The sequence below is a fragment of the Lepidochelys kempii genome, chromosome 2 (assembly GCF_965140285.1).
Source record: "Lepidochelys kempii isolate rLepKem1 chromosome 2, rLepKem1.hap1, whole genome shotgun sequence".
Lineage (NCBI taxonomy): Eukaryota > Metazoa > Chordata > Testudines > Cheloniidae > Lepidochelys > Lepidochelys kempii.
The window spans coordinates 271,881,306-272,162,979 of NC_136381.1; the positions used below are offsets into that span (position 1 = coordinate 271,881,306).

A 281,674-nucleotide genomic window follows, 5' to 3' on the forward strand; every position below is an offset into this window, starting at 1 on the left:
GGACACACGCAAATCTGTGATGGTTCCGTTCCCCACCCCCTTGCCCTTTCGGTTTCCCAAGCAGTTGTGTCTCTTTTCAATAAATTAATTTTCTTTTCAATAAATGGATTTTTTGTCTTTGAAAACATCCTTTACTACTGCATAAAGTAAAGGATACCTTAGCCCAGGAAAGAAACAGGCACTGCAAGTCAGCGTATCATACGTAGCAAACACAGATTCCTACTAACATTGGAACCGCTGCACTTCACTCCCGTGCAGGGCACCAGACATTACTGGTAGCTTTCAGCCTCAGATTGCTCCCTCAAGGCATCCCTAATCCTTGCAGCCCTGCGCTGGGCCCCTCTAAGAGCCCTGTCCTCTGGCTGTTCAAATTCAGCCTCCAGATGTTGAACCTCCGAGTTCCATGCCTGAATGAATCGTTCACCCTTCCCTTCACAAATGTTATGGAGGGTACAGCACGCGGCTATAACCACGGGGATGCTGTCATCGACCAGGTCCAGCGTCCCATACAGAGAGCACCAGCAGCCCTTTAAACAGCCAAAAGCACACTCCACAGTCGTTCTGCACCGGCTCAGCCTGTTGTTGAACCGCTCCTTGCTGCTGTCAAGGCTCCCTTGTAGGGTTTCATGAGCCACGGCATCAAAGGGTAAGCAGGGTCTCCAAGGATCACAATGGGCATTTTGACTTCCCCTACGGTGATCTTCTTGTCTGAGAAAAAAGTCCTGGCTTGCAGCTTTCTGAACAGGCCAGCGTTCCGAAAGATGCGTGTGTCATGCACCTTTCCAGGCCAGCCTGCGTTAATGTCAATGAAACGCCCACGGTGATCCACAAGCGCCTGGCGAACCATAGAGAAATACCCCTTGCGATTAACGTACTCTGAGGCTAGGTGGGCTGGTGCCAGAATTGGAATATGTGTGCCATCTATTGCCCCTCTGCAGTTAGGGAAACCCATTTGTGCAAAACCAGCCACAATTTCATGCACGTTACCCAGAGTCATGGTTCTTCTGAGCAGGATACGATTAATGGCCCTGCAAACTTGCATCAACACGATTCCAACGGTCGACTTCCCCACTCCAAACTGGTTAGCGACCGATCGGTAGCTGTCTGGAGTTGCCAGCTTCCACACTGTAATAGCCACCCGCTTCTCCATCATCAGGGTAGCTCTCAATCTCGTGTCCTTGCATTGCAGGCTGGGGGCGAGCTCCTCACACAGTCCCATGAAAGTGGCTTTTCTCGTTCGAAAGTTCTGCAGCCACTGCGCGTCATCCCAGACTTGCATGACGATGTGATCCCACCACTCGGTGCTTGCTTCCTGAGCCCAAAAGCAGCGTTCCACGGTGGTGAGCATGTCCGCGAATGCCAAAAGCAAACTTGTGTTATATGCGTTACTCAAGCTGATATCATCGTCCGAGCCCTCACTGTCACTTTGGATCATAAGGAATAACTCGACTGCCAAATGTGACATGCTGGCGAGACCCATCAGCATACTCTTCAGCAGTTCGGGCTCCATTCCCGCAGACCGAAAAGGAAGACAGAGCACGCAGTACAAAAACCACTGAAAGATGGCGCCAAATGTGGACGGAAGCTCAGGGATTGCTGGGATGCGAACGGATGCATCATGGGGCGTTGGGACAGGACCCAGAATGCCTCACACCCCCTTCCCACAAGCCACAGCGCCAGAATGGGAAGAGGTAGGGACAGCTCAGTGGTTTGAGCATTGGCCTACTAAACCCAGGGTTGTGAGTTCAATCCTTGAGGGGGCCATTTAGGGATCTGGGGCAAAAATTGGGGATTGGTCCTGCTTTGAGCAGGGGGATGGACTAGATGACCTCCTGAGGTCCCTTCCAACCCTGATATTCTAGGATTCTAGGTGCCCTGTGGGATAGCTGCCCATAATGTACCGCTCCCAATGCCGCTGCAAGTGCCGCAAATGTGGCCACAACAGTGTTCTTGCAGCTGTCAGTGTGGACAGACTGCAGCGCTTTCCCGACTGCGCTCTCCGAAGACAGGTTTAATTCAAAGTGCTCTACATCTGCAAGTGTAGCCATGCCCTAAGCAACAATTCATCCCTCACAGAAATTCTGCTCTTACCCTCTTCACCGAGGGCTTGCTCTAGAGGAACACTTTCCTGAGCAACAACAGACTCTTGCTGGGTCTCACTTACATCCAGGATCACCTTTGGCCCATCCGGCGGATTCCTCCACAATCCCCTTTCAGGCAAACTCACAGACTTCCTAGATAAAAGGTCAGAAGCATTCTCCTTCCCTTTGCCACACACAAGTTCAGGAATCTTTTCCTTCTTGCTACAGGTTTCCACACCCTCAGTAGGTAACAGGATCAAATCACCTTCATGCTCTCCTTGTGCCCTGGCTAGGATCTCACCCTGATTAGACAGAGTTGCAACACCCTTTCCCAACAACACACTAGCAACAGGCAAAATACAAGCACCAGAATTGTCTGGGCTCTGGGATTTTACATAGACACTAACTGGATGCGACCTAGTTACAGGGCCATTCTCCCTGTAGACACAGACTTAGGACCCTTCCCTTCCTGGGCTTTAGCTGAATCCAGAACCAACTCTGAGACAACTGCACGACCCTCAACCATCACAGGCTGAAAGGCCTCTTCTGTCTGCTCCACAGACAAAGAACTGGAGACACCTTCTCCTTTACCAGACACACAGCTTGGGATCTCATTTGCCTTGTCCCAGCACACAAGGCTGTTCACAGACAACTGCTTGGAGACCAAGGTAGGTTCCTCCATAGGCAAGTCAATACCCCTGACAGACACAGGCACATTTCCTTCACTGTCACAATTTTCCACACAGGTAACAGGTAAGGTATAGGGACAGTCATCTTCCACTATCCTCGCCTTCCCACACTGCTGGTTTGGTGTGCCTTAAAAGTGGAGAAACCCCAGCCTTGGGCTGTAACTGCCCTGCTCTAAGCAATTTGCCCTAAACTGATACTCTCAGAAGTGTCCCACCAAGGTCAATATACAAGTTAGCTCTTACCCACAAATCACGCTGTTGCCAATCCTTTAGAATCTAAAATCTAAAGGTTTATTCATAAAAGGAAAAAGATAGAGATGAGAGCTAAAACTGGTTAATGGAATCAATGACATACAGTAATGGCAAAGTTCTTGGTTCAGGCTTGTAGCAGTGATGGAATAAACTGCAGGTTCAAATCAAGTCTCTGGAGAACATCCACAGCTGGGATGGGTCTTTCAGTCCTTGGTTCAAAGCTTCAGTTTGTAGCAAAGTCCCTCCAGAGGTCAGAAGCAGGATTGAAGACAAGATTGAAGGGTTTTCAGGACCTTTTATATTCTCTGCCCGTGGAAGATCACAGCAGCAAGATGGAGTTTGGAGTCACATGGGCAAATCACATGTCCATGCACGACTCAGTTCTTTTCAGGCCGACGCCAGTGTTTACATGTTAGTTCGAAAGTTCCCAGGAAAGCTCAGATGTGGATTGGCGTCTCCCAAAGTCCATTGTGCGTTAAGTGTTTCTTGATTGGGCACTTACTGAGAAGAGTCCCTTCTCAAGAAGCTGACCAGATGCTTCACTGAGGCTACTTAGAATCAAAACACATTGAGATACAAGTACAGAGCCAATATTCATAACTTCAACTATAAAAATGATACACACATACAGACAGTATAATCATAACCAGCAAATCACAACCTCTTTATAGACACCTCACACGACAACCTTTGTACAATATTTGCTGCAAATATATAACAGTGGTTGCACAATGATCTGTACAGTCACAGGTTATGTCAGTAATGTCAGAACATTCCCATGTTAGAGATCGGTACAAGCCGCCCTTTGGAGCTCCTGAAACCTTCCTCCTTAGACCTGAAATCTAGATCAGATGCACCGTTTGGCACAGCAGTACTGCACTCCTTCTTTGACTTGGTCTCCTCTTCCCACTGTCCCCAAGGGGAGTACTACTTCCCAGATTCCCAGCAGTGGGAATATGCAGAGGAAACGCAGGTCACTCACCTGAAACCAGAGTTCTGTGACGGGGACTTCTTGCCCACATTCCCCTCTTCCTCCAAGTCCGGATGTTAACTTTGCACTGAAGGAAGTGGGGGAAGGAATGGAGGTGTCTCGCACACCACACCCCTCTATGGACCTGCCGGCTGAATGTTTGAGCCGCCAGGGGCAGAGTGGGACTACTACTAAAAGCCTCTACTGGTCCAAGCTGCACCATCAACACCTCCAAAGGACGTGAATGTGCAGAGCCCATCTCAAATACTCCAATTCCAGGGGAGTAACCATCATATGCTTCATAATGTGGGGCTCCAGGATATTCTCTAGATATTGACATTGTTCCAGGCTATTTTATAGCCATACTTGTCTGTCCGATCCAACGGTAAGGCCCCAATTCTGCAACTGGATCTGTGCTGCCTTTGCACTGGCTTGGAGTCTCAGTATCATCAGTGAGGGACTCTGCGGGCACAGGACTCTGCCAATGGGCGTTTCTTGCAGGACTGGGACCTCATTTATCTCCAAACATAGAAGCTGGAATAAGGGTGCGGGGGGGGGGTTGCTGCACCCCCTGGCTTGAAGTGGTTTTCATCATATACAGGGTTTACAGCTTGGTTCAATGGCTCTCAGAACCCCCGGTATACACATGGTTCCAGCCCCCCGTCTCCAAAGCTGTTTCAAAGACAAATGCGCTTACAGAGATAGTTTGACTGGCCGCGTAGCAGTGTAACTACTCTGGTTTGTTCCCTTGACATTCATGCTGCTGTGATGGGGTGTACAAATCCCACAATACGCTAAAAAGAGTTAAAGGCCAGTACTGGACCCAGGTAGACTCCGCCAGCCCTACTGAGCATGCTCCAACTAGAGAAAAGCGAGCAACCCGGATCAGAGGTGGGGAGGGGGACAGACGTGCGTGGAGAGCTCCTTAGAAGGGCACCGGAGAAGCCTGCCCAAGGGAATAAGACTCCATTCAGTGCGGAGCCCCACTGCAGCTAACAGTTTGGTGCCTTTTCTTTTTCTTTTCACCTTATATTGGACCGGAAGCCAAGGGAGAAAAGCAAACAGTAGGAAGTGACCCATGGAGGATAACTTGGAGGGCACCTTCAGTGGCCAGACACTGTTGACCCTCTTAGGGCCCTGGGTCACAGCCCAGTGCGGTGCGTCAGCCCAAACACTCCTCCCACTGCCCCTACAACTGGAGGGACCCAACTTGCCTGCCCACCTCGCTGCACCTCTGATTAAAAGTAGGCCTGGATCGCAAGACCTGCTCGCTGGGAGGTGGTCCTAAATGCGCTAACCACTAGCCCACCAAGGACTCGGTTACAATCACATTTTCAGAGTCACGGGTGGACTTTCTTTAAAACGTGGTACCTGTTTCTTTAGTGTGTGATACCGAGTGTGCATCTGTTGCTGGACGAGACACAAAGCATTTCATTGCATTAGTTACTCAAATGTATTATACTGGGCTGGTAGCTCCATTGTAGCTACGGTTGAAACTTCGGTTTCGCAGCTGATTCGTCGAGTCTGAGGTTTGTCGACACCAGGACTTTGCATTTCAGTAATGTGAGTTTGTTGCTGTTACAGCGCCCCTGTAAGGTGTCTACACACCCCCCCTTTTTTTAAAGCGAATTGTTGAGCATCTTAAGCCACAGTAAGTGATCCCCCCTGAGCGGGGAATAGCCCCACTTTGCAGTGAGTTTGTTTGCTGTAAGGTTCATGTGGACACACTCCTAACTCCTGTTCTTCTGGCAATCCTCCCCCCAGTATCCCACACTGCAGAGCTTCGAGCCTGGCCTGCCTGCCTGCATGCCTGCTCTTCTTTTTGTGCACAAGCTTTTGGTAGCCTAGGACTCTCACTTAATATCGAGAAGACTAAAGTGCTCATCAGCCTGCTTCAGGCCTTGCACGTGACCCACCACGAACCACCACCGAGGGACAGACTTTGGAGACAGTTGAGCACTTCTGCTACCTTCGTAGCCAACTCTCTCAAAACGCAAAGACTGACAGGCCGATCGAGCACAGGAACCAGCGTGCAAGTGCTTCCTTTGGGAAACTGCTTTGACGCCGCGTTTTCACAGACTGTGACCTGCCACAGGACACCAGGATCCAGGTCTATGAGGCGGTTCTCACCCCTACATTCCTCGATGGATGCGAAACCTGGGTGACCTGTCAACAGCCCCTCAAGAGTCTGGAGAGGTACCACCGCACCCAAGAAGCAGCTGGTGGACAGTTTTCCAGAAAGCATCCAAACCCCCATGGCAGCATCCTTGACCCCACATGTCCCCTGGGGGCTCACTGGGAGGAGATTTCTCCGGACGGATGGTGACTTTTCCACACTGAGGGGAACTCCCATGCTGGTGGTCTGTCACTGCAGCCGCAGGGCAAGCTCTGCACACGTCTCTAGGGAAGTCTTTCACACCCTGAAGGTCTGCAGCTACTGTTGGTCATCCTGCATCACTGCAGTGCTGTCTCACCAGACAGTGTGACCTGAGAGTCCAGGAATGGTGCTTCCTCAAGTGAAGCTGCTCCAGATACATGCCCTGCAAAAGCAATCGCTCAGTTTTAATCTCTTGCTCCTCCTCCACTGGTAGGCATATCACAACAGCATCCGAAGCTGCCGCGCCAAATCCATCTGACTCCAGATGCCTGTGCATCGTCCTGTTTGTACTGACGAGTGCCATGATCATGGTGCTCGGCAGTGTGCCTTCCATACCGCCTCACACCAGTTCAAAAATGGTGTTGCCAAAATATGGCTGAATTATGGGATGCCAGGAGAGCAATGATGGTCATTTGTTGGTTTGCCCCAGAATTCCTTAATATCGGAATTTTGGACTTGGGCTCTTCCAATGTCACACTGTGAGACAGATCTCAGCGCAGGGTGGAGTGGTGGCGTTGCACCCTAAGACATCTGGCCAGAATGCCACGCACTGAATTGGAACAAGCGCAGAGCTGTGTGAACGCAATGATTAATAAGGGAAGTCCACTAAACTGCCGTACCAAAGTGGTGTGGCTGCACTTCAGTGTAATAGAGCCAAGGTGCTGCACTCAGAGCAAGCGGCCTAATCCGCTGTAACATCCCTGTGTAGAGAGACCCTGAGGCATCGGGTGTGGTGTTTGGAGTGTGCCGATGACACCCTGCTATATGCTTCTCTCTCTCGCTCTCTTATCTGACTCTGAGGTTCAGTACCTTGCCTTGCAAACTGAACTCTGCTGGCTTTTGAGCGAGGCCCCAGCCTGCCCCTGACAGACACTGGATAGCATGCTGTCTTTCCAAGCAACATGGAGAACTGCAGGGATGCATCCCGTAGAGGTTGGACTGTGTCCTCATTAAGGCAGTCACATTTAGGGCAGGGCAACTAATTACTGGCTGGCTACTCCAGGCCTATGCTCAGCCCCCTCACTTGCTCTGTGGAAATCAATACAGAGCAAAGGTACGGGTGATGCTGGGCTGTATTGTAGGTAGGTTTGGGCTCTAAAGAGACACAAGAAGTGACTGGGGGGAAATGTGCCATTTTGTATACGGTGTGGTGTGTCCCAGAGTCCCAGCCTCTCTGGTGTCGTCTGCCTGTGCTCCAACTTCCCTGCACTGTGCTGGGGGATCAATCAACAGAGCGGGTCAGTGCAGTTCTCTCTGCCAAGTACCGGGAGACCTGCCGGTGCACCCACGGAGCTCTTGGACCCCCCTTTCCGTGCTGAGCCATGTCAGCCCTGCAAGTGGGGAAGTATGAGCTGCTCCGCTCACCAGGATGGGCAGGGCTGGGTCAGGGCCAGTGATGTTCCCGAGGGAACCCCAAGGACAAGCCTGGAGGGGGCGGAACATCTGGCACCTCAGGTCGTGGCTGCCGGAGGCGGAGGGATGAGAGGCTGGGGGGAGCCCGAGCTCTGCATTAACAAAATGTTTGGGGGGTGAATCGATGACCCCCCCGGCCCCGGCGCCCTGGCAGAGCGAAGACTGCCAACAACGCACCAGTCAGAAGCCGCCCGGCCCCGGGTGTCGGCGGCCGGGCACAGCCCCGCGGGGGCGGCGCGGGGGGCGCTCCAGCCGCAGCGCCGGCAGCGGGCGAGGCCGGCCCGCGGGCCGAGCTCCGGGGCGGGGCCGGCGGGGGGCCGAGGCTGCCGGAGGCAGGCCCCGGCCCCTTCCCCTCCCCTGCGGGGGCCGGTCCCCGGAGCCGGCGCTGACGCGGGGCGAGGCGGGGGCGGTGCGTGACGCGGGTCCTGCTGCGGCGGCTGGCGGGCCGGGCTCGGGGAGCGGCGGAGCCAGCAGCGGAGACCGGACCGCGCCGGGCCGAGCCGAGCCGGACCGCGCCGAGCCGCGCCGCGCCGGACCGCGCCGGGCCATGCAGCGGCTGCCGCCGGCCTGGGCACCCGCCGCCCCGCGCCGCTGAGCCCCGCGCCCGCCGCAGCCATGAACTTCCAGGCGGGGCCCGGGCAGAGCCCGCAGCCGCAGAGCCTGGCGGCGCCGGGCGGGCCGGGGCCGGGCTCCTCGGGGCCGCCGCAGGCCGGGCCGCCCCCGCCCCAGTTCGGCCTCTCCAACTCGGCGGCCATCCGCGCCGAGATCGGGCGCTTCGAGTCGGTGCATCCCAACATCTACGCGGTCTACGACCTGCTGGAGCGGGTGGAGGACCTGGGGCTGCAGAGCCAGATCCGGGAGCACGTCATCTCCATCGAGGGTGAGCGCGGGCCGGGCCGGGCCGGGACCGGGACCGGGACCGGGGGGGAGCGCGGGCCGAACCGGGACCGGGACCGGGACCGGGACCGGGGGGGGAGCGCGGGCCGGGCCGGGCCGGACCGGGACCGGGGGGGGAGCGCGGGCCGGGCCGGGCCGAACCGGGACCGGGGGGGGAGCGCGGGCCGGGCCGGGCCGAACCGGGACCGGGACCGGGACCGGGGGGGAGCGCGGGCCGGGCCGGGCCGAACCGGGACCGGGACCGGGACCGGGGGGGAGCGCGGGCTGGGCCGGGCCGAACCGGGACCGGGGGGGGAGCGCGGGCCGGGCCGGGCCGAACCGGGACCGGGGGGGGAGCGCGGGCCGGGCCGGGCCGGACCGGACCGGACCGGGACCGGGGGGGGAGCGCGGGCCGGGCCGGACCGGACCGGACCGGGACCGGGGGGGGAGCGCGGGCCGGGCCGGGCCGAACCGGGCCCGGGACCGGGGGGGGGGAGCGCGGGCTGGGCCGGGCCGAACCGGGACCGGGGGGGGAGCGCGGGCCGGGCCGAGCGGAGCCGAACCGAATCCGGGGGGGGGAGTGCGGGGTCGGGCCGAACCGCACCGGGGAGGAACTGCGGGCCGAACCGCGCCGGGCCGGGGGGACGTGCAAGCCGAGCTTTGTCCGAGGGGGAGCGCAGGCCGAGCCGAACCGGGCCCAGGGGGGAGGAGTGTGGGCTGAACCGGGCCAGGCCGAACCGGGCCCAGAGGGGAGGAGTGTGGGCTGAGCTTTGTCCGAGGGGGAGCGCGGGCCGGGCCATGCGGGGAGTGCTGGCCGAACGGGACCCTGCCGGAGGGGAGCGCGGGCCGGGCTGAACCGAACCGGGTCCGGGAGCCGAACTGGACTGGTCCCTCCTTTCTGCGCAGGGAGCCAGAGCCGGGCGGGGAGCGTGGGCCAAACCAGGCCGGGGTTGGGGGGCACAGCATCAGAGTAGCCCTCTTGCCCGAGGGGAGCGTGGGCCAAACCAGGCCGGGGTTGGGGGGCACAGCATCAGAGTAGCCCTCTTGCCCGAGGGGAGCGTGGGCCAAACCAGGCCGGGGTTGGGGGACACAGCATCAGAGTAGCCCTCTTGCCCGAGGGGAGCGTGGGCCAAACCAGGCCGGGGTTGGGGGACACAGCATCAGAGTAGCCCTCTTGCCCGAGGGGAGCGTGGGCCAAACCAGGCCGGGGTTGGGGGGCACAGCATCAGAGTAGCCCTCTTGCCCGAGGGGAGCGTGGGCCAAACCAGGCCGGGGTTGGGGGGCACAGCATCAGAGTAGCCCTCTTGCCCGAGGGGAGCGTGGGCCAAACCAGGCCGGGGTTGGGGGACACAGCATCAGAGTAGCCCTCTTGCCCGAGGGGAGCGTGGGCCAAACCAGGCCGGGGTTGGGGGGCACAGCATCAGAGTAGCCCTCTTGCCCGAGGGGAGCGTGGGCCAAACCAGGCCGGGGTTGGGGGACACAGCATCAGAGTAGCCCTCTTGCCCGAGGGGAGCGTGGGCCAAACCAGGCCGGGGTTGGGGGGCACAGCATCAGAGTAGCCCTCTTGCCCGAGGGGAGCGTGGGCCAAACCAGGCCGGGGTTGGGGGACACAGCATCAGAGTAGCCCTCTTGCCCGAGGGGAGCGTGGGCCAAACCAGGCCGGTGGGCACAGAGCTGGGGCAACTCTCTCGCCTGAGGGAGCGCTGGCCGACCTGGCACTTGAGGTAGGGAGAGGCCAGTCAGGTCTGAGATCTTCCTCTCCCAGAAGGCCCAAGGAGGAGACTGAAGTAGATGAGGAGGGACGGTGCTGGCCCTGGGGGACAAGCCCAAACCCCGGTCCGAGAACCAGGTCTCTAAGGGTTTGAGTTGGAAACAAACGCGCTGGCACTGGAATTGGAGAGACTGGGCCATAGACAGGGCCTCCCCGACTGCGCTGGCCTCGCTGGGGCTGAGCTGAAAGCAGAGATGGTGGGGGTCAGGGAAGGGACTCCCGGATTGGGAATGGGGTGCCTTGGGAACAGGGTCCAGTCTCTGCCGAGGAGGAGCTCAAATGGGACTGGGAGCGTGTGGGGAGCCCCTCTGGGTCTGGGGACTGGACCCTGTTGTGTTGGGGCTCCTCAGGAAGGATGGGCCCCAGGTGCAGTGTGGCTCCCGCATCACAACGGGTGACAGCTGGTCCCCAGGGAGGAGTCATGGAGCATGACTTGTTTCCGACCAGGGCCGAGGGAGTGGGATGCTGGGGTCCTTTGGCCTTTGCACTGTCTCGGCTTCGCTCTCCAGAGACGTTGGGACTGATTCTGGAGGCAACACTGGTTAATCCCCTGTTAATCCTCAACTGATTGATCTGCCATGGCATGGGTGAGAGGGGATCGGACCCACTGGTGGTTTCTGCCGTGGGCTGGCTGCCGCTTGGCTCTGAGTCCTGAGGATGGATGTGGGTGGCGCGCTTTGGCCTCTCTGTGGGGATGCTTGTCAGGTCCTTTCCTGGCCGGCTCTGTGCTCAGCGGGTTGGGACTCACTAGTTCCACTGAACTCGCCACTGGGGCCAGTGCACGGGACGCGCAGGGAATGTTCGGGTGTCTTGCTCATTCTTGCTGCCTTCATTTTGTGCCTGTCAGAATTGCTGCCTGTTTGTGTTTTGTCTCCTTCTGAAGGAGGCTCTTTAGCTTCATCCTCGGCTCCTTGTTCCGCTGTGTTGGCAGCGTCTGATTAGACAGGATAAAAGTACCTTATAAAAGTGCGATCAGATCTTTCCTCTAAAGAGCTGCCCCCGCCTGCCCACTCAGCTTCCCCTGGGCAGGAGCGAGCTGCCAGGCTGCTGCAGAAAATGGAGCCCCGGCTGCCTGCCGGTGTGTTTTCTCCATGGCTCTGCAGATAGGCTGTGATTAATCAATGACTGAACATCACATAGCCCCCCTGTGCTTCAGCCCCTGGTGTTTATTAATGAGGAGATGATCTGATGTAAGAATTGTCTCCGGAGACCCAGGCTTTGCTTAGGGCACGTGCATACTTGTGTGGGACTGGTGCCCTCTCTGCCGCTGCCCCAGCCAGGGGGCTGAGGGCCAGTAGAAGGGCTCGCTGCCAGAATGGGGTGCTTGTGCTCTTACAAGCCAGAGGTTGGGGGAAGCCACGGTAGCAGTGTGTCTTTCCTCAGAACAGAGCCTGCTGTAGATTTGCTGTTGGCTCCAGCCAGAGCAGCCCCCCCCAGTGAATGTGCCTCAGTGGCCCTGACCCCCCCGCATGCAGATGGGATTAATTCCCCTGCCTGGGTGGCCAAAGTGGGTCAGATGGATACAGAATTCTGTAATTGTGGGAAGACTGTTTGTTTGTGGACTTGGGCCCTTCTCACCGTCAGAGTCCCTGTGTCTCTTCTCTGGCCACCACTCAGTTTATATTCAAGTCCTTGCAGTCCACTTGCGAAGACTTCAGTCTAAACTGGCTGGGAAATGCGAGTAAGTCACTTCTCCCTCCCAAGGCCGCCCAGACAGAAGGCTGAGAAAGGGGCACCTCTTGCCTGCGTGAAGTAGTGTGGTTGTGTGGCATGAGGTGGAGGGGAGAAGTTGGGGCTCTGGAGACCTGAGTGGTGCCGTGGTGTGGCTGGTGGATCCCTCCAATTTGGTGCTGATCAGACAGGTGTGGTGTTCAACAGCATGTGCCTCTCGCTAGTTAATCAGGTAACGGGGCCCAGGAAGCTCAGATCCCCTGCAGGTTAGCGGGGGAGGCAGCTCATTAGCAACAATTGCCCTGGGTGTTTGGATCTGTGTTAATGAAAAGCTCCTTTGAGCTAGCAGCTTTTGCCAGGGTTACTGCACGAGGCAGGTCAGAGAGCAGTGCATGCTCAAGTCTTTGCCCGGTTGGCACAGGCTCCAGTGGGTGCGTGTGTGTGTGTCTGGTAGGGGGCAGAGGTAGGGGCTGCTTGTCTGCGTGCTCACAGGGGAAAGCAGGTGGCAAGGGCTGGTTCCCAGGGGCGATTGCAAGAAGCCTGTGTATCGGCCAGAAGCTGCTTTGGACAGGCCTGCATTTGCTGGACAGGTGCACTCAGCTAGCTGGTGCCCAGTGTGTTCCAGGCTTGTTTATCGCTCCAGTGTTTGCAGCATGAGCTATCACAGCTGGTCTCGAGGAGGCTTGTTATTACCAGCTGTGGGAGCTGGGGAGCTTGGTCATAGAAACGGCATCAGAGCGCGGCAAAGCTGACTGCAGGAATGGGGCGTGGGAGTGGCAGGGAGCCTGCGCATTGGGAGCTTGGCCATTGAATTGTGTCTAGCAGGTGGGGGAGGCTGAGCGTGGGGGGTGAGGGGGAGGCTGGGCAATGAGGCCATGCTCTGGCTGATTTTGACCGTGGGGATTCAGACCTCTGCCCACTAAGAAGCCCGTTATTCTGCCTGAGGAATCTGCTGGAGTGTCTCCTGTACCGCTTGGTAGCACCGCGGTGAACTGGTCCCCCCAGAGGCCTCCGGTCTTCCTTGATTCTGCCCAGTGCCCCCCCCCCCCTTCATTGAAATAAAGAAACCATCCTGAGTATTGTCTTGAGTCCTCCAAGGTGGCAGTTCCTTGCGTCCTCGGTCCATCCTGAGCTCTGTCAGTGTGAGTTCCCCGCGTAGGGGCTGGGAGCCTGGGCCTTGTAGGGGACTTGTGCAGTCCTCTAGCAGGGGACAGGGCTGCTCATCCTTCTGGCCTGAGGAGCCCTGCTTTCAAATCTATATCTGGTTCTGAGTGAGAAGAATGTGTCCACTTGGCTAACATTATTGTTTCCAATAGTACCCACAGTGAACTGGGTTCTTCCCAGTGTAAGGGAGAAGCCACTGTCCCCTGCCTCTAGGAACTGACGGTTGAAAGGGAGAGAAATAGGCAAATAAACCAAGGGTAGTGGGAAGGGGAGCAATGCAGAGCTAGGCTGACAGAAGCCCCTCTCATCAACCTGCCTAAGGAGTGACTTCCTGAGAACTGGCACACTTCCCTCGGTGGCAGCAGATCTTTGGCTATTCCCAGCAGAGGAGTAGTGGCCGGAGATGGGTCCTTGGGCTGTAAACAAGAAACTTGCCATTTCCCTGCTGTGGTGTGCATTGTCACGGCTTCGTCCTGGCAGGTGTCCAGCCCGTGAAGTTCCAAGGCTGGGCTGCCGCCACCGGCGCTCGCTGTTCTGGAAACCCAAATGTAGCCCAGCTGTAGCCAGAGCTGCTGGGGGGGAGAGAGCTGGGCTGGGCTCCCACCCAATCACCCCAGACTCAGCCCATAGTCTCGTGGGGAGCGGGAGGACATTGGCCGTACCTCTGCTTCTCCAGGATGGAGGAGAGCTGGGCCAGGCTCCCCTTGTTTGACCCCCTTTACGCACAACAGAGGCCAAAACCCCCTGGAGCAAAGACACATCGCAGTTGGGACTCGCTGCTTCTCCCAGCTAAAGTCAAGTGTGTCCCCTTCGCTACTGCAAAGCCACCCCGCACCGAGGGGCTACGTGACCTGGGGCTGGAATGCCGGTCTCACTGGGGCGGCCGCTGCTGCAGTACAGTGTCGGATGTGTACAGCTCAAGAAGGAGGTTGATAAATGCACCGGGTTCAGAGAAGAGCCAGGAGAATGATTTAAGGATTAGAAAACCTGCCTTAGAGTGATAGAAAAACATCCCATCTTGAGTCTAAAAGTTCTGCTCTAGCCCAAAGAAGAACTAACTGGGACATCCTACGGTCTGTGTTGTGCAGGAGGTCAGACTAGATGATCACATGGAACATGAGAATGGTCAGAGCAGTGGTCTGTCTAGCCCCGTATCTTGTTTTCTGACAATGGTCAGTACCAGGTGCTTCAGAGGGAATGAACAGGTCAGGTCAATTGTCGAGTGATCCATCCCCTGTTGTCCAGTCCCAGCGTTTGTAGTCAGAGGCTAGAGACTCCCAGAGCATAGGGTTTTGTCTCTGACCATTTTGGCTAATAGCCATGGTTGAACCTATCCTCCAGGAACTTATCTCATTCTTTTTTGAACCCATTTGCACTTTTGGTCTTCACAGCATCCCCTGGCAATGAGTTCCACAAGTTGACTGTGCATTGGGTGAAGTAATACTTCCTTGTGTTTGTTTTAAACCTGCTGCCTGTTGGTGTCTTCTGGCCTTTGAATCAGGTAGACCCAGATCCCATGTGTGTAATCATGCTGCCCATCTGACCGAACCTGCTGTCCTTTGCTATACTGGAGCTGGTCATGTACAGGGAGCTCACCGTTTCAGTGTATTCGGCATCCTCCTTTACTGGCCGGTTCACTTGGGTAACAGAACTGCTGTTGCCAGGAGATAGTTCTGTAGCTCAAGCAGCAGAAGTCAGGAATGAAGGAATTGCTAGCCTGGCTTAGGCCCAAGGTCCAGTATCCCATCTCTGATGCTGGCAACACAGCGGCAAATGAAATTCAGTGTTGACAAGTGCCAGGTAATGCACCCTGACGGGAAACGTTTAAACAAGTCCGAAACTGTACAGGTTTCTCAGTGAACTGAGTCAGCTCATGAAAGTGACGCTGTGGTCACAAAAAGCAAATGATGTTAGGAGGCTAAGGAGTGGGATGAGGACCAATGCAAAGCAGATTTTATTGATAATATCTGTGGATTTATGTAGATCAGCGGTGCAGCTTCAGTGGGATACTGTGTCACCCCATCTCAGAAAGGGTTCTGAGACCTAGATGGATTCACAGAACAGCAACGAGAACGATCAAGGGCATTGAAAACTTCTCTATGAAGAGTGATTGAAAAGCTTGGGATTGTTACCTTAGAGAGGAGATAAATAAGAGGGGATATGATAAAAGTCTATAAAATACTGACTGGTATAGATATGGGAGATCAGGAGTGTCCAATTCCCTGTTTTCTAATACAGGAGCTAGGGGACATTCTGTGAAATTAAATGGTGGGAAATTCAAAACTGAGCATGTGATTAAACTGTGGAACTCATGGCTACAGGAAGTCATTGAGGCCAAAAACGTAAGATTCAAGAAGGGATTGGACATTTACAAGGATACCAAGAATATTCAGGGTTGTAATAATTAACGACCACGGATATTGGAATGGATATTAAACCTTTTACTTCAGGGTTTGTCAGTTTCAAACTAAGAGAGATCATGCTGAGACCTATGCAGGGGGCACATCATCCCCCCCCCACCAATTTTCTCTGCAGAATCTGGTGCTGACCACTGTCAGAGAGGACACTGGGTTAGATGGACCTCCGGTCTGATCCAGTCTGGCAGTTTCACTGTTAGAAGATAGGGAAGATTGCTCCCAAACTGCATTCCCTAGGTCGTTCATTCACATACATTCATATATATTAAGGTCCGAAGGGACCATTATGATCATATAGTCAAACCTCCTGCAAAATGCAGGCCACAGAATCTCACCCACCCACTCTTGCAATAAACCTCTCACCTATGTCTGAGCTATTGAAGTCCTCAAATCGTGGTTTAAAGACTTCAAGGTGCAGAGAATCCTCCAGCAAGTGACCCGTGCCCCATGCTACAGAGGAAGGGGAAAACCCCCCAGGGCCTCTTCCAATCTGCCCTGGAGGAAAATTCCTTCCTGACCCCAAATATGGCGATCAGCTGAACCCTGAGCATATGGGCAAGATTCACCAGCCAGACACCCAGGAAATAATTCTCTGTAGTAACTCAGATCCCACCCATCTAACATCCCATCACAGGCCATTGGGCCTATTTACCATGAATATTTAAAGATCAATTAATTGCCAAAATCATGTAATCCCATCTCCTCCATAAATTTATCAAGTTTAATCTTGAAGCCAGATAGGTCTTTTGCTCCCACTGCTTCCCTTGGAAGGCTGTTCCAGAACTTCACTCCTCTGATGGTTAGAAACCTTCGTCTAATTTCAAGTCTAAACTTCCCGATGGCCAGTTTATATCCATTTGTTCTTGTGTCCACATTGGAACTGAGCTTAAATAATTCCCTCTCCCTCTCCGGTATTTATCGCTCTGATATATTTATAGAGAGCAATCCTATCTCCTCTCAGCCTTCTTTTGGTCAGGCTAAACAAGCCAAGCTCCTTGAGTCTCCTTTCATAAAGTTTTCCATTCCGCGGATCATCCTCGTAGCCCTTCTCTGTACCTGTTCCGGTTTGAATTCCTCCTCCTTAAACATGGGAGCCCGGAACTGCACGCAGCATTCCAGGGGAGGTCTCACCAGCGCCTCATGCGGGCTGTGCTGTGCTGCTAAAGCGTCCACATTCAGAGCCTGCTGGGGACGCCTGGTGGGCAGGGGAGGTGGCAGCTGCCCCTGGTATCTGTTGGTTTTACCTTTTTTCTTTCGTTACAAAGAACGAAGACATTCTATCCAAAAATCTGTTCAAAGAAAGCTGGTGGCTGGCTGCACACTTTCTTCCCGTTTCGGTCCAGCACATTGTGCACACTGAAGTCTCCTTGGCCTTTGTCCATTCCCCCAGCAAGCTCCTGTGTGCCCCCTCTGAGCCCCCTCTACTTCAGGGACTCTGCCCCCCCCAAGCCCTGCTATTTCCCCATGCCAGGGGCTCTGTGTCCCCCAGACCTCCTGTTCCCTAATGCCAGGGGCTCTGTGCTCCCCATTCTTTCCCTTTCCCTCTGTGCCCTCCCACGTGCTCTCCCCTTCCACCTTCTGATTTCTTTCCTTTCTCTCTGGGTGAAAAATCGTGTAGAATGTCAACATTTTAAAACTGCATTGGGAGCTGAGATGGGGGCATTGTTCTGCGGGAAAGTGTTAATGGCTGCCATCAAGTGGTTCTTCGCTCTGCAGACAAGATGTAGACAGAGATGGTTGAAATTGCCAGGTGTGCTGACTGGATGCCAGGTGTTTCCTCATGTCCCTTTTCTGATTTGCATCAGAATAAACAGAGTTCTTCCCAGAGCTGCTTAGAACATTCCCTGACATTTGCAGTTGCTCAGAAGCAGATCAGTTACATCAAACAGAAGTGCTGGCAAGTTGATGTATAACTTTGCAAATGTGGCCAATTTAAAGTTGCAAATTCACATGCTTGAAAATTAGCTGCCCATACACAAGGGAGCAGTGATGAGGTTGCCTCTGTCTCCTGGCTTTCAGCTTTGCATGTTACAACTTTGGTTATGTCTACACTGCAATAAAATGCCTGCAGCCGGCCTGTGTCAGCTGAGCTCTGGGACCCTCCCCCTTTGTGGGGTCCCTGAGCCCGGGCATCTACACTGCGCTTTTATAACCCTGCAGCCCAAGCCCTGTGAGCCCAAGGGAGCTGATACGAGCCAGTCACGGTGTTTGATTGCGGTGTAGACAGACCCTGTAATAATTTTATTTTAACAAAAAATGCATCGGGTGAAGTGAGCTGTAGCTCACGAAAGCTTATGCTCAAATAAATTGGTTAGTCTCTAAGGTGCCACAAGTACTTCTCGTTCTTTTTGCTGATACAGACTAACATGGTTGCTACTCTGAAACCTTTCTTTTAACAGAATGTTTTGGATATAATTTCTTTGGAAAGAGGAAAAATGTAAAACTGAAATCTGTCAGGTGAAACTGACTCCAGTGTCAGCTCTAACTGCTCTGCCCTTCTGGAAGTCCGGTCCCAGAGTTCTCATATTGGGCATCTGGAAAATGAGGAATTCACAGGAAGTGGCTGTCTGCTAAACTTTTGGCTAAGTGACTTGTCCAACGTCACATAGGAACTCTGTGGCAGAGACAAGGTTAGAATCTAGTTCTCCTTGGAGGAATTCAACTGCCTTAGCCACCAGGCCACCCATTCTCTTCCAGCAGCCCCTGCCTTATTCTCTACGGGTCTTCCAACTTCGAAGCTGAATAAGGGAGGGATCCTACAGATTCTTGTGTTAGTCTCCTTGATTTATTCCCTTGGGGAAAAGTAGTAATTAAAGGGTTTGTCTACACCCAAAAAAAGACCCTGTGGTAGCGAGTCTCTGAGGCTGGATCAACAGACTCAGGCCTGCACTATGAGGATATAAACAGCAGGTTAGACCTTCCCGCTTGGGCTGGAGCCCGGGCTCTGAAACCCAGCAGGGAAGGAGGGTTCCGAATCCTGAGTCAGTTGACCTGGGCACTAAGACTCGCTGCCGTAGGTTTTGGTTTTTTGCAGGGCAGACCGACTCAAAAGCTGTACCATAAGGTATATTCAGAACAGGGCAGAATTAACAGGGAGGGGAATTCAGCATTGGAGCAGTTCCATAGCGATGTGGGGGATTCTCCCATCACGTGAGGGCTTTGCATTCAGATGGGACATCTTTCTAAAAGACGTGTCCTGGCTCAAGCCGAAGTTCTGGGCTTGATATAGAAATCACTGGGTTCCGTTCCCTGGATGCAGGAGGCCAGACAGGATGATTGAATGGTGCCTGCTGGCCTTAAACTCTTTGAGTGAAGGTTGCACAGGCCAGCACCCCCCTCATGCTTCCCCATCAGCGCTTGAACCCTGAAAGTTCAGCCCTTCAGCACAGACTTTGGCCTCTGAGCGCGAGGGCGACATTAGCTGGCAGCAGCAGAAAGAGGGTGCAGAACACACTGAAATTGTGGGTTCCTTGTGTATGAGTATGCAGTGCTATGGAATGGTTAGGGTGTTGGGTGTGTTGCCAGCAGCCGTGGCATGATGTGACCCACGGGCAGGAAATGGTAAGTTGCAATAGCTCTGTCAAACCTGCATAGCTTTTTAGCAGGCTTGCAAAAGGTGCTTCCCTGACCTCAGGGCTGTCTTGCAGTGAGATTTCAGAGTCCTGCTGCAACCTGTGGAGACACTAGAGCTCCTGGGGAAAAAACAAACTAAGAATTTTTATACTGCAGGATCTTAGTGTCTTCATTGTAAAGGGCTCTGCCCCCCAATATGTGCAGTAGGTATACATGGTACGCAGGGGTGACCTGGTCAGTTAAGAAGTGCCTTGACAAAAAGGAATATTCAGGAGGGACTGGAATGCTCGGTCCCAGCAGAGGGTGGGTGGAAGACGTTTGTCTGAGACCCTGACAGACGGGTGCGTAAAGCTGGGATTGTGAGTGGGGTTGGAGGAACGGGGCCGATACGAAACAAAGGCTTCTAGCTAGCGAGGGACAGTCCTGCAGGGGCTAGAATATTGCTTGGGCATGCAGAAGTGAAATCAGGAAGGCCAAATCACACCTGGAGTTGCACCTCGCAAGAGATGTTAAGAGTAACAAGAAGGGTTTCTTCAGGTATGTTGGCAACAAGAAGAAAGTCAAGGAAAGTGTGGGCCCCTTATTGAATGAGGGAGGCAACCTCGTGACAAAGGATGTGGAGAAAGCTAATGTACTCAATGCTTTGGATATTAGGAAAAACTTTTTCACTCAGAGGGTGGTGAAGCACTTTAATGCGTTACCTAGGAGGTGATGGAATCTCCTTCCTTAGAGGATTTTAAGGTCAGGCTTGACAAAGCCCTGGCTGGGATGATTTAGTTGGGGCTGGTCCTGCTTTGAGCAGGGGGTTGGACTAGGTGACCTCCTGAGGTCCCTTCCAACCCTGATATTCTATGATTCTATGGGGACAGCAAAGGGATTAACTGGGGGATAGTGTGGTCAGAATGAAGAGCCCAAAAACTGATCTTGGCAGCAGTGTTTTGTGTGCACGAGGCAGGGGAGGGGAGGAGACTGCAGTCTCAGGACATGAGGGCCTGGAGAAGAGCCTTTGTGCTGAGGCTAGAGAGAGAGAGACGTTCTTACTGGCCCTGGCCCATGTGATGGGACTGAGCTGCTCTGCACAAACCCAGCACTGGAACGGGTTGAGCAGGATGGGCAGAGGCTCAGGGCTGGGAAGGCTGAAATAGTAGCAGGACGTAGCAAGGGGCATTGCCACAGCGTGCGGGGACGTGGGAGTGGACTAGCGTGAAACCCCTTAGAGGTGAGAAAGGAGCTTGCAGAGCTCCTGTTCGCACTGCTCTGACGCCTTCCATCACAAGCCGCTCTGCAGTGGTTTGCTGGTGTCTCCATGTTCTCCCCTTTCCCACAGACCCCACGAATCTGATTCACCTGCCCCGTTGGTTAGGGCTTTGTTGTCAAGGTGTTGGTTTGGAAACCTCTGTCCTGCTGCATGCGGGTGCACAGGCTGCCTCTGGAGGGAGCGCTGGGCTGAGTGTGCATGGTGCTGCACAGCCCTTTTGCTTCTCTTGGGCAGGTGAGCTCTGAACTGTGCTATAGGGCTTGGCCTCATTCCCAGTCAAGTCATGGAGTTTAAGGCCAGAAGGAACCTTTAGACCGTCTAGCCTGACCTATCACAGGCTGTTACATCTCACCCAATTCCCCCGGTACTGAGTCCAGTCATTTCTGTTTGCGTTTGGCGAGCCCTTCTTCCAGAAGGACCCCAGTCACACCGAGAGCTGGAGAAACCATCCCTTTCTTGGGAGCTTGTTCCAGTAGCTAATCACCATCCCTAGCACACATTTGTGCCTTATTTCTCAGTCTGGCTTCAGCTCCCAGGCACTGGTTCTCTGCCTGGCTCCACTAGATTACAGAGCCCTGGAGAACCTGGTCTTGTCTCCCCGGAGAGGTACTTATATGCTGTAATCATGTCACCTCCATCGTCTTTTTGAGTAGCTCAGCAGATTCAGCACTTTCCGTCTCACCATAAGTCATTTTTTCCAGCCCTCGCATCATTTTTGTGGCTCTTTTCTGTACCCTCTCCAATTTTCCAACAGCCTTTGTAAAATGGGATGTGCACTTCTGGGGCTCAGGCTTGCAAAGAAAATATGGAAAGGGGCTGCCACCAGGTGAAAGCACGTGTAAAGGAAAAGAAATCTGAAGTTGACTGGGATTCCTCCCATGTTTCTGTCCCTGGCTCTGGTGGAACCTAGTCCAGCCAGGCGGTGTGATGTGCTCCCTGGCTCAGCTGAATTGGCCTGGAGTAAATTACACCCTAGGGGAAGGAGAGAGTTCTGCTTAGCCAGCTTCTTTTCTGCTAATTCCATGACCTTGGCAGAACTGTCCCGTTGGAGCCTTTACATTCCCAGGGCTTTAGAAACCACAAGGAATGGCTGGGAGGACGTGAGCAAGGCAGGCGTCACTCAGGGTCTCAGAAAACAGTCAATGTTAGAGTCCTGGCTGGATCCCCTTTGGGAGAGTGGGCCTGGGAATCCTGGCATGTCTGTCACTCCTTGGGCACATCAGGTCGCCAGCCATGTGTCACTGTGGCAGGTGCTGAGCTCCTGGCCGTATATGCTAGGACAGGGCAGGGACCCTGGAAAGGGGGAACCAAAGGCAGTGGCATGACCAGCTGTTCGTTCTGACCCACCCTTCTGTGCAGATGGGGCATACTGGAGTCTTTAGAGCAAAGGAATGAGCACAAGCAGCAGCTCTGGGGTCACTTCTCTCTGGACATCTTATGTCTTAGCAAAGAAGGATCCTTGGCCTTGCAGGGTGCCGAGTGCCCCTGACTGGCATTGAAATCTGTGGGAGGTGAGGCTGCCCAGGACCTTGCAGAATTGACCCCTGCCTTGAGAGGCATGAACAGAAAGCGCTGGGTGAGGAGAGTGGTGGGCGTCGGGGAGGGGTCTGGTGTAAGGGGCTGGTGGCAGCTTGGGGATGGGCAGGAGAGATGTGTGTACGTGGGGCGCTGTGTGCTAGGGCAGGCACATGCTTGGGCAACTCGGTTCTCCTCAGTGACACCAGCCTAGCCCCCCGTGTAGACAGCCGGTGGGAAGGCTTCTCCCGTCAGCATGGCCCCTCTGCCGATGGGGGGAGCCCTCCCTTCGGTGTGGGAAGCACTCCGGTGACTCCGCTGCAGCGGTTGGGGGTAGCCCTGCCCTCAGTCCTGGCAGGCCCAGCTCCCCTGCGTGCCCGAAGCCGGGTGCCGTTGGGTTCGAGTGGCTTCCCAAGAAGTGTGTGTGGCGACCAAGGGAGCGACAGAAATGCTGCGGTGAGGAGAGGGCCGGGGCGCTGCAGTCTCAGGCCGCCTTGGTGTGTTGCCGCGGATTGTCGAGGACGTTTGTGTCTGACGTCGGTGGGACCCACCCGCCGGTTCACGCCTCAGAGCTGGAACTTCAGGCCCGTGCCACGGTGCCCCAGACCCCCCGCCCTGGTTCAGTGCACTTTGCTGTCTGACGTCCCCCGCCCCACAGGCACCGACTCTGGGGGGGCTCCAGGGCTGGGGGGTGTGCAGCACCCTCCTGCTGATCAGCTGTTCGGTGGTGGGTGGGAGGTGCTGCGGGGAGGGGGCTGAGCGGAGGTGGGAAGGGGCGGAGCGAGGGCGGGGCGCTGGGGGCGGGGGCAGAGTGGGGTGGGGCGAGGCGACGTGAGGGTGGGGCTTTGGGGGAAGGGGCGGAGTGAGGGTGGGGCGCTGGGGGCGGGGGCAGAGTGGGGTGGGGCGAGGCGACGTGAGGGTGGGGCTTTGGGGGAAGGGGTGGAGCGGGGTGCCGGGGGAGGGGGCAGAGTGGGGTGGGGCAAGGCGACGTGAGGGTGGGGCTTTGGGGGAAGGGGTGGAGTGAGGGCGGGGCGCTGGGGGCGGGGGCAGAGTGGGGTGGGGCAAGGCGAGTTTTCAAAGATAATGGCCAATGGCTCTGCAATCACATCTGCCAATTCCTTTAGCATTCTCGGATGCAGCGCATCCGGCCCCATGGACTTGTGCACGTCCAGTTTTTCTAAATAGTCCCGAACCACTTCTTCCTTCACAGAGGGCTGGTCACCTCCTCCCCATGCTGTGCTGCCCAGTGCAGCAGTCTGGGAGCTGACCTTGTTCGTGAAGACAGAGGCAAAAAAAGCATTGAGTACATTAGCTTTTTCCACATCCTGTCACTAGGTTGCCTCCCTCCTTCAGTAAGGGGCCCACACTTTCCTTGACTTCCTTCTTGTTGCCAACATACCTGAAGAAACCCTTCTTGTTACTCTAGTAAAGATCTAGTAGCTTCTGCGAGTTGCCGGAAGAAAGCCTCGTCCACCTCATCCCCCTGGTCCGGTGGTCTATAGTAGGCTCCCACCATGACATCACCCTTGTTGCTCAGGCTTCTAAACTTAATCCAGGTTTCAGAGTAACAGCCGTGTTAGTCTGTATTCGCAAAAAGAAAAGGAGGATTTGTGGCACCTTAGAGACTAACCAATTTATTTGAGCATGAGCTTTCATGAGCTACAGCTCACTTCATCGCTTATGAAAGCTTATGCTCAAATAAATTGGTTAGTCTCTAAGGTGCCACAAGTACTCCTTTTCTTTAAACTTAATCCAGAGACTCTCAGGTTTTTCTGCAGTTTCGTACCGGAGCTCTGAGCAGTCATACTGCTCCCTTACATACAGGGCTACTCCCCCACCTTTTCTGCCCTGCCTGTCCTTCCTGAACAGTTTATAACCATCCATGACCGTACTCCAGTCCTGCGAGTTATCCCACCAAGTCTCTGTTAAGCCAATCACATCATAATTCCCTGACTTTGCCAGGACCTCCAGTTCTCCCTGCTTGTTTCCTAGGCTTTGTGTATTTGTATATAGACACTTGAGATAACCCGCTGATCGCCCCTGGTTCTCAGTATGAGGCAGGACCCCTCCCCTTTCACACACTCCTGCTCGTGCTTCCTCCCAGTATCCCGCTTCCCCACTTACCTCAGGGCTTTGGTCTCCTTCCCCTGGTGAACCTAGTTTAAAGCCCTCCTCACTAGGTTAGCCGGTTCTTCGGAGCCCTGCTCCTGGCCAGTGGCGGGATGTCCACGGGTGACGTTCCACGCACCATGCCCCCCGCTCTTTGGCTGGGCCTCTGCCTCTGACTTTTCGGGCTTGGGGCCAGCCCCTGCAGCAGTGAGGCTGAGCTGGCTCCATTTCGTGGTGTCTGGGCTCCTGTCTCGGACGGATGTTTCCCGGGCATTTGTTCAATCTTCTCTTCCCTGGATGTGAGGTTTGGAGACCTGATCTGGGCCAGCTGATTCCAAGGATGGCAGTTGATGGTGCCTGGCCGCTGGGTACTAAAGCCACGAGCACAGTTGATAGACAAAGGCAGCTAGAAAAGACTCTGCGTATTGCCCACTGCCCCCTTGCCTGGGTCCCTTCCCCCGGCCGACCGGCCGGCTGAGCCGAGCCAGGCCTCTGGAAATGCAAAGCTGTTGCTCCTTTTAGGCCCTGGGAGTCTCCTCTGCTCTTTAGGTCAGCAGGGCAGGGAGCCTCCTGGTTCTGTGTCTGGAGTGACCATTCCGGGCCCCGTATCTTTAAAAGGCTGTTGAAAAATTGAAGCGGGTGTGAAAAAGAGCCACAAAACTGATTTGAAGTCCGGAGAAAATGTGTGACAGCGAGAGTCTCAATCTGCTCGTCCAAAAGACAACTGAGAGGTGACTTGAGTACAGTGTGTCAGGACCTTCCTGGGGAGACAGGACTGGGCCGTAAAGAGCTCTCTACTCTAGCAGGGACCGGCAGAGCAAGAGCCGATGGCTGAAGTCTGACACATTCACACTGGGCGGTAAAAGTTCACGGTTTTCACAGCCAGGGGCTGGGAATGCTGGAGCTGCCAGGGGAAGCGGTGGGTTCTCTGTCCCTTGGTGTCTGGTGGGGGCCTTTGTGAAATATGTGCTTTGCGCGGACACACGTTGTACTTCAGTCACAAGTTCTTGGGCTCAGCATGGGGGTGGCCTGTGCTATGCGGGAGGTCGGACTGGGTGGTCTAATAGTCCCTGCTGGCCTTGATCTCTGTGAACCAGGACCCTGTTGGAGCCCATCCGAGCCTGGGAGGGGCTCAGCCCAAGAACCCTAGCTGTGGGTGGAAGGGAGGGTATCCTGAGCCCCGCGGGAGAGGAGCAGCCGGTGGAGGCTGGGGTGGACCATGATCGCGCTCAGCTGAGAACAGGATCTCTCTTGAGAAGGCAGGCAGCGCTGCTGAGCTCCTGCAGCGTCTAGGTAGCCTGGGTCTGAACCTTCGTTTCCCCAGCGTGATGACGGGGGAGTTTGTAGCTAGCTTCTGTAGCTCAGCTCCCTGGGCCTTGGCTGCTTCACTCTTCTCCGGGGAGTCCTGATTGTGGGCCTGCGCTTCGGGCTCTCCTTCTCCCAGGCAGCCTCTGGACTCATGCTGCAGCTTCCCAGCGCCGTGCTGCTGGTCCCAAGGAGCCAGGTGGGGGCCATGCCCTGCAAGTCAATAACCCCGCCTTGTGGGAGAAGCTGAAAAGTAAGAGGCAGCTGCAGGCAGGTCCTGGCAGGGAAGGGAAACAGAAGTCCGGGCCTGGCCCTTAGTGGCAGCAAAATGGCAGATTTCATAGCAAACATGCTAAATTGCATGGCAGGGTGGGGAACAATGCCAGATCCTGTGGCTGTGGAATAGACTGCATGAGCGTGCCGGGGGTGGGGAGCTGGTTGACTAAGGTCACTGGGGAAGGTCACACCTCAGCGCTGTGGGTTTGAGCTGCCTGAAGATGCAGGAAGATGTGGCATCATCATTTACACTTGGTTCCATTTTCATGATTGGCTCCACAACTTCAGGGGCTGTGTAAATGGAAGCTCAGTTTCTGCTGGTCCCATTCTGCAGGCAGATGGTCCCTCCGGTGGTTCATAGCTCTACAGCTTCAGGTAGCGAGCATGTGGCTACCCGCAGCCTCTCCCTCTTCTGCAGGGTCTGATGCGTTTCCAAGACACGGCAGGCCTGATCACAAGGCAGGGATGGGATTTTCTTTCTCTCTCACAGTACTGTAGAGCTGAGGCAGCTGCTCTAAATACTTTGGAGACTGACTCTTCCTGTGAAGGGGAAAGGGGAGTTTTCCTGCCAAACAACGGTATCCAAGTGGGTTCCAAGATGCTCTCTCTCTCTCTCTAGGCTCTTGTACCTCACCTGCACCAGGACATCTGGCTCCCCACTGGAGTAAAGCTGCCAGTAGTTGCTTGTCCATTATGACCCCTAAATCCTTGTCAGAGTTACTGCTTTCCGGGATACAATCCCCATTCTGTAGCCGTGGCCTGCAGTCCTCATTTCTAGCTGTAGAACTGCATTTGCCTGTAGTCAGATGCATTTAGATTGAGTGGGTCCAGCTTGCCATGTGATCCCGATCTCTGTGTATGACTGCTCTCCCCTCATCGTTAGGTATCACTTTGCCAGTCTTTGTGTTATCCGCAGATTTTATCAGCAGTGATTTTATATTTACTTTCAGATCATTGATGAAAATGTAGAGTATTTTCGGGCCTAGTACTGATCCCTGTATAAAATTAAAAAGGTCGAAGAGCAGTTTTTAAACTAAGGTCTGGGGGAAAGCCAACAGGTGCAGAGGAGCATGTGGTTCGGACAGACACATCCCACAGGGGGGATCTATTAGCGGGAATTCTCTGTAACATAATAAAGAGGTGAGGATGAACGTTGATAAAGTACAGGTAGAAACTGAAGAGAAACAGTCAAATGAACAAGAATCCCATTCAGTTACATCACACGAAGGCAGACAGCTAGAAAGTGACAGATGTTGTATACAAGTGCTAGAAGTCTTAACTACTAAGATGGGTGAATTCGAGTGCCTGGTATTAAATGAGGATATTGATATAATAGGCATGACAGAAACTGGTTGGAATGATGACAATCAATACGACATGGTAATACCCGGGTACAAAATATATAGGAATGAAAGAGTAGGTCATGCTGGTAGGGGAGTGGCACTATGTGTGAAAGAAATCATAGAGTCAAATATAGCAGAAATCTTAAATGAATCAAACTGTGCCATAAAATCTCTCTGGATAGAAATCCCATGCTTGAATAATAAGAATATAGCAGCAGGGATGTACTACCGACCACCTGACCAGGATGGTGATGGTTACTGTGAAATGCTCAGGGAGATTAGAGAGACTATAAAAATAGACAACTCAATAATAATGGGGGATTTCAACTATCCCCTTATTGACTGGGTACATGTCACCGAAGGACAGGATGCAGAGGAAAAGTTTCTAGACACCATTAATGACTGCTTCTTGGAGCAGCTAGTCCAGGAACCCACAAAGGGAGAGGTAATTCTTCATTTATTCCCTAAGTGGTGCACAGTACATGGTCCAAGAGGTGAATATAGCTGAACTGTTCTGTTATAAGAAAAGGAGTCCTTGTGGCACCTTAGAGACTAACAAATTTATTTGAGCATAAGCTTTTCTTTTTGCGAATACAGACTAACACGGCTGCTACTCTGTTCTGTTATAGTGACCATAATGTAATTAATTTTAACATCCTTGTGGGAGGGATGCCAAAGAAGCCTACCACGGTCGCATTTAACTCAGAAAGGGGACATACACAAAAACGAGGAAGCTAGTTAAACAGAAATTAAAAGGAACAGTCACAAAAGTGAAATGCCTGCAAGCTGCATGGAAACTTTAAAAAAAACCACCTTAACAGAAGCTCAATTTAAGTGTATACCCCCAAATAAAAACAAACAAACAGAGGACCAAAAAAATGACTCCATGGCTAAACAATAGAGTAAAAGGGGCCATTAGAGGCAAAAAGGCATCCTTTAAAAATTGGAAGTCAGATCCTACTGAGGAAAATAGGAAAGAGCATAAACTCTGGCAAGTGAAGTGTGAAAGTATAATCAGGCAGGCAAAAAAAAAAAAAAGAATTTGAAGAGCAACTAACAAAAGACTCAAAAACCAACAGCAATTTTTAAAAGAAGTACATTAGAAGCAAGAAGCCTGCCAAGCAATCAGTGGGGCCACTGGACCATTGAGGTGCTAAAGGACAACTTGAGGAAGACACAGCCATTGCGGGGAAGGTAAATTAATTCTTGATTCCCAAACTTGAGCCATTCTTTTTAGGTGACAGATCTGAGGGACTGTCCCAGATTGAGGTGTCACCAGAGGAGGTTTTGAAACAAATTCATAAATGAAACAACACAGTAGAACCTCAGTGCCATGAACACCTGAGATACAAACTGACTGGTCAGCTACGCACTTCATTTGGAACTGGAAAGATGCAATCAGGCAGCAGCAGAGACACCCCCCCCCCCCCCAAAAAAAAAAAAAGGCCAATACAGTACCGCACTGTGTTAAACGTAAACTACTAAAAAAATAAAGGGAACGTTTTAAAAAAAAGTATTTGGCGAGGTAAGGAACCTGTTTCTCTGCTTGTTTCGTTTAACTTAAGATGGTTAACAGCAGCATTTTTCTCCTGCATAGTAAAGTTTCAAAGCTGTATTAAGTCCACATTACAGTTTTAAAATTTTGAAAGAACAAACACAATGTTTTGTTCGGCGTTAGGAACATTTCAGAATTACAAACAACCTCAGTTCCCGAGATGGTCATAACTCTGAGGTTCTACTGTAATAGGTCACCAGAATCAGGTGATACTCCCCCAAGACTTCTGAAGGAACTCAAATATGAAATTGCAGAACTACTAACTGTGGTATAAAGAAAAGGAGTACTTGTGACACCTTAGAGACTAACAAATTTATTTGAGCGTAAACTTTCGTGAGAGTGAGCTGTAGCTCACGAAAGCTTAGGCTCAAATAAATCGGTTAGTCTCTAAGGTGCCTCAAGTACTCCTTTTCTTTTTGCGGATACAGACTAACACGGCTGCTACTCTGAAATCTGTAACTGTGGTATGTAACCTATTGCTTAAATCAGCCTCTGTACCAGATGACTGGAGGATAGCTAATCATAGAATCATAGAATATCAGGGTTGGAAGGGACCTTAGGAGGTCATCTAGTCCAACCCCCTGCTCAAAGCAGGACCAACACCAACTAAATCATCCCAGCCAGGGCTTTGTCAAGCCTGACCTTAAAAACCTCTAAGGAAGGAGATTCCACCACCTGCCTAGGTAACCCATTCCAGTGTTTCACCACCCTCCTAGTGAAAAAGTTTTTCCTAATATCCAACCTAAACCTCCCCCACTGCAACTTGAGACCATTACTCCTCGTTCTGTCATCTGCTACCACTGAGAACAGTCTAGATCCATCCCCTTTGGAACCACCTATCAGGTAGTTGAAAGCAGCTATCATATCCCCCCTCATTCTTCTCTTCTGCAGGCTAAACAATCCCAGCTCCCTCAGCCTCTCCTCATAACTCATGTGTTCCAGTCCCCTAATCATTTTTGTTGCCCTCTGCTGGACTCTTTCCAATTTTTTCACATCCTTCTTATAGGACACAGTACTCCAGATGAGGCCTCACCAATGTTGAATAGAGGGGAACTATCACATCCCTTGATCCGCTGGCAGTGCCCCTACTTATACAGCCCAAAATGCCATTGGCCTTCTTGGCAACAAGGGCACACTGTTGACTCATATCCAGCTTCTCGTCCACTGTCACCGCTAGGTCCTTTTCCGCAGAACTGCTGCCTAGCCATTCGGTCCCTAGTCTGTAGCGGTGCATGGGATTCTTCCTTTCTAAGTGCAGGACTCTGCACTTGTCCTTGTTGAACCTCATCAGATTTCTTTTGGCCCAATCCTCCAATTTGTCTATGGCCCTCTGTATCCTATCCCTCCCCTCCAGCGTATCTACCGCTCCTCCCAGTTTAGTGTCATCTGCAAACTTGCTGAGGGCGCAATCCACACCATCCTCCAGATCATTTATGAAGATATTGAACAAAACCGGCCCCAGGACCGACCCTTGGGGCACTCTGCTAGATAACAGCTGCCAACTAGACATGTAGCCATTGATCACTACCTGTTGAGCCCGACAATCTAGCCAACTTTCTATCCACCTTATCGTCCATTCATCCAGCCCATACTTCTTTAACTTGCTGGCAAGAATACTGTGGGAGACCGTGTCAAAAGCTTTGCTAAAGTCAAGAAACAACACGTCCACTTTTAAAAAAGGCTCCAGGGGCGATCCTGGTGATTGCTAACTTCAGTACCAGGCTGATTGGTTGAAACTGTAGTAAAGAGCAAAATTATCAGACAAATAGATGAACATGATTTGTTGGGGAAGAATCCACATGGATTTTGTGAAAGGAAATCATGTCTCACCAATCTTTTAGAATTCTTTGAGGGGGTCAACAAGCTTGTGGGGAAGAGGGATCAGTGTGTATAGTATACAATGTTCCTCACCAAAGGCTCTTCAGCAAAGTAAGGAGCCATGGGTTAAGAGGGAAGGTCCTCTCATGGATCAGTAACTGGTTAAAAGACAGGAAACAAAGGGTAGGAATATGTGGTTAGTTTTCAGAATGGAGAAAGGTAAATAGCTGTGTCCCCCACAGATCTGTACTAGGACCAGTGATGTTCGACATATTCATAAATGTTCTGGAAAAGGGGATAATCAGTGAGTAAGCAAAGTTTGTAGATGATCAAAATAATTAAGTCCAAAGCAAATTGCAAAGAGCTACAAAGGGATGTCACAAAACTGGGTGACTGGGCAACAAAATGGCAGATGAAATTCAATGTTGATAAATGCAAAGTAATGCACATTGGAAAACATAATCCCAGTCTGTACGTATAAAATGATGGGATCTCAATTAGCTGTTACCAGTCAAGAAAGAGATCTTGGAGGCAGTGTGGATAGTTCTCTGAAAACATCCACTCAGTGTGCCGCGGCAGTCAAAAAAGCAAACACAATGTTGGGAATCATTAGGAAAGGGATAGAAAATAAGACCGTAAATATCATAACGCCACTGTAAATCCATGGTACGCCCACATCTTGAATACTGCGTGCAGTTCTGGTCACTCCACCCCAAAAAGATATCTTAGAAATGGAAAAGGTTCAGCGAAGGGCAACAAAAATGATGAGGGGTGTGGAAGAGCTTCCATTCAAGGAGAGATTAAAAAACCCGGGACTCTTCAGTTTAGAAGAGAGACGACTGACGGGGGAGAGGACAGAGGGGTGTAAAATCACAGCTGGTGGGGAGACAGTGACTAAGGACGTGTTGTTTACCCTTTCACATAACACAGAACCAGGGGTTATCCATTGAAATGAATAGGCAGCAGGTTTAAAACAACTAAAGGAAGTATTTCACCCAACGCTCAGTCAACCTGTGGAACTCGTTGCCAGGGGATGTTGTAAAGGCCAAAAGTATAACAAGGTACAAAAAAAAATTAGATAAGTTGTTGGCAGATAGGTCCATCAGTGGCAATTAGCCAGGATGAGCAGGGATGCAACCCCATGCTCTGAGTGCCCTAGTCTCTGTTTGCTAGAAGCTGGCAATGGGCGACGGGATGGATCACTGGATGATTCCCTGTTCTGTTCATTCCCTCTGGGGCACCTGTAACTAGCCACAGTCAGGAGACAGGATACAGGGCTAGATGGACCTTTGGTCTGACCAGCCTGGCTGTTCTTATGTATCCCCACTGTTAATTCTCCCAATTTGATGACCATTCCCTTTTGAAAGCTACTTCTTGAGATCTGTCAGGTAGCCGGTTCTTGATTCACTTAATGAATGAACTACTGATATCATGTAGTGCTAATTTTTTAATCAGACTGTCACATGGTACTAAGTCAAAGGCCTGGAAAAGTAAAGGTTATTACATATATGCAGGATTCAGAGTAGCAGCCGTGTTAGTCTGTATTCGCAAAAAGAACAGGAGGACTTGTGGCACCTTAGAGACTAACCAATTTATTTGAGCACAAGCTTTCGTGAGCTACAGCTCACTTCATTGGATGCATTCAGTGGATGAAGTGAGCTGTAGCTCACGAAAGCTTATGCTCAGATAAATGTGTTAGTCTCTAAGGTGCCACAAGTCCTCCTTTTCTTTTTACATATATGCAGTTACCTTTTGTGAGGCAGCAGGGATGAGGGAGTGTTGACCTGGGAATGTGGCAGGGGAGTTTCTTTGGGGATGGGATACCTGAGAGTCTGTAACCTGAGCCAGGTGGGGGGGGGGATGGGGGAGGTAACACCTCTGCTGGGGAAACTGGACAAAGGCTGCTGGGGAGGAGGGAACGGGGGTTTGGTTTCAGTTTGGTGCTGGGTGCTGGAACGCAGGGAACCCCAACGCTGCGGTCTAAGCTCCCTGCTCCCCCAGAAGGACTTGACTGAGGGCCCTGGTTGTACCCACAAGCTCTGTTTGAGACTGTGTTCCTGTTGTCCAATAAACCTTCTGTTTTACTGGCTGAGAGTCACAGTGAATCCCGGACTCCCCCCACACTCCATGACACCTTTATCAACCAAACTTGTTATCTCCTCAAAGAATGAAATCAGGTTTGTTTGACGGATCTAGTTTTTGTAAAACTATGTTGATTGACATTAATTATATTCCTATTGTTGAATTTTTTATTGATTGAATCCTATTATCAGCGTTTCCATTTTTTTGCCCAGGATTGATGCCAGGCAAACCCGTGCCCTTTTTGAATATTGGTTCAATGTTAGCACTCTTCTTGTCTTCTGAAATGTTTTTGGTATTCCAAGATTTAATAAAAATTAACATCAGTGGGCCAGAGATCTCCTGAGCCAACTTTTTAGGACACTTGGGCGCAAGTTATCTGGGCCTGCACATTTAAAAAAAAATGTTTATCTTAGACGTTTAAATCCTCCTTAATTACTAATAGACTGGAAGGTACTTCAGCATCACCATGTCATATGAGTACATAAACGTACTTCTTTCCAGATGTAGAACAGAAATATATTGAACACTTCCGCCATTTCTGCATCATTAACAATCATTATTACCATCTCTTTTCAGTAATGGGCCTATACCATTGTTGAGATTTCTTTTGTTCCTATTATAAATTAAAAAAACCCATTATTATCCTTAGCCCTGCCAGCCATGCATTTTCCCCTGATAGGATGGTGTCCTTAGCCTGTGTTTGCCAGAAGCTGCGAATAGGCGGCAGGGGATAGATGGCTTGATGATTACTTGTTCTGTTCATTCCCTCTGAAGCACCTGGGCATTGGCTACTGTTGAAAGACAGGATACTGGGCTAGGTAGACCTTTGGTTTGACCCAGTATGGCCATTCTTGTGTTCTTTAGCTTCCCTTATCAATTTTCTATACTTCATAACTTCTAATTTATATTGAATGCTATTCCCCATTTTTATATTTGCTATATATTGCTTTTTTATTTCTTATTGCTGCCTTCACTTTGCCTCTGAACCAGGGTGAGCTTTTAGCCAAAGCTGTTCTCTTTCTCAGTTGTGGAATTGTCATTTTTTCACCATCTAATAAACTCTTCTTAAAGAATTCCCAGCTTTCATTCACACTCTTCTGTTTAAATTTTTCCTCTCAATAAGTTTAGCTCATAATTTTTCTTAACTTTGGGAAATTAGCCCTTTTAAAGCACTATGTCTATGTATGTGTATATTTATAACATAAAATACACAACCGGTGGGGACTGTCCTCTGTTTGCCCTATTGAATGCAATCCGGTCATGATCGCTGGTTTCTAGGCAACAACCAACTTCCTGTGCAGTGATTAATTTTTTATTCAACATAATAACGTCTGAAATAATTATCTTGTGTTGGCTGCAATACCTCTGTGTTGGAAAATGTTCTATAGTTTTTGAAGCACCGGTGATGTTTTACTGCTGGCTGCATAAAACCTGCAGCATACACCTCCCGCATTGAAGTCCCCCATAAAATACAAGTTTTCTTTCTGCAGATTAAAGGTGGGTGTTTAAGGAGTAACTCATCCTGTTCTCTGATTTGACTTGATGGTCTGTAACAGACCCCCACACGTATCCCCACTTTGTTTGTTAGCACATTGATCCATGTGCATTCCAGACTCTGGACTGCTGAGTTACCGAGAACCCTGGAACAGGTAGTGGTGTCTTGAATGGTAGTGTGGAACCCCCTCCACCTCTTTTACCTTCTCTGCCCCTCCTTAACAGATGGTAGCCGGTGGTTTAACATTGCAGTCTTGTGAATTTTCCAGCAGGTCTCAGTAATACCAATTATATCACCTTTCTTCACATAAGTAATTGGGTTCAGTGTTGGTCTGGGTTTGAGACGGCCCCCTCCAGCTCTGTTCTTTCCGTCTAGCTTGTTGGCTCCAGGGGTCAGATTAGAAAGTGCTAACTGGTGTTCTCCCGTGTCTGCTTGCAACCTGTGCTCCATTCAGTTGACACCATACTGAGCAGTCATTCATGGCAGATTTTCTAGATCTGCATGACATGCGTGTCCCTCTTCTGTGCATGCTTTGATCAGCAGTGAGAGAGTTAACAACGCCACTATTGAAATTATGACTGGGAATCGGAGTTAACATCCCCCTGAGATGAGTGGGGCAGTTTGCTCCTCTCTGAATTACCGTTTCAGGCTGTGTGCAGACTCCGGCAGACCCCGCGGCATGGGTGGCATTTCCAAAGTCTGGACAGCTGGTCCAGATGACGCCCCCACCTTAGAGCACAGCAGAGTCAGGAACATGTTATAACACACCTCTTTCTACCCCTCCCTCCCCACCCCCCAGCCCAGAGTGCTGCTGGGGCAGGTGCCTTTATGCTGCTCCTTCTCCCCAGTCTTCCGCTCTCTTGTTTGGGCTGGCTGTGGAACCCACCCCTGTGAAGCCTTGGAAGGGGAGTGGAGAAACGGGCCCTGGAGGAGTGGGTAGCAGGTGCAGCCGCAGGCAGCTCCGGTGAGTCAGGCTCAGGCAGCGTGGCAGGTGGGAGTTGGCAGTCTGACTCACTGAGCGCTGAGTCACTCTGGGACGATCGCGCCGCTGGGGATGGGACCAGTTGGACAGCAGAAGGCTGAACAGTTCCAAGTGCTAATGGCTGTTAGCCGGTTTCCTCTACACTCAGCTGGATTGTGGTGTTATCCGCGATCCCTCTGGATTCCTGTATCTCAGCCTTTCAGATACCAGGGATGGGCTTGCTGCCTTCCTGCATGTGTCAGGGAGATCTCGGAGCCCGGCGCCTGTCCGCGGGCCAGTCGTAGAGAAACACTGCTCCAGAAGACCTGGCATCAGAACTCTGATCCAGATGTGGTTCAGGCGGTACCAGTGGCCTTGGTTCTGACACTGCAGGGGTACAGAACGCAGCTGGGCTGTGGGGCCACGTGTCCCCAGCTGGGGAAAGGAGACAGGACTTCGTGCCCTGCCCACCGTGTGGTGCTCAGACAAGAAGTGGTTCTACCATAATATGAGCAGCCAAGTGGCCACATTCAAGTTTCAGTGACTTTGTTGGCCTGAGCAGGTAGCTGGGTGGCTGGGCATCCTGATGGGCCTGGGTTCAGTGTAGTATCCCTTTCCACTTTGGAGGCAGCATGCAGCCAGAGAGCACACAGCTGGATTTCTCCACGGTGTGGGGTCAGACAGAGAAGAGCTGAAGACTGAAGTCCAGCAGCAGCTGCCCTCTTCGGGCTGAAGGAATCTGAGTCCTGTGCCATTTAATACGGTAGGAGAAAATCTCATTAACAGGAAATCTAATTTAATATGTCCCCCTAAACCTGGTGCCTCCCGTTGCAGTTTGGGCCTAACAGAACTAGCTCGAGGAGAGGGACAGAGGCCTTAGCAAATGAGTCTCAGGGTATGGCTACACTTGCAGATGTAGAGCGCTTTGAGTTAAACCAGCCTTCGGAGAGCGCAGTCGGGAAAGCGCTGCAGTCTGTCCACACTGACAGCCACAAACGCACTGGCATGGCCACATTGGCGACACTTGCAGTGGCATTGGGAGCGGTGCATTATGGGCAGCTATCCCAGCATGCCAGTGACTGCAGTGTGCTTTTCAAATGGGGGGTGGGTGGAGTGGAGTGTGACAGGAGTGTGTTGTGTGTATGTGGGGGGAGAGAGAGAGTGGGTTTTTGGGGAGCTGAGAGCATGACAGTGTGCTGTCTTGTAAGTTCAGACAGCAGCAGCAGACCCCCCCCCCGCCTCTCTCTCTCTCTCTCTCTCACACAGCATTCCACAGTAACGACTTGCGTTGTCTCGACTTGCTTTGTCTCGGGGCCCGCTGTCAGAAACTGAACTTTCAAAGGGCATATCCGCATTCCTAGGCGAATTCGAAGCACTGAGAACAGAGGCCACTTGATTTAAGGGGATTATGGGATGTTTCCGGAGGCTGATCAGGGTGCAGTAATGCAACACCTCGTTCACACTGACGTCCGGGCTTTTCAGCCACTGCGCAACAAGCGTTAATCTTCTCGCCGAGGTGGAGACCAGCAGCGCTGTAGCCGTGGAGTCAGAGCGCTCCACTGCCTTGCCCGTGTGGACGGGGAGTGAGCTAGGGCGCCTGCGGCTGCTTTATTGCGCTGTAACTCGCAAGTGTAGCCAAGCCTCAGTTTCCACTTGAGTGAGGTATTAGGGTCTGCGCTTTGCCTGCTGCACAAAAGCCTTGGATTCAGACTTGGGATCCTGTTGTCCTTTTGCTGGCGAGACAGACTCAGACAGGGCAGAGAGACCGTGCCGGGAGTCCCTGGTCAGGGGAGGTGCAGTGCACTCAGGGTTTCATGGTGATCCTGTCTGTCTTCCGGGAGGCTCATTGCTAGGGCCCCTGGGCTGGGTCGGGTGCCTCACTCCCTGAGGCTAGCAGGCTGGGAGTGTGTGCTGGGGTCAGGAGCCCAGGGTTGGCTTTAAACCTGCCTGGGTAGCTGCAGGGCGGCGCGCCTGGGCCTCCTAGGGGAGGTGCTGCCAAGCAGAGACCCATGCAGCTGGCTGAGAGCTTCATGGGATGAATGGGAAATACTCTCCAGGAGAGTCCATACACTCTAGGTTCGCTAGGGGGCAGGAGGCTGTGCCCCCCACCTACTCCTCTTCAGCTGGGGGTGAGCGGGAGGGTGTGTGTGACTCCCCTCTCCCCCTCTCTGCAGGCTCCTTTGCGTCCCTGCAGATAGGGCCCTGCTCGAGTCTCTCTCGGGTTTCGTCACAGGTGAGCCATAGCTGTGGTTTCAGCTGTGCTTGCTCTTGGTCGTGTGAGGCTCTGACCATAGTCAGCGGGGGTGGATTCCTTCGAATACCCTGCCGGGGCTGGGGGGATATCGGGGGGGGTGGAGGCCATGCAGTGCCCTGCTGGGGCTGGGTGGGTGTCAGGGGGGTGGAGGTCATGTAATGCCCTGCTGGGGCTGGGCAGGGGGCAGAGGCCATGCGATGCCCCACAGGGGTTGGATGGGTAGGGGCGGTGGCCATGTGACACCCCGACGGAGCTGGGCAGGTGCGGGGGCGGTGGGGAGGGCTGGCCATGTGATGCCCTGGTGGGGGTGGGCAGAGGCGGTGAGATACCTTGCCGGGGAGAGGGCAGGGCAGTGGTAGCAGAGAATTCTTCTCCAGTGTCTCAAAACACTTGCTGTCATCATGGAGCGGACTTTGGGGGAAGCTTTGTCCCCCGAGATGTGGGGGTTGCTGTCCCCACTAGGTTGCGAGGGGGTTAAGGAAAGTGCCCCAGTCATGGCAAGCCTGTGGCTCCTGGCCAGGTTGCTGTTGCCTGCCTGGCGTGGGGCAGGGTGCTGTTTAGCAGATGGGTTGCCTCCATGGAAAGCAGTGGCTGTCAGTCCCGGTCAGTGGGGCGAGCAGGACCCCTGCGGAGCAGCACAGCACACCTGCCTGGGTCCTGCCAGGATATGAGTTTCCTAGGCCTTGACCGTTTGCGCCCCGCCCCCAGAGCTGGCAGACGCCCTGTCCCATGGCACCCTGGAAAGGCAAGCAGAGAGCGGCACAAGTGAGCGGTGGTACTCTCCATCTCGGGCCATGTGCCCAGCTAGCTGTACGGCTCGTCACGGCCAGATCCAGCATGCGGGCGGCTGGGGGCATGGCAGCCCGGGGCTGCGGGTTGTGTTATCTTGCACTGGGCTGCCTCGTGCTTAGCATGCAGCAAAGCAAAGGCTGAGCGGGATCTGGTTGCTCTATAAATACATGGGGTGGGGGGTGGATTAACACCGAGAGGGGAAGAGCTACTTAAACTGAAGGACAGTGTTAGCACCAGAGCAAGGGGGATAAACGGGCCAGGCATAAATCCAGGCTGGAAATGAGAGGACGGTTTCTGACCGTCAGAGGAGGGAGGCTCGGGAACAGTGGGGGCAAGTAACCGACCTTTTTTTAATCATTGTCTGAGCGGGCTGGTACACCGGGGTGGCCTGCAGCAGCATGGAGCAGCAGCATGAGCCGGGGCCCCTTCTAGCCCTGTGTCCCTACGATGTAGCCTAGGTTGATCTGCCAATGTGTTAAAACTATGCATGGACTTGTCTTTGCTGGGGCATTAGTTATCCCTTTTAATAAGGCACCTGTTCTTCATGATGATGATCATGGTAATCTGCGCACCTGTGAATGGTGATTTCAAGGCTTGTGGCCCTGCCAAATCTGGGAGTATTTTCATGGGCGGCAGAAAGCACCTCCCTGGAGTGAGAGTGATTTCCACCAAATGGTAAGTTCCTGCTCCAAACCATGGAGCTGTTCCAGCTCTTAAAATCGAGACGCGTGAGCTGGAAACAATGATGAACCTTGGCAAAGCCACCTGGATTTCCCTGCCCTCACTTTTGGAAATGGCTGGACTATTTTGGCTGAAACTTTCCAAAAATGTTCTGTCTGAAGCAGAGAGCGAGCATGGAAAATTTCAGCCTGAATCGTTTGACAGAGTTACAACAAGCAGCTGAAAACAGGGGCCTCTAATGAGAGGTGTTGGGCAACCTTAACTCTGCGCATGGCCAGCAGGTCCACCGACAGTAATAATGGATCGTGAAGCCTCAACCCTCTGTGGGAGGGAATGAGAACCATGTTCCCGCGCTCCCTAGGCAGGGTGGCACTAGCATCCCTGGGACACTAGCGACGGGCTTTGTCGGCTCCATGGAGTTCAGTTTGGCGTCTTATGGAGCTCTCATGTGGCACTTGCCCTAGCGCTCCCCTCTTCTCCCTCCCCAAAGCTTTGGCTAGAAGTTCTGGTTATTTCCAATGCAGATATCATATAGCAATCCAGATGTGCCCCTGTCCCAGGGACTGTTCTAACCCAGGCCTCTCTCCCTTCTGGGGTCACTCATCTGAGCCCCATTGAATTTCCTCTGTGGTACCAGCCAACAGGGTGTGTATTTTGAATTTTAGGAGGGCCAGTTTTCCAAAGCTACATGTAATTGTTGGCATAACTGACTGGAAATATAAATTTAAACTGAGAAGTGTTAATGAAAACTGGGACTTGTCCAAGAACATTCTTCTGGATGCCCCAAAAGCCATGACATCACAGAGCCACACAAAAAAGTTCTGCTGGGCCAGAAGCCACCCTGATTAAAAGGAGATGTGGAAGTAGTGATAAAACATACACACAAATGTAAAGGAGGAAAAAAAGGGGAAGTAAATGGAAATGAATACAAGTTACAAGTTAAGAAGTAGGTGACTGATCAGGGAAGCCAAAGGAACCAATGAAATATCAGTGACCAACAGGGTTAAAGATAAGGAGGCATTTTTAAATGTATTAGGAACCAGAAAAACGCTAGGTCAAAAATAGGTCCGTTGCTAGATGCAGATGGTAAAATTGTAAATAGTGATGTAGAAAAGATAGAAATGATCCATGGGTATTTCTGTTCTGTTTCTGGAATGAAGCAGGAGTCTGTGTCTATCTCATGTGATGTGGATGGAATAGAAAGTTTACCATCTGTAATAATGGAGGATGTAAGGCAGTAAAATTAAACATTTTCAAATCAACAGTCCTGGAGAATTTACACCCAGAGTCACAAAGGAACCAGCTGAAGAGCTCTCTAAGCCACAGATGTTAATTTTTAATCTATCTTGGAAAACTAGGAAAATTCTAGAGCAGTTCCAGTATTTAAAAGGGAACTGTGGACTTGCTGTCCTGATGTCTATTCCAGGTAAAGTAATGGAACGGTCAGTTCGCAACTCAGCAAAGAATTAGCAATTCCAAATATCATTAATATCAGTCTGAATGACTCATGGAAGGCAGGTCTTGTCAAAGAAACCTGTTGTCTTTTTTCTTACGGGATTACAGGTCTGCTTGATAAAGGTAACTGTATTGTGGCTGTATATTTGGGTTTCTCAAAGGCGTTTGATATAGAACCGAGTAACATTTTGAATAAATAGAATTAGCAGGGCATATGTTCGATGGATTAAAAACTGGCTCACTGGCAGATCTCAAAATATAGTTCTGTGTGGGTGATATAAATGATTGGGGCTGTTTCTAGTCGGGTACTGCAGAGATCGGTTCTTAATCCAGTGCTATTCAGTATTTTAACCATGATCTAGATGATGATATAAAATCTTTGCTGTTCAGTTTTGCAGATGACAAAGGTTGGTGGAGTAATAAATGTTGAGGAGAACAGGTTGGTATTACAGTGATCTAAAGAGCCTTGTTAAATCGTCAAAATTAAACAAAACGCACTTACATTCGGCTGTATTAAAGGTAATACATCTGGGAACCCAGAAGGCAGGTGATACCTCCGGGGTGGGAGACCTCTCTTGGAAAGCAGTGCCTCCGAGCAGGGTCTTTGTAGGTAATCACCTCCACTTGGGCTCTCAGTACAGTGCTGTGGGAAGAGGAGGACTTGTGGCACCTTAGAGACTAACCAGTTTATTTGAGCATAAGCTTTCGTGAGCTACAGCTCACTGCATCGGATGCATCCAGTGGAAAATACAGTGGGGAGATTGTATATAAACAGAGAACATGAAACAATGGGTGTGACCATACAAACTGTAACGAGAGTGATCAGGTAAGGTGAGCTATTACCAGCAGGAGAGTGGGGGGGGGGGGGAGGGGGAACCTTTTGTAGTGATAATCAAGGTGGGCCATTTCCAGCAGTTGACAAGAATGTCTGAGGAACAGTGGGGGGTTGGGGGGGGGAATAAACATGGGGAAATAGTTTTACTTTGTGTAATGACCCATCCACTCCCAGTCTCTATTCAAGCCTAAGTTAATTGTATCCAGTTTGCAAGTTAATTCCAATTCAGCAGTCTCTCCTTGGAGTCTGTTTTTGAAGTTTTTTGTTGAAGAATTGCCACTTTTAGGTCTGTAATGGAGTGACCAGAGAGATGAAGTGTTCTCCGGCTGGTTTTTGAATGTTGTAATTGTTGACGTCTGATTTGTGTCCATTTATTCTTTTACGTAGAGACTGTGCAGTTTGATCAATGTACATGGCAGAGGGGCTTTGCTGGCGCATGATGGCATATATCACATTGGTAGATTTGCAGGTGAACGAGCCTCTGACAGTGTGGCTGATGTGATTAGGCCCTGTGATGGTGTCCCCTGAATAGATATGTGGACACAGTTGGCAACGGGCTTTGTTGTAAGGATAGGTTCCTGGGTTAGTGGTTGTGTTGTGTGGTGTGGTGTGTGGTTGCTGGTGAGTATTTGCTTCAGGTTGGGGGGCTGTCTGTAAGGAAGGACTGGCCTGTCTCCCAAGATTTGTGAGAGTGAGGGGTCGTCCTTCAGGATAGGTTGTAGATCTTTGATGATGCGTTGGAGAGGATTTAGTTGGGGGCTGAAGGTGACGGCTAGTGGCGTTCTGTTATTTTCTTTGTTGGGCCTGTCCTGTAGTAGGTGACTTCTGGGTACTCTTCTGGCTCTGTCAGTCTGTTTCTTCACTTCACCAGGTGGGTATTGTAGTTGTAAGAATGCCTGATAGAGATCCTGTAGGTGTTTGTCTCTGTCTGAGGGGTTGGAGCAAATGCGGTTGTATCGTAGAGCGTGGCTGTAGACGATGGATCATGTGGTGTGGTCAGGGTGAAAGCCGGAGGCATGTAGGTTTCCGGTATAGGGTGGTGTTTATGTGACCATCGCTTATTAGCACCGCAGTGTCCAGGAAGTGGATGTCTTGTGTGGACTGGTCCAGGCTGAGGTTGATGGTGGGATGGAAATAGTTGAAATCCAGGTGGAATTCCTCAAGGGCTTCTTTTCCATGGGTCCAGATGATGAAGATGTCATCAATATAGCGCAAGTAGAGTAGGGGCGTTAGGGGACGAGAGCTGAGGAAGCGTTGTTCTAAGTCAGCCATAAAAATGTTGGCATACTGTGGGGCCATGCAGGTACCCATAGCAGTGCCGCTGATTTGAAGGTATACATTGTCCCCAAATGTGAACTAGTTATGGATAAGGACAAAATTCAGCCAGCAGGTGCCGTGGGAGAAAGGGCTAAGGCGATCCTTGGGTGTATGAAAAGGGAGGTATCAAGTAGAAGTAGGGAAGTGATTTCTCCCCTGTACAAGGTATTGGAAAGACCATTAGTAGAATACTGTGTCCAGTTCTGGTGTCTGTGTTTCGAGAAGGAGGTAGAAATACTAGAGATAGTTCAAAGGAGGCCACAGAAATGATCCAGGGGCTGGAAACCAGTGTTACGACCATAGAAATGTAGGTCTGGAAGGCACAGTGAGAAGTCAAGTCGAGCCCCCTGTACTGAGGCAGGACCAAGTAACCCTAGACCATCCCTGACAGGTGTTTGTCCAGCCTGTTCTTAAACACCTCCAGTGATGGGGATTTGATGATCTCTTGGAAGCCTGCTCCAGTGTTTAACTACCCTTAAGTTAGAAAGTTTTTCTTAATGTCTAATCTAAATCTCCCTTGCTGCAGATGAAGCCCATTACTTCTTGCCCTGCCTTCAGTGGACATGGAGAACAATTGATCCCCCTCCTCTTTAGAACAGCCCTTAACAGATTTGAAGGCTGTGATCAGCTCCCCCTCACTCTTCTTTTCGCAAGACTAAACATGCCCAGGTTTTCTAACCTTTCCTCCCAGGTCAGGTTTTTTAGACCTTCTATAGGTTTTGTTGCTCTTCTTTGGACTCTCTCCAGTTTTTCCACATCTTTCCTGAAGGGCGGCACCCAGAACTGGACACAGTGCTCCAGTTGAGGCCTCGCCAGTGTTGAGGTGAGCGGGTCAGTTCCCTCCCATGCCTGGCATCTCACACTCCTCTTCATACACCCCAGAATATTAGCCTTTTTTTGCAACTGCATCACCTAGCGGATCACAAACTTAATATGAATCAACCCCGGACCCTCTCCGGCAGTGCTGCCGCCTGTTTTGTAGTTGTGCATTGGACTTTTCCTTCCTAGGTGAGGTACTTTGCACTTGTCTTTACTGAATTTCATCTTGTTGAATTCAGAGCAGTTCTCCAACTTCTTGAGATTTGTTTTGAATTCTAATCCTGTCCTCCAAAGTGCTTGCAACTCCTCCCAGTTTGGTATCAGCTGCATGTTTTATAAGCATACTTTCTCTCCATTATCCAATATGATGTGATGTTTATGGAGCTCAATCTATTCAGCTTCTGGAAGAGAAAGCTGAGAGGTGATTTGATCACTGTGTCTAGGCACTGACGCATGGGCAAGATCTGATAGTGAGGGTTTTGCAATCCTCCTGAGAAAGGCACAAGATCCAGTTGCTGGAAGCTGAAGTGAGACAAATTCAACCTTGGAATGGGACACAATTCCTAGCAGCGAGGGTAACTGAACATTGGAACAGGTTCCTAGGGGACATGGTGGACTCACCATTGCTTGGAATCTATACAACAAAATTGGACCACTTCCTTAAGAATAGGGTTTAATTCAGCTACTCAGAGGAATTCTGCAGCCTGCGTGTGTGTGTGCACATGGCAGGGGTGGGCTGGAAGCTCACAGTGGTTCCTTCAGGCCTTCAGATCTGTGGGTCCCCCACTCATCCCCTTTGTTCATGAGCCCTGTTCTCATCCCCTTTGTTCATGAGCCCTGTTCTCTGCCAGGGGCACACAGTTTAGTTTCCTGAGGACTGACATTTCTTGGTGGTGGTGTAGCCGGTTTGGCAGGCATCTTTTATTCCACCAATTTCTGTTTGTGGAAGGTACGAAGCTTTTGAACTCCAGGAGTCTGAGGAGCTCTCTGGAATTCGGGAGCTTGTGCCTTCCACCAGCAGAAGTTGGCCCTGTACAAGATATTCCCTCACCCAAAGTGATTCAGTTTGGTGCTGTTGGGCTCAGCGTGGGCCACAGGGTGGGTCTGTGGGGGTGGGAGGTTGGACTAGCAGAGCTGGGGTCCTGTCTGGCCTTAGGCTCAGGGAGTCGACAAGCTCATTTTAACCTGACGATAGGTTTCCCTTGATGGAACCAAGGTTCCCCCTTTCCTGGTCTGGCTGCCTTGCTCTCAGGTGCACAGTTCTGTGGGATTTGTTGCTGACTTGTGCTACAGGGACGCCCCAGGGTCTCCAAGGGCCTTTGGTTTCCTCTCTGGACCAGAGATGGAGAGGCCCATCATGTGGCAGATCTGCGTGGAGGGGAGGCCCAGTGGTCCAGGGCAGATGCCCAGTGGGAGATGACTGTGTCATGAGCGGCACAAAGTTGCCTGCTGCAGTTTCCACGATATGCATCTGAGGAAGTGAGCTGTAGCTCACGAAAGCTTATGCTCTAATAAATTGGTTAGTCTCTAAGGTGCCACAAGTCCTCCTTTTCTTTTTACAAAGTTGAGAGTAGCTGAACGGTTGCAGCGTTCAGCCTCCACCACAGAATAACTCCTGCTTCATGGACCATTTCCTAGAACGGATCATTGCGTGGGCTGAAATCCCACTGGCTGCTGGAGGAGTCTGTGGTGGGGCCCAGGGAATTTTGGAGGCAGAAGCACATAGCGATGGGGTTATTCCCGAGTTGCTGATTTGCCCTAACTGCCCTGTTGCAGGGGTAGGGGCAGGGGAGGGGGTCAGTCCTGCCCCTCCCCACGGCGGGCACAATGCTGCTCTTTTGTGCTGGGTACTTTCCAGACGGAACGGGCCCAGTCCCTGCTCCAGGGCACTCACTCCAAGCGAGTAGACAAGGGTGGGCTGGCAGGCAGGCGGGCAATGGGCAGAGCCTAACATCTGAGGGGAGCAGGGCCAGGTGGGTCTTGGCAACAGCCCTCGAAGGTTTGATTGTGCTGCTTACAAAACTCCATTGTACTGACAGTCCCTACTGATTCCGCCTCCTCCCTTGGGAACCCATTCCAGTGCTTCACCACCCTCCTAGTGAAATAGTGTTTCCGAATATCCAACCTAGACCTCCCCCACTGCAACTTGACACCATTCCTCCTTGTTCTGTCATCTGCCACCACTGAGGACAGCTGAGCTCCATCCTCTTTGGAACCCCCCTTCGGATAATTGAAGGCTGCTATCAAATCCCTCCTCACTCTTCTCTTCTGCAGGCTAAATAACCCCAGTTCCCTCAGCCTCTCCTCGTAAATCATGTGCCCCAGCCCCCTAATCATTTTCGTTGCCCTCCGCTGGACTGTCTCCAATTTGTCCACATCCTTTCTGTAGTGGGGCCCAAAACTGGACACAGTACTCCAGATGTGGCCTCACCAATAAGCGAATAGAGGGGAATAATCACTTCCCTTGATCTGCTGGCAAGGTTCCTACTAATACAGCCCAATATACCGTTGGCCTTCTTGGCAACAAGGGCACACTGCTGATTCGTATCCAGCTTCTCATCCACTGTCACCCCTAGGTCCTTTTCTGCCGAACTGCTGCCGAGCCACTCGGTCCCTAGTCTGTAGCGGTGCATTGGATTCTTCCGTCCTAAGTGCAGGACCCTGCACTTATCCTTATTGAACCTCATCAGATTTCTTTTGGCCCAATCTTCCAATTGGTCTAGGTCCCTCTGTGTCCTATCCCTCCCCTCCAGCGTATCTACCTCTCCTCCCAGTTTAGTGTCATCTGCAAACTGGGGGTGGAGGAGAAGATGGTACAAGCAGCAGGCACTGAATGGAGAATGGTTTCAGAGGAACAGCCGTGTTAGTCTGTATTCGCAAAAAGAACAGGAGGACTTGTGGCACCTTAGAGACGAACCAATTTATTTGAGCATCAGCTTTCGTGAGCTACAGCTCACTTCATCGGATGCATGCAGTGGAATACGAAAGCTCATGCTCAGATAAATTGGTTCGTCTCTAAGGTGCCACAAGTCCTCCTGTTCTTTTTGTGAATGGAGAATGTTCACTGCCCAGTGGGTGACAAGTGGTGTTGGGAGGTGGGGGCTGGGATGGGGACCTGGCATCAGGACCCTGCCCTTCACACTGCCTCCCTGTCAAGGAGCGTGGGGGAGTCAGGGCCCTACACCCCCTACTGCCTGTGATTCACCATGACTCTCAGCCAGCCAGGAACACAGAAGGTTTATTAGACGACAGGAACATGGTCCAACACAGAGCTTGTAGGTACAGAGAACAGGATCCCTCAGCCGGGTCCGTTTTGGGGGGTAGGGAGCTCAGACCCCGGTCTGGGCCTCTTTCCGTTTCCCCAGCCAGCTCCAAATGGGAACCCCCTCCAGCCCCTCCTCTGGCCTTTGTCTCATTCCCAGGCCAGGAGGCCACCTGGTCTCTCTGTTCTCCAACCCCTTCAGTTGGCACCTTTACAGTGCGGGGCCCAGGCCATCAGTTGCCAGGAGACAGGGTGTCGGCCATTCTCTGTGCAGACACCATCACACTGGCCCCCTAGGGCTCTGCCCCAATCACACACCCTTATCCCGCCACCTAGATACTTAAGATCTGCATAGGGGAAACTGAGGCATCCACACAGTATTCAGAGAAAACATTAAGAACAGTCCCACTTGGTCACACTCCCCCAAGCTTGCTTGGTGGGACTGGGAAGTTTGGGTGAGCACCTACTGTACGCCAGGCAGCCAAGATGCCCTAGGAGCTCCTGCGGACGGACAGACGACAGAGCTTAGGGAAGGAGAACAACAAAGGGGATTTCTATGCAAAGCGAGAGGATTCGCTCCAGAGTGGGGCTCAGCGGAGAGGGAAGGGCTCTGGGGGCAGGACCCTCGAAGTGGATCCATGCATAGGGGCAGGCAAGTGTTGGGGGGCCTGACAGCAAGGCAGACAAGCTGGGTGGAGGGGGAGTGCCAAACTCGCCCCCAGACCCAGCCCTGTAATCTGGCCAAGGTGGGGCCCCGAGCTGCCCGTCTGAGCTGGCTGTAAAAGGAGGAGCTGTGGAAACATCTGGTGCAGCTGGACTTTGTGTGGGGCTGCAAGAGGCAACTCAGGACAGATGCTCTGGGAAGCTAAGTCTCTCCATGAATAGCTTAACGCTGCGAGCCCCTGTGGGGGTGAGGGGGGGAGGGGATGGGATGGGATGGGGACTGGCCATCTGCTGCCTGCTCCTGAGCCAGGGGTCATGGATTCCAGGAAACAGAGCAGATCTCTTCCTGCCTCTGTCCCCAGCAACCCTGTGTTGGTCCAGCATGAATCCACTCTGCCAGACAGGGTGTCCCCTGACAGGCCCTGGCAGCAGCCCCCTCCCCTTGGGGCGGAGGGAGCTGGAGAGGAAATGGCCTGGCTGTTCTCCAGCTGGTGGTTTTCTCCCGGTTGTCTCCCCCGCACCCAAGCCCAGAGGTGCCGGGCTCACCCCTGCCAGGCCATGTGGCTTGTGAAGGGTGGCTGCCTGCCTCTCCTGAGCTTGGAGCGCGTGGGGGCTTGGAGCACCTGGGGGCCTGGAGCACCTGGGGGCCCGGGCTGATGCGAGGCAGGCCTGGGGTCAGGCTGTGAACCGCAGCCAGGTTGGGGAGGAGATGGAACGGGTTCCCCTGCCTGTGGCCAGGCCATTGTGCGCAGCCACTGCATCAGTGTGGGGAGCCTTCCTTTTGGAGGTCTGCCGGGGCCGGGGCTGGCTGGAATAGCCTTTTATTTTATTTAATATTAGTTATACTTCAGCGGGTTTAGCTTTGGCGGCTGCAGTCTTAAGTTCAACAGAGTCACCTCTGTCTGTTCTGGATTTAGAGCCCCCAGGAACACCTGAAGCCATTGGCGTGTAACACGCACACCATTACCAGAGCTCTGGTTTTTTCGCAATTTTATTAAAGTTACCAACAAAGTTATAAATGTCACAGCATGTACAATTCCTAAAGCTAGGTACCATGTGCCAGGCATACCTACTGACCTCCTCACATCCTCCTAGATGGCGTTAGTCTTTTGGCCCTTTTGTGGATTAAATATTAATACAGGAGTGGTTTCTGCTGGAGTTTCCCATAGGAAGCTCAGTTTTTCTGCTCTGGGCACCCCTTCTTATACTCTGAGTCTGTCTATACCTACGACATTCTGCACATGTACACGAAAGCAGTCACCCTCTGTTTTTATTGGCCTGTGTCCCCTGGAAACAGGGACCCCAAATGTTATAGCTGTGTCGGTTTTTATTAACAGTGACTTACCGGGTTTATTTTGCGGCTAAGGCACGTGCTGGAGGCAACAGGTGTTGTTACAGCATTTTACAATTTAAATTTAATCTTCCCAGCTACACTGTCGCCACATTACCAGTTGGCTCTTCTCTCTCCCCATAATTGTTTGGGTTGTTTCCCGGTTATTGACCTGTGCCATCGTTTCTTGTCTCCAAGGCCTAACATAGCTGCGCTAAAGTCTTGCAGGCCTCAGCCCACAGTTTCTTGCATTTAACTTATGTCGAGGAGGGTGTGTGTGGGGGGAAGGGGGGGTTACAGCTGGCACCCTGTGATCTCTCTGCTGGGCGGGGGCACTGTCTTCTGCTGAAGTGGTGGTGGGGGTTGAGTCTTCCTTTCTGCTGGATGGAACCAGGCTCACCTGAGGACAGGGAGCAGCCATGTCCTGCTAACCTGGGAGGGGCATGTGGTTAGGGAGCCCCCGCACATCCCTGCTAATTGGGGGGCAGTGGTTGGGGAGACCCCCCTACACTCCCACTAATCTTGGAGGGGCCAGTGGTCAGGAAGCCCCCTTTACATCTCTGTTAACTGGGGGGGCTGGGTGGTCAGGAAGCCCCCTTTACACCCCTGCTAACTGGTGGGGCTGGGCAGTCGGGGAGGCACCCCCCACATCCCACTAACCGGGGTGGGGGTTCCAAGGCAGTCGAAGGCGCCGGTGGCTCTTCTGTTCTCTCTCAGCCCAGCCTTAAGGGAAGTTCATCTCCATGCTTGATGTGGCAGGGAACCCCCCTGCCCCCCTTGCGGGCTGCAGGACTTCCCCTTGTAGTGGGGAGGGGGTGGGAGAGGTGTGTGTGGGGCTGGTCCCCTGGGGAGCGGGTAAGAGGGTATGGGGGGACTGGGCTCTCCCCTTTCGGGGGTTGGAGTGGCAGGCAACCCACCTGCCCTCCTGGTCCTTCTCTGGGGAATGGTGGGATCTTGGGGGGGGGGGGGGGGAAGAGCGGGACCTCCTGGGTGGGTTGTTTTTTTTTTAAATTCCTTGGGCAGGGTTTGAGCTGGGGAGAGGGGGGAGCCTAGAATGGGCGTGTGGCGGGGGGTTGAGGAGCCTGGGGCCTGGAGTGTGTTTGCAGGGAGAGCAGAAGCGGGGCCTGGAGCATGTGTGTGCATGGGGGGGGAGGGGGGGTCAGGAGTGTGTGCGCGCGTGGGGGGGCGCTGAGGGGCGGGTGGGGGGTCTGGAGTGTGTGCTTGTATGTGGGAGCCCCGGCTAACCAGAGGGGTGGGCAGTTGGGGAGACCCTCCCACATCCCCACTAACCGGGGGTGGGGGTGGGTCAGTGGTTGGGGAGCCTGCCCCCACCCCCTGCTAATTGGGGCAGGGGGCTGTGGTCGGGGAACCAGGGAGCGGGTTCCAGGGCAGTAGAAGGTGTTGGTGGCTCAGCTCTGTGTTTGATGTGGCAGGGGCGCCCCCGCACCCCACCAGGCTGCGGGACTTCCCCTTGCCAGCAGCAGGAAGTGGTAGGGAACGCAGGGCTGCCCTGCCTGGGGGCGGGGGTGAGGTCAGAGGTGGGTGCTGGGCTGGTCCCTTGGGGAGGGGCACAGCGGGGATGGGGACTGGGCTCCCCCTTCATGGGCTGGGGGTGGCAGGCAGGAGCCCCCCCTGCCCTCCTGGCCCTTTCTGGGGGACAGTGGGATCTCGGGGGCGGGGGAGCAGGGACCTTCTGTGGTATGGGTTTTTTTAATTCATTGGGCAGGGTCTGAGCTCTGGATTGCGGTATTGGGGAGGAGCCTAGAATGTGGGGGGTGCAGGACTCTGCACTTGTCCTTGTTGAACCTCATCAGATTTCTTTTGGCCCAATCCTCTAATTTGTCTAGGGCCCTCTGTATCCTATCCCTGCCCTCCAGCGTATCTACCTCTCCTCCCAGTTTAATGTCATCTGCAAACTTGCTGAGGGTGCAATCCACACCATCCTCCAGATCATTTATGAAGATATTGAACAAAACCGGCCCCGGGACCGACCCTTGTGCACTCCACTTGATACCGGCTGCCAGCTAGACATGGAGCCATTGATGACTACCGTTGAGCCCGACAATCATATCCATATCATCTGTCACTCGGTGGCCTCCCCCATTCATTAAGGGTCCCACACTTTCACTGACCATCTTCTTGTTGCTAACATGCCTGTAGAAGCCCTTCTTGTTCCCCTTCACATCCCTTGCTAGCTGCAACTCCAGGTGTGATTTGGCCTTCCTGATTACAGCCCTGCATTCTTGAGCAATATTTTTATACTCCTCCCTGGTCATCTGTCCTAGTTTCCATTTGTTGTAAGCTTCCTTTTTGTGTTTAAGCTTACTGAAGATTTCTCTGTTTGAGGGGCAGAAACTGAGGACTCCTTTCGGTAGGGAGGATTATGCTGAGTGACCTGGGGGGCGGGGGGTGAGGACTCTGGTACCGGAGTTTCTGGGTGGCGCTGAGGGACTGGGGGCTGAGGATTTTGTTTGGTGGGGGGGGGCGGGGCGGGGGTCTGGCAGGCTAATCAGTGAGCTGGTAGCATGCCCTAGTCGGGCCATTGACACTCCGCTCTGCGCTCTGGCTGGCCGGGCATGTCCTTGCAGTGGCCCGTCACTCCATTTGCCGGCCCCAAACCCAGGGATCTCTCCTGTTTGCACTGGGGAGCGCGGGAAGGAGAGGGAGGCATTCATGAGGGGAGGGCTCCTGCCTCATACTGAGAATGAGGGGCGATCAGCAGGTTATCTCAAGTGCTTATATACAAATGCACAAAGCCTTGGAAACAAGCAGGGAGAACTGGAGGTCTTGGTGATGTCAAGGAACTGTGACGTGATCGGAATAACAGAGACTTGGTGGGATAACTCACATGACTGGAGTACTGTCATGGATGGTTATAAACTGTTCAGGAAGGACAGGCAGGGCAGAAAAGGTGGGGGAGTAGCCCTGTATGTAAGGGAGCAGTATGACTGCTCAGAGCTCCGGTACGAAACTGCAGAAAAACCTGAGTGTCTCTGGATTAAGTTTAGAAGTGTGAGCAACAAGAGTGATGTAGTGGTGGGAGTCTGCTATAGACCACCGGACCAGGGGGATGAGTTGGATGAGGCTTTCTTCCGGCAGCTCGCAGAAGCTACTAGATCGTATGCCCTGGTTCTCATGGGTGACTTTAATTTTCCTGATATCTGCTGGGAGAGCAATACAGCGGTGCATAGACAATCCAGGAAGTTTTTGGAAAGCGTAGGGGACAATTTCCTGGCGCAAGTGCTAGAGGAGCCAACTAGGGGGGGCGCTTTTCTTGACCTGCTGCTCACAAACCGGGTAGAATTAGTGGGGGAAGCAAAAGTGGATGGGAATCTGGGAGGCAGTGACCATGAGTTGGTTGAGTTCAGGATCCTGACACAGGGAAGAAAGATAAGCAGCAGGATACGGACCCTGGACTTCAGGAAAGCAGACTTCAACTCCCTCAGGGAACGGATGGCCAGGATCCCCTGGGGGACTAACTTGAAGGGGAAAGGAGTCCAGGAGAGCTGGCTGTATTTCAAGGAATCCCTGTTGAGGTTACAGGGACAAACCATCCCAATGAGTCGAAAGAATAGTAAATATGGCAGGCGACCAGCTTGGCTTAATGGTGAAATCCTAGCGGATCTGAAACATAAAAAAGAAGCTTACAAGAAGTGGAAGGTTGGACATATGACCAGGGAAGAGTATAAAAATATTGCTCGGGCATGTAGGAATGTTATCAGGAGGGCCAAATCGCACCTGGAGCTGCAGCTAGCCAGAGATGTTAAGAGTAACAAGAAGGGTTTCTTCAGGTATGTTGGCAACAAGAAGAAAGCCAAGGAATGTGTGGGCCCCTTACTGAATGAGGGAGGCAACCTAGTGACAGAGGATGTGGAAAAAGCTAATGTACTCAATGCTTTTTTTGCCTCTGTTTTCACTAACAAGGTCAGCTCCCAGACTGCTGCGCTGGGCATCACAAAATGCGGAAGAGATGGCCAGCCCTCTGTGGAGATAGAGGTGGTTAGGGACTATTTAGAAAAGCTGGACGTGCACAAGTCCATGGGGCCGGACGAGTTGCATCGAGAGTGCTGAAGGAATTGGCGGCTGTGATTGCAGAGCCATTGGCCATTATCTTTGAAAACTCGTGGCGAACCGGGGAAGTCCCGGATGACTGGAAAAAGGCTAATGTAGTGCCAATCTTTAAAAAAGGGAAGAAGGAGGATCCTGGGAACTACAGGCCAGTCAGCCTCACCTCAGTCCCTGGAAAAATCATGGAGCAGGTCCTCAAAGAATCAATCCTGAAGCACTTGCATGAGAGGAAAGTGATCAGGAACAGCCAGCATGGATTCACCAAGGGAAGGTCATGCCTGACTAATCTAATCGCCTTTTATGATGAGATTACTGGTTCTGTGGATGAAGGGAAAACAGTGGATGTATTGTTTCTTGACTTTAGCAAAGCTTTTGACAGTGTCTCCCACAGTATTCTTGTCAGCAAGTTAAGGAAGTATGGGCTGGATGAATGCACTGCAAGGTGGGTAGAAAGCTGGCTAGATTGTCGGCTCAACGGGTAGTGATCAATGGCTCCATATCTAGTTGGCAGCCGGTATCAAGTGGAGTACCCCAAGGGTCGGTCCTGGGGCCGGTTTTGTTCAATATCTTCATAAATGATCTGGAGGATGGTGTGGATTGCACTCTCAGCAAATTTGCGGATGATACTAAACTGGGAGGAGTGGAAGATACGCTGGAGGGGAGGGATAGGATACAGAAGGACCTAGACAAATTGGAGGATTGGGCCAAAAGAAATCTGATGAGGTTCAATAAGGATAAGTGCAGGGTCCTGCACTTAGGACGGAAGAACCCAATGCACCGCTACAGACTAGGGACCGAATGGCTAGGCAGCAGTTCTGCGGAAAAGGACCTAGGGGTGACAGTGGACGAGAAGCTGGATATGAGTCAGCAGTGTGCCCTTGTTGCCAAGAAGGCCAATGGCATTTTGGGATGTATAAGAAGGGGCATAGCGAGCAGATCGAGGGATGTGATCGTTCCCCTCTATTCGACATTGGTGAGGCCTCATCTGGAGTCCTGTGTCCAGTTTTGGGCCCCACACTTCAAGAAGGATGTGGATAAATTGGAGAGAGTCCAGCGAAGGGCAACAAAAATGATTAGGGGACTGGAACACATGAGTTATGAGGAGAGGCTGAGGGAGCTGGGATTGTTTAGCCTGCAGAAGAGAAGAATGAGGGGGGATTTGATAGCTGCTTTCAACTACCTGAAAGGGGGTTCCAAAGAGGATGGCTCTAGACTGTTCTCAATGGTAGCAGACGACAGAACGAGGAGTAATGGTCTCAAGTTGCAGTGGGGGAGGTTTAGATTGGATATTAGGAAAAACTTTTTCACTAGGAGGGTGGTGAAACACTGGAATGCGTTACCTAGGGAGGTGGTAGAATCTCCTTCCTTAGAGGTTTTTAAGGTCAGGCTTGACAAAGCCCTGGCTGGGATGATTTAACTGGGAATTGGTCCTGCTTTGAGCAGGGGGTTGGACTAGATGACCTTCTGGGGTCCCTTCCAACCCTGATATTCTATGATTCTATGATTCTATGCCTGAACATGAGAGTGGCGCGCCGCTGGGGAATGCTTTGGGCGGAGGGGTGAGTTGTGTCTATAGCTCCCCGGTTACCTGTCTCCCCCTCGGGGCACGTCCCGCTGGCCCTGTAACCTGTGTGATTGAATCTACCCAGCTCCATGGCCTCAGGAAGGAGGGGCCCACTGCTTTGGGTGCTGGGGGTGAGTGGTGGCTCCTTGCCTCCCCAGAACAGTCCCAAGCCTGGCAGTGGGGGGCAGAGAGGTTCTCTGGAGACCCTGATCTGAGCAGCCCACTCTAGACAGTAGGCGCTGTTGGCCCCTTCTGGGCGGCAGGAGCCCTGGTTCCCATCATCTCGTTCGTTGCTGGGTTTCCCGTCTGGGAGCCAGACGCCTGTTTGTGGTGAGAGGGAGACCCTGGCGCATGCATTTTGCCAGTGCGCCTGGCTGCGTTTCTCCCCGCACCGCTTTATTTATGTTCTCCCCGTCGCAGCCCCACAGTGTCACGGGGGCTCCTCCGCAGCCTCCTCCTGGTGGGTCCAAGTGGCCACCCACTGATCTTGGGGTGGGACAGTCCCTGTGACCACGCCTGCGGGGCTGGATTCTGGGCACTTGGGGCAGAGTTCCTCTGGGCAGCGTCAGCTTCTGGGATTTGGGCACTGGGTGGGTCTCTGTTCAGTGTCCCCTTCTGGGGCCTTCTGACTGTCACCCCCTCTCCTGCTTTTCATTTCTTGTCCCCTGGAATCAGTTGCTCCCTGTGTTTTCCCCTCTGGATGGGGGCAGGACCTGTTCATGTGCTGGCTGGGTCCCTTGGGGATCCATCTCGTTCCCAGGGACCGAGTAGTGAGCTCGCTGTCTTTTGGGTGGACACGGTCTGTCCCCCTAGCTCACGCGTGCTGCAGAGCCTGGCGCAGGGCGTGCTGCTCTGTGCTTTGCAGGTGGTGGGGAATGGGTCGGGGGCGCTGCTTTGGCGCAGGGGCCCGGGAGTTGTGTTGTGTGATTGTCTCTGGATTAGCAGGGGATGGGCCCAGCGCTGCGTGGCAGCCATCTGTGTTGCCCCTCCAGCCTGCGTGGCGAATCTCAGCACCTGTCTGGTGCGGCCAGCTGTCTGTGCTGGACCCTGGTCTCTGCCCGGTGTGGGAGAGTGGGTTGGCTGGGCTGTGGAGTCGCTGGACCAGTAGCTCTATGGGAGGACTGTGTCCATCTGGTGAGGTTGTTCCAGCGTGGAGCCCTGCCCAGCTTTTCCTTTTCATGCTCCCTCTCCAGTTGTGCACTGATTGATCGTGAGGAGCAGGTTCGTGTCATTTCGGGGCTGCTCAATTTCTGTATCATAGTCACAAATGTTTTTCCCTGGTCGGCTGTTCCTGGGCCTGTGCAGAAACACCCGGAGTTGTCATTCCCAGGGTGATCTCAGGCCCATGCGCCGTGGTAGGTTTGCGGCAGAGGCAGCGGGGCTGGGTTAAGGCATAAGTAGTGTGGGCCTGTCTGGGGCTCCAGGAATCCTGTGATGTCAGTTACGTTTTTAAAATTTTTTTCTAGCCCTCCTGTTTGCACAGGAAGGGTTGGAAATATGACCTGAGCATGCCCAGTGCTGTGATGCCAGCCTGAGTCTGCAGGCAGCCCAGATGAGAGAGCTGGGGGTTTGTTCAGAGTCCGCTGTGGTCCTGTTTTTATTCAAATTACTTGCTCATCAAGGTAACAAGCTAGATACTCTGCAAACACTTGTGGCTCACCCAGTGGCTCAGCCTGGAGTAGGCTGCAAACGTGGCCACCTGGCTCAAACTTTCGCAGAGTGTCTAGTCTGGCATTGAGAGTCGTGTTAGCTAACACAGATTAATTGGCAGGCTGTTAACATGAGTGAAACAGGAGCAGAACCACTGGTGTAGCCAAGCCTGGAGACGGAGCTGCCCCATTTCATGCCAGTCGGTGTTAGTGTGAAACCCGCCAGTTTGGGGGCCTCAGCAGAGGGCATTGTGAGAGTCCCATGCTGACGCTGCTGGAGTGGGGTCAGCTGGTGCCCCTCAGACATCTGCTTGGGTGGGTGGGTGCTGAGCCCTCCCTGCTCCAGCACCTCTGAGGGGGGAGAGCAGTGGTGCTGGGAAGAGGGGGCTCCCCCTGCCAGGGAGGAGCGATGGTGCAACTCCTAGCAGTTTAGCAGACAGCTCTTGTGTGGGTCACCCAAGGATGGGCAGGGCTACAGTCTGCGAGAGGGGCCCCAGGAGGAGGGGAGTGCCATGATCTGCCCTGCACACATGGGTCGGGGGTCCTGGGAGCAGCAGATTGTCAGCATGCGGCTGGCAGGTAGCTCTGGAGGCCTGGGCTAGGGATCGGGAGGGCTGGGAGATGGCTGCTGCAGGCAGTGAGGTTGGACTGAGGTTACTCCCTTTGCTGGAAGGGCTCTGGTGCATGTTGTGTATTGTTATTGTGCAGTCGATAGGTGGTGCATGGAGTCGATGCGGGCATGCGGTTCCCCATCAGTTCCATTCTGTAGCAGTCTTGGGGGCCAGACTGAGTCAGATGCTCCCTGAAGTCCTGTGAAGCAGCAAAGGTTTGCTAATGAACATATGCAGAGTGAAGATGCGCTGGGGCGTGTTTTTCAGGGAGGAAGCGAGCTGGCTTTTGTGGTTCTCCTGTAGCTGTGTTATTTGTCACTGGGGATGCCCCAGAAGTTTGCTGACGTTGCTGTTCTCACAAATGTCCTCTAGTTATTCGAGAGGAAAGTATTTGTGCTTTTGTGCACTGGGGTTGTCTGTCCGTCTGACCATGGCGTAGGAGAGGGGCCAGACTGGAGGGTTAGGTGAAACCATTTTAGAAGGGCTCTGTGCTGTTGAAACCTCTCCTTCGGTCCGTTCCCTGGGCTGCCTGGCCTCCCAGGTTTGCATTTTTGGAGGTTTCCCTGTGTTGTGATAGGGACTGGGGAGAGGAGGCTCCTGGATTTCCATGGTCTCTCACCATGTCCTTGCTTTTCTAATGATGCTGTCTGGCTCGCATCCATTGTCTGGAATAGTCTTGGGAAGGTCTGTCCGGAGTTTCCCATTCTGCATTGCTGGCATTTGCTTCTTTTTATTGGGTTTTAAACTGTTTCAGCTTTGCCAGGAGCTGCTGTCAGTAGCATCCTTAACGTGTGCCCATTTCTCCTTCCCACACTCTGAGTTTTCCTGCTGAAGCGCTGGTTTGTGTGGTGGGGAACCTGCAGTAGATGTAAGGTCATGGGGTCTCTGATGGAGAGGATAGGCCAGTGGGTAGGGTGCTGGTGCGGGGGAGACAGGTTCAATTCCTTGCTCTGATACAGGCTTCCTGAATCCCTTGATCTCTCTGCCCCGTCTGCCCCCTCCTTGCCTCTCAGGGGCTGGTGAGAATCAACACGTAAATATTGGGAGACAGGTAGAGTCTATGCTGATGGGCCCAGGCCCGAGGGGTGTCTTTGCCATTTGTCAGTGACATTTTCTGTGCATTCTGCTGCTCAGATTCCCTGGCAGGTCCTCTGCTTTCCCTAGCATCCCTGTGCTGAGCAGGGTGTGTGTGTGTGGGGGGGGAGTTTCCGCACTGGGCTGGCTGCTTTGCTGAGGACATGCCAGAGGGCTGCCACCTTGCGCAGCATCCTCCCTGTCTCCAGGCCTTTGACCTTGGGCAGAGCCCCTCTAGCCTTTCTGCACGGGGCTCACTGGCAGGCCGGGCAGATGGGAAAGGCCAGTCGGGTCCTTTCTGCTCCTTCCTTCTCCTGCAGGCTGTTCTCCAGGGCTTGTTCTAGGAACCCTGCCCTTCCCTGAGGGAGGATCTTGCATCCTTTTCCCTGTCCCTCCTGCCTCATCTCCACCCGCAGATCTAGTATCAGCCTTGCCTACCCCACATCCCCTCCTTGGGACACCCCCTGCTGATATTGCCACTTGTCCTCCCCAAGCTGACTAGGGTTAGTGATTTTACATGGTCTCTTAAGCCTCTGTTGTTTGCAGATTTGCTAAGCCTCACAGCACTATTCTTATAAAACACTCATCACCACAGCATGGCCTGTTAGGTAGGTAAGGAATATAATGCGATCACGGAAATGCAGCCAGATCTGGGGTGGAAGGCGCAGCAGCTAACAGTACGTGGTGGGTCTGCCTGGCAATGGAGAACACAGTGTGGAATCTGACCGAAACTGGGGAAGGAGACATTGGGTTTTGCCTGGCAGGCCGCTGGCATGAAAAGTGCTGGGGATGTGACCTAGGTCTGGGCCTTTGCCTTGCCCCCATCGGTACTGGCTCGGCGGGGAAGTGCCCCTTTCGGAGCCCTGGCATTGCACACTCAGCACTATGGGCGCAGGCTGAGGGAGGGCCAGCTGCAGGGCCTGCCCCATGCAAAGGGCTTAGGCTTGGATTTGCTGCTTCTGGATTTTCCCGTGCCCGGTGCCTGTGTCGGGGTGGTGGCAGGAGCGGGACCTTGTGGCGTGTGGGAAGAAGGCAGCTTGCTCTGTACCGGGCCTGCCGGGGAGGAGAGGGCGGCACGGGGTGCTGACTGCCGGCAGGGGCCGAGTTGTGGCGTGTGGGAAGAAGGCAGCTTGCTCTGTACCGGGCCTGCCGGGGAGGAGAGGGCGGCACGGGGTGCTGACTGCCGGCAGGGGCCGAGTTGTGGCGTGTGGGAAGAAGGCAGCTTGCTCTGTACCAGGCCTGCCGGGGAGGAGAGGGCGGCACGGGGTGCTGACTGCCGGCAGGGGCCGAGTTGTGGCGTGTGGGAAGAAGGCAGCTTGCTCTGTACCGGGCCTGCCGGGGAGGAGAGGGCGGCACGGGGTGCTGACTGCCGGCAGGGGCCGAGTTGTGGCGTGTGGGAAGAAGGCAGCTTGCTCTGTACCGGGCCTGCCGGGGAGGAGAGGGCGGCACGGGGTGCTGACTGCTGGCAGGGGCCGAGTTGTGGCGTGTGGGAAGAAGGCAGCTTGCTCTGTACCAGGCCTGCCGGGGAGGAGAGGGCGGCACGGGCGGCACGGGGTGCTGACTGCCGGCAGGGGCCGAGTTGGACGTGGGAGGCGGAAAGGAGCTTCTGCTGGAGGCAGCGCTGTTTGCATCTTCTGTTTGCTTCCTGGCTTTCGTTAACCGCTTGGTGACTGGAGCGCAGCGTCTGCTGCGGGCTCTTCCCTGCCCAAGGAGACTTGTGCTGGGCACACGCTCAGCTCAGTGCAGCCGTCAGGGCGATGCTCCTTGGAAGGGGCCATTGGAGCCCATCTCCGTCCCTGGGGTTGTGAATGGGAGGTGGACATGGCTTGGCCGAGCTGCGGCACTTGGGTTGGCTAACAGGGCTAGAAGTGAGACTGGAGCCTAGGGCCAAGGACTCCTGAGCGAGGCATGGGGTGAGTCAGGTCTATTCCCAGCTCTTCCACCTGCTCCCTGTGTGACCTTGTCTCACTGGGCCTCAGTTTTCTCCCAGGACAGTGCTCAGATGGAGGAAGCAAAGGAGCATTTCTCAAGAGACTATCAAAGGTTCTGGGGCTCAGTACGGGGGGCTGGGTGACCCGTGAATACAGGAGCTCAGGCTGGATGGGCCCTTCTGGCCTTGCCCTCTGGATCGGTGGGCAGCTGTGGGAATGGGGCAGGCTGTCAGGGTGCTCCCAAGCCGTGGGAAGAGGCGGCTGGGTTATGACAGCTGAGTTGGAGTGGGCGGCCCTCTCCTCTCCCACTGGCTGCTCACCCTGGCTGGGCTGAGCCTGGGGGCTCTGTGGGGGGCACTGCTGCTCCCCTGAGGGCCCCTCCTCACCTGAGCCTGGGGTGTATGAATCTCTCGTTCCTCTTTACCGAGACCCTCTCCCCCAAGGCCCTCCCGTGGGTCTCTGAGTGGGGATGGGGAGGGGAGCTGCCGAGCCTCCCTGCCCCCCCCCCGGTTGTCAGTCCCCGTGACGAGCGAGCGCGGAGCCGGTTGCCTGCTGCTGACGCGCTGGCGGGTTTGCTGTGATTTCTGTGCAGTGCGAACAGGCTGTGACGTGGGATTGTGCGGGCTGTAGCTCCATCTCCCCTCATTGGTATTCCTGGTGCACCACGGAGCCGGCTCGCGCTGGTCTCCGTGCGCACGGAGGGGGTGGCAGCTCCCCCCGCGGGCCCCTGGCACAGGCTCTTGGGCTCCTGCCTCAGCCGTTGGGGGGCTAGCAGCTGCCGCTTGCCCGCGGCTCCGCATGCGGCTCTTCCGCCAGCAAGAGTGGCCCGGCACTTCTCCCGGGCTGGGCAGTGCTGGCCAAGGAGAGACATCGCGCCCCACCCCTGGCAGCCCTGGCTGTGAGGAGACCTAGCTCCCTGGCTCCCCGCCCCCTGGCAGCGTGGGCTGTGGGGTGATGTGCCCTGGCCCCCCACCCCTGGCAGCGCTGGCCGTGGGGTGACATTGCACCCTGGCCCATCCCCGCCCCCTGGCAGTGCTGGCCGTCGGGCGGCGTCACACCTGGCCCCCTGGCAGCGCTGGCCGTCGGGTGGCATTGCACCTCGCCCCCCACCCTCCTGCCCCCTGGCAGCGCTGGCCGTCGGGCGGCATTGCACCTCGCCCCCCACCCTCCTGCCCCCTGGCAGCGCTGGCCGTCGGGTGGCATTGCACCTCGCCCCCCACCCTCCTGCCCCCTGGCAGCGCTGGCCGTCGGGCGGCATTGCACCTCGCCCCCCACCCTCCTGCCCCCTGGCAGCGCTGGCCGTCGGGCGGCATTGCACCTCGCCCCCTGGCAGCGCTGGCCGTTGGGCGGCATTGCACCTCGCCCCCCACCCTCCTGCCCCCTGGTAGCGCTGGCCGTGTGGAGCCCCTTTGGGTGGTCCGTGAAACAGAAGGGTGAAGCTGCCCTGGGGAACGGCCTGTGTCAGCGGCCGCTGCAGCCTCAGCCCTGCGGGGAACCAGGGCTCAGTGCAGCCTTTGACCGCCGGGATCCCTGCGTGCTCCTGGCCCTGCCCCCAGCTGGCTGGGGTCTGGCACAGGCTGAGATAAGTGCTGTGCAGGAGCCAAGGACCCAGCTCTGCCACCCCTTGGTGCTGCTGCCCCTTGGGGCGCTGCCCAGCGCCCAGCCTCTTGCAGCGCTCCGGCCCTGCGCTGCCCACACAGATGCGGCAGGGTTGAAAGACTGGCCCGGTTCTGAATTCTACAGGCCTGTCTCCCAATGGCGCCGTAGCCTCCGTCCCCCACAGCTCTGGGTAGAATCTGGCCCCTCAGTGTAACTGCAGGAGGAGTAGAAAGGACTCCCTCTTTTGTTCCACCAGCCACGTTTCAGCCCTTTCCTCCTGTCCCAGGCTTGGCCCCCGACCGGTGTCCTGGGGACCTGGAAAGGTCCCAGTGGTGGAAAGGCCCCAGTGCCTCTGCAGATTGTTTGCCAGCGTCGCCTTTGTGTGGTTCTGCGTGTCTGTGAATTCAAGCCAGGGGTTTGTAACGGGGGGTGGGAAGAGGACACAGGAGTGCTGGTAAGAGACTGGCCTGCAGGTCATGCCCTGTCATGGGGCAGGGGTCATAGCCCCGGATTCCAGGGGATTGGTGTAACAGCAGGACCCCGCTTGTTTGGTGCTGTCCATGCGGATAACGTCGGCCCCACCAGCTACCACAGCTAGTTAATCAAACGGGCTTGAGACCTGTCGGGGTGGAGAGCAGCCTGCTGCGTCTCTGCCAGCGACGACCATCTTCGAACCGCTCTGGCGGCTACTCTTCGTTCTCTGAACGCTTCCTTCTGGTGCTTTGCACTGTCGGGGCCTGGGGAGACTTGGGCTCCTCGCACAGGCGTGTCCAGGGGCCTACAGAAACAGCCCTTGTCCTCTTGGGTTCTGTTTTGGTGTCTCCCGTTTCTCTGGGCAGGCTGGCGCTCAGGCGTGGCCAATTCAGAGGAGTTAATTCATGGAATTCGTTGCCCCCAGAGATCGTTAATGCCAAGAACCCAGCTGGGTTCCAGAGAGGATCGGACAGACTCAGATCCAGAGTTGTTACAACACACAGAAAACAAGCCCCAATGCTCCTGCTTCCTGAGCCGGCCTCTAAGTAATGGCAGTGAGGGAAAACTAACCATCCTAGGGGCCTTCTGCAGCGCTCCTGTCGCCTTGCTGTGAAGCAGCAGGCCCTGGCCACCGCAGGACAGGATGCCAGGCCAGATGGGCCGGGGTCTGAGCCAGGCTGGCAGTGGCCTTGGGGCAGAAGGTACAACTGCTTCCGTGGCGTGTCGCCAGCCACTTCTTGACATGGGCCTGGCGATGGGGCTTCCGGGTGTTTGAACTTGGGCGGTGAGGGGCAGAGGTTACTGACATGGTGATGGGGGTCTAGGTGTTTGTACTGGGGTGGTGAGGGACAGAGATTACTGACGTGGTGATGGGGGTCTGGGTGTTTGAACTGGGGCAGTGAGGGGCACAGGTTACTGACGTGGTGATGGGGGTCTAGGTGTTTGTACTGGGGCGGTGAGGGGCAGAGGCTAGTTTCGCAATGATGGGGGTCCAGGTGTTTGAACTGGGGCGGTGAGGGGCACAGGTTACCGACACGGTGATGGGGGTCTGGGTGTTTGATCTTGGGTGGGTGGAGTGAAGGAATAGCAGGAATGGGGAGTTAGTGGAAGTGAAGGGACAGGGAAAGGCAGGCAGATCAGGGAGGATAGTCTTAGCTCGTCGGCTGCCCCCCTGCCCCGTGGAGGTAGAATGTCCAAGCTGAGTTTCATGGAGAACAAGGGAGTGAGTGGCTGCTCAGATTTTACCAGGGAGCTCCCGATGGGTAGAGGGGATCTTGCAGGCAGCATCTGAGTAGGGAGTGGTGCGGGCTGGGAACATGGTGAAGTGAAGGCCCAGGTTGTTGTTTTGAAGTATCTAGTTGGGCCAGGGCTAAATGTTGTGACGACTCTTCAAGGAAAGGACAAGCTTCTGTTTGATCTATGGGGGAGCTTCATCTTAGAGAGGAACAAGCAGGTTAACTCATTGAGATGACAGGTAGGCCCTACAGTTCGTCTCATAGAACCCAGCGTGGAGTGGCCAGCCTCTCTCGTGATGAGCTTTATAGATGTCCAGACAGCTTTGGGCAGCCTACACAGAGATGGACTTTGGAAAATTGACAGGCAATGGGATACCAGTAAAAGTAATTAGAATAATCCAGAATCAGTTATTTTTCTAATCCAGGGCATGTGATGTGGAGTGATGGCAGCACCATGCTAGACGTTGAGCAACGAATATCAAAAGCAGCAAACAACTTTCATAAACCTGAAAAGATTTGGAAGAGTAACTTAATTGACACTGGCTGAAAAACTCCCTAAGTGTCAGGGTGGTTAAGCAGTGGAATAAATTGCCTAGGGAGGTGGTGGAATCTCCCTCATTGGAGATTTTTGAGAGCAGGTTAGACAAACACCTGTCAGGGATGGTCTAGATAATACTTAATCCTGCCATGAGTGCAGGGGACTGGTCTCGTCCATCCTCCCCATGGAAGGAAAAGGTCCGGGTAGAGATCGTGGAAGTCAATGAATGGCTACGCAGGTGGTGTCGGAGAGAAGGCTTCGTATTCTTTGACCATGGAATGGTGTTCCAAGAAGGAGGAGTGCTGGGCAGAGACGGGCTCCACCTAACGAAGAGAGGGAAGAGCATCTTTGCGAGCAGGCTGGCTAACCTAGTGAGGAGGGCTTTAAACTAGGTTCACTGGGGGAAAGAGACTAAAGCCCTGAGGTAAGTGGGGACGTGGGATACCAGGAGGAAGCAGGAGCGTGTGAGAGGGCAGGGTTCCTGCCTCATACTGAGAAAGCAGGACAAACAGCAAGTTATCTCAAGTGCCTATACACAAATGCAAGAAGCCTGGGAAACAAGCAGGGAGAACTGGAAGTCCTGGCAAAGTCAAGGAATTATGATGTGATTGGAATAACAGAGACTTTGTGGGATAACTCACATGCCTGGAGTACTGTCATGGATGGGTATAAACTGTTCAGGAAGGACAGGCAGGGCAGAAAAGGTGGGGGAGTTGCACTGTATGTAAGGGAGCAGTATGACTGCTCAGAGCTCAAGTATGAAACTGCATAAAAACCTGCGAGTCTCTGGATTAAGTTTAGAAGCATGAGCAACAAGGGTGATGTCGTGGTGGGAGTCTGCTATAGACCAACGGACCAGGGGGACGAGGTGGACGAGGCTTTCTTCGGGCAACCAGCGGAAGTTACTAGATCGCAGGCCCTGGTTCTCATGGGAGACTTCAATCACCCTGATATCTGCTGGGAGAGCAATACAGCGGTGCACAGACAATCCAGGAAGTTTTTGGAAACCGTAGGGGACAATTTCCTGGTGCAGGTGCTGGAGGAACCAACTAGGGGCAGAGCTCTTCTTGACCTGCTGCTCACAAACCGGGAAGAATTAGTAGGGGAAGCAAAAGTGGATGGGAACCTGGGAGGCAGTGACCATGATATGGTAGAGTTCAGGATCCTGACACAGGGAAGAAAGGAGAGCAGCAGAATACGGCCCCTGGACTTCAGAAAAGCAGACTTTGACTGCCTCAGGGAACTGATGGGCAAGATTCCTTGGGAGAATAACATGAGGGGGAAAGGAGTCCAGGAGAGCTGGCTGTATTTTAAAGAATCCTTCTTGAGGTTACAGGGACAAACCATAGGGATGTGTAGAAAGAATAGTAAATATGGCAGGCGACTGGCTTGGCTTAACAGTGAAATCCTTGCTGATCTTGAACACAAAAAAGAAGCCTACAAGAAGTGGCAGATTGGACAAATGAGCAGGGAAGAGTATAAAAATATTGCTCGGGCATGCAGGAGTGAAATCAGGAAGGCCAAATCACACCTGGAGTTGCAGCTCGCAAGAGATGTGAAGAGTAACAAGAAGGGTTTCTTCAGGTATGTTAGCAACAAGAAAAAGGTCAGGGCAATTGTGGGCCCCTTACTGAATGAGGGAGGCAACCTAGTGACAGAGGATGTGGAAAAAGCTAATGTACTCAGTGCTTTTTTTGCCTCTGTCTTAACGAACAAGGTCAGCTCCCAGACTACTGCACTGGGCAGCACAGCATGGGGAGGAGATGACCAGCCCTCTGTGAAGAAAGAAAGAAGGACTATTTAGAAAAGGTGGACGACTGGAAAAAGGCTAATGTAGTGCCCATATTTAAAAAAGGGAAGAAGGATTTGCAAGAACCTCTTTCCAATGGACACTAAAAACCCCCTGCAGGCATTTACTTTAGGACGTACTGATCTTCATTTCTGTTGTCCATTTCCAAGACTCTGCTCCATAAAGGAGGACAGACATGAGGCCAATATGAAAAATTTACATTTTTGTGTCATAGAATTGTAGGACTGGAAGGGACCTCGAGAGGTTACCTAGTCATAGAATCATAGAATATCAGGGTTGGAAGGGACCTTAGGAGGTCATCTAGTCCAACCCCCTGCTCAAAGCAGGACCAACACCAACTAAATCATCCCAGCCAGGGCTTTGTCAAGCCTGACCTTAAAAACCTCTAAGGAAGGAGATTCCACCACCTGCCTAGGTAACCCATTCCAGTGTTTCACCACCCTCCTAGTGAAAAAGTTTTTCCTAATATCCAATCTAAACCTCCCCCACTGCAACTTGAGACCATTACTCCTTGTTCTGTCATCTGATACCACTGAGAACAGCCTAGATCCATCCTCTTTGGAACCCCCTTTCAGGTAGTTGAAAGCAGCTATCAAATCCCCCCTCATTCTTCTCTTCTGCAGACTAAACAATCCCAGCTCCCTCAGCCTCTCCTCATAACTCATGTGTTCCAGTCCCCTCATCATTTTTGTTGCCCTTCACTGGACTCTTTCCAATTTTTCCACATCCTTCTTATAGTGTGGGGCCCAAAACTGGACACAGTACTCCAGATGAGGCCTCACTGATGTCGAATAGAGGGGAACGATCACGTCCCTCGATCTGCTGGCAATGCCCCTACTTATGCATCTCAAAATGCCATTGTTCTTCTTGTCAACAAGGGCACACTGTTGACTCATATCCAGCTTCTCGTCCACTGTCACCCCTAGGTCCTTTTCTGTAGAACTGCTGCCTAGCCATTCGTTCCCTAGTCTGTAGCGGTGCATGGGATTCTTCCATCCTAAGTGCAGGACTCTGCACTTGTCCTTGTTGAACCTCATCAGATTTCTTTTGGCCCAATCCTCTAATTTGTCTAGGTCCCTCTGTATCCTATCCCTACCCTCCAGCGTATCTACCACTCTTCCCAGTTTAGTGTCATCTGCAAACTTGCTGAGGGTGCAATCCAAGCCATCCTCCAGATCATTAATAAAGATATTGAACAAAACCGGCCCCAGGACCGACCCCTGGGGCACTCCACTTGATACCGGCTGTCAACTAGACATGGAGCCATTGATCACTACCCGTTGAGCCCGACAATCTAGCCAGTTTTCTATCCACCTTATAGTCCATTCGGCCAGCCCATACTTCTTTAACTTGCTGGCAAGAATACTATGGGAGACTGTGCACTCGAATGACCTCACACAGGAAAATGATAAAAGACAAAAACATCCTATCACCGGTGGTGAACGTCTCACAATGCAATCGCTCGATATCTGTCTTATCAGCCCTCGTCTTCAAAGGAAACCAGCACAACTCTTTCAACAGACAAGCCTGGGAGCGTCAATTCATTGCTCTGCTAGACAGCAAAAATCGCGGACTGAACAGACACTGGATTTATGGCTCACTACAACAATCTGTAACCCACTAGCCCCCTTTTTTTTGGATGACTGCAGAGGTGTTAATGGGTCACCTCACCTAGCTAGAACATGTGCTAACTGTTCCCCTTGTTTCAGAGTAGCAGCCGTGTTAGTCTGTATCCACAAAAAGAAAAGGAGGACTTGTGGCACTTTAGAGACTAACCAATTTATTTGAGCATGAGCTTTTGTGAGCTACAGCTCACTTCATCCACTGAATGCATCCGATGAAGTGAGCTGTAGCTCACGAAAGATTATGCTCAAATAAATTGGTTAGTCTCTAGGGTGCCACAAGTCCTCCTTTTCTTTTTGCGAATACTAACAGACTAACACGGCTGCTACTCTGAAAGCTGTGTAGCTTAGAAGCTTGTCTCTTGCAGCAGCAGAAGCTGGCCCAGGAAAAGCTGTCTCTCTACAAGGGCTAATGTGGCTCCTGGCTGTATAAGCTGGGGATTATCCAGCAGGACTAGGGAGGGGGTATGGCTGCCTTGTATACAGCGTTTGTGAGACCATTGGAGGATGCTGTGTCCAGTTCTGGGGTTCATACTTCACAAAAGAAACTGACCAATTGGAAAGGGTTCAGGAAAGAGCTGTGGGAGCGATGCCTTTTCGAGAGAGCCTGCAGGAGCCCGGTCTGTTTAGTTTAACTAAGTGAAGTCTCAGGCATGTCTCGATCCCAGTCTACACATACATACGTGGGGAAGAGACTTGTGATAGTTGCTGGCTCTTTAATCTAGGAGGAAAAGGCCGAGCGAGATCCCGTGGCTGGATGCTGAAGCTGCCCGAAGTCCGGCTATAAGTAAGGTGCAGATTGCTGCGTTGGAACAGCTGATGTGGATTCTTCCTTGCTCAGAGTCTGGAAATCCAGCCTGGGAGTCTCTCTGGAGCAGACCCACCACAGAGCTCAGCCAGATGTGTGGGGCTGGGTGTGGAATCCCTTGGGTGGGGTCTCTGACCTCTTGCACACAGGTCAAACTAGAGGATCGTTGTGGTCCCTTGTGGCCTTATCTAGGAACTGCACCCACATCTGCCGACATCTGGTCTGTGCAGCATGGTGCAGTCAAGTGCTGATGCAGGGGAAAGGCCCTTGAACAGATACCAGCAGGGTGGGGGAAAGGCCGGGGTTTTCTCGTTCTGTGTTCAGACCTGCCAAGTCCTTGGTCTGTATGAGACTGGAGCTGGCCTCCCTGGGCAGTGCTGGCTCTTGCTCGTGACGGTCAGGTTTCTGGGCTCCGTATCATCATGACCTCACTCAGCTGTCTGACGGTGCTGCTCTCCTGCTGCCAGCACCTGGAGTCGGGACTTCCTCCTGTGCCACACAGACACAGTCCACTTCTACTCCTTCTTTGAGCATCACTACCACTTGTAGGGTTTGGGGTGTTGGTGACACCCTGGGATCTGCCTTACCCTTTATTATTGGTACTGGGTGCTCCAATCATGGGCCATGCGGTAGGCACTGGAGTGTGGATAAGTGCCAGGGCACAAGCAGGCTGCCTTGTGTGGGGGCGGGGGCAGATGATTGGGGCAGGTGCTGGAGTGTGGGGGCAGTCATCTGCACATGCGCGGGTCATAGTGACAAGGAGGCTTGTGGAAAGACAACTTCACTCTGCAGTCATCCCTACCCTGGTCTCATAACATTGCCTCTCAGGCAGGGATCCTGGTCCAATAGGTGGGGTGGGGGTAGCCCCATTACATAAGAACATAAGAACGGCCCTACTGGCCAAAGGTCAGACCAAAGGTCCATCTAGCCCAGTCTCCTGTCTTCCGACATCAGCCAGTGCCAGGTGCCCCAGAGGGAATGAACAGAACAGGGAATCATCCAGTGATCCATCCCGTCGCCCATTGCCAGCTTCTGGCAAACTGAGGCTAGGGACACCCAGAGCATGGGGTTGCATCCCTAACCACCCTGGCTAATAGCTAGTGATGGACCTATCCTCCAGGACCTTATCTAGTTCTTTTTTGAACCCTGCTGTAGTCTAGGTCTTCACAACATCCTCTGGCAAGGAGTTCCACAGGCTGACTGTGCATTGCGTGAAAAAATACTTCCTTGTGTTTGTTTTAAACCTGCTGCCTGTTAATTTCATTGGGTGACCCCTCGTTTTTGAGTTACGTGACAGGATAAATAACACTTTTTCTCCACACCAGCTGTGATTTTCTAGACCTCTGTCCTATCCCCCCGAGTCGTCCCTTTTCCAGGCTGAGCAGCCCCGATCCATTCACTTTCTCTGGAGAGGGAAGCTGTTCCATCCCCCACCCGTGGTGGTTGCCCTTCTCTGCCCCATGTGCAGTTCTGAAACACACGTGCCCTGCTCCCAGGAGCGAGGCCCAGGGGCGAGGGGCCGGGAGTGGGCTCCATGGTCTCCGTGCGGCTGTGCCGGCTCGCCGTCGTGTGGCTCTGCTGCCATCTGGTGGCTGCTGCAGGCATGTCACTGTAACCACCCTGGGGGAGAGCAGGGGCGTGCACAGGAATACAAATTTGGCTGCTTTTGGAGGGGCACTTTCCTGAAAGTGGGGGCCAGGGCCCCCATCCCTTCTGCCCAAGGCCCTGCCCCTGCCCAAGCCAGAAGCTGGAGCAGGCCTGGCGCTGGGGACCCTCCACCTGCCTGTGGTGGAGGGACCGAGAGCAGCCCATGTACCTGTATCCTGGACCCCCAACCCAGGGAAGGTGGGGGGACCCAGGATCCCCACAGCTGTTACCCCGACCTGGCTCTGGCCAGGGGATGGGGCCTGGGAACCGCAGCCTGGCCGTGGTAAGAGCCTTGCGGCCAGGCAGCTGTAAGGCACCGTGGACCCTTCACCTGCCCTGGGCAGGGGGCCCAGGGGCGGGGACCTGGGCCGGGGGCTGCTCTCAGCCCTCCCATCCTGGACAGGTGGAGAGTCCGCTGCACGGCTCCCCGGCCAGGCTCCAGCCCCTGGCTTGGCTGGGGGTGCGGGGGAAGAGGACGGGTGGGGGCCTGGTAATTATCCCATTGTACTCTGCACTGATGGAGTCCTGTCCCCAGTTCTGGGCATCACACTTCAGGAAAGATGTGGACAAACTGTGTGGACATACACACACAAACTGACTCCGGAGAGTTTGGGGGTTGGGGGGATGTGAGAAAACCTGGATTTGTGCAGGAAATAGCCCAACTTGATTGTCATGCACATTGTGTAAAGTGTTGTCACTTTGGATGGGCTATCACCAGCAGGAGAGTGAATTTGTGTGGGGGGGTGGAGGGTGAGAAAACCTGGATTTGTGCTGGAAATGGCCCAACCTGATGATCACTTTAGATAAGCTATTACCAGCAGGACAGTGGGGTGGGAGGAGGTATTGTTTCATATTCTCTGTGTATATATAAAGTCTGCTGCAGTTTCCACGGTATCTTTCAAAAAGTGGAGGGCCATGGCCCCCCGTTCCGATGACGATGGGCACTTTCTGTGGCCCCCGTGGCTGGAGGAGCTGCGTCTGCCTCCCCCGCACCCTGGTGGCTGGAGGAGCTGCCTCTCTCCACTGTGGCTGTGGACCGAGTGCTGGCGGAGCTGGCATTCCCCGTCCCGGCCCCAGAGGACTTGTGTGCCCCCTGCTTGCCCCCCCTTGCGCGTGCCGGGGGGTGAGAGAGCTTGGCCCCCTTCACTGAGCAAAGTTCTTTCACCTCCCCACCTCGGGGAGCCCCCTGGAGAAGGCTGGACCTCAACTCCGTGTCCTCAGCCTGTTCTCAGCTGCTCTCCGGAGACTCCCTTCCTCTCCCCGTCCCATGGCCCCTGCAGCAACGTCCGTCCGGCGTGTGTGTTGTGACACCGGCGGGCCAGGGGCCAGCATATGCCCAGCCCCGTGCCTCACGTGGCTACTGACACACAGCTGGCAGGGGGCTAGGTCAGTGCGTGTTCACACGGCTGAAAGCAGGATTAGAGCTGTAGCCATGTGCTAGGTGTTTGGCTGCAGTGTGGCTGGAGCCTTGTCACTCCCAGGGTCGTGGAGAGAGCGGGGGGGTGGGGGGGAGGTGGTCTCTTGCCGCCTGCATTAATCTCACTGATAACGCAGCGTTTGCATTGTGAGCCTCCCTACTGGTATCAATGCCCGGACAGGCAAGGACATGAGTTAGTGTGAAATGCTGGGTCCGGTCCTGCCTACAGGGATCGCCCATCGACACCAGACCGATGATTGTGGACAGCAGAGGGCAAGAGACATTTTTGCCCTCTCAAAGAGGAGACATGCCTGTGAATTCCTCCCACCTGCTGAGTGTGCAGCTCATAGTGCAAGGGGGAAGGGAATAAGAACTGTATCACTATGCAGCTTGGACTCTCAAGGGCACGGTTTTCTAGGCATAAGCAAGAGACCCCCAGTGTTTTGCCTGAGTTAGCCCTAAGGGGGGACACAGAGCTTGCTTGTTATAGATGCTCTTATTGCCTTTTGAAACCTAAGGTTGTAACTCATTTGTGTGTTTGTGTTTCCCTGCTTTAACCTTGTAAATAACTAGTTTCCTTTTCCTAGTTAATAAATCCTAATTAATTCTGGTTAATTAATCCTAATTATAAATCCTAGTTAGTTAACCCTAGTTAATAAATCTTCAGATCGTTTTACAAGCGCTGTCTGTTGGGGAGATCGAAGGTGCAGCTGACCTGGGGAGGTGAGTGGCCCTTTGGGCCGGGGAGTGACCTGAATGTTGCTGTATTTTTTGGTGTAAGAGGCACCTCTCACAAAGGCAGGCTTGCGTAGGCGGCGAGGGAGGTGGGGTGCCCCGGGGACTGTCTGTGACTCCATGATCAGGCTGTTACAGAGCCTGAGGAATTCACACCGTTGGGGAATCTACGTACTGTACAGAACTCACAGCCCGTGTGTGCTCTGTGCCCTGCCCTGAGGGTGGCACCGTGCTCTGGCCCCTGCGGGGCAGCTTGGCATGTTCACTGCTGTATGTTACCGCAGAGCCGGCCTTGCGCGAGCAGCCAGTGCTCTGTGCAGCAGCTTGGGCACGAGGGCCCTGCGAGGTGCTCAGGCAATCTGAACGAAGGGGCAGGTGTGCCCCTTGGGGTGCTGCCATCATCCCTGCCCTCCATGCCCTCTCACCTTGCTGCATGTAGCTCTGAGTGTCGTGCCTGATCCTGCCCTGGCAGCCAGCCCTGTGCTGCCGGCACCGCTCGGGCAGCCATCACAGCGCCCCAGGAGCCCCCATGGTGAAGCCAACAGTTCATCAGTGCCCCCAGGGCTCCCAAGGAGGGGGTGCCCTGGTGGTGAGCACAGGGCGGCACTCCAGGGCACGTGGTGAGCTGGCCCATTCAGACAACGGGACAGCGGCCAGGGCAGAGTTCGGAGCCAGGAGTGCAGGCCACCGACGAGTGCGTGGGGCAGGGCCTGGGAAGGACGGAGGGGTCAGAGTGGGCAGTGAGCTGAAGAGGAGCTCCCCGGGCCGCGCTGAGGCCATGAGGCCAGTACGATCCAGGAACGTGTGTGCAGGAGCAGGTTAGGATTGGTACCTCTGCGCATGCAGGCAGCCAGCACAAACGGGAACAGCTGGCTCGGCGGTAGCCTGGTGGAAAAGGAATCGGAGAGTCTAGTGGATCACAAATGGAATATGACCCGGCGTGATGCAGCTGTAAAAATGGGTCCTGTTGTTCTGGGGCGTATTAACAGGCATGTCATATGTACGAGATGGGAGGTCACTGTCCCGCTCTGCTCAGCCCTGGTGAGGCCCCAGCTGGACACTGTGTCCAGTTCTGGGTGCCACACTTCAGGAAAGATGTGGACAAACTGGAGAGAGTCCGGAGGAGAGTGACCAAACGATCGAAGGTTGTGACGGAGCGGGGCGTGGGGCGGATTGACCTGGGGGTGTCGCAGGGGAGTTTTACTGGGACTGTCTGCATTGGGGATGGGATGGCAGGGGGTAGCTTCACTGAGGGACGATACCTGAGCATGTAACCTGAGCCAGGAGGGGGGAGGCTGGGTGAGTTGGCTGGAGGGGGTTTTGAGTTGGGAGTGGACTGGGGAAACGGAGGGAACCCCAAGGTTGGGGTCTAAGCTCCCTGCCCTCCAGAAGGACCTGTCTGAGGGGTCCTGGCTGCACCCACAAGCTCTGTTTGGGACTGTGTTTCTGTCATCTAATAAACCTTCCATTTTGCTGGCTGGCTGGCTGTCTAACTCCAAGGGTAGAGCAGGAGAGGGAGGACAGTGCAGTGGTCAGGGCCTGGCCTCGGCTTGGGAGACCAGGGCTCGATTCCTTGCTCTGCCAGACTCCCTATGTCACCTGGGACAAGTCACTCGGTCCCTCCCTGCCTCAGTTCCTCATTGGTGCCATGGGGATACTGACCCTGCCCGGCCACATGTGGCAGGGTTGGGGCCGAGCTGATGTGCGGGTGTAGCCAGGGCGGCACAGGGGTGTAGCTGGGCCAGTGTGAGGCTGTAGTCAGTGGTGGTGCGGGGTCAGAGACGTGGAAAGCTCGGAGATCTGCTGGTGAAAAGCGCTGGGTGGGAAAGGGGAGTTGTTACTGATAAGCACCTGGATGGGGCTGGGGGAGCTGTGGAACCCCCGTGGCTGGGGGTTTCTGAGAATGGATTGGACAAGCCCCTGTAAGGGGGGGTGTCGGTAACAGTCGGCCCTGCCTCAGCACAGGGGGCTGGACTTGGTGAGCTCTTGAGGTCCTTTCCAGCCTGACTGCGTGTGATCCTGTGGCTTGGGAGAGCTGTGCCGGAGCGCTGTGTCGGGGCTGGGCTCACATTTCAAAGAAGGTGCTGAATAAGGGGAGAGGGTGCAGAACAGAGCCCCAGAAATGATCTGAGGGCTGGAGCCCAGCGGGAAGAGCCACTCAGCCCCTGGAGGGGTGACTCGGTTTGCGTGCATGGGTACCGTCCTGTGGACACCAGTCGGGGAGCAGGTGGCTGAGAGAGGCCGGAGAGAACCGACAGCAGGACATTAAAACCCAGCTAGCTCAGGAGGAGTTGGGCCCAAACTTCCAAATGAGGGATCAACCCGTGGGAGGAGCAAACCTCAGGGCAGCAATGGGGTCTCTGTACTTGGCTGTCTCCAGATGCTTGGAAGATGCTTGGCCAAACACCAGTTATTGGCTCAGTCCAGGCTGAGTGGGTGAGATTCCCTCCCCTGTGCGGAGCAGGAGCTCAGACGAGATGATTGAAGGGCCCCTTCGGGTCCTGGACTCTGGGCGTCTGTGGGAGAGGGTGGCCAAGGCAGCCAGCACCCCTGCCCCTGATTTCTCCAGGCTGCAGTCACTGACTCATGCCCACCCCGGCTCGCCTGCCCTCACGTCTCCAACACCCACGGCTCCTCACAGTACCGCCGAGCCCGGCCGAGGGTGCTGGGGTGTTACCTGGCTGGGCAGGAGACGGGGATCCTAGTCATGGGTACTTGGGGGGCGGGATTGCACCCTATTGTTTAAATGGAGGTTCATGCCCCCCCCACTTGTGAGAACCCCCCTTGGCCTCTGACTGGAGCTGGGGGGTAACAGCAGAGCACTTCCCTTGGCCAGCTGGATGGGCATGGCCCCCCGCCACGTTTGCAGTCCCTGGTGTGCCCCTGGGTCCAAGCAGCCGGAGGGGAAGTGTAAAGGAGGAGCAGCGTGCGGGGGGCAGGGGGGAGGAAACCCAGCTGTTCAGATTGCAGGTCCCCGTGCTGGCAGCTCTGCCGGGGGCCCCCGTGGGCAGGAGTGCCGGCTCTGTGCCCTGCTCCTCCCTGGGTTCAGGGCAGGCTGGCCTGTGGCTCTGGGGAGGAACCGCTGAGGCAGCCGGGGAGCTGTGCTGGTGCTGAGGGGAGGGAAGGGGGTGGTGGCGGTCGCCGGGCCAGCGCTCTCTGGCCTCCTGCCCTCTGCTCCCTTGGCAGCGGCTGGGCTGGGTGCAGGGCCAGGGCCCCTGGCCAGGGGAGGTCTGCGTGCGCAGCGCCTGGGGCCCGTCCCAAGGGCCTGGCTCCCGTTCCGGGGCAGGCTCCACCGCCGGAGTTTGTGGCATGCCGGCCGGGGGCCAGGTCTGGGCATGCAGGCGCAGAGGGAGCGGAGGAGCGGAGAGCGAAGGTGCACGGAGCCGGTGCACGGAGCCGCCGGGGTGCCGGGGCGGCTGGCAGTCTGCACTGCCCGGGCCGGGCCGGGGCGCTCTGGGGCATGGGGCGGGCGGAGCCCAGCAGCTGACCATGGCTGAGGGCTGGCCGTGGAGCTCCCGGCCCCGGGCTGCATGCCCCCGCAGGGCCGTGAGCATGTGCGAGTCGCTGGACCTGCAGGGCGACCCGGCGGTGCAGGCTGCCCTCACGGCTGCCCAGCAGCAGAAGAGACGGCCCAAGAGCCTGTGCTCGGTGGGCAATGGTCTCGGCCCCGCGGCCCTGCTGCCCCCCGCGCCCCCCGCCAGAGCCCGCAGCGGCTTGCTGGACTTCTTCAGGCTGCGGCCTCCCCGCCGGCGGGAGGAGCGGGGCCTGCCTCTCCTGCTGCCCCCGGGGGGGGCCCACGGGGCAGATGGGGCGCAGCGCCTACGCCCAGCCAGCATGACCTGCCTGCCCTCGGGGCGGCAGCCGCCCCCGCCCGGGGCCTCGGGCTTCCTGCGGGGCAGCTCCCTGTGGGGCAGCGGCCGCAGCAGCCCCGGCCCCAGGAGGAACTTCAGCTCCCTGCGCAAGAGCTTCAGCTTCCGCCTGCGGCGGGGCCAGGAGCTGCGGCGCTCGGCGTCGGGGGGGCTGCTGCGCCCCCCACGCCTCCGCACCAAGAGCGAGGGCGACGCCAGCTCCCTGCACGCCTGCCCCAGCCAGCGGGACCTGCTGTACCCGGAGCTGGGGCGAGCGGGCGCGAAGCCGAGCTCCGGCCCCGGCCAGGCTGGCAGCCTCTGGAAACTCCTCACCAGCCGCTTCCGCAGGCGGGACCGGGGCAGAGCCGCGCCCCAGGAGCCCCCCCAAGGCGCCAGGCCGCCCCGTGTGGCTGTGGGGGGCAGCCCGCTGCGAGCATTGGGTAAGTGCCGCCCAGCTCCGGTGCCGCGAGGAGGAGCCTGGGCTGCTGGGGAAGGGCCGGTGGGCTGGGCAGCCGGAGAGAGCTGCCCCAGTGGGAGTGTGGGGCTGGGGGAGAGGAGGCAGTGAAAGCCCCGGGCCGTGGGGCAGCGGAGGGGAGAACTTGCCCCAGTGAGAGCTGTGGGGCTCGGGGGTGGTGAGGGCCTGCCCCAGTGAGGTTGGTATGGGGGGACAGTGGAAACCTGTCCCAGGCCCTGGGCTGGGGGCAGGCAGTGAGAGCCTGCCCCAGAGAGAGCCCTGGCCCGTGGGGCTGGGGGAGGGGCGGTGAGCGCCTGCCCCAGAGAGAGCCCCGGGCTGTGGGGTTGGTATGGGGGGGGTGTGTGGCTGTGAGAGCCTGCCCCAGTGAGGGCGCCCCAGGCCATGGTCACGGTTGCTGGGGGGTGACCCATTTGGGCCCTTTTCTGCACTGGGGCTGAAGTGCTGGTTCCTGTAGCCCTGGGTGAGAGCGGGGGAGGGGTGTTGTATGGGGGGGACCCGGATCCCACCTCCCAAGGGGAGTCTGGGGCGCTGTCGTGCCAGGTGCTGCACGAACAGCGGCTCACCGGTCCCCTGGGCGCTCTCCAGGGAGAGGTGCCCCACCACCCCGAGTGGCTCAGCAGCAGCGGGCAGGGCCAGGTAGCTGTGGTGAGAGCGGGGGGCAGGGGCTGGGAGCAGGGGGCGAAGGGCAAGGAGCACAGGGCCGGAGGGTGGCCCCCGGCGGGGGTCTCTGGCTCGTGCGCCAGTTGGAGGGCTCTGCCAGGTCTGGCCACGCACGGTGAACGAGGTTCCTGGGCAGGGCCCGGCCTGGGCCTGGGGCTGACGCAGCCGGCCTGTCTCAGAGCTTCCTTCCCTGTGCGCTTGAGCAGAGCGGGAGCCGCCCTGGGCATCTCCCTGACCGGGTCTGCTCTGGCGCCCTCCCTGGTGGCGGCTGGCTCAGCCCCAGGCCCCCGCTGGGCACAGCTGTGGCAGGGCAGTGCCGTGGGCATGGGTGGACGAGGCCGTTCTCGTGGCCTGCTTTTCCCTGGCCTGTTCTACGTGAGTCAGACTGGACGGCCCCGGGTCCCTTCTGGCCGGGCAATCCTGACTCCCACTTGTCGCTAGTGGGGCCCTGGCAATGTACGGCCACAAGGTCTGCCTGGACAGAAGCAGGTGCTGCCGCTCGCCGGCTGTCCCACAGCTCGCGCTGCCTTGGGCCTGCCCCTTCCTCAGAGCCTAGGGCTCCTCTGGCCTGCTGGAGCCATGGCACGGAGCAGCCCCAGTGCTGAACCTGCCCAAGGTGGCTCTGACCCGGGTTTGGGCGAGAGGGTGGCAGTGGCCTGCAGCCTCGCGTGTGCCCAGCCCGGAGCGGTGGGTGGGAGGGGTGCCCTGGCTGGGGTGGCGCTGGGCTAGGCAGAGAACAGTGGCTGCAGGGTGGTGCATGCTGGCAGGTGAGCAGAGTCAGGGGGTCGGGCTGCTCTCACAGATGGGTCCCCAGTGGGTCAGGGCACCACGCTCGCCAGGTGCCTGCTCAGACCCAGGGCTCCTCTGGTTTCCATCCTGCTCTTGGCTCAGAGCGATTGTGAAAGCATAGCTGCTCTCTCCTGGAGGTGGTTGACGGGGACTAGCAGGAGGGCCTTGGGCCATTTCTATTCCCTACGGCCTGGGCTCCCCAGAGGAGCCAGCTCTAGGTCTGGGAAGCTTCACAAGAGGGAGTGGGCTAGAGATGCCGAGCTGGGTGAGCAGTGAAGGGACGGCAGAAGGGCCCTAGACAAATTAGAGGATTGGGCCAAAAGAAATCTGATGAGGTTCAACAAGGACAAGTGCAGAGCCCTGCACTTAGGATGGAAGAATCCCATGCACCGCTACAGACTAGGGACCGAATGGCTCTGCAACAGTTCTGCAGAAAAGGACCTAGCGGTTACAGTGGACGAGAAGCTGGATATGAGTCAACAGTGTGCCCTTGTTGCCAAGAAGGCCAATGGCATTTTGGGCTGTATAAGTAGGGGGATTGCCAGCAGATCGAGGGACGTGATCGTTCCCCTCTATTCCTCATTGGTGAGGCCTCATCTGGAGTACTGTGTCCAGTTTTGGGCCCCACACTACAAGAAGGATGTGGAAAAATTGGAGAGAGTCCAGCGAAGGGCAACAAAAATGATGAGGGGACTGGGACACATGACTTATGAGGAGAGGCTGAGGGAGCTGGGATTGTTTAGCCTGCGGAAGAGAAGAATGAGGGGGGATTTGATAGCTGCTTTCAACTACCTGAAAGGGGGTTCCAAAGAGGATGGCTCTAGACTATTCTCAGTGGTAGAAGAGGACAGGACAAGGAGTAATGGTCTCAAGTTGCAGTGGGGGAGGTTTAGGTTGGATGTTAGAAAAAATCTTTTCACTAGGAGGGTGGTGAAACACTGGAATGCGTTACCTAGGGAGGTGGTGGAATCTCCTTCCTTAGAAGTTTTTAAGGTCAGGCTTGACAAAGCCCTGGCTGGGATGATGATTTAATTGGGGATCGGTCCTGCTTTGAGCAGGGGGTTGGACTAGATGATCTCCTGGGGTCCCTCCCAACCCTGATATTCTGTGATTCTGTGATTCTAAGGGCTGGGCCAGGCAGTGCACTGGGGCTCTTATCCAGGGGGTGCCCCTGGTATTACTGCAGGATGGATGCAAAGGGCTGCGCCTGGTGCATACGCCATCAGCCTCTGTGCTTCTCTCACCTTCCAGGGGAGGGGCTGACTGTGCTTTATCGGCACAGACGAGCCCCAGTTCCCTGATGGTGCAGAAAGGATGGAACTTGATCAAGTCTCCGGGCTCCCTGAGCCTGCATGCTGCCTCCTGGCATGTCCCCTGGCTGGAGCTGGTGGGTGCAGAGCTCAGTGCTGCTGGACTCTGAAGCAGGAGGTTCCCAGGCTGCAGGGAGGCAGCGTTCATGACTTAGGAATGTGGGTGCGTCCCAAACAGAGGAGGGTTTGGCCCCTTACCTTGCAGCGGGGGACCTGTTCCTACTTGCCAGCCGCCCCATGCAGGAGCTGCCTCCCAAGCACGGCTGCGGCTTGGGCCAGAGAGTGTGACTAGGGAGCCGTCTGCAGCACCGAGGAACAGAGGATGAAGGAGGGCGATAGAATTAAGGCCAGTCAGTGTGGGTTTGTGGGAAGTAGCCCGTCAAAAAAACCCAGAGCTCTCTCGGTTAATGAGATCACCCCTTTGGTTGGTAAAGGTGTCGGCACAAAGACTTAGATGTCTGTAAGGCACTTGTGTTGGTCCCACGTGACATCTGGATTAAGTAGTGGAGAACGATATAAAATTAACCTGGCACACGTTCAATGGATTAAAAACTGGCTAGCGGCTGGCTCTCACAGTGTCGCTGCGAGACATCCCGCAGCGGGTCTGTTTCTAGGGGGTCCCTCCGCCGGTTAACGTTTTTATCAGTGACCTGGAAGAAAACATTAAATCCCCACTGAAAGTTTGCAGCTGACACACAGCCTGGGGAGGGGTAAATAAGGAAGAGGACAGGCACTGACAGAGGGATCATCGGGATCACTTGCTAAACCGGGCACGAGTAGCAATATGTGTTTGAATACAGGCAAATGTCAAGTCATACCTCTAGGAATAAAGGCTGTAGGCCCCACTTGCAGGATGGGGGACTCTATCCTGGGAATCAGACTCTGAAAAGGACTTGGGGGTCTTGGGGGCAGATAATCAGCTGAACACAAGCTTCCAGTGCGATGCTGTGGCTACGGGCTAATGCAGTCCTGGGGAGTCTTGGAGCAGAGAGGTGATTTTTACCTCTTCTTGGCACTGGTGCGACGGCTGCTGGACTCCTGCGTCAGCACTTCCAGAAGGCTGTTGATAAATTGCAGCAGGTTCAGAGAAGAGGCCCTGAGGATGGTGACAGTGACAGACTCACGGAGCTCCGTCTGTTTCGCTTAAGGAAGAGAAGGTGAAGGCCCACTTCATCACAGTGGGTAAGTACCGACGTGGGGACCCGAAAGTCAGACAGAATGTCAGACAGAGCTGGGCCCTGCATGCTGGCAGAATGAATAGACTCCTAGTTCTGAGGCTGGAAGGTCTAGGCTGACCTCCTGTGTGGCCCATAGGACTCCCCAGGATAATTCCGGTTGGAACTGGAGCTTCGCTTTACAAGGCATCCAGTCTTGATTTAAACATTGCCAGTAACGGAGAAACCACCACAATCCTTGGTTAGCTGTGGAGAGCTGCCTGCTGTGACTCACATGGGAGCACCAACCTCAGGGCAGGCTGGCAAGGAGCAGTGCACAAACCCACCTTGGCCATGAGTTCTGTACTTTGCGAGTGTGAACTCCGCAGGGACTACAGCAGCCTGACCATGGAGTCACCGACAGTCACCTTGGTGTCCGGTCTGCTGCACTGCCCAGCAGAGCTTGCCTGCGATAGATGGAAGGGTCACAGCAATAGTCAGGTTTCAGAGGAGTAGCTGGGTTAGTCTGTGTCAGTAAAAACAATGAGGAGTCCTTGTGGCACTTTAGAGACCGGCATCTGATGAAGTGGGTTATATCCCATGAAAGCTTACGCCCTGTAGTGAGGCGGTATGGCACCCCGCCGCCCCAGAGAGGGACAAGCCCATCCGGGTACCGGAGTGGGCGGAGCCAGGGAGCTCTGAGCCCGCCCCATAGCAGGTCAGGCGGCAACCCGGAAGTATAAAAGCTCGCACTCAGAGCTCACTGAGGGCCCAGCCACCGGGGAGGCCAGACACCTCCAGCCTGGCCCGTGACTGGGAAGCCCCCGCAGCCCAAGGTGCATGCCAGGAGTCGGTGGGCCTGCCCTTCGCCTGCTACCCGGAGGAATTGCCAGGCCTTGTCGCTCACCTGGTCCCCCAAGAGGGGGAATCGGGGAGCAGCCCGGGGGTAGCCGACCCGAGTCTGGCTACAGCACTGTCAGAGCCCGTGTCAGTGTGTTGCGGCCGGGATCCCCACTGACCCAGCAGCGGGTCATTTGCTGCTGCTAGGGCCCCGGGCTGGGATGCAGCGGAGTGGGAGGGCCTGCGTCCCCCCGCCACCCACCTCGGCCGTCTCCCCCTCTGCCAGGTCCTTTAGGGCCTGGGCCTGCTGCTATTGAACTGTTTGCTCAGCCCCTGCCGGAGGGCTGGAGCTACTGACTTGCTTGCCCCGCCCTGACCCAGGGCCCGGGCCTATTTCTATACACTGTTTGCTAGTGCTCGGCCCCCGCCGGAGCTCCTGACCTATCGTTGCCTCGCCCTGACCCAGGGCCCGGGCTTACGGTGCTTGTTTCAGCTGCCACAGGGGCTGCCTAGGGAGACTCCCACGCCCGGACTAATGTCCCCAAACATGATCTGTGTGTTGTGAGCCAGTGCGGCTCCCTGCCGCCCCGGAGAGGGTCGAGCCCCGGCTAGCCGCATTACATGCCCAAATAAATTTGTTAGTCCCCAAGGTGCCACAAGGACTCCTCATTGTTTTTAGCAATATTCAGGTCACTCCCAGGCCGAAAGGGCCATGTCAGTTGTGCCTTAGCTCTTACATCAAAAAGACAAGGCAAACCTGTAATAAACTAGCTACAGACGTGTTAACTAGGAAAAGGAAACGAGTTATTTATGAGGTTAAAGCAGGTGAACGAACACACACACACACACACATGTTTCAGTCTTAAGTTTCAAAAAGTAATAGAAGCTTCTAGATCAGCAAGCTGTGTGCAACCTTTAGGGCTAACCCAGGCTGAGCACTGGGGATCCCTTGTTTATGCCTGGAACCCCCTCCTTCCCCCCCTAATCTGTACACCACAGAGATCCAGGGGGTTTTATTCCCCTCCTCCCATGTGCTCTGAGCTGCAAACTCAGCTGACCGGAGGAGTCCCCTTGCACCACTCGTCCTCGTGGGAATGTGAGGAGGACATAATGCCTCTGCTGGAGAGCAGTTCTGCACGCTAGGTTAACGTCTCCTGTCTGGTGTTGTACACTGTCACGGAGGCTCACAGTACAGCCGCTCAGATATCGCCTCACGACATGCGGTGTGGCCGTTTTAAGGGAGATTGATGCCGGCAGCAGTTTACAAGCATTCCATACAGTCTGACCACTAGCCCCGTTCTGTGATTCTCTTCTAACAATGGTAACACCCAGGTGAGCCACCCTGAGCCCAGCGAGGTATCTGTCAGTGTTCAGTGAGACACAGGGTCCTTGGCAGGAGCTGGCAGCTGGTCTGCCAGCGTCACAAGTTGTTCCAGTGGTTAATTATCAGCACTGTCCAAAGATGTACACTTTCTTTCCAGTCTGAATTTGGCTAGCTTCAGCTTCCAGCCACTGGATCGGGTTAGACCTTACTCTGCTAGACTGAAGAGCCCATTGCCAGACATTTGTTCCGCATGTAGGTAGCAGTAAACTGCAATCAGATCACCCGTAACTTTTGCTTTGTTCAGCTAGAGAGAGTGAGCTCTTTGAGCCTATCGTAAGGCAGGTTTTCCAATCCTTTAATCATTCTCTTGGCTGTTCTCTAAACTCTCTGCAATTTATCCACATCCCTCTTGCACTGTGGACAGCAGAACTGGACACCGTATCCCAGCAGCGTCGCACCAGTGTTAGGTACAAAGGTAAAAGAACCTCTCTGCTCCTCCTCGAGATCCTTGTTCTTACCTCCTAGGATGGCATTAGCCCGTTTGGCCACAGTGTTGCATGGGGGCTACTCTTGTTTAGCTGATTATCTACCATGATCCCCATGTCCTTTTCAGGGCCCCTGTTTCCCAGCCTAGAGTCCCCCATCCTGTAAGCATGGCCAACATTCTTTGTTCCTGGTTGTATTATTTTATATCTGTCGAGATTGAAATGCATATTGTCTAGTTGCTCCTGGTTTACCAAGTGATCGAGATCACTCTTTGGTCTGTAACCTGTCCTCTTCATCATTTACCGCTCCTCCAGTCTTTGCCTAAAGACTTGGGTCAGTGATGACAAACATGTTAAACAACAGGGTCAAGAACTGCTTCCTGTGGAACCCCACTCGAAATACTGCCACTCGATGATGATTCCCTGTTCACAGTTACATTTTGAGACCTGGTGGGGGAGGTGATATCTTATTGGACCAACTTCTGCTGGTGAGAGAGACAAGCTTTCAAGATTACCCAGAGCTCTTCTTCAGGTCCGTGTAGGTTTGAAAGCTCGTCTCTCTCCCCAACAGAAGTTGGTCCAGTAAAAGACATCACCTCCTCCACTTGGTTGCTCCAATATCCTGGGATCAACTCAGCTAAAACAACCTTACCTGTGACATTTTGAGACTTATCAGTCAGTCATCTTTTAATCCATTGGATGGGCACCAGGTTAATTCTTAATTTGTTCTAGTTTCTTGAAGTGTTATGCGGGATCAAGTCAAATGCCTTCTAGAAGTCCAAGTCTATTACATCAATGCTATTATCTTTATCAGTCAAACTCGTAATCTCATTAAAAGAAGTTAACTGGTTAGTTTGACAGGCTCCATTTTTCATAAACTGGTGTTGATTGGCATTAATTACATTACCCTCCTTTAGTCCTTTATTGATTGAGTCCCAGATCAGCCACTCCATTATTTTGCCCAGGATCAGTGCAGACTGATAGATCTGTAATTACCTGGGTCATCCCATTTTCCCTTTTTAAATATTGGCACATCAGTAGCTTTCTTGTAATCCTCTGGAACTTCCCCAGTGTTCCAAGACTTAATGAAAATCAACATTAATGGTCCAGCGAGCCCCTGAGACAGCTCTTTTAAAACTCTTGGGTGCAAGTTACCTGGACCTATTGATTTAAAAATGATTAACTTTAGTAGCTGCTGTTTAACATCCTCCTGTAGTATTGTCATCATCATCATCACCTTGATATGATTACATCCTCTGTTTTGCCCCAAATACAGAACAGAAATATGTATTGAACACTTCTGCCTTTTCTGCATTATTGATAATTCTACCATTTCCATCTAGTAATGGACCATTGTTAGGGTTCTTTTTGTTCGTAATATACTGAAAAAACACCTTCTGCTGGCCAGAGATTCCTCCTTGTAGCCTTTTGCTTTCCTTATCACTTTCTACAAGTCTGATCTTCTGATTTATATTCATTAATATACGCTTCCCCCGGTTTCCGTTTGTTATCTGTTGTTCTTTTATTTTTTGTTGCTGTGACGCAGCAGGGAGTGGGGTGGATTTGACCTGGGGATGTTGCAGGGGAGTTTCATTGGGGATGGGAGACTTCCCTTGAGGGACTATACCTGAGCCTGTAACCTGAGCCAGGAGGGGGGTTGGGGCCAGGTGACACCTTCTGCCTGGGAAACTGGACAAAGGCTGGAGGAGGAGCTGGAGGGAGACTGGGTGAGATGGCTGGAGGGGTTTCCAGTTTTGGGGAGTTGGCTGGGGAAGAGGAGGGAGCCCCAAGACTGGGATCTAATCTCCCTGCCCCCCAGAAGGGCCTAAGGGATCCTGTTTATGCCTGCAAGATCTGGTTTGAACTGTGTTCCTGTCGTCTCTAATAAACCTTCTGTTCTACTGGCTGGCTGAGAGTCACGGTGAATCGCAGGAAGTGGGGGTGAAGGGCCCTGACTCCCTCTCATGCCGTGACAATTGCCTGTTGCTTCCCTTCTGAACTGGGTTGTTGTTTTAGCTAGTGCAGCTTTCCTTTCCGATTGTGGACTTTTGGCTTTTAGGGCATCTAGTAAAATGTTCTTAAATAAATAATTCCAAATGGTCATTTTTATTTTCAGTTTGAATTCTTCCTCCGAGGTGCCGTGGCTGATCATTGTTTTCAGTTTTGTGAAACTGGCCTTCTGAAAGCCCCAAGTATATAGATTGGAATATACTTATAGATCTACAATTACCTGGGTTGTCCCATGTATATTACTGGTCTGGACTTTAGTTTGTTTGCACATAACAAATGTGATTAAGAACCATTAACTTTTAGTTCTGTGACCGATTGCTTGCTATCTGTCAGAATAGGTGCAATATAGAACCCCCATGATGGATCTCACCCTTTTTGAGTTGGGACCTTCAGGAAGCTTAGCTGTGTGAAATGGAAGAATTTGCTGAGGATAGAGTGCTTTCCATAGCTAAGGGGAAGTGGCTGGGAGAAGAGGAAGATTTTTTACCTTACGTACAGTGAAATCATGAAACCCTCCCATGCACCATCTCTTACACATGTCGCACTGGCCTGCCAAGGGAAACGTTAACATTAGCCGAAGAGCATCGAGTAGGAGAAGGGAGGTGTGGTGCCTTTCACATACAGCATTAGGAGAGACCATTACGATGTCTGGTGCTGCGTCCACACTTCAGAAGAGATGCGAACAAATTGGAGAGGGGTCGGAGAAGAGTCACAAGAATGATCTGAGGTCTGGGAAAGCTGCCTTCGAGTGAGAACCTGAAGGAGCTCAATCAACCTGGTTTTGCGAGAGAAGGTTAAAGGTGACTGGGCCATGGGGTGTAAAGCCTACCTAGGGAGGAGATGGCTGAGAGCAGATGTCTCTCTAGCTGGGCATAGAAAGGCAGCACGAGAGCCGGTGGCATGACAGTTTCAGGCTCCGATTTTTGGTAGTGAGGGTAACTCACCATTGGAGCGGATTGAAGAGGGGATTTCCTGTGATGTTCCCAGGAAGGACATGCATGGCAGAGACCCACCTGGCCAGGGATCGCTGGTTACAAATTCGCTCTCGGGGCAGCGCAGAAGACAGCAGGTGTGCACGTGAGCTACCGGTGCCGTCTGGCTGGTGTGGCAGTGTCCTTAAAGAACGGGCTGACACTGACCCATATCAACAAATGCCAAAGTTAAAGAGCGGGGTGTGTTCTGGAGACACACCGCTGAAGTGCCTGGCTTCGCAGCATGCCTGACTCACTGGACCGCTCTGTGATCCTGGCACCAAGGTGGGAATTCTCCTCCCTTCTGGCTCACCTGGCAGCGCCCAGTTGCCGCTTCTGTGGGTGGCCCTTGGAGTGGTAAGGGGAGCTTGGTGCAGCTTCCAGGAGGAGGGTGTATTTGTCCCCGGGAAGCAAGTCCCCAGCCCCATGCAGCAACACAGTGAAACATCTGCTGCATCCCCTGGTGCGTTGCTGCTCCCAGCCCTTACGTGGAAGCGGAGTCCTGCCTGGGGAGCGGTGTCCTGCTGCCCCTCCCCGCGGTGTCTGGCTCCCCCGACGCTCTGGTGTCCTGCTGCCCCTCCCCGCGGTGCCCGGCTCCCCCCCGACGCTCTGGTGTCCTGCTGCCCCTCCCCGCGGTGCCCGGCTCCCCCCCGACGCTCTGGTGTCCTGCTGCCCCTCCCCGCGGTGCCCGGCTCCCCCCCGACGCTCTGGTGTCCTGCTGCCCCTCCCCGCGGTGCCCGGCTCCCCCCCGACGCTCTGGTGTCCTGCTGCCCCTCCCCGCGGTGCCCGGCTCCCCCCCGACGCTCTGGTGTCCTGCTGCCCCTCCCCGCGGTGCCCGGCTCCCCCCCGACGCTCTGGTGTCCTGCTGCCCCTCCCCGCGGTGCCCGGCTCCCCCGACGCTCTGGTGTCCTGCTGCCCCTCCCCGGGGAGCCCGGCTCCCCCGACGCTCTGGTGTCCTGCTGCCCCTCCCCGGGGAGCCCGGCTCCCCCGACGCTCTGGTGTCCTGCTGCCCCTCCCCGGGGAGCCCGGCTCCCCCGACGCTCTGGTGTCCTGCTGCCCCTCCCCGGGGAGCCCGGCTCCCTGGGCACTTAGCTCCTGTGGAGCTGGGCTCGGTTGGCGCTCTGTGGACATAGCAGGTTTGGTCAGCCTCTGGCCTAGTCTCAGGGATGAGATTTCAGTGCCCGGCGGTTCAATGTGCTGATTAGTCCCTCAGTGACTCCAGAGTTAGGTAATTATTAAGTGCCCTCCTTTGGCAGGGCTGTCAGTCCGGGTCTGCGTGGGGAGGAGAGGTCTGCACATGGCAATTGGCCGTCTGAGCAGCACCTGCTGCCACTGCGAGCTGCAGGAAGGTCGCCAGCCCGGGGAGCAGTCTGGGCCCTGTGGCCTGCATCCTCCTCTCCCTGACCCCCACTCCCGCGTGGTGAGTAGCTGCACAGAGCTTCCAGACAGAGCTCGGGGGGGCCTGTTGTACATTGTAGAGGCAGAAGGGACCGTCTGGTGTCCTGCGCACATGGGCCAGAGCCTTCTGTTGGGTTCATTTCAGTGGAATACTGGGGCCCGAAGTCTCATGTTACCGTGCCCCTGAGCCTGTCCAGCACTGACCAGTGAAATGGTTCAGGGCTTGGAGTGCTGAAACCTTGGCATGCCTGGCCCCATGGCACCAGTCTCCCTTAAAAATCTGTGTAACCGGCTCGTGAAGACACAGAAAAGGCAGGGAAAAGCTGCAGCCGTTGAACGGTAGAACACTGAGTGAGGCATGCGTGGAGCCACGTCCTACGTTGTCTTTCCCGGGAGCTGCGAAGGAGCTCTCTCTCCCTGTCTGATGGTCGTTAGGATGATGTTAAAGATGGCGGTAACTGTCCCTCTGGGGGAGAAAAGCTGGGCTGGGCTGCTGCTGGTAAAGCCCAGTCCTGCTTCCTTTAAGCCAAACACTCACAGAAGCGGGCAGGAAGGAACAGCAAAGAGAAAATGCGGCGTTTGCCTCTGGTGCCGACTGTCGCTTGCTGCTGGAGCAGACCCAGCACGGCTGGACATGCCGCTCTGACCCCTGGGAGCCTGTGTCCGCATCGGCCCTTTTTGGGCATGGCTTTCAGCTCCCTCTGGTCACAGGGACAGCAGTGCTGCAGAAGAGACGACATTGGCCAGCGAAGCCAGATTATTACACAGAAGGCAAAACGAAAGGGCCAGGAAGGAGAAGAAATCCGGGTGGGGGGAACGGCTGTGGGGCGGGAACCCACGTCTCACATGGTGTTTGGGATTTAGCTACAGCCGGTGGAGGTGACTCTGTCACCTGGGTCCCTCTCTCTGGCCTGGTCTGGTCAGAATGTCTCCCAGGGTCTGGACAGGGAAGGCCTGGGTCCTGGGTGACAGTGGGGGTGGCAGTCCTGGGCGAAGCTGGCTCCTTTCACTCCACCGTCTCGGCCATTTGGACTCCCCTTCCTGCCCTGCCCAGCAGAATCTCCATCTGAAGGTGCCACCAGGGGATGATGGTGGAACAGCCCAGCCCTCATTAGTTCATTCTCTCGTTAGGTCTGACTTCGAACCCACCCACTGCGCTCCGTTAACTTTGGGTTCCATTCTCCTGGGTTTACCAGCTCTGATCTTAGCACAGCCCTTGGGTGGGAGCAAGCGTTCATCGTGTCTGATTTCCCGACTTTTCTCAGCACTGTTCGGTGACGGCGGAGTTGGACTTTTGTTCCGGAGTGCAGACCTCTGCCCAGAGCCCCCACTGCAGTGGAGGCCATTCCTTTTCCTTCCTCGGATGCCACGCCCACCAGCCAGCTATCCTGTGGCTGCGCTAGAGTGGCTCTTTGGAAAGAGACATCTGGTTCTGATTTACAGGGATCAAGGGATGGCGACTCCATCAGGGCTCAGGTCAGTTACCCAGGGGTGGGTTAGCCTCGCCGTTACACATTGGCACCTTGTTTCAAGTTTGAACTTCGCTACCTACAAATTCCAGCTGTTGGATCTTGTTCCATCTTTGCCTGCTGGAGAAAAGAGCCCTCCACCATCAGAGAGCTGCTCTGAACTGTCGCTGTGAGAAGCGAGATTCCCAGCTTGTGCGACCTACAGGTTTGGTTTCCAGACCTTACATTTGGCTGTAATACAATGCATGTGGTTCAAGGGAGGCCATATTCCTGGGTTGGGAGGATCAAAGAGGATAAGAGCAGGTTTCATGGGCAGGTCATAGGTCTCTTTCCTTCTAGGTTCTCGAGATGCTGGATGCCTGGGGCAGAAACAGTCAAACTCCTCTCCCCCCCCCCCCCCCCCCCGGCTTCCAGTTTTGTATAAATAATGGAAAAGTGAAGGGAAACGGAAAAACAAAGAAAAATCCCATTAATAATAAACATCAAATTCATCCAATTCATCCAGTTGTGAGGTGAATCAAACAAGTTACTATCCCGAATGATTCCTACCCTGACCCTGGTGACCGTCCATTGAGGTGTCAGCCCCAAAACTGGGCTTTGTGCCAGGGAAGTTTAAACGGGGTCCAGAAGGGGAGCAAACTAAACCCCAAGCGCAGGTGTTGTGTTGCAGTTTCCATGCCAGTCATGAGCTGCTTGCCCGCAGTTCAGTGGCTAGGAGATGCGTGTGCTGCTCTCAGAATAGCCCAATGCGTGGCTAACGGAACTGGTTACGTTGAACTCGCACACGGTTCTAGATGGAGGTAGCTGCGTCCTTGGGCGTACACAGCCAGCCAGCCCCAGCCCCTCGAGAGACGTACGGGCTGCCTTGGGGTGGTGGTTCGACCTGGGGCTGTTCTGGGCGTCTTGAGCGCGCTTGCCCCCGCATTGCCAGTGAGCATCAGTGGCATTAACAGCAACAAGCTCGAGGCCGCTGAGCTAGCAGGGTCCCCTCTGCCGAGGAAAACCAAACTAAAACCAAAAAGCTGAGCCTTCTGCAGGATGGTTGTGGTGACTTCCGGACAGATTAGCCGGTGAACTGCCTGGCTCAGCCGATCCCCAGCGATGGACTGAGTGACTGACTGGGCTTGATAGTGGCCAGTCTTCAGATCCTGCTGATCTCTGCGAAGAGCTGCAGGTGTCGCTGGCCTGGTTGTGCGGGAGGGAACGCAGACCTCAGTGGTGCCAGAGTTCAGGCTTCTAGGCATGGGCTTGGTTTGTCCTGCCTCGTGTAGCACCTCCTGTGGCCAGTGGAAGCAAGGCCCTGACAGCCCAGTCAGGTGAGATTAGGTGGTTTGTGCAGACAAAGATCCGCTCCTTGCCATCTGGCAAGTCCCACCAATAGTGGGAGGTGCAGACACGCTGAGTCAGGTGATCTTGCAAAGTTGACGCCAGCGTCTCCTGGTCGCAAGGGCTCGCAGCTTGTGCCATTTGGAGTCACCAAAATGAGCAAACCATGTCAAGCTAGTGTGAAGCTGGAGCTGAAATCATAAAAACCAGTTACCTGGCCATGCAGACAGAAAAGTGGTGCTTCCCTTTTCCCTGCCTCCCCGGCAGCTCAGCTGTGAATGGGATATTTTTTTAATGGCACTTTTTTTTTAAACACCCAAAATGTGGGTGAAAGGTTAGAGTCTAACTCTGTTTGAGCAAAAGGGCTTTTCCCTGGAAGAAAAGTAGTGTGTGTGTGTGTGTGTGTGTGCTATATATATATATATAAAAGACAGGGTAAACGGGATAGGCTTGCCAGCCCTTCGGTCCTGGGAAAAATAATGGAGCAGCTGAGACAGGACTTGATTAATGAAACACGAACAAAGGGTAATGTCATTAATGCCAATCAGCATCTTGTCAAACAAAACAGAGCTCCCTTTCTGAGTAGTTTCCATTTAACACAGCACAGTACTGTACTTGCTTTTGGTGTCTCTCTCTGCTGCTGCCTGATTGCGTACTTCCGGTTCCAAGTGAGGGGTGGGGTTGGCCGGTCAGTTCGTAACTCTGAGGTTCTAGTGCAGTTCTTGGCCCCATGCATTTTTTGTCAGTGACTTGGGAGAAAACTCAAATCGTCACTGATAAAGTTTGCGGATGACCCACAGATTGGGGGAGTGGTAAATAGTGAAGAGGACAGGGCAGAGCACTGACCCAGGGTGATCTGGATCGCTTAGTAAGTTGGGTGCAAACAAACAATGTGCATCTTGACACTGCTAAATGTAAACACACAGGTCCAAGAGCAAAGAATGCAGACCACCCTTACAGGCTGGGGGCTCTATCCTGGAAAGCAGTGACTCAGGAGAAGAGTTGCAGGTGGTGGTGGATAATCAGCTGAACACGAGATCCCAGTGTGTTGCTGAGGCCAAAAGGGCTAATGCGATCCTTGCGTGCATAACCAGGGGAATCTCGAGTAGGAGCAGAGAGGTTCTTTTACCTCTTTCTTTGGCACTGTGCGACCGTGGCTGGAATCCTGTGTCCAGTTCTGGTGCCAACCATTCAAGAAGGATGTTGATAAATTGGAGAGGGTTCAGAGAAGAGCCACAAAGAGGGTTAAAGGATTACAAAACCTGCCTTACAGTGATTGATCTCCTAGAGTCTATCTGTTTACCTTAACACAGAGAAAGTTAGGGGTGATTTGATCACAGTTTATAACTGCCTAACATGGCAAACAAGTCTTTGATAATGGGTTCTTCGATCTAGCAGACAAATATATAGCACAATCCAATGGCTGGAAGTTGAAGTTAGACAAACAGAGGCTGGAAATAACCTGAACATTTTTGTACCATGAGGCTAATTAACCATTTGAGACAATTTCCCAAGGGTTGTGATGGATTTTCCATCACTGGCAGGTTTTCAATTGTGCTGGGCTATTTCTCTGCAAGGTCCACTCTGATTCAAACAGGAAGGAATTCAGGGAAGTCCTATGTCCTGTGTTACCCAGGAAGTCAGACAAGATGTTCACAGAATCACGTTTGGTTTTAGAATATCTGAACCTATGTAAAACCACATTTGGAGTTCAGTTGTTAGTAAGGCTTTCACTACGGGTGCTGCGTAATGGAAGCTAGGTGAGGCTAAGCCTCCCAAACCTTGCACAGCCCTGCGGAAGTGGGGGGAGTGGCAGATTACCTTACAGGGCTTGTGCCCCAATTTGGGGCCCCTGGAAAAATCTCCCCCCACCACAGTCCTGGGGCTGGAGGAGCTGTTGCTCCCAGCCCCGGAGCTTTTCCAGTCTCGGGGCGCTGGGGGGGAAAGGGAAGGGGTGAGGAGTGGGGGCGGAACAGGGTCGGGGCTGTAAGAGAAGGGGCGAAACAGGGGAGGGGTTCCAGGCTTAGAGCTCTGGCCAGGGAGAAGGAGAAAGACCTGAGTGGATCAGGCTATCACAGGATGATTGAGAGCCACCGATGAGATGCAGCAGTGGGTTTTTTTAAGCAGCTTTGATTCTTGGATGCATCAGGCAAGGTATGCCCAGTCGAGACAGGGAGGTAGGAATGCCGTTGCACAAGGCGCTGGTAAGACCTCCGCTGGAATGCTTTGTGCAGTTCTGGTCACTTGTGCTCAAGAAAGAGGGATCCAAAGTGGAACAGGTGCAGTGAAGGGCAGCTAGGCTAATCTCTGATTGGAGGGGTGGTCTCTGAAGAGGAGACTGGCTTGTTTAGCCCAGCACAACAAAGGCTCACAGGATCCAATTGCCCTAGAAATACGTCAGGGTAAATGCCAGGGAGGGAGAAGAGCTAGTGAAGTTAAAGGACAGTGTTGGCACAAGAACAAATGGGGACGAACTGGCTGGGAGTAAATTGAGGCAGGAAATGAGAAGCGGGTTTCTAACCTTGGAGGAGGGAGGTCCTGGACCAGCCTCCCAAGAGGAGCAGTGGGCGCAAACGAGCTCACTAGCTTAAAGACAGAGCGTGGTGAGTTTTGTGATGGGAATGATGTGATGGGGTGACGGCTGGCAGCAGGGGACTGGAATCAAAGACCCAGGAGGTCCATTCCGGCCCTTGTGTGATGGCTGCTGAAAGGTGGGACCCAGAGTGACTTAAAGGGACCTGATTCGGGATGTGAGCCTGGGACGTCAGACGTGTCCTTCATCCCCCCACAATGGGCTGGCTCAGGCTGTTCACTGGGAGACGTGGCCCCGACACAGCTCCGGTTTCATCCTCCCATGCCTGTGGGCTTCGCTTGGACCCGTGGAGAGATTTGTGAGCTGAAAAGCAGCCCAGCTTGCACATGCACTAATGGGCTCAGGCACCCCAGTGAGCACTCATGCATGCTAGCAAGCAGGGGTGCAGGGGAGTGCTTTTGTTCTCTAGACTGGGCATGGGTGCACCAGTGAGTGCTCAATTGCAGTAGTGGGCCGGGCGCACTGGTACGGGCGTACTGGTAAGCGCTTGTGCATGCTAGTGAGCACAGGTGAGCGTGCACATGCTAAAAACAGGATAGTACAAGACTCCCTTTACAAATGCTCCCTTCCCATCAGGGTTTAGGGGCACCCCATTCCCCTCAGTACCTTTGTTTCCTGCAGCCCTTAGCACCGGGGCTGCTGCACTAGATGTTTAAGGAGCGGCTGTGCAGCCAAGGTCAGGTCATGCCTCAGCCTCGATCCATCTGCCCAGCTCAGGGGAAGGGAATGGGTAAGGGAAGGTGCTGCGGCAAAAGGTCCATGGTGGGCCAGGCTGAAGGGGCAGGGCAGCCTCTACCTCCTGTGACAGGAGCTCCCCTTCTCAGGGACCCTAAATCCCGTCTCCCCCCAAGCGCTGAGGGCCCCAGCTGAGCTCAGTCGGCCTTAGCAGCAAGATTAGGCCATGACGGGGGTGCAGACAGCTGTGTCATGGCAGCTGTTGTCTCAAAGCACTGGCCAGCAGCCACAGCGGGCCTGGACGGTCCAGCCTGCCTGCCCCAGGGGCGGCGATGGGGGCAGAGGCCACTGCGGCTGCCCACCCAGGTTGTTGCATTCAATTTCCATTGTTTGAAAGGGATAGAAAAATGGCTCCCATGCTGGGTCCTGCTGAGCTTCCCAGCTAGCCGGGCCCCTGCCCTACAGCTCTCGTCAGAACAGCTCCCTGCTCCTGACGGGGCTGGTGGGAGGCAGCCGTGTGAGGCCTGGCCTAGGACTCAGGAGACCTGGGTTCTCTTCCCAGTTCTGCCCTGGCAGGGGGGACCTCGGGCGAGACCCTTTGCCTCGCAGTGACTCAGTTTCCCCATCTGTAAGATGTGGTGAGTGACACTGACCTCCTTTGTGAAAGGCTTTGAGCTCTCCTGCTGCACTAGGTAAGGACTGGCTGTCACTGTTCATTGGTGGAAACCGGCCTGGCTGGGCAGCCGAGGCGCAGCTTGAGACCCCAGGGGTGGGTTTCCTGCGTTCCCAGACCAGGCCCCTTTGCTGCTGTTGCACCATTGCCATGGGGTGCGTGCCTGCCACGCTGCCCCCCTGCATGTACAGGAGACCGAGGCTTGCCCGGGGGGCTGGGCCAGAAACCCTTCTGTTGCTGGCATGTCCTGGATTAGGCCTGCTGGCGCTTTCCTGCTCTGCTGGGGCTTGGCGTCCCGTGTGCGGGGTGGCTGAGGGGTGAAGCATCTGCCGGGGCCTGGACCCACAGCTGCTTGACTTGCACAACTGGTTTGGGCGGCACTGTTGTGAGCTTGTTGGGTGGTTTTTTTTTTCTTTTTTTATGGAACGTTTCATGAATTTGCGTGTCATCCTTGTCGGGTGGCTCTTCGGCAGGGGAGGAGCCCCAGGTGCCAGAGAACTGGGCTGGTGGGGGCCATTGGATCTCGCTCCGCAGGGCTGGGGGTGCGGGTGCTGTTCTCTGCGTGGGGAGAAGGCGGCAGGCGCAGGGAGGCTGTCTAGCCCGTAGGCGTAGAGGGGCTAGGGTAGGTGGCGGGGGTGCAGAGAAGGCAGCAGCCCCATGGGGAATGGGAGGAGGGCCTGGGCTGAGTGCTGCGGGCCTGGCCAGCCGCTTCCTGGGGTGCTGGGTGCTGCATGGGCAGTACCAGCCCCTCTCCTCCGGAGCTGGCCCAGGCTGGGGAAGGGACAGGGCGAGGCAGCCCCTGGGCCGGCTCTGACGTTGGGTGGGGCTTAACGAGGGGGGTAGCCGAACAGGGGGCAGGGCGGCTGGACAGAGCCTGAGGTGAACAGACTGGCGGGGCTGGAGGGAATGGCCAGTCAGCGAGCGGGAGAAAGTCCTGCCCACAGTCCTGCTGAACGCAGCTCTGGCTGCATCTTCCCTCCCTGGGCCACCCCCGCACCTGCCTCTTCCCCTGGGCCAATCCCCCCCCGACCTGCCTCTTCCCCCACCGATGCGTCCCTTCACCTCTGCCATCACGGCTCCGGGTGTGTTCCCCCACCACCCGGGGTCACCAGCTGTCCTGATTTTGTGGGACAGTGGCAGTATTCGGGGCTTTGTCTCATATCAGCATCTCTTGCCCCGTCCCTGCAGCTCACACCTGCCGTCTGGTCGCCCTGCCCACGGCTCCCACTGGTTTTCCTGCCCAGCGCTGCCATCCCTGCTGTGGCTGTTCTCTGCCTGTTCCTGCCCCCTTCGCTTTCTCCCGCCCCAAGGGGCCGGCTCCTCCCTGGAATTTCCTTCTCCCTCCAGCCCATGAGGCTGGGGAAAGGGGGTGCTGCATGGTCCTAGTGCCCCTGGAGGTCACCCCTGCTCAGTTCTGGTCTATGGGGTGCTCCCAGTGCAGACCCGGGACCTACGGAGGCTGCCTCGGTGGCTGCTGGTCTCAGTCACTGCCCTGTGCTGCCCCCTCCATCTGCGAGCGGCCTCTCTGACCCTGGGCATTGCAGTTCCCTCCCCTCCATGTGTGGGAGGGAGCCCACGGCATCCCTGCGGGCAGGGCAGGGTAGGGACTCTGGGAGCTGAGGACTCCTTTCCCCAGCCAGGGGCTGACGGTCTCTTGTTTCTTTTCTGCAGATTCGTTTGTGAACAGCCAGGAATGGACCCTGAGCCGCTCGGTGCCTGAGCTCAAAGTGGTGAGTGCTTGGCCCAGCCTGCTCCGCCTGCAGAGCCCCTCGGAGGGCCTGTGGCTGGGTGGGTGCATGTTTGTGAGCAGTGGGAGGGAGACCCCCATGCTCTGCGGGAGGTGGGGCAGGGCTGCCATGCGCATGTCCCCTTGGATGGTGTCGCGGGTGCAGGGGCTGGGCGCTCTGGAACCCTGGGAATGAAGCCAGAGGGGGCCTCTGGCTGTGGGACCGCCCCCGAGGCGCGCTCTCACCAGGGCAAGCCCCCTCCTCCTGGGTCTCACCTCGGAGCATTCAGCCCCCTGTTCACACCAAGAGTGCCCCGCAGCGAGTAGGGGACACCCGGGGAGCCTCACACGCCCCCAAAGGGCCCTGCCAGCACTGGCTCCCAGCCAGCGTGGGACACAGACGGGTTATTAGTCGTGGGGAACCCAGCATAGAACAAAGCTTGTCAGCACAGGGAGCAGGAACGTTCAGCCAGGTCCATCTTGGGGGAGGGGATCCGGAGCCCTGGGCTCTCCCCCTGAGTCCCAAACCAGGAGACTGACCAGCTTCCAGCCACCCGGCCTCAGGCACACCCAGCTGCCTCTACTCCAGCCTTTGTGTCTTTCCCCGGGCAAACTGGTCACCTGGTCTCCACCTCTCTCTTTGTTCTCTGACTCATGGCAGGGGTGCCCGTCCATCAGTTGCCAGGATACAGAGTGTTGGCCCTGGGGTTCTCTGGCAGTCATGCCTGCCCTCTAGGGAGTCTCTGCAGCGATCACACACCCTTATCCCACCACCTACAGACTTGTGTAACACACAAGGTAAACTGAGGCATGCACAGTATTCATACAAAACATTAAGAAAACTCCCATTTTGTCACAGACAGGAAAGGCTTCTGGGCTGGGGTTGGGTCCTTAGATGTGAAAGCCCCAGGGACCGTTCTGCCCATCCCATACAGCCTCCTGCAGAGCCCAGGGTCTCCTTCAGCCCTGCCCAGCCCATCTGCGGGAGGTAAAGCAGGTGTGTTAGAGAGACTCCCGGTCTGGATTCACCCTGTGAGATGGAGTCTCTGTCCCCCTTCGCCCCGGTCAGCTGTTCCATTGTTTGTCTCCACTCAGCCCCCATCTGTTCCTGGTGCCCTGTGACGTGGTGATAGGTGAGGCTCCTGCAGTGCCTGGGGGAAACCAAGCTCCTCTCCCTTCCCCTCTGCCTTACTGTTGGCTTCTCCATCCCCCACCCCCCATGTGCAGCCTCGCACTGTTCAGGGCCCTCACGTCTGTGGCCCTGGATATGGCAGCAGTGTCAAGGTACCTGGATTTCCCTCCTGCTGATGGTGTATCTCACACCTGGCCTTAGGATTCGGGACCTGGCCTGGGAGTTGTGGGGGACAGATTCAATTCTGGACTCTGCCACAGACTCTCTGTGTGACCTTGGGCAGGTCTTTTTGTTCCTGTGAGCCTGAGCCCCATCCGTTCGAGCCTTTTCTGTACACTTCGCTGGGTGTGCAGCATGGCCAGGCTGTGCTCAGAACGGGAGCCAGCTCTCCCTGTGCATTGCACCGGCAAAGAGCTCCTGGCATGGCTAGGTCCTGCCCAGTCTCCCAGGGGCCCTCAGTGGCTGCCCTTTCACCACACCGCACCTGGCTGGCGCTGGAGCTGCGTCTGACAGCGACACCTCCGCATGCCTGGGAAGTGTTCTCTGTCTGCATAGAACTTCAGGGATTTTAAGTCTGGAAAACCTGCCCTGCAGTGAGAGACCGGAGAAACTCATTCTGCTTAGCTTAGCAAAGAAACGGTTCACAGCCCAGAAGTGCCTAAGTGGGGAGGAGATTTGATCTCCCAGACGGAGGCAGAACACGAGCCAGTGGCTGGAAGTTGATGTCGGCAAAGTTCAAATGGGAAATAAGCAATTTTTTTCCCAGCAAGGATAACTCCCCATTGGAACAGCTGGCTGTCACGGAGTCCCTGGGCGATGCTCTGGAATTGCTCCCTACGAAGCCAGGCAGGACTCTGGGGCAGTCTCCTTTCTGTGAGCAGCCTGTCTGCAGGACACACAGCTCACCCGGCTTCCCCCTTCCTTGGTCTGACCTCGGAGCATTCAGCCTCCTCTGCCCCTCTGTGCGCTTCCCCCAGCGAATCTGCCCAGGTGGGGTCCTGGGGAAGCCAGAGGGTCCTGCCCCCCAACTCCGCCATCAGACATGACTCTCAGCCAGCCAGTAAAACGGAAGGTTTATTAGATGACAGGAACACGGTCTAACACAGAGCTTGTAGGTACAGAGAACAGGACCCCTCAGCCGGGTCCATTTTAGGGGGCAGTGAGCCAGACAACCACGTCTGCATGTCACTCCTCGTCCCCAGCCAGCCCCAAACTCAAACTCTCTCCAGCCCCTCCTCCTCTGGGCTTTGTCCCTTTCCCGGGCCAGGAGGTCACCTGATTCCTTTGTTCTCCAACCCTTTAGCTCTCACCTTGCAGAGGGAAAGGGCCAGGCCATCAGTTGCCAGGAAACAGGGTGTCGGCCATTCTCTGTGTCCAGACCCCTGCACACACCTGCCCTCTAGGGCTCTGCATCGATCATACACCCTTACCCCACCACCTAGATACTTAAGAGCTGCCTCAGGGAAACTGAGGCACCCCCACACTATTCAGAGGAAACATTAAGAACAGTCCCACTTCGTCACAGTGGCCTGGGCATGGGATGGGTGTGACGGGTTCCTCCCGGGGCACCACCTGGAACTGGGGTACCGCTAAGCCCCCTGACGCACCAGCCTGGGCTCTCTTTCACACTGTGCTGCTGTGAGAAACGACAAAGCCCTCCAGCCTGCATGTTCACCAGCACACACACAGGTAGGGACACACCCAGCTGCAGTTCTATGCAGGCTCTCTGACCAGCCCGTGCATAGGAAGGCTACAGTTAAGGCAAGTCCCAGCTCCCCAGGCACTCACCCCCTCTGGAGTATAAACCCAGAATTATACTGTCTTGCACTGCACAGGGAGCTGTACAGTGAAAGCTCATAACATTCGCCCCCTCCCTCAATGTGGAGAGGAATATGCAACAGCCGTCTGCCCCTGTGTAATGATTCCCACACACTGGTTTAGATAAAGCAAAAACAAGTTTATTAACTACAAAAGATAGATTTTAAGTGAGTATAAGGGGTAGCAAACAGATCAAAGCAGATTACCAAGTGTGATGAAGTGGGAATGTTGTTAATGTTTTCTCTGAACACTGTGTGGGTGCCTCAGTTTTCCCTATGCAGTTCTTAAGTATCTAGGTGGTGGGATCAGGGGGTGTGATTGTGGCAGAGCTCTAGGGGGCCAGTGGGATTCTGCACAGAGAATGGCCGACACCCTGTCTCCTGGCAACTGATGGCCTGGGCCCCTCCTCTGCAAGGTGCCAACTGAAGGGGTTGGAGAACAGAGAGATCAGGTGGCCTCCTGGCCCGGGAAAGAGACAAAGGTGAGAGGAGGGGCTGGAGAGTTTCAGTTTTGGAGCTGGCTGGGGAAATGGAGGGAGGCTCAGATGGGGCTCTGACCTCCCTGCCCCCAAGACGGACCTGACTGAGGGGTCCTGTTCTCTGTACCTACAAGCCCTAGTTTAGACCATGTTCCTGTCGTCTAATAAACCTTCAGTGTTACTGGCTGGCTGAGAGTCACGTCTGACTGTGGAGTTGGGGGACAGGACCCTCTGGCTTCCCCAGGATCCCCGCCTGTGCGGACTCACGGTGGGAAGTGCACGGTGTGGACGGGGATGCTGAATGCTCTGAGGTCAGCCCCAGGAAGGTGGAAGTTGTGCAAGCTTCTTGCCCTGGGGAGAGGAGGCATCTCCAGAGTCCTGACTGGCTTCGTAGGGAGAAGTTCCAGAGCATCGCTCAGGGACTCCGTGACAACTGTTGGCACAGGTGGGATGCATTGCACCCCGCGAATGGTGCTTCTTGCAGTAAGTGATTGGGGAGCAGTAAAACGAAGGGGGAGTAACGAGGACCAGGTGTGCTGAAGGCTCAGAGAGGGGCTGTTTCAGGGGGTGAAGGAGCTACGCTTAACCCCTGGGAGAGTGTGACCAGCAAAAAGGACTATTGCAGTGATGGGTTCCCCCTGGAGACTGCGGTGAGCTGTTCCAGGGACGAAGGAGTCTGCCGCTCGACCCTGGCAAAGAGGTGTTGACCTCGAGAAGGGCTGGCACCCTAGGGGTTCTCCCTGGAAACCGTGGAAGCTGAGAGCATACAGGCCTGTGAGTCCACAACACCTTGGGAAGAGCGGAGTGATGGCCTGTCACCGTCTCCTTAAGAAGGACATTGTAACCCTGTGCAAGAAGAGAGCGTTGTGCATTGGAAAGTTCACCAAAGCACAGTTAATCGTGCAGCTGGAGGAGGATGACCGCTCTAAGGAACAGACTCCTGACCCCAAATGGGGCTATAGCAGGATCTGGGAGCAGCTGGAGTGGTAGCCAGGCATCCCCAAGACTCCTGTCCCCAACCAGACAGGGGTCTTCACGATCGGGTTCCCCATCGGGGGATCGGAGATGGACGGGATTGGAGCTGAGTCCGAGAGAGCAAGAGGACTGTGAGAGACAGCGAGAGCCCGAGAAAGAGCTGCAGAAGCATCAGCAGCATGAACTGGCGGTGGGGGAGCGGAGAGGCCTAGGGGACCTCCCCGGGGTGAGTGGGGATAGACCCCGGGGGGCCAGTTCCGCAGGGAACCTCGAGACTAAATTGCTGCCCCTGGTTAAGGAGGGGTGGCATGTGGATGCCACCTCACTGCCTTTGAGCAGGCTGGAGATTTGAACCAGGGGCACCCTGCGGAAAAGCCCCGGTATCTAGCTCCCTTGCTGGGTCCCAAGGCCATAGACTCCGTCAGCCAGATGGGTGGGGAGGTGGACAGGCTCCCACTCCTGACGCCAACCTATATGTCTGTGTGGAGTCTCCTGGGCTCAGGCCCCTCGGACCCCCAGTGGGAGTGGGAGGTGATGGTCAATGGGGAGACATTCCTGGGGTGGTGAGACCCTGGGACAGAGTGAACTGTTGTCAGACCCCAGGTGGTGCAACTCCACCATATGCTGGGGGGCTGTGTGACCTGGGTGAAGGTCCCAGGGATGAAGCCCCTTGCCCTGCCTATGGCCCGGATCCCTGTGCAGACCCAGGAGGGGTCGGGCTGGCTGATTGTTGGGGTTCTCCAGGATATCAGCTGCGAGTGCTGTTCGGGGATGACTATATCTCTTTGGGACAGGATCCAGGCCCTGCTCCTGTAATGGCTGAGGATTTGAATTTGAATCCAGGGAACCAATTTGCTAAGATGGAAATGGTCAGTGAAAATGCAAATGACCTGGCTGGCAGTGGGGAGGAGCTGCTAAGCTCAGGATACCCACCTGTCTGTAAGCAGCCCCCTGGGGCCAAGTGGGATGGAGAGATGCTCCCCACCCCCCTGCACACCAGAGAGGGGGCTCACGCTGGCTCTGATGCAGTGAGGAAAGCAGTGAGCTCGCTGCCTACCCCCACTGGGACAGCAAGGGCAGCGCTGAGCAAGGGGAGGATATAAGACCCCAGCTGAGGGGGGAGACACAGGCAGTGCAGGACGGCCGCCAACCAGTTTTGCCTGGTCCAGAGGCGCTGCTGGGAAGTGATCCCACGCAGGGAGCGAGCGACCAGGGACAGGGCTCAGCGGGGCTGTGACCCCAGGCCCAGCCCGTGAGAGGGAGCAGGTCCCACTCCCTCCCCCAGCAGCTGAATTCCAGACCGAGCTGCAGAAGGATCCCTCCTTGGAGGAGCTGAGGGAACGTGCTGGCCACAGGCTGCAAACCCCCGTGGGGAAGGCTGCAGGGACAGATCCCCGTGGGAGAAGGGATTCCTGGACCGGGAAGGGGCTCCCCCAGGGGAAATAGAACTGTGGGGGATCAGGAGGCAGCTGGGGGTGCCCCAGAAGTGTTGCCACTGGCTGTCGTACCTGGCCCATGATGTCCCTCTCTCGGGTCACCACGGCATCCAGGCCCCAGCAGTGGCTGCTGCAGAACTGTGACTGGCCCGGAGTCTGGGACGCGGCCCAGCGGCACGGCAGGTCCTGTGACCCCTTGAGACCCCGGCCCATCACAGAGGAACCTTTCCAGAAGGTGGCCATGGACATATTGGGGCCCCTCAGCAAGGCGACCCGGTCAGGGAAGAAATACGTCCTGGGGGTGATGGATCTCGCCCCCCGCTACCCAGGGGCGGGGGCTCTGTCCTCCACCGAGGCAGACACCAGGGCAGACGCGCTGCTGACCATCTTCAGCAGAGGGGGGGTCTCTAGTCCTGCCTTTCGACCTCAAGGGGGTGTCAGCCACCTCCCAGTGCTGGATGGATCGGCTATTGAGGGGGGTGGAGAACTTGAGCCTGGCATACGTTGAGGATATCTTAGCCAGGCCTGGGAGGAACACGTGTCCCAGGTGAAGAGAGGGCTGGGTCGCCCCAAGGAGGCAGGACTGACGGTAAAAGCTGGAAGGTGTAAGGTGGGGATGGCAGAGGTGTCGTACCTGGGCCACAAGGTGGGGAGCGGCTGCCCAAGCCTAGAGCTGGCCAAGGTCAAGATGGGGGCTCTTAAGCAAAAGAGCCCGAATCGCAGCCCTCCAGACTGGAGCACTGGGAGAAATCCCAATCCCAGTTCGAATCCCAGGGGTATTGGGGTGGCAAAAGGGCCGCATAAACTTTCCTACATGCGGCCTGTGAGTGCCATCAAGCACACCCGACCTAAGGGAGGGTGTGAAACTGGAGGGGCCTGGTGTAACTCCCACCAAGGAATGGGAGAGATGCTGGGGCATCCATGGGAATGTTGGTGGGTTCGAACTTCCCCAGGTCACCGGCTAAAGTGACCTTGCTCAGTTCAGTCTCGAAGAGGGGAGAGATGTGACGAAGTGGGAATGTTCTTAATGTTTCCTCTGAATACTGTGTGAGTGCCTCAGTTTCCCCTATATAGTTCTTAAGTCTCAAGGTGGGGGCCTCAAGGGGTGTGATTGTTGCAGAGCCCTAGGGGGGCCAGTGTGATTCTGCACAGAGAATGGCCGACACCCTGTCTCCTGGCAACTGATGGCCTGGGCCCCTCCTCTGCAAGGTGCGACTAAGATGTTGGAGAACAAGAGATCAGGTGGCCTCCTGGCCCAGGAAAGAGATAAAGGAGAGGAGGGGCTGGAGAGTTTCAGTTTTGGAGCTGGCTGGGGAAATGGAGGGAGGCCCAGATCCGGGCTCTGGCCTCCCTGCCCCCCAAGACAGACCTGACTGAGGTGTCCTGTTCTCTGTACCTACAAGCTCTGTGTTTAGACCATGTTCCTGTCGTCTAATAAACCTTCTATTTTACTGGCTGGCTGAGAATCACGTCTGACTGCGGAGTTGGGGGGCAGGACCCTCTGGCTTCCCCAGGACCCTGCCTGGGCGGACTCGTGGTGTGGACATGGATGCTGAATGCTCCGAGGTCAGCCCCAGGAAGGTGGAAGTTGTGTAAGCTTCTTGCCCTGGGGAGAGGAAGCGTCCCCAGAGTCCTGACTGGCTTCGTAGGGAGCAGTTCCAGAGCATTGCCCAGGATCTCCGTGATGTCTAGCAAAGCAGATAACCTAACATAATAAAAAAACCCCACAAACTAAGCTTAATGTGCTTAATGTCATACCTCGTCCTGCAGAGTTACCCTGAGCCAGATTTATCAGGTCATCCGTTCTTCCAAGTGTGAGGCCTGTTTGGGCTCACAGTGGGTGGGGAGGGACGATGTGGAGCAGCACCTTGATGCTGTATTTATCCGTCCACACACAAACCTGTCAGGAAAGAACGTGACCAAGTTTACCAAGTTGAGCACTTGGGAGTTCAGAAATGCCAGAAATGAGCCTTCCCTCGTTCTTGGGAGGTCTACTATGGCAGAGAGTTTGTTTGGGTGATCATATGCCACGTTTCCCACAGGACCATGCCTCGTTCTGTGCACGGCTTTCCTAGCTATGGAGATGGAATTTCCTGGCATTTATTTTGAAAAAAGAAAAATTGAGGGAAAAATTCATTCATATGCAACTGTAAGCACCTTGGCCTCAGCCACCAGCAGGGTTTGAACTCAGAATTTCTGGGTGCAGTGCAAACCTCTACCACTTGAGCTAACAGAGGAGCTACATTCGCTAACAGCAGTGGTAGGTTATATCCTCGGTCAAGAAGCCACTAGAGGAGGATGCAAAACACACTGGGTTATTTATACATGAGTAGCCTCACTTTACAGACAGCATGGCTAAGGCCAAAGAGATGCAGGTTCTTTCTGCGAGGCAGCGTGGCTAAGGATCCGATTCTGTCACAAAGGTCACAGATTCTGTGACTTTAATGGACCTTAATGACTTCTTCGGTTTCAGCCGGCAGCAGCGGTGGGGCTGGAGCAACTGTCAGCCCCTGCCCAGGAGTAGCAGACTAGGGCAGGAGCTGTGGCGGGGCTGGGTCAGCCCCCGCTGCAGGTGCAGCCCCCAGGGCCAAAGCAGCAACTGGGCTGGGTCAGCCTCCATCACAGGAGCAGTGGCTGGGGCAGGAGCAGTGGCCAGCAGTCAGCCCCCGGCAGGGCTCTGGCTTTTAGTGTGCCGTCCCCAGGTATTTTTAGTAAAGGTCAAGGACACATCACAGGCTTCCATGACTTTTTGTTTGTTACCCACAACCTGTCTGTGACTTTTACTAAAAGTACTCCTGACAAAATCTTAACCTCAAGCAGCCGAGACTTGGGTCTGCTCCGTTACACGCTGTGTTACGCTCCCAGCTCTGCAAAGGAGCAGGCTGATACTGGCCTGCTTCCCAGTGTGGGGCAACGAGGCCTTGGTCAGCAGCAAGGGAGGTGCACGGAGTGAACAGCGCTCAGGAGAAGCGGTGAGGTAAGAACGCTCCTTCTCCTGGCTCCTTGCCAAGTGCTGCTTTCCGTAGGCCAGATGAGGGAGTATAGCAGGTGAAGGGTCCATTTTGTCTTTATGCGGGGCGCTGTTCTGTGGGCAATGCGGAGGGTTCAGCGGGGCGGGAGGAGCGTGCTTAGTGCACATGGACAGCCCAGAAAAGGAAGGCGCAAGCCAACACCCAGCTGCACTGGACATGTGCTGTTGGGGACTGTCTGCTGTGCAGGTTAGAACTTGGCCACCTCTGACCGGGTTTTCCCAGAGACAGCGGAAGGTGCCTCCCTGACCCCCGGACTATCCTCTTGCCAACTTTCTAGTACCTGCTGCAGCCCCCGGAGGCACGAGAGCTCTGTAGAGAAATGGCTTTACCTGCTGGCAGCTGAGCTTGCTCTCCAGAAGAACCATTACGGAGACGCCCTGAATGAGCCAGCCAGAAGCAGGCACTGACTTGGCAAATCTCAGCCCATACAGCTCAAGTCTGGGGAAGTCATTAGCAACGGGAAACTGGGGCTTATGGTGGGTCGTGTCAGGCAACCGTAACTCTAGGCAGCGCGGCCAGCCCCACTTGTAAATGTGTGCTCTGCTGGTGGCAGAGAAAGGGCAGATCTTACACCCCATTGCCGGGATCCCAGGCAGCAGCTGTGGTCAAACCCAAAGCCAGACGCTTTCTCTCTTTCTGTGCATCAGGAGCTGTGTGACTGGTTGTGTGGCCCTTGGGAGGTTGGTGTGTGGGCCGGGAGAAGGGTCTCCTTCCCTGTGGGTCAGGCGGTGACTTGACAGCAGAGGTGTCCATCAAAGCAACGGGAGATCGGGGGGCTGGTAGGGGGTGGCTGGTGCTGGGCCTCCATGGTTGTAGTTGTACCTGTTCCGTGGTACAAAGGGAAGCCCCCTTGCATTCAGCCGCCCTCTCTTGAGCCAGCAGGGCTCCAGCATCTGCTCTTCGCTCCCATCCAGTTCAAGGATGCTCAGTGCTCCGCCTGGCGAACCACGGATGGCACTGGATGGCAAGCTGGGGGGTGCAGTGCCTGGGCCCTCTGAGGTGGGCCTTGCTGCCCCAGCAGTAAGTGTGTGTGTCACCCACACTGGCTTGGCTGATGTGCTGGCCCCATGTCGATTAGCACGGAGAGGGCAGGGCGCTTTCACACACATTTGTGTTGCAGGGCATCGTGGGGAACCTGTCCAGCGGCAAGTCGGCCTTGGTGCATCGCTACCTGACTGGCACGTACGTGCAGGAGGAGTCCCCAGAAGGTAAGGGCCTCTTGCCCTCCTGGGGGCTGTCCCCATGCTGAGCTCTGGGCAGGGGAAGATGGGCTCTGACTCCTAGTCCCTGGCTTAAGAAGTGACCCCCCAGCTAGACTTCTCTCTGGGCAATGCCAGCCTCACAGCTGCCCCCAGGCGCCTGCCCACCTGGCTGCCTTTCATCAGGTGTGTCCCTGGAGGTGTGCGCCCTGCATACCCCCCTCCCTCCCCCCGACCCTGGCTCAGTGCACTGCTTTGCCTTGTCCCCAGGTGGCCGGTTTAAGAAGGAGATCGTAGTGGATGGTCAGAGTTACCTGTTGCTGATTCGAGATGAAGGGGGCCCCCCCGAGCTCCAGGTAAGATCCCCCCTCTCCCCCGCACTAGTCCCGCCCCTTGAGAGCCCTGTGCAAGGAGTGGAGAGCTCCTGGGGAAGGAGAGAGGAGGCTGCTGGCCGTCAGTCCGGGAAGAGGCATCAGGGGTTTGTGTCTCACAACAGGGTTGGATGGGAGACCAGGAAGCGCTTAAAAACTGCAGGGAGTGGATGGTGGGGTCAGCACAGGGTGCTCCCCCCCAATCAGTGCTGACCCCAGTGCGGTGTGAGGGGCGCTGGGCTGCAGGGAGCGGGGCTGTAGGGCGTGGGGCAGGGGCTCAGTGGTGCAGGCCCAGGGGTGCAGAGAGCAGGGCAGGGGCTCAGTGGGGCAGGTGCAGGGCTGCAGAGAGCAGGGCGGGCGCTGGGCTGCAGGGCATGGGGCAGGGGCTCAGTGGGGCAGGTGCGGGGCTGCAGAGAGCGGGGCAGGGGCTCAGTGGGGCAGGCGCTGGGTTGCAGGGCATGGGGCAGGGGCTCAGTGGGGCAGGCGCTGGGTTGCAGGGCATGGGGCAGGGGCTCAGTGGGGCAGGTGCGGGGCTGCAGAGAGCAGGGCAGGGGCTCAGTGGGGCAGGTGCGGGGCTGCAGAGAGCGGGGCAGGGGCGCAGTGGGGTGGGCGCTGGGCTGCAGAGAGCGGGGCAGGGGCTCAGTGGGGCAGGTGCGGGGCTGCAGAGAGCGGGGCAGGGGCGCAGTGGGGTGGGCGCTGGGCTGCAGGGAGCGGGGCAGGGGCGCAGTGGGGTGGGCGCTGGGCTGCAGAGAGCGGGGCAGGGGCGCAGTGGAGCAGGGCAGGGGTGCAGTGGGGCAGGCCCGGGGCTGCAGAGAGCAGGGCAGGGGCGCAGTGGGGCAGGTCCGGGGCTGCAGAGAGCAGGGCAGGGGCGCAGTGGGGCAGGGCAGGGGCGCAGTGGGGCAGGCCCGGGGCTGCAGAGAGCAGGGCAGGGGCGCAGTGGGGAGGCCCGGGGCTGCAGAGAGCAGGGCAGGGGCACAGTGGGGCAGGCCCGGGGCTGCAGAGAGCAGGGCAGGGGCGCAGTGGGGCGGGTGCTGGGCTGCAGAGAGCGGGGCAGGGGCGCAGTGGGGCGGGCGCTGGGCTGACGACCGGTATCTCCCCCAGTTCGCCGCCTGGGTGGACGCCGTGGTGTTTGTCTTCAGCCTGGAGGACGAGATCAGCTTCCAGACCGTTTATAACTACTACCTGCGGCTCTCCAGCTACCGCAGCACGGCCGAGGTGCCCATGGTCCTGGTGGGGACGCAAGGTGAGAGGGACCCAGGGCGAGCGCTGCCGGGACACCCCGGCATGCCAGGGCTGGCTGTGCCTGTAAGGGGCTCACAGGGACTCCGTGTGGGGCCTGGGCTTTCACTTCTGGGAGGGCCAGTCGCTCCCCCAACAAGTCTCTCCTGCGCTGGGGTGGCAAGCCCCTCCGGGAACATCAGACACCATGGCACCCGGTGCCAGCTGTTGCCTCTCCCTCCCACGCTCCCCCCGGGCACCCTGAGGCGTCCCGGCACCTCCCCCACCCCCACTCTGGGCCACCCTGAGGCGTCCTGGCACCTCCCCCCCACCCCATCCCGACTCTGGGCTCCCCTGAGGTGTCCTGGCACCTCCCCCCCACCCCATCCCGACTCTGGGCTCCCCTGAGGTGTCCTGGCACCCCCCCCACACACCACCCCAAACCATGGCCCCCCTGACGCATCCCAGTACCCCTTGCAGGAGGTTGGCGTCGGGCAGAGGGTGGAGAGGGGGTCTCAGGGCTGCACCCAGGGGCTTGCCTAGGATCTCAGCCCAAGCAGGCCCGCATGGCCCAGCAAAGGCCAGTGTGATAGGCGGATGAATCTCTCGGGGCCCTGGGCAGAGACTGAAGGCGGTGGGGGCGGAGAAACTTCTCCAGGTCCTGCCAGTGCCAGGTGCAGAGGAGGAGATGAGTCTTGACGGACCTGCCCAGGCTGGCAGAGTGGGCTCAGGGGAAGGTGACTGGGTGCATGGGGGCTCCCGTGGGCCGGGCTGGCCAGGGGATTTGAGCCGGGAGGCGCTTTCCCGTCAGTCAGAATGGGGGGCAGAAGCTGGCCGTTCTGCAGCAGAAGGGGGCGAATGAGGAGCCTGGGGTACGTCCGTGCTAGCCTGCAGCTGGCAGCCCGCGTCCCAGCCTGGCAGCGGGCCTGACGCTCGCGGGCTCCGGGGATCCTGTGGGCATGGCGGCTCAGGCTGCGGCGTGGGCTCTCAAGCCTTGGTGGTAGCAACGCCTCTCAGACTGCAGTGGCCTAGAGCTGGCATTAGTGTGACTGCTTCTGCCTCACACAGGATGCTTCACGCAGCCATGAGGCCAAGTCCCGCCTTGCAGGGGTCCCACACGCATTAGCCAGCACACATGCCGGGCAGGGGGGTGGAGGCGGGAGGGGTGGAGGACTTCGGCATGGACAAGCCTTTGATGTGTGCCTTTGACTGTGGAGAGAAGGGCAGGGGCGGGTGGGGAGTGGGATTGCCAGGGGCCGGGGGGGTTGTTCCAGGCATGGGAGTGGCAGTGGGGTGTGTAGCAGAGCCCAGTGCTTGCTCTTGCTGGCTTAGCCCACCCTCCTCAAGTTCCCCATGAAGGAGGGGAGTACAGAAATTCCTAGGGTTAGGCTACAAGGAATTAAAGCTAGAGGAGAATCGTCAGTGGTGTCTGCAGGGTGGGGAACACAGCAGGACGGTACCTTCCTGACCCAAGGCCTTGGGCCCCCGGAGGGGGTTGTGGAACCAGGGGATCTGGAGGCAGGCGTGGTGGGGAGGACGAGGGCTGCCAGGTTTCCAGTGACGTGCTGTGGAACCTGGCTATCTCAGCCCGGGACAGAAGGGGCCTGGGCTTTGGAGCTGGTTATCCCAGCCCTGCTTGGGGCTGGAGGGACCCTGGGAATGTGCTGGGACCCTGGTATTTTGGGGGGCTCCAGGGTGGGATGGGGGCGTGGAAACCTGTTTTCTAATTCTTCCTCTCTTTGGTTTCCAGACGCGATCAGTGCCACGAATCCCCGTGTCATCGATGACTCTCGGGCCCGCAAACTCTCCAACGATCTGAAGCGTTGCACGTACTACGAGACCTGCGCCACCTATGGCCTGAACGTCGAGAGAGTCTTCCAGGATGGTAACTGCAGCCCTGGGGCGGAGCCGCGCAGCGCCCGTCCCTGCCCCCTCGCTCTCCGGCCGATACAGGGCTCTGGCACCTGCAGCCCCAGATACCTGTGACTGGCTCGCTGGAGTGCTTGTCTCTCCCAGAGGGCCTGTGTTAGGCAAAGGGAGTGCGAGGCTGGAGAAATGGGTGACTGCAAATGTCCTGGGAGGCAGGGAGGAAGTCCAGTCGAATCCTTTGTATCTAGACATGCTGTGGGGCGGGGAGCAGCCAAACTGCTGGCCGGAGAAGCTGCCCCAAGTAAGGGAACAGAGCATGGAAACAGCTGGGGTAGAAAGCTGCTGCTGTTGCTTGCACGGAGCAGGGGGTCCAGGGGCTTGCAGCCAGAGCCTGCCTTGGGAGAGACGCTGCAAAGGCTGCTCTCCCTTCCCACCCCGTCTCTCCAGGGTGAGCTTGGCCACGAGCCCAACGGGACAGCCTGCACAGGGCTGTGTGGCCGGATGGATTGGAGCTGCGTGCAGGGGAATGGGAGGAGGAGAACTGTGCCCCCAAAGGAAGAGGCTGCAGGCCTAGAGGGTGGCATGGAAGGAGGTTTGGAAAGGACAGTGCACTGCTGACATGGGAGAGGCTTGTTGGAGCAAGGGGCAGCTGAAGTGGAGCTGCAGGGAACACAATGGTGCAACGCAATCCTCTGCAGCCGAGCTTGATTTCTTTCTTGCTTGGTCCTAGAAGAGGGAAGCGTGGTCTAGTGGGCAGGGCCCCGGCTGACTCTGCCACTGACTGTGGGTGAGTCCTTCCCCTTTTGTAAGATAGGTAATGGACTTGCTCCCCCTCTGCAAAGCCTCCGGGGCTTCAGGGAAAGGGCTATCCAAGAGCTGAGGGTTAGGGGATTCACCTTCTCGGCGACAGGACCCATTGAAGTAAGAGAAGGAAGTGTAGCAGTGGTAACCCTGATATTGAATCGTGCGCCTTTGGGAGGCTGGCAGGGAATACTTGGTCTTGACAGGCCATGTGTGCCGGGAGGGGAGGAGCCAGATTTTCTTTGCTTTAGATGGTAATCAAGTGTTCAGTGCTTTAGGACTCCTGGGGAGTGCTGACACCCCCCGCCCCCGGGAAACACTGCTCCTGGCCGTACTGCTTCACTGCCATTAGGCTAAATGACTTCCTACCAAGGGGTTGTCCAGGTACATGGGATGGACTGACCTAGAGAGACCACAATGTGGCCAAGAGGGGGCGGCAGAAGTGATGGCTCTAAAATGGCTGGGATCCAGAGCCAGCTGTCAAGGGAAGGTCTGGACAGTTACGTTGTAGTGGAGACCTGACTGAAACCTGGATAAAGGGTCCTCTGACGACACAGGCCAGTGGGCCTGGGCAAGGTGTGTTCTGGGAGATTATGGGAACTGGCTAACTGAATTTACCAGGCACTGCCAATTCGTGCACTTGGGACTCACCAGTGTGCACCCCAGCTTCAGCTCCGGGTGAAGTGTCCATGCCAGCTGGCACCTGCCTGCATGTCTCACCCTCTCTCTAGAACAGTGGGAGAGACTAGGTGTGAGCCCCTGGAGCGTGAGCAGGGGAGATCTGGCCAGACAAACTAAGTTGTTTCTGGACAGGATCCAGAGGGAAGCAGGTTTCTGGGAAGTGTCTGGTACCTGGTGTCACTAAATCGGACTTGGAAATTCATTGAAATCAGCTGGGGGATGGCCCTCTGCCATGGGCCGGGGCTGGCCGCAGGGCAGTTCAGCAGATACGGATCCGCAACAAAGGGGTGAGTTGAAGAAGGTGTCCAGTGTGGGCCATAGGGCTGCCAGCCCAGCACAGACACTGACTGCCTTTGGGCAAGTTGCTTCACCTCTCAGCCTGTGAAGTGGGGCCCGTGACCCTAAGCTCCCTCCTGGGGCTGTGAGGACTTGGGGGCAGTGTTGGCAAAGTGCTGGGGCCGGGTTTTCAGTCGTGATCTGGAAGGACGCTGCGAGGTGTTGGTCAGCCGGGAGGAGCAGAAAACGCAGTGAAGCCCGGGAAGTGATCCAGAGGGGGTGAGATGCCTTGGAAGGAAATAGCAGAATGGGGCGTGGAGAGTGCTGGGTTGTAGCGAGGGTTCGGGCTCCTGGTGCTTCAGCCCCGATGCAGGCTAACCGTGCTGAGCGCGGCTGTCTGTGACTCCATGCCTACGGCGCCCACGGGTGCCTGGGCATCACCTGCATGAGGGCTCCCAGCCGTGAAGCTGAGCTGGTGACCGCAGCGCTAGGACAGCTGAGCCAGAACGTGCAGTAATGCCCCGGGGCACATGGCTGTGGGCGGGGAGTGAGTGGGGCAGACAGCAGAGGAGCAGGCCTGGTGAAGCGTTACTGACACTAGAGAGGTGACACTAACCACTGTGTGCTCGCACTAGCATACCCGGAGCACACTTGTCTACACGTTGCACAGCGAGATCACACTCCCTGGGAGTTAGATTTGCTTCCCCTTCCACCAGTGCAGGGCCAGGATGGAAGGGGATCACGGGTCTCATAGCCCTGGGGTGCAAACTGTCCTCCCACTACCATCCCATGGTGCACTGGCCAGGCCTGCCTAGCTCCGTTAGTAGCCAATGTCTGCTAGGGATAAACAAGTTCAGATCAGCAGGCCCAGATAACAGGCACCCAGCAGTCCCACCAGAGCTGGCTGAGGAGATCTCTGGCCCACAGTTGATAGTTTTTAACAAATCTTAGAATGCTGGGGACGTTCCAGGAGACTGGAGGAGTATCACTGTTGTGCCAATATTCAGAAAGGCAAGAGGGATGATATGGGCCCATTAGCCTGGCACCCGTCCTGGAGAAAGGGAGACAGGATTCGTTGGATAAATCGAAGGACTATCATTAATGCCAGTCGAGATGGGTTTATGGAAAACAGGTCTCCTCAAACACACCTGGTGTCATTCTAGGATGAGATTCCAAGATTGCTTGATAAAGGTGATTGTGTAAGTACGAGACTTGGCATCTGCAAGGCGGCTGACGTAAAGCTTTGTCTCCACTGACAAGCTGCCCTGGTGCAGCTCCGCCCTGTCACGCTTAATGAAGATGCTCCTCCGCCGACGGGTGAGGGGTTGGCGTAGGTGTCCCACCTCCCCGAGAGGCGGCAGCTAGGTGGGCAGGAGAAGCGCTCCCATCGAGATCCTGATAAGCACCTTGTGATGTAGCTCTACCGACATAAGCAGGTAGCTCAGAGCAGGGCTTAGGGCTTGTCCCTGCGGAGGCTGTAGTGTAGACGTAGCCTAGGTTGGCATAACCGATGTCGCTGGGGTGTGACTAAGCCGCCCCCTGAGCGACGTGAGTTACGCCACCAGAAGTGCCGGTGTGCACAGTGCTGTCAGCAAGAGAGCTTCTCCCGCCAGCACGGCTCCTGCTGCTCGCGGAGCTCTCCCGTCGGCATCGCGTGTTTTCGCCAGATGCGCCGACGGGTGTACGTGCAGACAGGCCTTCAGTGCGCAGCACGCTGGGTGTAAATCTAGAGAAGCCTCGCCTGCTGCCCAGCGCCCTCTCCGTCCCCGAGGGCTGACGCGGCAGTAGGTCAGAGCGCACGCCAGCCCCAGCACTGAACGGCAGCAGGGCCTGCTTGGCCGGTTAGCGTGCGCCAGGCTAGTCTGCTGTAGGCTGACACTCCAGCCTGCCGCACGCCGCGTCTCCATGTGGAGCAGCCCCTCGTGCCTCTTGTATGGGTTTAGATGGACTATGTGGGCCGAACATACGAACGGCCACACTGGGTCAGACCAAAGGTCCATCTAGCCCAGTCTCCTGTCTTCCGACAGTGGCCAATGCCAGGTGCCCCAGAGGAGTGAACAGAACAGGGAATCATCCAGTGATCCATTTCCAGTTTCTGGCAAACCGAGGCTTGGGACACAGTGTAAGGTGTAAGCATGACCCAGTCGCTGTCCAACATTAAACAGCTTTAAACGAGGTTTGAGGTTTGGTATCCAGAGACCGCAGCCTGCTTAGCACCATGGCAAACACTCCATTAAAAACTCCTGTTAACCTTGTATTAAAGCCACAGAAAAGAAGGAATAATAGTTACAGCACCCAAAATGTTAAGTATTAACTCAGGCTCTCATTTTAACAACATTCCTTGTCCCTTTCCCTTTAGCTGGGGGGAGATTTTAGAAGGAATCCTTGTTTGACCGTCACTGGGATGGTATCACAGATGGTAATGACGGAACACAGACGTAGTTGGATAGATGAGCTGGAGCGGTGGTTGTTGCTAAAGTCTGATCCCATTTCCTAGAAGACAAAACAAGGCAAACACCCACGAAAGGGGAGAGAAAAGAAAACAGAGAGAAAATGCAGCTTCTGAGTTAGCTGTCGACTTTCGCTTGCACCCTCCTCCTACTGGAGAAACGGGCCAGTGCGTGGTCTGATCAGCCACTCCGAGGCCTTGCAAACTTGTACCAGGAACAGGCTGTCAGGCCATTGCTTTTAGCTGCCTCTTTCAGGTCTCAGGCTGTGGCCGTGTTGCAAAATACCCCATTTTGGCTGGCCAAGCCGGACTCCTGTGAGACAGAAGGAAAAAGGAGAGGGCTTTGAAAAAGGAGGAGTGAGGTTGGGAAGGGGAAGGACATGTGGGGGATGGGGGGGAAAGAGCCCAAGTCTCACATCACAGGTGGCATTTGGGAATAGCTGGCGCTGGGGTCATCCGGCTCCCTCTCTGTGGCCCAGTCTGGCCAGCACATCTCTCAGGATTAGGATGAAGATGGTCTGGGGTCCCAGCAGAGGGTGGGGGAGGCAGTCATGAGGATGAAGCATGCTCCAGTCGCCAATTTCCCCTCCAAAGTCTCTTTCATTAAGGGCCTGAAAAGGAGGTGGTGGGTGGAATAGCCCGTCCTCTCATTGTTTTGTCCATCAGCTGGGCCTAATTGCTGACATGCCAGTTTTGGTTCACTGATTTTTGGTCTCATGCAGTCTGGTTTACCAGACATGTTTTTAACATAGTCCTTGAGTTATGTCAGCAGGCTTTTTGTATGGACTAATTCAGTTTTTCTGTCTCCCTTTTGTACCTTTTCCCACCAAAAGTTTTAGCTTATTGTGACATTTTGTGAACTTTCAGTCACTTCTTACAGTTGAATTTACAATGAGGATTTATTTGTAGGCCCAATCATTACAGCCCACCATGCGACATTCTGATTAAAATATCAGCACTATCCAGTATCAGTGAAGTGCACATCAGATGGATCAAGAGCTGGCTGACATCTAAAATGTAGTTATCAATAGAGAGTCACCATTGAATGGTGGGGTCCACAGGGATTGGTACTTGGCCCAACGCTAGTCAACATTTTCATCAGCGACCTGGAAGTCCATATAAAATTACTGCTGATAAAATGTGTGGACGACTTGAAGATTGGGGTCTGAGGAGATCAGACTAGATGATGATGTGGTCTCTTCTAGACTTAGTTTATGAGTTTCCAGTGTGACGCTAGGCAAGAGCGTTAGAGCGATCTTTGACCGTATAAACGGAAATAGGAGTAGGGAAGCGATGTTACCTCTGTACAGTGTTGGTGAACACTGCAACCAGTTCTGGTGTCCCCATTTTTAAAAGGATGTTGAAAAGCTGGAGAGGGTTCAGAAAAGAGAGAGAAATGATTCACGGGCTGGAGAAAATGCCTGGCAGTGAGAGGACCCAGGAGCTCAATTTGTGTAGCTTCTCACAAAGACGACTGAGAGGTGACTTGATTACAATGTAGAAGTGCCTGGGCACTAGAGGGCTCTATACTCTAGCCTCTAGCGGAGACAGGCAGAACACTGGCTGGAAGCTGAAACCTGACACATTCAAACTAGAAATGCGGTGCACATTTTTAACAGTGCGATTAACCACGGCAACAGACTCCCCAGGGAAGTGGTGAGTTCTCCAATTCTGGATGTCTCTAGATCCAGACTAGGGGCCTTTCTGGAAGATGCTTTATCTAAGTGCCAGTGGCTGGGTTCGATGCAGAGGTCCCTGGGGAAACAGAATGACCCGTCAGACACAGGAGGTCAGATGATCTGATGGTCCTTTCTAAAATTAAACTTTATGAGTCTGGGACCCGTCTGGTCTGCTTCCCTCACTCTGCTGCGCAGGGATCAGGTTTTCTGCGGTCTCCTCCATGGAACTCAGGTTTTGTCACCACTTTGCTAGCACCAACATCCGGAACGATGGTGACTCCCTTCTGCTCCGGTGCTGACGTGTCTCGGAGGCCTTCCTTCGAGCGTGCGGCTAGTGTAGCCGATGTGCAGGCAATGGGGAGTCAGGCTGTGCTGAATTCACTCTGCTCTGCTCTGCTCTGGGCTCTGGAGAGCTGTGGAGACGGGAAGGGTCGTCAGTTCTGGTGTGTTAGGGTCAGGGTAGCAGGGGCGAAGCAGCGGGACCCCTCAGCTCTCTGGAGCTCTGGAATGAATTCTCAGGGTTCATTTTCTGTCAGCCTGAGGTACAGCGGGACAGCACAAAGCCTCCCTGCGTTGCTGTGGCCATAGACCGCAGGATCCTGAGGAGAGAGTGCTGGGTCTGTGAAATGGGGAGCACAGGGACAAGGGGTGCGGTTGAGATATTGCTGGGATGCCAGGATCTGTTTAGTGAGTCTCAGGATCCGGACACAGTAGCAGAAACAGTGACCAAGCCAGTTTGGCAGGAGGAGGAGGAGCCTGCTAGAGCAGGTAAGCAGCGTGTGCTCTGGGGCCCGATGCTGCCGGCTCGGGGAGAGCTGCCTTTAGTGTTGGATAAAGGAGCAGTTACGGTCTTGTCTGAGTGCGTAGCAGTGTGTCTCTCTCCATGTCCTGCTAGTCCCTGCTCCCCACCCATCACTGCTCAGCCCCTCCCTACCTGACCCCATTCAGTGCTCCTCGTTATCTCTCCACTATTCTAAGAACATAAGTACATAAGACCACCTGATCAGGATGGTGATAGTGACTGTGAAATGCTCAGGTTGATTAGAGAGGCCATTAACATAGGAAACTCAATAATATTAAGGGATTTCAGCTATCACCATATTGACTGGGTCCATGTCACCTCAGGATGGGATGCAGAGATAAAGTTTCTTGACACCTTAAATGACTGCTTCTTGGAGCAGCTGGTCCTGGAACCCACCAGAGGAGAGGCAATTCTTGATTTAGTCCTAAGTACAGCACAGGATCAGGTCCAAGAGGTGAATAGAGTTGGACTGCTTGGTAATAGTGACCCTAATCTAATTCAATTTAACATCCCTGTGGCGGGGAAAACACTCCAGCAGCCCACCACGGCAGCATTTAATTTCAGAAGGGGGAACTACACAGAAATGAGGAGGTTAGTGAAACAGAAATTAAAAGGTACAGTGCCAAAAGTGAACTCTCTGCAAGCTGTGTGGAAACTTTTTAAAGACACCATCATAGGGGCTCAGCCTCGGTGTGTATCCCAAATTAAAAAACACAGTAAGAGAACCAAAAAGCACCACTGTGGCTAAACAACAAAGTCAAAGAAGCAGTGAGAGGCAAAAAGGCATCCTTTAAAAAGTGGAAGTTAAATCCCAGTGAGGAAAATAGAAAGGAGCATAAACACTGGCAAATGAAGTGCCAAAATACAATTAGTCAGGCCAAAAAAGAATTTGAAGAACTGTTAGACAAAGACTTAAAAAAAATTTTGCTATTACTTTTTAAGTAGATCAGAAGCAGGAAGCCTGTTAAACAACCAATGGGGCCACTGGACGATGGAGATGCTAAAGGAGCACTCAAGGATGATAAGGCCATTGCAGAGAAACCAAATGAATTCTTTGCCTTGGTCTTCATGGCTGAGGATGTGAGGGAGATTGCCACACCTGAGCCATTCTTTTTAGGTAACAAATCTGAGGAACTGTCCCAGACTGAGGTGTCATTAGAGGAGGTTTTGGAATAAATTGATGAACTAAACAGTAATAAGCCACCAGGACCAGATGATATTCACCCAAGAGTTTTGAAGGAACTCAAGTGTGAAATTGTTTAAGCTGCAGAAGAGAAGAGTGAGGGGGGATTTGATAGCAGCCTTCAACTACCTGAAGGGGGGTTCCAAAGAGGATGGAGCTCAGCTGTTCTCAGTGGTGGCAGATGACAGAACAAGGAGTAATGGTCTCAAGTTGCAGTGGGGGAGGTTTAGGTTGCATATTAGGAAACACTATTTCACTAGGAGGGTGTGAAGCACTGGAATGGGTTACCTAGGGAGGTGGTGGAATCTCCTTCCTGAGAAGTTTTTAAGGTCAGGCTTGACAAAGTGCTGGCTGGGATGATTTGATTGGGGATTGGTCCTGCTTTGAGCAGGGGCTTGGACTAGATGACCTCCTGTGGTCCCTTCCAACCCAGATCTTCTATGAGTCCAATGCACATGATCCTCTTAGCTGCTGGCACTCAGCATGCACCTGTTGGTGTCTTGGTGGTGAAGTGTCTCCAGCAAAGATTTGTTCCCTTAGAGTGGGCGGGTGCAGGTGCTTCTCAGTGTCAGGATCTTCCCTGGCTCGGAGTAAATCAGTGCCATGACCAAGGCCACCAGCCCTGGGGGCTCTCTGCTCCAGCAGACTCTTGTTTTGAGAGCGCTTCTGCACCGTGCTGAGCTGACCTCTACACAAGGGCCCTTTTGTGCTGGACTTCTTGGCGCTGCTCTGGCAGCGGCGAGTTGTTAGCCTGAGTCCAGGGAGCATGTGGAAAGATTCCTGCAAGGTGTGCTGAGAGCAGCTGCAGCTTTGTCCGTCTCACCAGTCCCAAGGGCTTGGATTCTTCCTTCTGCCTGTGACCAGCGCCGGAGCGTACGATCAGGCTCCTGTATGTGCACCATTGAGTCCGACACCACCAGGGACAGGGAGTCTTCGTCCTTCCGGTGTTGGAGAGGTTTCTCAGAAATGTGTGAGGCCGAGCTGATGCATCAGCTGCCACCATGTATCACCTTCAGCATCAAGGCTGAAAATCTGGCGTGTTGCTTGAAAACCACTGAGATTTCTGACTTCTGCTTCCCTGCCTGCCTGCTGGGGCATGGCAGCTTGCAGTGGAATCCCATCCAGTTGCTAGATCTCGTTCAGCTTGGATGCGTGAATCAGTTTCACCCCATTGCGCTGCAGGGATCCCTCCTGAGGAGCTGCTCAGAGCAGAGGTGAGCTCCTCAGGCAGGTTTTCTCATCCAGCATGAGAAACGGCCTCTTCTCATTGTGGCCCTCTAGAGACTGACTGCATTGGCCAAACCGGACCGTCTCTACGCAAAAGAATAAATGGACACAAATCAGACATCAAGAATTGTAACATTCAAAAACCAGTAGGAGAGCACTTCAATCTCCCTGGACACTCAATAACAGACTTAAAAGTGGCAATTCTTCAACAAAAAAACTTCAAAAACAGACTTCAACGAGAAACTGCAGAACTAGAATTAATTTGCAAACTGGACACCATCAAATTCAGCCTGAATAAAGACTGGGAGTGGTTGGATCACTACAAAAAGTAATTTTCCCTCTGCTGATACTCACACCTTCTTGTCAGTTGTTGGGAATGAGCAACGTCCACCCTGATTGTATTGGCCTCGTTAACACTACAAGGGTAATTTTCCCTCTGTTGATATTCGCCCCTTCTTGTCAACTGTTGAGAATAGGCCACTTCCACCTTAAATGAATTGGCCTCGTTAGCACTGATCTCCCACTTGGTAAGGCAGCTCCCATCTTTTCATGTGCTGTAATATATATACTGCTCACTGTATTTTTCACTCCGTGCATCTGATGAAGTGGGTTATATCCCACGAAAGCTTATGCCCAAATAGATTTGTTAGTCTCTGAGGTGCCACAACGAGGTGCCTCGTTGTTTTTGCTGATACAGACTACCACGGCTACCACTCTGAAACCTAGCTTCCTTGGGAAGTTCCAGGTGTTGCCCTGTCCCCTCAAAACTGGCTTGGAGCTCTCAGCGTAAGGATGCCTGCGTCAGTGTGGCTGTCGGAATGACACCTCTCTCTGTGGAGGGACAGCGTCCGTTCTCAGTGCAAGGGGCTGCATCAAGGGGAGTCACCAGATGCCTGGGAGGGCTCATGTCCATCTCGGGTGTCAAGATGTTCCCATTGCTAGACAGTTGGCTAGTTTGTCCCCGTTCTCCCCAGGCATTCGAGGAATCATTCAAGGTGTTCCAGGCCCTCCGTTTCTGGATTCGAGAGAAGTCCACTCTCGTGCCTGCCCAAAGAATCTCCTTTGTGGGGCCATCGAGGGCTCAGGCCAGGCCAAGGCAATTCTTCCAGGGATGTTTGCCAGTTACCCTTCTCCTGAGAGAGGATCCTCGGAGATCAGTGTGAGTCTGCCGGGGACTAAGGGACGCCTGGTTTCTTCACACATACATTGGTGTAGTTGCAAATGAGGCTGCGACAGCGCTGGCTGGCAGCAGGATTCGCGCTCAGTGCAGATGACGAGGCATTGCTCCCTTGGCCACCTCTTGGTGGAAGCTCCTAGATGCTGGGCTGAAGGGAGTGCAGCTGAGTTCTCGGAGCCCCTCCATTGGGATCATCACCGAGGCTGTGGCTGGTTCCCCAGAGCGGACAGCTCGTGGCAGTGAGATGTTTGGGTAGCAGTGTCTGGAACTGGGTGCTGGGGGAGAGGCTGTAAAGTCGTCTGTGCAGCTGCTCAGGGGATGTGATGTTGTGTTGCCCAGTCACAGTAGAACACTTCCTATTCTGTCACCAAACAAGTGCATATTGCAGAACAGTCAGGAGGGAATGGCTCTGTGGGACTGGTGCTTGGCCCGTCATCCAGCCAGCAAAGAGAGTGCTAGAGATTGCCGTGGGCACTGGGAGGAAGGCTGGGTATGGTGGTTGGAGCACTAATCTGAGCTGTGGGAGACCTGGTTCCTGCTCCACAGCAAACATCCTTTGTGATCCTGGACATATCACATCGGGCTTGTCTTCATGGGACGTTACTGTGCAAAAAGCCAGAGTGTGAATCTACAGCGCCCGAGCTTTCTGCACAGTGACGTCCCATGTAGACAAGCCCATGGTCTGTCTCTCTCTGCCTCAGTTTCCAACTGCAAAATGGGGTAATAGTCCTGCCCCCCTCACGGGGGCACTGTGATGATAAATACACTAAAGATTGTGAGGAGCCCAGATGCAGTATCTATGACAGGGACAGTAGTCCTGCTTGAAACAGGCCCCAGTGGACCTGCTGTTAAAGAAGTGGAGGACCCCACTCCAGCAAACATCAGTGTGAAGTGCCCTACAGTCTGCTCCAGAGACTCCATCCCATGGCCATGCTGGACTGGAACATCTCTCCACTGGTGATCAAACGGACACATGACAGGCCAGAGCTTGAGTCATGCTGGTTGCTCCAGCCTGGGCTAGGCAATGTGGCTGTATGGCCCTCCCAAATCTCTTATGGGAGCCTTCATTTTTCCTACTGGTACCCTGAGCCCTGCTGTCTCAAGGAGATGGTCTGACCCTGCCTCCTGTTCGGGAATCGCACCTCCTCGTGGCCTGAATCTCAGAGCAGTATTTCAGACCTGCTGAGCCCAGCGGGAGTGCAGAAGGCATGCAGAAAACCCTCTGTCCTGGGGAGTGAAAAGGTTTTCTGTGGGCAGCAGATAATGTTTGCCTGTTCTCTGCCTGTCTAATCTGTTTGGGACTGTTGGCTGGACCTGAAGTCTCTGGGCCGTTCCTTGTCTTTTCCCCATGAAACCCCCAGTGGAGAGTCCTGCTGATTTTAGTCACGCTGCTGTTGCAGGATTCCTGAAGCCCTGGCGAATACCTCCAGAGAGCCTGCTACACCGTGGGACCTTTGCCTGGAGCCCTTGGGCGTGTGCTCTCTCTCCTTCCTGCCTTTGAAGACCCTGGTCCATATCCTGAGGATCTGGCCGGATGGTTTCATCACCATTCTGTCAGCAAGCGGAGTCATGCTAGGTCTGTGCTATGAGCGAGGGGTGCAATCCCCAGCTCACATAGATGTGCTCGAGAGCTAGCTCCCATTGAGCTAGAGCGTCGAGACGTGTAACGTCGCTGAGGCAGACCCAAGCGATGTTAGGGGCTTGTTCCTTCACCCGCTCACTTCCCTGGTCCTTCTCCCATGAGCAGAGAGCAGCAATCCTCGAAGTCCGAAGGTGCAAACAATCCGATGTTTATTGGGGTGAACTTCCAGCAAGCATGATTCCAGTTTCCTTCCTTAGTGTCCCCCTTCCCAGCTCTGACACCACAGAGCCTTACCTGTGTCCCTGTTCCCATTCCCCCCTTTAACAAAACATGATTCCAATTTCCCCACCCCCATTCCCCGTTCCCATTCCCCACCTTTCTTCCTGATTGACTGCAGACTATATAGTAAAACTTGAGTTCCGCTTAGCTATACCTTAACCAGCCATTTTACTGAAATGTAACTAACCAATCCTAACATATTGTAACATGATTATTTAACCAATTAGATCCCACCACCTTAATTAGTTTACACCCAGCAAAATTAATCACACAGCAGACAGAAACAATCCCAGAACCAGACAGAGATTATACAGACAAACAATGGGGAAATGGGGACTACAGTGACAGAACAACACAGAAATGAGGATTTCACACCCCAACTATCGATAAGTGAGTTCTTGCCAGACAGAATGCTATCAGACTAAGTTTCCTTTTACATCTTCTAGGCACTTCCCTTTCTCTGGAGGCGATAGACGTTATCAGGACAGGATTGTATCCTAACAGACCAATGGCACCTTATTTCAATGTGACTAGTTTGGGATGTGAGGAGGTGACCGGTCGCTTCCCAGCTATGGCTGCCTCTGCTGCTTAGCCAAAGGCCTTAGCCTAAGCACAGGGCCTCAGACTGTCACAGTAAGAGAAGGCCCTTACACCGGCCGACAGTGATTTTGATTCTTTCTATTATACCTCTAGAACTGGAGGATGGTGTGGATTGCACTCTCAGCAAATTTGCGGATGATACTAAACTGGGAGGAGTGGTAGATACGCTGGAGGGGAGGGATAGGATACAGAAGGACCTAGACCAATTGGAAGATTGGGCCAAAAGGAATCTGATGAGGTTCAATAAGGATAAGTGCAGGGTCCTGCACTTAGGACGGAAGAACCCAATGCACAGCTACAGACTAGGGACCGAATGGCTAGGCAGCAGTTCTGCGGAAAAGGACCTAGGGGTGACAGTGGACAAGAAGCTGGATATGAGTCAGCAGTGTGCCCTTGTTGCCAAGAAGGCCAATGGCATTTGGTACTGGCTGCAGGCAGAGGCAGGAGCCGGCACGGGGTCGCTCTGAACTGCTCTGGAGGTGCAGTGGGTGGGGAAAGCCGTCTGATCCTAGCCCCTCTCTTCTCTCTTTCAGTGGCTCAGAAGGTGGTGGCCCTGCGGAAGAAACAGCAGCTCTCCATAGGGCCCTGCAAGTCCCTGCCCAATTCACCTAGCCATTCGTCTGTCTCTGCGGCCTCTATTCCTTCTGTGCACATCAACCAGGTGAGAAACGGGACCCCACCCCTAGCAGCCCCCGCTGACTGAAAGGTAAAGGCTGGGTCTGCCTACCCCCCGTCTCTGAACACAAGCCCTAGAGTAGCCAGTGCAGCTGGTGGGGGGCTGCTGGCCTAAAGCCCAGAACAGCTCTCTGCCTGCCTGCCTGGGGGTCAGGGGCCTGCAGGGCAAGCAGCGTGGAGCCCCTGACGAGAGGGAAGATACCAAACACCAGCCAAGTGACACTCGGCTCTGGGAAGGGTGATTCCAAACCCTGAAGATCCTGGAATCCAAAGTGAGGGTGATACAATCTTTCGATTCAGCGTGGGAGCCTGGAGGCACCAATAACAGAGTCCCAGGAGGCAGGGAAGCTATAGACTGCAAAGGTGGCAGGGCAGCTAGAGCTTAGCCAGTCTGGCTATGTGACCAGGTTCCAGGGCCCCCGAGGCAAACTGTCCCCTTCCTGGGCCGGGACATGCAGCCAAGGGTGGCCTGCAGAAGGAACAAACTCTGGCACATAAGGTGTGTGCGGAAAGGGGGAGCCCAAGAGGGAATTTAAAGAGCAAATATCAGAAGACATGGAAACAAATAAAATATTGTCGGAGTGTTTGAGAAGCAGGAAGGCTGTGAGAAAATGGGTGGGTTCCTGGGAGCCCTAGGGGGAAGGGCACAGGTAAGGAGGAGGAGGACATTGCCCGAGCCATCAGTCTTCAATCCAGAGAGGATGCTGGGAGATGGCTGCCCTGGCCCCGGGGTAAAGATGAGGCGCTGTCCGAGACGGAGGTGTACGAGAGGAGGTGCTGGACATGCTGCTCAGTAGGGAGCAGCAAGTCTCCAGAACAGGGTGTTTGTGTGCCCAAGAGTACACGTCTTTTATTCGAGTCAGCTCCCACAGCAGAGACCTGGAAGGTGCAAACACTGTCCCTGAGTCTCAGGCCTGGGAGCCTGACTCCTGGAGCACTTAAAGTGGTTAAAACAAGGATTAAACACAGAACTGAACATGCTGAAGTGCTGAGGAGATAACGGACAAAGCTGCCAGAATGAGCTGCTAGCATCTTTCAATGGGTGAGTTTCTATTCAAGTTCATGGTCTTGGTCCCTACCTTAAAGTTACAGAGTTTGACAGCCAGAAGGTGCCACCAGATCATCTGCCTGACCTCCTGTCTAGCCCAGCACCTGCCCCTCAGCGCAACAACCCAACTGAGACACTCGGGAGGCGACTGATTTGCCACAGGCAGAGACTGGGGGGGCTGAGGTGCCCAATGCTCGAGCAATGAGAGAGACCCAGATAATCCCAGCGAGTGATCTGCGCCCACACAGAGGGAGGCGAGGAGGTCACAGCCAATCTGACCTGGGGGAAGAGTCCTTCCTGGCCACACATCTAGCAGTTCATTAGACCCTGGGCATTGGAGCGAGAACCAGCCAGCCCAGCACTGAGAGCACGCCTCTTCCTGCAGCCCTGGCCCTCCCTGCCCACTGATCTCCGCACACCCTCAAGGGATCTGAAGCCAGTCCGTGTTCCCTGGGTCTCTCGCTCCCAGCTACTGAGAGGAGCCATTCCGTGACTGGGGCTCCTGTGGCAGGGGGTCTCGTCCAGCTCTGCCCATTCCACACCCAGGACAACGGGCAGCTTGGGAGCCTCATTCTTCTGCTCCTGCCAGAGCCTTGGCCCCCACGGCCCACCTCGGGCAGCGGCTTGGCCTTGTTCTGCCAGCAGGCTGCACACACCTGGCACTCATGGGCTCTCTAGGTAGCCACTGGGGTTACCCGCTAGTTCCAGTCTCTTCCACCCACCTTCAGGGACGCTTTTCATGAACCATTGCTGAGAAGAGGGGGCCTTTGTGCTCCGTCAGGGGCAATCAAGGAGGGGTCTTGCCTTTTGGAGGCCAGGGTTTCTCCTCCCATTGTTCCCCCACGCCTTTCCTTTTGGGCACGTGCACTTGATCCTGGACTTACCATGTCCCAGCAAATTCACCCAGCACTTCAGGGGTGGATGGTAACCCTGAGCTCCGTCAAGCCCAGCCTAGATCCTTGGGATACGTTCCCAGCTCTCGACATGCCGGGCACTTACATACCCGGGGCCATGCATCTGGCTTACAGGGGTATCTCTGAGTCCCAGTGCAGGTCGCTGCCATTCATAGAATCATAGAATATCAGGGTTGGGAGGGACCACAGGAGGTCATCTAGTCCAACCCCCTGCTCAAAGCAGGACCAACCCCAACTAAATCATCTCAGCCAGGGCTTTGTCAAGCCTGACCTTAAAAACTTCTAAGGAAGGAGAGTCCACCACCTCCCTAGGTAACCTATTCCAGTGTTTCATCACTCTCCTTGTGAAAAACTTTTTCCTAACATCCAACCTAACCCTCCCCCACTGCAACTTGAGACCATTACTCCTTGTCCTGTCATCAGCTACCCTGAGAACAGTCTCGCACCATCCTCTTTGGAACCCCCTCTCAGGTAGTTGAAAGCAGCTATCAAATCCCCCCTCATTCTTCTCTTCCATAGACTAAACAATCCCAGTTCCCTCAGCCTCTCCTCATAACTCATGAGTCCCAGTCCCCTCATCATTTTTGTTGCCCTCCGCTGGACTCTTTCCAATTTTTCCACACCCTTCTTGTAATGTGGGGCCCAAAGCTGGACACAGTACTCCAGATGAGGCCTCACCAATGTCAAATAGAGCGGGACGATCACGTCCCTCGATCTGCTGGCAATGCCCCTACTTATACAGCCCAAAATGCCATTGGCCTTCTTGGCAACAAGGGCACACTGTTTACTCATATCCAGCTTCTCGTCCACTGTAACCCCAAGGTCCTTTTTCCTGAACATTTTATATCCATCCATGACAGTACTCCAGTCATGTGAGTTATCCCACCAAGTCTCTGTTATTCCAATCACATCCTAATTCCTTGACTGTGGCAGAACTTCCAGTTCTCCCTGCTTGTTTCCCTGGCTTCTTGCATTTGTGTATAGGCACTTGAGATAACTCGCTGATGCTTTCTCAGTATGAGGCAGGAGCCCTCCCCTCTCGCGCTCTTCTGCTCTTGCTTCCCCCTGGTATCTCACTTCCCCACTTACCTAAGGGCTTTGGTCTCCTTCCCCCGGTGAACCTAGTGTCACGGAGTCCCCAGGCGATGCTCTGGAACTGCTCCCTATGAAGCCAGTCAGATCTCTGGGGGAGCCTCCTCTCTGTGAGCAGCCTGTCTCCAGGCAAAAAGCTTACACAGCTTCCACCTTCCTGGGTCTGACCTCGGAGCATTCAGCATCCCCCGTCCCTCCATGCGCTTCCCACAGCAAGTCCACGCAGGTGGGGTCCTGGGGAAGCCAGAGGGTCCTGCCGCCAACTTCACAGTCAGTCTTAGCCAGCCAGTAAAACAGAGGTTTATTAGACGACAGGAACACGGTCCAAAACAGAGCTTGTAGGTACAGAGTACAGGACCCCTCAGCCGGGTCCATTTTGGGGGGCAGTGAGCCAGACAACCACGTCTGCACTTCACTCCTTCATCCTCAGCCAGCCCCATACTGAAACTCTCTCCAGCCCCTCCTCCTCTGGGCTTTGTCCCTTTTCTGGGCCAAGAGGTCACCTGATTCCTTTGTTCTCCACCCCTTTAGCTCTCTCCTTGCAGGGGGGAAGAGCCCAGGCCATCAGTCGCCAGGAGACAGAGTGTCAGCCATTTATGTACACTGGCCCTTTGCTCTGCAACAATTACACCCCCTTATCCCACCACCTAGAGACTTAAGAAATGCCTAGGGGAAACTGAGGCACCCCTACAGTATTCAGAGGAAACATTAAGAACAGTCCCACTTTGTCACACCTAGTTTAAAGCCCTCCTCACTAGGTTAGCCAGCCTGCTTGCGAAGATGCTCTTCCCTCTCTTCGTTAGGTGGAGCCCGTCTCTGCCTAGCACTCCTCCTTCTTGAAACACCATCCCATGGTCAAAGAATCCAAAGCCTTCTCTCCGACACCACCTGCGTAGCCATTCATTGGCTTCCACGATTCGACGGTCTCTACCTAGGCCTTTTCCTTCCACGGGGAGGATGGACGAGAACACCACTTGCGCCTCAAACTCCTTTATCCTTCTTTCCAGAGCCACGTAGTCTGCAGTGATCCGCTCAAGGTCATTCTTGGCAGTATCATTGGTGCCCACGTGGAGAAGCAGGAAGGGGTAGCAATCCAAGGGCTTGATGAGTCTCGCAGTCTCTCCGTCACATCGTGAATCCTAGCTCCTGGTAAGCAGCAGACTTCTTGGTTTTCCCGGTCGGGGCGGCAGATAGATGACTCAGTCCCCCTGAGGAGAGAGTCCCGGACCACCACCACCCGCTTCCTTCTCTTGGGAATGGGGGTCATAGAACCCCCATCTCTAGGACAGTGCATCTCATGCCTTCCAGTCGGCAGAGTCTCCTTCTGCTCCCTTCCCTCAGACGTATCATCTGGTCCACTCTCCGCCTTAGGACCTGTGGAGAGAACATGAAAACAGTTGCTTACCTGTATTGGCGTTGCTGGTACATGGACATTCCCCTTTTTTCTTCTGGAGGTCACATGATGCCAAATTTCTTCACCGTCCTCCTGTCCCCGATGTGCAGCCTGCTCTGAATCTTCAGAACATTGTGCCCGTAGAAGCATATCCTGACGTCTGTCCAGGAAATCTTCAGTTTCTCTTATGCAACGCAGGGTCGATACCTGTTGCTCCAGACCTTGAACCTTCTCCTCCAATGTGGAGACCAGATAAAGTCTGCTTTGTGCAGATAAAGTCGCTTCTGTCCTGTGGAAGAAAGACAAACATGGCACATCCAGTGCAGGTCACAACAGCTGAACACCCCCCATCCATATTACTGTCCTTCTACGAGCTTCCTCAGATGTTGCAGTAACTTCTCAGAGAAGCCTGCAAGATGGAAGCCTCAGTAGGCTCTCCCCAGGCAAACTCCCTCTGTTAGCCTCTCCACTGTTCGCTGCTCAGCTGGTTCACAGCGGGCTGCCTCTTTATAACAGTCAGGGCCACTCAAGGTCCACCTGGAACAAAGCACTCCCAATTCACACTTTTCAAGCACACGGTCAAACTGACAAACTGTCCTCACAACAGACACTCAGATACTCACCAACGCAGCCCTTAGCGCACTCCTCTCGGACAGATTCCAGGCAAACTCCCTCTATTATCCTCTCCACTGTTTGCTGCTCGTGGCCCCAGCAGGCTTTACCAAGCACCTGGCAGGAGGGACAGCTGTTCTCTGATGTTGGGGCACATGCTGGAGAGAATGCAGGAGGTTTTGGTAATATTTCTATAAACACTATGTGTGACTCAATGTACCCTCTCCCTTTATGTTGCTACCCACTGGGTGTGAAGGGGTTAACTTCCTCTCAGGGACCAGGAGACTAAGAGCTTGGTGTGGGAGGCAGAGGAGGCACAAGGCACTGTTGAGGCCTGGCCACATCTGGGCCTCTGCGGAGATGCTGGAAACCTCCGTGACGGCAGATTAGTTTAAACTATTGGAAGCAAAGGAAGCTGAAGCGTGAACCCATCGAGCGGAGACAGAGAAACTGAGGCGGGAGCAGCTGGGTGTTAGGTGTGCAGCTGCAGACACCCAGACCTGCAGCTGGAGGGGGAAAGAGGGTGGCAGGGAGTCGGAACATCTACTTCTGCCAGCGTGGGCTCTGCCTGAAACTTGGTTTCCCCGTGCTGACCTGAGGACTCGGAGTCCAGGTGACAAATAAACGCTGCCTTGTTGTGACTGGGCCATGCTGCAGACTGGGAGTGTCGCTCCCTGACAGAGGGACGTCTCTGCAGGAGTCTAGGGAGCTGCGCTGCGAGTCAGACGGGGCTGGAGCCCACAGGCCTGGTCTGGGAGCAAGGGTCTGTGGGGTTCACCATGGGGAAAGCTAAGCCTAGAGCTCTGCAAACCATGGGGGTCCTCCCCGAAAGTATATCGAGGCCATGGCAGAGCTCACCCCTGGAGAGCCGTGACATGTGCACCCCGCCTCGCAGCCTGGTTTGTCCAGGGCAGATCCCTGCAGGACAGCTGCAGTTCTGAGTCTGTCTCATGCCTCGGTTTGCAAGGGAACCGTGCCAGCGGTCTCTGGCTTTGTAGGAGCACTACTGGATTCCAAAGACCTTCCAGCCTCCGGAGAGATCCCAGCCCATCCTTTCACCACAGCCAGCCACGCACAGGCTGCTGGGGCGTGTGGCCCATTCCCCTGGCTGAAGGCAGTCTACCAGCCAGCAGACACGGTGGGGACATCCATCTCACTGAGCCAGAGTCAGTCTGAACAGGGGGGCCTTCCATTCACCCCTTCCTACAGCAGCATCCATGCCAGATGCTTCCGCACTGGGGTGGGGAATGCCCCCGGGTCTGTGGGCCCTGGAGAGCCCCTCGTTCTATGGTGGATCAGAGCAGGCCATGTTGTAGGCAGGGCTCTGGGAAGCATGTGGCTCTCCCTCTCCTGACAGCACCATGAACCATGTGCTGTGTCAGGAGTCAGGACAGGGCTTGGCCATCTCTGGTCCGGAAGCCATTCCCACTGGGCAGCACTAATGAGTGAGAGCGGCCTGGCCCTCTCCGTTGGCAGGAAGCTTTTGTTGCCCCAGGAGGGGCTCCGGAAGGAAACTCTCCTCAAATCCCTGTTCCCTTGGACAGATCAGTTTGCCAGTAATCAGAGCAAGTGCCCCCTGCTCTGCTCCACACGCAGTCTCCCACATGCCTTCCTCTTCTCATGAACAGGAGGTCTCCTGCATGCTTTCTCCAGGGCTTCATCTCCAGGGTCGTCAGGGAGAATAGATGAGATGCAGCTACAATGAATTGTGCAGCTCCTTTTGAGGCGAGACAGACCTGCTACGTGTGTCCATATGGCCTGCTCCCACTTCCAAACATCCTGGATCTTCTGTTTCAGAAGCAGGGGCAGATCCTTCAGGTCCATGCCACTGGCCACATGGATGTTAGCTCACTGAGCATCACCAGAAGATCCTGCGCCACAGATGTCCATGGCATCCTCATCCACAGCAAGGAACCACCCACCAGCTCCCTCTGCAGGGTTTTCTGTCTGGGGTACTCGGACACACCTGGTTCCTGTACACACTCCTGCCCTGGGTGAACTGTCTCCTTCACTTGTAGCAAACCAGTCCTGCCATCACTTAAGTCAGAGACCCCCTGGCTGCAGCCTCTGCCTGCCATCCGCCTGAGCCTACCTGGTGCTTGCCCCCTGTGGTCCCCCAGACTCCTCCAGGGTGTTAATCCATCAGTTAGAGGGCCCAGCTAGCAGCTAAGCCTAGTCCACCTGGTCTGCGGGGACCCAGGAAGGACTCAATGGCTTTCTTGGTGGCTGTTGTCACAGCCAGAGATGGTGGGCTGCAAGCCCTGATGCCTCACTTTCCTACGTGGTGCTCGTAGGGATGGGGGAGGCTCAGTCCCTGCCCCAGGCCTTCTCCAAGGTGTGTTCTCGCTCCCACCTGAAGCAGGCAGGTGACCTATCTGATTTCTCACCCTGGGGAGGCGAGGCTGCATGCCTTGGGTGCTCAGAGAGCCCTTTCTGTTTATCCAGATAGGACAAAACCACTCAGGAGTTGCCTTGTAGTTTGCAGCCCGCAGTGATAGTTCTGGGGGCAATCTTTTCCCCAGAGATTATCCCAGTGGGCCAGCCCAGTTTGGTGTGAGCTGCAGGCCTCTCCCCTCCTGTGGGCATTGGCGCTGCAGCTCCTTTAGCGAGACTTAGGACCCTTGCTACCAGAGAACTTGGCAGGGTTGCATCATGGAGTTCAGTCTGCACCTTGACACTGTGTTACTGCCTAGATCTGGCTCCCTCCTCAGACCTCACCTGCCTCGTTTGGGAGCTGCTCGCTCGTCGTTGGATTGTCAGCAGTGCGTGTGGATTCACACTGGCAGGAGGAGGAGATGGTTGGGCAGATCCTGCAACCTGCGCTCCTCTCGCACTCCTTGGAGGCCGTCTTGCCCTCTGGATCAGTGAGGGAAAGGCACGGTGGGGGAGGCTGCATCCCCCGGTGGGGTGACTCTGGGAGGAGTGCCGGTGAAGACACAGTATCCAGGCTCAACCCCAATGGACGCTGCTGGCCAGGAGGCCCCGCATGTGCCCCGGCAGTGGGATCCACCCAGACAAATGTCACCAGCAACCGGTTACTGTACAGTCAGGAGCCATTCTTTGTACAGTGTGGACTTGGACTGAGGAACTCACTGCCACGAGGCCGCATGGGGTCCGAGGGCTGGCAGAAGTGAGACAAGGGTCCGGTGTTTGTCTGGATACAGGTGCATCTGGAGCTGCCACAGGGGAGTGACAAGAAACTGAAACAAACCCAAGAGTCTGGCAGGGCTCCCTGGCCTCCTGCTTTGGGGTGTTTGCAGCCTCCACTGGAAGGGGCAGGAGAGAAGAGCTGCTCACCACAGGACTTCTCGGCCTTCCTCATGCAGCCGGCACTGTGCCAGGAGTGCCTTGCCTGAACTACTCTGGCTGGTCCAGGGCTGCTGGGACAGTCTGTGTGGCGGGGGTGCCGAGAGCCATTGAACCGAACGTACCCTGCGTACAATGGAAACCCCACTGCACCCCTAGGTCCAGCACCGAGGGGCTAGTCCTACGGTCCTCAGAGAAGTCAGCCCCGCTGCAGCGTCACGAGCCGCATCCCAGCCCGGGGAGAACTCGGAGTCAGCGTTGTTGTGAGTTGTGTGGTCCCTCGCAAGCTCCATGCCCTCCGTTCCAAGCCCTTGTGATTGGAATAACAGAGACTTGGTGGGATAACTCACATGACTGGATTACTGTCATGGATGGGTATAAACTGTTCAGGAAGGACAGGCAGGGCAGAAAAGGTGGGGGAGTTGCACTGTATGTAAGGGAGCAGTATGACTGCTCAGAGCTCGGGTACGAAACTGCAGAAAAACCTGAGTGTTTCTGGATTAAGTTTAGAAGTGTGAGCAACAAGAGTGATGTCGTGGTGGGAGTCTGCTATAGACCACCGGACCAGAGGGATGAGGTGGATGAGGCTTTCTTCCAGCAGCTCACAGAAGCTACTAGATCGCACGCCCTGGTTCTCATGGGAGACTTCAATCACCCTGATACCTGCTGGGAGAGCAATACAGCGGTGCATAGACAATCCAGGAAGTTTTTGGAAAGCGTAGGGGACAATTTCCTGGTGCAAGTGCTAGAAGAGCCAACTAGGGGCAGAGCTTTTCTTGACCTGCTGCTCACAAACCGGGAAGAATTAGTGGGGGAAGCAAAAGTGGATGGGAACCTGGGAGGCAGTGACCATGAGTTGGTTGAGTTCAGGATCCTGACACAGGGAAGAAGGGAAAGCAGCAGGATACAGACCCTGGACTTCAGGAAAGCAGACTTTGACTCCCTCAGGGAACAGATGGGTAGGATCCCCTGGGGGACTAACATGAGGGGGAAAGGAGTCCAGGAGAGCTGGCAGTATTTCAAGGAATCCCTGTTGAGGTTACAGGGATAAACCATCGGGATGTGTAGAAAGAATAGTAAATATGGCAGGTGACCAGCTTGCCTTAACAGTGAAATCCTAGTGGATCTTAAACGTAAAAAAGAAGCTTACAAGAAGTGGAAGGTTGGACATATGACCAGGGAAGAGTATAAAAATATTGCTCGGGCATGTAGGAATGAAATCAGGAGGGCCAAATCGCACTTGGAGCTGCAGCTAGCGAGAGATGTTAAGAGTAACAAGAAGGGTTTCTTCAGGTATGTTGGCAACAAGAAGAAAGCCAAGGAAAGTGTGGGCCCCTTACTGAATGAGGGAGGCAACCTAGTGACAGAGGATGTGGAAAAAGCTAATGTACTCAATGCTTTTTTTGCCTCTGTCTTCACTAACAAGGTCAGCTCCCAGACTGCTGCGCTGGGCATCACAACATGGGGAATAGATGGCCAGCCCTCTGTGGAGAAAGAGGTGGTTAGGGACTATTTGGACATGCACAAGTCCATGGGGCCGGACAAGTTGCATCCAAGAGTGCTAAAGGAATTGGCGGCTGTGATTGCAGAGCCATTGGCCATTATCTTTGAAAACTTGTGGCGAAATGGGGAAGTCCCAGATGACTGGAAAAAGGCTAATGTAATGCCCATCTTTAAAAAAGGGAAGAAGGAGGATCCTGGGAACTACAGGCCAGTCAGCCTCACCTCAGTCCCCGGAAAAATCATGGAGCAGGTCCTCAAAGAATCAATCCTGAAGCACTTGCATGAGAGGAAAGTGATCAGGAACAGCCAGCATGGATTCACCAAGGGAAGGTCATGCCTGAATAATCTAATTGCCTTCTATGATGAGATTACTGGTTCTGTGGATGAAGGGAAAGCAGTGGATGTATTGTTTCTTGACTTTAGCAAAGCTTTTGACACTGTCTCCCACAGTATTCTTGTCAGCAAGTTAAAGAAGTATGGGCTGGATGAATGCACTATAAGGTGGGTAGAAAGTTGGCTAGATTGTCGGGCTCAACGGGTAGTGATCAATGGCTCCGTGTCTAGTTGGCAGCCGGTGTCAAGTGGAGTGCCCCAGAGGTCGGTCCTGGGGCCAGTTTTGTTCAATATCTTCATAAATGATCTGGAGGATGGTGTGGATTGCACTCTCAGCAAATTTGCGGATGATACTAAACTGGGAGGAGTGGTAGATACGCTGGAGGGCAGGGATAGGATACAGAGGGACCTAGACAAATTGGAGGATTGGGCCAAAAGAAATCTGATGAGGTTCAATAAGGATAAGTGCAGGGTCCTGCACTTAGGACGGAAGAACCCAATGCACAGCTACAGACTAGGGACCGAATGGCTAGGCAGCAGTTCTGCGGAGAAGGACCTAGGGGTGACAGTGGACGAGAAGCTGGGTATGAGTCAGCAGTGTGCCCTTGTTGCCAAAAAGGCCAATGGCATTTAGGGATATATAAGTAGGGGCATAGCGAGCAGATCGAGGGACGTGATCGTTCCCCTCTATTCGACATTGGTGAGGCCTCATCTGGAGTACTGTGTCCAGTTCTGGGCCCCACACTACAAGAAGGATGTGGATAAATTGGAGAGAGTCCAGCGAAGGGCAACAAAAATGATTAGGGGACTGGAACACATGACTTATGAGGAGAGGCTGAGGGAACTGGGATTGTTTAGTCTGCAGAAGAGAAGAATGAGGGGGGATTTGATAGCTGCTTTCAACTACCTGAAAGAGGGTTCCAGAGAGGATGGCTCTAGACTATTCTCAGTGGTAGCAGATGACAGGACAAGGAGTAATGGTCTCAAGTTGCAGTGGGGGAGGGTTAGGTTGGATATTAGGAAAAACTTTTTCACTAGGAGGGTGGTGAAACACTGGAATGCGTTACTTAGGGAGGTGGTAGAATCTCCTTCCTTAGAAGTTTTTAAGGTCAGGCTTGACAAAGCCCTGGCTGGGATGATTTAATTGGAGATTGGTCTTGCTTTTGAGCAGGGGGTTGGACTAGATGACCTCCTGAGGTCCCTTCCAACCCTGATATTCTATGATTCTATGATTCTTGTCTGAGTCGGCTTCCCTGGGGTGCCAGGGGCACTCTGAGGCGGCCCTGCCGTGCGAAGTCGCTCGGGGGGTTGTAGCCACCCGGGGGCAGCCTGCTGGCGGGTCCCAGGCGTACCCAGCGCGCTCTCTCTCTCTCCCCCGCAGGCCACGAATGGCAGCGGCGCCTTTAGTGACTACTCCTCCTCCGTGCCCTCCACCCCCAGCATCGGCCAGCGGGAGCTGCGCATCGAGACCATCGCTGCCTCCAATACGCCCACCCCCATCCGCAAGCAGTCCAAGCGGCGCTCCAACATCTTCACGGTGAGTGTGGCCAGTGGCGGGACGCGCCAGGCGGGCGAGGGGGGCGTGGGCCCATCGGCACAGGGCGGCCCTGCTCCCAGCCATGCGTGTGCTCGGGCCATGGTGTAGAGCGTGACTTCTGTGGGCACGTGGGGGCGGAGAGGCTGTGGGGAGCGCAGTGCAGTGCGTGTTTGTGTGTGTGTGTTTGTGCATGCATGTGTGTGCGTGTGTGAATCCTCCCCGAGTATGTGCGTGTGCGTTCTCCGTGTGCACACGTGTGTGTGTCCTCCGTGGGCGTGTAGGAATCCTCCCCGTGTGTGTGTGCATTCTCCGTGTGCACACGTGTGTGCGTCCTCTGTGTGCCTGAATCCTCCCCGAGTATGTGCGTGTGCGTCCTCCGTGGGCGTGTAGGAATCCTCCCCGAGTATGTGCGTGTGCGTCCTCCGTGTGCACACGTGTGTGCGTCCTCCGTGTGCACACGTGTGTGCGTCCTCCGTGGGCGTGTAGGAATCCTCCCCGTGTGCGTGTGTCCCCTCTGCGTGCATGAGCATGTGCATCCTGTGTGTGTATCCCCCATGTCCGTGTGTGCGTGTGCATCCCCCTGGCGTGGGGAGCGAGGGGTGGCTCTGCCTGCCTGGGCGTACAGTACTGGTGCCCCTTTCCCATCGCTCCCCCTGGGGCCATGTCCCCCGAGCAGGGGCTGACGTCCCCAGAGGCTGGGACTCTGTTTCTGCATTGGCTGAATAAGCCCGGCAGGGTCTCATGGGCGGTGGTGCTCAGAGCCAGCAATGGCACATGGAGTCCCTCTTGCATCCATGTGTGACGCTATCCGGACACCGAGGGGCCCCTGCTGATATGTAGGGGGAGGGCTGGGCATGTTTGAACCAGGGGATTGAGGACGACATCATGGGGAGTCAATTGGGGACATTTACAGCTGTTATTTCTGCTGGTTGTGTTTGCACCCCATCTCTCAGCACACTCTACACCCATATGCACACACAGCCACCCCACTGTCCCCAAGGCACCTGGGCCCCCCCACACACCATCCCAGCATGCCCCACGTGCACCTCCATCCCCGTCTGAACACACACAGCAACTGGGAACTCCACTGTTCCACAACACCCGCACACCGGTGAGCGCACCCGCCCACCACTCCCCAGCACCCGCCCACCAGGGCGCGCACCCGCCCACCGCTCCCCAGCACCCGCCCACCAGGGCGCGCACCCGCCCACCGCTCCCCAGCACCCGCCCACCAGGGCGCGCACCCGCCCACCGCTCCCCAGCACCCGCCCACCAGGGCGCGCACCCGCCCACCGCTCCCCAGCACCCGCACATACCCACCTTCCCAGTGTGCATACCCATATGCCCAATGCATACACCTCTCACCCACCTGCACCTCCCCAACACCCTCGCCCCCAGTGCACACAGTTCCCACCGTGGACCCCGCTGCTCCCCAACACCCTTCAGCACGTGCACCCCCCACATTCTCTCAACAAGGGCCTGTAGAGTCTCCTACGTGGTCATGCTCACTGTTGTGCTCCTGTTCTAATGGATTTCCTGCTCCCTCCCCGGTCGTTACTCTCGCTCATGCTCACACTTGCTGTTGTGCACCAGTGCACACCGGTTCTCTCATGTGCTCTCATGCTTGTCCACACACCCACTGGTTCTGGACTCGCCGTCAGTTCATGTTCACGCTCTCCCTTTCGTTCCTGTTGGAGCGCGTCAGGCTTGTGGTGACATGCTCATTCTCAGCTTCTTCATTCTGGGGCTCATGCTTCATCACTATGGAAGTCATCAGTCGGGGCTCACGCTTGCTTGCCGTCTCTAGGGGTACCTGCTTGCTTGCCCTCTTTTGCTCAGTCTGGGGCTCAGGCTTGCTTGCCATCTTGAGGGGGTTCCTGCTCGCTTGCCTTCTATGTGGGGCTCACGCTCACTCAGTCTGGGGTTCACACTCACTCTCTGGGGGGCACGTGCTCGCCATCTTGAGGGGGTTCCTGCTCGCTTGCCTTCTATGTGGGGTTCATGCTCGCTCAGTCTGGGGTTCTTGCTCACTTGACTTTGTGCTGGGGCTTCGCTCACTCATGCTGGGGCTCAGGCTTGCTGGCTGCACGCACATGACTCACATAGGGTGGTGGTGGCCGTGGCAGCAGCAGGATTTGAAGGTGCTGATTCCCTCCCTCCCCCCACAGCTGGGCTGGGCAGAGCAGTTTGTCCGGCCACTAGCGTGGCCAAGCACCCCGTCCCATTCCTGTGTACACAGTGTGGGAGAAGCGGCAAGGCCTGCTCTCACTGGGTCAGCTGGCCCCTCTGGGTGGGTGTGCAGGGCCTTGCCTAGGTTGTTAGCATTGGGGAGAGACACGAAGTGCCCTGCTCTGGGAGCAGCTCACCCAGCTCCGAGCTGCAGTTTGTTCCCTGGAGTTTCATCTGCAGGCCTCCTCCCCTCCGGCTGTAAGTGCCCTGCTGCCTGGGGCCTCTCCTGTGCTCCCGTCCCTGGGAGTGAGGTGCAGACAGACGGGTGTGTGGCCACCAGGTGGAGACTGACTCCCGTTCTCAGCGATGGCTGCCTCCCAGGCTAGCACTGGAATGCAACTCCGGAGCTCGGCCTGCTGCTGCCTCTGGCTGCCCGCTGCGTGGCTGGCCGGCCTGTCTGTCCCCACCGCTGACAGACTCATGTCCGTGTTCTGAGTATAACTTGCCAAACTCTTTATTCTTTCGATATTTGCAGATATGTGCCACTGTTTCCAACTTTTCATCTACAAAAAGGCCTTTCCAACTCCTTCCAAATTAGAAGATCCAGGTGGTTACACACGGCACCTCTGTACAAATTCTCTCACTTTTCATTGCCTCTCCAGGGCCGGATAAGGGATGGGCACTGGGATTGATCTAAGATTAGAGGCTCGCCCGCCCGTCCTCCAGCCAGCATGGGTTCCCCTCCCGGAGACACGCAGGAGCCTTTTAACCCCCCCCCAATGTAAAGTCTAGGAAGCGCTGAGACGGCCTCTGCACGTGCACTCTAAGCTGGGACATTTCTGGGCCTGCCGGATGCTGTTTAGGCCCTTTCCATGTTCCGGGGATGCCAGGCGGACGACCCTCCTGGGATGGAAAGACCTGCAGACCCAGCGGGACCAGGGCAACGGCAGCCAGCGGAGACGGATGGGCCAAGGGACGCTTTGCTGCCCGCTAGCACCTGCTGCTCGCACTCCGGCCCCTTCCTCCTTCCTGCGTTTTCCTGCAGCCTGCATGGACTCCTGCTCCTCCTCCTCCTCCTCCTCGCGGCAGAGCAGCCATCTGTGTCTCTTTCTTTTCTTCTCTTTCGATCTCCTGGCTTTATCCTGGGCCCAAAAGCGAGCAGATTGGTGTCCCAGGCGCGCAGGGCAGACGTTTCTTTCTGATCCAAAGCACATGGGGAGCTCCCCACCTGAGGGAGCTCGTAGGACACAAGGGAGAGACGTTGTGGCTGCCCTTTTGCTGCCATTGTTGTGATTCTGAATGTATTGATTGTGCTCCGTGTCGTGTATGACTTGATATTTTCCTGTCTTAAGCACCTTGAATGAGTTCTGCTCCACAGACTGTATATTTCATATTGTATTTACTGGAGTTTGCTCTCACCACAGCCATCCTCAAGGAGTATCCGATACTGCTCTAGACTCTCTAGATGTATACTAGATAGTTATTGTCCATGCTCTTTTGTAAGGGGCTGGTCTCTCTGCCCAGTGACCTGTGCTACTTTGTATGGTGCAAGTGTGTTCACAGAATAAATCTGTTGGATTAGTAGGAGTGTGAGTTCCTTTCACTGCCTTGGCCTCTCCTGCTTCCATCCATGCTCCACCGACATCCCATGCTCTTCCTGTTTGTGTCACCGTGTGCTGTGTGCCCCCGAGGGAGTGAGGAATCAGGGGCAGCCCTTTGCTGTGAGGAGAACGGCTTTGGGGCAGGGTGTTAGATGTTTGGGGGGCTGGGTGGGACGCTTGGGAGCAGGTGGGCTCCGGGGAGGCCAGGATGGGAGTTGAGGCTGATTGCAGCGTCCTTAGAGGGGATGGGGAAGAGGCTGCCCTGGGGATCGTGTGCTGGCCCAGCGGGGAGAAAAGTGGGCTGTGTGTTCCTTCTTCCCCTGCCCCTGTGTCTAATGCGTCTGTGTCTCTTCTCTTCCAGTCTCGAAAGGGCGCAGACCCGGAGCGGGAGAGGAAGGTGCCGGAGTGCAAGGCGGACAGTATCGGCAGTGGGCGGGCCATTCCCATGAAGCAGGTTCGGATTCCCCGGCCCCCCTAACCATGCCAGAGCACTGCCCGCTGGGGCAAGGGTCCTCAGGCCTCCTGAAGGGCAGCAGGGCGTCGCAGCCTGGGCCGGGGCGTGGCAAGGGGAGCATATGCCATGGGTGCACGCTGGGCTAGGCCACGCGGGTGTCCCAGTGGGAGCGGGGCAGTGTCTGTCTCAGGCTCATTGTGTTTCCATGCATGTGTCGCTGTCACCGGCTCTGCCTTCAGCGTGTGAGTGTGCGTGTGCGCAGCCCCCCATGCGTGTGCGCGCGCCATACGTTTGCCATACGTTTGCCATACGCGCGCTGGTACCAGTGCTCCCCAGCAGAGGGCAGCAGAGCGCCGCCCTGGCCCTGGCCCTGGCCCTGGCCCTGGCCCTGGCCCTGGCTCCTGGCCCGGGTTTGCTGTCTGAGGACACGCAGGCGCTGGCCTCCTGTTGGGGAGCCACACCCTGTGGCCCGGCGGGGCCCAGCTGCGAGCCTGCAGGGCCAGAGTGAGCCAATTCACACTGGGCAGCTCAGGTTCTGCTCCTTCCTTGGGGGTCGCGGGGGAGAAGTGACTCCAGCCTGCGGCCCCCTCTGTGTCCTGCAGCCCCGGTTGTGGTGCTGGGGACAGGGTCCAGGGGTGGCGGATGGTGGGAGCAGGGCCAGGGGCATCTCTGGTGCAGTCACGAGGATGGGGCCCCAGGGCAGCGAGCGAAGGGGAGGGGAGAGGCCAGGTATCGTTGTGTTTCCATGGCAGCTCTGGTGTTAAGACTGGGCCAGGTCTGGGTCGCTTGTGGGAAGGGGCAGGCAGGGACGTTCTGGCACCGGGGTGTTGGGGAGGGGTCTGTGGCTGGCTCTGGGGTAATGGGGAGGGGGTCTGCGGCTGGCTCTGGCTCTGGGGCGATGGGGAGGGGTCTCTGGCTAGCTGTGGTACAGCAGGCTGAAGGCAGGGAGGCCATGGAGGCCAGCGTGGCTCGGGCTCTGGGTAGGAAGGGGGACAGATAAGATGCACACCCAGATCATGCCCCCCGTCTCTCCTTCTTCGGGTGGGTCCTGCTCATTGAGTCCTTTCCTCCTCACCAAATTGGAGCTTGACCTGAGGTCGCTGTGGGCTGTTTAATCCCCTGTTTCTGTTAGCTGGGGGCATCTGGCCATCCCTTCCCCTTGCTCCCCTTTCTCCATCTCTTATGGGGCTGGCTGCATCCCCGGGCCCCACTGCAGGGGTTGTGTGCTGGCCCTGTCTCTCCTAGCCCCTCTCCAGGGGTATCTGCTGCGGGATGAACATTGACCCAGCCACCCCTGGCACCATCACTTTCCACAGGTTCATAGATGCCAAGGCCAGCCGGGACCTTTGTGCTTGCGAGAAGGGAAGTTTTGCCTCTTTGAGGCGGCCAGGGGTGGTGTGTAATTGTCCCAGGTTACTGGGTCGGGGGCTAGAGACGGTTTTGGGTTGTATTGTTGAAGAGGAACCCCTAGATATGGAACCTGGCCCTTGTTGCCGCCAACTCTGGCGGGAAGAAGGGTCACATGACCATCCTGTCTGACCCCTGGTGTAACGCAGGCCAGAGACCTGCCCCCCAGTTATTCCTAGAGCCAATCTGCCCCCTCCTCCCCAACTTTTAGAAGCAGTGTCCAATCAGGGTGGGCACTTAGTGGCTGGGTTCATGTGCTGTGCCTCTGGACCTGCACAGGCTGCCAGGCGGGAGGGGCAGGGGGAAGTGCTGGGCAGAACCCCTATGCGGGGCAGAGACAGCATGTAGGGACAAGGCGGTACCCTCACTCTGTTCATGACTCGGTCCCCAAGACTGGCCTTGGAAAGTTGCAATTCTCCATGTTCACTGGACTCCAGGAGCTGGGGCTTTTGGAGAAGCACCAAGTACTGCAGAAACCACAATAAAACCATGAGAATTGGTGACTCTGGTGGGACATAGAGGCTGGGGCCCCGTACAAATGTATCCCAGACAGTCCCTGGCCCAAGGAGCGTTGTGGGACTTGTTCTCGTTGCCAAAAGGCAGTGTCGAATGTGGTCAGTCAGGGAGGCTCAGGTACGATGGGGAGTGGGAGTTTGAAGTGCTGGCTGGACAGATCCTGCGCAGTGGCACCAGGATATGCTTGGGTTTCTGGGATGTCACGGTACCAACTGCCCTGACAGGTGAGCCCAGGGGACACTTGGCCTGCACCACTTCCGCCCCGAGAGCAAGGAGCAAGCGATGCCTCCGTGGTCTCGCTGCGCTGCTGAAAGGCCCAGCAGGGTGCACCAGCTCTGTCCTCTCCTTGTCCGAGGAGCACACAGAGCTGTCTCTGCTCAGGTGCCCGCAGACCCTTCAGCGGGGGAGGGCGACACCCATGGCTTGGATCAGGGCCTCCCTTCACTTCCAGCAGGTCCCGTTCCTTCCCGGAGGTTCTCCCAGGCCTCCAGCTCTCGGAGCAATGATGGGTCCCTGGGTCATGTCTCTGACCATGAACTCTTGGGCGGTGACTCAGATCCCTGCAGCTGCTTGGCTGCGCTGCCCCAGCATGCCAGGTACAGCTCGTCCTGAGCTTTCACAGCCAGGCCAGGCTAGCTCTGCTCCCATGGCATGCTGCCTCTGATGGGGCTGGCTCCAGTCTCTTCAGAGTAGTGTCAGCAGAGCCCTGGGAGGCTTTGATAGGCCCTGGGCAGCAGCCAGGCTCAGAGGATCCCAGCCTGCCTGAGGGATGGCAGCAGGAACTTTTTACTTATTTTTCTGGCCCTGTCACCGCAGTGTGGAGTGCCTCACACTCTGACAGGCTTGCTGCATTCGCCCTCACTCTAGGCAGGCCAGAGTGGTCGTCAGGGAACTGTCCCACAGACACAGAGGGACCGGCCTGGGAGTAACTGGCCCAACAGGGATCTGAACCCAGGTCTTCTGGTCCTCAAGTAGAGCCCCAACCACTGGACCATCCTTTCTCCAGGTGCCGCCCCTAGACAGGAGCTCACTTGAGACAGCTCTCCCAGGGCAAACACTGGCAGGTGCCAGAGGCTTGCTAGGCAGAGGACACGACCCCCTGGAAAGCAGCATTTCTGAGGTCTCTGCAGAGAGGTGGGGACCAGCAGATGCTGATACAGGTCCCCTTCCCTGAGGCTCTGAGAACCAGTTCCATTTTATTTCTGCATGGTGTTGCATTCCGATGAACTGGTGGGCCCTGGAGATGGTAGAATATGGTTTTACCCCAACCACACCCCCTTTCCAGGGACCTGTCCCAGGAGAAACGACCGCACTGTGAACTCACCACCCTGCTGCTGATAGCAAGGAGAATGTGGCCAGAACCATACAAAGGCAAATGAGTTTAGTGCCAAAGGAAGAGAGGCTAAGATCCGTTCCCGGGCGTCCGTGGTGAGGAGCCGGCCGTAACCCTGCCGCACAGCTACAGACTAGGGACCGAATGGCTAGGCAGCAGTTCTGCGGAAAAGGACCTAGGGGTGACAGTGGACGAGAAGCTGGATATGAGTCAGCAGTGTGCCCTTGTTGCCAAGAAGGCCAATGGCATTTTGGGATGTATAAGTAGGGGCATAGCGAGCAGATCGAGGGACGTGATCGTTCCCCTCTATTCGACATTGGTGAGGCCTCATCTGGAGTACTGTGTCCAGTTTTGGGCCCCACACTTCAAGAAGGATGTGGATAAATTGGAGAGAGTCCAGCGAAGGGCAACAAAAATGATTAGGGGACTGGAACACATGAGTTATGAGGAGAGGCTGAGGGAGCTGGGATTGTTTAGCCTGCAGAAGAGAAGAATGAGGGGGGATTTGATAGCTGCTTTCAACTACCTGAAAGGGGGTTCCAAAGAGGATGGCTCTAGACTGTTCTCAATGGTAGCAGATGACAGAACGAGGAGTAATGGTCTCAAGTTGCAGTGGGGGAGGTTTAGATTGGATATTAGGAAAAACTTTTTCACTAAGAGGGTGGTGAAACACTGGAATGCGTTACCTAGGGAGGTGGTAGAATCTCCTTCCTTAGAGGTTTTTAAGGTCAGGCTTGACAAAGCCCTGGCTGGGATGATTTAACTGGGAATTGGTCCTGCTTTGAGCAGGGGGTTGGACTAGATGACCTTCTGGGGTCCCTTCCAACCCTGATATTCTATGATTCTATGATTCTATGAGAGGGGTGCTAGAGCCTCACAACCTCAGCAGGGGCGTGGGAAGGATAAAGTCTTGCCCCGCACTCCGGTTCAGGGCTCCCCGCAGAGAGAGGTCTTGAGGGCCCAATATTCCAGATGCAGAACAGCAGCCAGGGCTCCGGAAGCTGTCACCGAGAAGTGCAAACCTTGTCACCGCTGCCCAGCTCTCCTGGGGTTGTTCCTTCCGAGGGGAGCGGGGATCTCAGTGCCTATCCCCTCGGCAGATCCCCACCTCTCCAGAGCGTCACAGCTCGTGTGACCGGCTGGCTGTGTAACTGCGGGGGTGCTAGTCCCCCCCACTGAGGCAGAGGGACTGAGAATGGATATGGGCTAAGTGAGGTAGCTGGAAAGCGGGACCTTCTGCCTGGGCGTGTGTGGCCTCCGGTAGAGCGCTGCCCAGCGTGCACGGCCAGTACGTGGGGGAGATCCTGCTACTCCCTTATTCTCCGTTGAATCTGCCTAGTGACCTTTCTGGGTCCCGTGGGGAGAGGACTGCAGTGCCGGTGGCTAATTCATCCCCAGCTTTGGTGGCAGAGCTGCAGCGCCCTGCATGAGCGGGCTGCGTGCTCAGACAGGAGGCTGGTTAAGAGAATCTCGGAAGGAGTGAGTTTGGGGGGTGCTTTTGCACCAGTGGGGAAGGCTGCTGTTCTGGGGAGCAGAACTATCCCGCAGGAAGCTGGTGGCAGCTGCTGAGCCTTGCCCATCACAGCACGCCCAGAACATGCTGCTAGTGAGCCGATGTCTCTCTCTCCCAAACTCCAGTTGTAGACGCTAGAGCTGGATCCACCCAACTCCCGTGGCCCCCGTGTGAGACAAAGGAGTCCAGCCTCCTTTCTCTAGCCCTTCTCCTCTGACCTGGGTGGCAGACGCGGCCTCCTGCTGGTGCGGGGGCTGCTGCACGTGAGGCTCCGGCTCCCCACCTGGAGCCCATGCTATGATCTCGGCAGGCCCAGGCCCGCACTGGGTGAGGAGAGGATCTTTATGGCTGGACGCTTGACACTGAGAACTGGGCTAGCTGGGCTGGCAGGCTGCCGTTCCCAGCTGGTGGTTCCTGGGAACAAACACACGTCCCCTTCCTCATGCAGATGCTGCTGCTGAGTGTGCAGTCACATAGTCAGCCCTGAGGGCCTGGGGTCCCTGGGCCAGCTCTGGTTGGGCTGGCTTCTTCAGCGGGGCCCAGAGCCGGGGACTCCTCCTCCTTGGGATCTGGGACCATGCTGGGAGCTGAGATTACATTTAAATTGCCATTTGCATTTTCCAATCAATACACGACTTTACAATTAAGTTTGGTGTTAAAATTCTTAGCGAAAAGTGAGTGGAAGGGAGATTTGTGGAGTGAACGAGTCCTTTGGGGGCCATCGCGGCTCCCTGCCTCATTACACTGCATACTGCATGCTGCTGCCACTGCTTTCCCGGCGCACCCCCCAATCCGAGCACAAGACGCCGAGGCAGTCACGCGGGCCAGCCTCGCAGGGCCGGGGAAGCGCGCGGGAGATGGTGGGCTGGCTTGCTGTTCATCCCTCTCGGCCTCTTCCCTTTTGTGACCTTCACACTGGGGAAAAGGAGCTAGCAAAGGATTCAGAAGATGCAGAACCCCAGGGGAGGCCCGGGGTAGATAGGCATGTGGCTGCGTGTGGCCATTGGGAACATGCAGGATTTGTGGAGAGTGTGTGAGAGTATGTGGGGTTGGGGATCTCTGTGGGGAGCTGGGGCATTGTGTGCACCGAGCATGTGCATGAGTGGGATGTGCTAGCACAGAGGTCTCCGGCCCTTTGGGGGTGGACCCCCCATTTGTGATGGTTCTGCCCCTGGGTTCACGTGTGGCTGCTGCATCTCACCTGGGTTTTGTCCTTCTCCTCCCTCCTCTCTCGCCTCATCTTCTTGTCTCTTTTTCTGTGTAGTATTGGGATTTTGCTCCATTTCCCAGGAAATGGGAAAGCTGGATCTCCCTAGCTGCTTCCTGGTTCAGCCCCGACTCTGTATCATCAAAACAGAGAACAAGTCCAGCCACAGAACAGGAAGCCCTGATGCAAGCCACACTGTGGTGTCACAAAAACCTGCATCCAGCACTTGCTCCCTCCCACTTCCTTCTCCAACCCTCACAATTTCTAGTGCCTCAATACAGAACAAGTCTGTCTGCTTCCACTGCCCCAAAAATGTCTGGACCTCCATGTGTCCCAACCCAGCCGTGCTGCAAAAACCTGGATCTAGATGGAGCTTGCAAAGTTTTGGCCCTGAACCCTCAATTTGTACAGTCTAAACAAAGAGCAAGTCCAGCTAATGCAGACTCCACTGGATATATCTGGAATCTGGGGCACCCTAGCTCAATAGTCCTGGGAAAACACAACAGCGATACCTGCCTTCTCGTGTGCCGGGATTTGTCGCGTCCTGATTTGCATAGTGGGTTAGGAGCAGCTGCATTTGTTGTCTCTCTAAACAGTACAGTTTTGGGGTTTGAGGCCAGAATTGGCAGGGGTAGCAGGATACCGGTACTCAATTTGTTTGCAATGCTGTTGCATTCAGACACATCAGGATCCAGACTTTTCAAGGAGAACAGGGGCAGTTACACTTGGCCTCTGTTTACATGGTAGAATTTTTGGTTTGTAGTAAATATTTGCAGGATCTGGCTGGAGGAGTCAGATTTTAAAAAGCCAGCAGGGGCCATTATGACCTCCTACATAGCTGATATAGGGAATCTTGCCCAGTGATTCCTGAGTCAAGCCCATAACGTCTGGCTGAGCTATTAGAAAGAGATCCGGCTTTGATTTACAGATTCCAAGTGATGGAGAATTCACTACGTCCCTAGGTCAGTTGTTCCCATGGTAAAATCCCTGCCTGTAGACGTTTGGTGCCTAGTCTGAATGTGTCTCGCTTCAGCTTCCAGCCATTGGATCTCATTCTGCCTTTTTCTGACAGAGCAAAGAGCTCTCGACTATTGGAAATCTCTTCTCCAGGTAGTTACTTGTAAACCCCATGATCAAGTCACTCCTTTATCACTTAGATAAACTAGATTGAGCTCCTTTAGTCTCTCATGATAAGGCAGGTTTTCCAGGCCTCGAATGATTCTTGTGGCTCTTTCCAATTTGTCAACATCCTTTTGAAGTGTGGACACCAGAATTGGACACAGTATCCAGTCATGGTGACACTAATGCCTTGTGCGGAGTCAGTATCATCTTTGTACTCTGACTTGATATTCCCTTGCGCCTCTATCCCTGGATTGCATTCACCGTCTTAGCTACAGGATCGCACTGAGCACGGATGTTCTGTCCATTTCCACCATGACCCATATGTCCTTTTCAGTGTCGCTGCATTCCAGGAGACAGACTCCTGTGCCCTGTACCTTTAGGCTGTCGTCTTTGTTCCTAGATGTATGACCTTGCACTGGTGATACAGATAGGTTTGTGTAACTGACCTGCCCCAACCATCATTTACCACTCCACCAATTTTGTGGCCTCTTCAGATTTTACCAGCATCATTTTATATTTTTTCCAGATCATTGTTAAAGATATTGAATGGATTTGGGCCAAAAGCTGATCTGTGTGGGACACCTCTAGAAAGACCATCATTGGATGATGATTCACTGTTTACAGTTACTTTTTGTGATCTATCATGTAACCGGTTTTTACTCCATTTTTTATCAGCTATGTTGATTTTAGATCGTAGTAATTTTTTAATCAGAATGTCATATGGTGACAAGTTCCCTGCAGAGGTCTAAGCATGATGTCAGCACAGTTAACTTTGTCAACGAAACTCATGGTCTCATCAAAAATAGTATCAGGCTTGTCTGACGAGACCTGTTTTCCATAAAACACTGTTGATTGGCATTAATTATGCTGCAGTCCTTTAATTCTTAACTGATTTCTCTCCACACTGGCCTTTTCACGATTTTGCCTGGTATCAGAGTCAGGCTCTCCGGCCCATAGCCACCGGGCCCTTCCCTTGCACATATTGGCACAACGTTCACATTTTTCCAGTCCTCTGGGACTTCTCTGGTGTCCCAGGATTTGTTAAAAATCTACGTTAATGGCTCAGAAACCACCTCCGCAAATGCACTGAGCACTCCTGGGTCCGAGTTCTCTGAGCCTGAAGATCTGAAGATGTTTAGCTTCAGCAGTTTCTGTTTAACACCCTCCCCAGCCCAGGTAAAATAAGAAGTGTTGCCTGATCGTTGTGAGCAGCGAGTAAATCATCCAACTTCTTCCCAGACACTGAACAGAACTATTTACTGAGCACTTCTGCCAGTCCTGTGTCATGTTGGCTGCTTTACAATGGTCGTTTCACGGCTGCCCCAGGAGGTGTCAGATGTTGGGTCTTTCTGATGGAGTTTAGGCAGTGGGACTGGGTCCCAAAGTTGGCTTGATCTAGCAATCCAGAGGTGTTGGATCCAGGTTTTTTCAGTGCTGTTGGGGGTCCAGAGTTTTTGGCATGCTAGATGCAGTTAGGCAGTGGCATTTGGGCCAACTATGGGCTAGATCCAGCTTTGTCCCCAGACTCCTTTTTGCAGCCTTGTTTTTGTTTCCCAGTTCTCTCCCGGCCTCCCATGCTGTGAGGTGCTGAGTGCTCCTCTTGGTTTGGCTCCAGCACCATCTAGGAGGCCCTTCTTGCTATCTGTGTCTGCAGAACAGTCTCTGGCTCCCATCTTCCTCCCCTTGCTGAGGGTTGTTTGCCTAAATAGGTGAGCAACTAGTGTAGATGGTTTTCACTCCTTTAGCTGGTTGCACTTGACCTCGGGGGCCCTACAGGCTCAAGTCTAGGCTGCACTTAAAACTTAGGTGGGCTCAGCTCCGGCACTCAGGGATGTGAAAAATTCACAGATGCGCTGCCCTAAAGCGCCGGTAGAGAGACGGCTAGATGGCTGGAAGAACACCGCCGTTGCCTGGGGAGGTGGCGTGACTCTAGCCACAAGTCGCTGTAGTGTGTGTCTACGCTCCTGGGGCTGCAGACACGGCGCCTCCTCCTGGCCATTCTGGGGATTAGCTTTGCCAGGCATTGTGCCCTCCTCTGGCAGTCTCTTCACCCATCCTCTCTTGCCCTGCAGCCCCTCTCACTGCGGGACTGCAGTTTCCTCTTCGTCCCTCGACCCTCCGGCCAGGTCGCTACCTGGTGTCCCCTTCTGGACGGGGAGCGGGGGATGTAACCGTCCCGGGCAGGCCGCTGTCCTCTGCCTGGCCCCTGCCACATCCCCGGTGGCTGGCAGGGGAACCCAGGCCCGCCCTCTACTATAGGTTCCAGCTCAAGGTCCCTCCGAACAGAAGCCACGGCCTGCACTGTCCTGCCATGCTGCTTTCCCCTGAGCCTTCTCCTACCTTCCTGGCTTCCCCCCTCTCTGGGTTCACCAGCCTCCCAACTCCTTCCTCTCAGGCAGTAACTGTGGACACCTCTGCTAGCCCCTAGCGCACCTCCATGCTCCCAGGGAGTGACTGCAACCGTCTTCTGCTGCCAGCATCCTGGCTTTATAAACCCGGCTCAGCTCCTCTCCCCGCTGGGCTTCCGCAGCGAGTGAGGCCTGATTGCACGCTGGCTTTCCTCTGGGTGCAGCCCATCCATTCATGGGACCCCGCAGGCAGCCAGGGAAAACTCGCTGCCTGATCCAGACAGAGCCGGGCTGAGCAGCTGCTCAGTGGGGATGGAAATGGAGCCAGACAGCTCAAGAGGCACCATAGGCTGTGCCCTGCTATCCGGCTTCTGGAGTCCTTGCTGCCCCTTGCTCCAGCCTCTGCCAGCCTCCTGGGCCCAGCGGATGGCAGGGGAGAGGCAGCCCTGGGAGCTCATTGTGTGTTTTCGCTGTGTGCCTCAGGCTGCTTGGCACTGTGGGTTGCATGCAGCTGGACCCACCACTCTTTCCCTCCCCCGCCCCGACCTGGCACCCCTGGGGGCTTGCCTCCCGACTCAGGAGCTGCTGGGTAGCATGGCTGGGGCTGGGGGGTGGCATGAGAAGGCCTGAGGGGGGTGCGGAGAGCTGCAGGAGTGTGTTGTGTTCCTGGGGGTGGAGGTTGTGCTTCTGTGGGGAGGTGTTTGTGTGTGGGGGGGAGGGGGGATTGTGAACAGCATTGTCCAGGGGAGGCATTTGGGGGTGGGGGCTGTGGGCAGAGTCGGGCGGGGGAGGTGTTTGGGGGAGCGGGGGAGGCATTTGAGGGGCCTGGGGGTAGTGCCGGGGGGACTGTGGGTGACGCCGGCCAGTGGAGGTGTTGGGGAGGGTCCGTGAGCCGCGCCAGGGGAGGCATTTCTGGGGTGGCCGTGGGTGGGGGAAGGGATTTGGGGGAGGCTGTGGGCGGCACTGGGCAAAGGATTTGGGGTGTTGCCGTGGGCAGGGGAAGCATTTGGGGGGGCTCTGGGTGGCACCAGCTCAGGGAGGCGTTTGGGGGGCTGTGGGTGGCACCGGGGAGACGTTGGGGGCGGCTGTGGGTGGCGCTGGGCAGAGGAGGCATTGGGGGGCAGGGCTGTGGGTAGCGCCGGCCAGTGGAGGTGCTGGGGAGGGGCTGTGAGCAGCGCCGGGGAAGGTGTTTGGGGGGGGTCACCATGGGCGGGCGAGGAGTTAAAGGGGGCCGTGAGTGGTTCTGGGCGGAGGAGGCGTTTGGGGTGTTGGCCATAGGCGGGAAAAGGGTTTGGGGGAGGCTGTGGGTGGCCCTGGGCGGAGGAGGCATTTGGGGTGTCGCTGTGGGTGCGGGAGGCGTTAAGGGGGGGCCGTAGGTGGTACTGGGCGGAGGAGGCGTTTGGGGTGTCGCTGTGGGTGCGGGAGGCGTTAAGGGGGGGCCGTAGGTGGTACTGGGCGGAGGAGGTGTTTGGGGTGTCGCTGTGGGTGGGGGAGGCGTTAAGGGGGGGGCCGTAGGTGGTACTGGGCGGAGGAGGAATTTGGGGTGTCGCTGTGGGTGGGGGAGGCGTTAAGGGGGGGGCCGTAGGTGGTACTGGGCGGAGGAGGTGTTTGGGGTGTCGCTGTGGGTGGGGGAGGCGTTAAGGGGGGGCCGTAGGTGGTACTGGGCGGAGGAGGAATTTGGGGTGTCGCTGTGGGTGCGGGAGGCGTTAAGGGGGGGCCGTAGGTGGTACTGGGCGGAGGAGGTGTTTGGGGTGTCGCTGTGGGTGCGGGAGGCGTTAAGGGGGGGGCCGTAGGTGGTACTGGGCGGAGGAGGAATTTGGGGTGTCGCTGTGGGTGCGGGAGGCGTTAAGGGGGGGCCGTAGGTGGTACTGGGCGGAGGAGGTGTTTGGGGTGTCGCTGTGGGTGCGGGAGGCGTTAAGGGGGGGCCGTAGGTGGTACTGGGCGGAGGAGGCATTTGGGGTGTCGCTGTGGGTGCGGGAGGCGTTAAGGGGGGGGCCGTAGGTGGTACTGGGCGGAGGAGGAATTTGGGGTGTCGCTGTGGGTGGGGGAGGCGTTAAGGGGGGGCCGTAGGTGGTACTGGGCGGAGGAGGTGTTTGGGGTGTCGCTGTGGGTGGGGAGCTGTTTGGGGGGGCTGTGGGCGGCACTGGGCACAGGAGGCGTTTGGGGTGTCGCTGTGGGCGGGGGAGGCATTAAGGGGGGGCCGTGGGTGGTACTGGGTGGGGGAGGCATTGGGGGGCTGTGGACGGTGCCAGCCGGGCTAGGTGTTGGGGGAGGCATGGGTCTCGTCGGCTGGGCGAGTGGCGTGTGGACGCTGGAGGGCGTCTCTCTCCGACCAGACCGTTTGGTTGAGCGTCTGCGTCTGGCTCCCGTGCAGGCTGTGGCAGGCCCGGGGCGGGAGGCGCTGGGCATGAGGGCGAATCCTGCCAGGGAGCAGCAGTCACCCTCTGAGCAGGCCCAGCGGCTCCTCGCTTCTGGCACCTCTGTCTCTTTGGGAGCCCCAGTTTGCTAACTAACTAACGGGGGGATGTCCTGCCTCTGCTGAGCTGGGCCCAGACCTTCCCAGAGTTTGCTGCCTCTCGCCCTCCCCTCTAACAGGGCAGTGGGGACGGGCGGGGGGAGTGGCTGAGCCAGTTGCTGCTGCTGGCTTGTGCCCCCCGTCCCCACTTGCTACCGTGCCAACAGAGCCAGACCACTGCGGCAGTGAGAGCAGCCGATTTCTGGGCCCTAAGGAGGCAGGTCTAGGAGTCCCACTCCAGCCCATGATCCTGAAAGGGAGATCCCCTGTGCTTCACCCCCACCCTGCAGCCTGTGACTCTGGGGGGCTGGAGGAGGTGCATCGGGGGGGACACCCCTGTCCCCGTGGCAGGTTGGGGGAGGGGCATTGGGGGGACACCCCTCCTCTCGTGTCGGATTGGGGGTGCCTCTCTCACAAATAGCCCAGGGAAACTTGGGAAGCCCGTTCCAGACTTCTCTCTGTGGAGTCCAGGTCTCCCTACCTCACTCAGGTCCAGCGTCCCACGCAGGGCGCTCCTGGGGTGGAGGGGCGGTGCCAGGGACGGGTCCCATGCGGGGTGCTCCCGGGGCGGTAGAGGTGGGGGGGCGGCACCAGGCCAGGGTTTGAGAGTCTCGACTCCTCTCCTGCAGGGCATTCTCCTGAAGCGCAGTGGCAAGTCCCTCAACAAGGAGTGGAAGAAGAAGTATGTGACGCTGTGCGATAACGGAGTCCTCACCTACCACCCCAGCCTGCATGTGAGTGAGCCCCGGGCAGGCCCTGCAGGGCCGGGGGGAGGCACAGAGGAGGTCTCTGCTCTGCTGCTCCAGCAGGTCCCTCGGGGGGTGTCATGACTCCCCCAAAGCACCAGGCTAGTAGCGGGGAGGGGTGGGGAGTGCCGCAGCCTGGGTAGACCCAGGACTCCAGCCTCTCCAAGGAATGGCAGCCCAGGCAGGCACTCTGGTCCCACCCTGGCCTGGGCAGCACCTCTCGCCCCACTCCGGAGCTCGGCAGCATGGGGCCTCTGGCTGAGGGGAGAGGTCAGCAGGGACAAGCCTGCTAAGTAAACGTGGCCCTTTCTTTTCCTGCTTCCCTGGCCAGTCCCCAGTCAGGCAGGGCCCCTGGCAGGAGGGAGAAGGCGAAAGCTCCTTGCGGCCAGGGCCGATGGCCCCGTCTGGGTGTGGAACATGTTCCTGGCTGTTAGGTATTGGGTAACACAGAGGAGGTGCCGTGCAGAGCCTGCCGAGCTGAGCTGTCACTCGATGCATCTACAATCCTCTTTGCGGCTGGCTCACAGCTGCCTCTTCCATCCATCTCTGTCGCCTCCCCACTGCGGGGCTAATGGCTTCTTTCCCGTTCCCTCTTGAGCACAGTTTGCTGCTAAGACAGTGAAACGTGGCCACAGACACACCTGTGGCCCTGCAAACCGCGATGCCCTCTGGACAGCAGGGATCACTTCATGGGGGGCACAGGGCAGCCAGTGAGCAGTGGGGCCCTGAGCTAGCCCAAAGGGGTGCCATTGTGCCCCGGGGCTTGAGGGGTGAGCTGCTCCATGCTCAGAGCCCTGAATCCCTCGGACCCCAAGTGTTCTAATGCCCAGAGCTTCATCACTCTGCTCCTCAACTCCTGGAACCCCGTGTGCCCCCGTCCGGCTCTCTGTGCCCTCTTCTGCAGTCAGTTCACCTCGGAGTGCCACCTCTCATCCCATTGCCTGAAGCCGTGGGACTGTAAAACCCATTCTCCTCCTCCTAGCTCTGCTGTGCCATCCGACTCCTGCTCCAGCCCCCGGGTTCTCTGCCCCAGTCTCCACTCCTCTGACTCCCTGCTGCAGTCTCTCTCTTCCATAGCCTTGGACCCTGGAGACTGGGAGGGAGCTCCATTGGCTAGAGAGAGGGTGTACGCGTGTGTGCCCGCCTGCCCGCGTGTGCCCCGTGTGTGCGTGTGTACCGCCTTTACACTGGGGTCAGAGCCAGCCCTTGTGACCTCGGTTGGCTCCCACTGCTGAGGGTGGAGGAGCTCGTTGGGATGTCCCTCCTCTTCCCCATTGCCTCTTACCCTCAGCGTCGTCATGTGACATTACGGGGCTGCCCAGTGCCGGCACCCTGCACCCTTCGCCCGGTGCTGCTGGACACCTAGGAAAGTACATGCTGAAGGCATCACCTCCTCTACGTGACTTTCCACGGACGCGCTGAGCAGGGAAGTAAAATGAGGAGTAATAAGGCCTGCCTGGCGTGCGCCATGCTGGCAGCTCTCCCCGCCCCCACTAACTCCCTGTTGGGCAAAGGGTGTCTGTCTCCTCCCCACCCAGACACCATCTCCCCGGGGGGCCAAGAGCCCCACTGGGCACCTCCACGTTGTGTTGCTTCCGGAAGCCTGGCAGACTCAAGTGTTGGTGGGCTGTGAGCAGGCCTGGATGGCCGAATGCCCCTTGTGGATGGCCTGCCGCCTGCCCCGGGAACTCTGCTCAGGGGCCAGCTGGAGCCCCACGACACAGGGAGGGGAAGGGAGCCCTGCGGGGGGCTCACAGGCTGTCCTCACCACTTGTGCACTGCCCTGCAGAGCCCAGCAGGAGCCGCTGCCGTGCAGGGAGCACGTAGCCACATCCAAGGAGCGCGCCAGCAGGCCTTCCCGTGTGTCCTTGAGGGTCGCCCTGAGGCGAGCGGGACACTAGAACAGCCTGGCTGACTAGCGAGGGCCGTATCCCAAAGGAAGGATCGCAGCAGCATGGGTCCAGCAGGCACACGAAGAAAGGAGAGCAGCAAATACGGACCCTGGACTTCAGAAAAGCAGACTTGGACTCCCTCAGGGAGCTGATGGGCAGGATCTCCAGGGAGAATAACATGAGGGGGAAAGGAGTCCAGGAGAGCTGGCTGGATTTTAAAGAAGCCTTCTTGAGGTTACAGGGACAAACCATCGGGATGTGTAGAAAGAATAGTAAATATGGCAGGCGACCAGCTTGGCTTAACAGTGAAATCCTTGCTGATCTTAAATGCAAAAAAGAAGCTTACAAGAAGTGGAAACTTGGTGGGATGACCAGGAGAAGTATAGCAATATTGCTCGAGCATGCAGGGGTGTAATCAGGAAGGCCAGATCACACCTGGAGTTGCAGCTAGCAAGAGATGTTAAGAGTAACAAGAAGGGTTTCTACAGGTATGTTAGCAACAAGAAAAAGGTCAGGGCAATTGTGGGCCCCTTACTGAATGGGGGAGGCAACCTAGTGACAGAGGATGTGGAAGAAGCTGAAGTACTCAATGCTTTTTTTGCCTCAGTCTTCACAGACAAGGTCAGCTCCCAGACTGCTGCACTGGGCAGCACAGTATGGCTGGGATGATTTAGTTGGGGCTTGGTCCTGCTTTGAGCAGGGGTTGGACTAGGGGACCTCCTGAGGTCCCTTCCAACCTGGATATTCTATGAAAGGTCAGGGCATGTAACCTGCACCTGAGGGGCGCTTGCAGCTCCCTTCGCTTCATCGGGATATGTGCTCTACCTGCCAGCATCCCCTCCAGCTTGGCTGGAGCGAGGCTAAGCTGCAGAGTCCATGTGTGCAGAGGAGACAGCTGAGAACCATCATCGTTCTCCAGGTGGGGTCTTCCTACAGCGCAGATGCCTCTGTGCGCTGCCCCCATGATCCCAGTGACTTTTTCCTGCTGTGTCCCACTGCTGCCCCCTCCCTTCATTTCCCACCCCACTCTGGCCCCAGCTCTCCTGCGATCAGGGCAGCTGCCCTCGGTGTATTAGCTGCACTGTCCCAGCTGAGTTGCATTCGTGTTTCCTTCAAGGCTTCCTCTCTCTGGACTCCCCTGAGTTATTTGGTTGGTATTGATTTAGTTGGTGTTGGTCCTGCTTTGAGCAGGGGGTTGGACTAGATGACCTCCTGAGGTCCCTTCCAACCCTGATATTCTATGATTCGGTTTCATTGGGATTCGTTGATCAGCAAGTTCAGCTCTTGGTACCTCCAGCCCCAGCAATGGAAACAGGCCTCCTCCTTCCCCAGACTCCTCACTGTCTCCAGGGATTAGACTTGTAGTTCTTGCAATGATGCTCCCATAAGACCTTGTTCAACCCTGGAGTAAAGTGTCCTTTACCCTCTTGCTTGTACTGGTCAGGTAACCCTTGGTAGCCTCGACGTGCTGCTGTCTCCCTGGAGCTCAAGCAGAGCCTTGTCTTGCAGCCCACAGCTGGTGTCTCCTCTTGTTGCTTTCCCTGGAATCTGTGTTCATCGACTCTGAGTTTTCAACAGCTTTGGGCATTGTGCAGATGGGGCGTCCTGAGCTGGAGTGGAGAGCAGCAGCTGATGCTGCAGACAGGAGGGCTCTGCAGGCCGGGTCCCAGGGCTGCAGGTCTCTGGCACAGCTTTCCATGTTCCTTTGGCTTCTTTTCCCTTCTTTGGTGACTGAGTTTGTTCCATTTCATGGAAAGGCCAAGGCAGTTTCAAGTCACTTTCCCAAAGCCTTAGAGGGCAAGTGCCTCTGCTCCTGGGGAAAGCACGCGGCTCAGCCCGGCCAGGCTACGCGAAGCAGCGCCAGAGAGAAAGCATCTCCCATTTTGCAGCCAGTGGAGCCATTCACACAATCACCTTCTGTTAATTCTATCTGCAACATCAATTAAATTGTTTGTAGAAACTAATTGAATGTGGCTTAATCACACATCTTAATAGCTTTCCACGCTTTGAACTCGTTGTTAATTCCAGTAATAAAATGAAATGAGAGAACTAGCTGGGTAATTAGTGAGGAGGCTTGGGGAAGAAATTGCTCTTTTATAGCATGTAATAAAAGCAGCGTGCTGGTGACCGCTCTCTCCGGCAGGCAGCCGGCTAGCACAGCGATTATGCTGAGCTAGGGAAAATCCTCCAGCCCCTCTGAGATTCCCTGCCCAGGGGCTTCTCCTGTCTCCCACTCAGCCCCAGCGCTGCTTGGAGGAGCTGGTGATGAGGCTGTACAGCTCGGAAGCGCTTGGGACCCAGGGGTGTCTGTTGGCTTGACCACGCTGCTCAGGTCGAGTCAAGGCCCCCTAGGAGTCCAGTGCCTGGGAGGGGCGCGTGGGGTGAAGCGCTGTGGCCGTTCTCTGCTGGGGCGGGGAGCTAGACCCCTGGGTGAGGCACTGGCGGAGCGAGGGAGGGCCGTGCAGGCTGGCTGAGTCAGCCCAGCTGCAGTAGAGGCTATGGAAGTGTGACCCACGCAACCCTCCGCCACCTGCCACCTTGAGCCCCGCGGGGGCAGTCAGAGAAGCCATGGCTCCTAAGTTGGGCCCGTTCGCTGCTCTACCTGCCTGAATTTAGAAGCAGAGGATTTACACAGGGCCCAACTCTGCCTTAATCTTTTTGGTGACCTCCTTGTGAACTGGAGCAAACCCAAGCTCTCCTGCGGAACAGAGAACTGCAGCTGCAGCTTCATCCTGGCCAGCTGCTGTCCCTCATCTGCCACATACAGAGCAAGCCCCCAGGGAGGGGATGCTGTGCCGGGCTGCCTTGGGTCCCAGAGCAGGGTGGGGCCAGCCCCTCACTGTAGCCTTCTTTCTCTGCCTCTCCCCCCCCCCCCCCCCATGCTCCTGGGACCTTGCTCTCAGCCCGAGGCCTGTGCCCCAGAGCAGGAGGGACGGCCCCTTTCAGTGAGGGGATCACATGTGGACTCGTGCATGTATTTCTGGGTACGTCAGTCCCAGACTGGGGGGACTGAGTTATGGGGAGAGGCAAAAAGAGCGAAGTGAGTCTGTCAGGGTGGCTCATACTCGCCGTCTGTGGGTGAGATTTGCTGTAAAGGTTTCCCAAGAGAAGAGGTGGCGGCCCAGAGTCTAGAGTCATCGGAAGTGCTGGCGAATGTACCACAGGGAACTCCCTGTGGTTGGATCCCAGGAGCTGGGAGAGATTTTCCGGCTCTGTGTTCCACAGACGGAAGGAAGGAAGGAAGGAATGGGACTGCCCGCTATTCCTGCAGCTCAGCATCACTACCTGGGCTCTGACGAAGGGGCCTGGGCTGTGGGCACTGAGTTCTAATCCTTCCCCAGGTTGGGAGGGGGCTGGCTGGCTCAGGAATGGCATTATTCACGTCAGGCAATGGCTGGCCCTGGGAACGGGACAGGGAGCCTCTCACCTCGAGGCCAGCTGCGCTGTTAGCTCAGGGAAGCACAAGAGGAGCCTGGGGGTGTTTGAGCTGTAATAGGGGAAGTGAATCCAGAGCTCTGAAACACCTCCATGTTGCTTGCTGGGCACCTTGCGACTGTCTGGGACAATCCCGCCCGGCAGAGTGTCTGAGCAGAGGGAGACAGAGAGGCTTGCGCTGAACCTGCTGTCTCTCTCCTGTAGGATTACATGCAGAACGTCCATGGCAAGGAAATAGATCTCCTGAGAACAACAGTGAAGGTGCCGGGCAAGCGGCTCCCCAGGGCCACGACGACAACAGCCCCCAGCGCCAGCCCCAAAACCAACGGGCTTGCCAAGGAGCGGAGCAGCATGCAGTTCCCAGGAGGCCCAGGTAAGGAGAGGAGGGGGGACTCGCCCAGGCTCAGCGGCTGCAGGGCTCTTAGCTAAGTCACAAGCGGACAGTGCACAAGTGGTTCTGGTGTCTCCTCCTCCTCACACTCTTTTCACCAGTCACAGAATCAGAGACTATCCGGGTTGGGAGGGACCTCGGGAGGCCCCCTAGTCCCAGCCCCTGCCCAGAGCAGGACCAACCCCAACTAAACCATCCCAGCCAGGGCTTTGTGAAGCCTGACCTTAAACACCTCTAAGGAAGGAGATTCTACCACCTCCCTAGGTAACGCATTCCAGTGTTTCACCACCCTCCGAGTGAAAAAGTTTTTCCTAATAGCCAACCTAAACCTCCCCCACTGCAACTTGAGACCATTACTCCTTGTTCTGTCATCTGCTACCACTGAGAACCGTCTAGAACCATCCTCTTTGGAACACCCTTTCAGGTAGTTGAAAGCAGCTATCAAATCCCCCCTCATTCTTCTCTTCCGCAGACTAAACATCCCCAGCTCCCTCAGCCTCTCCTCATAAGTCATGTGTTCTAGACCCCTAATCATTTTTGTTGCCCTTCGCTGGACTCTCTCCAATTTATCCACATCCTTCTTGTAGTGTGGGGCCCAAAACTGGACACAGTACTCCAGATGAGGCCTCACCAGTGTCGAATAGCGGGGAACGATCACGTCCCTCGATCTGCTCGCTATGCTCCTACTTATACATCCCAAAATGCCATTGACCTTCTTGGCAACAAGGGCATGCTGTTGACTCATATCCAGCTTCTCATCCACTGTAACCCCTAGGTCCTTTTCTGCAGAACTGCTGCCGAGCCATTCGGTCCCCAGTCTGTAGCGGTGCATGGGATTCTTCCGTCCTAAGTGCAGGACTCTGCACTTGTCCTTGTTGAACCTCATCAGATTTCTTTTGGCCCAGTCCTCCAATTTGTCTAGGTCCCTCTGTATCCTATCCCTCCCCTCCAGCGTATCTACCTCTCTTCCCAGTTTAGTGTCATCTGCAAACTTGCTGAGGGTGCAATCCACACCATCCTCCAGATCATTAATGAAGATATTGAACAAAACCGGCCCCAGGACCGACCCTTGGGGCACTCCACTTGATACCGGCTGCCAACTGGACATGGAGCCATTGATCACTACCCGTTGAGCCCAACAATCTAGCCAGCTTTGTCTCCACCTTATAGTCCATTCATCCAGCCCGTACTTCTTTAACTTGCTGGCAAGAATACTGTGGGAGACAGTGTCAAAAGCTTTGCTAAAGTCAAGGAACAGCACATCCACTGCTTTCCCTTCATCCACAGAACCAGTTATCTCATCATAGAAGGCAATTAGATTAGTCAGGCATGACTTGTTGAATCCACGCTGACTGGTCCTGATCACTTTCTTCTCCTCTAAGTGCTTCAGAATTGATTCCTTGAGGACCTGCTCCATGATTTTTCCAGGGACCGAGGTGAGGCTGACTGGCCTGTAATTCCCAGGATCATCCTCCTTCCCTTTTCTAAAGATGGGCACTACATTAGCCTTTTTCCAGTCGTCCGGGATCTCCCCCGATCGCCATGAGTTTTCAAAGATAATGGCCAATGGCTCCGCAATCACATCCGCCAACTCCTTTAGCACTCTCGGTTGCAGCACATCCGGCCCCATGGACTTGTGCTCGTCCAGATTTCTAAATAGTCCCGAACCACTTCTTTCTTCACAGAGGACTGGTCACCTCCTCCCCATACTGTGCTACCCAGCGCAGCAGTCTGGGAGCTGACCTTGTTCGTGAAGACAGAGGCAAAGAAAGCATTGAGTACATTAGCTTTTTCCACATCCTCTGTCACTAGGTTGCCTCCCTCATTCAGTAAGGGGCCCACACTTTCCTTGACTCTCTTCTTGTTGCTAACGTACCTGAAGAATTGTTTCAGAGGAACAGCCGTGTTAGTCTGTATTCGCAAAAAGAAAAGGAGTACTTGTGGCACCTTAGAGACTAACCAATTTATTTGAGCATGAGCTTTCGTGAGCTACAGCTCACTTCATCAGATGTTTACCGTGGAAACTGCAGCAGACTTTATATACACACAGAAATCATGAAACAATACCTCCTCCCACCCCACTGTCCTGCTGGTAATAGCTTATCTAAAGTGATCAACAGGTGGGCCATTTCCAGCACAAATCCAGGTTTTCTCACCCTCCACCCCCCCACACAAATTCACTCTCCTGCTGGTGCTAGCCCATCCAAAGTGACAACTCTTTACATAATCAAGTCGGGCTATTTCCTGCATAGATCAAGGTTTTCTCACATCCCCCCCACCCCCATACACACACAAACTCACTCTCCTGCTGGTAATAGCTCATCTAAACTGACCATTCTCCAGGTTTAAATCCAAGTTAAACCAGAACATCTGGGGGGGGGGGTAGGAAAAAACAAGAGGAAACAGGCTACCTTGCATAATGACTTAGCCACTCCCAGTCTCTATTTAAGCCTAAATTAATAGTATCCAATTTGCAAATGAATTCCAATTCAGCAGTTTCTCGCTGGAGTCTGGATTTGAAGTTTTTTTGTTTTAAGATAGCGACCTTCATGTCTGTGATTGCGTGACCAGAGAGATTGAAGTGTTCTCCGACTGGTTTATGAATGTTATAATTCTTGACATCTGATTTGTGTCCATTTATTCTTTTACGTAGAGACTGTCCAGTTTGACCAATGTACATGGCAGAGGGGCATTGCTGGCACATGATGGCATAGATCACATTGGTGGATGTGCAGGTGAACGAGCCTCTGATAGTGTGGCTGATGTTATTAGGCCCTGTGATGGTGTCCCCTGAATAGATATGTGGGCACAATTGGCAACGGGCTTTGTTGCAAGGATAAGTTCCTGGGTTAGTGGTTCTGTTGTGTGGTATGTGGTTGTTGGTGAGTATTTGCTTCAGGTTGCGGGGCTGTCTGTAGGCAAGGACTGGCCTGTCTCCCAAGACTTGTGAGAGTGTTGGGTCATCCTTTAGGATAGGTTGTAGATCCTTAATAATGCGTTGGAGGGGTTTTAGTTGGGGGCTGAAGGTGACGGCTAGTGGCGTTCTGTTATTTTCTTTGTTAGGCCTGTCCTGTAGTAGGTAACTTCTGGGAACTCTTCTGGCTCTATCAATCTGTTTCTTTACTTCTGCAGGTGGGTATTGTAGTTGTAAGAAAGCTTGACAGAGATCTTGTAAGAAACCCTTCTTGTTACTCTTAACATCTCTTGCTAGCTGCAACTCCAGGTGTGATTTGGCCTTCCTGATTTCACTCCTGCATGCCCGAGCAATATTTTTATACTCATCCCTGGTCATGCAATTTTCCACTTCTTGTAAGCTTCTTTTTTGTATTTAAGATCAGCAAGGATTTCACTGTTAAGCCAAGGTCGCCTGCCCTATTTACTATTCTTTCTACACATCCCTATGGTTTGTCCCTGTAACCTCAAGAAAGCTTCTTTAAAATACAGCTAGCTCTCCTGGACTCCTTTCCCCCTCATGTTATTCTCCCAGGGGATCTTGCCCATCAGTTCCCTGAGGGAGACAAAGTCTGCTATTCTGAAGTCCAGGGTCTGTATTCTGCTGCTCTCCTTTCTTCCCTGTGTCAGGATCCTGAACTTGACCATCTCATGGTCACTGCCTCCCAGGTTCCCATCCACTTTTGCTTCCCCTACTAATTCTTCCCGGTTTGTGAGCAGCAGGTCAAGAAGAGCTCTGCCCCTAGTTGGTTCCTCCAGCACTTGCACCAGGAAATTGTCCCCTACATTTTCCAAAAACTTCCTGGATTGTCTGTGCACCGCTGTATTGCTCTCCCAGCAGATATCAGGGTGATTGAAGTCTCCCATGAGAACCAGGGCCTGCGATCTAGTAACTTCTGTTAGTTGCTGGAAGAAAGCCTCGTCCACCTCATCCCCCTGGTCTGGTGGTCTATAGCAGACTCCCACCACGACATCACCCTTGTTGCTCACACTTCTAAACTTAATCCAGAGACTCTCAGGTTTTTCTGCAGTTTCGTACCGGAGCTCTGAGCAGTCATACTGCTCCCTTACATACAGGGCTACTCCCCCACCTTTTCTGCCCTGCCTGTCCTTCCTGAATAGTTTATACCCATCCATGACAGTACTCCAGTCATGTGAGTTATCCCACCAAGTCTCTGTTATTCCAATCACATCCTAATTCCTTGACTGTGCCAGGACTTCCAGTTCTCCCTGCTTGTTTCCCAGACTTCGTGCATTTGTGTATAGGCACTTGAGATAACCCGCTGATCGCCCCTCTTTCTCAGTATGAGGCAGGAGCCCTGCCCTCTCGCGCTCTCCTGCTCGTGCTTCCTCCCGGTATCCCACGTCCCCGCTTACCTCAGGGCTTTGGTCTCCTTCCCCCGGTGAACCTAGTTTAAAGCCCTCCTCACTAGGTTAGCCAGCCTGCTTGCGAAGATGCTCTTCCCTCTCTTCGTTAGGTGGAGCCTGTCTCAGTGTTTTACACAGCAATCCTGTGTCTGCACGGAGCCGAGATGAGTGCCCTGTTTGGGCAGGGCCGTCTGGCTTCCCTTCTGGAGACGGGATGGGGCTGAAACACTTGCCCCTCAGGCCCCTGACATTTTTGTGGCTTTACAGTTACATTTTCCTGTTTTAGAAAATGTTTCCCCTCTGTTGCCATAGGAGCCCCGGTGACTGACCGATTCTGCCAGGCAGATGGAACTATCTGACTGCACAAAGTGCTGGCAAATGCCTAAAGGCAAGAGAGTGTAAAGCGTGTGAAAGCTTTTCCATAGTCAGTCTCAGTGGCAGTGACTGGAGAGTTACGGGACAAGAGCAAGTCCAGATTTTCAGACAAGTGGATTTTCATTGATTGGTGTCCCTTTAAGAGACGTTTGGGGTGGGAGCAATGAAAAGTTTACAAGGGTCTTGCTGAACTTCATGACTCCAGCAGGTACTCTCAGTAAGAGCTGGAGGGAAGTTCTCAAACAGATTAAGGCTGATTGACTCCGACATGCTGAACCCTCTGTCCAGGCTTGCAAGGAGCCTGGGAGATGGAGCCACGAGAATTTGGGTGTTGCTGAGAGGAGATTCTGACCTAGGGCATTGCTGGGGCCTGATAGGCTGAGCATGGAAACTGGGGACGTTGTTCTTGTTTGTACTCTCTTAGTGCCCTCAGTGCGCACGTGCCATTCACATTAAGAGGGGAGACAGCCCCTGCCCAGGAGCTAAGAAGAGAAGCAGAAAATCTCCCTCCCACCCTACATCTGGGTACTCAGGTACTCCGGCAATGGCTCCAGGGAAAATCCCCAAGGGACAATAGGGACAGCGTTTATATCCAGTAATCCCCCCCATGGCTCCTGAGCCCAGCAAGCTTCGTGGGCTGGTTTCTCGGGGATGTTCTGACAGGTGAAGGAGGAGATGGTGGTAGTCTTGCCCGTCAGGCAGGGGGTGGGGGAGTGGCAGGAAGTGGTTGTGGGAGAAACCTTTGGGAAGGGCTAAGGGTAATGGAGAAATGTCAGACATATCTGCGCCAGGCCACCTCCACTCCTCAGATGGAATGGGGAGAGAACAATAAATCCTTAGAAACTGCAGGACACTGACTCATGGGTGACTTTCCCTCAATATCTTTTGGGGGGAAAAAACTGAACATAGACCGTCAAAATTTATAGTCAGAACTGGTAGAGATGCCTCTAGTTAAGGTGGAATAACATTTTCCATTATAAGCGCCTATTTTCAGCTGCATAGAACATTGCCAAACTTTATCCCTGTGGACTGAAATATTCCATGTTGGGCCTCTGCCTGAGGTTGAATTTTTAAACATTTAAGCAAAAATGATTCACCATTAGCTTTGCCAACATTGAAGAATTTTTTCCAGCTAAAGAGCTTCAGCACCTTGAGGGTGTAGAACAGGAACTTGAAATTTAGCCAGGGAATAGTCCTGGGGTTAGAGAGATGTCTTTTGTATCCCCATGAAAATCTGTTCAGATTAGGGTGACTAGACAGCATATGTGAAAAATCAGGACGGGGGTGGGGGGTAATAGGAGCCTAAATAAGAAAAAGACCCCAAAACCGGGAGGGTCCCTATAAAATCGGGACATCTGATCACCCTAGTTCCGTTTTGGCAGCGTTATAAGCCTCTGCAAACTGCATTTGCACATGCTCAGTAGAGCTTGTTAGAAACTTGCTGATAAAATCTCTTGAACATTCCTTCCACTCTGAGCAGGCTTGTTGGCCCCCAAAGCTGGAGCTTGTGACAGGACAGCCTGTGCATTCCTAGCCTCTGAGTGCTCGACTTTGCAACCCTAATGTTCTTTTAATGCTGTTTTGTTTGCGGCGTTTTGTATGGAGTGATACAGAGAGTAGAGAATGCAACCAGGGACAAGCCCATTGCTGAGGCCAAGTGTAAGGTCTATTAACAGTTTTTAGTATCTAATTAAATGCAGATAACTTGCGTTAATGAAGCATTAAGGGTGAGCAATCGAGTCAGGAATTTCCCAAAGTGAGGGTTGCTGTCCCATGTTAACTCACCCAGTTTGCATTTCCTGTCTGTGCATTCATCACAGACAGTGATACTTTACAGGGTTACAACGAACAAGGCAAATCCCCACCCCTGGGATTGGAGCAGGTTAGAAAAGGGTTTTTTTTCTTTCACTTTTGGTTTGAAACTGAAAACAGGCTGACCTGTTTTGCTCAGACATACCCCAGACCATGCCCTCAAGGGAAGCCTGGGAGCTGTCAGACCAGGGGGAATTTGACAAAGTTCTGATCTCTCCACCATCCTCCATCTGAGCTACCTCTCAGATCTGCCCCAGGTGTGTCCTTGTTGCCTCGTTCCCCCTTCACTGCCAGCCAGGGGAGCCTTAAATCATCTCAGCCTCTGAAATGACAGTGCCATGAGCAGCCGTCCAGCGAGCCTGGTGATGCTGCTCAGCGCTGGGGCTGGGCTCTGCAGGGGCTCCCATGGCTAGGGCATTTCCAGAGAGGGAGTTGCTGCCCTGCAGAGCTCAGGTCAGCACACGACCAGGGTGGTCGGCTGCTGCTTGCGGAACTGTAGGGCCAGAGGTGAGGGGAGTTGAGGCCCCCCCCTTCGTGTCTGGTAACGCAACCACTTTAAAGGTGCCTGCCTGCAGGCGGAGGAAGGAGAGGGTTCCTCTGGGGATGGGTAGAGCTGCACCCTGTGAGGAGGCTCAGCTGCCTGGCTGAAGGGGGTGTAATGGCGGGTGCGTAGGACTGGCTGGAAAACAAGAATTCTGTGTTGCAAAAAATGGTGAGGTTTTGAAATTCCTGGTGATCCTGCATTGGAATGAAGTGGAGACCTTTCAGAAATTTGGGGGGGGGTGGGGGGTCAGGGAAGGGACAGAGGTGCACTTCAGACTGCCCAGCAGCGAGGTCACTCATCAGGGATGTGGGAGACAAGTCCCAGATTCCCATCCCGTCTCTGAATCAGGATGAGTAGGGCCATGAACCTGGGTCTCCCATCTCCCAGGTGAGTGCCAGGTCTCCGGGTGAGGAACTAGCTCGTTCTGGGGCTTGTCAACACTTAGCGATCCCTGGCAATGAGCATAGGGCTGTAGAGTGAGCGTCTGTCTCTTCTTCTCAAAGCCTCCTGCTGGAGCTGTTCCATTTTGTATAAACAATTACATATTCATTGGGCCAGAATCATAGAATCATAGAATATCAGGGTTGGAAGGGACCCCAGAAGGTCATCTAGTCCAACCCCCTGCTCAAAGCAGGACCAATTCCCAGTTAAATCATCCCAGCCAGGGCTTTGTCAAGCCTGACCTTAAAAACCTCTAAGGAAGGAGATTCTACCACCTCCCTAGGTAACGCATTCCAGTGTTTCACCACCCTCTTAGTGAAAAAGTTTTTCCTAATATCCAATCTAAACCTCCCCCACTGCAACTTGAGACCATTACTCCTCGTTCTGTCATCTGCTACCATTGAGAACAGTCTAGAGCCATCCTCTTTGGAACCCCCTTTCAGGTAGTTGAAAGCAGCTATCAAATCCCCCCTCATTCTTCTCTTCTGCAGGCTAAACAATCCCAGCTCCCTCAGCCTCTCCTCATAACTCATGTGTTCCAGTCCCCTAATCATTTTTGTTGCCCTTCGCTGGACTCTCTCCAATTTATCCACATCCTTCTTGTAGTGTGGGGCCCAAAACTGGACACAGTACTCCAGATGAGGCCTCACCAATGTCGAATAGAGGGGAACGATCACGTCCCTCGATCTGCTCGCTATGCCCCTACTTATACATCCCAAAATGCCATTGGCCTTCTTGGCAACAAGGGCACACTGCTGACTCATATCCAGCTTCTCGTCCACTGTCACCCCTAGGTCCTTTTCCGCAGAACTGCTGCCTAGCCATTCGGTCCCTAGTCTGTAGCTGTGCATTGGGTTCTTCCGTCCTAAGTGCAGGACCCTGCACTTATCCTTATTGAACCTCATCAGATTCCTTTTGGCCCAATCTTCCAATTGGTCTAGGTCCTTCTGTATCCTATCCCTCCCCTCCAGCGTATCTACCACTCCTCCCAGTTTAGTATCATCCGCAAGAGAGAGAGAACAATTCTCCACCCTACTGGCTAGTCTGGGGTCTCTCTCTCTCTCTCTCGTTTCGATCACAAAGTCCGTCCTGGACCAAACAACCTTCCTGACAAAAGTTTATTTGGAACCAATACATTTCCAGAAAAATATTTGGTTTTTATACATTGTTACTTTTCATGAAAAACCATTTTGTCAAAAAATGCCCAATCGGCTCTAGCTGCCGGCGTTCCCTGGATGTGCAGCCTCTGGTAGGTCGTCACATTCTCTACTGTCAAGTTCGCTGGGCAAAGGCATTATTAGTTAAGTGCTGACAAGACCCAGAGATTTGGCAGTGCCAGTGGGACCCCAAAGAGACAGGATGGTGCATGCAGGGGTGCCCAGGGGGAGGAACTCGAGTTTAACCAGCTTTGACTACAACAAGCAAAACAATACAAGTATTTAGGGTGGACTCGGATGCGGTGGGGCCTGGTGAACTGGGAATGGGAGGGGGCTCATGGCTAGGTGGCAGGGAAGCTGCTGAAGCAGGGGAGGGCCTTACAGCCAGATAGCTAGCACACAGTCGCTGTTTACATGGGGACTAAGGAGAGTGCAGGTCCATTAACTAAAGATGTGAAGTCAAGGTGCATAAGTTACTGTGTTAACCCTGTGTGGATGGTCAGCGGGGTTCGGACCTTTAGATCCACAACACAGTCCTCTGCTGCTCAGGGTAACAGAGTAACTGATAACGGTAGAAGACTCACACTTTGCCCATGACTTCTCAGCTATTTACTAGACCCCAAAAGAAAGCTAAGAGACAGAAGAAATAGGTGAAATGCCAGGTTCTGTAGGGCAGAGAAGTTTAGTGTTTATAAACAGTTAATTATCTGTCCCCTTCTGCTCCTACACCCCTGACCCCACACAGCTTCCCTTGTCCCCCACGCTGCTACTCTCCGTCCCCGTCCCTCGCTCCTGCCTACGTCCGCCCTTCTCTGATCCTTTCCTGCTCCGTTCTCTGCTCCTGCCTATGTCTGCCCTTCTCTGCTTCTGTGGTGCCTCCCTGCTCCTACACCCCTCCTAACCCACTTCTGCTCCTGGCCTCCTACATCTCCATCAGCTCATCTCCGCGCGCCCTGAGCTGCTGGCTCAGTGGGGACATTGAGTGCACAGGGGACAGGGTCCCTGCTCTGTTCCTGGGCCCAACACCACAGTGGCTTTCTGCAGCTTGGAGGAGCAATTGCAGGAGAAGTGGTACTCAGTCATGGCTGCAGTTTGCTTGGTCTCTCTGGAGGACAGCGCATGCGCAGGCCGGTCACATGTTGGAGGTGTCGGGGGCTGGAGCACACTGAGATCAGATGGAATATTCAGAGACTAACAAATTTATTTGAGTAGAAGCTTTCGTGAGCTATAGCTCACTTCATTGGATGCATGCAGTGGAAAATACAGTGGGGAGATTTAAATACACAGAGAACATGAAACAATGGGTGCTACCATACACACTCTAACGAGAGTGATCGGTTAAGGTGAGCTATTACCAGCAGGAGAGTGGGGGTGGAAAAAACCTTTTTTAGTGATAATCATGGTGGGCCATTTCCAGCAGTTGACAAGAACGTGTGAGGAACAGTGTGCGGGGTAGGGGAGAATAGTTTTACTTTGTGTAATGACCCATCCACTCCCAGTCTTTATTCAAGCCTAAGTTAATTGTATCCCGTTTGCAAATTAATTCCAATTCAGCAGTCTCTCGTTGGAGTCTGTTTTTGAAGTTTTTTTTGTTGAAGAATTGCCACTCTTAGGTCTGTAATCGAGTGACCAGAGAGATTGAAGTGATCTCTGACTGGTTTATGAATGTTATAATTCTTGACGTCTGATTTGTGTCCATTTGTTCTTTTACGTAGAGACTGTCCAGTTTGGCCAATGTACATGGCAGAGGGGCATTGCTGGCACATGATGGCATATATCACATTGGTGGATGTGCAGGTGAACGAGCCTCTGATAGTGTGGCTGATGTTATTAGGCCCTGTGATGGTGTCCCCTGAATAGATATGTGGACACAGTTGGCAACAGGCTTTGTTGCAAGGATAGGTTCCTGGGTTATCCTTGCAACAACAACGACAAAGCCCTTTGCCAACTGTGTCCACATATCTATTTCCCGCCCCCAACCCCACTCTCCTGCTGGTAATAGCTCACTTCACCTGATCACTCTGGTTATAGTGTGTATGGTAACACCCCTTGTTTCATGTTCTCTGTGTATATAAAAATCTCCCCACTGTATTTTCCACTACATGCATCCAATGAAGTGAGCTGTAGCTCACGAAAGCTTATGCTTAAATAAATTGGTTAGTCTCTAAGGTGCCACAAGTACTCCTTTTCTTTTTGCGGATACAGACTAACACTGCTGCTACTCTGAAACCTATTCAGAGACTGTAGCTGCCAAACTCCCAAGTCTCTACTGAGCATGTGTAAACTGAGATTTTTTTCAGAGTGATATCTTTCTCAAATTTGGGCAAATTTTCACAGATGCATCTAAAGGCATCTCCCTGTGACCCGGGCGGCTTTCTCACCTCCCTGTCACATTTCAAGTCACTGCTCCAAGCGGTTCAGCCATTTCCTACAAGATTGGGGGAAATAGATTGTGTTCTCGGAAATGGTGGATCCATTTTAGATGAAACATGCCAGTAAAATTCAACCTGAAGCAATCCCATGGCATGGAAAATTTCAGCCCGAACCGTGAAAGCCTGGTGAAGTTATAAACAACTGACAGTACGCTCTTATAACGGAAGCTATTCGGCAGCCCGAGCTCAGTTCCTGCGCTGCTCAAATGAATTTCTCAGGTCTCCAATAATTCTCTTTGTTCGTCTCTGTCCCCTCCCCAGTGCTGTGGTATCCTGTGAGAGCTGGGATCACCAGTGTGTCCCGGGGCCCAGAGGAGGCCGCACCATCAAATTATGGACTCCAAAGTCTCCTTTGGCACAATGCCAGCAAACAGCTCGGTAACTGTGAGGCTGCTGGTGCCTCAGGCTGGCCAGTGTCATTTCTTCGTGCGCCTCCGTCTGGTGTCTCTTGTCTTATACTCAGATTGTCAGCTCCTTGGGGCAGAGCCCCACTCTTTATTCTGAGTCTGTGCAGCACCCAGCACAGTGGGGTCCTGCTCCCTGACCGGGGCTGCGAGGCGCTGCGGGAACACAAATAGTAAGTAAAAATATATAACAGCATTAGGCTATTTTGAGTGTTATTTATTTACCGTCTCGCTGCGAGTTTTACTATTATCTCAAGCATGAGAGAGCCCGTAAGACAAGCCTATCTTAACACCATAAGCACTGGTCATTTTTCAGAGGTGCCACTCACCATTCCATATTGATACCCAGGTCTGTCTTCTGCTAATTTAAAACCCAGCAATGCGTACGATAAATGCAAAAGATTCCTTCCAGTGTGCATTACCCTGCACTGATCACCGGGCAATGCCATCTCCTGGTGTGCTGCCCGTTCCCCTTCCTTGGCTCGTCCTTCTGAAATTCCCAAATGTTTCTAGCCTTGACTAATGGAAAGAATTATTTTCTCTGGGATTTTGCCCCATCACTCTTCACCCCTTTTTCCAGATCTTTAATATATAACATTGGTTGTAGTAGGGACCCTAGCAGATTCCCACTGTTAACCTTTTGCCATATTGGAAACTGACAGTTTATTCCTAATTAACTTTCTTAAACCACGGTCAGTAATTCTTTACAAGTCCTGAGATGGCCGGGGGGGGGGGGGGGGGAAGCAAATGCGGTGCCAGTCTTTAGAGAAAGGAAAGACAAGTCTTCCCGGTAGTTACTGCCCGCGTCTCTTGGAAAATAACAGAACAAATATTAATGGACCAAATCTTCACAACTTAAGGCACCCGGGCCCTGCTTTTCAGAGGCGCTGCCCACTGGCAGCTCCCGCTGACTTCAGCTGGAAGTGCAGGTACTCAGCACGTGGGAAAATCAGGCCCCCAAAGCCTCCCAAGGGGCACACAACACATGAGTTGCCCAAATGAAGTGAACACTCCCAAAATGAACAATCAGCAGCACTGAGCAGAGACAATGGTGCCGGGCAGGCAGAGCTGTGTTTGGGCCGGCGACTGCAGCAGTGGGGTGTGCAGTGGGGCCGGGCAGGGAGAGCTGTGTTTGGGCCGGCGACTGCAGCAGTGGGGTGTGCAGTGAGGTGTGCAGTGGTGCCGGGCAGGCAGAGCTGTGTTTGGACGGGGGACTGCAGCAGTGGGGTGTGCAGTGGGGCCGGGCAGGCAGAGCTGTATTTGGACGGGCGACTGCAGCAGTGGGGTGTGCAGTGGGGTGTGCAGTGGGGCCGGGCAGGCAGAGCTGTGTTTGGACGGGGGACTGCAGCAGTGGGGTGTGCAGTGGGGTGTGCAGTGAGGTGTGCAGTGGTGCCGGGCAGGCAGAGCTGTGTTTGGACGGGCGACTGCAGCAGTGGGGTGTGCAGTGAGGTGTGCAGTGGTGCCGGGCAGGCAGAGCTGTGTTTGGACGGGGGACTGCAGCAGTGGGGTGTGCAGTGGGGTGTGCAGTGGGGCCGGGCAGGCAGAGCTGTGTTTGGACGGGGGACTGCAGCAGTGGGGTGTGCAGTGAGGTGTGCAGTGGGGTGTGCAGTGGGGCCGGGCAGGCAGAGCTGTGTTTGGACGGGGGACTGCAGCAGTGGGGTGTGCAGTGGGGCCGGGCAGGCAGAGCTGTGTTTGGACAGTGGACTGCAGCAGTGGGGTGTGCAGTGGAAGTCCTGGGTCTGAGATCGTATTTCAGATTTCACTGGCTGCAGGAGGAGCTGCTGCTGCCATGTGGCTTTGAACTGCCTGAGAGCATGTTGCTGCGCACTGGTGGAGGAAGCTTGTTTCCAGCTCCTCTCCAGCTCTCTCTCGGTTTTGTTCAATATCTTCATAAATGATCTGGAGGATGGTGTGGATTGCACTCTCAGCAAATTTGCGGATGATACTAAACTGGGAGGAGTGGTAGATACGCTGGAGGGGAGGGATAGGATACAGAGGGACCTAGACAAATTGGAGGATTGGGCCAAAAGAAATCTGATGAGGTTCAATAAGGATAAGTGCAGGGTCCTGCACTTAGGACGGAAGAACCCAATGCACAGCTACAGACTAGGGACCGAATGGCTAGGCAGCAGTTCTGCGGAAAAGGACCTAGGGGTGACAGTGGACGAGAAGCTGGATATGAGTCAGCAGTGTGCCCTTGTTGCCAAGAAGGCCAATGGCATTTTGGGATGTATAAGTAGGGGCATAGCGAGCAGATCGAGGGACGTGATCGTTCCCCTCTATTCGACATTGGTGAGGCCTCATCTGGAGTACTGTGTCCAGTTTTGGGCCCCACACTTCAAGAAGGATGTGGATAAATTGGAGAGAGTCCAGCGAAGGGCAACAAAAATGATTAGGGGTCTAGAAGACATGACTTATGAGGAGAGGCTGAGGGAGCTGGGTTTGTTTAGCCTGCAGAAGAGAAGAATGAGGGGGGATTTGATAGCTGCTTTCAACTACCTGAAAGGGGGTTCCAAAGAGGATGGCTCTAAACTGTTCTCAATGGTAGCAGATGACAGAACGAGGAGTAATGGTCTCAAGTTGCAGTGGGGGAGGTTTAGATTGGATATTAGGAAAAACTTTTTCACTAAGAGGGTGGTGAAACACTGGAATGCGTTACCTAGGGAGGTGGTTGAATCTCCTTCCTTAGAGGTTTTTAAGGTCAGGCTTGACAAAGCCCTGGCTGGGATGATTTAACTGGGAATTGGTCCTGCTTCGAGCAGGGGGTTGGACTAGATGACCTTCTGGGGTCCCTTCCAACCCTGATATTCTGTGATTCTATGATTCTATGATTCCTCAGCCTGAGCCTGTTTCTCTCCACACGTGGGAGCCAATTGTGAGAGCACAGCTCCACCCCCAACCAGCAGGCCAACACCTTTCTCGTCCTGCCCCTCCACTTCTCAGGGCCTGGTTCGCCTCTCATCCCCCAGCCTGCCACTTCTGCTTGCTCCTGGCATGAGGGGCAGAGGTAGGTGCCAGGCTCCTGGGAGAGGCAGCTTCTACTGGACGTGCAGACTGGACAAAAAGGGAATTTTACCTGGCTAGAGCAGGACATGCCCCGCCCTAGAATCCCAGTCCTGCCTCCCAGTCACCGAGACCCTGCCCGCCCTACCCCAGCACAGAACCCCATTTCCTCACTGGTCACAGAATCCAGCAAATCCCAGCAAGATACCGAACAACTGTAAGGAGTTTAGAGCAGAAGGTCATAGGTCTTGAGAGCCAAGAATGCAGGTCACACTTAGAGGATGGGAGACTACTTTGGAGACAAGCGACTCTGAAAAGGGCTTCAGACTCATGTGGAAAGCAGCTGAAGATGAGCCCCCAGTGCGATGCTGTAGCTAAGGGCTACTTGAGTCCATGGATATAAACGGAGAACCGTAAATAGGAGCAGGGAGGTGATAGTACTTTTAATTATTATGCATTTCTTTGTATTGTGGCCGCACCTTGTAGCTCCAGTGGTGGGCCAGGCCCCCATTATGTGAGGCTCTATACAAGCACAGAACAAAGCCAGTCCTTGCCCAAAGGGATTCCAATCCAAGCATACGACAAGAGACAATAGCTGGCTACAGAGAGACAGATGGGGACCACAAGGGAGCAGTGAGACCTACAGTAGAACCTCAGAGTTACAAACACCAGGGATACAAATTGACCAGTCAACCACACACCTCATTTGGAACCAGAAGTACGCAATCAGGCAGCAGCAGAGAGACACACACGAAAGCAAATACAGTACCGCACTGCATGAAACATAAACTACTAAAAAAATAAAGGGAAAGTTTAAAAAAAATTGACAAGGTAAGGAAACTGTTTCTGTGCTTGTTTCATTGGCATTAAAATGGTTAAAAGCAGCATTTGTCTTCTACATAGTAAAGTTTCAAAGCTCTATTAAGCCAACGTTCAGTTGTAAACTTTTGAAAGAACCATAACGTTTTGTTCAGAGTTACAAATGTTTCAGAGTTACAAACAACCTCCATTCCCAAGGAGTTTGTAACTCTGAGGTTCTACTGTATATTGGGCGGAATGAATGGAATGGTCTCAGCACACCAGCAGCCCAGCTGTTGTCAAATTTTTTGTAGACATAAAGGAAAAGGAAATTTGTAAGAAGGGATTTGCATGAGGTGACTTCATGGCTGTTTACGGGAGCTCCTCCCAAGCATGAGTGGCAGCATGAGAGAAAACAGAAAGGGGCTTGTTTGAAAGTTGAACACGTGAATGATGAGCTATGTAATATACCTCCGTATACGGCATTAATGGGATCATTACTGGATATTGTGTCCATCCTTTAATAGGATGATGAGGAATTGGAAAGACTTCTGCAAAAAGAAAACACCACAAGAATGACCTGATGTCTGGAAAACCTACCTGACAGTGAGAGACTAAAGAACATAAGAACAGCCATACTGGGTCAGACCAAAGGTCCATCTAGCCCAGTATCCAATGCCAGGTGCCCCAGAGGGAATGAACAGAACAGGTCATCATCAAGTGATCCATTCTCTGTCACCCATTCCCAGCTTCTGGCAAACAGAGGTTAGGGGCACCATCCCTGCCAATCCTGGCTAATAGCTGTTGATGGACCTATCCTCCATGAACTTATCTGGTTCTTTTTTGAACCATACTGTAGTCTTGGCCTTCACAACATCCCCTGGCAAGGAGTTCCACAGGCTGACTGTGCATTGTGTAAAGAAATACTTCCTTTTGTTTGTTTTAAACCTGCTGCCTATTAATTTCATTGGGTGACCCCTAAAAGAAGCCCAATTTAGTTTATTGAGAACATACGTACATAAGAACAGCCATACTGGTTCAGACCAATGGGCCATCTAGTCCAGTATCCTGTCTCAAACAGTGGTCAAGTGCCAGATGCTTCAGAGAGTATGAACAGAACAGAGCAACTTACTGAGTGATCTGTCCCTGTCATCCAATCCCAGCTTCTGGCAGTCAGAGTTTCAACACAACCAGAGCATGGGGCTGCAGCCCTGACCATCTTGGTTAATAGCTACTGAAGGACCTATTCTCCAGGAACTGCTCTAGTTCTTTTTTGGAACTCAGTTATAACTTTCCCTTCATAACATCTCCTGGCAGCAAGTTCCACAGGTTGATGGCATTGTGTGAAGAAGAACTTCTTTATGTTTGTTTTAAACTGGCTGCCTATTAATTTAATTGGGTGACCCCTGGTTCTTATGTTATGTGTAGGGGTAAATAACACTTTCTCCACACTTTTCATGATTTTACAGACTTCTGTCAATCTCCCCTTAGTCGTCCCTTTTCCAAGCTGAACAGTCCCAGTCTTATTAATCTCTCCTCACACGGAAACCGTTCCATTCCCCTCATCATTTTCATTGCCCTTCTCCATACTTTTTCAATCCAATATATCTTTTCTGAGATGGGGTGACCAGATCTGCACACAGTACTCAAGGTGTAGGCGTACCATGGATTTATACAGCGGTAATACGATATTTTCTGTCTGATTATCTCTCCCTTTCTTAATGATTCCCAACATTCTGTTCGCTTTTTTGACTCCCACTGCACTTGAGTGGATGTTTTCAGAGAACTATCCACAGTGACTCCAAGATCTCTTTCTTCAGTAGTAACAGCTAATTTAGACCCCATCATTTTGTATGGATAGTTGGGATTATGTTTTCCAATGTGCGTTATTTGGCATTTATCATCATTGAATTTTGTCTGCCATTTTGTTGCCCAGTCACCCAGTTTTGTGAGATCCCTTTGTAATTCTTCACAGTCTGCCTGGGACTTAACTATCTTGAATAATTTTGGATCATCTGCAAACTTTGCTACCTCACTGTTTACCCCATTTTCCAGATCATTTATGAATATGTTGAATGCCCAGTACAGACCCCTGGGGACACCACTATTTACCTCTCTCAATTCTGAAAACTGACCATTTATTATTACCCTTTGTTTCCTATCTTTTAACCAGTTACCGATCCATGAGAGGACCTTCCCTCTTATCCCATGACTGCTTACTTTGCTTAAGAGCCTTTGGTGAGGGACCTTGTCAAAGGCTTTCTGAAAACCTAAGTACACTATATCCACTGCATCCCCCTTGTTGACCCCATCAAAGAATTCTAGTAGATTGGCGAAGCAAGATTTCCCTTTACGAAAGCCGTGTTGACTGTGCCCCAACATATTGTGTTCATCTATGGGTGTTTCTACACATAAGCAACTACAGCAATGAAGCTGCACCACTGTAATGCTTCACTACCTATGCCCGTGGGAGGGGTTCTCCTCGCAGCGTAGCTAGTCCACCTCCCCAAGAGGCGGAAGCTGGCTCAATGGGAGAATTCTCCTGTCAACCTCACACTAAACCAGGGATTAGGTCCTGCATCACTCTAGATGTGATTAGCTGCATCACTCAGGGGTGTGGATTTTTGACACCCCTGAGCAACATGGTTATACTGACCTTGTAATGATGCTGCCTTTGGTGGGACACTTCTGAGAGTACCAATTCAGGACAAATTGCTTAGAGCAGGGCAGTTACAGCGCAAGGCTGGGTTCCTTTGCAAACCAAGGCAAACCAAACCAGCCAAACAGAGATGACTTCAGTTTTACCCCACTGGCTAACCAGAAGTCATACAAGCAATTCCCTTAGACACTCCAGTTTCCCAGTATCCCCACCAGGGCCACTCGTTATGAGGACAAATGGTTATGAAAACCAACACCCCAGTAAAAGAAAAAGGGTTCTCTCGATCCCAAAGGACCAAGCCCCAGACCCAGGTCAATATATATAAGAACGGCCATATTGGGTCAGACCAAAGGTCCATCAAGCCCAGTATTCTGCCCTCTGACAGTGGCCAATGACAGGTGCCCCAAAGGGAATGAACAGCCCGGTTATCATCAAGTGATCCATGCCCTGTCACCCAATCCCAGCTTCTGGCAAACAGAGGCTAGGGACACCATTCCTGCCCATCCTGGCTAATAGCCATTGATGGAATTATCTTCCATGAATCTGTCTAGCTCCCTTTTGAATCCCATTATAGTATTGGCCTTCACAACACCCTCTGGCAAGGAGTTCCAGAGATTGACAGTGCGTTGCATGAAAAAATACTTTCTTGTGTTTGTTTTAAACTTGCTACCTATTAATTTCATTTGGTGGCCCCTTGTTCTTGTGTTATGAGAAGGAGTAAATAACACTTCCTTATTTACTTTCTCCACCAAGTCATGATTTTATAGACCTCTATCATATCCCCCCTTAGTCGCCTCTTTTCCAAGTGAAAAGTCCCAGTCTTATTAATCTCTCTTCATGCACCGCTACAGTCTAGGGACCGAATGGCTAGGCAGCAGTTCTGCGGAAAAGGACCTAGAGGTGACAGTGGATGAGAAGCTGGATATGAGTCAGCAGTGTGCCCTTGTTGCCAAGAAGGCCAATGGCATTTTGGGATGTATAAGTAGGGGCATAGCGAGCAGATCGAGGGACGTGATCGTTCCCCTCTATTCGACATTGGTGAGGCCTCATCTGGAGTACTGTGTCCAGTTTTGGGCCCCACACTTCAACAAGGATGTGGATAAATTGGAGAGAGTCCAGCGAAGGGCAACAAAAATGATTAGGGGTCTAGAAGACATGACTTACGAGGAGAGGCTGAGGGAGCTGGGATTGTTTAGCCTGCAGAAGAGAAGAATGAGGGGGGATTTGATAGCTGCTTTCAACTACCTGAAAGGGGGTTCCAAAGAGGATGGCTCTAGACTGTTCTCAATGGTAGCAGATGACAGAACGAGGAGTAATGGTCTCAAGTTGCAGTGGGGGAGGTTTAGATTGGATATTAGGAAAAACTTTTTCACTAAGAGGGTGGTGAAACACTGGAATGCGTTACCTAGGGAGGTGGTAGAATCTCCTTCCTTAGAGGTTTTTAAGGTCAGGCTTGACAAAGCCCTGGCTGGGATGATTTAACTGGGAATTGGTCCTGCTTTGAGCAGGGGGTTGGACTAGATGACCTTCTGGGGTCCCTTCCAACCCTGATATTCTATGATTCTATGAGAAGTCATACAAGGCAGATCTTACTCACAAATCCCGCTGTTGGCAATCTTTTAGAATCTAAAATCTAAAGGTTTATCAATTACGTACAGTAATGGCAAAGTTCGTGGTTCAGGCGTGTAGCAGTGATGGAATAAACTGCAGGTTCAAATCAAGTCTCAGGAGTTCATCCACAACTGGGATGGGTCATTCAGTCCTTGGTTCAGAGCTTCAGTTTGTAGCAAGGTTCCTCCAGACGTAAGAAGCAGGATTGAAGACAAGATGGGGGGGGGTTTCCAGGGCCTTTTATATCCTCTCCATGCAGAAGGACACCCCTCCGTTCTTACTGTGGAAGATCACAGCAGCAAGATGGAGCCTGGAGTCACGTGGGCAAGTCACATGTTCATGCATGACTCGGTTTGCAGGCGGATGCCATTGTTTACATGTTAGTTTGAAGGTTCCCAGGAAAGCTCAGATGTGGATTGGCGTCTCCCAAAGTCCATTGTGCGTTAAGTGTTTCTTGATTGGGCCCTTACTGAGAATAGTCCCTTCTCAAGAAGCTGACCAGATGCTTCTCTGAGGCTACAGTGGGGGATATAGGCGCCGACTCCGTGGGTGCTTCGGGGCTGGAGCACCCACCGGCGGCTCCCCGGCCCAGCTCCCCTCCCCCGAGCACACCGCATCCCCGCTTCTCCCCCTAGCTCCCAGCACTTGCAGCCGCGAAACAGCTGTTTCGCAGCAGCAACCTCTAGGAGGGAGGGGGAAGGAGGGGGAACGTGGCGCACTCCGGGAAGAGGTGGGGCCGGGGCAGGGATTTGGGGAAGGAATCCAATAGGGGCAGGGAGGGGGCGGAGTTGGGTCGGGGACTTTGGGGAAGGGGTTGGAGTGGGGCGGGACAGGGGTGGAGTCAGGCTGGGGCCGAGGGCGAGCACTCACCGGCTCTGGGAAAAGTTGGTGTCTATCGTGGGGGGAGGTTCAGGTTGGATGTGAGGGAAACACTAGTTCACTAGGAGGGTGGTGAAGCACTGGAATGGGTTACCTAGGCAGGGGGGAGGGATAGCTCAGTGGTTTGAGCATTGGCCTGCTAAACCCAAGGTTGTGAGTTCAATCCTTGAGGGGGCCATTTAGGGGGTTCTGAGGCAAAATTGGGGATTGGTCCTGCTTTGAGCAGGGGGTTGGACTAGATGACTTCCTGAGGTCCCTTCCAACTCTGATATTCTATGAATTCTATGGTGGAATCTCCTTCCTTAGAGGTTTTTAAGGTCAGGCTTGACAAAGCCCTGGCTGGGATGATTAGTTGGGGATTGGTCCTGCTTTGAGCAGGGGGTTGGACTAGATGACCTCCTGAGGTCCCTTCCAACCCTGATATTCTATGATCTGGTACAGGAGCTGATTTAAATGATAGGTTACATACCACAGTTAGTATTTCTGCAATTCCATGTTTGAGCTCCTTGAGAACTCCCAGGTGATACCATCTGGTCCTGGTGACTTATTGCTGTTTAATTTATCCAAAACCTCCTCTAATAAGAACATAAGAACGGCCATACTGGGTCAGATGAAAGGTCCATCGAGCCCAGTATCTTGTCTGCCGTCAGTGGCCAATACCAGATGTCCTAGAGGAAGTGAACCTAACAGGTAATGATCTAGTGATCTCTCTTCTGCCATCCATCTCCAACCATTCACAAACAGAGGCTAGGGACACCATTCCTTACCTATCCTGGCAAATAGCCATTAATGGACTTAACCTCCATGAATTTATCTAGTTCTCTTTTAAACCCTGTTATAGTCCTAGCCTTCGCAACCTCCTCAGGCAAGGAGTTCCACAAGTTGACTGTGCTCTGAGTGAAGAAGAACTTCCTTTTATTTGTTTTAATTTGTTTTTTTTTGGACAGTTCCTCAGATTTGTCACCTAAAAAGAATGGCTCAGGTTTGGGAATCTCCCTCACATCCTCAGCCGTGAAGGCCATTGCGAAGCTCATCCAGAAGTTATCATGGGGTGATAGTCTCTGTCCTTTGTCATGCAGGATGGTCAGAAAGGTCCCTTCTGGCTTTAAAATTTACAAATCTATAACCAGAATAATGCAAATGCCCAGGGAGCCAGAGGGGTTGAGGTCAGGAAGAGTCAGAGGGTGAGATTTCTCTGGCTTAGCTCAGCAATGACTAAGCCGCAGGATCTGCAAACTCCTGGGGGCTGTAAGTCCCTAATGGGGATTGTTAATGGTGGGACGATAGGCGCCAACTTTTCCCAGCGCTGGTGGGTGCTCGACCCAGCCCGCCCCCGCCCCCACCCCTGTCCTGCCCCCAAAGTCCCCCCCAACTCCGCCCCCTCCCTGCCCCTATTGGACTCCTTCCCCAAATCCCTGCCCCGGCCCCGCCTCTTCCCAGAGTGCGCTGTGTTCCCCCTCCTCCCCTCTCCCTCCCAGCGCTTGCCGCCATGAAACAGTGGGAAGCACTGGGAGCTAGGGGGAGAAGCGGGGACGTGGCGTGCTCGGGGGAGGAGGTGGAGGCCGCGGTGAGCTGGGATGGGGGGGCAGGGCAGGACCACCAATTTTTCCCCATGGGTGCTCCAGGGCTCCACGGAGTAGGTGCCTATGGATGGGATGCTAGGAGGAGGGGGTTTATCAGCAGAGAGGAGACTGAGGCTGAATCTCAGGGCAGGTGCCTGGCCAGGAGATGGCTCCTGCTGGGGAATCCTCTCCCAGGGCAGCGTAGGCTCTGCGCTCACATAAACTGGAGAACAGACTCTAGGCTTGACGAGCCCAGCCCCCAGGGGAGGAACTGGATCGTCTCCTGTAGTCTGAGCTCTTCTTGCCTGCCCTCTGCAGTATTTCTTCTGGGGGGGGGCGGCGTTGGGGAGCCCACTCACCTGTGTGCCTGCCTCCAGAAGCAGGGTTAGGCTGTGAGCTGGGGCCCTGTGTGCATAGCCCACTGGACGGAGGAGGGCCCGTAGCTTGCTTTGCAGAGACAGGGAGCCGCTCCCACCTGCACAGGGGCTGCTCCCAGCCACACGAGGCTTGTGGCAGGTGACTAGCAGCTGGTCTTTGGCCGGGGGTGCTGGGCCGGCCTTGCCTCTCCTCTGGGCCCTGGCAGTTGAATCTGGAGTTGGAGGGTTGTGGTGAGGGTATGTTTTCAGCAGGGCCTGGGGAATGTCAGGGCTGGGCGTCTCAGTCAAGCAGGTGGGAGCAGTGCCGCGGGGGGCAGCCCTGGCAGCCCGAGCAGGCTGGAGCAGTGCTGGGGGGGCGGGGAGGGGTGGCCCTGGGAGCAGTGGCAGGAGGGGGGGTGGCCCTGGCAGCCCGAGCAGGCAGAAGCAGCACTGGGGGGTGGCCCTGGCAGGCAGGAGCAGTGCTGGGGGTTGAGGGGTGGCCCTGGGAGTCTGAGCAGGCAGGAGCAGCGCTGGGGGGCGGCCCTGGGAGCAGTGCGGGGAGGCAGCCCTGGCAGGCAGGAGCAGTGCTGGGGGGTGGCCCTGGGAGCAGTGTGGGGAGGCAGCCCGAGCAGGCAGGAGCAGTGCTGGGGGGCGGCCCTGGGAGTCTGAGCGGGCAGAAGCAGCGCTGGGGGGCGGCCCTGGGAGTCTGAGCGGGCAGAAGCAGCGCTGGGGGGCGGCCCTGGGAGCAGTGTGGGGAGGCAGCCCGAGCAGGCAGAAGCAGCGCTGGGGGGCTGCCTGGGAGCAGTGCGGGGAGGCAGCCCTGGCAGCCCGAGCAGACAGAAGCAGCGCTGGGGGGCTGCTTGGGAGCAGTGTGGGGAGGCAGCCCTGGCAGGCAGGAGCAGTGCTGGGGGTTGAGGGGTGGCCCTGGGAGTCTGAGCGGGCAGAAGCAGCGCTGGGGGGCTGCTTGGGAGCAGTGTGGGGAGGCAGCCCTGGCAGGCAGGAGCAGTGCTGGGGGTTGAGGGGTGGCCCTGGGAGTCTGAGCGGGCAGAAGCAGCGCTGGGGGGCGGCCCTGGGAGTCTGAGTGGGCAGAAGCAGCGCTGGGGGGCTGCCCTGGGAGCAGTGCGGGGAGGCAGCCCTGGCAGCCCGAGCAGGCAGAAGCAGCACTGGGGGGCTGCCTGGGAGCAGTGTGGGGAGGCAGCCCTGGCAGGCAGGAGCAGTGCTGGGGGTTGAGGGGTGGCCCTGGGAGTCTGAACGGGCAGAAGCAGCGCTGGGGGGCGGCCCTGGGAGTCTGAGTGGGCAGAAGCAGCGCTGGGGGGCTGCCCTGGGAGCAGTGCGGGGAGGCAGCCCTGGCAGCCCGAGCAGGCAGAAGCAGCGCTGGGGGGCTGCCTGGGAGCAGTGCGGGGAGGCAGCCCTGGCAGGCAGGAGCAGTGCTGGGGGGGTGGCCCTGGGAGTCTGAGCGGGCAGGAGCAGCGCTGGGGGGCTGCCTGGGAGCAGTGCGGGGAGGCAGCCCTGGCAGGCAGGAGCAGTGCTGGGGGGTGGCCCTGGGAGCAGTGTGGGGAGGCAGCCCGAGCAGGCAGGAGCAGTGCTGGGGGGTGGCCCTGGGAGTCTGAGCGGGCAGGAGCAGCGCTGGGGGTTGAGGGGTGGCCCTGGGAGTCTGAGCGGGCAGAAGCAGTGCTGGGGGGCTGCCTGGGAGCAGTGCGGGGAGGCAGCCCTGGCAGCCCGAGCAGGCAGGAGCAGTGCTTGGGAGCAGCCCTATCGGCACGTTTCATTGTCACCTCTGGAATGCACTGTCTGGGGCATGTGTGTACCAGTGCAAGTGGGGGGTAGCCAGCCTGCCTGTTCCACTGCCTGGCCTCTGGTCCCTGAAGAGACCACCTGGCCCTTCCCCTTGTGGGCAGGGCGATGGGGTGTGTGAGCTGCCCCTGCGGCTCCGTCTCTGCCAAGTGAGGGATTGGCTCCCCCAGGCCAGGGTTGCTGAGCCTGCTGTGATCATGTCACGTCGGGCTCCCTCGATGTTAACATCTCATTATCTTTGTTACTGTAATTACATTATCCGCTGCTTTATGCAGAATTATTCTCCGAGGACTAATTGATGGATCCATGTTTAATTCATTAATCATTAGCATCAAATTCGACAATTACAGTGCACACTGATTGTGGAATTTCAAATGTAATGAGGGGAGAATTAACAAAGAAAAGGGAAAACCTGTTTCCCCGGCACGCTGCTGCTCACTGTGGGGGACAAGGACATTGAGGGAAGAAGAGGTGGCAGAAAGTGCGCCATGAGGCCGGGTGGCACAGGACATTGCTGAGAAAAGACCCATTAGCTCTTGCCACATGCCTCCACTGATCCCAGCCAGTGCAGCTGGTTCTCCAGGCCCAGAGTGGGTCCATGTTAGCCCCTGCGAACAGAACCACATTTGAGCCCCACGCAAGGGCAACTCAGCTTTCAGCAAGAGAACCAGTCTGACTAGCCTGTTCCCTTGGGAGCAGCTCTGAAGAGTGTAGCAGTCTGGCAGGGCTCGGAGGAGCAAGGAGTGTGGCTTCCCTTCTGCACCAGAAAGGTCAGGGGAACCTAAAGAGATTTCCCCCTTTCCCTCTCCCCCACTTTGAACTGGTAAAGCTAGTCAGTGGCATCTGGGGTGTACCAAAAAGTGCTCTTGCTGATTTCCCCACAGGCCTTGGGCAGCCTGTCCATGCAGAGTGGGGTGGGCATGCTGCACAGGAATCAATTTCCTGGGGCCTGCAAAACATAATTTCACAGGTCTGCCCTCACATGCTACGGCGGCTCTGCTCCTTCGAACGCTGGCCCTCTCCGAAGCTGGAAGGGACCGACGGCTGCTCGCAGGGGCAGTGCTGCTGGCTCCCGGGCAGTGCTGCTGGCCCCCAGCCAGCCCCCGGAAAGACAGCACCACCGCCGGCAGCTCCAGCCGCCCATGGGGAGGCAGAACGATGCTGCAGCTGCTGCACGGCGTGGGAGTCCTGCGGCCCATCTCTCTCCCTGCTGGAGCCTGCCTGCTTGTTCGCAGCCAGAATCCCAGAGCCATGTTCCCCTCCTGTCCTGCTGCACCAGCTGGGGGAGATCTGCCTCCTCTCTTGCCTATCCCCAGCCTCACATGCGAAATGGGGGAGCCTGCTTTAAGAACCAGGGTTGACCCATTCCCCCCCACCCAGCTGACTGTCAAAGGGGGACCCCCTCTTCCCCGGCTGGCCCAACACCATAGGGGACCCTGTTCTGCTCCAGCCCTTTGCCAGCAGGGACACGTATTGGTGACTGGCTGGACAGGTTTTGTGGAAGCCCCTGGTTGCTATGGGTGGCATGTGATGCGTTGCCTAGGGGGGCTCCAGCACTGCACGGGTGCCGCTCCCCATCAGGAGGTACGTCCTGAGAGCCCACTGGCAGTTTCCTTTCTGCATTCCTGCGTGGTTCTGCCCTCCTGGCTGCCAGCCCCTTCCTCCCCCCACCTCCGGTGTCACTGAGCTGAGGCAGACGGGTCTTGCTCTTCCACTCTGTCCCCTGAATTGACCCCGGCTGGCTCTGGTGATAGCTCTTCTTGCAACTCCTTCCTGTTCTTCAGCATCTCCCTGATAACAAGGTGCTCAGAGCTGAGCATGTCATCTTCCCGGAGCCCGGAGACAGGGACTCTCCCATCTCAGTTCCAGAGTGGGAGGCTGCTCCTGCCTCCCAGAGATTTATAGGGGCTGATTGGGTTGTGGGATCATGGCTGCAGCTTGTGTTTAACTAGCGGTCAGTGGAGAGTGCGTGTGCAGTCAGGGAGGAGCAGGAACTATTATCCACAATTCAGTGTAAAGGCTTTCACTTGTTTGCTGGGCAAAGAGAGTTGGTTTCAGCCCTAGTTCAGTTGATTAGGACTTAGGTGAGTGGCACAGCCCAGTGGGTTCTGTCTCTGTAACAGGGTCTAGATGGACTGAGTGTTAGGAGCTGCTGCATTTGCAATAGTAACGACAGAGCATTTCCTACACATAGCTTCCAAGGTTGCAAAGTCAAGCACGGAAAAATCAGGAAATGTGAGAATTGAAGCTGATCTTGCAACCTTAATTCAGCTCCTTGGACATCTGCGTATGAGGCAGTCTTTAAGGCCGTGATCATACTCTGTTTTTCCCACAGGCCCCGGCCTCCCTCAGGGCACTGGGTGGCCAATGTTCACGGAATGGATAGCTATTCAATATTTACTTTTATCCTCCGCATACATTATTTCCTACACACCATCCCAACCCTGCACTGAATGCAAAATTAGTGACATCCTTATGCAATTTTCTGTAGTACTCACAGCCACAGTATCTGGTGCTTCACTAACGTTAACGAGTTTATTTTCACAACCTCACTGGGAGGGAGGGAGCTGCTGTTAGCCAAGTTCTAGAGATTCAGAATGAGGCCAAGAGATCAGATCTACAGAGGGACTTAGGTGTTGCAACACTCAACATGGCAGCCTAGGAAATCCTAGGAATTGCACCGGGATCCATGAAGCCTGAGTTCGGTGCCAAGGCTCCCTGTACAGTGAATGGGGAGAAATGGGTGTCTATGAATGTGAGCCAGCACGTGGGGGGGGGTGTCCGAAGCTAACCGAGGGGAGATGCCGACCAAGTGGGGCACTAATCCCTGCCTTTCTCCCAGGGACAGGCGCCTCTCCACAATGCAGAGCCCTCCTGTGGGCGGGACATGTCTACACACAAACGGGGAGGAGAGGAGGAGTCTTCTGTATGCCTTCTAGCCCAGTGGTGAGAGTACTCGCCTTGGGTGTGGGGGACCCAGACTCACTCCCCCTCTGCCTGACGGGGATAGAGGGTTTGAACATGAGAGCGCGTTGACGGCAGAGCGAGGGGCTAGGCTGGGGTAGGGCTTCCTCCAGCTCTCTCCTGTCTGCTCCGCGGGGGATAAATAGAGGAGTGGCTGGGCTGGCACATAAGCGAGAGAGGACGGTAGCCCCGTGCTCTGGGCAGAGCCAGGCTCCAGTCCCCCTGCACCAGGGACAATTGGGACGGGTCTTGGTGCTTTCCTGGTAAGCTCCCATCTCTGCAGAAGGATGGTCTAATAGTTAGAGCAGGGACCTTGGTTCTGTGTCCAGCCGTGCCACTGACACCCTGTGTGACTTGAAGGAAATCCCTTCTCCTTTGAGTCAAGTAACCATCCCCATGGCTACTCCATGCCTGGCTGTCTGTGCCATGCACTCTCTTCCTACAGTCGAGTTACCATCCCCGTGGGTGCTGCGTGCCCGGCTGTGTGTGCCCGGGGGCTCTCTCCCTCCGGTTGAGTTCCCATCCCCATGGCTACTCCATGCCTGGCTGTCTGTGCCATGCACTCTCTTCCTCCGGTCGAGTTACCATCCCCGTGGGTGCTGCGTGCCCGGCTGTGTGTGCCCGGCTGTGTGTGCCCGGGGGCTCTCTCCCTCCGGTCGAGTTCCCATCCCCATGGGTGCTGCGTGCCAGGCTGTGTGTGCCCGGGGGCTCTCTCCCTCCGGTCGAGTTCCCATCCCCATGGGTGCTGCGTGCCAGGCTGTGTTTGCCCGGGCGCTCTCTCCCTCCGGTCAAGTTACCATCCCCGTGGGTGCTGCGTGCCAGGCTGCGTGTGCCCGGGGGCTCTCTCCCTCCGGTCGAGTTACCGTCCCCGTGGGTGCTGCGTGCCAGGCTGTGTGTGCCCGGGGGCTCTCTCCCTCCGGTTGAGTTCCCATCCCCGTGGGTGCTGCGTGCCAGGCTGTGTGTGCCCGGGGGCTCTCTCCCTCCGGTCGAGTTACCGTCCCCGTGGGTGCTGCGTGCCAGGCTGTGTGTGCCCGGGGGCTCTCTCCCTCCGGTCGAGTTACCGCCCCATGGGTGCTGCGTGCCAGGCTGTGTGTGCCCGGGGGCTCTCTCCCTCCGGTTGAGTTACCGTCTCCATGGGTGCTGCGTGCCAGGCTGTGTGTGCCCGGGGGCTCTCTCCCTCCGGTCGAGTTACCGTCCCCGTGGGTGCTGCGTGCCAGGCTGTGTGTGCCCGGGGGCTCTCTCCCTCCGGTCGAGTTACCGTCCCCGTGGGTGCTGCGTGCCAGGCTGTGTGTGCCCGGGGGCTCTCTCCCTCCGGTCGAGTTACCATCCCCATGGCTACTCCATGCCTGGCAGTCTGTGCCATGCACTCTCTTCCTCCGGTCGAGTTACCATCCCCGTGGGTGCTGCGTGCCCGGCTGTGTGTGCCCGGGGGCTCTCTCCCTCCGGTCGAGTTCCCATCCCCATGGGTGCTGCGTGCCAGGCTGTTTGCGCCCGAGCGCTCTCTCCCTCCGGTCAAGTTACCATCCCCGTGGGTGCTGCGTGCCAGGCTGCGTGTGCCCGGGGGCTCTCTCCCTCCGGTCGAGTTACCGTCCCCGTGGGTGCTGCGTGCCAGGCTGTGTGTGCCCGGGGGCTCTCTCCCTCCGGTCGAGTTACCGTCCCCGTGGGTGCTGCGTGCCAGGCTGTGTGTGCCCGGGGGCTCTCTCCCTCCGGTCGAGTTACCGTCCCCGTGGGTGCTGCGTGCCAGGCTGTGTGTGCCCGGGGGCTCTCTCCCTCCGGTCGAGTTACCGTCCCCGTGGGTGCTGCGTGCCAGGCTGTGTGTGCCCGGGGGCTCTCTCCCTCCGGTCGAGTTACCGCCCCCGTGGGTGCTGCGTGCCAGGCTGTGTGTGCCCGGGGGCTCTCTCCCTCCGGTTGAGTTCCCATCCCCATGGGTGCTGCGTGCCAGGCTGTGTGTGCCCGGGGGCTCTCTCCCTCCGGTCGAGTTACCGTCCCCGTTGGTGCTGCGTGCCAGGCTGTGTGTGCCCGGGGGCTCTCTCCCTCCGGTCGAGTTACCGCCCCATGGGTGCTGCGTGCCAGGCTGTGTGTGCCCGGGGGCTCTCTCCCTCCGGTCGAGTTCCCATCCCCATGGGTGCTGCGTGCCAGGCTGTGTGTGCCCAGGGGCTCTCTCCCTCCGGTCAAGTTCCCACCCCCATGGGTGCTGCGTGCCAGGCTGTGTGTGCCCGGGGGCTCTCTCCCTCCGGTCGAGTTACCGTCCCCGTGGGTGCTGCGTGCCAGGCTGTGTGTGCCCGGGGGCTCTCTCCCTCCGGTTGAGTTCCCATCCCCATGGGTGCTGCGTGCCAGGCTGTGTGTGCCCGGGGGCTCTCTCCCTCCGGTCGAGTTCCCATCCCCATGGGTGCTGCGTGCCAGGCTGTGTGTGCCCAGGGGCTCTCTCCCTCCGGTCGAGTTACCGCCCCCGTGGGTGCTGCGTGCCAGGCTGTGTGTGCCCGGGGGCTCTCTCCCTCCGGTCGAGTTACCGCCCCATGGGTGCTGCGTGCCAGGCTGTGTGTGCCCAGGCGCTCTTGATCCAAGATTTTGTCAGCCGTGTCCTCAGATCCGCACCTGCGCTGAGCATATTCTTGTGCTCTCCACTGCCCCAAGGGTCTTTACCAAAGTCCTCATGGCCGTCAGCCAATCTCCATCAGATGGGAATAATCGTCTTTCCCTAGATGAATGATTGATTCCTGAAGGGTTGTTCATTTCTTGAGGTGCAATCATCAACCATCAAAGCCCTATCTGTATCCCTATTCCATTCCTTGGGCCACCTCCTTGACACAGAAAAGGCTGCACTATGCTACTGATAGACTTAATTGGGGCCATTCTGCACTCGATCACCGCCAGAGCATACTTGCCCGTGGGTAGGTTCGCTGCAGTATCCAATCTCATTCCCACAAAACAATAGACCCCACAAACCGCAGCGAGGGCTTGCCTTCAGCTCCAGAACCACATGGCAGCTTGTGTGCTCGTAACCCCTTTGACAAGACTACACCCCCCACAATGTCTTTAGGCCTGGCTGACAACCGTCTACACCCTCAGCGAACACAGTCTGTCCAAGCCGGAGGCCATACCTCAGAGGGTCCTTGGCTCTCTCAATTGGTGGAAGGATTCCCAAGAGCTCTGTGTGGGAGTTCTGTTCTCGCATCCTCCCCCATACAAAGATCTCCAAAGACCCCTCTCTGACAGCTGGGGCCCACACTTCCAGGACTTCACAGCTTAGGGCAAATAGGCCCCCAGGAAGCAACTCTCCATGTCAACATACTGGAAGCCATTACACCTGCCATCGCTTCCTACCCCATATTAAGGGCCACTCAGTAAGAATAATGATGGACAACAGAGTAGCAGTGTATTATATAAATGGGCAAGGAGGAACAGATCCCAGTCCTTGTGTGCAGAATCCATGAAGCCGTGGCACAGGTGCCTAGCGATCTCAATGGTTTACCTACCCGGACTGCAGGACACAGTAGCAGACTCCTGGAGCAGGCATTTTTCTCTTGACCCTGAGTGGGAGCCGAATGATGCAGAGCTCTGATGGATATGGCTTGCCTGGGGTCATCCACAGAGAGATCATAGAATCATAGAATATCAGGGTTGGAAGGGACCCCAGAGGGTCATCTAGCCCAACCCCCTGCTCGAAGCAGGACCAATTCCCAGTTAAATCATCCCAGCCAGGGCTTTGTCAAGCCTGACCTTAAAAACCTCTAAGGAAGGAGATTCTACCACCTCCCTAGGTAACGCATTCCAGTGTTTCACCACCCTCCTAGTGAAAAAGTTTTTCCTAATATCCAATCTAAACCTCCCCCACTGCAACTTGAGACCATTACTCCTCGTTCTGTCATCTGCTACCATTGAGAACAGTCTAGAGCCATCCTCTTTGGAACCCCCTTTCAGGTAGTTGAAAGCAGCTATCAAATCCCCCCTCATTCTTCTCTTCTGCAGGCTAAACAATCCCAGCTCCCTCAGCCTCTCCTCATAAGTCATGTGTTCCAGTCCCCTAATCATTTTTGTTGCCCTTCGCTGGACTCTCTCCAATTTATCCACATCCTTCTTGAAGTGTGGGGCCCAAAACTGGACACAGTACTCCAGATGAGGCCTCACCAATGTCGAATAGAGGGGAACGATCACGTCCCTCGATCTGCTCGCTATGCCCCTACTTATACATCCCAAAATGCCATTGGCCTTCTTGGCAACAAGGGCACACTGCTGACTCATATCCAGCTTCTCGTCCACTGTCACCCCTAGGTCCTTTTCCGCAGAACTGCTGCCTAGCCATTCGGTCCCTAGTCTGTAGCTGTGCATTGGGTTCTTCCGTCCTAAGTGCAGGACCCTGCACTTATCCTTATTGAACCTCATCAGATTTCTTTTGGCCCAATCCTCCAATTTGTCTAGGTCCTTCTGTATCCTATCCCTCCCCTCCAGCATATCTACCACTCCTCCCAGTTTAGTATCATCCGCAAATTTGCTGAGAGTGCAATCCACACCATCCTCCAGATCATTTATGAAGATATTGAACAAAACCGGCCCCAGGACCGACCCTTGGGGCACTCCACTTGATACCGGGATCTCTTGCTTACCGGGAATGAGATCTCTTCATTCAGCACGAAGTGCAGCCGATTCAGTTTGCTGGGAGGTGCCCTCGTTATCCTTTGGCCTCACGCATTGCTATACTCTTATCCCCCAACACTGGACTCCTCAAGGCAGGTATGGTTCCCATGTTCCTGCAGCTGCTTCTCTGCCTTCCTCTGAAAGTGGATCTCCTCACCCAGGAGTCAGGCTCCATGGCCCACCCCAAGTTCTCGTCACGTCACCTCAGGGCCTGGCTACTAGCTGGCTCTCAGAGTCCCAGAGTACTGCTCTAGAGTAGAAAACCGACTACAAGGACACTTGCCTACAGAAGTGGAAACGTTTTCAGGTTTGGTGCAGCCACCAATCTGTGACTCCTCTAGAGGCACGCCGTATGGACAGTCTCAATTTCCTGCTACACCGAAGAATCATGGCATTATTGCCGAACTCAGATAAAGTCTGCCTGGCTGCCGTTACAGCTTTTCACACACCCCCACTGCGGAGTTGTCAGTCTTTGGTCACCCAGCCACTGCAAGGTTCATTAAGGGCCTCTTCAACCTTTTTTCTCCTTTCAGAGAGCTTACTTCACCATGGAGCTTCAACTTAGTCCTCAGTGAGCTGGGAAACTCCTCTTTGAACCTCTGGAGAATTGTTCCCTTCTCCATTTTTCCCTCAAGACCTCATTCCTCATAGCCATCACCACGACCCAGAGGGGAGGGGAGCTGGGAGCCTTTATGGTTGACCCACTGTACAAGGCAGATTGTCCCTAGGCCTGCCATTTCAGAAAGGGATGGAAGAGTTGGGGACACAGCTCAGATCCTTCAGCTGGATCCAGAAGTTCCTTCACTGGGAGGTTTGGCACTTAGACCACGTCTACACTACAGGCACTACAGAGACAAAGCTATTCCAATATAGCTATGCCACTGAAACCCCATAGTGTACACACAGCGTACCATAATGGAAGGGTTTTTTCTGCCACTGTAGGAACTCCGCCTCCCTGAGCAATGGTGGCTAGGTCAAGGGAAGCATGCATCTACACCGGGAGGTAGGTCAGCATATCTCTGGCACTCAGGGGTTTGGATTGTCACCCCCTCCTCCCCCCTGAGAAACGTGGTTGGATCGACCTGAGTTTAAGTCTAGGCCAGCCCACAGTGAGCAAAGACTTAGGCTGAAGTCCTCCCATAAGCTTTCTGTGCAGAAAACTTGCACTCTAAAGTGGCAATAGTTTGGTTTGGCCTCGGAAATGGAGAGCCACATCTTGTTGGTTTTCTTCTCCATCACTGGCAATTTTAAAATCAAGATTGTATGTTTTCCTGAATGATTTGCTCTAGTGCAAATGAGAATTAATTCAGGGACGTCCTAAGGCCTACATTACACAGGAGGTCAGACTAGATGACCATAGTGGCCCCTTCTGGTCTTAGAATTTATGAATCGCTCTTAAGTATCTCCCTGGATGTGTATATTTGTGGCTTGCTACCCCCACATGGACAGTGCTTGCCCTGTCTTTTTGTCCAGCTACCTTTTAAAAGATCCCTAAAGGGTCTCTGTATAGCCTTGAGCAGAGACCTGTTAGATCATGAGATTTTAACATGATGCTCACTAGATTCATGGATTCATCACCCCTCATTGTCCTTTTTATCACTCATCTTTAAAGGCTGGTCTTTCAGCTTGTGCTTATTCCAAAACCTCCTTTTTTGCTGGGCATGGCAAATGTAAAAAGGGCTGGACAGTTACTGTAACATTCAAGGACAAATCCAAGCAAGGCACCTCAGCCAAGAGACACCTTTTGGATGAGGCTTTGAACCCAAGCCATTTATGCCAGATGGACCCAAAGTCTCACTCTGCTGGGGCTGGAGCAGCACTGAGAGTTTCACCTAAGCACTGCTTTGGTACTGGAAAGCCCCAGAGACCTGGCCTATGTTAAGAACATAAGACCGTAAGAACGGCCAGACTGGGTCAGACCAAAGGTCCATCCAGCCCAGTATCCTGTCTACCGTCAGTGGCCAATGCCAGGTGCCCCAGGGGGAGCGAACCTAACAGGTAACAGTCAAGTGATCTCTCTCCTGCCATCCATCTCCACCCTCTGACAAACAGAGGCTAGGGACACCATTCCTTACCCATCCTGGCTAGTAGCCATTAATGGACTTAACCTCCATGAATTTATCCAGTTCTCTTTTAAACTCTGTTCTAGTCCTAGCCTTCGCAGCCTCCTCAGGCAAGGAGTTCCACAGGTTGACTGTGTGCTGAGTGAAGAAGAACTTCCTTTTATTTGTTTTAAACCTGCCGCCCATTAATATTCGTTTGGTGGCCCCAAGTTCTTATATTATGGGAACAAGTAAATAACTTTTCCTTATTCACTTTCTCCACACCGCTCATGATTTTATAGACCTCTATCATATCCCCCCTTAGTCTCTTTTCCAAGCTGAAAAGTCCTAGCCTCTTTAATCTCTCCTCATATGGGACCCGTTCCAATACCCCTAATCATTTTAGTTGCCCTTTTCTGAACCTTTTCTAATGCCAATATATCTTTTTTGAGATGAGGGGACCACATCTGTATGCAGTATTCAAGATGTGGGCATACCATGGATTTATATAAGGGCAATAAGATATTCTCCGTCTTATTCTCTATCCCTTTTTTAATGATTCCTAACATCCCGTTTGTTTTTTTGACTGCTGCTGCACACTGCATGGAGATCTTCAGAGAACTACCCATGATGACTCCAAGATCTTTCTCCTGATCAGTTGTAGCTAAATTAGCCCCCATCATATTGTATGTATAGTTGGGGTTATTTTTTCCAATGTGCATTACTTTACATTTATCCACGTTAGGAAATGTTCTGCCTAAACAGGCTTTTTGTCAATGGAATTACTGGCACAGCGTGGACCTCATCTTGTCCTTGTTTACACCATAAGAACGGCCATAATGAGTCAGACCAGTGCCCCATCTAAGCCCAGTATCCTGTCTTCCGGCCATGGCCAATGCCAGGTGCTTCAGAGGGAATGAACAGAAGAGGGCAATTATCAAGTGATCGATCCCGTCATCCAGCCTGGCAGTGAGAGGTTTAGGGACACCCGGAGCATGGGGTTGCATCCTTGCTCATATTGGCTAATAGCCATTAATGGACCGATCCTCCAGGAACCGATCTAGGGTGAATGCCTGCTGGTCCTGGTGTCTTATTACTGTTTAGTTTATCAGTTTGTTCCAAATCCTCCTCTAATGACACCTCAATGTGGAACATTTCCTCAGATTTGTCATGTAAAAAGAAATGGCTCAGGTGTGGGAATCTCCCTCACATCCTCTGCCTTGAAGACCGATACAGGAAATTCATTTTGCTTCTCCACAATGGCCTTGTCTTGCTTGAGTGCTCCTTGAACACCTGGAGAGTTTCATCATGTCAGATCAGGCCAGTGTTTAAAATCCTATTTAGACACAATGACATCTCCAATGTAGGCACAGCCAGAGAGGTTACTTGGAGCTCGGTTCACATGATGCTGGTGTAATACACCCACTGGTAGGGGATTGCATGCAAGCCCGCTCCCTCCCCAGAGCAGAGTGCATGGGACACAATAACTCTAGTCTGCAGCCAGGTGGGGCCTCGTCTTCCCCTGTCTGTGATGCCTCAGGTGTGATCTCCAGACAGAGAGGTGGGGATCCTGACAGCCCCGGCTGCTCAGATGTTCTGGGCCAGTGGGCATTGCCCTGGGGAGGCAGAGAGAACCCTGACTTACTGTGGTGAGAGTCTCATTCCGTATTTTGCACTGGACATGTCGGGCTGGAGATTCCAGGGACACGTGACCGTTGGCCGGGGTGGCAGAGCTGGAGTCTGGATTTCCTGGAGGTTCAGCCCTGCCTCTCCAGCTGCTGCTTGGGCCCCGCAGCCCGTGTGCTGTGCCCCTCCTCTCAGGTCTGATTGCCCAGTGGTTCCCCACCTCCATCACAGAGCGCTCCCTCAGCTGCACAGTGCTGTGAAATAGCTCCCAAGAGATCGCTCTGCTCAGGTACAACCCCCCACTACTGCTTTATCATTTATTTTCCAATTTTTCTGAGGACCCATTGGTAGCCTGCTCTCACATAGGCTGTACACCCTCCCCATGCTGGGCGATGCTGGGTACCCAGGGGCCATGTTCTTGCCCTGTCTGTGTCACACCCTCGCTCTGTGGCACAGGAGAGTCCCCACACTGAGCCCCTGCCCTGCACCTGCTGGCAAAGCCAGTCACAATCTGCACAGGGGCGTGCTGACTGGGAGGAACCCAAGTGCTGGCATCTGCTCCCCTCCTCTCTCGCCTCCCTCCCTGACGGAAACCCAGAGGCTGGTTTTCTCTGACCCAGCAGTGTAATCACTAACCCTAGTTAGAGATAATTACTGGGACTTGGTTCGCCTGCTACTTGTCAGAACAGTACAGTAGCTGTGCACTGCAGGGCTAATCAGGGAGCCAGGCAGTTGGGCGGGAAGGAGGCAGGGAGGAAAGGAGGGATTGCGGGGTGAGAGGGAGCCCAGCAATGCGGGGTGCAAGTCGGGAGAGAGGAGCGTGGTTCATTGGGGCCCAGCGGCAGTGGGCCATACCCACTGACTGTGGTTGCAGTTGTGAGCAATAAGCTGTTCTGCAAACGTGGCCTCCGGTGTCGCATGTTGGGCACCCAGAAAACGTGAAACACACCGTGAGTGGTGCCTGGGCAAAGTTTGGTGTAGGTGACTTGCCAGCATTACAAAGGAAGATTGTGCAGAGCCAGAGAGAATCTAATTATTCCCTGGAGCCCCAGTCCAGTATCTCTCCCCCACAGCCTCTGTCCTGGTCAGACTTGGGCCCACCCCACCCAGGAGCCTGGCTCTGACAGCGGCTAGTGCCAGCAGCCTCAGAGGGACCTGCAAGAGCCCTACCATAGCAGAGGCAGCGTAATGTGACCCCCCCACACCCCAAAGGTCTCCTCCCAATCTCTGAGTCAGAGACAGTCGTAAGCCCCGAAGCAGGGAGTTCAGTCTCCCGTTGGAAATTCGTTTTGTTAGCATTGGCTGTTATAACTGGGTGCTCTCGTTAGCTGTGTGGCCTGGGCGGCTCTTGCCTGAGACTGAAACCCACCGGCAGAGGTGAAGCCTGGTTCAGCTGGCCCAGATTGCTCTCTGCTGGGGTATTTGATGGAGCCAGCGAGAATCTGGTGCTGCTGAGGGGTCCCACATGGTTTGAGCGTGCCTTCCTGGTGTGGGTCCTGCGCGTTCCCGTGGTACGTGGGGTCTGAGAGCAGGCTGCACCAGCTCCTGCTGGCTCTGGGTTAGCGTCTGCAGGGATGGCTCGTGCATGTCAATTTATGATCTCCTGGCCCCCACAGCCATGGGAATATCCCAGTTAGAGGAGGAGATGCCTAGGGTCTGATTTGTGGGACTGGAGATGGGGCTGTGACATGACGTCTTGTCATGGTCAGGTCTTCCCCTCCCGTGGGAGGGAGTCAGGGTCTTCCCATCCTCCCCACGGTGGTGGCCCCTGACAGAGACTGAAGGTCTGTGAAGGGTCCCAGCTTTGTCCCAGGTGCTGCCTGGCAATGGCTGATGTTATAGAAATAACAGTCGATCCAGCAGCTTTTCTGTCTGACATGGGGAGAAGCAGGGAGCCACCTCCTGTGCTTAGCACCTGTGTAGCCCAGGGCAGGGGGACAGGCTGGTACATCCTGATGGCTTCATGCAGTAACAGAGCCAAGGATTCTCCAGTCTATTCCACTGGGTCCGCACCAGCAGGAGCGCCTGGCAGCAGAACCGAGCAGGACACCCCAGGCACGCTGTCACCTCCGGGCGCCTCTGACCCAGCTCTGCTTACTTACAGAGGTCCTGGAGGTGCTGGAAGTCAGCAGTGGGGCTACTCCAGCTGCATCTGCTTTCAGATACCCAGGGTATTGATCCCCTACGGGCCGCAAGTGGTGGGATGTCCGCAAAACATCAGCCTCTGGCCCCTTGCCCAGCAGAGATAATGAGTCACCTTGTTGTGGACCTAGGAGGCTTGGAACTGAACCAGCACTCTGTCCTCATCCCCCATGACTTGCCAGCCGTCAGCCGCCTGCCCTTGGACTGTCCAGCATTCCCATATCTGTGTTAGGACATTTTCCTTTTCCTGGGCGTACTGTGTGGCCCTGCAGTTGTCAGGGCTGAGCACAGATCCCCAGGATGTAAGAACCGTCTGTCTTGTGAGGCAGGGATGCCGTTAAATGCAGGCTGCACAAAGTGCCCCATTTCCCAGGGCAAGAGGCACATTGCTGACAGATGTCCCCTTTGTAAATCATGTTCAAAGAGGGCCTAGCAAGTGACAGAATCTTGCCTTAAAACACTGCTTCTAGAAAGGTCCATGCACCCAGCCTCTGACGCTGATTTGCCCAGAAACATCAGATGCCATCTGAGGGAAAGTGCACCTGCTGCACCAGACTGCTGTGGCCATCAGGATACTGTCTGAGCCACAGAAACGTCCTTGCAACAGAAGAAGGAAGCAGCGTAAGGTACTCAGGGCAGAGAGGGAGCTCCTTCTCCAGGCCCATCTGCTAGAGCCCGTGAGTGCTCAAGGCTGAGAGAAAGAGTTCCATGAAGGCATATGCTGAGACCAGACTGACTGACCCAGGTCACCCGGTGCCGATGACCTTGGGACAGACCATTCCTGTACTGATACGAGCGGTTCCGATTTCAGCAGTGTCAAAGGCTCCAGTGAGAGCCATCATGCAGTACTGCCCTTGGTTACCATCAGCCTCAGTACCAGCGCTGAGTTCCTTATTTGCCCAGTAGCAGAGTCTCCTTCACTGGCCTCCCCAAAAGAGTTTTCTCCAGTACTGACCCTGGTACCTTTGTCACTGCCAGTACCATGAGGAGCTTGCTCTGCAGGTTCCAAGCTGTTCAGTGGGAACAGGTTGGGGGACTCTATCCTCTATCCAGCAGTGACTCTGGAAAAGAATTGGGGGTCATGGTGAACAGTTAGATGAACATGAGCTCCCAGTGCGACGCTGTGGCTGGGATACATAAACGGGAAACTCTTGAGTAGGGATAAAAGGTTGTTTTACCTCTGTATTTGGCACTTGTGGCACCGTTCTTGGAATGCTGGGTCTAGTTCTGGTGTCCACAATTTAACGAAGTTGATAAATTGCAGATGGTTCAGAGAAGAGCCACAAGAATGAGTAAAGTATTGGAAAACCTGCCTTATGGTGACAGACTCACAGAGCTCAATCTATTTAACTTAAAGAGAAAGCTAAGGGGTTACTTGATCATAGTCTATCAGGGTTGGAAGGGACCTCTGGAGGTCATCTAGTCCAACCCAGGACCAATCCCCAATTTTTGCCCCAGATCCCTAAATGGCCCCCTCAAGGATTGAACTCACAACCCTGGGTTTAGCAGGCCAATGCTCAAACCACTGTGCTATCCCTGGGGAGCACATATTTGCTAACAGGTTCTTCAGTCCAGCAGATAAATTTATAACATGATCCAATGGCTGGAAGTTGAAGCTAAACAAAATCAGACTGGATATAAGGCATCCATTTTTGCCAGTCAGGGTAATTAACCATGGAACAATCTACCAAGGTTTGAGGTTGATTCTCCATCACTGACAATTTTTAAATCAGGACTGAATGTTTTTATAAAAGATTTGCTCTAGGAATTATTCTGGGGCAGGTTTGTGGCCTGTGTTATACAGGAGGTCAAGCTACATGATCACAATGGCCCCTTCTGGCCTTGGGAGCTAGGAATGAAAAGCAGCTCCACCTCTTCATGAGGAAAACTCCTTTTTCTCTTCAGGATTAAAAGAGAATACAGAGAGTTCATTTGCCGTTGTTCTGGCCCTCTTACCCAGATCCCAAAGTCCAGGACTGGCTCTAATTACCACCAGAGATATAAGGGCTCTTATGGAAACTGAGAACCATGGTTGCTTCCTCCTTGGTCACTGGACCCATTTACACACTAATAGCCCTGGAGCTGCTAGGGCCTTTGGGGCAGTCCCATTGGTATCAACTACCTAATCTAGGCCAAGATCTTACTCTCCTGAACCAGTACGGAAGGGTATTCCTCGTTCACAGTAGGTGGAACCTCTTATTAATGTCTCACCATCTGATGAGGAACACCCTATTCCTGTGCGGGTTTCTTCCTCTTCCTCCAGCAAGACGGTGATCCATGAGTTGTTGGCACCTGATCCTGATGACTACAAGGCCTTCCAAGACCTATTGAGGAGAGTGGCCTTGACTCTAGAAATAGTGGTGAAGATGGTCCAGGAGAGCCACGTGTCTAGCACAAACCCTTAGACATTTCACACATCTCTGTGCCAGGTGGTTTGGCCTTCCTCTGAGGGAGGGCAGGGGATTTACAGTAGAAAACACATGGCGAGCTTCATGGTCCGTAGAGAAAATGGCAAATAATTACCTTGTCTCTGACCCCAGTCAACGTCTGAGTTGCTGTAGTAGCATCTTACTGCAGAAAGATGGGAATCCGGGTGTTCCCTTATCTGGACAACTAGCTGGTTTACAGAAGCTTGTGGCAACAGGCACAATAAACAGCATTTATCAAATTCTTCTTCTCTTCTAACATTTGGGACTGTTAATAAACAAAGAAAAACCAGTACTGACCCCAGCCCGGACGAGAGTCTATTGGGACCATGCTAGACTCCACCACAGAAAGATTTCAAACGCTCTTCAGTCTCTGTGCTCACTCACGTGCCAAGGCCAGGACGTTGCTAAGGTCATGCCTTGGCCTTCTGGAACTTTGTGCATCAGCCTACCAGCCCTCACCTGCGCTGCTCACACAGTGCACTAACCTGTCACACATCACCTGCACGTGCAGGTGCATGTTCAACCAAAGGTCCTACAGTCGTTGAAGTGGACCCAGCGAAAGTTTGCAAAGGGGTTTCCTGCTCTCCTCCCTCTCTGTCGGGGACCAATGACAGACACATACCTTCCTTGGGGTGGGGACCACCTCGAGACAACCTGCAGACTCAGGCTGTGTGGTCTCCTCAAGAAATGTCTCTCTCCATAAACCTACTTGAGTTGGGAGCGTTCCACCAAGCTTGCAAAGTCTTTCAGCCAGAGCTCAGAGGCCTCTCTGTTCAGGTGATGACAGACTGCATGGCAGCCATGTTTTACCTAAACCCGCAAGATAAAACAGGGCCTTGCTCCCACTGTGGAATGTTGCGTACTTCACGACAGCTCCCTTACACCTGTTCACCTTGCAGGGACTGCAGTTCCCTGGCAGGCAACCTCAGCAATCACAAGTGGTCAGGAAGGGAAGAAGGGGTTCAGTCCATCTTCTTAAAGTGGCGTTTCCCCCTGTACCAGCAGGAGGAACAGGAAATGTCATCAGTTCTGCCCGAGAAGGTGACAGAGCCCAGGATCCACCTCCGACCTATTTCTAATCTCATGGTCCTCGGGGCTACTTAGTGTGCCTGTCTCCCAACTCCACTCACAGTGCGAACACTCAGGAAGCTCAAGCAGGAAGCAGCCGAATTAATTATGATAACCCCGGCCTGGCCCAGGAAATTTTGGTCTTCAGATCTGTGGTGTTTAGATCAGCCACCCATAACCTTACCACTGCCGCTGAACGTCCTCACTCAGATGCAGGAACAGATCCTGGGTCCATATCCCACAACTCACCCCCAGGCAGCGTGATGCTGACCAGCTGGCTCTGTCAGAGTGAGCTTGTTCCTCAGAAGGGCAGACTGCTCAGACATGGGAGGTGGGACTCCCCAGGATCCACTTAGCTAGCAAAATGGGAGAAATTCTCAATATGGGCTTATCAACGTCAATTGTCTCCCTCAGCCCCTGGGACCCAGTCATGCTACACTCCCTCCTGGAGTCTGAGAGCCCAGGCCTGTCACTTCAGCTCCCTGGGAGTCCATGTGGTGGCTGTCTCTGTAATTCCCCAGCCCAGAGAAGTGTGTTTGTGTGTGTGTGGGGGGGGGAGTCTGTTTTTTCTCACCCTGTGGTAGCCAATAAGGAAACCTGTAGCTCTCTGGGACGGAAATGGAGTTCTGCTAGGTCTCGTGGGTTCACCCTTTGCTACCTGATCTTTGCTCTGCCTCTCCATCAAAATGTCCTTTTGTGGCCGCACCCTCGGGCGGAAGAGTAGGAGAGTTACGGGCTGTAATGCCACAGTCACCTTCCATAAAGATAACCTTAGAATCCTAGAAGATCAGGGTGGGCAGGGACCTCAGGAGGTCATCTCGTCCCACCCCCTGCTCAAAGCAGGACCGATCCCTTGAACCCATACCCCCGGTTCGTACCTCACGTGGCTTCTGAATTGCATTTGAACCAAGTCGTACACCTGCCACTACTTTTGCACAAACCTCACTCAACTAAAGATGGAGAAAAATTACATTTTGGGATGTATGTAGAGCACTTCCATTGTATTTGGACAGGCCTAAACACTTTAGGAAATCTCCCCAACTTTGCACAGCGTAGAGGGAGAAGGTTAAAGATGAAGATGTTTCACCCCAAGGAATTTCTGTTGGGATCTCATCTTGTGGCAGGCTCTGCTGTGAGTTGGCCAGTAAATACCCCCATTAGGGAGGCACTGCACATTCGACAAGAGTTCATCCACTCTAGTAGCAGCTCTCAGAAATCTCCCCCTCATGAACATTTGTAAAGCGGCAGCTGGTCTTCCATCTGCACAGCACTGTGCCACCGTCGAGGCATCTAAAGAGGCCAAGAGCCTGGCGGGACTGTTCTACGGTAGCTGTTGAGCTAGACTCCCGGTACGCCTCTTCAGCAAGGGTCGTGGTGTGGGGACCGCCAGCAGGGGAACGTCTGTGTACAGACGTCGCTCAAAGGAGAAGAAATAGTTACGGTGTACAGTGGCTGTGTTCTTTGAGCTGTATTGTCCGTGCGTGCATGTGGGTGTGTATTTTCCACACCTTGCCCCCGCTGCTGACCAAAAGTCTCCGTCTCAAGTGCACTGGGTGCCTACCCATCAAGAGGGGACTAGATGTATGGCCACAGGGTATGGGTGATTAACTGGCAATGTGGGCTGGGTGCAGAGCCAGGTTACAGACTCTGGAATAAAGACAGGACAATTAATAATGAAATGAAATAAATGGTGATCGATTTGCAGCAAATCTCTGCCCCTGAAGCTTTGAGTTGTGGGGAGAGAGCGTTTCTGGCTTCCTGCCTGTGTAGGGGGTTGGCAATCACAGACATGCTGACCTGGAGTGGGGTGGCAGGGGCTCTCAGCTAAGGCTCTGGAGACCTGCTGCTGGGGACTGCATGGTGGGCAGCTAATCTCCAGTCCCCAGGCCCACTGGCGGGGGCTGTGTCTGGGGAGGTTCCTCTCAGGCACCCTGCTGGGGTCTGTCTCTGTCTGGGGAGAGGAGGGTCTTGGAGCTGTGTGTGAGGAACTGCTCTGTGCGTGGGGACGGCAGGCTCCCCTCTGAGCATGTCCCCAGCCCACAAGGAGATAGAATCCTCCCTGCTCCAACCACCAGCAGGCCCCCTCCCCCAAGGAAGGAGTGGAGATGGATGCTGCCGTCAGGAGCGGAGTGCCAGCTAATTACCCTTCCAAGTGTGTCTTGTAAATTAAGGGCTAATTAGAGGCAAAGTCAGTGTCATGGTTTTACACGTGTTTCTGTGGCGCTGAACGAGAGGAGGGGAGGGGAGCGCGCAGCAGCCAGGCCGATCACTCGCTGTGCGCGCATCGCAGGGGGCAGGGCTCCGGGGACAGCAGCACTGGCTCAATGAGGCCACGGAGCGGGTCAGATGGGAGCCCCGGCCCTAGGGGCACCCCAGCTGTAGCTGGGGTGGGCAGGCAGCCGTTGCAGGCAAGGTTTGTGGGTAGTTCCCTGACCTGTGCGCTCAGAGAGGCAGGCAGGGAGTTCTGCAGCCACGTCATGTAAATGAACACTGGTTTTTGAATGAAGTAAACATGCTGCAATCCTCGGACGCTGGATTTGCTGAAGGTCCTGCTGTCCCGGCATCCCTGCTTGTCGAGCTGGGGCAGGCCAGGCCCCTCCAGGCTGCAGTTTCAGGCTGTCTGCAGACACTTGGGCCATGTTTCCAAGGTTTCCTTTGGATCCGCAAAGGATTGGAAATGGGATTTGAAGAATGTCAGCTTGGGGTCTGTAGCCAGTCCTGTGGCCGTGGGATCGCAGACGGCATGGGTCTCTGGCCAGCACAGGGCCTTGAGTGAGGGACACAGAACAGCTAGTAGGGCTCAAGCAGAGGATGTGTGTATTGAGCCTGGGCCTCGGGAGCAGATGGGGCTCGCAGGTCAGGGTTTGGTTCCTAGGTCTTGGGGGGCTCAGGGCTCATTGAGAAGAGAAGAAGCATAAGAACAGGCACTTCTGCTGCCCCCAAAGGCTCCCCCTTCCTGCCTGCCCTGGCCAGGGGGCAGCCTCTCAGGGTACGTCTGCATTGCAGTGAAACACCCGCCGCTGGCCCGTGTCAGCTGGCGCGACAGGGCTATAAAATGGCAGTGTAGATGTTTGGGCTCGGGCTGGAGCCCAGGCTCTGGGACCCTCCCCCTTCACAGCGTCCCTGAGCCCAAATGCCTAAACTGCAGTTCCATAGCCCCGCAAGCCCGTCAGCTGACCTGGGACAGCCGTGGGTGTTCTGGTGCAGCGAAAACGTACCGAGTCTCCACCCCATGGTCCTGGAGGCGGGGCACCACTTGGCAGTCTCCGGGCAGCGGCTGTCTCTCGAGGACCAGAGACTCCGCATGTGCTCTCCTCGATTATAAAGCCAGAAGGAGCCACTCTGATCAGGTCGTCTGCCCTCCTCCACAACACCAGCAGGACTTCCTTGCCTGAATTCCTGTTTGGACGAGAGGACATCGTGTAGAAATACATTCCAGATTGATGTGAACATTGCCAGGGATGGAGACTCCACCACAGCCCTTGGGAAGAGGGTTCAGTAGTTAATGATTCACAGTTAAAACTTGTCCCTTATTTCCACTGTGAATTTGTCTAGCTTCATCTTCCAGCCACTGGATCGTGTTAGACCTTTGTCTGCTAGACTGAAGAAATATTTGTTCCCCGTGTAGGTACTTATAGACTGTGATTAGCTCACCCCTAGCCTTCTCTTTCATGGAGTCAGAGAACCACAGGGTTAGAAGGGACCGCAAAGGTCATCTAGTCCACTGTTTCTCAATGACCGGTCCGTGGACCAGTGTCGGTCCCTGAGTTCTCCCTAACACGTAGGAAGGCAGCAAGCCAGTCCCTGGTGTCAGAAAGGCTGAGAAACACTGGTCTAGTCTGACTCCCTGCCAAGATGCAGAATTTGTTGAGTCTTTGTTAAGATAGATTGAGTTTAATTTAGGGCAGTTCTAGGGCCTGTGCTCTTGAGAAGTTTAGACTAGATGATCACAATGGTTCCTTCTGGCCCTAGAGTCTATGAATCTGTGAGCACCTGGAGTCTCTTACTATGAGGCAGGTTTTCCAATCCTTTAATCCAGCGGTTCTCAAACTGTGGGTTGGGACCCTGTTTTAATGGAATCGGGGCCCCATTTTAATGGGGTCGCGAGAGCTGGGATTAGTCTTGCTGGGGCCCAGGGCCAAAGCCCGAGCCCCACAGTCCAGGGCCAAAGCCCAAGCCCCAGGGCCGTGGGGTTCAGGTTACAGGTCTCCCTGACTGGGGCTGAAGCCATTGGGCTTCGGCTTTGGCCCCCCCCTCCGGGCAGCGGGGCTTGGGTGGGCTCGGGCTTTGGTCCCTCATCCTGGGGTCCTGTAGTAATTTTTGTTGTCAGAAGGGGGTCACAGTGCAGTGAAGTTTGAGAACCCGGCTTTAATCATTCTCATGGCTCTTCTCTGAGCCCTCTGAAGTTTATCAACATTCTTCTTAAATTATGGGCCCCAGAGGTGTGTTCGTGCCACCCCTTCTGGTTTTCCTGGCCCAAGAACTGTCTGCTGCTACTTACTGACCCTTCTGAGAATTAGAAATGAGATGAGGGAGGGGATATCTTTTATTGGACCAAATTCTGGTGGTGACAGAGAGATGCTTTCGTGGGACACCTCTGAAAATGGGAAAATGTCGGGCAGCGACTGGGAGACGCCTCGTCTCCCAGGAGCTCTGGTCTTTTGGAGCCCAGTGACTGCTGAACCCAGGATGGCACCACCCGCAAGGCTCAGCTGTTCTCAGCCCCTCCAAGAGCTCGACAGGCTCCGGCTCCAGGGCCCGACTGGGACGCGTTGGCTTGGGCAGGGGGACGTGTCGTGGGGCACGGCTGGGACGCGTTGGCTCGGGGGGGGACGTGTCGTGGGGCTCGGCTGGGACATATTGTGGGGGGCAAATACGTTGTGGGGCCCAGCTGGCGAATGGGCATCTGACCCGCTTTTCTGTGCCGTTGGGGACAGCCTGGTGTGAGCTTGTGCCTGTCTTGCAGGTGCCCCCCACTCGACCAGCAGCACCTCCCTGCACTCCGAACGCTCCATCAACTTGGTGGGCTTCTGCTCGAAGCCAGACGGCATGCACCAGCGCTCCTACTCCGTCTCCAGCGCAGACCAGTGGAGCGAGGCGGTGGTGATCCCCAGCAGCTGCCCCAACCCCCGTGAGTACCCTGCGCTCCCTCTCCGTGCCCCGCATTGCTCCGCCGCTGCGGGCGGGAGGGGCGTGCGGGCCGCCCGCAGGAGCTGTGCCCTGCCGGCAGCATGGCACCGAGCGCCCTGCCGGTGCTCTCAGGAGCCCCGCGCAGACCCTGCGGGGAGCTGGGCACTGCACGGGGGCCGCTGAGCTGTCCGCGCTGGGGAGACAAGGGCACGGAGACTGCCGCCGAGCCGGGCCCTTGCTCAGCCAGGGCTTGCTGCCTCTGCTGGGGATGCCCCCGCCCCGCTCTGCCCACCCCACGCGAGGCCAGCGGTGGAGTGAAGGCCGCTCCGTTCTTCCTGCGTTTCGTCTCTCCCTGCCCCCCTCTCCTGCCTGCCCCCAGACCCCTGCGTCCCCCCGGTTTGGGAGAGTGAAGTGAGTCGGAGGAAGCCCCGTTTCTCACACACACTGGCTGTGTACTGCCCTCCCCCCGCCCCGAGGGTTCAGGACAGTTGAGTGAATTAAAATAATTCACACATTTCCCAACGTAGCCACTTTGCCGAATTGGAAAATAAATGCCTTTGTGCTGCATCCATCACTCCTTCGTTCCTGGCGCGGCCGCCGCACTAAAAAAGCCGTTAAATGCACATCAGGAGTGGAGGAGCCATTTCCATGCCTGTTCGCCCCCTCGCCGTTCTCATTAGCGCGGCAGCCGCCCCCCCGCTCAGTCCCAGGGGCTTTCGCAGTTTAAAGAGAGCCTCTTTATGATCATTACCGGAGTCCGACTGTGCGGGCGCCATTTGCAGCTGAGGAGGCTCCTCATTTGTAACTGTGAAAAACTATCAATTTCAGCGCGCCTGGTGCCGCGGCTCCATCACTGGCCCCATCAGCTCCCTGCTGGAAGCGAATTAATCAGACTGCTGCCGCTGATGGGGCAGCGCCGGCGACGGGAGCGGAGGGGCGCAGCTCTGAGCATGAATGTGCTCGCGCTCCCCCGTCGGACACTGAGCAGGGCAGGGCCAGCTCCCACGCTCCTCTCCCTCCAGAGCAGCCAGCCAGCCAGAGCCAGGCCGGCCACCACACCCGCGGCCGCACAGGGCCCTGCCCCACGTGGAGCCCCTCCGTGCCCTGCCCTGCCCTGCCCTGCCCTGCCCTGTAAGGGGGAGCTGCCCCCGATACCACAGGATCCCCTGCACATGGGGGAGCCGCCACCCCAATACCACAGGTGTCTCCCCAGGCCAGGGGGAGCTGCCCACCCCGACACCACAGGTGTCTCCCCGGGAAGCTGCCTCCCGAGACCGCAGGGTCTCTCCTGTACATGGAGGTGCTGCTCACCCCGATACCTCAGGGTCCCCCCGGACACGAGGGAGCCACCCACCCCAATACCGCAGGTGTCCCCCTGGACATAGGGAAGCTGTCCGCCAAAACCGCAGAGTCCCCCCGGACATAGGGGAGCTGCCCCTCAATACCACAGAGTCCCCCCTGTACGTGGGGGAACCACTCACCCCAATACCACAGGGTCCCCCTGGACATGGGAGAGCAGCCCACCCTGATACTGCAGGTGTCTCCCCGGGCACAGGGAGCCGCCCACCCCAATACCACAGGGTTCCCCCTGTACCTGGGGGAGCTGCTCCCCCCAATATCACAGGGTTCCTGCGAGCATAGGGGAGCTGAACCCTCGATACTGTAGGTGTCTTCCCAACATGGGGTAGCCACCCACCCCGATACTTCAGGGTCCCCCCTGTACCTGGGGGAGCCGCCCACCCCAATACCACAGGGCCCCCCTTGTACATGGGGGAGCCGCCCACCCTGACACCACATGGTTCCCTGGACATGGGGGAGCCGACCCCTTGATACTGTAGGTGTCTCCTCATGCTTGCCCCAGTACTTCAGGGTTTCCCTGGACATGGGGAGCCACCCACTCTGTTACTGTAGGTTCTCCCTGAATGTGGGAGAGCTGACTCCTGATACTGCAGGGTCCCCCTGCACATGGGGGAGCCGCCCACCCCAATACCGCAGGGTCCCCCTGCACATGGGGGAGCTGCCCACCCCAATACCGCAGGGTCCCCCCCCACATGGGGGAGCCGCCCACCCCAATACCGCAGGGTCCCCCCCCACATGGGGGCGCCACCTACCCTGTTACCGTAGGTGTCCCCCTGTACATGGGAGCACCACCCACCCCAAACCGTAGGGTCCCCCCTGTACATGGGGGATCTGCTCACCCTGATACCGCAGAGTCCCCCTGGACATGAGGGAGCCACTCACCCCAATACCACAGGTGTCTCCCCGCCCCGATACTGCAGGTGACTCCCCAGGCACAGGGAGCTGCTCCCCCCAATACCACAGGGTCCCCCCGGGCATAGGGGACCTGACCCCTTGATACAGCAGGTGTCTCCCCAATGTGGGGAAGCCTCCCATCCCAATACTGCCGAGGTCTCCCCATGCTTGCCCTGGTAAAAACATAAGAATGGGCCATCTGAGTCAAACCAAAGGTCCATCTAGCCCAGTATTCTGTTCCAATGCCCAGAGGGAATGAACAGAACCGGTAATCATCAAGTGATCCATTCCCTGTCACTCATTCCCAGCTTCTGGCAAACAGAGGCTAGGGACACCCTCCCTGCCCATCCTGGCTAATAGCCATTGATGGACCTATCCTCCATGAACTTATCTAGTTCTTTTTTGAACCTGTTATGGTCTTGGTCTTCACAACATCCTCTGGCAAGGAGTTCCATAGGTTGACTGTGCATTGTGTGAAGAAATACTTCCTTTAGTTCTTTTTAAACCGTCTGCCTATTAATTTCATTGGGTGACCCCTAGTTCTTGTGTTATGAGAAGGAGTAAATAACACTTCCCTATTCACTTTCTCCACACCAGTCATGATTTTATAGACCTCTATCCTATCGCCCCTCAGTCGTCCCTTTTCCAAGCTGAACAGTCCCAGTCTTATTAATCTCTCCTCATACGGCAGACGCTCCAGACCCCTCATCATTTTTGTTGCCCTTTTCTGAACCTTTTCCAATTCCAATATATTTTTTTTGAGATGGGGCGACCACATCTGCACACAGTATTCAAGGTGTGGGCGTACCCTGGATTTATATAGAGTCAAGATGATATTTTCTGTCTCATTATCTATCCCTTTCTTAATGATTCCCAGCATTCTGTTCACTTTTTTGACTGCTGCTGCACAGTGAGTGGATGTTTCCAGAGAACTATCCACAGTGACTCCAAGCTCTCTTTCTCGAGTGGTAACAGCTAATTTAGACCCCATCATTTTATACGTATAGCTGGGATTATGTATTCCAATGTGCATTACTTTGCATTTATCAGCATTTAATTTCATCTGCCATTTTGTTGCCCCATCACGCAGTTTTGAGAGATCCTTTTGTAGCTCTTCGCAGTCTGCCTGGGATTTAACTATCTTGAGTAGTTTTGTATCCTCTGAAAATTTTGCCACCTCACTGTTTACCCCATTTTCCAGATCATTTATGAATATGTTGAATAGGACTGGTCCCAGTACAGACCCCTGGGGACACCACTATTTACCTCTCTCCATTCTGAAAACTGATCATTTATTCCTACCCTTTTTTTCCCTACCTTTTAACCAGTTACCAATCCAGGAGAGGACCTTCCCTCTTATCCCATGACTACTTACTTTGCTTAAGAGCCTTTGGTGAGGGACCTTGTCAAAGGCTTTCTGAAAATCTAAGTACACTATGTCCACTGGATCCCCCTTGTCCACATGCTTGTTGACTCCCTCAAAAAATTCTAGTAGATTGGTGTGGCATGATTTCCCTTTACAAAAACCATGTTGACACTTCCCCCAACAAATTACGTTCATCTGTGTGTCTGACAATTTTGTTCTTTTCTATAGTTTCAACCAGTTTGCCCAGAGCTGAAGTCAGGCTTACTGGCCTGTAATTGCCGGGGTCACCTCTGGAGCCCTTTTTAAAAATTGGCGTCACATGGTACAGAGGTTGATTTAAATGATAGGTTACAGACTACAGTTAGTAGTCCTGCAATTTCACATTTGAGTTCCCTCAGAACTGCTGGGTGAATACCGTCTGGCCCTCCTGACTTATTACTGTTTAGTTCATCAATTTGTTCCAAAACCTCCTCTAATGACACCTCAATCTGGGACAGTCCCTCAGATCTGTCACCTAAAAAGAATGGCTCAGGTTTGGGACTCTCCCTCACATCCTCAGCCATGAAGACGGATGTAAAGAATTCATTTGGTTTCTCTGCAATGACGTTATCGTCCTTGAGTGCTCCTTTAGCATCTCAAATGTCCAGTGGCCTCACTGGTTGTTTAGCAGGCTTCCTGCTTCTGATGTACTTCTTGCTATTACTTTTTGAGTCTTTTGCTAGCTGTTCTTCAAATTCTTTTTTTGCCTGACTAATTGTATTTTTACACTTAGAATCATAGAATATCAGGGTTGGAAGGGACCTCAGGAGGTCATCTAGTCCCACCCCCTGCTCAAAGCAGGACCAATCCCCAATTAAATCATCCCAGCCAGGGCTTTGTCAAGCCTGACCTTAAAAACTTCTAAGGAAGGAGATTCTACCACCTCCCTAGGTAACGCATTCCAGTGTTTCACCACCCTCTTAGTGAAAAAGTTTTTCCTAATATCCAACATAAAACCTCCCCCACTGCAACTTCAGACCATTACTCCTTGTTCTGTCATCTGCTACCATTGAGAACAGTCTAGATCCATCCTCTTTGGAACCCCCTTCCAGGTAGTTGAAAGCAGCTATCAAATCCCCCCTCACTCTTCTCTTCCGCAGACTAAACAATCCCAGTTCCCTCAGACTCTCCTCATGAATCATGTGTTCCAGTACCCTAATCATTTTTGTTGCCCTCCGCTGGACTTTCTCCAATTTTTCCACATGCTTCTTGTAGTGTGGGGCCCAAAACTGGACACAGTACTCCAGATGAGGCCTCACCAATGTCGAATAGAGGGGGACGATCACATCCCTCGATCTGCTGGCAATGCCCCTACTTATACAGCCCAAAATCCCATTGGCCTTCTTGCCAAAAAGGGCACACTGCTGACTCATATCCAGCTTCTCATCCACTGTAACCCCTAGGTCCTTTTCTGCAGAACTGCTGCCGAGCCATTCGGTCCCTAGTCTGTAGCGGTGCATGAGATTCTTCCGTCCTAAGTGCAGGGCTCAGCACTTGTCCTTCTCATAGAAGGCAATTAGATTAGTCAGGCATGACTTGCCCTTGGTGAATCCATGCTGACTGTTCCTGATCACTTTCCTCTCCTCTCAGTGCTTCAGAATTGATTCCTTGAGGACCTACTCCATGATTTTTCCAGGGACTGAGGTGAGGCTGACTGGCCTGTAGTTCCCAGGATCATCCTCCTTCCCTTTTTTAAAAATGAGCACTACATTAGCCTTTTTCCAGTCGTCCGGGATCTCCTCCGATCGCCATGAGTTTTCAAAGATAATGGCCAATGGCTCTGCAATCACATCTGCCAACTCCTTTAGCACTCTCGGATGCAGTGCATCCGTCCCCATGGACTTGTGCTCGTCCAGCTTTTCTAAATAGTCCCGAACCACTTCTTTCTCCACAGAGGGCTGGTCACCTCCTCCCCATGCTGTGCTGCCCAGTGCAGTAGTCTGGGAGCTGACCTTGTTCGTGAAGACAGAGGCAAAAAAAGCACTGAGTACAGTAGCTTTTTCCACATCCTCTGTCACTAGGTTGCCTCCCTCATTCAATAAGGGGCTCACACTTTCCTTGACTTTCTTCTTGTTGCCAACACACCTGAAGAAACCCTTCTTGTTACTCTTAACATCTCTTGCTAGCTGCAACTCCAGATATGATTTGGCCTTCCTGATTTCACTCCTGCATGCCCGAGCAATATTTTTATACTCATCTCTGGTCATTTGTCCAATCTTCCAGTTCTTGTAAGCTTCTTTTTTGTGTTTAAGATCAGCAAGGATTTCACTGTTAAGCCAAGCTGGTCACCTGCCATATTTACTGTTCTTTCTACACATCCTGATGGTTTGTCCCTGTAACCTCAATAAGAATTCTTTAAAATAAAGCCAGCTCTCCTGGACTCCTTTCCCCCTCATGTTATTCTCCCAGAGGATCTTGCCCATCAGTTCCCTGAGGTTGTCAAAGTCTGCTTTTCTGAAGTCCAGGGTCTGTATTCTGCTGCTTTCCTTTCTTCCTTGTGTCAGGATCCTGAACTCGACTATCTCATGGTCACTGCCTCCCAGGTTCCCATCCACTTTTGCTTCCCCTACTAATTCTTCCTGGTTTGTGAGCAGCAGGTCAAGAAGAGCTCTGCCCCTAGTTGGTTCCTCCAGCACTTGCACCAGGAAATTGTCCCCTACATTTTCCAAAAACTTCCTGGATTGTCAGTGCACCGCTGTATTGCTCTCCCAGCAGATATCAGGGTGATTGAAGTCTCCCATGAGAACCAGGGCATGTGATCTAGTAGCTTCTGCGAGTTGCTGGAAGAAAGCCGCGTCCACCTCATTCCCCTGGTCCAGTGGTCTATAGTAGACTCCCACCACGACATCACCCTTGTTGCTCATGCTTCTAAACTTAATCCAGAGACTCTCAGGTTTTTCTGCAGTTTCATACCAGAGCACTGAGCAGTCATACTGCTCCCTTACATACAGTGCAACTCCCCCACCTTTTCTGCCCTACCTGTCCCTCCTGAACAGTTTATAACCATCCATGACAGTACTCCAGTCATGTGAGTTATCCCACCAAGTCTCTGTTATTCCAATCACATCATAATTCCCTGACTTTGCCAGGACTTCCAGTTCTCCCTGCTTGTTTCCCAGGCTTCTTGCATTTGTGTATAGGCACTTGAGATAACTCGCTGATCATCCCTCTTTCTCAGTATGAGGCAGGAGCCCTCCCCTCTCGCGCACTTCTGCTCGTGCCTCCTCCTGGTATCCCACTTCCCCACTTACCTCAGGGCTTTGGTCTCCTTCTCCTGGTGAATCTAGTTTAAAGCCCCCCTCACTAGGTTAGCCAGCCTGCTTGCGAAGATGCTCTTCCCTCTCTTCGTTAGGTGGAGCCCGTCTCTGCCTAGCACTCCTCCTTCTTGGAACACCATCCCATGCTCAAAGAATTCAAAGCCATCTCACCGACACCACCTGCGTAGCCATTCATTGGCTTCCACGATTCGACGGTCTCTGCCCAGGCCTTTTCCTTCCACGGGGAGGATGGACGAGAAGACCACTTGCGCCTCAGACTCCTTTATCCTCCTTTCCAGAGCCACGTAGTCTGCACTGATCCGCTCAAGGTCATTCTTGGCAGTATCATTGGTGCCCACGTGGAGACGCAGGAAGGGGTAGCGATCCGAGGGCTTGATGAGTCTCGGCAGTCTCTCCGTCACATCGTGTATCCTAGCTCCTGGCAAGCAGCAGACTTCTCGGTTTTCCCGGTCAGGGCGGCAGATAGATGACTCAGTCCCCCTGAGGAGAGAGTCCCCGGCCACCACCACCCGCCTCCTTCTCTTCACTTCATTTGCCAGAGGGTCCCCCTGGACATTTGCCTGCAGGATCCCCCCGGGCATGGAGGAGCCACCCCAACCTGATACCTCAGGGTCCTTCTGACCTTAGGGGAGCCGCCCACCCCGATACCGCAGGTGTCTCCCCAGGCACGGGGGAACCGCCCACCCTGTTACCTCTGGGTCCCCCTGACCATGGGGAAGCCACCCACCCCAATACAACAGGGTCCCCCCAGACATGAGGGTGCTGCCCACCCCGACCCCTCAGGTCTCCCAAGACATGGGGGAGCCACCCATCCCAACACTGCAGGGCTCCTACCCCGTGTGTGGGCGAGCCGCTCACCTTTGTAACATCTCTTTGCACGTCCTTGCACACACGTGCTCTCTTTAGTGGGCTGGTGATCAGGCAGTGCCGGAATTCACAGACATGCAGAGGTGGGTGGTGGGCTGGGGTGGAATCTACCCCACCCCCCAGCCAGGTGCCTTTGTGATGATGTATGTGCCCCTGTGAAGCCAGGGCTCAGGCGGGCTCATGGGCCCCAGCGCAGGCTAGACCTGCTATTTGCCTGCCTGTCCTCAGGCTTGCTGGCCGTTGGCTCGTGCCCGGGTTTTCAGCCCACTTGCAGAGGCTGGCAGGGGCGGTGCTTGGCGCATGATGCTGCTCAGGGCGGGGGCCAGGTTGCATTGCGCCCCACGCTGGTCCAGGAGCTGCCAGAGGGGCGTGGTGGCCTTTCTGCTCACGTTCCACACGACGGAGCCGCCTCTGCCTGCTGCCACCCCGAGCAATCCACTCATTTCATGCAAAGTAACCCTGAGATTGATACAAATAGGGAACGAGTCGCTGCCAATTCTCGGTGACACGGAGGGGGTGGAGATCTCAGCTCCAGAGCTAATTGTGTGTCTGAAGGAGCTGCCGAGTGCGTGTCTGCTCGGCAGGGAGCTCCCCCGCCGCTCGCACCGGGACGCACTGGCCACCCAGTGGGTTCTGGTGGGACAGACAGAACCTCACTCATGCTCTGTAACCCAGCCAAAAGGGAGACCAGAACAGGCAAGGCGGACCGGGGAGAGGGCATGCTCCTCGGCCTATCAGGTCAGTTCCACTTTCCTGGTAATTTTCTGGGCCGGCACTAGAGTTCCTGACCCCTGCCCAGAGCCAGAGAGCAGTGGGGTATTGTCACTGTTATGACGGGAGAGCAGCCTTCCATTTCCTGCATCCCACCATCTGTGCACCAGCCTCACAACTGGGCACAGCTGTGCAAAGGGGTGGGGGGAAGGGGAGCTATGGGGAAGGGTCCTGTCAGAGATCAAACCCACAAGCCAGTCCCAGGGTTCCAGGTGAGCTGAGGAGCAGAGCTGGCGCACAGTCCTGTCCCCTTCCCTGCGTGCGCCGCAGGGACTCCACTGCACAGGGATGTCCAGGGCTCTTGGTCTCTGGGAGAATCAGAAGGAAGGCGCCTGCAAGAGAACCGGCGTGGTCACTACAGGGAGGACAGAGTTAGGGAGGCTAAGGACATTGCAAAGCAGCTACGTGACTCCTTTGCATCCGCCTCCACCACGGCAGATGTTGGGAGATGCCTACCCCGGACCTGCTACCTATGGGGAGGTGCTGTCCGAGACCACGGGGCAAGAGGGTCGATGCTGGAACACACTGAGGAGCAGGTCACCAGGAGCAGAGCTACCTGCCAGAGTCCTGCAGGGAGGGAAGTGACTGAGCTGCTTGTCTCGGCCTAGATACCAGGGCAGGCTGCCCTAACAGGTCCCGTCCCCCCTGCACACAGCAGTGCTGCGTTAGCTAACCCGGTTAACATGGCACCATTAGTTACACTGGTTCAGCATTCTCAGTAGACCAGACCCAGTGACTCTTGAACCGGCTTGTGTGTGTCTCGGGCCTGCGCCAAGTACAGCAGCTCCTCCGTGTGCCTGGGAAGTAGCCATTTCCAGTGCCAAGAAATGGCGGCCCTGCCCTGGCGTGAGTGGTTGGTATGGGGAATTGATTCCATTTATTAGACTCAGCTGCCTTAATTGTCAACTCTGTGAACTCTTTCCCTGCGGATAATTGGTGGCAGAAACCCCCATAGCTCCTGTGCGTCTCCGCTGGGGGTGAGCGTGAGACACTAGAGAGAGACGCTTTTATACCAGGGCTTGAGCAACCTGTAAAAGTTAGGTTGGCATAGCTCTGCTGGTCAGGGAGTGTGAAAGCCAGATCCCTGACCGACAGCTATCCCGACGGACGAGGGCATCCGTCGGCGTTGCTGACTTCGTTCAGGGAAGTGGTGTTACTGCTGTGCTGATGGAAACGCTTCTGTGGGTGTACGCAGTGTCCAGACTAGGGGTCCTGCTGGCACAGGCTCTGTGGTGTAGACAGAGCCTGGGGCCCCCTCAGTCCCTTGGCCAAGGCAGACCAGGAGTGTTCTGCAGGGCTGTATCCTAACTAGTGTTAAAGGGCCCTTGGCGCTACCTCATGAGGCTGTCCCAGCCTTCTCCATCCCGCTAGTATTGCTCTGTTTGGCTCTGGGCCGTCCCGCAGAGCACTGGGCACACAGCAAGAGATGGGCTGTGCTGGGCCGAGCTCACAGACTAACAGACGGCGGGACAGGCCGAGAGAAAGGAAGCGACTTGGCCAAGGATCCCATGGGGGGTCAGTAGTAGGGTTGGGAGTGGAACCGGAATCCCCTGAGTTCCAGCCCAGTACCCTGCCCATTTGCCCATGCTGCCTCTTGTTCCAGCGTCTCCCTGCTCCTGTTGCACCAGAGGTCATAAAATCATAGAATATCAGGGTTAGAAGGGACCTCAGGAGGTCATCTAGTCCAACCCCCTGCTCAAAGCAGGACCAGTCCCCAACTAAATCATCACACCCAGGGCTTTGTCAAGCCTGACCTTAAAAACTTCTAAGGAAGGAGATTCCACCACCTCCCTAGGTAACGCATTCCAGTGCTTCACCACCCTCCTAGTGAAAAAGTTTTTCCTAATATGCAACCTAAACCTCCCCCACTGCAACTTGAGACCATTACTCCTCGTTCTGTCCTCTTCTACCACTGAGAACAGTCTAGATCCATCCTCTTTGGAACCCCCTTCCAGGTAGTTGAAAGCAGCTATCAAATCCCCCCTCACTCTTCTCTTCCGCAGACTAAACAATCCCAGTTCCCTCAGCCTTTCCTCATAACTCATGTGTTCCAGTCCCCTAATCATTTTTGTTGCCCTCTGCTGGACGCTTTCCAATTTTTCCACATGCTTCTTGTAGTGTGGGGCCCAAAACTGGACACAGTACTCCAGATGAGGCCTCACCAATGTCAAATAGAGGTGAATGATCACGTCCCTTGATCTGCTGGCAGTGCCACTGCATATACAGCCCAAAATGCCATTGACCTTCTTGGCAACAAGGGCACACTGCTGACTCATATCCAGCTTCTCGTCCACTGTAACCCCTCGGTCCTTTTCTACAGAACTGCTGCTGAGCCATTTGGTCCCTAGTCTGTAGCGGTGCATGGGATTCTTCCATCCTAAGTGCAGGACTCTGCACTTGTCCTTGTTGAACCTCATCAGATTTCTTTTGGCCCAATCCTCTAATTTGTCTAGGGCCCTCTGTATCCTATCCCTACCCTCCAGCGTACCTACCTCTCCTCCCAGCTAAGTGTCATCTGCAAACTTGCTGAGGGTGCAATCCACACCATCCTCCAGACCATTTATGAAGATATTGAACAAAACCGGCCCGAGGACCCACCCTTGGGGCACTCCCCTTGATACCGGCTGCCAACTAGACATGGAGCCATTGATCACTACCCGTTGAGCCTGACAATCTAGCCAGCTTTCTCTCCACCTTATAGTCCATTCATCCAACCCATACTTCTTTAACTTGCTGGCAAGAATACTGTTGGAGACTGTGTCAAAAGCTTTACTAAAGTCAAGGAACAACACGTCCACTGCTTTCCCCTCATCCACAGAGCCAGTTATCTCGTCACTGAAGGCAATTAGATTAGTCAGGCATGACTTGCCCTTGGTGAATCCATGCTGACTGTTCCTGATCACTTTCCTCTCCTCTAAGTGCTTCAGAATTGATTCCTTGAGGACCTGCTCCATGATTTTTCCAGGGAGTGACGTGAGGCTGACTGGCCTGTAGTTCCCCGGATCCTCCTTCTTCCCTTTTTTAAAGATGGGCACTACATTAGCCTTTTTTCCGTCGTCCGGGACTTCCCCCGATCGCCATGAGTTTTCAAAGATCATAGCCAATGGCTCTGCAATCACATCTGCCAACTCCTTTAGCACTCTAGGGTGCAGCGCATCCGGCCCCATGGACTTGTGCTCGTCCAGCTTTTCTAAATAGTCCCAAACCCCTTCTTTCTCCACAGAGGGCTGGTCACCTCCTCCCCATGCTGTGCTGCCCAGTGCAGCAGTCTGGGAGCTGACCTTGTTTGTGAAGACAGAGGCAAAAAAAGCATTGAGTACATTAGCTTTTTCCACATCCTCTGTCACTAGGTTGCCTCCCTCATTCAGTAAGGGGCCCACACATTCCTTGACTTCCTTCTTGTTGCTAACATACCTGAAGAAACCCTTCTTGTTACTCTTAACATCTCTTGCTAGCTGCAACTCCAGTGTGTGTGATTTGGCCTTCCTGATTACACCCCTGCATGCTCGAGCAATATTGCTATACTCCTCCCTGGTCATCCCACCAAGTTTCCACTTCTTGTAAGCTTCTTTTTTGCGTTTAAGATCAGCAAGGATTTCACTGTTAACCCAAGCTGGTCGCCTGCCATATTTACTATTCTTTCTACACATCCCGATGGTTTGTCCCAATAACCTCAAGAAGGTTTCTTTAAAGTACAGCCAGCTCTCCTGGACTCCTTTCCCCCTCATGTTATTCTCCCCGGGGATCCTGCCCATCAGTTCCCTGAGGGAGTCAAAGTCTGCTTTTCCGAAGTCCAGGGTCCGTATTCAGGCCAAAGCGGGGGTCAGAGACTGCAGAGAGGGAGGCTATCGGGGGGCCTTGGGCCGGGGCTCTGAGCAGAGGCCCAGCACTTGGCCTCGGGGGAGGCAGAAGCATATTTCAAAGAGGGTTAACAGTGGAGCGAGGCGCCCGCACCTCGCTGCCTTCCCCAGAGTCTGCATTTTTATGCTGATTGGAAGCCTGTGCTGTGTGCGCTGCTGAAATTGAATGTCAGGCTTTTGATTTTGTTGCTGGTCTCTAATGAAATTTGACATTTAATGGTGAGTGCAGCGGCAGCGTGTGTGTGTGTGAGCGGAGCTTGATTAGCGCGCTCTAATTGACAGTAATTAGGCAGCTCCCTGATTGTTTCTAATTCTGCTATTAATTGTAAGGAACAGTATGATTGAGGATAAATTTGGTGCTTTGCTACCGGGGATACGGCTTCTGCAGCTCCGTATCGGCAGCCTCTGAAGCCTATCCTGCTCGGGCTCCTGAGAGGGGCAGCCCAGTCATCGCCTCTGGAGGAGGAGTCCTGTGCTGGGCCTGGGGATGGCTGCCAGCCGCAGCAGAGCACCTGAGTAGGGCCTAGGTGGGGACTCCCAGCAGGTGTGCGCTCCCCAGCCACCACACCTCCCTCCGGGGACAGGGCCCGACTCGTGGAGCAGGGTGGGGCATCCCACGGCCTGCCTGGGCAGTGGGGGGCAGCTGGGAGCTGGGACATCTCTGATGGGTGGGGCAGACGGGGGTGTTCAGGGCGTCTCAGTGGAAGGGAGTCAGGCGGGGATGTTCTGGGCATCTCTCAGGGGCAGGATAGGGTATCTGGGGCTGTCTCTGGTGGATGGGAGCAGACGGGGATATTTGAGGTGTCTCTGTGGGACAGGATGGGGTGTCTGGGGCATCTCTGTGGGACAAGAGCGGGCGGGGATGTTTGGGATATCTCTGTGGGACAGGGTGAGGCGTCTGGGGCTGTCTCTGTGGGGCAGAGTGGGGCAACTGGGGCATCTCTGTGGGACAGGAGCAGGCATAGATGTTCAAGGCATCTCTGTGTGGCAGTGTGGGGTGACCAAGGCTGTCTCAGGGACATTAGTGGGCAGGGATGTTCGGGGCATCTCTGTGGGACAGGAGCAGGCAGGGATGTTCGGGGCATCTCTGTGGGACAGGAGCAGGCGGGGATGTTCAGGGCGTCTCTGTGGGGCAGGGTGGGGTGTCTTGGGCTGTCTCTGTGGGACAGGGTGGAGAGTCTTGGGCTGCCTCTGTGGGAGGGAGTCAGGCGGTTCTGAGCATGGTGGTGCTGAGGTCTCTAAATGTCACCGTTTCTCTCTCTCTCCAAAGCTAACGGCACCTCAGATGCTCTCAGTTCCAGCCCAAATATGTCCAACGCTGCGAGCCCGAAGCTGGAGCCGCCTCCATCCCCTCATGCAAACAGGAAGAAACACCGCAGGAAAAAGAGCACAGGGACAGCCCGCCCTGATGGCCCCAGCACAGCAGCAGAAGGTAGGAAGTGTCTGTCATTCTGCTGGGGCAGCCGCAAGCAGCCAGTTGTACTTGGGGGAGCCCCGGTCCCCTACGGTACATTGGTGGCACAAATCCTGAGCTCTCCACCCTTTGATGGAAATGAACTTCCAGCCCAGCTTGTCTGCCCTCACTTTCTCCCCTGCAGCGGGGAGCAGGGACCATGCTCCCGTGCCAGCTGCTGCTCTGGGTATGTATTTGTTTGTTTCTGACACCAGCAGTGGACCTGGGAGGGCCCATAGGAGAGGCTGCCAGACACCTGCCAGTGTAAGATCCTATTTTCATTTGCTTATAAATGTGCTCAGCTGTAGCGATTGGAACTTCTCGTCCTGAGTGCGAGCTCCCTCCTTCCCCTGCCGTTGCTGGGGCCCCCGTCTCTCCCGTGCTCGGCGGTGGCATGCAGGAGGTAGTCTCTTGGGGGGTGCTGTTCTTTGACCTGTTGTTGCTGGCGTGGTGGGCGGGTGCTGGGTCGTGCTTGGTGGCCTGCAATGTACAGGAGAGGGTCTGGTAGAGCCTTCTGGCCTTAACTCTGGGACTCTGTCTGGCTGCCTTGGGCCAAGCTTCTGAGAAAGGTTCAGGAACATGAGAGTTAAAAAGCTCTGACATCCATTGTGCTGAGAAGCTCCAGCATCTCCAGGCTTTGGAGTCGGCCTTGACATTTGCCAGGGGAAATTCTGGCCCGAGGGCTTGCCCTGGGGCCAGAAAGGAGCCTTTTGCTGTCCTAGTGAAAATCTGCCCCGACTGCTAAGTTCTCTGTCATCTCCATGTGTAGCAACCAGGCCTGAGCAGGCTGAGGAATGTAGGGATGGCCGGACTAGATCAGACCTGAGGTCCAGCTAGCCCAGTGCCCGGTGGCAGTGGCAGGATCAGGTATAAGCGTCCCACGGTAGTAGATGGGGATAAGTTTTCCCCCATGCGAGCTCTCAGCCTGATCTCTCATAGTTACAGGAATCTCTGAGCTTTGAAGCATGAGCTGTAATATCCCTTTCAAAATCGTTAGCGTTCGTTATGACAACTCTGGAAATTCTGGATATCCATATAAACATCCAGTACCTCTTTGAATCTGGCTAGGTTCTTGTCCTCAACAGCTGCCTGGGACAGGGAGTTCCACAGTCTGAGAGCATTGTGTGGAAAAGTATTTCCACAGTTTTGAACTTCTCACGTAATTGCATGGAGTGTCCCCTTGTTCCTGTGCTAGGAGACAGGGCGAAGAGAAGTTCCCGATCTCTCTTGTCTAGACCAGTTTTTATTTTATAGACCTTTATCATGTTCCTCTTTCTCATCTCCTCTGTACCGTAACAATCCCAGGTATTTCAATCTCTCTTCATAGTTGATTGAGGGCCTGGAAAAACTCGATCTCCTTTCCCTTCTCTGAGCCCCCGGTAGTTCTGCAAACCCTTTCTGAGATGGGGTGAGTGCTGGTGTGGCACATGGGATGCAGATGCTGCTGCACCATTGATTTACGTCAATCTAACCATCTAATCTAACCCTAACCCCTCTTCTTATGCGTCCGAACTTCTTGGTAACTTGTCTGATCACAGCAGAGGCCTCCACTCCACTGAGCTGTCTACAGTGAGGCCAGGTCCCATTCCTGGGTTGAGAGTTAATTCAGAACTCGTCAGGTGTACAAGTAGTTACAATGTTCCCCTCCAATGTGCATTTCTCCGCATTTCTCGGCATTAAAGTTCATTTGCCAGTGAAGTGTCAGGTGCCAAACTTCATTTGTCACTGCCCCTCCCGGCTACCAGAGGCCCTGTGGTGCCAGACGCTGGCACTGAGTGTAGCGAGACTCCTGTCCTGTGTGCTCAGTCCTCATCCTGCTGGTGCCCAGGCTGCAGGCACCTGGAGGAGGGGGAGCAGCTGCCTGCTGCTGCAGTGCAGGGGCTGGGACACCGAGGGCAGGGTCAGGCTGTGGGAGCAGGAGCATAGGGGGATGGGCTGGCCAGGGAGGGACATGCTGGGGGAGACAGGACAGAAAGGTCTGTAACCAACTAGCCACACTCCTATCACCAGCCAGGAGTTGAACCCAGGATTTCTGAGTCTCCCAGCAATCCTCTGTTGTCAACAATAGCTGCAAAACTCGCTGGCATGCGTCTAATCCTCCTCCAGCGTCATTCCCATGGAGGATAACAGCTTTCTACTGCTGCCAGTTACCCAGTTTAGTGCAGTGGCAGAGGTCTGTGCTGTGGATCTAAAGGTCTCAACCCTATCGTGACCCGTGAGGGGTCAGTATTGTTTCACGTGGTGGAATTTTTGTTTTCTCTGTGTGCTTTTTTTAAAACTTACTTACTAATGTAATTTCCTATGTTAAAAAGAGGATAAGGATGTGAAGCAAAGCACTGAAAAGTTGGGTTAATTCTATTAGTCTCTCTGGATCTTGGCTGGGGAAGACAGGGCCATTAATTAGGGCTCAGGGAGGGCCCTGAGCTGCAGTGCTCTCTGTGTAGGACAAAGCCTTTTCCCACCCCAGGCTGTTTGTGCGGTTGGGGCTGCTCCTAAGGAGAAGCACTGTTTGCTCCCAGGGCTGCAATGCAGTCCAGCCGTAGCCAGCCAGGAGGCCTGTAGCTGAGGGTTGTAGGCCCTGTTCTGCTCAGTCTGAGGCAGCTTCTGTAGCATGGCTGGGAAATGTCTCAGTCACACGGAAGCCTCCTGAGCCAAGTCGTGTATTCCTTCTGGGAGAGCCCAGCTCAGCCCTCCTCTGGGCTGGGACTGGCAGAAGCCTCCTCCCATGCTCAGAGGTCCTCGGGAGAATGGAAGTTACTCCCCTGCACGCCTCCAGGCCCCCTTCCGCACTACTGAGTGCTGGACTCGGCACTGTGTGCGGCGGCCCCAGCCAGTGAGCTCACAGCCGGACAGTCACACGCAGGATGGACCACGCTGGGAATCCGGGCAGTGGGGGTAATTTGGCATTTGATGTCTCCGAGGCATTGCATAGGCACTGTCTAGTCCCGTGGCCAGCACCTGGTGCTGCAGCAATAGGTGGAAGAACCCCCAGTTGCCCCCCACGTTAGGTCCCTCCTCCTCTCTCGTAGTCAGAGGTCAATGTAAGCCCTGATGCAGGTGCTGTCATAGCCTCCCAGAATCGCTGCTGTTAGCCAACGCTGGCTCTCCACCTCAGTGGCCAGGCCCTGTGACCACGGGGAAGTTTTTCCACTGGGGAAGACGAATGCTTCAGCTCAACACGGGGGAAGTGAGAGAGCCCCTGGGTGCGGGGGCTGGGCCTTCAGGGACAGAGGTGCCTTGCTCAGCAAGGAGCCAGTGTCCTGTCCTGGAGCCATGCTGCCAGAGGGACTGAGGCTGGCTCTCGCCCGCGCTGAAGAGCAGGGAGGGCTTGCCAGGAGTTGAGAGGGGAGCGTCCCCCCAAAGCTGTGTTTTGCCAGCTCTGTGGGGTTGCAGATTCCAGCTCTGTGTTCTCCAAGGCAGCCTGGATCAGCAGCAGCAGCCCAGACCGCATTAGTGCCCGCCCGCACGGGTGCTGCTTGTTGTCAGACAGGCCCAGGCATGAGGCTTCCGACAGGTCTGCCCGGCTGCCGCCATGGTTTGCAGGGCAAAGCAGGGCGCTCAGTGTGCCCACGGCTGTGCCTGCAGCAAGTCACTTACGTCAGGGGAAATAATGTTCCTACGTAGATGGCTGGAGTCCACTTCCCAGAACTGAGACAACCCTCCCCATCCTGGGCAGTGGCAGACGTCCATGACTGCTATCCTAATGTCAGGGCTGCTACCCCATCCTGCCCCTCTCCCTGCCCGGCAGCGTGTGCACATGCTCTGCATCCCGCTCTCCCTGGCGCGGCCCCTGCCCAGCGTGCTGGCCCCATGTGCTGATGCCAGTTTCTCAGGTTAGCATCCTGGGAAAGTTGGGGAGGTCTGGAATAAATTGCCATCAGTTTATCTCATTTAGGAGGTAATCAGAGCTGGGGACGTGCGGAGCAATTGAATCTTAGTTGTTCTGAAGTATCATAAATCAAACGAGCTGTTGCTTTTTTACATGGTCGCATGTTAAAGAGAGCGGCGTGTCAAGCTGCTAGGGAGCATCAACAAACTATGGCAAGGGTGCCACCGGGCTGCTAGGGTACGGCACCAAACGAGCGAGTGCAGCAGGAGCATCGGGAAGCCGGGGCGCTCCAGGCTTGCCGCACACCTGCCATGCTGGCCAGGGAGAGAGCATCCCCAGACTGGGGAGAGCAGTGTCGGGCTGCGAGGGGTCAACACTGAACTCCGCGGGATGAAGCAAGCCAGGAACTGCCAGCTCAGAGCCCTGCCCAGCAGCCCCAGCCTGTCGCCCTAGGCTCCTCCAGGCCTTTGGCTTGGCTCTCAGCAGCCAGGAGGAGCCCTGACGAGCATGCGAGGGATGTGCTGGCAGCAGGCGCCTTTGCGACACTCCCTAGCCCAGCATCCCCATGGCTGCCAGAGCTCCAGGGATAATGAACTTCTCATGTGCTTAAAGAGTGATGCAGGGTGCATGGCGAGAAGCTGACAGCCCCTTAATGTGCTTCTCAGCGGCGGCAAAACGACGCGCTTTTGTCTTTGTTTTGTAGTTTGAAAACCCGGGGGAAATTGATGGCCAGTAAAGAGCTGTGGTGGGCTCCGGGCGTGATTAATGCGGACTGTCAGGGGCTGTCGGGAGCGCCCATCTCGCTGACTGGAAACACTTCTCTGAGCTGCATTTACCAGCTTGCCGGGGATTACGGCTGCTAGCGCTCAGCTCCTGCCTGCCCCACACAGACACCGTCACCCGCACGCTCCCCTTCCCCGGAGCCTCTTCGTTCGGCCCTAACGCGGCCCTCCCGTGCGCTCCTCCTCCCATGGCAGGCGGCCGGCCCCAGCCCCCTCAACCTCGTACGCACGCCTCGCCCCGCTCCCCCCCGTGTGCGCCTTGGGACAGCCCCCGTGCTCGGTACGTGACCCACCCCTGTGCCTCTTGCTACAACCCCCCTTCTCTGTATGTACCCCCCGCCCACTGCTGTGCGCCCCTTGGTACAACCCCCCTCGCTCTGTGTGTGTCCCACCCCCCACCGCTGTGTGGGCCCCTTGGTACAACCCCCCCCTCTCTCTCTGTGTGTCCCACCCCCCACCGCTGTGTGCCCCTTGGTATGACCCCCCCTCGCTCTGTGTGTGTCCCACCCCCCACCACTGTGTGGGCCCCTTGGTACAACCCCCCCTCGCTCTGTGTGTGTCCCACCCCCCACCGCTGTGTGGGCCCCTTGGTACAACCCCCCCCTCTCTCTCTGTGTGTCCCACCCCGCACCGCTGTGTGGGCCCCTTGGTACGACCCCCCCTCGCTCTGTGTGTGTCCCACCCCCCACCACTGTGTGGGCCCCTTGGTACAACCCCCCCTCGCTCTGTGTGTGTCCCACCCCCCACCATTGTGTGGGCCCCTTGGTACAACCCCCCCCCTCTCTCTGTGTGTCCCACCCCCCACCACTGTGTGGGCCCCTTGGTACAACCCCCCCCCTCTCTCTGTGTGTCCCACCCCCCACCGCTGTGTGGGCCCCTTGGTACAACCCCCCCCTCTCTCTCTGTGTGTCCCACCCCGCACCGCTGTGTGGGCCCCTTGGTACAACCTCCCCTCTCTCTGTGTGTGTCCCACCCCCCACCACTGTGTGGGCCCCTTGGTACAACCCCCCCCCTCTCTGTGTGTGTCCCACCCCCCACCACTGTGTGGGCCCCTTGGTACAACCCCCCCCTCTCTCTCTGTGTGTCCCACCCCCCACCGCTGTGTGGGCCCCTTGGTACAACCCCCCACTCTCTCTCTGTGTGTCCCACCCCGCACCGCTGTGTGGGCCCCTTGGTACAACCCCCCCTCGCTCTGTGTGTGTCCCACCCCCCACCGCTGTGTGGGCCCCTTGGTACAACCCCCCCTCTCTCTGTGTGTGTCCCACCCCCCACCGCTGTGTGGGCCCCTTGGTACAACCTCCCCCCTCACTGTGTGGGCCCCTTGGTACAACCTCCCCCCTCTCTGTGTGTGTCCCACCCCCCACCGCTGTGTGGGCCCCTTGGTACAACCCCCCCTCGCTCTGTGTGTGTCCCACCCCCCACCGCTGTGTGGGCCCCTTGGTACAACCCCCCCCTCTCTCTGTGTGTGTCCCACCCCCCACCGCTGTGTGGGCCCCTTGGTACAACCTCCCCCCTCTCTGTGTGTGTCCCACCCCCCACCGCTGTGTGGGCCCCTTGGTACAACCCCCCCTCGCTCTGTGTGTGTCCCACCCCCCACCGCTGTGTGGGCCCCTTGGTACAACCCCCCCCCCTCTCTCTGTGTGTCCCACCCCCCACCGCTGTGTGGGCCCCTTGGTACAACCCCCCCCTCTCTCTCTGTGTGTCCCACCCCGCACCGCTGTGTGGGCCCCTTGGTACAACCTCCCCCCTCTCTGTGTGTGTCCCACCCCCCACCGCTGTGTGGGCCCCTTGGTACAACCTCCCCTCTCTCTGTGTGTGTCCCACCCCCCACCACTGTGTGGGCCCCTTGGTACAACCTCCCCTCTCTCTGTGTGTGTCCCACCCCCCACCGCTGTGTGGGCCCCTTGGTACAACCCCCCCCCTCGCTCTGTGTGTGTCCCACCCCCCACCGCTGTGTGGGCCCCTTGGTACAACCCCCCCTCGCTCTGTGTGTGTCCCACCCCCCACCGCTGTGTGGGCCCCTTGGTACAACCCCCCCTCGCTCTGTGTGTGTCCCACCCCCCACCACTGTGTGGGCCCCTTGGTACAACCCCCCCTCGCTCTGTGTGTGTCCCACCCCCCACCATTGTGTGGGCCCCTTGGTACAACCTCCCCTCTCTCTGTGTGTGTCCCACCCCCCACCGCTGTGTGGGCCCCTTGGTATGACCCCCCCTCGCTCTGTGTGTGTCCCACCCCCCACCACTGTGTGGGCCCCTTGGTACAACCCCCCCCCCCTCGCTCTGTGTGTGTCCCACCCCCCCCCACTGTGTGGGCCCCTTGGTACAACCCCCCCTCGCTCTGTGTGTGTCCCACCCCCCACCATTGTGTGGGCCCCTTGGTACAACCCCCCCTCTCTCTCTCTGTGTCCCACCCCCCACCACTGTGTGGGCCCCTTGGTACAACCCCCCCTCGCTCTGTGTGTGTCCCACCCCCCACCATTGTGTGGGCCCCTTGGTACAACCTCCCCTCTCTCTGTGTGTGTCCCACCCCCCACCGCTGTGTGGGCCCCTTGGTACAACCCCCCCCCCCTCGCTCTGTGTGTGTCCCACCCCCCACCGCTGTGTGGGCCCCTTGGTACAACCCCCCCCCCCTCGCTCTGTGTGTGTCCCACCCCCCCCCACTGTGTGGGCCCCTTGGTACAACCCCCCCTCGCTCTGTGTGTGTCCCACCCCCCACCATTGTGTGGGCCCCTTGGTACAACCCCCCCTCTCTCTCTCTGTGTCCCACCCCCCACCACTGTGTGGGCCCCTTGGTACAACCCCCCCTCGCTCTGTGTGTGTCCCACCCCCCACCGCTGTGTGGGCCCCTTGGTACAACCCCCCCTCGCTCTGTGTGTGTCCCACCCCCCACCGCTGTGTGGGCCCCTTGGTACAACCCCCCCCCCTCGCTCTGTGTGTGTCCCACCCCCCACCACTGTGTGCCCCTTGGTACAACCCCCCCCCTCGCTCTGTGTGTGTCCCACCCCCCACCGCTGTGTGGGCCCCTTGGTATGACTCCCCCTCGCTCTGTGTGTCCGTCCCCCCCCCGTGTGTGTCCCACCCCTCACCCCTATGCTCCACTTGGTACAACCCCCACTGCCCTGTACGTACCCCACCACTGTGTGGCCCTTGGTACAACCCCCTCATGCTCCGTATGTACCCCACCCCCACCCCATGCACCCCTTGGTACAACCCCTGTGCTCTACATGTACCCCACCCCCCACTGCTGTGTGGCCCTTGGTACGACCCCTCTTCCCCCCAGAACAACTCCCCACACCCCTGCATGCACCTCTGCACTGTATGTCCCCATATATGCCCCCCACTGTCTGCTTCCCCTTATGACCCCCTCATCCCTGTGCATGTCCCCCACCCCCTCACTGGGTGCCCCTCCGTCTGACCCCACCATCCCTGTGCACACCCCACAGCCCCCCGCTGTGTGCCCCTCGGCACGACCCCCCTGCACGCCCACCCTCCTCGGGCACCTCCCTAGAGGCAGGGGCTGACTGGCCCGTGGGGGTCTGGCTGGGGGGCTATGCTAGCCGGCAGGTGAGGGCGCTGTTGGCCCTGCGGGAAGCACAGGGGAGTCTCCGTGGCCAGGCCTGCTGCTGTGGTTCTCCAGAGGCTTGTCTCGGCGGAGGGGCCTGCTCCCCTTGTACCAATACAGGTTAGAATATTGGGTTTAATGAGCTGCAAAATGAGGCGGCAGCGAGCTGACATTTACGAATGGCGCCTGCATCCTTCTCTTCCCCGACGCCTGCTAATTTGTTGATATCCCAAACACCTCATCACGATACAGGGACACGCTGGCAGCTTGCAAACAGGCACCCCGCGGCCGCCTGCCAGCCCCAGCCACCAGGCCTGCCGTCTGGCCCTGCCGCTGGGCCTGGGGCAAGAAGCGGGCTGCAGCTCGGCCTCAGCTGGGCAAGAGTGAAACCGTCTGAGCAGGGGCTGCTCCTCCTGCGGCGAGCCATGACCCCGGCAGCACGAGCCCTGGCATCGCACTTCCTCTCCTTCCCGCTGCACCATTAGGACTTTGCCCCTTCCCCCATGGCAAGGAAGCTTGCATGACAGGGTGAATTCAGGGAAAGTCCTGAAGGAGGAGGGGAGGAGTGAGGCACTGGGGGTGTCGGCCGGGGGCGGGCGAGGGCAGGGGCATCTCAGGAGTCGATTCTGCTCCAAGAGGCAGCACTTAATTCTGGGTGTGAATCTCCAGTTCCTTGTTCTGCCGGAGGCTCTGCTCCCTTGCTAGGTGTGTTGCTTTGGGTGATGCCACCCGCGCCCCCGAGGGGCCCTGTGCCCAGCGAGCTGTGGGGGATGCTGTCACGGAGTCCCCGGGCAATGCTCTGGAACTATTCCACACGAAGCCAGGCAGGACTCTGGAGGAGCCTCCTCTCTCTGAGCAGCCTGTCTCCAGGGCAAGAAGCTCACACAGCTTCCACCTTCCTGGGTCTGACCTCGGAGCATTCAGCCTCCTCTGCCCCTCCGTGCACTTCCCCCAGCGAGTCCGCCCAGGCGGGGTCCTGGGGAAGCCAGAGGGTCCTGCCCCCCAACTCCACAGTCAGACGGGACTCTCAGCCAGCCAGTAAAACAGAGGTTTATTAGACGACAGGAACATGGTCTAACACAGAGCTTGTAGGTACAGAGAACAGGACCCCTCAGTCAGGCCCGTCTTGGGGGCAGGAAGGCCAGAGCCCAGCTCTGGGCCTCCCTCCATTTCCCCAGCCAGCTCCAAACTGAAACTCTCCAGCCCCTCCTCTCACCTTTGTGTCTTTCCGGGGCCAGGAGGCCACCTGATCTCTTTGTTCTCCAACCCCTTCAGTTGGCACTTTGCAGGGGAGGGGCCCAGGCCATCAGTTGCCAGGAGACAGGGTGTTGGCCATTCTCTGTGCAGACACCATCACACTGGCCCTCTAGGGCTCTGCCCCAATCACACACCCTTACCCCACCACCTAGATACTTAAGAAATGCATAGGGGAAACTGAGGCACTCACACAGTATTCAGAGAGAACATTAAGAACAGTCCCACTTCGTCACAGATGCCACCCCACACCCCCAGGGGCCCTATGCCCAGCATGCTGTGGGTGATGCCACCCCACACCCCCAGGGGCCCTATGCCCAGCATGCTGTGGGTGATGCCACCCCACACCCCCAGGGGCCCTATGCCCAGCATGCTGTGGGTGATGCCACCCCACCCCCCCAGGGGCCCTATGCCCAGCATGCTGTGGGAAGGGCCAGCATGCTCTGTGGGTTACCACCCTGCATGCCAAGGGGTGGTTGTGTCCTGCGTGCTGGGAGTGCAGCCCCCACAGTCCAGAAGAGAGGGTGCTCAGCACTCCCTTGTGCCTGTGTGCACGGGCCCCTACGCAGTCCCCGCTGCTCCAGGGGAGGGGCACTGTGTTCTCACGCCCACAGCTGCTGCAGCATAGCTTGCCCTGGCAAGTGCCAGGGAGCCCCCTGCTTTACTCTCTGTCTGGGCATGCCCAGGTGGAGGGAGAGCTCTCCGGGGTTGTGCTCTCGCACCTCGGAGGGCAAGGTCCTGGGCTCTGGGATCAGTGTAGTCAGGCAGGCCCAAGCAGCCTGGAGGCGTGGCAGCTCCCCATTGGGAACCAGCCCAATCCCGCTTCTTCTGTCATCCCCAGCCAGAGCTGGCCCTTCCTTTCTGTGCCCCGTTGGAGGGCCAGGAGTCCCAAGAGCTTCGTCAAGCACCAGCAGCTCCTGATGCTACCGGGTGAGCCAGATCCGTCCTCCCGCTGCCTCCTCTCCCAAGCCCCAGGGTGCTCTGGGAGCTGGGCTCTCCCAGCAAGGGCAGGGCACTCTGTGCTGCCTGACTGCCCCCCTCCCTGGCGGAAGGGGGCTGACTTCCCGGTCCTCCTGCAGGCTCCCTTCGGGGGCGGCTGGGTCCCTCTACCCCCATGCTGACTACTTGGTGTTGTGGGGCACTTCCCTTCCCCAGGGCTGGCTCCAGGGGGGCTGCGGGGCTTACCCCAGGGAGCTGTGCTTGACTCAATGGCATGCGTGTTAATTGCGGGTGCCGTGCGCGCCCATCCCATGCCCTGGCTAATTTCACTCTCAGCTGGAGGACTTGTTGCTGGGCAGCACTGGAGATGGGGTCAGGGGGTTAACACACATTAACAACGGCAGGTCTCGCCACGCTCTGCTCGGCAGCTCTGCACAGCGCTCAGTCTTCAAAACCTCATCAAAACCTCATCAAGAGGCAGAGAATTGCCTTGTTCATTTCCACTGCCCACTAATTCTAATGGAGCTGGCATAATACACTCCCACTAGTCCTGCTCTCAGGCTGTCCCTGGGATAGCCTGTGCCCCAGCCAGCTGGGGAGTCCCCCCGCCCCACCCCCATCCACCTAGGAGAGCCCCTTCCCCTAGGGCTCGCTGCCCCACTCCTGATCCAGATGAGATATGGCGGGTCAGGATGGAGAGGCACCAGAAGAGCTGGGGTGGGAGCCCAGGGCTGGGAGAACAGGGGGCTGTGGGTCAGGATTGCAGGGCACTGGCAGCGCAGAGCCCAGGGCGGGGAGAACAGGGGGGCAGTGGGTCAGGTATTGAGTCACTAGCAGTGCAGAGCCCAGGTGGGAAGAACAGGGGGTCTGTGGGTCAGGATTGGGGGCACTGGCAGCATGCAGCCCAGGGCGGGGATAGCAGCAGGGCTGTGGGTCAGTCTTGGAGGCAATGGCAGCATGCAGCCCAGGGTGGGGTTAGCAGGGAGGCTGTGGGTCAGGCTTCAGGGCACTGGCAGTGTGGAGCCCAGGGTGGGGAGAACAGACTGCAGAACGCTGTCAGTAGGATGGTGAAGCGGTGGCAGAGCCGGGGAGACATAGGCACCTCACCCGTACTCTGGCTCTTGCCAGTGCTCTTCCTCCCCCAGTGTTCTCCTCCCAGAATCAGCCCTTGGCTCAAAGGAGGGACCTGCTGTTTAGCTCCTGACGAAGTAGCCGAAGGGCCATGGGGTGTGGGCCAGGCTCCTACATCCTGGCAGCTCCCATGTCAGGACCCTGGGCTAGGGGGCAAGGTCGCCTGGGCCCAGGGGTGTGGCCATGCCAGTGTGCCCTAGGTTGCCAGGCCTTGGTCCGTGTCCCTCAGTCACCGCCCACAGGAGGCCCAGCTGCCGAAGGATTCTCCCAGCACTCCCTGCCCCAGCAGCGGAGGGTGCTGTCTGGGCTCAGGGGACCTTCTCCACCTCCGCCTGGCTGGGGAGGCAGGGTCTTGCCGCGCCGGGCCGGCTCCTGCCCTGTTCTTTCCTCTGCTTCTTGATTGTGGGAGCTGTGTGCCCCACGCTGATCTGGGCAGGCCCCTCAGCTGTGCCCGCTGTGCTATGATCCCCTCCCGAAGCTCATTCCTCATGGCTGCTGGGAGCCGCTTCCTGTCCCAGGAGCCTCCCCCGCAAGAATGTCTCCCACTTGGGAGCGGGGAGTGCGGCTTCGAGAGGAGCACCGTCCCCATGGGGTCAGCAAATGGGCCTTCCCCTGGGAGGGGGCAGACTTGGAGCATGGGGCCCTGGCAGGGAGCTGGCACCAAGCAGGGCAGTAACGATTCTCCCAGCTGAGCGGAGTGGGGGTGTTCCCAGCCCCAGGAGCCTGAGCGCTGGCCTGGAGCCCAACACCTACATTCTCCTCTTGGATTCGCGTCTCAGAGCCTGCCCTGCCAGGCTGCTGGGAGGGCTCAGGCAGGAACCCGGATCCGGAGCGAAAAGCTCATGGCCATGCTCCGAGGTGTAGCAATAGCCCCCCGGGGGAACAGCATTCGAGGCGGGAGGGGTCCCCACAAGGAGCCCGAACAGGAAGCCCTGGGCTAGGGCGGGCGGGCAGGCGGCACCTCGGCCTTGCCTACACACGAGTGCTAGCACTCTGACTTACACCCCTGTGCGGGTGTAGCTACCCCAGTGCGAAGGGCTCGGAGCAGGGGGAGCTGGGCTGTGTGAGGAACAGGGGTAAGCTGTCTGGGTGTGACACCCCTGTGCAGGTGTAGCTACCCCAGCACGAAGGGCTCGGAGCAGGGGGAGCTGGGCCGTGTGAGGGACGGGGTAAGCTGTCCGGCTGTGACACCCCTGTGCGGGTGTAGCTACCCCAGTGCAAAGGGCTCGGAGCAGGGGGAGCTGGGCCGTGTGAGGGACAGGGGTAAGCTGTCCGGGTGTGACACCCCTGTACGGGTGTAGCTACCCCAGCACGAAGGGCTCGGAGCAGGGGGAGCTGGGCCGTGTGAGGGACGGGGTAAGCTGTCCGGCTGTGACACCCCTGTGCGGGTGTAGCTACCCCAGTGCAAAGGGCTCAGAGCAGGGGGAGCTGGGCCGTGTGAGGGACAGGGGTAAGCTGTCCGGGTGTGACACCCCTGTGTGGGTGTAGCTACCCCAGCACGAAGGGCTTGGAGCAGGGGGAGCTGGGCCGTGTGAGGGACAGGGGTAAGCTGTCTGGGTGTGACACCCCTGTGTGGGTGTAACTACCCCAGCGCGAAGGGCCCGGATTAGGGGGAGCTGGGCCCTATGAGGGACAGGGGTAAGCTGTCCGGGTGTGACACCCCTGTGTGGATGTAGGTACCCCAGTTTGAAAGGCTCAGAGCAGGGAGACTCAGCCATGTGAGGGACGGGGTAAGCTGTCTGGGTGTGACACCCCTGTGTGGGTGTAACTACCCCAGTGCGAAGGGCTCGGAGCAGGGGGAGCTGGGCCATGTGAGGGACAGGGGTAAGCTGTCCGGGTGTGACACCCCTGTGTGGGTGTAACTACCCCAGTGCGAAGGGCTCAGAGCAGGGAGACTCAGCCATGTGAGGGACGGGGTAAGCTGTCTGGGTGTGACACCCCTGTGTGGGTGTAACTACCCCAGTGCGAAGGGCTCGGAGCAGGGGGAGCTGGGCCATGTGAGGGATAGGGGTAAGCTGTCCGGGTGTGACGCCCCTGTGTGGGTGTAGCTACCCCAGTGCGAAGGGCTCGGATTAGGGGGAGCTGGGCCGTGTGAGGGATGGGGTAAGCTGTCCGGCTGTGACATCCCTGTGTGGGTGTAGCTACCCCAGCACGAAGGGCTCGGATTAGGGGGAGCTGAAGACCAGCCCAGTCCTGTTGTTCTGCCCCTGGAGAGGCGCAGAGCCCTGGGTGCTGTTTGCCCTCCCTCTCACTGCGGTGGCTCCGCAATGCTGAACTGGTGCTGATTGGTCCCATAGGCAGTTTCTGAGCTAAGTGGGAGCCCCGTGGATGGCGAGAGCTGTGCTCCCCCGAGCCGTGGCTGAGGGCTACTTGACAGACGTTGGCAGGCTGAAGCTGGCTGCTGCTTTGCGGGTCTCTGCCTTGGATGTGTGTAGAACTGCTGTGGTGGGGACCTGCCGTTGCTGCTGCTGCCCTGGCTGGACCCCTCCTCTCCTGGGGCTGCGAGGAGGGGTTGTGAGCCTCACCCAGGACCGAGCTACCAGTCACCCAGCAATGCAGAAGTTGAGTGGGAGTGGCAGTCGGCCCCCCTCTTTCGCTAGGGAGTATCCTGCACAGCTGAAGTGTCTCGGGGTGTCCGTCCCGTTTGCCCCTTTGGGAGAGCCTGCTCTGGCCTGCCGCTCACAGGGCCAGGGGCCGAGGGCAGAGAGCAGAGTGAAGGCCACGGGCCCCCATCCCTTCCAGACCCGGGGCTAGCAGAACCTGGCGCACTCCAGGCCCAGCCCCTCAACCTCCCTGCTGGCTCTGGAGCTGTGCAGTTGGCTCCCTGCTTTTAATAGAGAACTGGGAAGGCACATTATGGAGATGAGGGTGTTATTTGCATAACGCTAATTAGGTAATTACAAATCATTTTGCTATGAGCTGAAGCGTGTGCTGTGACATACCGTTTATTAGTCATTCCATTCCGGCCCTGCGTAGTTCAGTCCTTGGCTGCATTAACTGCTCAGGTTGGGCAATAAACGGTAAACGCTGGCGTCTGGGTGCAGAGATGGGACGGGGACCCCATGTGAGTTCAGGGTGCGAGCATCCCCACCCCCAGGAACCCCTGTGCCTGGGGGCCCTGAGAAGAAACCCCCACCCCAGCACCCAGGAGTCCCTCAGCAGGGCCCCCCTTCCCCACCCCTCCACCCACCCACCCAGGAGTCCCTGAGTACATAAGAACGGCCAGACGGGGTCAGACCAAAGGCCCATCTAGCCCAGTCTCCTGTCTTCCGACATCAGCCAGTGCCAGGTGCCCCAGAGGGAATGAACAGAACAGGGAATCATCCAGTGATCCGTCCCCTGTCGCCCATTCCCAGCTTCTGGCAGAGTAGGCCCCCCTTGCCCGTGGCACGCTCTGGGGAGCCCCTTACTGCTCCCTCTTTCCCCCGCCCCCCGGCAGCCCGCTTGGGTCAGCACCGGGGCCCCCGGCTGAGTCGCAGGGATGGGCAGATCTGGATGCCGATCTCCTCAGAGAACATGGGCGTTACCTCCCACCCACCCCTAGCCACGTCTCCCACAGGCCCGGCCCAGCCGCAAGCCCTCCCAGGGCCAGGGTGGCCCCCGCTGGTCCCACCCGCAGTCCCCCTCCCCCAAGGCACTGGCATCTGAGCATGGGCTCCTGGGCATTCATGCGGGGGTGAGGCTACGGCGCCCAGCTCAGAGCATGGGCTGGGCTCGGGGGGTCCCCACAGGCGCCGTCCTGGGTCTCTGAGCCCCTCCAGCCCTGGCCCCGCCCGCTGGGCCTTCCACAGCCTGGTCCAGCCGCAGAGACGGGGCTGGGAAGAGCTTTGACAAATATTAGTGACGCAGTGATGGGCGTGGGCGTGACCCAGCCGCACTGGAGGGGGCGGACGAAGGGGAACGGCTTGGCGTGGTGGGGGCTGTGTTCTGGCTAGGCTGGGGGAGGCAGCACCTGCCTGAGGGCTCGCTCTCTAGGCTGGCTCAAAGTGAGCTTGGGCTGTGGCCTTGGTGAGGGGCTGGACCATACACAGGGACAGCCTTGGCCACCTGTGGACATGGCAGCCCCCATCTGCTGTGCCAGCGCAGTGACCCCATCACCCCCCCGTGCCGGCGCAGTGACCCCATGTGACGAAGTGGGACTGTTCTTAATGTTTCCTCTGAATAGTGTGGGGGTGCCTCAGTTTCCCCTAGGCAGTTCTTAAGTATCTAGGGGGTGGGATGAGGGTGTATGATCACTGCAGAGCCCTAGAGGGCAGGGGTGTGCAGGGGTCTGGACACAGAGAATGGCCGACACCCTGTTTCCTGGCCACTGATGGCCTGGCCCTTCCCCCCTGCAAGGTGAGAGCTAAAGGGTTGGAGAACAAAGGAATCCGGTGACCTCCTGGCCTGGGAAAGGGACAAAGCCCAGAGGAGGGGGGGCTGGAGGGAGTTTCAGTTTGGGGCTGGCTGGGACATGGAGTGAAGGGCAGATGGGGTTGTCTCGCTCACTGCCTCCCAAAATGGACCCAGCTGAGGGGTCCGGTTCTCTGCACCTGCAAGCTCTGTGTTAGACCATGTTCCTGTCGTCTAATAAACCTTCTGTTTTACTGTCTGGCTGAGAGTCCCGTCTGACGGTGGAGTTGTGGGGCAGGACCCTCTGGCTTCCCCAGGACCCTGCCTGGGCGGACTGGCTGTGGGAAGCGCACGGAGGGGCAGAGGAGGCTGAATGCTCCGAGGTCAGACCCAGGAAGGTGGAAGCCGGGTGAGCTGTGTCCCCTGCAGACAGGCTGCTCCCCGAGAGGAGACTTCCCCAGAGTCCTGCCTGGCTTCCTGGGGAGCAGTTCCAGAGCATCGCCCAGGGACTCCGTGACACCCCATCACCCCCCCCGTGCCGGCGCAGTGACCCCTCCCTTCTGTTCCAGAACAAGATGAGTCGTTCGAGTTCATCATCGTGTCGCTGACAGGCCAGACCTGGCTTTTTGAGGCCTCGACGTCAGAGGAGCGGGAGCTGTGGGTCCAGGCCATCGAGAGCCAGATCTTGGCCAGCCTCCAGGGCTGCGAGAGCAGCAAGAACAAGGTGAGGGACCCCCTCCCTGCCCAGGCTGGCAGTTGTCCCACTGTGCCCCACCCTGCTCTGCTTGGGCAGACACCTGCCCCACCACGGTCCCTCCTCTCCTGGCCCCCCCCCCCCGCCCCGTCAGCTCCTGCTCCACTTGCCCTACACAGACCAGGCCCCCTCACACGCTGGTGCCTGCCCCCGTGCACCCCAACCTCACCCTGCCTGGGTTGGCTGCTGCCCCACCTGGGTCAATGCTAGCCCCATTGCATCCCCACCCCGGTAAGCGCGTGCCCCACGGTGGTCCTGCCTAGGCCACTTCCTGTGTATCCTCCACACCATCCAGGCTGGTGTCTGCCCCTCTTCCCCAACCCTGCCAGAGCTGGCATCACTCACCCGGGCACTCTCCTGCCCCCCGTGCCCTGCCTTGGCTGGAGACAGCTTCCCAGACCACAGTGCTGTCTGCCCATCTGGTGCCCATCAGAGCGTGGCCCTGGCAGCTGCTTGGTGGGCTGGTCTTGAGGACAGTGATGAGAGGAGACAGGCCCAGGGGGCCAGCCAGCCTCTAATGAGTTGGGGGGGGTTTCTTTCCTGTTCCAGGCTCGGCTGGGCAGCCAGAGCGATGCACTGGCCCTGCAGACGGTCCGCACTGCACGTGGGAACAGCTTCTGCGTGGACTGCGACGCGCCCAGTGAGTGACGCTGCTTGAGGATGGGGCCCTCCCGCCCTGCCCATGGAAGGGGGCGGGTGTGTGCTCCACAGGACCCACACACTCTACCCAAGGGAAAGGAGGTCTGAGCCCCACAGGGCCCTCCCGCTCTGCCCCAGTGGCCTCACTTTCCCATGGGATCTTACTGCCCAAGGGAAGCAAAAAATGTAGGTCCCTGGATCCCTGTGGGGCTGGTGACTCTGCAGGTTTGGGAGGGGATATGTGGGTCCTGGTAGGGCTGGTGCCCCGTGGGTGGAGGATGGGCTTGTGTGTCCCTGGGGTATGCGCTAACCCGCCACCCCTCCCCGCGCTCTCCTTCCACCCTCCAGACCCTGACTGGGCGAGTCTGAACCTGGGCTCCCTCATGTGCATCGAGTGCTCCGGGATCCACCGTAACCTGGGCACCCACCTGTCCCGGGTGCGCTCCCTGGACCTGGACGACTGGCCTGGCGAGCTCATCATGGTCATGACAGCCATTGGCAACGCGCTGGCCAACGCGGTCTGGGAAGGGGCAGTGGAGGGCTACCAGAAGCCGGGCCCCGAGAACACCAGGTGAGGGGCTGCAGTGAGGAGCCCCGGGTCAGGGGTGGGCCGTGAGCAGAGGGGGGCTGTGGGAGGCAGCCCCGGGGGTCTGCAGCTGGGAAGCCCTGTTGGCCCCAGGGGGTGGGTGTCCCCCTTGGGGCAGGTGAGTCCGGCTGGCAGGTGCTGTGGCTGCCCCATGCCGGCTGGCTGCGGAGCGGAAGGGGTTAATGGCGACAGCTTGCCGGCGCCTGCCTGTGGGTCTCAGGGGTGCGTCCCTTTCAGGCCTTGTCTGTCCCTGTCGGAGCGTCTCTCCTGTCACTCATCCGCCACCCAGGCAAGAGCCCATTCTGCGCCTTATCAGCGGCTGGCGCGGGTCAGGGGGCAGCGGCAGTGAGCATGCTCCGCGCGGGGTATTGATTGCCGCCTGCCAGATGCAGATGGATAGAATGGGAGCAGATAGCGGGGCGCGCGGCGCGCATCGATCGGCCAGGCCCGGCAGCCCCGGCGGGCCCAGCCGGCGGCTCAGCCTTTGTCTGCGCCAGGCGCGACGGCAGGCGTGATAACGCCGCCCCCTGTGGCCCTGGGCAGCTGCGTGCAGTAGCTAACCTTTCCCTGCCGCTGGCCGAGGCCCAGCGCGCCGTGGAGACGGGCCGGGGGCTGCACCGGCAGGCGGGGCGTGAGAACAGCAGGGTGCATGTACAGAGACAGGGCATGAGGGCCGAGCGGGGGGACACGGGGCGCGAGAGCTGGGGGCGCGTGGGGCGCGAGAGCTAGGAGGAGGGTGCAGAGGGCATGAGTGCCAGGGCGGGGGGGACACGGGGCGCGAGAGCTAGGAGGAGGGTGCAGAGGGCATGAGTGCCAGGGCGGGGGGGGGCACGGGGCACGAGAGCCAGGAAGGTTCACGTGGGGCACGAGTTCTGGGGAGTGTATGTGAAGAGCAGGGGGTTGCACATGGTGCACAAGTGCGGGGGGTGAAGGGCAGGAGGGACAGAGGTCTGCACGTGGGGCACGAGGGGTGCTGCGCAGTAAGGGGCACAAGTGCCATGGGTGGGTACGGGGCACGAGTGCCAGGGTGGTGTGGGTCACAAGCCGCCCCTGCCATGTGGTACCCCGTGTCACTGGTGCCCCCGGTGTGGGGTCCCTCCCTGCAGGGAGGAGAAGGAGCGCTGGATCCGGGCCAAGTATGAGCAGAAGCTGTTCCTGGCTGCCCTGCCGCACTCGGATGTGCCCCTGGGGCAGCAGCTGCTGCGGGCCGTGGTGGAGGACGACGTGCGCCTGGTGGTGACGCTGCTGGCCCATGGCACCAAGGAGGAGGTGAACGAGACCTACGGGGACGGGGATGGGCGCACGGCGCTGCACCTCTCCAGCGCCATGGCCAACGTGGTCTTCACGCAGCTGCTCATATGGGTGAGGAGAAACCCTTCGCTGACCCTGGTCCCCCGACTCCTGACCCCCGCCCCTCGCTGAGCCCGGTTCCCGACTCCTGACCCCCGTCCCTCGCTGAGCCCGGTTCCCGACTCCTGTCCCCCGTCCCTCGCTGAGCCCGGTTCCCGACTCCTGTCCCCCGTCCCTCACTGAGCCTGGTTCCCAGCTCCTGACCCTCCCACCCCTCACTAATCCCCAGTTCCTCAGCTCCTGACCCCCGCCCCTCGCTGAGCCCCAGTCCCCTGACTCCTGACCCCCGTCCCTCGCTGAGCCCGGTTCCCGACTCCTGTCCCCCGTCCCTCGCTGAGCCCGGTTCCCGACTCCTGTCCCCCGTCCCTCACTGAGCCTGGTTCCCAGCTCCTGACCCTCCCACCCCTCACTAATCCCCAGTTCCTCAGCTCCTGACCCTCGCTGAGCCCCAGTCCCCTGACTCCTGACCCCCGTCCCTCGCTGAGCCCGGTTCCCGACTCCTGTCCCACGTCCCTCACTGAGCCCGGTTCCCGACTCCTGTCCCCCGTCCCTCACTGAGCCCGGTTCCCAGCTCCTGACCCTCCCACCCATCACTAATCCCCAGTTCCTCAGCTCCTGACCCTCGCTGAGCCCCAGTCCCCTGACTCCTGACCCCCGCCCCTCGCTGAGCCCGGTTCCCGACTCCTGTCCCCCGTCCCTCACTGAGCCCGGTTCCTCAGCTCCTGACCCTCCCACCCATCACTAATCCCCAGTTCCTCAGCTCCTGACCCCCGCCCCTCGCTGAGCCCCAGTCCCCTGACTCCTGACCCCCGCCCCTCGCTGAGCCCCAGTCCCCTGACTCCTGACCCCCGCCCCTCGCTGAGCCCGGTTCCCAGCTCCTGACCCTCCCACCCATCACTAATCCCCAGTTCCTCAGCTCCTGACCCCCGCCCCTTGCTGAGCCCCAGTCCCCTGACTCCTGATCCCCGCCCCTCGCTGAGCCCCAGTCCCCTGACTCCTGACCCCCGCCCCTCGCTGAGCCCGGTTCCCGACTCCTGTCCCCCGTCCCTCACTGAGCCCGGTTCCCAGCTCCTGACCCTCCCACCCCTCACTAATCCCCAGTTCCTCAGCTCCTGACCCCCGCCCCTCGCTGAGCTCGGTTCCCGACTCCTGTCCCCTGTCCCTCGCTGAGCCCGGTTCCCGACTCCTGTCCCCCGTCCCTCACTGAGCCCGGTTCCCAGCTCCTGACCCTCCCACCCATCACTAATCCCCAGTTCCTCAGCTCCTGACCCCCGCCCCTCGCTGAGCCCCAGTCCCCTGATTCCTGACCCCCGCCCCTCGCTGAGCCTGGTTCCCAGCTCCTGTCCCCCAACCCTCACTGAGCCCGGTCCCCCGGCTCCTGTCCCCCTGCCCCTTGCTGACCCCGGTCCCCCGGCTCCTCACACCCAGCCCCTCACTGACCCTGGTCCCCCGGCTCCTCCCCCCCACACCTCGCTGACCCCGGTTCCTGGCTCCTGTCCCCCAGCCCCTCACTGACCCCCCAGCTCCCCCTTTCTGCCTTCTCCCATTGTTGATCTCCTGCACCAGCCCCTTTCCAAGTCCCACAACTCCCACCATTTCCGGAAACCCCAGGTGGGGCCCCCCTTCCTGGCCTGCCCCCACTGGCATTGCATGGCTGTCCCGCAGGCAGCCACCCGGTGCTCCCTGGCACTGACCTGGCTGCCCCTGGTATGTTCTCTCCCTGTGCAGTATGGGGTGGACGTGAAGAGCCGGGACGCCCGTGGCCTGACGCCCCTGGCCTACGCCCGGCGAGCTGGCAGCCAGGAGTGCATCGACATCCTCCTGCAGCATGGATGCCCTAGCGACAGCTCCGTGAGCACACTGACCCCCAGCCTGCCCCCCCGCAACGCCAACAACTCCTGCTCGGCGTCCCCAGCTGAGCTGGGCCCCAGCCCCAGCGTCCTCTAGCCACCCTGCTGGGCCGGCCTCCCACTCGGAGCCCCAAGACGGTGCGGGGCTCCCGGACCCACCAGATGCTGCTGATGATGAGGGGACCCGGTCTCCCTGCCTTGCCGGGGATCTCACAGGAGCAAAACCGCACTGGGGCTGGCATGGTGCACCCTGTGGCCGACGACACCAGCTGACTAGCTCCACGTGCAAAGGTGCCCTCGCAGGAGAAGGGGCCCCCCTGCCTTGCACCCACCCCCGCATGGGGAGGCAGTTCCTGTGCACCCTCCTTGCCTCCCACCTGCTACAGAGAGACATTTCCTGTGTGCCCCCCTCCACCTGGTACAGAAACACAGTGCCTGTCTGCCCCCCTCCACCTGGTACAGAGAGACATTTCCTGTGTGCCCCCCTCCACCTGGCACAGAAACACAGTGCCTGTCTGCCCCCCTCCACCTGGTACAGAGAGACATTTCCTGTGTGCCCCCCTCCACCTGGCACAGAAACACAGTGCTTGTGAGCCCCCCTCCACCTGGTACAGAGAGACATTTCCTGTGTGCCCCCCTCCACCTGGCACAGAAACACAGTTCTTGTGAGCCCCCCTCCACCTGGTACAGAGAGACAGTCCCTGTGTGCCCCCCTCCACCCAGCACAGAGCGACAGTCCCTGTGTGCCCCCCTCCACCTGGCACAGAAACACAGTGCCTGTCTGCCCCCCTCCACCTGGTACAGAGAGACATTTCCTGTCTGCCCCCCTCCACCTGGCACAGAGAGACAGTCCCTGTGAGCCCCCCTCCACCTGGCACAGAGAGACATTTCCTGTGTGCCCCCCTCCACCTGGTACAGAAACACAGTGCCTGTCTGCCCCCCTCCACCTGGTACAGAGAGACATTTCCTGTGTGCCCCCCTCCACCCGGCACAGAAACACAGTGCCTGTCTGCCCCCCTCCACCTGGTACAGAGAGACATTTCCTGTGTGCCCCCCTCCACCTGGCACAGAAACACAGTGCTTGTGAGCCCCCCCTCCACCTGGTACAGACAGACAGTGCCCCCCTCCACCCGGTACAGAGAGACAGTCCCTGTGAGCCCCCCTCCACCTGGCACAGAGAGACATTTCCTGTGTGCCCCCCTCCACCTGGCACAGAGAGACAGTCCCTGTGTGCCCCCCTCCACCTGGCACAGAAACACAGTGCCTGTCTGCCCCCCTCCACCTGGCACAGAGAGAGTCCCTGTGTGCCCCCCCCAACACGGTACAGAGAGACAGTGCCTGTGTGCCCCCCTCCACCTGGTACGGAGAGACCGTTCCTGTGTGCCCCCCCCCCCCACCGCGGTACAGAGAGACAGTCCCTGTGCACCCCTGCACACCTCACCCTGTACAGAGAGAGAGTTCCTGCCTGCCCCCACTGCCCCCCCCCCACCTGGTACAGAGACAGTTCCTGTGCGCCCCCCCATACAGGGAGGCAGTCCCTGTGTACCCCTGCCCCCCCATACAGGGAGGCAGTCCCTGTGTACCCCTGCCCCCCATACAGGGAGGCAGTTCCGGTGCACCCCCTCCCCTGCCCCCCACAGGTGCCAGGCTCGGGGGGCTGGGTGCATGCTGCACCACTGTAGGACGGAGCCCAGCTCTGTGCCGCGGCCTTGCTGCTTCCTCTGCCTGCAATTGCAAAGGGAATTGCCCACCGGGGCAGCCGCGGCCCCTCGCTTGCAAGCAGGAGAGGAGAGGGACTGACCCGCTCTGGGAACCTCCTGGCTGTGTCCATTCCCTTGGAGACTCCCTGGCCTGCCCCACGGCTCCGTGCCCTGCTCCTGCTGCCCTGCCAGGGGGCTGGCCTCTGGCTGAGCCTGGGGAGGGGAGACGAGCCTGCACCACGTGCTGGGCTCCCAGGCTTGGGACACGGCTTCCGGGGCGACTCCGCCGCGCATGTATAAAATGTACATTGGAAATATTTATATGGACGCGCTGTAAATACTGTTTCTTTGCCCTGTGTGTGACCTGCAGCCAAGGAGATAACAGCCAATAAAGCTCCCTCCTCCTGCCAGCCCAGCCTCTCTGTGCCAGCCCTGGACTTCCAGCCCGACCTGCAGCCCAGGGAGCCCCTGCCCCCACTGGCCCAATGGGCTCGGGGCATGGGGCATGGCCAGCAGCGGCACTGGGCCATCAAGTGCTGAGGCCTGGGCTTGTCCATCGCGCTGGGCATGGAAGGGTGCAGCCAGGAGGCCTGGCATAGGGCGCACCAGGCGAAGGTGCACTGAGCAGGCGCTCAGGGGCCACGAGCCCCCCCCGCACAGGCAGGGCTGCGGGCTTTCACTGCACTTCCCTGATGGCAGGGTGCAAAGCCCAGGAGTAGGCAAACGCCCGGGCGCCGGGCTGCAGTGCGGGCGCGAGGAGCCATGGCTGGGGCAGCAGGATGCACCCTCCAAGGGAGCCAGCGAGCCCAGGGGATCGAAATGCCCTGACCTGGGGGCGGAAGAGCCGAGCGAAAGGAATGGCCGTTACGGGCCAGAGGCCGCCCAAGCACCCGGTAGACTCTGGAAGGGCCGGGTGCTGCCTTCAGCAGCCAGTGAAGGGACCCTGGGTACTGGGGTGGGAGCTGCCCTGGGATTGGGGGAGCAAGGCACAACCAGACAGGAGGGGAATAGGAGCTAAGCCAGGAGCAAATGGGGGAGCTGCTAGCCAGCCTTAAGCCTGTCCAAGGTCTCCAGGTGGCAGGCAGGGGGCCCACGGGGTCACTTTGGGATGTGGGGGCCGCACAGCTGGGCCTTAATTTGCTCAGGGAGGGTAGGAAATGCTGGCCTCAGAGCGACGAAGCAGGTGTGTTGGGCCGAGCTGGGAGGAACTGCTCCGTCTCCCGCTGCGCTGCTAGCCTGAATGTCACCTGTCGGCTACTGCAGCTCTCCAGCCAGTGCTGGCGATCGGAGCACGGGGACTCTCGCTGCCCAGCTGCGGGCTGAGCCAGCCATGGGCCCGGCCATTGCAGAGCTCCCTGGCACGGCAGCACCCAGCCGGCACTGTTCCTGCCGATCTGGGGTCCCACGGCATGTCCTCTGGCTGCCCGTGTACACCGGTGTCACCACACTGACGCCAGGGGAGGGGCTCCTGGAGCAAGAGGGGCAGCGAGACCTGTGAGTTTGGCCTTCAGACTTGCCCGTAAGCTGTGACCCAAACTGTAAACTCCCGCTGAGGCTCCACGGGGCCGGACTGCGCCTCCCTGTTTCTGCCTGCGAGACTGGGAGCCATTGAGGGCAGCGTCGGTGCAGACCCCCTGCCCCGGGCGTGTCTGCAGCACGTACCACACCGCCGCAGCAGCAGCCTGCCCCTTCCCTGGGCAGGGCCCGGTGCCCACTGTGCCCGGGTGCTAGGGAGGGCTCAAGGGGCCACGTAGGGGAGACGTGGCCACCCGAGGCGCTAAGGAGACGGAACAGTGATGGGGTGAGGGAACGTATGTGGGGCTGACCCAGCAGCACAGCATGTGAGCCCCTCACAGCCATTAGCCTTCAGGCCCTCCCAGGTCAGCGCCCGAGGGCCTGGGGCCCATCCCGTCTGGGCGCTGAGGAGGTGGCTGAGCTGCCCTGGGGGTTCATGCTGCCACCAGCCCTCTGGCCACTGCCAGCGTTAGCCCAGAGCAGCTCGGTGGACCGGGGAGAGGCAGCTGCAGGGGGAGCTGGGCCCCGTCTGCCAACGGTGGGACCCCGCTACTGGCAGGAGCTGGTGGCCCACCGCTCCCGAGGAGAAGCGGGCCGTACTGGTCCCGGCAAGCCCAGTGCCCCAGGGCTCTGTAGATGCCCTGGTGAGGGATGGCTGGAGCCAGCGTGGTGCTGTGGATCCCAGGTGGTTCCCGTTCCGGGCGGCCAGGTCAGGATCCCCAAAGATCTGGGGCACGGTGCCAACGCCCGTCCAGGAGAGCCACGCATGCCCGGCCTGTCGGCTCTCAGCACGATGCCCAGCTTGGGCCCCAGGGCCTGGCTCGCGCCCCCCTGGAGCAGCCAGCGGCCTCACAGCCTCGTGCCCAGGGCTTGGGCTGAGCAGCCGCCCCACACGCCAGCAGGTCACAGGCTGCCCTGCCGCAGGGCCTGGGGGCCGCACTGGGCTGTCAGGACAAGGCAGAAAACAACTGCGTCGGAGCAGGCCCCCAGCCTGGGCTGCCCTCCATGTGCCCCAGTGCTGGGGCAGAGCACAGGGCACGCAGGGGCGCGAGCCTTCCTCAGGCCTGGGCTCCCAGCTGCGGCTGCCTGGCCCCACGGACAGGCTGGGCGATGGCCAGCAGGGACAAAGGAGGGGAGGCGGCCCCCGGGGAACGGCGGGCACCCCCTGCCCCTACCGAGTACCACGCCTTGGGGGCATTGGAACGGGGCAGCGCCTACACCCAGGTCAGGACTCTCCCGCCCCCCGACAGCTAGCCCTCACCCCGCCCCATCTCTCCCCCCACTCTTACCCCTGCCCCAGTTCCTCCCCTCCTGCCTCCTCCCCTCCACATCCCTCCAACTTATTCCTAGCCCTGTCCGTCCCTTCCTGTCCCACTTCTGCCCCACTCTATCCTAACCCTGCCCCTTCCTTCCTCCCCCTTCCCCTCCTGCCCCTCCCTCCCTCCCCCACTCCATCGTAGCCCTACCCCCGGCCCCTACCTCTCCCTCCCCTCCTCTTACTACAGCCCCCACCCATTCCTCGCCCCCACTCCTGTCCCTGCTCCCCTCCCCTCCACTCCTGCTGTCCCACTTCAAGCCGCCTCCTCCGCCCTTCGTGTCCCCCCACCCCAGCGTGGACCCCCACATGGCCATGCTCTGCCCCAAGCCCCAGGCCTGCTCTGTGCCTGGTTCGGCGAAGTTCTTGGCGGCTGCATTAGTGCGAATGGCAGCGGAGGGACGGCGTCTCCTCTGGGGACCCATTAATCATCCCCCTCCGACAAGCTGCCTTGATTACAAGTGGCAAGAAATTCATTAGGGCTGCGGCTCTGACAACTTTTATCTGCGCGGCTGGATCTGACTCATTAGGCAGCCAAATTAAAGCCATGATGGGCGCTGATGAAATTCCCTGCTTGTTTATCTTGTGCGATCTGATACATCTGCCCATACATCATCCCTGGCCCAGCCCCATGCCCGCCCGGCCCAGCCCTGGGCCCATACGTCATCCCTGGCCTGGCCCCATACCTAGCCCTACCGGCCCCAGCCCTATACTCTTCTGGCCAAAGCCCCATCCCACCAGCCACATACCCTCCCTTCCCATCTCACCCCAGGCCCCTCCCTGCCCCATTCTAGCCCTCGACCCCCTGCAGCCCAGCCCAGCACCCCCAGAGCCTCTGTGGCCATCCAGACCAACCAGCCCTGAGACCTCCCTTCCCATCTGTCCTCAGCCCTCAGCGCCTCAGGGTGGGGCCCAGGAGAGCCCAGAGCCCATGTGGGAAGAGAGAACAAGCCATGGATGGGGCAGGCAAGCCTGGGGCATGACTGTGCCACAGGAGAGGCCTGGGGGTGCCCAGGGCCTGTGCTATGGGAGGGTGACTGTGACCCTTAGTTTGTGGGAATTTCCTGCGAGGCAGAGACCATCGCTGCCCCACAGAGCAAACAAAGACAAACATCTGAGGTGAAGGGGGTGTCCAGTGTCCTGCTGCGAGGCCTGGGGGACCTAAGAATGGGCATATTGGATATGCCGGAGAGGGGTTTGCCTGTAATGTTTTGTATGCATACTGTGATATGCCTCAGTTTCCCCTGCATGGTTAATTTGGTGGGGGAGGAGGGGGGTGAGGATGTTTGCTCTTTGCAGAGCCCCAGAGATCCAAGTGTGATAGACACCGGGCTGCCTGGGGTCTGGGCCCCGGGCCGATGGACCGTCCCCGAAAACAAGGGCCACTCCAATTGCCCAGACATTTGGCACCCATGGCCTGGCCCCTCCGCAGGAGGCCAGCCGGCTGTGACCAGTGGGAGGACAAAAGGCTGATGAGGAGGCCAGGTGACCATGTTTGCTGGGAAAAAGGACAAAGGGCTGAGGAGGGACTTGGGGGGGGGGGGTGTTGCTAAGTGGGGGCTGCTAGAACCAGAAGCGCCTGGCCTGGGCTCAGGGAGGGATCTGGGTGTGCTGGGCTCTGGACTGACCCAGCTGGACTTTGCTGTAACTTTCTGTTCTCTGTGGTAACCACAGCCTGTCTGCACTGTGTCCAGACCCCCACTGACCCCCAGCTCTCACACGCTGGCCGAGCGTCACTGCAGTCATAGAATCATAGAATATCAGGGTTGGAAGGGACGTCAGGAGGTCATCTAGTCCAACCCCTGCTCAAAGCAGGACCAATCCCCAGTTAAATCATCCCAGCCAGGGCTTTGTCAAGCCTGACCTTAAAAACCTCTAAGGAAGGAGATTCCACCACCTCCCTAGGTAACGCATTCCAGTGCTTCACCACCCTCCCAGTGAAAAAGTTTTTCCTAACATCCAACCTAAACCTCCGCCACGGCAACTTGAGACCATTACTCCTTGTCCTGTCCTCTTCTACCACTGAGAATAGTCTAGATCCATCCTCTTTGGAACCCCCTTTCAGGTAGTTGAAAGCAGCTATCAAATCCCCCCGTCATTCTTCTCTTCCGCAGACTAAATAATCCCAGTTCCCTCAGCCTCTCCTCATAAATCATGTCTTCCAGTCCCCTCATCATTTTTGTTGCCCTCCGCTGGACTCTTTCCAATTTTTCCACGTCCTTCTTGTAGTGTGGGGCCCAAAACTGGACACAGTACTCCAGATGAGGCCTCACCAGTGCCGAATAGAGGGGAACGATCACGTCCCTCGATCTGCTCGCTATGCCCCTACTTATACATCCCAAAATGCCATTGGCCTTCTTGCCAACAAGGGCACACTGCTGACTCATATCCAGCTTCTCGTCCACTGTAACCCCTAGGTCCTTTTCTGCAGAACGTCCAGTCAGGCCGTGGGGATGCAGGACTCCCTCTGGGGCTGCAGCCTCCCGCAGGCCTCTTGCTCCAGGACTCCCTGAGGGGACTTCACGGTGTGAAGCAGGAGGCTGAAGGCTCCGAGGGTGGGTCCCAGGAGGTGGTGAAGCCGAGGGACTGACACCAGAGAGTGTGACCCTAAGGGAATGGGGGGGGGCTGAAACACTGAAGGGGACCTCCCGGGGACTGCTCCAGAGCACTGGACCTGTGGCTCTGTGACACCGGGTCAGACCAATGGTCCATCTAGCCCACTGCCCTGTATCTGGCAATGGCTGGCGCCAAATGTGTAAAAGGGACTGAACAGAACAGGACAATTATTGAGTGATCTGTCCCTGTCATCCATAGAATCATAGAATATCAGGGTTGGAAGGGACCCCAGGAGGCCATCCACTCCAACCCCCTGCTCAAAGCAGGACCAATTCCCAGTTAAATCATCCCAGCCAGGGCTTTGTCAAGCCTGACCTTAAAAACCTCTAAGGAAGGAGATTCTACCACCTTCCTAGGTAACACATTCCAGTGTTTCACCACCCTCTTAGTGAAAAAGTTTTTCCTAATATCCAATCTAAACCTCCCCCACTGCAACTTGAGACCATTACTCCTCGTTCTGTCATCTGCTACCATTGAGAACAGTCTAGAGCCATCCTCTTTGGAACCCCCTTTCAGGTAGTTGAAAGCAGCTATCAAATCCCCCCTCATTCTTCTCTTCTGCAGGCTAAACAATCCCAGCTCCCTCAGCCTCTCCTCATAACTCATGTGTTCCAGTCCCCTAATCATTTTTGTTGCCCTTCGCTGGACTCTCTCCAATTTATCCACATCCTTCTTGAAGTGTGGGGCCCAAAACTGGACACAGTATTCCAGATGAGGCCTCACCAATGTCGAATAGAGGGGAACGATCACGTCCCTCGATCTGCTCGCTATGCCCCTACTTATACATCCCAAAATGCCATTGGCCTTCTTGGCAACAAGGGCACACTGCTGACTCATATCCAGCTTCTCGTCCACTGTCACCCCTAGGTCCTTTTCCGCAGAACTGCTGCCTAGCCATTCGGTCCCTAGTCTGTAGCTGTGCATTGGGTTCTTCCGTCCTAAGTGCAGGACCCTGCACTTATCCTTATTGAACCTCATCAGATTTCTTTTGGCCCAATCTTCCAATTTGTCTAGGTCCCTCTGTATCCTATCCCTCCCCTCCAGCGTATCTACCACTCCTCCCAGTTTAGTATCATCCGCAAATTTGCTGAGAGTGCAATCCACACCATCCTCCAGATCATTTATGAAGATATTGAATAAAACCGGCCCCAGGACCGACCCTTGGGGCACTCCACTTGATACCGGCTGCCAACTAGACATGGAGCCATTGATCACTACCCGTTGAGCCTGACAATCTAGCCAGCTTTCTACCCACCTTATAGTGCATTCATCCAGCCCATACCTCCTTAACTTGCTGACAAGAATACTATGGGAGACCGTGTCAAAAGCTTTGCTAAAGTCAAGAAACAATACATCCACTGCTTTCCCTTCATCCACAGAACCAGTAATCTCATCATAAAAGGCGATTAGATTAGTCAGGCATGACCTTCCCTTGGTGAATCCATGCTGGCTGTTCCTGATCACTTTCCTCTCATGCAAGTGCTTCAGGATTGATTCTTTGAGGACCAGCTCCATGATTTTTCCAGGGACTGAGGTGAGGCTGACTGGCCTGTAGTTCCCAGGATCCTCCTTCTTCCCTTTTTTAAAGATTGGCACTACATTAGCCTTTTTCCAGTCATCCGGGACTTCCCCGGTTCGCCATGAGTTTTCAAAGATAATGGCCAATGGCTCTGCAATCACAGCCGCCAATTCCTTCAGCACTCTCGGATGCAACTCATCCGGCCCCATGGACTTGTGCACGTCCAGCTTTTCTAAATAGTCCCTAACCACCTCTATCTCCACAGAGGGCTGGCCATCTCTTCCCCATACTGTACTGCCCAGTGCAGTAGTCTGGGAGCTGACCTTGTTCGTGAAGACAGAGGCAAAAAAAGCATTGAGTACATTAGCTTTTTCCACATCCTCTGTCACTAGGTTGCCTCCCTCATTCAGTAAGGGGCCCACACTTTCCTTGGCTTTCTTCTTGTTGCCAACATACCTGAAGAAACCCTTCTTGTTACTCTTAACATCTCTGGCTAGCTGCAGCTCCAGGTGCGATTTGGCCCTCCTGATAACATTCCTACATGCCCGAGCAATATTTTTATACTCTTCCCTGGTCATATGTCCAACCTTCCACTTCTTGTAAGCTTCTTTTTTATGTTTAAGATCCGCTAGGATTTCACCATTAAGCCAAGCTGGTCGCCTGCCATATTTACTATTCTTTCGACTCATCGGGATGGTTTGTCCCTGTAACCTCAACAGGGATTCCTTGAAATACAGCCAGCTCTCCTGGACTCCTTTCCCCTTCAAGTTAGTCCCCCAGGGGATCCTGGCCATCCATTCCCTGAGGGAGTCGAAGTCTGCTTTCCTGAAGTCCAGGGTCCGTATCCTGCTGCTTACCTTTCTTCCCTGCATCAGGATCCTGAACTCAACCAACTCATGGTCACTGCCTCCCAGATTCCCATCCACTTTTGCTTCCCCCACTAATTCTTCCCGGTTTGTGAGCAGCAGGTCAAGAAAAGCGCCCCCCCTAGTTGGCTCCTCTAGCACTTGCGCCAGGAAATTGTCCCCTACGCTTTCCAAAAACTTCCTGGATTGTCTATGCACCGCTGTATTGCTCTCCCAGCAGATATCAGGAAAATTAAAGTCACCCATGAGAATCAGGGCATGCGATCTAGTAGCTTCCGTGAGCTGCCGGAAGAAAGCCTCATCTACCTCATCCCCCTGGTCTGGAGGTCTATAGCAGACTCCCACCACTACATCACTCTTGTTGCACACACTTCTAAACTTAATCCAGAGACTCTCAGGTTTTTCTGCAGTTTCGTACCGGAGCTCTGAGCAGTCATACTGCTCCCTTACATACAGTGCTACTCCCCCACCTTTTCTGCCCTGCCTGTCCTTCCTGAACAGTTTATAACCATCCATGACAGTACTCCAGTCATGTGAGTTATCCCACCAAGTCTCTGTTATTCCGATCACGTCATAGTTCCTTGACATCACCAGGACCTCCAGTTCTCCCTGCTTGTTTCCAAGGCTTTGTGCATTTGTATATAAGCACTTGAGATAACCTGTTGATCGCCCCTCATTGCCAGTATGAGGCAGGAGCCCTCCCCTCACAGACATTCCTGCCTGTGCTTCCTCCCGGTATCCCGCTTTCCCACTTACCTCAGGGCTTTGGTCTCCTTCCCCCGGTGAACCTAGTTTAAAGCCCTCCTCACTAGGTTAGCCAGCCTGCTGGCAAAGATGCTCTTCCCTCTCTTCGTAAGATGGAGCCCGTCTCTGCCCAGCACTCCTCCTTCATAGAACACCATCCCATGGTCAAAGAAACCAAAGCCTTCTCTCCGACACCACCTGCGTAGCCATTCATTGGCTTCCACGATTCGACGCTCCCTACCTAGGCCTTTTCCTTCCACGGGGAGGATGGACGAGAACACCACTTGCGCCTCCAACTCCTTTATCCTTCTTCCCAGAGCCACGTAGTCCGCAGTGATCCGCTCAAGGTCATTCTTGGCAGTATCATTGGTGCCCACGTGGAGAAGCAGGAAGGGGTAGCGATCCGAGGGCTTGATGATCCAGTCCCAGCTTCTGGCAGTCAGAGGCTTAGGGACACCCAGCCCAGACCACGGGGGTCACATCCCTGCCCATCTTGGCTAATAGCCATTGATGGACCTGTCCTCCAGGAACTGATCTAGTTCTCCTTTGAACCAAGTTATACTTTGGCCTTCACGGCATCCCCTGCAAGGAGTTCCACAAGTTGACTGTGCATAGGGTGAAGAAACTTTTTTGTGGTTGTTTTAAATGTGCTGCCTATTAATTTCATTGGGTGACCCCTGATTCTTGTGCAGGGGTAAATAACACTTCCTTAGTCACTTTTGCCACACCATGATTTTACAGACCTCTCTCAGATCCCCCCATCGGCGTCTCTTTTCTAATATGAACAGTCCCAGTCCTATTAATCTCTCCTCATATGGAAGCCATGCCATACCCCTAATCGCTTTTGTTGCCCTTTTCTGTACCTTTTTCCCATTCCAATATATCTTTTTTGAGATGGGTCGACCACATCCGCACGCAGTGTTCAAGGTGCGGGCGTACCATGGATTTATACAGAGGCAAGGTGATATTTTCAGACTCATTATCTATCCCTGCCCTAATGATTCCCAACGTTCTGTTCTCTGTTTTCACTGCCGCTGCACACTGAGCAGACGTTTTTAGAGAACTACCCGCGATAGGCCCAGACTAGTGTCTCATTGTCAGTGACTGTGGGCGTCTCACACTCTGATGGTGGGTGTCATGTCCCCCTCCCGTGTTGGTACACACCAGGGATAACAGCCTGCTACTGCTACCATCCCACAGAATTAGTCTTTGAGCTGGTGCTGAGAGCTGTTCCATTCACGCAGGTGCTCACTGCCATTCTGGGGGCTTCAGGGCTTTCCTCAACTAGCTCCTGGTGGTCTGGCAGGGCTGATCCTCGGGCGCTCCTGGTATGTGTCCCCAGTGCTGATGGCATTCCTCAGGCAGGAGATCTGCCCCCTTGCAATGGGGACGGTCTGCCTGCTGGCCCTGTCGCAGGGTGAGGTGTGCTTCTGTAGCCTCCCCAAGGCTGGCTTTGGCTGGTTGACACAGCGGTTCTCCCAAGTTAGCTTTACAGAATCATAGAATATCAGGGTTGGAAGGGACCTCAGGAGGTCATCTAGTCCAACCCCCTGCTCAAAGCAGGACCAGTCCCCAACTAAATCATCCCAGCCAGGGCTTTGTCAAGCCTCACCTTAAAAATCTGATGATTTAACTGGGAATTGGTCCTGCTTCGAGCAGGGGGTTGGACTAGATGACCTTCTGGGGTCCCTTCCAACCCTGATATTCTATGATTCTATGATCTCTAAGGAAGGAGATTCCACCACCTCCCTAGGTAACGCATTCCAGTGCTTCACCACCCTCCGAGTGAAAAAGTTTTTCCTAATATCCAACATAAAACCTCCCTCACTGCAACTTCAGACTATTACTCCTTGTTCTGTCATCTGCTACCACTGAGAACAGTCTAGAGCCATCCCCTTTGGAACCCCCTTTCAGGTAGTTGAAAGCAGCTATCAAATCCCCCCTCATTCTTCTCTTCTGCAGACTAAACAATCCCAGTTCCCTCAGCCTCTCCTCATAAGTCATGTGCCCCAGCCCCCTAATCATTTTCATTGCCCTTTGCTGGACTCTCCAATTTGTCCACATCCCTTCTGTAGTGGGGGGCCCAAAACTGGACCCCACACTACTCAGTACTCAGTACTCCAGATGTGGCTTCACCAATGTCGAATAGAGGGGAACGATCACGTCCCTCGATCTGCTGGCAATGCCCCTACTTATACATCCCAAAATGCCATTGGCCTTCTTGGCAACAAGGTGTCATGGAGTCCCTGGGCAATGCTCTGGAACTGCTCCCCATGAAGCCAGTCAGGACTCTGGGGCAGTCACCTTTCTGTGAGCAGCCTGTCTTCAGGACACACAGCTCACACAGCTTCCACCTTCCTGGGTCTGACCTCGGAGCATTCAGCATCCTCTGCCCCTCCGTGTGCTTCCCCCCAGCGAGTCCGCTCAGGCGGGGCTCCTGGGGAAGCCAGAGGGTCCTGCACCCCAACTTCGCAGTCAGACGTGACTCTCAGCCAGCCAGTAAAACAGAAGGTTTATTAGACAACAGGAACATGGTCTAACACAGAGCTTGTAGGTGCAGAGAACAGGACCCCTCAGCTGGGTCCATTTTGGGGGGCAGTGAGCCAGACAACCACGTCTGCCCTTCACTCCATGTCCCAGCCAGCCCCAAACTGAAAACCCCCTACAGCCCCCCCTCCTCCTCTGGGCTTTGTTCCTTTCCTGGGCCAGGTGGTCACCTGATTCCTTTGTTCTCCAACCCTTCAGCTCTCACCTTGCAGGGGGGAAGGGCCCAGGCCATCAGTTGCCAGGAAACAGGGTGTCGGCCATTCTCTGTGTCCAGACCCCTGCACACCCCTGCCCTCTAGGGCTCTGCAATGATCATACACCCTTACTCCACCCCCTAGGTACTTAAGAACTGCCTAGGGGAAACTGAGGCACCCCCACACTATTCAGAGGAAACATTAAGAACAGTCCCACTTCATCACACAAGGGCACACTGTTAACTCATATCCAGCTTCTCGTCCACTGTCACCCCTAGAAAGAAAAGGAGTACTTGTGGCACCTTAGAGACTAACCAATTTATTTGAGCATGAGCTTTCGTGATGAAGTGAGCTGTAGCTCACGAAAGCTCATGCTCAAATAAATTGGTTAGTCTCTAAGGTGCCACAAGTACTCCTTTTCTTTTTGCGAATACAGACTAACACGGCTGTTCCTCTGAAACCTGTCACCCCTAGGTCCTTCTCTGCAGAACTGCTGCCGAGCCACTCGGTCCCTAGTCTGTAGCGGTGCATGGGATTCTTCCGTCCTAAGTGCAGGACTCTGCACTTGTCCTTGTTGAACCTCATCAGATTTCTTTTGGCCCAATCCTCCAATTTGCCTAGGTCAGTCTGGACCCTACCTTTAGCAAAGTGTTTGATACGGTCTCTGTAACGATGTTGCCTTTTGTGGGACATGACTGAGAGTATCAATTCAGGACAAATTGCTTAGAGCAGGGCAGTCACAGCCCCAGGGTGGGTGTTCTTTATTACTAAGGCACCAAACCAGCCAGAGAGGACTTCAGTTTTACCCCACTGCCTTCTAAACTAGGGGGTTAACCCCCCCAGCCCCAGCTCAGCCAGCTGGGGTGGGGGCGCTGGCTCTCCCTGGAGGCAGCCAGCATGAGAACTGCTGGGAGGTCCAGGCAGAGGGACTGGACTCTGCGGGAGAAACCGTGCTGGGGAGACTCGGGACTGGAAGGGCAGCCAGTGTCGCCCTGCCAGGAGTAACCAGGCTGGCAGATGCCAGGGTGAGGGCACTGTGCTGTGAACAGGCTGCTGGTGCCAGGGCGCTGAGCCACAGCTGCACAGCGTGGACACACCCAGGGTACAGGGCAGGGGTGACAATCCCTCACTGGGCTGGGTGAGCCCCAGAGCATCACCTGTCACGGGAGGGGCTTGAGAACATGAGCTCCAGCATGTCACTGTCGCTAAGAGGGCAATACGGCTCTTGGGCGTAGAAGCAGGGACTAGTACGTAGGAGCAGGGAGGCGATGTTACGTGTGTCTATGCCATTAGTGAAACTGGGCCTGGATACTGTGCCCCGTTCTGGGTGGGCACTTCAAACACAACATGGAACCATTGGAAAGGTGGAGTGAGGCAGCAGGGCCTCCCGCTAACCCACTACAAAAGGCTCAGGAAGGCGCTACAAGGGGACTGGAAGGCTGGAAAACCTGTCTTAAGGTGAGAGGCTAAAGAAGCGCAAGCTCTTTAGTGTAGCCGAGAGAAGGGTAGGAAGTGACATGGTCACAGGAAAGGAACCTGTGTGGGAAGGCGGTTTCGGGGTGTAGGTAGAGGAAAAGGCAGAATGTCATCCCGTGGGTGCAAGCTGAAGTTAGACAAATTCAGAGTGGAAAGAGGCACAGATCTGTAATCATGAGACTTTGGGCCAACTGCCCTAAGGCTGGAGTTGGTTCTGTGCCCTGGAATCTGTCCAGCAGAGCTGAGCCCCTCTGGCCTGCTCTCTCAGACCCGCTCCGGTGCACGCAGAGGGATGCGCTGGGTGCAGGAATCGCTGGTGGGGGGCCCTCGCTTGGGCTGTGCAGGAGGTCGGATCGGACAGTCGTCGTGGTTCCTCCTGGCACTGAACGATATGAGTCTGTGACACCATCCTGTTAGCATGGCCACAGCCATGCTCGGCTGACCCAATCTCATTTGCGTAGCCATGCCCACATTCCCTGCCCCAGGGTTGCTGTTCCCCCACCGCAGCGTTTAGCCCTTACGCAGCCTTGGGCTGCAGGTTGGACAATGCGTTTCAAAGGGCTGCTCGGCACCCCCTCGGCGAGCTGCTGTGGCCGCCTCAGGCAGAAGCATGGCCCAGCTGCACCTTGCCTGTCTCCGTACAGCCAGGCGGACGGCTCCCACCAGGCCAGGCCGCGCTGTGGCTGCAGGAACAGTTTGACACAGCAGGGAGCCGGGTGGATTGACCCGGGGATGTCCATTTTCCTGGGACTGTCTGCACTGGGGATGGGAGAGCAGGGGATGAGCCTGTCACCTGAGCCAGGAAGGGGGTGGGGCCAGGTGACACCCTGGCCCAGGAAACTGGACAGAGGCGGCAGGAGGGAGCCTGCTGGGTGGGTTTAGTTTTCAGTTTGGGGCTGGGTGGAGGAACACAGGGAACCCCAGGGCTGGGGTCTAAGCTCCCTGCTCCCCCAGAAGGACTTGACTGGGGGGTCCTGGTTGGACCCACAAACTCTGCTTCAGACTGTGTTCCTGTGGTCCAATAAACCTCCCATTTTACTGGCTGGCTGAGAGTCATGGGGAATCCCAGGAAAAGGGGGGCAGGGCCTGGACCCCCCCCACGCTGTGGCAGTTTCTGGTTTCTGTAGCTGTAATTTCAGGCACCCTACGGGAAGTGCTATGGTGTGGGCCTGTGGCCCGGGGTTTCAGTAGCCTTGGTAGAGGCCTTCGGCTTTACTGATATAATCCAGTGGTCTACACAAGTTCTCTCTCTTGCCATCGGCTGATGAACGAGAGAAAAGGACCTCGTGAACAGATCTTATTTGCATAGACACACCTACTTGACAAGATCAATATTGGTCATTCTGGGATAAAATTCACATAAAATTCCTGGGGGTAGGGGCAATGAAATGTTGTTATCCTTACTGCGTGACTAGGAGACATCAGAACTGTATTTAATATACCCTAACTGGGGCGGGGGGGTCACCATAGTGAACCTCACTCACTAAGCATGGCGTGAGGGAATATTGGGCTCGGTGGTGACAAGACTGTTTAAGGTGCTTAGTTAGCATTTGGCTCTTCCAGTGTTTAAGAAGCACCAATGAATAGTCCTGGGGTCTTCAGGGTGACCGTGGGCCTCCTGTCACCGCCCTGGCTGTCCGGGGCTGGGGTTTCTGGTGTGTGGATATAGTTGCCGTGAGAGACGGGGCAGAGTAGGCAGGGGCAGTGAGAGAGCAGCAATCACCAAGAACCTCTCAGCCCGTGGCACCCTGGTTAATGGGGGCCTAGTGGCGAGAGATGTGGCCGCACCAGCACCCTCTGCCCAGCGAGTGGGGGAAACAGCTGGGTGAGGTGTGTGGTGCTGTGGGATTGGACCGGGGACACGGCATGGCGAGAGGCGGAGGCTGTGCGACATGGCAGCAGCACCGGCCCCCCTACCTGGCCCTCACAGGGCTGCGGCTGACCCCGCCTGACTGCGTCCTGGCTCCGGGACCTCACTGACCTCAGACAGCAGAGTGGGATGCAGGGAGGGATGTGTTAAACGGGGGAGTGGTCCCTAGTGGCGTCCAGCGGGAGCTGCTTAGTTCCCCAGATTTCGGGGGGTGGGGGGGCTCAAGCTGGTTTTGTTTTGTAATTTGAAGATGACACCCACCCCCATACTGACCCTGGCCCTTGTTGCTGCCGATCCTGCTTGGCAGAAGGGTGACATTCCCTTCCCTGGGCAGGAGCCTGCGCTCCCAGCCCACTCTGTTTGTCAAGGGTCGCAGAGCTGCACCTGGAGCCGTCTTCACTCGCCCCCAAAGCTGCAGGCTTTGTCCCATCAATTCTTCAGCCAAATGCAGTGGAGAGTGATGAAGGGAAAGCCAAAGCCACTGCCCTTGGCCACCGGGATGCTGTCATTTCAGGCTGTATTGCTGGCCCCCTCTGGAGCAGCCAGGGATCCTGTTCCCACAAAGGGGTGCATGGCAGGCGGATGCTGGATTGGAGCAAGGTCAGACCCCAGGAAAGGTTTGCTCCTTTTGCCCAGAGCCAGAGCCAGCGATGATGGCGATCCAGGTGCCTTGGCACATTGTGGCCCAGATTTGCAGGGTCTGTGCTGTGTCCTGGCCTTTAGAGGGTCTCCTTGGGGTACCCTTTAGTGTATCATACCTCCGCAAAGGGTCACGCTGTTCCACAAGGATGGGATACACAGCCTCACCACCTCAGAGCCTGAGCTGCCAGGTTCCAGCATTTCTGTCTCTCCGTGCGCTCTGCTCAGACTCCAGCCATGGTAGGTGGCTGCTCAGACTCTTTGCCACTTCAGGGCTGCTAACCCTCCTTCCATTCTTCTTGGGTTGTAGGAAGGGGGTAATCAGCAGCTACAAAAGTTAGAGTATTTTCAAATGAGCAGGTCTGGCTAACTTGCATCCAAGAGTTTTAAAAGAGCTGGCAGATGGAGACTCCACCACGACCCTTCTAATCTTTCGTTACCCTCACTGTGTAAAACGTACGCCTTGCTTCCTACCAGAATCTGCATAGCTTCAACTTCCAACCAATGACTCATGTTAGACCTTTGTCTGCTACACTGAAGAGCCTGTTATTCAATAGGTTGTCCTCATGTAGGTACTGATCCAGCCACCCGTAACCTTCTCTTTGTTAAGCTAAGTAGACAGAGCTCCTTGAGTCTAAGGCACGTATTCCAATCCTTTAACCGTTCTTGTGGCTGTCTGTCACAGAGTCCCTGGGTGATGCTCTGGAACTGCTCCCCATGAAGCCAGTCAGGACTCTGGGGCAGTCTCCTTTCTGTGAGCAGCCTGTCTGCAGGACACACAGCTCACCCGTCTCCCACCTTCCTGGGTCTGACCTCGGAGCATTCAGCATCCTCTGCCCCTCCGTGCACTTCCCACAGCGAGTCTGCCCAGGCGGGGTCCTGGGGAAGCCAGAGGGTCCTGCCCCCCAACTCCGCTGTCAGACGGGACTCTCAGCTGGCCAGTAAAACAGAGGTTTATTAGATGACAGGAACATGGTCTAACACAGAGCTTGTAGGTGCAGAGAACAGGACCCCTCAGCTTGGTCCATTTTTGGGGGGCAGTTAGCCAGACAACTACGTCTGCACTTCACTCCATGTCCCAGTCAGCTCCAAACTGAAACTCCCTCCAGCCCCTCCTCCTCTGGGCTTTGTTCCTTTCCTGGGCCAGGAGGGCACCTGATTCCTTTATTCTCCAACCCTTTAGCTCTCACCTTGCAGTGGGGGAAGGGCCCAGGCCATCAGTTGCCAGGAAACAGGGTGTCGGCCATTCTCTGTGTCCAGACCCCTGCACACACCTGCCCTCTAGGGCTCTGCAAGGATCATACACCCTTACCCCACCACCTAGAGACTTAAGAACTGCCTAGGGAAAACTGAGGCAGCCCCACACTATTCAGAGGAAACATTAAGAACAGTCCCACTTCATAACACTTTCCTCTGAACCATCTTCAATTTATCAATAGCCCTCTTGAATTGTGGGCCCCAGAGCTGGGCACAGGATTCCACCAGCCGTCGCACCAGTGCCAAGTACACAGGTAAAAGAACCCTTCTGCTCCTGCTTCCCACGCCCCTGTTTAAACATCCCAGGGTCGCACAAGCCCTCTGGGCTGAAGCATTGCACGGGGTGCTCATGTTCTTCTGATTATCCACCCCCTGCTCCCACCAAAGCTTTTTCAGAGCCGCTGCCTCCCAGGATATATCCCCCTCCCCGCCCTGTAAAGGTGGCCCACGTGCTTCGTTCCTAGCTGTAGACATTTACATTTAACTGCATTCAAATGCATTTTGCTTGCTTGTGCCCAGTTTACCAAGCTGTGAGACTGGCGGGCCAGGTGCCAGCTCATGCCAACAGCCTCATGTCTCCACTGGCAAACACACAGTTGAAACCTTTCTGGCTCACCTGTGCATAGTACTGTGGTAGCAGGGGCTGGACTTGTAAGAATGGGTTTAGTGTTCAGACTATGGAACGCTTGTAAACGGCTGCCTGCATTAATCTCACATAATAGCCATGCCCCTTGTTATAATGCCACATTTGCGGGTTTGCACAGTGAGCCTCTGTGACTGTGTCACTCACGAGACAGGAAAACCCATTAACTGGTGTGACGTGCTAATCTCCAACAGATGGTGTCTGTCCTGCCTGGCAAAGGAGGCCCAGTGACACCAGACGGCCTAGAGAGGAATATTCAAGAGCACAAAAGACTTGGTTGTTTACTCTACCCTGCACTGCCCTGAAGATAAATCTTGCAAGTGAATTCCTTCCACCAGCTGAGTTTGCAGCTCAGAGAAGAAAGGGGAAGGGAATAACAAGGAGGAACTGGATCTCATTGCTGCTTGGACTCTGGGGGCAAAGTATCTAGGCATAAGCAAGGGATCCCCAGCAGTGTAGTCTGGCCTAGCCCTAAATCATAGAATCATAGAATATCAAGGTTGGAAGAGACCGCAGGAGGTCATCTAGTCCAACCCCCTGCTCAAAGCAGGACCAAACCCCAACTAAATCATCCCAGCCAGGGCTTTGTCAAGCCTCACCTTAAAAACCTCTAAGGATGGAGAGTCCACCACCTCCCTAGGTAACGCATTCCAGTGTTTCACCACCCTCCTAGTGAAATAGTGTTTCCTAATCTCCAACCTAGACCTCCCCCACTGCAACTTGAGACCATTCTTCTTGTTCTGCTCTAAAGGACACACAGAGCTTGTTTATGAGCAGAGCTTGGGTCACGGAGTCCCCGGGCGATGCTCTGGAACTACTCCATACGAAGCCAGTCAGGACTCTGGGGGAGCCAGCTCTGGGAACAGACTGTCTTCAGGGCAAGAAGCTCACACGGCTTCCACCTTCCTGGGTCTGACTTCAGAGCATTCAGCAACCCCGTCCACACCGTGTGCTTCCCACAGCGAGTCCGCCCAGGCGGGGTCCTGGGGAAGCCAGAGGGTCCTGCCCCCCAACTCCGCAGTCAGACATGACTCTCAGCCAGTGTAAAACGGAAGGTTTATTTGCGACAGGAACACAGCGTAGAACAGAGCTTGCTATTACAGACTTCAGTGATGTTCAGCCAAGTCCATCTTGGGAATCCTGGGCCAGACGCCCTGGATTCCCCCTCTTCCAGGCCCCCCACACAGACTGCCAGCCTCCATCCACCTGACCTTTCCCCCCACCCCCCATATCCCTTCTCCTTGTCTTGCTTCCCAGGCCAAAGGTGTCACCTGGTCTCACCCCCCTCCTGGGTCTCCGGTTACACAGGTGCAAACAGCTGGGCAGCCTCACCTGCCCTGAGGGCCTCAGCAAACGCACACACCCAATTCCCACCACAGACGTGTTGGTGCAGCACACTAGGAAACTGAGGTACACACAGTATGAGGGCGTGGCTACATCTGCGAGTTACAGCGCAATAAAGGAGCCCCGGGCGCACTAGCTCACGACCCGTCCACACTGGCAAGCGGGGCCGGCTCCAGGCACCAGCGAACCAAGCAGGTGCCCGGGGTGGCCAATGTAAAGGGGCGGCAGGACGGCGGGCTCTGGGGCGGCAATCCACCCGCGGAGGCGGCGGGAATTCGGCGGCTGCTCCGTCACAGCGCATTTCACGCTCGGCGGCAATTCGGCGGCGGGGACGCGACTCTCCTACGGTCGCTGGCAGCAAGTCAGCGGCCGCTCCATCGCTCCGCCTCTGTGTTCAGCAGCGAGGTGTTTTGTTCTTTGGTTTTTTGCCGCTTGGGGCGGCAAGAACACTGGAGCTGGCCCTGCTGGCAAGGCACGTAGAGCGCTCTGACTCCGCGGCTACAGCCCTGCTGGTCTCCACCTCGGCGAGGGGAATAATGTTTGCTGCACCCCTGCTGGAGGGCCACGGTGCCAGTGTGGCCGAGGTGTTGCATTACTGCGCTCTGATCAGCCTCCGGAAATGGCCCATAATCCCCTGAAGTCAAGCGGCCACTCTTGTCATTGTTTGGAGTCGCGATAGGAATGCAGATATGCCCTTTGAAAGCTCCGTTTCTGACAGCCGGCTGCTTATCTGCTCCGAGACAAAGCAACCATTAGTGTGGAATGCTGTGCATGAGAGAGGGACGTGGCGTGGGGGGGTCTGCTGCTGTCTGAACTTACAAGACAGCACACTGCCATGCTCTCAGCCCCACAAAAACCCACTCTCTCTCCCCCACATACACACAACACACTACCTGTCACACTCCACCGTCCTGCACATTTGAAAAGCACGTTGCAGTCACTGGCATGCTGGGATAGCTGCCCATAATGCACCGCTCCCAATGCCACTGCAAGTGTCGCCAATGTGGCCATGCCAGTGCGTTTGTGGCTGTCAGTGTGGACAGACTGCAGCGCTTTCCCAACTGCGCTCTCCGAAGGCTGGTTTAACTCAAAGCGCTCTACATCTGCAAGTGTAGCCATGCCCAAATATAGGACAGCAAGACTCACATGCAACATAACAAGATGAATAAACCCCACTTCATCACAGCTTGTATTACCATTGGAAACTTAAGACTGTAACTGTGATGGAGGGGGAATTTTCTGTAATATTTTATGTGAATATTGTGCGTTCCTCAGTTTCCCCATGTGCTGCATTGTTAGCGACGTGGCAGGAAAGAGTTGTTTACTCACTGCAGAGATCCAGTGCTCCAGGTATGACTGATACCCACTGTCTGGGCCTGGACCACTCCAATTGTCTGGACATTTGGTACCTAAGGTGGCTGGCCCACCCCGCCGCAGGAAGCCAGCCAGGTTTGCCCAGAAACTAGAACAAAGGACTGAGGTGGGGCCAAGTCGGGGGGGTTGTTAAGAGTGGGCTACTGGACTCCAGAGACTCTCTTCGACTGGGACAGAAGAGGGGTCAGAGGGCTCTGGGCTGCCCAAGATGGGCCAGGCTGTAACAGTCTGTTTTCTGCGCTAACCAAGGACTGTTCATGCTCTGTTCAGGAAGAACAGGCAGGGCAGAAAAGGTGGGGGAGTTGCACTGTATGTAAGGGAGCAGTATGACTGCTCAGAGCTCATGTATGAAACTGCAGAAAAACCTGAGAGTCTCTGGATTAAGTTTAGAAATGTGAGCAACAAGGATGATGTCGTGGTGGGAGTCTGCTATAGACCACCGAACCCTGGGGATGAGGTGGACGACGCTTTCTTCCGGCAACTCGCAGAAGTTACTAGATCGCAGGCCCTGGTTCTCATGGGAGACTTCAATCACCCTGATATCTGCTGGGAGAGCAATACAGCGATGCACAGACAATCCAGGAAGTTTTTGGAAAATGTAGGGGACAATTTCCTGGTGCAAGTGCTGGAGGAACCAACTAGGGGCAGAGCTCTTCTTGACCTGCTGCTCACAAACCGGGAAGAATTAGTAGGGGAAGCAAAAGTGGATGGGAACCTGGGAGGCAGTGACCATGAGATGGTCGAGTTCAGGATCCTGATACAGGAAAGAAAGGAGAGCAGCAGAATATGGACCCTGGACTTCAGAAAAGCAGACTTTGACAACCTCAGGGAACTGATGGGCAGGATCCCCTGGGAGATTAACATGAGGGGGAAAGGAGTCCAGGAGAACTGGCTGTATTTTAAAGAATCCTTATTGAGGTTACAGGGACAAACTATCCCGATGTGTAGAAAGAATAGTAAATATGGCAGGCGACCAGCTTGGCTTAACAGTGAAATCCTTGCTGATTTTAAACACAAAAAAGAAGCTTACAAGAAGTGGAAGATTGGACAGATGAGCAGGGAAGAGTATAAAAATATTGCTCGGGCATGCAGGAGTGAAATCAGGAAGGCCAAATCACACCTGGAGTTGCAGCGAGCAAGAGACGTTAAGAGTAACAAGAAAGGTTTCTTCAGGTATGTTGGCAACAAGAAGAAAGTCAAGGAAAGTGTGGGCCCCTTAGTGAAGGAGGGAGGCAACCTAGTGACAGAGGATGTGGAAAAAGCTAATGTATTCAATGCTGCTTTTGCCTCTGTCTTCATGAACAAGGTCAGCTCCCAGACTACTGCACTGGGCAGCACAGCATGGGGAGGAGGTGACCAGCCCTCTGTGGAGAAAGAAGGGGTTTGGGACTATTTAGAAAAGCTGGACGAGCACAAGTCCATGGAGCCGGATGCGCTGCATCCGAGAGTGCTAAAGCAGTTGGCGGATGTGATTGCAGAGCCATTGGCCATTATCTTTGAAAACTCATGGTGATCGGGGGAGGTCCCGGACGACTGGAAAAAGGCTAATGAACTACAGGCCAGTCAGCCTCACCTCAGTCCCTGGAAAAATCATGGAGCAGATCCTCAAAGAATCAATGCTGAAGCACTCAGAGGAGAGGAAAGTGATCAGGAACAGTCAGCATGGATTCACCAAGGGCAAGTCATGCCTGACTAATCTAATTGCCTTCTATGAGAAGATAACTGGCTTGGTGGATGAAGGGAAAGCAGTGGACGTGTTGTTCCTTGACTTTAGCAAAGCTTTTGACACAGTCTCCCCCAGTATTCTTGCCAGCAAGTTAAAGGAGTATGGGCTGGATGAATGGACACTAAGGTGGGTAGAAAGTTTGCTAGATCGTCGGGCTCAACGGGTAGTGATCAATGGCTCCACGTCTAGTTGGCAGCCAGTATCAAGTGGAGTGCCCCAAGGGTCGGTCCTGGTGCCGGTTTTGTTCAATATCTTCATAAATGATCTGGAGGATGGCGTGGATTGCACCCTCAGCAAGTTTGCAGATGACACTAAACTGGGAGGAGAGGGAGATACGCTGGAGGGGAGGGATAGGATACAGAGGGACCTAGACAAATTGGAGGACTGGGCCAAAAGAAATCTGATGAGGTTCAACAAGGACAAGTGCAGAGTCCTGCACTTAGGACGGAAGAATCCCATGCACCGCTACAGACTAGGGACCGAATGGCTAGGCAGCAGTTCTGCAGAAAAGGACCCAGGGGTGACAGTGGACGAGAAGCTGGATATGAGTCAACAGTTTGCCCTTGTTGCCAAGAAGGCTAACGGCATTTTGGGATGTATAAATAGGGGCATTGCCGGCAGATCGAGGGACGTAATCGTTCCCCTGTATTCGACACTGGTGAGGCCTCATCTGGAATACTGTGTCCAGTTTTGGGCCCCACACTACAAGAAGGATGTGGAAAAATCGGAAAGAGTCCAGCGGAGGACAACAAAAATGATTAGGGGTCTGGAACACATGAGTTATGAGGAGAGGCTGAGGGAACTGGGGATGTTTAGTCTGCGGAAGAGAAGAATGAGGGGGGATTTGATAGCTGCGTTCAACTACCTGAAAGGGGGTTCTAAAGAGGATGGATCTAGACTGTTCTCAGTGGTAGCAGATGACAGAACAAGGAGTAATAGTCTCAAGTTGCAGTGGGGGAGATTTATTTTGGATATTAGGAAAAACTTTTTCACTCGGAGGGTGGTGAAACACTGGAATGCGTTACCTAGGGAGGTGGTGGAATCTCCTTCCTTAGAAGTTTTTAAGGTCAGGCTTGACAAAGCCCTGGCTGGGATGATTTAATTGGGCATCTGTCTTGCTTTGAGCAGGGGGTTGGAGTAGATGACCTCCTGTGCCCCTTCCAACCCTGATATTCTATGATTCTATGTTCTAGCCATCGAATAAACCTGACCACTTTTCTAGTGCTGGCCAAGCATCATGGCAGATGCTAAAGGTTGGCGGGGGTGCATGGCTCCCTTTGGGGGTACATGTCTCCCTCAGGTGCCCCTCTCAGGTGGACTCACTAAAGGGAGCTCACGGCATGAAGCAGAGGTGCTGAAGGCTCCAAGGTGTGGGTCCAGGAGGCAGTGAAGCCAAGTGGCTTGCCCTAGTGAAAGAGTGTGACCCTAAGGGTGGGGGCTAGTTCCCTGAAGGGGGCCTCCCAGAGACTGCTCCAGAGCAGCAGGTCTGTGGATCTGTGACAGTAATTCATGTGTGTGTGTGTTCACCTGCTTTCACTTGAAAGAACGCGCATTTTCTTTTCCAATTTAATAAAGCCGTAGCTAGTTTATTATAGGGTTGGCTTCAAGCATTCTCTTGGGTGTGAGGGCTAAAGTGCCGCTGACCTGGGGCACATGACTGATCTGCTGGAACTGGAAGTAACCTGAATCTCGCTGTGATGCTTGGTGGACGGGACCTGCTATCCCAAAGGCAGGCTCCCCTGCGTGGTGAGACAGAGCGGAGTACCCAAGGGGACCGCCTGTGACTCCAGGTTAAGGCTGTGATAGGTCCAGTGGAGTTTACACTTGACAGTTGGTGAAATCTAAGTACAGCGCTCACAGCCAGTTTGGGGTTTGTGCCCTGGTTCCCAGCCGCCTGCCCTGAGTTTGGTCCTCACCCTCTGGAGCCACTGCAGGGCAAGCTTGACACAAGTGCTCCGGAGTGTCTGGCTCAGTGACCTGTGCTCTTCATTATTTACCCCCTCCCTCACCCAAGCCTCATGGCATCTTCAAACTTTGTCAGTGATGCTTTAATGTTTTCTTCCAGGTCATTGATAAAAATTTTAACGAGTGTAAAGCACGGGCCTCCCCCCGCATAGAACCCCACACCTGCTCAGTGACAACAGTCTCAGACCGATCACTGAGCCATTTAATGTATGGTTCTAGTTTGTTAATCAAAATTTCGCACAGTACCATGTCAAATGACTTACAGAAGTATAAATTTATTACATCATCACTGTTACCGTTATCAACCAAATTTGTAAGCTCATAAAAAAAAAGCTATCAATTTAGTTTGACAGGGTCTATTTTCCATAAACCCATGTTGATTGATGTTAATTACATTACCTTCCTTTAATCCTTTATTAAGCAAGTCCCTTATCAGTCACTCCATTATCTTGCCAAGGCTCAATGTCAGATTGACAGACCTATAATTACCTGGGTCATCCCGTTTAGCCTTTTAAAATATTGGCTCTGGAACTTCCCCAGTGTGCCAAGGCTTATTGAAAATCAACATTAATGGATCAGCCAATGCCTCAGACTGCTCTTTTAAAACTCTTGGATACAAGTCATCCAGACCTGCTCATCTAAAATGTCTAAGTTTAGTAGCTGGTGTTTAACAGCCTCCTGAGCTGCTAGTGGAATGGAGTGAGTGGCATCAATATCATAACTACACCACTGATTTTCCCCCCCAAATAAAGAACAGAAATATTTATTGAACACTTTTTCCTTTGTTGCAATATTATTGCCAAAGCCACCGGTTCCACCTCATACTGAACCAATACCATGGTGAGGATTCTTTTTGTTCCTAATGCACTTCAAAAACTCCTCACTGTCCTTCTCGCTGCTGGCCATCGATTTCACCTTGTGGTCTTTTGCTTTCCTTATCTATGTGCGGCTGTGCCTAGTTTTTGATTGCTTGTCATTAGTATCAATGCCCCCTTTCAGCCATTTATGTTATATGTTTTTTTTTTTTACAGCTGCCTTCACTCCCCCTCTGAATCATGTCAGTTTTTAAACCCGTACGGCTGCCTTTCTTGGCCATCAGGTAATGTGTGTTATTAATGACTTTGGGCTGAGCCCTCCTGCATGCCCATCCTGGCGCTCCGTGCAAATGTGTCCTTTGGCCTCCCTGCTGTAGGCCTCGGTCACCCTCCCTCCATGGCTGGGTGCCCACATGTACGTTTGAAAGGAACGCTGCTCAGTGTGCCTCAGGCGTGTTTGCTCCACACTGAGAGTGGACCTTTCAGCTGGCGCCATCAGGCCTCGCCAGCACACCCCTGGACTGCTGGTCTGCTGGTCACCCTGGTGGCTGGGCGATGCTGGGGAGAGGCCTGCGGGCCTGGCAGACGAGGCCATCAGTGCTACACTGAGTGAGGCCTCCCTGAGACACCCGATAGGGTAGCCAGGGATCACGGGGGGGGCCCGCCCTGCCCATTGGCCCTGGCAGAGCCCAGGACTGGCCCCCAGCCTCCAGGCACACAGGGCTCTGAGGGTGGAGGAGCTGAGGCTGGATCTGGGTGGCCTCTTTCCCGGTCAGCCCTTGCGGTGGGGCTGGGGGCAGCGGGAGGTATGCAGGAGGAGGGCGGCATCCTGCCGGGGGCCTGAGCCCAGGCGCCTGGGGCGAGGCAGGCAGGGAAGAGAGGCAGCCTGTCGAACAGGCCAGGCCAATAACCACACCCCAATCTGTGTGTGTGTGTGTGGGGGGGGGAATGGCTCCCCCATGCAGTCCGTTCTCCAGCCTGGTGCTAGGGGGCGCTGTGCTGCAGTGCCAGAGCCAGGGGTTGACAGTGGTTTTCCCTGGGGGGGGATCAGTGCTGACCCCAATGCCACACTGGGGTCTGGAGCCAGTGCCGCACTGGGCCTGGCCCTGGCCCTGAGCAGTTGCTGCCAGCCCCTCTGGGATGCACAGTGCTGCAGTGGGAGGCCGGGGTCCCAGGCCGTGAGCGTGAGAGCCTGGAGCCCTGGGAAGGGGACATCAGTCAACGCCAAGCTGCAGGCATCTGGTTGTGCCCAATCCAGAGGCTGGAGCTAGTGCGGCAGGGGAAGCTCAGGGATGGGGGCGGCAGGACAGGGATGAAGAGGCTGGAGGAGCAGAGGTGTTGAGAGCTGGTGGGACTGGGCCAGGAGATCACAGAATCACAGAATATCAGGGTTGGACGGGACCCCAGAAGGTCATCTAGGCCAACCCCCTGCTCGAAGCAGGACCAATTCCCAGTTAAATCATCCCAGCCAGGGCTTTGTCAAGCCTGACCTTAAAAACCTCTAAGGAAGGAGATTCTACCACCTCCCTAGGTAACGCATTCCAGTGTTTCACCACCCTCTTAGTGAAAAAGTTTTTCCTAATATCCAATCTAAACCTCCCCCACTGCAACTTGAGACCATTACTCCTCGTTCTGTCATCTGCTACCATTGAGAACAGCCTAGAGCCATCCTCTTTGGAACCCCCTTTCAGGTAGTTGAAAGCAGCTATCAAATCCCCCCTCATTCTTCTCTTCTGCAGGCTAAACAATCCCAGCTCCCTCAGCCTCTCCTCATAACTCATGTGTTCCAGACCCCGAATCATTTTTGTTGCCCAAAAAGATCAGCTTGTGGGAGAGCCCGGGGGAGGCCAGCCAGGTCCTGGAGGAGTGGGCCCATGTGTGTCTGTGCAGGGGGCAGCAGGGGGTGCAGGCATGCGGTAGCTGTGATGCACTGGGGGAAGCGTGAATGTGGGTACGTGGGTACTGCCAGGGGCAGGGGGAGGTGGGTGCAGGCATGCACCAGGCCGTGATGCATCAGAGGAGAAGTGAACATGGATACGTGGGTGCTGCTGCCAACTCGGATTCACCCCCACATCTTAGGGGCCTTGGGTCTCGGCTCAGCTTCCTTGCTCTGGGTCAGTGGTTGCTAGGGGTCAGCGTCCTACTGATGGTTTTCCAATGGCTTCTCACCTTTTCCACTAATGTGGGTCAGCCTCAACCAGTCCTTTTTAGTGACCCATACAGTCTGCTAGGATGCCTGTACATGCACATTACTTAGTTGTCCTGGAGAGCAAATACACTCCTTTCCCCCGCTGGGCAGCCAAGCAAAGCGTCAGGGAAACTGAGGCACACATAGGCTTAACAACAATTACTACAAAAAATTCCCACTTTGTCACAGCAGGATTGGTGAACCCAGGGGTGGGAGTGGGAACAGAAGTGCTAGCTCATGCCACAGAGGGCTGGGAGCACTGGGCCATAGATTTGTTCTCTCTGGCTCTGGCCCACTGACCATGTACTTATTTTATAAAGAGTGGAACAGCAGCCCCTGGAGCAATTAACAGCCCACACTGCCTGTCAGCCCCAGAGGCAGGGCATGTGGGAGATATGCATTCAGCTGCCTGCTCCCATCAGACAGACCCTGGTTTTCACACATGCTGGGGGCGTGCACAAAGCCCTGGCTCTAGGGAATGGCCACTGTTGGAAGACAGGACACTGGGCTAGATGGACCTTTGGTCTGACCACACTTACGTTCGTGTTCACCCACCATTTGGGTAGGGCCTGCTCCTAGTGTCCGCTGTGCGTGTCTCAGGGAATGGCTTGTTGTGACATGCACCCAAGTGACCTGGCATGAGCTGCCAAGTGGCTCGGTGATCTCAGGGAGTGGCGGACGTGCCCGGTGAGGCAGCAGCTGAGCAGGGGTTTGAGGAAGCTCCCTGGCCCCCAAATGTTGGACAGAGACACCCCCTTGTGACTCCAGCCTCATGCTGGTTTAAAAGCCTGGGGCTCCCTCTTCCGCTCTGTCACCACCACGGAGATTCAACGAGGCTGTGGTGGGAGACAGCTACTTAATCACCGCCAAGCACCAGGCTCCACCCATGCTACTGCGAGGCGGGCTCGATGCACAGGCTGGGGCCCAGCCCAGCCCAGCCCGGGGCCCAGCCCAGCCCCTCGCCGCACAGGGGAGCATTCAGAGAGGGCTGTGGGGAGCACTGGCTGCAGCCCGAGGGGGAACGGCCAGGGGCAGGGCCTTGCTCCTTGACAGACTAGCTGTATTGCTCAGGCAGACGTGGAGGCTGGATGCTGGCATCCCTGGCGTGAGATGCTCAGCCCTGGGCTCTGTGGGAGGCCAGACAGATTGGGGAGGATGGTCACTCTGGCCTGAGATCCATGAACCTCATGGGGGTTACTTGCCCATGAGGAAAACAAGTGACTCCCCCTTTTTCTCATCCTTCCTGGGGCACAGGGTCACTCAAGCTACCCTGGCACGTTTATCGAGTTACCGCAGTCAGGGCGGAAGAATGATTCTGAGCATCCCATCAGGGCTCCTGCAAGGCCTTAGGCACTGACTCGCACCCTGGGACACCTGCATCCAGCCTCTCTGCCTGAGGCAGGGCACAGGCCTAAGAATGGCCACACTGGGTCAGACCAAAGGTCCATCTAGCCCAGTCTCCTGTCTCTGACAGTGGCCAATGAATGACAGAGGGAATGAACAGAACAGGGAATCAAGTGATCCATCCCCTGTCGCCCATTCCCAGTCGCCAGCGCTGCCGACAGATGGGGTGATAGAGAATCCACCCGGCCCCAGCTGTGAGTTACCCTCACTTGAAAGTGTGTGTCTGGTTTGAACTGGTTTTTGCTCCAGCCCTCCGCCCTTGGTTCTCACTCTGCCTTCAGGGAGAAGTGCAGTCTGCGAGTGATCTAGGCTGATGCCCAGAGCAGGTCTGTTAGGCAAACACCCACTTGTCAGGGATGGGGAATCCACCACGGCCCTTGGGAAATTGCTCCATGATTAATTCCCCTGTCTGGGGAAAGGGGACACCTTATTTCCAGGTACCTTGCACGGAGGTGCATTAAAGCCCATTTTGTTTCCATGAGCGGTCCCGGCTGCACTGCGACCTACCCCATCGTCGCCCACCCCGGCTGGCTCTGTGACACCTGCAATAATTGTCTATGTTCTTGACTAGATCATCAGGAAGATTTGAAATCGCATTAGACCAAGAACCGTCCCATCTGTGGGATCTCACCCAGAAAGCTCCTTGGGAAATGGTGGCCCATGCAGTTACCTTTGGAGGTCAGCCAGGTTTTAACCCATGTAATATGCACCGTGTTGATTTTGCACCGTGCTGCGTTGGTGTGGTGCATTTCCAGCACGTGCCACGTTGGCGGAGAGCTGCTTCCCCCTCTGCCACCTCCCATCCCCCGGCCACCTCTGCGGCATGGTATCCACACAGAGCCTCTCCTTTCAGGGAAGAATCTTGTTTCCTTTCCATAGAAAATAATTTATTGAAATCACAACTATACATGGATGGGGCACAGACGCAGCCAGTCACAGCGATACCTTACGGACAGTGAGAGAATACATAGGCCATCCACCCCTTCTGTGCAGCCCTGCCCTGCCGCAGGGAGGAGGGGCTGAAGGGGTGGGGGAAGAGAGGGCGGCATGCAGAGATAAGGGGCCTGGAGAACCCACAGACTGATCATTGCACACAGGAGCCCTGGGGCTCGGTACAAGCAGAGCCCAGCACCAGCTAGAGCTCCATCCCTCCCGGAGGCAGCCCTGCACTCCCCCAGACAGACAGACAGACAATTCCATATGTACAGACTTTACACAGAATAAATAAGGGATATTTACAGAGAGGTTTGTGAGCAGCGGCTGGAGCACAAATGGTTAAAACTCCCCCTGCAGCACCGCCCCCAGGGTCTGCACTGGAGTCTCTCCCTTTGCTGCAGCGTCTGGAATGGGAGCTTGGGTCAGCCCCGCTTGGACATGCAAGGCGGGCCCCTCTGCTGGGCATGGCACGCGCCTGCTCGTTTGCAGCCAGGGCATTTGGCGTTTTCCTCCCACAGAGTTTCTGAGTGGAGCCCGGAGCGTGCGGGCGGGGGGCTCAGGGCCGGCTGCCCTGCTCTATCTGCTGGTGCTGGCTGCGCACGGCGAACCTGTTGACGTGCACGGGGATGGGCACCACGATCTTGGGGTTGCGGACGGGCTCACCGGAGCGGTTGTTGACGTTGCCGGCTTTGATGCGTTTCCACTTGGCGCGGCGGTTCTGGAACCAGATCTTGACCTGCACCTCACTGAGCTTGAGGGCATGGGCGATCTGCGAGCGCTCTGTCAGGCTCAGGTACTTCTTGCAGTGGAATTCCTTCTCCAGCTCCAGCAGCTGCTCACTGGTGAAGGCTGTGCGCCTCCGGCGGCTCTTCCCTGGGTTGGAGCCGGGAGGTGCCTGCTCCCCTCCAGAGCTGCTCTTGGGCCTGGGCTTGGGCCCCAGGCAGCTGGCGCTGCTCCCATCCAGGAAGCTCTCGTCCTCGCTGTCAGGCGCAGAGCTCTCCTCTTCCCTCTCACTGCACGGGGTCTCCGCTGATTTCACCTCCAGCTTCTCTTCGTCCGAGCTGTACGCCTTACCATCTGCAGCCAAGACAAACAGCGTTAGCCAGGGCACCTGCACGGAGAAAAGGAGCCAGTTTGCTCTGGAGACACCTGCTGGGAAACCCCGAGGGAGACGTGTTGGGCCAACACCCCCCAGCTCAGAGCCTTGTCTGCACCAGCATCCCTGTGAGGAGCAACAGGGGTCCCAAGGGCAAGGGAGTGCCCAGCACTTTAGCCACCTGCTCTGAGCCAGCCCCGTGGAACAACAGCGAAGCCGTGTCTGCACTAGGGCTCACCCCCGTCACTCCCTCCTACCCCCACCCCACAGCACCAGTGCAAAGCACCAGAACCAGCATAGCCGGAGGAGCCTCCCCCATGCAGCCCATGCCAGGAGCGGGAGGTAAAGGTGAGGGAGAATTTTGGGTTTTGGTGCCCTCCCTCCCATGTGCCTGGAAGTCACCAGGCTCCAGCCCAGACTCAGCAAATCCGAGGCTCACGGGATGAGCCTGTTTGGAGTTGGGGGCTCTGCAGCATGTGTGTGCTTGTGGGGGCAGGGCACATGCTTTGGGAGAGTCTCATTTTCCCCTACAGTTACTGCAATGTCCATCTCCACCTGGCTCTGCTGCTAACTGTCCCAGCGGGGTGCAGCTCTCAGCCCCCTCCGGGGAATAAGTGTCTCTCATTTCCCATCCCCTGCAGCTGGGCCGAGGTTCTGAGCTGCCCTTGTTGAGACGAGGGCTCGCCATTCCAGCTAGCATTAGCCACGCTCACAGAGTGCCTCCTGGACGCTGTGTCACGGACACTTCAACAGTGCCCCAGAGCCAGCCTTCAGCAGGTTCTTCATTGGGCGTGTTCGTTCTGAGCAGAGTCTGGCCAGCTCAGTGGTCCCCAGATTATGGGGAGCACTTCCCTGGGAATCTCGGGGGGTGGGATGGGGGGCACGTGGCAGGGCCTGGGCCAGCCCCCAAGGGGGATGGGAAGGGAGCACCAGCCAGCCCTGCTCTGCCCCCAGCTACACTCTGGCCCCGCCCCTGGCCCCAGCCACAGTGCCAACCCCAGCCTCGGCCCCCAGCTCCCACTGCAGCTCCTAACCCCATCCTAGGCTCCAGCTCTGGCCCTCCAACTACCCCGGGGGAGAGGAGGCACAAACAGATTCCATTATGGGTAAGGGGGGGAGGGGACAGAAAAAGGTTGGGGACCACTGGTCTAGCTTGAGTTTACCATGTTACAGGGAAGTAAGAGAAGCTTGTCATTTACTTCAGTTGCAGACTGAATTCTAGAAACGTAGGGCTGGAGGTCCTCACCTCCAGACCCTGTACTGACGCAGACCCAAGTAAACCATCCCTGACAGGGGTTTGTCCAATGTGACGGGGATTCCACATCCTCCCAGGGATGCCTGTTCCAGACCTGAACTCCCCTGAGAGTTAGGTCAGATACTAGGAAAACTGGCTAGGTTTCCCTGGCTGCACATTAAGCCCATTGCTTCTTGTCCTGCCCCCGGGGAACATGGAGAACAATTGATCCCCATGCTCTTTAGGGCAGCCTGTAATAACCCATTTGAAGGCTATCAGCCCCCCTCAGTCTTCTTCTCTCAAGACTAAATGCCCAGTTTTTTTAACCTTTCCTCACAGGTCAGGTTTTCTGAACATTTGATAATTTTTGCTGCTCTCCTCTGAACTCTCTCCAATGTATCCACTTTCCTAGAGCGCAGCCCCCAGACCCAGACCCAGGACTCCAGCTGAGGCCCCGTGAGTGCCAAGCAGCATGGGACGAATACCTCCTGTGTCTCACACACGAGGCTCCCGACAACAACAACACTGCAGAGTCTGAGTAGCCACTATTGCAGCTGCAGGGACCCTCTGCCCGTTGCACGGTCACTACCCATGCAGTGCCACCCACAGCTCCTTTGCTCTAGCCCAGGGGGTCTCAAACTTCATTGCACGGCAACCCCCTTCTGACAACAAAAATTACTGCATGACCCCAGGAGGGGGAACTGAAGAATGAGCCCACCTGAGCCCTGTGGCTCCAGGCCTGGGGCCTGTAACCTGAGCCCCACCACCCCAGGCTGAAGCTGAAGCCTGAGTCCAGGCAGTGGGGCTTCAGCTTTGGCCCCAGCCCGTCTAACGCCAGCCCTGGCAGCCCCATTAAAATGGGGTCGCGACCCACAGTTTGAGAACCGCTGCCCTAGCAAGCGTTTGCAGGTTGTGCTGTGGTTATAGCTACATAAAGTCACCCAGTCAAGGAACAGAACCAAAAGCACATGACACATGTCTCTCCCCAGCACGCGTGAACAGTCAATGGTGGAAATCTGAAATTTACTTTTGCCAAAAATTGGAACTGTCAAACTGGATGTTGGGTTTTTTCAGGATTTCTGCTGGTTCCGCACATGGACAGCGACAGGATGGGAAGCAACAGCATCAAGAAGCTGGCCCAGGCTTCCAGGAGAGTCATCCTGGCAGCATAGCCCACTCTCTGCAGCTCCGAACCACGCATGTCCATTCTAAACCCAACTTCTACTCCCAGTGCCTTCCTGGAAAACAATCCCCTTCTGTTCTGCCGGGGGAGCAGTGCCAGATTCACAAGGTTTTAAGTCATGGAGCTAAAGAAAAGCAGAGAGTTCATTGTAGATGGGGTTTCGCTTTCTCCTCATTGCTAGCTCAAAGGGATCTATGCCCAGGCAAGCTCCTGGGAACTCAAATTCTTCTGGAGGCTTTGCCAACCAACAGCATCTCCTGGCACAGCTGGCAGCATCTGTAAGCTAAGAAGCTCCACAGATGCAGGGGCCAGCAGCGCCGGTCCAGCATAGAGCCACCTGCGACAGATTGCACAAGGCCAACTGGCCGAGACAAACCCAGCAGAGACTGGAGCTTCCTGGAACAATCTATCTGTTCTCACTGCAGAATTAGCCCAGGCTGGGATGGGTGTTGCCCCAACCACCTCCTTTCCACACAGGAAACCCTCTCACTGGAGGGTGGTGACAGCTTTGCACCTGGGTTAGCCTATGGCCCCAGCAGGCCAGCTAACACCCTGTGCGGTTTTCACTTGGGCTGGTAAGGGAGGGAGGAGACAGGCTATATCACCTGAGTGCTGATAGTCCTGCGATGCTGCAAGAAAGTGGGGTTTTCCTCCTTATTGTGTTGTATGTGAGCCTTACTGTTTCGCATGAATACAGTGTGTGCCTCAGTTTCCCTGTGTATTGCACCAATGGCTAGGTAGTGGGGATAAAAGATGTGTGACTTTTGCAGAGACCCTCAGGGGCTGGTGAGACTGCTCCAGCTGCCTACATGTAAGCAATGGAAGGTGCCCTTCATAACCTGAGAGCCAGGAGCAGGATGTGACCAGGTGACACTTTGCCCGGGAAGCAAGACGAAGACCAGAGAAGGAGCAACGGGGATGCTGGAGGCCAGGCAGCTGGGTCCAGTTCAGTCTGCTGTGGGGGACTCTAGGAAGGAGTGTCTTGGGCATCTGGCCCAGAGTCCCCCCATGATGGCCTTGGCTGAAAGTCACTGATTTCTGTGCTAACAAGTTCTGTTCTATGCTGTGTACATGTTGATTAATAAACCTTCTGTTTTACACACTGGCTGAGAGTCACAGCTGACTGTGGAGTTGGGGTGCAGGGCCCACTGGCTTTCCCAGGAGCCCGCCTGGGCAGACTCACCATGGTGAGGACAGGGATGCTGAATGATCCAAGGTCAGACCCAGGAAGGGGAAGCCATGTAAGCTTCTTGCCCTGGTGAAGGAGTCCTGACTGGCTTCATACAGAGCAGTTCCAGAGCATCGGCCTGGTGACTGTGACAAATGCCTTCCCACAATTCCCCTATGCTCCCAGGACAAAGAAGTTCTCCCACAACTCACTAGGAAAGGAAAAGAGCCCTGGGATGTGTCCGGAGATGTCTGAGTGACACAGACCGGTCAGTGCAGCCCCAGCGAGGACAGGAATGCAGGGAAGGTTCTGCAGGGTGGGTGTTAATGTTACACTCCCAGTCCAAGGATGGTTTCAGATCAGAGGTTCTATTAGACTTAATACGTATTATTAACAAGCCCACAGACACACACGGCCTGCTTAAGCCCCAAGCCAGCTCCGTCTCACTGGGACACAACCAGTCTTCTTGCTTCCCCTCTGTGTTCCCTCTTCAGCAGTGCTCCAACCCACAAAGAGACAGGGCACAACCCTGACGTTCCCTTTGAGTGCCACACTCAGCCCTTGTCCGCACCAGTCACTGCAGCTCTGCCTCCGTAGTGGGATAGCTTCCACACTTGCTCCAGCGATAGCCGGGGTTTTCCCTGTTGCTGTCCCCGCTCTATCCCAGCAGTACCTAGACCGACAGGATTCTGCCCTCCGTCTAGTGCTGTCTGCACCATGGCTTAGGATGGCTGAACTGTCTTGAGGGTGCGAATTTTTCACATCCCATGTGATGTAGCTAGGCTGACCTAAGTTTTAGGTGTAGACCAGGCCTCCCACCCGGGCGAGGCCAGTCCAGGTGCTCAGACCTGGGTGCCAGTCCCCCAAGTTAACTCCACATGGAAGATAGACCCCATAAAGCCCCCAGTCAGGAAGCAGAGATGTTGGAGGTCCGAGCGCTGGGCCCCAGACAGCCCTGTCCAGGCACGAGTCTCCATTCTCCTTCTGCAGCCCTTGCTGATACCTGAGCTCCTCACCACCCCCCGCCCTCGGGGCGGCTGCCCACTAGTGCTAGTAGCCCACCCTGGAGGAGCTGAAAGCATCCCAGGTCCTAGCAGCTGTGCTGAACACGTCCCTTCTGAGAGGTTTCAGAGTAACAGCCGTGTTAGTCTGTATTCGCAAAAAGAAAAGGAGGACTTGTGGCACCTTAGAGACTAACCAATTTATTTGAGCATGAGCTTTCGTGAGCTACAGCTCACTTCATCGGATGCATACCGTGGAAACTGCAGCAGACTTTATATATACACAGAGAATATGAAACAATACCTATTCCCACCCCACTGTCCTGCTGGTAATAGCTTATCTAAAGTGATCATCAGGTGGGCCATTTCCAGCACAAATCCAGGTTTTCTCACCCTCCACCCCCCCCCCCCCCACCTTCTGAGAGGGTGTCTCCTGGCCGCTGCTGCGGGGAGCTGGGATATGGGCCAGGCCTATCCTCCCCTAAACAGGGCTGTCCTGCGGTCGTCAGAGCTCCGAGTAGAGCAGGCCACATCAGAGAGTTTCCATGCCCCAGAAACATGGCCAGGCCCAGCTGCAGGAAACGCTCTGGGGGCCAAGCTGAGTTGGCAGAGCCAGGACAGCGATCCAGCTACACCCCATCACAGAGGTAGGAGCCACTTCACCCTCAGATCTGCACACATGGCAGTGCCATGCCTAACCTCAGTAACTGGGAGACCAACGGTACTAGCCTGTCCCTGCCTGCCGGGGGTCCGTCACAGCTCACCCTGCACTTTCAGGACAACACGAAGCTCATCTCTAGGCACCGTAGGGACACCCCCCCCCACACGACTAGTCACACAGAATAGTTACCATGTGACTAACTGGTTGCTCAGGGAGGAGTCCCACCCCAACAGCTCCCTTCCCTGCCTGAGAACCCTGGCAAGAGTCAACAAAAGGGTGCCAAGGTCCCCTCGAGGCCCGTCAGCGGCACCTTTGACCCCTGAGGCAAGTCTGTGCTTTGCTGCCCTCCGACCATCCTTCGCTTCTGCGACCCAGACATCCGCACGCCTCAGCGTCTCACAAGCCAGGTGTAGTGAGAGCTTCCAACCATCTCTGAGCCAGGTACTACGTGCTACCAGTGCCCAGAGCCATGCCTGCCTCTGCCTGCTTCCCCCCGGCAGCCAGCAGCACCCATGGGCCTGTCAGCGAAGGAGACGCAGGTTACTGCGACACCAAGGCTGGGCAGCCCCTACCTCACCCTCTACAATCCACGGCCTTCAAGAAGCCACAAGCTGTGAACAGGTCAGACCTGGTCTTATTCCCCTCCCTGCTGGGGGGTGGGACCGAGGACTCCTGCCTCAGCCACATCTCCTCTGTCCCATCCATTCTGGACATCAGGCCCACGGATCCCAAAGTCTCAGTCTAACGCAAGCCAGACAACCTGCCACACAGGGGCCCAGCAACCACCACAGTCGCTATGGGAAGCTGAACCAGCGCACACGTGCTTTGGGGACCCAGCCTGGCTGGGGGTGCAGGGGGGGGGAAGAGAGAGAATGGGACGCAGCTGTTTGTGGAATCATAGCCCAGTTGTCCCTCTCCAGTCCTGAGGGCTATCAGGACATAAGGGGTTCTCTCAGGTTTGTTCCTTTCCACCCTCACCTCTGCCCCTTGGGTGCAGGGCTGGAACTTCACCTCCATTGAATCTGCTTATGACAAATATTTAACGTTTCCCCAGCCAGAGGAAACCTACAGACTGGAGCAGCCAAAGGATCCTCATGGTCAAATTGCAGCTACCGGTAGCCCCACCATTCGCCCACGACATGCAGCGCAACGGAGCATCTCCAGGGGCTGCTACCAAGTGCTGGCGAGGGGCCTGGCACAGTGGGACATGCGGGTACCAGTGACACAGGGGGGAGAGAGGAGGGCAGGAAAGAGCTCCGCTTCTGGGAGAAGGGCTCCAGCCAAAGGCTCCCACAGCAGCTGGTGCTGGTTCTGATAACAGGGGCCCCAGCTACCAGTACAGAGGCATAAACGGAACAATGCTGGTGCGGTCATAGAGCCCAGGCTAGAAGGGAGAATGGCAACCGGATCAACGCCCAGGTAACGCTTCGGGCCGCTGTTCTGTGGAGCGGCTGGTCCTGGGCACCCACTGTCCCAGCAGTGACGGAACACATAGGCGCCGCCCCCCGTGACCACAGTCAAATGAGGTTCCACGCCTGGAGGAGGGGAGGCCCCATGAAGGGACACTGACAGGGGACTGCAATAGAACAAAGGGGCATGGATGCTACTGAGAAACCCAGGACAATAAGAGACGCTCTGAAGGCAGAGGAGCTGTGGAACAAAAGGGAGCGGGAAGCCAAGAGGAAGCCAATAGGGCTAAATAGCAGGGGGGCCAGGCTATTTGGGCCACACCGAAATCCTTGAAACCTGCCCCAGTGAACCAAACGGGCACATAGGTTACAGCTGGTGAGAGGGGAGCTAGAAGGGCCAAAGTGGGGCTTCACAGCAAAAAGTGGAGGATGGGCCAGTGGTTAAGGCCCTTGCCTAGAATATAGGAGGCCAGTGTTCAATTCCCTGCTTGGCCAAAGGCTTATTTTGGGACCTTGAGCAAGTCACTGTGCCTCACTCCCCCATCTGTGCCGCGGGGAGACCCGCCCTGCCACACCCAGGAGGTGCTCAGGTGATGGGGCCAGAGAAGTATCACAGATGCACATGTAACAGGTGCAAAAACAAACTAGAGATTCCTTACGTCCATCAGAAGCAAGAAGCCTGTGAAGAACTGGGGGGAGGGGGGGTCCACTGGATAACCGGGGATTAAAGGGAGCAATTAAGGAAGCCAAAAACATTGCTGAGAAGCAAAGTGATTTCTTTGCGTCGGTCTCCATGCGGAGATTCCCATCCAGGCCCTGTCTTTTCTCACTATAAAGTCGAGATGCTCAAGGAGATCAAGGTAGCAGCGGAAGAAGTGCTGAAGCAAACTGATCATTTACAAAAGCCACAAGTCCCCAGGCCCAGATGCTCCCTCGCCGAGTTCTGAAGGCATTTGAATAGGAAGTGTGGAGCTGCTAGCAAAATATACAACCTCTTATTAAAAGCCAGCTACAGTCACCAGCTACTGAAGGGTAGCAAATGCATTTTAAGAGAGGATCTTACAGATCAGTCAGCCTCACATCTGTACCTGGGAAACTGGATGAAGTTATAATTTAAAATAGTCTATTACAACACCTGGTAGATCACACTAGGAGAGGGCTAACCCGCACATTGTCTGCAAAGGAAAATCACGTTTAGAATTGTAGGACTGGAAGTCCTCGCCAGTCCAGTCCCCTGCCCTCATGGCAGGACTACGCATTATCCAGACCATCCCTGACAGATGATTATCCAACCTGCTCTTAAAAATCTCCAATGATGGAGATTCCACCACCTGCCTGGGCAATTTATTCCAGTGCCGAACCACCCTGACAGGTCGGAGGTTTTTCCTAACGTCCAACCTAAACCGCCCTGGCTGCAAATTAAGCCCATTGCTCCTTGTTCTCCTTAACCTCTGCGGGTAGGACAATTCACCTTCCTCCTCCTTGTAACAACCTTTTATGTACTTGAAAACTGTTATATCCCTTCTCAGGCTTCTCCGGACCAAACAAATGCAATTTTTTGAGTCTTCCCTCATGGGTCATGTTTTCTAGACCTTTAATTTGGCTGATCTTAGAATTATCTGAACATGTCAATAAACTAAATGGGTAAAGGGGACTGTCTGACAATTTATTTAGATTTTCAAAAGACTGTCAGAGACCAAGGTGTAAAAGGGAAGGTGCTGGAACTGGTAAAAAAAGAGCAATAAGTCACCAGAACAAAATATGTATGTACCCAAGAGACCTGAAGTAGCTGAGCTGCTAACAAAGGCAGCTAACCACAGCAGAGGATTGAAGAGGAGCCAACTTTATACCTATCTTTGAAAAAGGTGCAAGTCAGGATTCTGGGAATTACAGACCCCTGAGCCTTACTTCACTTTCATCCAATGTATTTAACAAAGAATGATAAACAGAGGAGCTTGAGATACCAGGGACAAAGTGTGGGGGGGGGGGGGAGAGGAGGGAGGGGTCTTAATGTTTTCCATGAGTCCTGGGTGTGCTTCAGTTCCCCTATTACCCAAATGCCTCAAAGTGGACAAGAGTGTGATGTTCGCAGAGACCCTCGTGGGCAGGCCTCACTGCCTCCAGCTGCCTGCCTACAGAGGAGGAGTGGACACTCTCTAACCTGGCAACTGATGGCCAAGGCCCCTCAACCAGCAGCCGCAAGCTGGAGCAAGGAGAGGTGGAGTTCGGGTGACCCGTTTCCTAGAAAAGAGAACCTGGGACGGAGTAGAAGCAGCTGGGTGTGTCAGAGGTTGGGCTGCTGGAAACGAGTCCGTCTCTTGGCTTGGGGCTCTGTAGGGAGGGAAGAGCTCTGGACCCCCCCCCCCAAGATGGGCTTTGCTAAATGTTCCCGATTTCTGTAGGAACAGGAGCTGTTCTACGCGGTGCTCCAGTTGTCTATTAAACCTTCTGTTTTACATACTGGCTGAGAGTCACTCCTAACTGCGGAGTTGGGGTGCAGGGCACTTTGGGAAGGCTGTGCAAGGCTTCCCCCCGTTTCCCATCCAGGTGGGCTCATGGTGTGAACAGGGGGCTGAATGCTCCGAGGTGAGACCCAGGAGGAGGGGGCTTGCCCTGGTGACAGCGCGCCCCGGGGGCCGTCCCACAGCCAGAGGCCCCCTCTGGCTTCATTCCCAGGGTTCCAGAGCGCCCAGCCCCTGCACCGGGGACACAAGGCTGCCCGACTTCTGCAGAGGAAATGTATTAGAAAATGTCTCGGGTATCAGAATCCTTTGTGCAAGAAAAACTATAGCTGAAGGAGAACAGGTTGCCAGTTTGTTCGGATTTCTCAAGACTGTTGATGCTCTGGAGGGAGCTAAGTAAAGGCAGGATGAGAGCACGGGTTCAGTCATAGATCAGAAACCAGAGAGGGGCAGCACCATGAGGCGGGTTAAAAGATCAGCTGGACTGGGACTGGGTCCAGGGCTTAATCCCTCCTGGTCTGCAGAGGAGGGTGAGCAGGAGGGGGAAGCCCGCACACGACATACAATTATTCAGGTTGCGAGGAGGCCAGAGAAGACGGAAGAACCAGGCCCAGCCTGGGGACGGCCAGGGATGGCATTTCGCAGCGATCAGGGTAGGAAATGCCCTTGAAGGAATCATGCTAACCACGCGTACACCTCGTGGGGTCTAACTCAGCTGCTGGGGAAGGGCCTGGAACCTCCTCGGAGAGGCGCCAGGAGCCTGAGCCCAGCGGTAATACAAGCGAATGTGACATTAGGGGGCCAAGGCCAGGTGCCCAGCGCCCGTCACTGGGTCTCAGAGGAGACCGCAGAATTCAGGACAGGCGATGCAAACGCCCGGAGGCAGGGAACACACGTCTGCGAAGAGCTAGAGAGACCGGGCCTGTTCAGAGGGGACATCAGAGGGACTCAAACAACAAGTTAGGCAGCCCCCCCCCGCGCACCCCAAGTTACTCCAGCCAGGCCTCCCGCAGGCTGGGGAGGAAGCCAGAGGCGGCGGCTGGGGCCCAGGGAAGCAACTGGCTAGGAGAAGTAGCCGCAGACGATCACCTGTTTCCTGACAAGGGGAAAACTGATGAGGGGGCCCCAGACTTGGGGCTCGGCTGCTGAGATCTAGAAACGCCCCGCCCCCCGAAGGTCCCTCCCTGGGCGGGCTGGGGGCTCCCCGGAGCGGTGATTGCAGCCCCGACCACTGGGGAGCTGCTTTTCGGACATAGGGGCTGGCCGGGCGCGCTCTGCGGTGCCGGGGTTTGCCAGCCCCCCAGGTTGCAGTTGCTTGGCTGCCCGAGCGGCGCAGGAGGCCTGTGGGTCCCCGTCTCTCTGATGGGGGCAGGGGGGACTTGGACCCTCCGGCAGCTGCTGTGGGAATAAAGCCGCCAGCTGCTCCCGTCCCTGCGGGGCGCCGGGCACCGCCAGACCGGGTCGCAGCTCGATCCCCGCTGCCGCCGGGGAGCAGCTCCCACAGCTGGGCGCCAGCACCTCGGAGAGCGCCGCGCCCAGGCGCTGGGAGCGGGCCGAGGGGAGCCTGGACCCGACTCCGGGTACCCTCTGCAGGACGCACGGCGGGGCCCGGCTCCGGACCATTCAGCTGAGCTGCGGCCAGCGGCTGCGGGGGCGGGGGCGGGACGACTCCCAGACGTCCCGCCTGCAACCACCGACACCCCTAGCGCTACCCGCTGGGCACCTCCCTCCCGTTCCGACACCCACCCCCGCAAACCCCGGATACCCCTGCGCGCGCAGACCCACCCCCAGCCAGAAATCCTCCCATGCCGCCACACCTTGCCCCCCCCCCCGAGAGACCCCAGCACAGCCACCTGCGCACCCCCCAACTCTATCCCCGCTGGACCCCCCCCCAAGCACACACACACCCCAGCCAGAAATCCTCCCATGCCGCCACACCTTGCCCCCCCACCTACCCGACACCCCCCGCCGGCACAGCCACCTGCCCCCCCCGACTCTGTCCCCGCCGGGCACCCCCTGCCCTCCCAAGCCCCCGCCCCGCGCACCCCCCCGCGCGCAGACCCACCCCGGGCCGGAAATCTCTCCATTTGCCACACCTTGGCGCACAAGCCCACCCGACCCCTGCTTCCGGACACCCCCGGCACGGGCACCCCTGCGCCCCCCGAACCCTATCTCCCCTGGACACCCCCAACCCGCCCCGACAGCTCTTGGCGCAGCGACCCACCTGCGCACACCCAACACCCCCCCTCCAACCCGCCACCCTGGGAGCACCCACTCACCGGACACCCCATCCCCGCCGGACACTCCCTCCGTGGCGCGCACAGCCCCCCATCACCGAAGTGTAATTAAACACCCCCGAAGCCCGGCACTGGGCTGCCCGCACACACGCGGGATCTTGGGTCCCGTCCCGCCGGGGGCTGCTGGGGCAGGTGTCTCACACGCCTAGGCGGCCGGGAGCGGAGGGGGCAGCTACAGCCGGGTCTGTCCCGAGCCGAGCCCAGCCCGGGAGCCGCGAGGGGAGCGGCGCTCACCGCCCCTTCTCCCTCGGGCCTGGGCTTCCCACTCACCGGCCACTTCTATTCCCAGGGCAGCCCGTGGGGAGCTCAGGCCGGGGTGGGAGCCTGCTCCGGAGGGAGACCCCTCCCCTGCCCGCCAGCCCGGGGCAGAGGGGGCTGGGGGCCGAAGAACCGAGACCCGCGGAGCCTGCGCCGCCTCTGGAGCAATCCCTGCGGGGGGGCGGCCCGCAACCCTTCTCCCCCCCCGCCCCAGCACACAGCTGGGGTTATCTGAGGGCTCCCGCCCCTGGCACAGCAGAAGGGGCCTCCACCGGAAACCCCTTTCCCGCCCCATCGGCCACTCCCCCCGCCCCCCACGTCTACCTGCCCCTGCAGCCACCTTACCCCCCCGCCCCAACTCTACGCCCCCCAACGGCGGCTCCACCAGCCTCCAGGGCCCTGCCCCCCGCAGTCCCACCGCGCCCCCCGGATTATTCCATGCCTACAGACCCCTTCCCCACACACCCCGGTCTGCCCGGCCCCCTGCACCTCAGCCTCGGCTCCCCCTGCAACGCCCCTCACCTCCAGCACCGGCTTCCCCTGCCCCCTGCAGCCCACCAACCTCGGCTCCCCCCGCCCCTCCCGCTGCAGCCTCCTTTACCCCAACCCGTTTCCCCCTCCCCCTGCAGTCCCCCTTAGCCCCCTAATTCCGGCTCCCCCCGCCCCTCCCGCTGCAGCCTCCTTTACCCCAACCCGTTTCCCCCCTCCCCCTGCAGTCCCCCCTAGCCCCCTAATTCCGGCTCCCCCTGCCCCTCCCGCTGCAGCCTCCTTTACCCCAACCCGTTTCCCCCTCCCCCTGCAGTCCCCCTTAGCCCCCTAATTCCGGCTCCCCCTGCCCCTCCTTATTAGTCCACCCCACAGCCCTCTTCTCCCAGGAAGCTCCACACTCGCCCATCGCTCCCCTCTGGACCTCCGATCCCCACTGCAGCCCCCTACCCTCCTCCAACGCCGGCACAACCCGT

General features: G+C 55.7%; 2 protein-coding genes across 5 annotated transcripts in view; one reads left to right on the forward strand and one right to left on the reverse strand.

Annotated features, from left to right (window-relative positions):
- Positions 1-8,096: 8,096 nt before the first annotated feature.
- On the forward strand, positions 8,097-239,400 carry AGAP3 (ArfGAP with GTPase domain, ankyrin repeat and PH domain 3). Of its 4 annotated transcripts, none has more exons than XM_073334978.2 (18): positions 8,097-8,662; positions 94,833-94,891; positions 104,879-104,966; positions 105,228-105,313; positions 106,430-106,571; positions 108,297-108,431; positions 121,685-121,812; positions 133,409-133,564; positions 137,696-137,788; positions 150,379-150,483; positions 156,027-156,195; positions 202,233-202,397; positions 216,101-216,262; positions 232,681-232,835; positions 233,415-233,505; positions 233,853-234,075; positions 235,197-235,452; positions 237,169-239,400. In XM_073334978.2, the coding sequence occupies exons 1-18, from the start codon at positions 8,398-8,400 to the stop codon at positions 237,385-237,387; spliced, it is 2,697 nt and encodes an 898-aa protein (XP_073191079.1). In that variant the 5' UTR covers positions 8,097-8,397; the 3' UTR covers positions 237,388-239,400. The 4 variants fall into 4 exon arrangements, with proteins under 4 accessions (XP_073191079.1, XP_073191080.1, XP_073191077.2 ...); XM_073334976.2 differs by lacking the exon at positions 8,097-8,662 and adding an exon at positions 74,432-75,449; XM_073334977.2 differs by lacking the exons at positions 8,097-8,662; positions 202,233-202,397 and adding an exon at positions 74,432-75,449.
- Positions 239,401-268,499: 29,099 nt separating this feature from the next.
- Positions 268,500-281,674, reverse strand: part of GBX1 (gastrulation brain homeobox 1) — a 14,095-nt gene continuing 920 nt past the window's right edge. Inside the window, exon 2 of the mRNA XM_073329606.1 lies at positions 268,500-269,020. Coding sequence (XP_073185707.1) covers positions 268,500-269,020 — 521 coding nt within the window. The remainder of the gene's footprint in view (positions 269,021-281,674) is intronic.

Bases quoted from the DNA above. Each gene is read 5' to 3' on its own strand.
- AGAP3 (XM_073334976.2), top strand. From the start codon at position 74,471: ATGCCGGCCGGGGGCCAGGTCTGGGCATGCAGGCGCAGAGGGAGCGGA. The intron at 108,432-121,684 runs GTAACTGCAGCC...TCTCTCTTTCAG, and splicing joins CGAGAGAGTCTTCCAGGATG to TGGCTCAGAAGGTGGTGGCC. The intron at 137,789-150,378 runs GTTCGGATTCCC...CCTCTCCTGCAG, and splicing joins GGGCCATTCCCATGAAGCAG to GGCATTCTCCTGAAGCGCAG.